The 224,157-nt window shown below is 44.6% G+C and overlaps 3 protein-coding genes, 1 long non-coding RNA gene, 1 other non-coding gene and 2 pseudogenes across 12 annotated transcripts; 4 read left to right on the top strand and 3 right to left on the bottom strand.

The window, feature by feature from the left end:
* Positions 1-29,547: 29,547 nt before the first annotated feature.
* AP3B2 (adaptor related protein complex 3 subunit beta 2) lies at positions 29,548-67,212 on the bottom strand. 4 transcript variants are annotated; one of them, XM_021098890.2, is made up of 26 exons: positions 66,874-67,212; positions 56,876-56,951; positions 56,650-56,724; positions 56,278-56,373; positions 51,272-51,432; positions 50,976-51,042; positions 50,693-50,875; positions 50,302-50,585; positions 50,024-50,078; positions 49,593-49,664; positions 47,589-47,651; positions 47,114-47,246; positions 46,729-46,838; positions 45,404-45,580; positions 38,225-38,411; positions 36,309-36,427; positions 35,747-35,855; positions 35,277-35,400; positions 34,721-34,904; positions 34,513-34,573; positions 34,118-34,224; positions 33,699-33,927; positions 33,188-33,272; positions 32,841-32,938; positions 30,116-30,254; positions 29,548-30,013 (listed from the first exon to the last, which is right to left on the bottom strand). In XM_021098890.2, the coding sequence occupies exons 1-26, from the start codon at positions 66,984-66,986 to the stop codon at positions 29,863-29,865; spliced, it is 3,258 nt and encodes a 1,085-aa protein (XP_020954549.1). In that variant the 5' UTR covers positions 66,987-67,212; the 3' UTR covers positions 29,548-29,862. The 4 variants fall into 4 exon arrangements, 1 of the variants encoding a protein (XP_020954549.1); XR_014810394.1 differs by lacking the exons at positions 29,548-30,013; positions 30,116-30,254; positions 32,841-32,938; positions 33,188-33,272; positions 33,699-33,927 and having other exon boundaries at positions 38,225-39,991; positions 44,630-45,580; XR_014810395.1 differs by lacking the exons at positions 29,548-30,013; positions 30,116-30,254; positions 32,841-32,938; ... (7 more) ...; positions 36,309-36,427; positions 38,225-38,411 and adding an exon at positions 42,023-42,170 and having other exon boundaries at positions 44,690-45,580.
* A 574-nt stretch (positions 67,213-67,786) lies between these two features.
* LOC146401610 (uncharacterized) lies at positions 67,787-121,002 on the bottom strand (annotated as a pseudogene). Its single transcript, XR_014810427.1, has 6 exons — positions 120,498-121,002; positions 120,333-120,393; positions 71,284-71,301; positions 69,432-69,629; positions 68,880-69,168; positions 67,787-67,892 (listed from the first exon to the last, which is right to left on the bottom strand). The product of XR_014810427.1 is annotated as an uncharacterized LOC146401610 (transcript).
* On the top strand, positions 102,227-107,074 carry LOC100158061 (protein NDRG3 pseudogene; annotated as a pseudogene).
* Positions 121,003-121,049: 47 nt separating the features above from the next.
* Positions 121,050-128,208, top strand: LOC102161631 (uncharacterized). Of its 2 annotated transcripts, XR_001297890.3 has the most exons (4): positions 121,050-121,186; positions 125,356-125,505; positions 127,684-127,719; positions 127,828-128,208. It is a non-coding gene; the product is annotated as an uncharacterized LOC102161631 (long non-coding RNA). The 2 variants fall into 2 exon arrangements; XR_001297889.3 differs by having other exon boundaries at positions 127,684-127,906.
* On the top strand, positions 126,846-126,925 carry MIR1839 (microRNA mir-1839). The gene has a single exon (NR_035401.1). It is a non-coding gene; the product is annotated as a microRNA mir-1839 (primary transcript).
* A 1,353-nt stretch (positions 128,209-129,561) lies between the features above and the next one.
* FSD2 (fibronectin type III and SPRY domain containing 2) lies at positions 129,562-179,194 on the bottom strand. 2 transcript variants are annotated; one of them, XM_021098895.2, is made up of 13 exons: positions 179,059-179,194; positions 157,063-157,783; positions 156,546-156,641; positions 153,859-154,089; positions 152,468-152,490; positions 150,502-150,623; positions 147,643-147,798; positions 145,111-145,245; positions 143,968-144,118; positions 140,495-140,628; positions 138,067-138,199; positions 132,856-133,032; positions 129,562-130,504 (listed from the first exon to the last, which is right to left on the bottom strand). In XM_021098895.2, exons 2-13 carry the CDS (start codon positions 157,702-157,704, stop codon positions 130,252-130,254), a joined length of 2,253 nt encoding a protein of 750 aa, XP_020954554.1. In that variant the 5' UTR covers positions 157,705-157,783; positions 179,059-179,194; the 3' UTR covers positions 129,562-130,251. The 2 variants fall into 2 exon arrangements, with proteins under 2 accessions (XP_020954554.1, XP_084824644.1); XM_084968518.1 differs by having other exon boundaries at positions 179,081-179,194.
* Positions 179,195-183,401: 4,207 nt separating this feature from the next.
* On the top strand, positions 183,402-214,832 carry WHAMM (WASP homolog associated with actin, golgi membranes and microtubules). Of its 2 annotated transcripts, none has more exons than XM_001927315.6 (10): positions 183,402-184,111; positions 185,206-185,379; positions 199,075-199,225; positions 201,342-201,511; positions 202,389-202,554; positions 206,334-206,518; positions 208,233-208,319; positions 208,523-208,618; positions 211,181-211,658; positions 214,045-214,832. In XM_001927315.6, the coding sequence occupies exons 1-10, from the start codon at positions 183,497-183,499 to the stop codon at positions 214,350-214,352; spliced, it is 2,430 nt and encodes an 809-aa protein (XP_001927350.1). In that variant the 5' UTR covers positions 183,402-183,496; the 3' UTR covers positions 214,353-214,832. The 2 variants fall into 2 exon arrangements, with proteins under 2 accessions (XP_001927350.1, XP_084824643.1); XM_084968517.1 differs by lacking the exon at positions 183,402-184,111 and adding an exon at positions 184,526-184,670.
* Positions 214,833-224,157: the final 9,325 nt, after the last annotated feature.

The following is a 224,157-nucleotide window of genomic DNA, read 5'->3' as shown; positions in this document are numbered from 1 at the left end:
TTATGACACAGCAATAAAAGTAACACTTAGATATCCCCAAAGAGCTGCTTCTGAAATGTACTTGCAATTTAGTCTTAGTTTCATATATATGTAATAATAAATGTGAACAAAGCCTCTTGGCATTCATATTCAGGATGTTGAGAATACTGTTTACTTCAATTCTGAACAGCACTTACATGAACACTTGCTTAGAAAAATGTCATCCAGACCAAAGACCAGGAAATGCTATAGGTTCCCCTGAGGAGTTGATGTTTTCCTTATATTCTTTATGGAAGGATGTAAATCTTTCGGCCAAATTCCCATGTTTGTTTTAGTCACCTGGCCATTCAAAGCCAAGTTTTTGGGTGAACTTCAATGACTCTATAGTTGTTAAGAAATGCTTCTCTAAACAAACAAACAAAACCACAAGGAGTTCCCGTCATGGCGCAGTGGTTAACAAATCCGACTAGGAACCATGAGGTTGCGGGTTCGATCCCTGGCCTTGCTCAGTGCGTTAAAGATCCAGCATTGCTGTGGCTGTGGCATCGGGTCAGCAGCTACAGCTCCGATTGGACCTCTAGCCTGGGAACCTCCATATGTCACGGGAGTGGCCCAAGAAATGGCAAAAAAAAAATTCTTCTCTATGTTTAACTGTCTCCCTGGTCCTTACTTCTCCTTTTTTTTTTTTTTTTTTTCTTTTTATGGCTGCACCTGCAACATTTGGAAGGTCCCAGGCTAGGGGTTGACTCAGAGCTGCAACTGCAGGCCTATACACTACAGCCACAGCAACACTGGATCCAAGTCACATCTGCAACCCATGCCACAGGCATTGCAGGATCCTTAACTCACTGAGCAAGTCCAGGGATTAAACCTGTGTCCTCAGAGACATCAGGTTCTTAACCCTCTAAGTCTCAACAGGAACTCACGCTTGTCCATTCTTACCAAACTTCCACCTCAAGTCTTCTGTGCAACAATATAAGAAATAAAAAGTTATTAGCCTGATCTCTATGCAATTGTCAATTATACTTACCTTTTCTGACCAAAAAAAAAAAGGCAGCCTCATATAGTTTCATTTAATATTTCATCATTACTAAAAACCTGCTAGGTCAGATGTTGAGATAAATAAAACATAATCCTTGCCCTAGGCAGAACTAAGTAAGTGGGAGAAAGAATCCAGCTAGGTAAGTGGAGATCAAGGTAAGTAAAAAAATACATAGAACAGAAGAGTATATTTGGTTTAGCAATGGTTTAACAATGACTTTCAATCTAGAAAATAATGAAAAAGCAGAATTTCAATAAGCAAGTCTGAGGAAGAACATTATAGACAGGCAGAAAACAAGCACAGAGTGGATACAGAACATAGTAAATTAAAGAAAAGGAAGTGGAGGAACAAGACTGGACAGAGGTTTACCAGGAATAAAGGAGATATGGCCGCAGGTCCTTACCCCGCAGAAAGAGAAAGCAAGTCAATCACCAGATACAAGAAGCAAGATATCACCTCCTCTTCATTCAGGATCTGACTTCCCTCTCCTTCTCCACTGGTCCCTTCCCATCAATCTGTAAGTATGCCCAAGGTTCTCATCTCAAAAACAACCACATCTTCCTTGACTTAAAACATTCTCCTTTAAGCCACTGCCTTCTTCCTTTTGCTCTACCACCAATCTTCTAGAAAATATGCTACATTTACTTCTTAACCTATTTCATCCTCTCAACCCACAATATCCTGCCAGCATGTCCCTCTCCCCCAAAAAGAAACTCTACAACTGCTCCTAAGTTAATGACTTAAGTTGCCAAACCCAACTTGTACTTCATTGGCATTTTGGGTATCTGATCTTCGACTATTCTCTACTCATTTAATTCAGGAACCACTTTTTCCAGGCTCTTTCTTTACTTTTCTGGTTATTCTTCAGTTTCTGCAGAATGTATCTAATGCCTAATATTCTTTTTGCTTTATAAACTCGGGAAGAGGAAATAGTACAATTTACAGGACAGATTTATGAGAACATTAAGGGAATATTTAATATCCAGACTGCTCAAGAATATACAGAACACACAGTCATTCTAACTGTAGCTCCGGTCACACTTAACCTATCAAACTGCTCGCTGTATGCACTGTTAGCTCTGCATCTGACAATCTGTAAGATCCCCCAAAGCCTTTATTTAAGCAGCACCCCAGCATAAATATCTGCTAAATTTGCAGGTACTCAATACAGACCCCAGAGGAAAGGCAAAGGCAGACTCATATCCTACTCCTTTCATAGGTATTTTTACCATCTCCATCACAACCTCCTCCAAATAGTAGTGACTCTTTTTTTAAAACGTTAAGGTAAGATCAAAAATCAACATTCACTCACCAATTCTATCGCTCTTCACTGTCAAAGCTCTCGGCCACTCAAAATCATTTCAGGATTTGGGATTTTAAGTTTGGAGCAGAGACAATTGCACATGAACAAAAAACAAGGAAACCATGAACAAAATGACCTGGTGCTTTGCGGACCCAAAGATTACATGTGCGGATTATATTTTCCTCATACACTAGAAGCCATTCTGGGGACAGAGGATAAATAAGACAGCCCGAGCTCCCAAGGAATTAATCTAATGGGAACACATAAACAAGTTATATGCTATAATTGTAAGCCCAATAATAAATATATACAGAAATAACAAGAGTATTAGGTAGGCAAAAAAGATCAAAAGGTTTTTGCCAAATAGGCATATTAGGGGTGGGGAAGGCATTCCAGGCAAAAAGAATAACATGTCCAAGGGCAAGAAGGTATGAAACAGAGGGATACTTTTAGAAGTACACCACTGCTAGAATTTTAAATACAAGGAATGACTTAGCAATTGCACTCATGCCCCTATATGCAAGAGAAGTGAGTACCTAAGACAACTAAAAGGCATGTACAAGAACAATCAAAACAGATTTATTCATTATACTCAAAATCCGAAAAGAAATAAAAATTAATGGCTCTTGTGTTAGTGGTCCCCAAGACCACCCCCGGCCCAGGTTCCATGATTCACTAGAACGACAGGACTCACAGGATTCAGCACATAGGTGTACTCAGCACACATGGTTACGACCGATTACAGCCAGAAAATACAGAGCAAAATCAGCAAAGGGAAAAAAAGCACAGGGGCAATGCCTGGGAGAACCAGGAGCAAGTTTCCAAGGGTCCACCCTCCCCCTCAACCCAGGGAGTCACACAGGACATGCTTGACTCCCCCAGGAACAAACTGTGACACAACACTGAAAAATGTTGCCAACAAGGGAAGCATGGGCACCCAGGGATTTTACTGAGGGCTGGTCACACAGGCAGCCTCTGTCTATAATACACCAAAATTCCAGACAACAAGAGGAAAGCAGATGTTCAGCATAAACCATATTGTTTGTGCACTTTACATATAATAATTCACCCTGACCAGTTCTGGGAATGGTAGAAACTCAAAATCCATGTTCCCAGACACCAGCCAAAGGACAGCAGTCAGGTCTACTTTATTAACTTTTTTTGCACATCGTAAGCATAAGTATGGATAAACTGTTCACCTCTGTAACATCTGTAAGACAGGTAATTATTCACATCTCTAACATGCCAAACAGCAAAACAAAAACAAAAATATCTGTACTACACTGAAACTTATAGAAATCTCAGACACTAAATTAAGGGAAAAAAGCCAAACTCAAGAGTACATGCTACATGATTTCATTTATAAGAACTTCAAAAATAGGCAAAGATGACAAGTCAGAATAGCAGTTAACTGTGTGTGTGTGTGTGGCCAGGCGGGGGTGTAAGAGTGGAAAGGGCGCAAGGGCACCTTATGGAGTGCTGGAAACGTCCTCCACCTTGATCTATGTGATATACTGAAAAAAACATACAGGAGTTCCTGCTGTGGCACAGGAGGTTAAGAATCTGACTATAGCGGCTTGGGCGGGAGGAGTGGGGTGGGGGGGTGTGCAGAGGTGTGGGTTAAATCCCCAGCCCCAGGCAGTGGGTTAAAGAATCTGTCCACTGCCACAGCTGCAGGTCGGATTCAATCCCTGGCCTTGGAAAGTCTATATGCCACGGGAATGGCCATTTAAAAAAAAAATATATGTAAAAAATGTGAATATATAAAAATTGATCAAGATATGTACTAACAACTAGCATCTATTACTGCATGTATATTATCCCTCAATTTAAAAAAAAATTCAAGGAATAAACCTTTAGGCCTCAAACTTGGCCACCACCCTGAAGTGAGACCTTGACAGGTTTTGTATGCTAACTAAGGAGCTTGATTTTACTTACTCTGTGGCAGCAGTTCTCTAAGTAAGGTCTATGGACCTACCCCTCAGAGGTCTACAAAGTCAAAAACTGTTTTCATAATTCTAAGCTATCAGTTTCTTTTTTCACTTTGTTGATATTTGCACCAATGGTATAAAGGCAATGGGAGTGGGTAACACCAGCATGTTAGCAGGAATCGAGACACTGCCAATAAACTGCAGCAGCAGTTATTGTATTCTTTGTGCTCTGAATTCCCAGAAAAAGCCAGATCTACTTATAAATGTCCTTGGGTAAGCAGTAAAATTTTCATTAAATCTCAATCCTTGAGTACATGCCTTTAATATTCTGTGAGACAAATGGATGTAAGTGTAAAGCCCATTTGCTTCATACTGAAATATAATGATGGACTCAAGAAAAAGATTTTGTGACTGAGTTCCAAGAAGAATTAGGAGTTCCCTTGTGGCTCAGCGGGTAAAGGATCCAGCACTGTTGCTGCTATAGCTTTGGTTACAACTGTGGTGTGGGTCTGATCCCTGGCCCAGGAACTTATGCATGCCACAGGTGCAACCAAAAAAATAAAAGTTTAGAAAAGTTTAAAAGAGAAGAATTAGCCTTTTGTTTTCCATGAAACATCTTTTGTACTTGAAAAAGTAACCAGCGTACTATGGTTTATCAGCTTTGGGTATCTGGCTTGAAAACAAAGTAAGCCAGTAGCTTCAAAAAAATGAATAAATCATTATCTGTCACTAATGATAAAAACTGAGCTTTGAAGAAAAAATTAGAATTCTGGAAAACCTTTATTTGCCACCACTTGAAACTGACACTTTCCTCAATACTTATAAAAGACTTTTCTGATGAGACTGGTCGTGCTACTAATCAGTGTTCAACATTTACAATACTGCATAACTCAGCGAAGCAATATTTGTCAAATGGTTAAAATACGGTATTACAAAATCAGGCATGGGTAGATGACTCATCCAAAGTACGAGACAGACCAATGCATTTTAATGTAACAGAACATGAGGAGTACAACCATATGGTTTCAGATTTCATGCTGCAACCAGAGTCAGTCCTTTGTGTCCTGGGGTTCCTCATCTGCAAACTCAACCAACCACAGAGTAGAAACATTAGCAGAAAATATTCCAGAAAGTGCCAAAAAGCAAAAGCTGATTTTGCCATGCACTAGCAACTAAATGGCATTTTCCTTGTAACTACAACTATTTACATAGTATTAAGTATTATAATCAATCTAGGGATGACTTGACATGTATGGGAGGACTGCCTAGGTTGTAAGCAAATACCACGTCATTTTATAGATGGAACTGGAGCCTCCTCAGATTTTGGTATCCATGGGGGGGGGGGGGGTCCTGGAACCAATCCTCCGTGGATACTGAGGGACAATTGCAACCTTTTACAACTCCATAGGTTTCAATTGTGGCTCAGATCTGATACCTGGCCCAGGAACCCCACAGCCTTTGAGGCGGCCAAAAAAGAAAAAAAGTTATCACTTGCTGAGTTTTGTTGAAGTATCAAAGAGGAACAGCCACAATTACTTGAAAAAGCTATTAAAACATTTCTCCTCTTCCAATTGCTTATCTGTGTAAAACCAAATTTTCTTCATATACATCAATCAAAACAACACACAGAAACAGATTAAATAAGAAGAAAACAACAAAATCGTTTTCTTCTGTTAAATCAGATACTGAAGAGTAAAAATGTAGAGGAATGCTCATTTTTATGATTCATATTTTTGTTTGTCTTAGGAAATATAAGTGCATTAACATGGAATGGATTTATTTTTTAATGACTAGTGGATAAATTTATTTTTTCCACTTCTAATTTCTAATGAGTAAATATTGATAGATATGATCCACATGTGCAAAAGCTCCTGAGATTCTCAAAATATTAAGAGTTTAAAGGTAGCCTGAGATGAAAATGTTTAAGAACCACTGCCTATAGAGTAGGTGATCAAATCTGCACTTTCCAAAGATCTTAAAAGAACAGCCAGCGGAGTTCCCTGGTAGCTCAGTGAGTTAAGGATCTAGTGTTGTCATAGCGGCAGCTTGGGTCACTGCTGTGGCACAGTTTCCATCTCTGGCCCCAGACCTCAGAACTCCCACATGCCATGGACATGAACAACCAAAAAACCCAAACACATTCAAGCAAGAATGCAAACATTTTAAAAGGCGTGAGAAACATCTCTAAGATTTGACAAGGCACAATGAACTTGGTAAAGAGTTTCAGAACAGAATGTGTGAGGGGGAAGGGGATTATATAATGTCAGATCTCAAGGAATTAAGAGATGAGTAGAGTGAAGCAGTAAAGAAAGGGCTGGGTTAGTTAACACTCTGTACAAAAGCTTGATGGGGAAACCAAGGAAAACCAGTGAGGCTGGTTGCTGGAGGGGGTTGCTGTACTAGGAAAGACCTAAGCATGGGAGAAAGGTGACCATGTTTACAGACAGAGATGAAATATGTGGCAGGGACACAAGAGGCCCTGAAAGTGTGGGAGAAGATGGGCCCCAAGACACAAAACTGCTCTCTGAACAGGGAGGAGGACACTCATTCAATAACCAGAGAAAAGGGATAGTAATGGAAGCTAAGTCCAACTGGAGAGGACAAGCATAGGACCTGTATGACCAACCATCCAGTGCCTTCAGTTTCTCTTGTTCATCACAAAAATTTCTCAGCTTGTCTGTCTCATTACAAAGAAAAAGACATGCTTATCAGCAAAACTGAAAATCTTTCTCTAAGTCAGCCAGTTTAACAGGGCACTAGTACTCAAATCAGAATCCCAGACCCTAAAACTCCTCTTCCTTCTGCATCAAGGCAGTCTGAAAAACAAGGGAGGAGGAGAGGAGATAGCAGGTCTGGAAACCACCCTGTGACAACTCTGAAGCTGTGTAGGGAGTCTTTTTCGAGGGCAGGGAAATACTGTTATCAGTGCTTCACCTGAAACATTCAGAAGCTTTAGTATTAAGAGATCCTCCCAAACACAATAATACAAAATCTATGGGATGTCACCAAAGCAGTTCTTAGAGGAAAGTTCATAGCAATATAGGCCTTCCTCAAAATAACAAGAAAAATATCAGGAGTTCCCATCGTGGCGCAGTGGTTAACGAATCCGACTAGGAACCATGAGGTTGCAGGTTCGGTCCCTGCCCTTGCTCAGTGGGTTAACGATCCGGCGGTGCCGTGAGCTGTGGTGTAGGTTGCAGACGCAGCTCGGATCCCGCGTTGCTGTGGCTCTGGCGTAGGCTGGTGGCTACAGCTCCGACTCAACCCCTAGCCTGGGAACCTCCATATGCCGCGGGAGCGGCCCAAGAAGTAGCAACAATAACAACAACAACAACAACAAAAAGACAAAAAGACAAAAAAAAAAAAAAATATCAAATCAACAACCTAACAGACAACCTAAAAGAATTAGAAAAAGAAGAACAAAACCTTAAGTCAGCACAAGGAAGGAAATCATAAGGATCAGAGAAGAAATCTATAAAATAGATTTAAAAAAACAATAGAAAAAAATCAATAAAACCAAGATCTGGTTCTTTGAAAGGGTAAACAAAACCGACGAACCTCTGGCCAGACTCATCAAGAAGAAAGAACCCAAATAAACAAAATAAGAAATGAAAAAGGAGAAATCTCAACAGAAATACAAAAACAAACAAACCCCATCTAAGAGAATACTATGAACAACTCTATGCCAACAAATTTGACAACCTAAAAGAAATGGACATTTTTCTAGAGACATACATACAGCTAAAAATGAATCAAGAAGAAACAGATCATTTGAACAGACCTATGGTAGAAATAAAATTGAGTATATAAAAAAAAAAAAAAAAAAACACTCCCTACTAACAAAAATCCAGGACCCAATGGCTTCACAGGCAAATTCTACTAAACAAAGAAGATCTTATACCCATCCTTCTTAAACTTTTCAAAAAAAAAAAAAAAAAAAGAAACACTCCCAAAGACATTCTATAAAGCCACCATCACCCTAATACCAAAACCAAATATACTAACAAAAAAGAAAATTATAGGCCAACATCAATGACAGATATAGATGCAAAAATTCTCAACAAAATTTCAGCAAATCAAATCCAACAACACATAAAAAAAATTATACACCACGACCACATGGGATTCATCCCAACTTCACAAGGATGGTTCAACATACACAAATCAATGACATATACCACATTAACAAAAGAAAAGTCAAAAACCACATGATCAATGATATAAATTGCAGAAAAAGCATTTGACAAAATCCAACGTGCATTTATGATAAAAACTCTTACCAAAGTAGGTATAGAGGGCACATACCTCAACATAATAAAAGCCATTTATAACAAACCCATAACCAATATAATACTCAACAGAGAAAAGCTGAAAGCCTTCCTGCTAAAATCTGGAATAAGACAAGGATGTTCCACTTTTATTCAATATAATATTGGAAGTTCTAGCCACAGGAATCAGACAAAAAATAAAACAAATTGGAAGAGAAAAGGCAAAATTGTCACTACATGCAGATGACATGATACGGCATATAGAAAACTCTAAGGATTCCACACAAACTACTTGAACTAATTGACAAATTCAGCAAAGTAGCAGGATACCAGATTAATATTCAGAAATTGGTTTCATTCCTGTATACTAACAATGAAATATTAAGAAAAGGAATATAAAAAAATACCTTTACAAATCACACCAAAAAATTAAACACTTAGGAATAAAGCTGAACAAGAAGGTGAAAGACTTATATGCTGAGATCTATAAAACATCAATCAAGGAAATTAAAGAGGATTCAAAGAAACAGGAAGATATTCCATGCTCCTGGATTAAAAGAAAATTATTCAAATGGCCATACTATCCACAGCAATCTAAAGATTTAATGCAATCCCTATCAAGTTACCCATAACATTTTTCACAGAACTAGAACAAACAATCCAAAAATGTATATGGAACCATTCTGTTAAGATCCAGAATTGCCAAAGCAATCCTGAGGGAAAAAAAAACAAGCATAACTCTCCCAGACTTCAGACAATATTACAAAGCTACAGTAATCAAGACAGTGTGGTACTGGTACAAAAACAGACACATGGATCAATAAAACAGAATAGAGAGTCCAGAAATAAATCCAGACACCTATGGTCAATTAATCTTCAACAAAGGAGGCAAGAATATAAAATGGAAAAAAGACAGTCTCTTGAGCAAGTGGTGCAAGGAAAACTGACAGCTGCATTGAATCAACTAGAACACACCCCCACACCACACACAAAAATGAACTCAAAATGGTTTAAAGACTTAAACATAAGACATCATACCATAAATCTCCTCAAAGAGAACATAGGCAAAACATTCTCTGATGTCAACCATACAAATGTTTTCTTAGGTCAGATTCCTAAAGCAATAAAAATAAAAACAAAAATAAAGAAATAAGACCTAATCAACCTTAGAAGTTTTTGCACAGTTAAAGAAACCATTTAAAAAAAAAAAAAAAAGACAACCTACAGAACGGGAGAAAACAATTAAGAATGATGCAACCAACAGGGCTTAATTCCCCAAATATACAAACTATTCATATAACTCAACAACAAAAAAAGCTAACGACCCAAATGAAAAATGAACAGAAGACCTAAACATACATTTCTCCAAAGAAAACATACAGATGGCCAGTAGACACATGAAAAAATGCTCAACATCACTAATTATTAGAGGAATGCAAATCAAAACTATGAGGTACCACCTCACACTAGTCAGAATGGCCATCATTAATAAGTCTACAAACAACAAATGCTGGAGAGGGTGTGGAGAAAAGGGAACCCTCCTACACTTTTGGTGGGAATGTAAGTTGCTACAACCACTGTGGAAAACAGTATAGAGGTTCCTCAGAAAACTAAATATAGAACTACCATATATGATCCAGCAATCCCACTCCTGAGCACATATCTACACAAAACTGTAATTCAAAAAGATACACGAGCCAGATGTTCATAGCAGCACTATTCACAATAGCCAAGACATAGAAACAACCTAAATGGCCACTGATGGATGAATGGATTATGAAGATGTGGTACAGGCAGTTCCTGTTGTGGCTCAGCAGTAATGAACCCAACCAGTATCCATGAGGATCCTCACTCAGTGGGTTAAGGATTTGGCATTGTTGTGAGTTGTGGTGTAGGTTGCAGACACAGCTCAGATCCTGTATTGCTGTGGTGTACCGGCTGGCAGCTGCAGCTCCAATTTGACCCCTAGCCTGGGAACTTCCATATGTTGCAGGTGCAGCCCTAAAAAGCAAAAAAAAATTAAAAATTTTAAAAAGATGTGGTACACATACACAATGGAAGACTACACAGCCATAAAAAAGAAGGAAATAATGCCACTTGCAGCAACATGGATGCGACTAAAGATCCTCATAGTAAGGGAAATAAGTCATAAAGAGAAAAAAATACCATATGATATCACTTATATGTGGAATCTAAAATATGGCACAGGAGTTCCTGTCATGGCTCAGTGGTTAACAAACCTGACTGGTATCCACGAGGACGTGGGTTCAATTCCTGGCCCCACTGAGTGGGTTAAGGATCCAGCATTGCTGTGAGCTGTGGTGTAAGTCACAGACACGGCTCGGATCCCAAGTTGCTGTGGCTGTGGTGTAGGTAGGCAGCTACAACTCTGATTCAACCCCTAGCTGGGAACCTTCATATGCTACAGGTGAGGCCCTAAAATAAACAAAAGACTAAAATAAAATAAGGCACAAATTAACCTATTTATAAAACAAAAACAGACTCACAGACATAGAGAACACATCTGTGGTTGTTAAGGGGGAGGGACAGACTGGGGGTTTGGGACTGGCATATGCACACTGAGGCATATGGAATGATTAGCCAACAGGGATCTGCTATATAGCACAGAGAACTTTACCCAATATTCTGTGATAATCTATGTGGGAAAAGAATCTGAAAGAGAATGCATGTTTGTACATGTATAACTGAATCACTTCGCTGTACAGCAGAAATTATCACAACACTATAAATCAACTATACTTCAATAAAATTTTTAAAAATTGAGAGAGAGAGAGATTGATCCTCCTAAACTCAGGCAGGGCAATATGAGCAGGAAAAGTAGCAGGATGGTGGAGCTAGGATAACCTCCTGACCAGCAGAGGCAAATTCAGCTTCTTCAAGTCCGAAAATCCAAGGCTTGTTTTTTGGTTTTTTCTTCCTTTTTAGGGTCACATCTGCGGCCTATGGAAGTTCCCAGGTTAGGGGTCAAATCAGAGCTGCAGCTGCTGGTCTACACCACAGCCACAGCCATGCCAGATCTGAGTTGCATCTGCAACCTACACCACAGGTATGGCAATGCCAGATCCTTAACCCACTGAGTAAGACCAAGGATCAAACCCACATTTTCATGGATACTAGTCGGGTTCTTAACCCACTGAGCCACAGTAGCAACTCCCTTGAGTTTCATTTTAAAACTTCTGTATTTATTAACACCTCTCTAGTTATTGCCCTGGTGCACAGCGGGTTAGAAAGGATATAGGAAAAGGCCCTCTCATTCAGAGCTCACTACTCAGATTGGGACATACAATTAAGACCGAAGGACCAAGGATCTGGGGAGCAATAAAACCATTACTATGGCAGAGCTCCACACAGAGTGGTAGGTATGAATAAGGAGGAATTACTAAGGAGGAAGGTGGAAAGATCAGATTGAAAATATTCATCCAAAGGAGAACTGGATGGTGGCGATGGGAATGGAGAAGGGATGAGAGGGGCCAAGGGAGACAAAGTGAGCACAGCAAGGCTTTACAGTTACAGAAAGTGGGAAGAGGTTTCTTAGGAAAGCTACAAGGACATGTTTACCTAGTCTCTTCCTGTACTGGGGCCTTTAGTGATGCAAAAATTAAAACAAACAAACAAAAACCACCCAAACACCATTCTTTCCCCCAAGAGGACACTAGAGTGTAGTCAGGGGGAAAAAAATAGACCAGTAATTGGGTGGAGGAGACAGAATTGGATTAGTCCCAGGAGATGAGGAAAGGGACAAAACTGGTTGTTTTGAGATCTGCTAGGCTTAATATGCCTCAGACAGAGACATTAATTCAGTAGGTTAACCAGAACTATGGGTCTTGAGAATGATCAGGGTTAAAGAGCTCAACCTAAAACTTGACCACATAGAGTGAGAACTGGTGCTACAAGAACATACGGGCTCTCTGTATAAGAAAACAAGAATGAGCCAACAGAACGAGCCACAGGGAATGTGGCATTCTGTGGGAGGAGGAGGAAGCCTGTTAAGAGGCAGGACAAGGAAAGATCTATCAGACAGAAGAAGAAAAACCAGGAACCCAAAGTTTTATGAACCAAGTGGAAATTTTAAGTAAAATAAGATAATCAGAGACCAATATAGCAAGATGCATGAATTCTAGAAATAACACTAGTCTGGAAATAAAGAAACCGGGGTTCCAAGTTTTGGCTTTATCATTCTCTCGTTGTATAAACAACCACTTTTCATTCTAAACTTAATTTTCCTTGTCTGTGAAAATAGTCAGACACTATAATACGGGCTTAGTGTCAACTCTAAGATATACCTGGAAGGCAGACAGGTCTCTAACACCTCCTGAGCTTCAAAACAATTCCAAAATTACAGCTTAAAAAAAAGTCTCAGGAGAAAGGGCAGACTCGGGAGACAGATGGTGTCAGAGCCAGAAGTACAAAGCCAGGATGCAGAGAGCACAGGTGTTAGGTAGTAAGAGATTAAGTGTTCCGTCAAAAGACACAAAAAACCCAACCTGCCCTTCGAGGTAACTGCTTTCCTTCAACAAGAGGAAAGCTACTCCCACACCTTTATCAAAGGAGACTTCGGGCCACAGTGCTAAACCTGTCAGGACAGTACATTTGGGCAAGAATAAAGAAACCAGTAACACTATTATAGTCAAGTCACTCCCAGAAACAGCAGCTACACGCAACTGTGACCCATTTTTAGCTCACAAATCAATCTTCAGATCTGCCCTCTGAGGATTCTCCAATTACCTCAAGAAAAGTCATCACAAAATGCCTTAAAAATCAAAACAGTGTTAACCCACTATAATCTAAAAAGGTGCTCTAACCATGCAGGAATACTGAAAAGTGAAAGCAGCAGAATGTTATCCAGGCCTAAATGATGTTCTGCACCTCTGAAAGCAAAGCTCAACCCCATTTAGTCTGGAATGTTTCTCCACGCCTGTTATTTAAAAACACTCACTGTTATATATTTAGAAGGTTAAATGGGAGTTCCCACTATGGCACAATGAGATTGGCAGCGTCTCTGCAGTGCGAGGACGCAGGTTCAATCCCCAGCCCGTTACAGTGGGTTAAAGGATCCAGCCTTGCCAATGCTGTAGTGTAGGTCCCAGCTACAGCTCGGATCTAATCCCTGGACCAGGAAGTCCATATGTCGTGAGGCAGCCAAAAACGATTTTAAAATTTTTTAAAAAGAGGGAATTCCCGCCATGGCTCAGTGGTTAACGAACCTGACTGGCATCCATGAGGATGCAGGTTCGATCCCTGGCCTCACTCAGTGGTTAAGGATCTGGCATTGCTGTGAACTGTGGTGTAGGTTGCAGGTGCAGCTTGGATCCTGCGTTGCTGTGGCTGTGGCACAGCTCCAATTAGACCCCTCGCCTGGGAACTTCCATATGCCATGGGTACAGCCCCAACAAGACAAAGACAAAACAAACAAAAAATTTTTTAAAAACGAAGGCAAAATAATCCCAACAGGAGTCTTTAAAACTCAATAACAAAACTCTCAAAATTATGTTTATCATGTAAATTTAACACTCAAATTTGGATACTGACTTTTTTTTTTTTTTTTTTGTCTTTTTGCCATTTCTTGGGCTGCTCCCGCGGCATATGGAAGTTCCCAGGCTAGGGGTCTAATTGGAGCTGAAGCCGCTGGCCTACACCAGGGCCACAGCAACACGGGATCAGAGCCGCGTCTGCAACCTACACCACAGCTCACGGCAACGCCGGATCATTAACCCACTGAGCAAGGGCAGGGACCGAACCCGCAACCTCATGGTTCCTAGTCGGATTCGTTAACCACTGCGCCACGACGGGAACTCCTGGATACTGACTTTTTATGGAAAGTCAGATGATTTTCCTACGGCAAAAAAATGAAATACTATACACACTATGTACCTTTTAATTCAATCTTTTCAGCCAGTTTACTGTAATTGGGAAAAGTCTTGTTTTGGAGGTCCTATCTTAAACATAAATACTTTCAGCATTTGGAATCTCTGCTTACAGAAGGTGGCATACCCTCACTCACAGGTATAACTAAAATCAGCCTGCAAGAAATGGCAGGAAAGAAAACAAAGGGTACTGGTATTACCAAAGCTACAATATGTGGGGCAAAGGAGGGGGTTAGCAGTATCCAAACACTGAATGGGTGCAATCAGTGTTTCTCAGGTTTTAATTCAACCAACAGAGAGAAGCAAAAATTCTTCATGTAACTGTCTCCACTCCAATCTCTAGTCCAACCCCCTTCCTATTCTTCTCATCCCCTACCCCCAGGCTTTCTGGCAAGTTCTCCCTGGAGTCACTACAGCTTATATACGGCCTAGGAAAATTCAGATTTGCAAAAGAGTATGGGATTAGCATAGCCCTTCCATATGAGAGAAAATAATTTGCCATTTGATCCTACAATTCTTTTACTGCCTCTACCACTAGCTACTGAAGACAAGAGCCTAACTAATATCTGGGTTTGACACACATGCCTACCCCAAACTTTAAGCCAGAAACACTACCCACTAATTCCCTTGCCCTTTAAACAAACAGATAACAATTTTAGAGGAATACTCATTTAGCTAAAAACAATGAATGAGAAACTCTGCTTAGATATTACCTATCACATAAACACTAAAATACCAGCAGAGAACTAGTTTAGTCATCTCACACCCTTCCCCTCCATCCCTAAATTCATAAACATTGAACTCATAGCAGAGTGCTTGGGCTCTAATGACACGTGGAGATAGATAACATTTTAAAGTTTCCATCTTTCCAAAAACTTCCCAAACCACAGGTAATTAAAAAAAAACAAAAAAAGGTGTCTGGTTTGTATTTGAGTCTGCATTCTCACTGAAAAATTCCTTCGGTAAAGTCTCTGAATATACTCTTCACTTCTTTATGCTTTAAATCCTTTGGGAATAAGATACAAAAACAAAGGTACATATATCCCTTCACATCTGCTAGTGTGGCTATGTACACTGCTAGGATTCTAAGTTTTGCCCGAAATGAAATCCTAGCCCCTCATTCTTGGCACAGGGCTCTTCTATGTCCTGGGAGCTTATCCCAGAAAATTTTGCCATGTCCTGCTAAAACCCTTATTAATTCTTCCTGTAAGCTTAAGAGATAGGATTATGGAAATTTTAGCGAAGAGAGAAAAAGGTGAGATTTAATAATCTTTCTACTTTTATAGGTCTTAAAACAATTACATAATTTCAAATATGCCTTGTCTCAGAATGAAAATGTTACTGAAATTTAACTGTCCTGAAAGAGGAAAGTCTTTTGTGCAGAGTTGGGAGGGTCACCCCCACAGTGGGAGGAGCCTGACTTCTTCAGACCTCTGGCTCTCTCAGGATCAGCTAACTGCTCTGACACACATCGTGGAATGATAGACACAGCACATTCCTCCCGACATCAACACTGCTGCACTAATGGTGGAAGACCCACACGGACTTCCACAGCAACCAGAGCCCCTCAAATGCCATTAAGTCTCCGTTTGACCAGCCCATAGACTACTGCACATTCCATACAACGTAGACCACTAATAACTCAACTCCCCAGACATACCAGAATACACATGATAGGCTGTGCTATGGCACCAGAAAGACCTAGACTCGCACACTGGTTCTATCACTTAATAGGCTTGTGAGTTGATTTTTAAGCCTGTTTTATCATCTGCAAAATAGGGGGTGGGGAATACAAAAGGGATATTTTAAGGAGTTTCCCTGTGGCACAGCAGGTTAATGATCTGGCACTGTCTCCGCAATGGCTCAGGTTGTTGCTGTGGCACTGGTTTGATCCCTGGAACTTCCACATGCTACAGGCGAGGGTCTCCTCCCCCCGAAAAAAAATAATGTTTTAAGACAGATATCCCAAACTAGCCCTCAAGTTGAATCCAATCTTCAGAATGGTGTTGCTTCAATCCATACAGTGTTTTCATTTTTTAATTGCTACATTTAAACAATAGAGATTATCAGCTTAACTAGTAAAGAAGTCAGAGATCCGCTAACTCTGCACCCACATTTTTGCAGCTACTAGCTCTCCTTTAGGGTAAATTCTATAGTTCAGCAGGCCCTACTCTTCTTTCTCTCCACTCACTCACGTAACCTCAAGGCCCTGTACGAATTTGGGTTTGCAACCTTTTTTAAGGATTAAAAACAATATAGATAGCTTGGTGACCCCTGAAAATACTTATAAAGTCAGCTATCATCATTAGCTTGTTATCAAGCTTGGTGTTGAGCCTGAAGTCTTACTACTTTTACCACCTTCCTCCACTTCCAGCCTCATGGACACTGGTACACTGTACCACAGTCAAAGACCAGAGCTATTCCTATATCAACTGCCTATGGCCCAATCCAAACTGCTAACGTTTCTACAATCACTCACCATATGCATCAGTTCTCTAACCTCCTGCCTGCTGTATTGGCTGACACAACTTCCCTCCCCCACATGAGATAACCTTCAGGAAGAAGAAGATACTTCTATACTACAAAGATGGACTCATATATGGTAGTCGACTTCCAAATCCTAATTCTATAAACTGAGCAGGGACTGCCAGACCACTCCTCAAGCTTAAAGTTACCTCATTGTGGCAAAAGCAAATCTCTATGACAAGGTGCTCTGGGAACAGTTTAGTCAATGCAAGCTCAACAAGGACACTCCAAGACCAGTGGTCAGTTCCAAACTCTACTCCTGAGGGGCTGCCCACAGCCCAGAGCTCCACGCAGTTTCTGAAGCAGAACTTCCCTCCACTCCTCTTCTACCTACGATAAAAACAAACCAACCAGGAAAACCACCACCAGCGCGAGGTTTCCAAGGTTTCCTTCTGCCTGTTTAGATTTATTTTTGTTTTTAACACAGCATGTGTCCCCAGGCTCCAACAGATCGTGAGCCTAAGGGTGCAAACTATCCTCAAGAGACACACACTTCTAGCTGGCACATGTCAGCCCAGTCACCTGAGGCGCAGACAAAAAGCAGGTAGCACACTTGTGGCTTCCAGAGAACCAACTCCGGCCACTCGCCCCTCGCCCAGCAAATGACGCAGACCAGCAGTTTACTCAGGTGCCAGAGAGTGAGGCGGCAGATCGGTAGCCAGGGAGACCAAAGGAGGCGGTTGCCAGCGAAATGCAGCGCTAAGCAGAGCCCAGCCTGCAGAGGGGTGCGGGTAGGGTGGGGGAGGGGACCACGGCTGACAACCCAGGGTCTGAGAGTCGTCGTGGAGTCTTCCGTGCTTCCCACTCGCCTCCCCAGTAATCCTAGCAGACGGCGCTTGCAAAGGGGCAAGGCCTGCAAGGCGCAAAGTGCCACCAAAAAAGAACCCGAGCGCATGAGCACGTGCTCCAGAACCCAGGGGTCCGCTTGGTCTTTCTCAGTCCCTTGAGCGGCGCTGAGCCACTTACGAGGAATGACGCAAGAAAGTCAGGGTCGACTTGACCATACACAACACCCACTCGAGGAAAAAGCCGGGGAAGGACGCCAAGTGGGACAGCCAAAGGTGAGTAACCTTTGCTTGGCCTGAGTTCCCCCCACAGCTCCCCCACCCCCACCCCCAGGGGCTCAGGGCAGGCATAGGCCTACCAGCAAAGCAATCCGCTTCTCCCCCACAACCACTGCTCCACCAGACTAAGGCTGAGTCTGCACCAACCCCCTACGCGAGTGTGGGCACCTGCTCCGGTCCTGACTGAGGGGAGAATGACAAAGCCAAGGCCACACTCACGCTTCTCCACCGGTCAGGGAGCCCGGGGTGGGGAAAACGAGGCAGGTGTGGCCCAGGTCGGCTCCACACTTGGGGCACCTCCGCCCACACCCCCAAGGCCCGCCTCCGGGCTTCGGGCTCCCCAGCGTGAAGCTGCGCTGCACGTGCCGACCACCCACCCGCGCTTGACCCCACCAAGCCAACTCCGCCCCCAGAACTCCGGTTCCTGCGCCAATCGAACGTGTGAAGCCACGTGACCTCCCGGGCCAGGGAAGCGCGCGCTGCCCGCACGAGGGTCCTGATCCCTCCGCCTTAAAGGAGCCGCGCCCGCTGCCGTCGTGGGGCTCTCTAGTAACTGGAGCCCCACTGCTGGGAGAGCGCGGGGGGAGGGGGGTGGGGTCTCCGCCTCCAGCAATCCCGCCCCGCCCGAGCCGCCCGCCCCCGCAGCCCACTGGGTACGAACACGACTCGCGGGTAACGCTGCGAGGTGCGTGAGGTCCCAGCGCCGGTGGCTTCGGGTCTCACGTGCGACGGCTGCGGGAGAAGGAAGTGTTCCGGGCGCGGGGGCGCCCTTCCGTCCGGCTAGCTCCCGTCTGGACATACACTCGAGGCCAACGGGAGTTTGCAGCGCAGCTCCGAGGCCCCACCGGCCGCCCCCGGAGGGCCGCGGCGCCTTTAAAGCCAAAGGCCCTGAGTCACGAGGAGGCTCCTACCCCCCCCACCCCGCCACACACCCCTCCACGAGGCCCCACGCCCGTGGGCACGTGACCCGCGCCCCGCCCGGGACTCGCGCGCACGGCGGGGGGGGGGTGGAGGGAGGAGGTTACCGCGGAGCCGGCCGAGGCTGCGCGCGGACCGTTAGCTGCCGCGGCCGGGACCGCGGCCCCGCCCAGCCCCGCCCTGGCGGGCGGCAGGCGGCGGGCAGCTCTTACCAGCGGGGACGCCATGGGGTTGGCGAGGCCCTGCGGGACGGACGGACAGGCGGGCGGGCGGCAGGCCGGCGCGGCGAGGGACGCACAGACACGTGGGCACTATTTTTGCAGCGAGCCGAGGCCGCTTATAAAGCCCCACGGAGCCGCACCACCCCCCTCCGGGCCGGATGAGAAGCACCTGTGTCGGCCCCGCCCGGGGCCCCGCCCCTTCCAGCCAGCCGGGCGGAGGGCTTGGCCGCCCACCTGGAGCCGAGCGCCCGGACGGGGGCGGGCTCTGCGGCCGCAGCCCCTGCTGGCCACAGCTACACCCTTGGGCCGCCGAGAAGCTAGGTTAAGCACGCCGCTCACCTAATGACCCTGGTCGAGTCACTTCTGAGCTTCAGTTTACCCCTTACGAAGTAGGGCGTGATTTCCAACTCCCTGCGACGGGGCGGCAATGTAGCTTCGTCAGTAAAGCTCGCTTTGCAGTGTCCACTCTTCTTTTCTTCCAAGAACTCCTCCAGGCCGGGAGCCAACCCTACACCCCCTGTCTGAGCCTTCCCTCCTGGGATCCAGCAGGCGCGCTCACTCTACACCCGCTGTTCCGAATGCTGGAAAATGGGGGGAGGGGAGGAGATGGTGCGCGGGTGTCCGGGGATTCCGGAAAGTTCCGTAGACACCAGGGGTCCCCTTCGGACCGCAGTTCCCTGGAGAGATCGCTTCCGACGCTTCTGCGGTACAGCGATGGAAAACTATTTCAGGAGTCAAGAGAGGGGGCGGGGGTCGAGGGGCGAAGAGAGACCACCATGGGTCGGGCGGTTTTCAGGAACGGCGTCCTGGGGTAGCCGGGGCGGGAGCGGACCGGAAGCCCCGGGCAAGCACAGAGGCGGAGGTGGCATTCCTGGCGGGGAGATCGGGCAAAGGCTGTGAAGGAGGGCTGAACAGAGCGGCTCAATGTGACCAGGGCGGAGGATAATGCTTGCTGATGCCGCAGGAGGGAAGCCTGAGCCCAGTTTGTGAAGGGCCTTTATTTTGCAGGCAGCGGGGAAGTATTAAGAATTGTAAACAAGAGAGTGGCAGTATTAGGTCTCTTTTAAGGAGAGAAGGGACCAGCGTTTGTTGCGCATCACTAAGTGTTTTGTGTATCTGTTACCTCATCAGCTGATGCTCTTCTATAAAGCGCTCACTGTGCTTAAGGTTCCTCGTAGCAAATGGGAAAGCGGGGCTGTTGCCGTCCTGGAAGGCTGGTGAGGCTGGCTTGGCTCTAATGGCTAAAGGGAGGGAGGTGCAGAGGCAATGGAAGGAGAGGAAGGCACGGTCTAGCTTACTGTTGTAGGAGGCTTAATGGGAGAAGGCGAGGGTAAGAACAGATGCTGGAGTAGAAGTCCACAGGAGGACTCAGTGACAGTGAGAGTTGGCCATAGAATATCCCCATGCAGGAACCTCCTTGGGTTACTGAGGTCATGACCAGAGAGGGGAATGGCTGCAGGGAGAGGCAAGAGGGGGCCCTGGCATCCCCTAGCCATAAACTGCTCCACCATCTCTTCCCCTTCAGAAGAGCTACTTGGCCATGTGCCCTCCCTCCTCAAGATGGCTCATTCCAGCTGCCCAGGGAGCCACCCCTTCTAGTTTAGCTTCCCTGAAACCCTCCTGCACCGGCCCTACTGGAGGCTCTTTCTTCCCTAGGAGCAGCCCACCCACAAGTCTCACCCTGGCCCACAAACAGCATAGGACAGCTCATCCAAGATGGTATATCTTGCTTGTCCTGGGGTGGGGAGGGTGCCACACTCAAATACATACAGCCCAAGAGCCAAATGATGGTGGATGACGGCATTAAGAAGGCCCAAGGCACATCTTAAAGGGCAATTAGTTGATAGATACCAGGTAGGAATGACATCCCTGCTCAGCTGAAATGCAGTTTTGTTTTGTTTTTTAAGGTGAAATCTTCCTACTTTTAAATTTGGTCACTAATTCAAATGTAAAGAGCCAAGCCCAGTGTGTCCAGGGGCCTCATGCAGCTCATCCTTTCCATCCCTTCTTCCCTCACCCAAAGCTGAGCAAGATAAGAATCTGAAACCTGGAATAGTGCCCAGAGGAACAGGTATCTGGGAGCTCTTTCATATTTTAACACTCCCAGGCATAAGACAATGAAGGCATATTTCAGGTGACTTGGAACAGAAATTTCTGCTGCATAAAATCCCTCTTCCTAAACTTTCTGTTGCAGGTAATAATAAATGATCTTCAGTGAGCACTTACTATGTGCTTGACACAACTCTAAGTGTTTTGCCTATGTTAAGTCATTTGTAGAAGAAGAAACTAAAGCTCAGAGAAATTAACTAGCCTAAGCACTCGCAGCTGGAAGTGGAACAATGAGAACTTAAATGCGGCAGTCATCTGGCTTCAGAGCCTGAAGCCTTAACCAGATAAGAGCAAAATGTCCAGCATCTTTATGCATTCAGTTCCTTCTGAATGACCCCAGAGCTCTCTGTAGGCAGTGAAGGAAGGGGTGACTGAGTGCACATACAATCATATATCTGATGAGTCCTTGCTCCCTGCCCTTTCTTGGCCATGCAAGTGACCCAGGAAGAATAGTACCTCTAACCATAAGCTGTCCATGATTCACAGGGGGCAGGGGGTGGAAGATGGCAGAGCTGGAGATATGAAATGACTTGGTCAAGTCCCCACAGCTGGTCACTGACAGAAGTAGTGGGAACAAACAGGCAGCATTATCCATTCTCCCAGTCAACAAACAGCCTTTGAGCAGAGCTATGCCTGGCACCATCTCTGGCAGTCATGCCCCACATTTACAATACAGGTTTTAAGTGTAACTGTAATTGGCTGGACTAAGTTTTAAATGCATGTACTACAAAGACAGGAGAGACCTTGTATTACATGCTCAGGTGCCTCCACAGCAGTCGGAGAGCTAAAAGGAGAAAGGAGACTGCAGGGAGAAAATTTCCCTGGTTGGAAAAGATCAGAAGGAGGATTCATTTAGGAACTCAAGACCACAAGGTAAAGTAAGCACATCGTGTCTACTCAAGTTTTGTCAAGCTCTCTGCAAAAGAAATCATAATTCTTTGCTTTTTTTTCATGCCCTCTAAGTGGGACCAAAGAAAGTGGACCAGCCCCAACTTTCATCATAAACTTTAAGAGGGTTAAAAATACAAATGTTTAAAGCATTACTTGGAATTTTTTTAGAAGAAAATATTAGGAGAATATTTTTATTACCTCAGAGTATGGCCAAATTTGTAAATATGGAACAAGAAGCACAGGATGTAAAGGAAAATTGATAAATCTGACCACATTGGAATTTAAACCTTTGGTTTGTCAAAAGATGCTTAAAGCTCAGGATGTAAGGGAAATTGATAAATTTGACTACCTTGGAATTTAAGCCTTTAGTTTGTAAAGAGATATTTAAAGCACAGGATACAAAGGAAAATTGATAAATTTGACTGCGTTGGAATTTAAGCCTTTGGTTTATCAAAAGATATCCAAAACTTGAAAAAACAAGTCATAGACTAGAAGAAGGTATTTGCAATCCATGATCTACAACAGACTAGATTCCAGAATATATAAGAACTTCTGCAGTGAGGCAAATAGAAAAATGGGCCAAAGATTGGAACAGGCAGTTGACAGGAGTGGAAGCCCAAATGTCTCACAAACATGCACGAGATGCCCACCCTCACCAATAAGCAGGGCAATGCAGATGAAATACAGTAGGATACCATTTCACACCTCCCAGAGAGACAAATGAAAAGTCTCACTGTCCCAAGAGCAGGCTCACGTCCAGTTAGGGTGTAAACTGGTTCAGCCACTGTGGTTGGGGCTTTTATTTTCCACATTTCTTAAAATTAAGAGGTAACCCACAGAGAGTGCACAGAGTGTACAGTCTTAGGTGTACAGGTTGATACTTTTTACCTACCTACATAGCCACCACCCCTATCAAGGCAGGAAATCCTTCCAGAACCCCATAGGTTTTCCATTGGACCTCTTTCCACTTTAACCTCCTCTCTTTGAGGTAACTAATACTCTTACAGCTCTCCTCACAGATTCATGCTGAGCATTTTAGGACTTCATAAACTTTTGGCTCTTTCATTCAACATAGCATCTGTGAGATCTATCCATATCATTGCAGGTAGCAGTAGTTAAGTCTTTTCGATTGCTAAGCAGTAGTCCATTGTATGGATATACCATAATTTATTTCTCTGTTCTCCTGTTGATTGGCAATTTGAATTGGACTCTTATGAACATTCTTGAGGGGAAGTCTGGCTACTCTGGCAACCAATTTGGCAATGTTGTTAAGTTGCAGGTGTGTATACTCTATGACCTAACAATCTCACTCCCAGGGAAACGTGTTGGAGAAACTTTCACATGTGTTAAAAAAGGCAGGATAGATATGTTATTCAAAATTGCAAAAATAGAGGTTCCTTGGTGGTGCAGTGGGTTGGAGATCCAGCATTATCACTGCTGTGGCTTTGGTTCATTCAATCCCTGGCCCAGGGAACTTCTGCATGTGGTTTGTGTGGTAAAAAAAAAAAAAAAAAAAAAAAAAAGCAAAGATAAAATAAAATACCTTAAATACCCACCAATAGGAGAGTAGATGGATAAATTGTGGTCTAGTCATACAATGGAATACTACATATACATAAGAGTAAACAAAATAAATCTAATCATATCAACATGGATGACTCAAACAACATTGAGTGAAAAAAAGCAAGATTAGGCAAATACATACTCTACAATGCCATTTCATACAAAATTTAAAACATGTAGTTCATTACCATCGTGAAGTACAATACAACATATTGTTTAGGACTTCATTTGTATGTAGTAAAAGTACAAAAAAATGCATGGCATTGATAAATAGAAAATTCAGAATACTGATTTACTTTGGGTGGGGAGGGAAGAGCTTGGCGTATAGGGTGTATCCAGTGAATTGATGAGTGCTTTAGTCCTTAAACTGGGTGATCAGTACACAAGAGGTTATTTTATTCTTTAAACTTGAAATATATCATAATTATTTAAAGAGGTAAAGGGCAATGGTGTGCTGGTAAGTGACAGTTGTCTGCAGGGAGGGGAGTGATTTATAGTATTCACTTATTTCTGTGGCATAAATACTTCTATCATGGCTGAGTTCAAACTACCAATATAAGCACTACCAGTCAGTGCTCATGAGCTAGTATGAGCCAGCTCCAGCACACCACTGACACTGAATGTGGGAGCAAACTGCTCTGAAGGACTTTTCAGATACCCTAGGAATAGGTTGGGGGGTGCATTGTTTTAATTTTATGCTGTTAAGTTATCCCAAAACTAAGCAGATTGAATCAACAAATATTTATTGTCTCACACAATTTCTGAGAGTCAGGAATCCAAGAATTACTTAGCTGGGTGGTTCTGGCTCAGTCTCTCTCCTGAGGTTGCAGTCAAGCTGGCAACCGGAACTGCAGTCATTTGAAGCTCTGCCTGGAGCTGGAGGATCTGCCTCTTAGCTCAACCTCAAACTCACTCAGTTCCTCGTCACTGAACCTCTCCAGAGGGCTGCTGGCTTTCTCTAGTGCAAATGGCCAGAGAGACAGAGAGAGACAGAGATAGAGACTGAAATGGAGGTGCAGTGACTTTCACAAGCTAACCTCACAAATGATATACTCTCGCTTCTGCAGTATCCTATTGTTTACACACATCAACCCTGATAAGCCACAGGAGAGGATGACACAAGGGTGCAAATGCCAGGAAGCAGGGATCACTGGAGGTCAGCTGTCTCACTGATCACGGGTGAAGCTGAGTGCTGGTTGTCCTGAGTGTTCATAAAGGGGTTAGAGGATGCCTCAAGTCTCAGCGCAGGGGGAGACATGGGGACCTAAGAGGCCATCCCCTTTGTTGCAGCTGAGGAAACTGAAGACTTTAGGGGTTTACTGGAGAATGTGCAGCCACTTTTGTCCGGAGCCCAGGGTCTCAGTTTTGCCTTAGTCCTAGTGAGAAGGACCACACCTCACCCTCTCCCAACCTCATCTCTCCCTGCCTTCCCTCGGCAGGTGCAGAAGGTGGAATCCGGCACATCAAGGCATAGATCAAGGTCACCAAGTCCAAGCCCTCAAGAGTTCCTTCCTTCCTATCCAGCAATCCCACTCCTGGGCATCTATACAGAGAAAACCATGACTCAAAAAGACACATGTACTCCAATGTTCATTGCAGCACTATATACAATAGCCAAGACATGGAAACAACCTAACTGTCCATCGACAGAGAAGTGCATAAAGAAGATGTGGTACATATACACAATGGAATACTACTCATCCATTAAAAGGAAAGGGATAACGGCATTTGCAGCAACATGGATGGACCCAGAAATTATCATGCTAAGTGAAGTTAGTGAGACACCAACATCATATGCTATCATTTACATTTGGAATTTAAAAAAAGGACACAATGAATGTCTTTACAGAACAGATACTGACTCACAGACTTTGAAAAACTTACGGTTTCCAAAGGAGACAGGTTGGGGTTGGGGGGATGGGCTGGGGTTTGGGATGGAAATGCTATAAAATTGGGTTATGATGATCATTGTACAACTACAAATGTAATAAACTTCAATGAGTTAAAAAAAAAAAAACCAGGGAGTTCCCATCGTGGCTCAATGGAAATGAATCTGACTAGCATCTGTGACAATGCATGTTCAATCCCTGGCCTCGCTCAGTGGGTTAAGGATCTGGTGTTGCCATGAGCTGTGGTGTAGGTTGCAGAGTCGGCTGGGATCTGAAGTTGGAAAAAAAAAAAAAAAAAACAATAAAAAAGAGTTCCTTTCTCCTTAGAGCTGTTTCTTCACAAAAAGACAACCCCCCCTGATTTCCACACACCCCGCCCCTACCAAAGGGGGTGTTGGTAAACACGTCTTGTAGCCCCAGAGAGCATTCATATGCTACCATGTTGGCATGGCCAGGCACAAGTTCGCATAGGCCTTCCTGGATCCCACCACCATTTGCAGTCTGGTATTGAACCTTTGCAAAGCTTTGCAATTGATCTCTGAGTGAAAAAAAACACAGCCCCAAACTAGAAGGAGGCACATGGGAGGGGTGCTATTGCACTTCTTGATCTGGATGCTGTTTGCATGGGTTATTCATTCAGTGAAAACCCATCAGATCGCACGCTTACAGTTTCTACAATTGTCTGTATGATTATTATACCTAAAAGGTTTTTTTTTGTTTGTTTGTTTGTTTTTTTAACAGTCTCAAAGACAGGAACACAGGTATTTGGGAAAATCCCAGGCAGAAACATTTTTCTGAGCTGTTGGCAGTCTTTGTTCCCCAGGTACCACTGGGAAGCTCCACTCTGGTAGATTCTTGGGCTAAAGTTAGAGGGTCCTTGACAGCAAGATAAGTGACTTTCAAGGTAAAAGTGACATTCAGGTAAGAAATGACCCCCAGGTTTGCTTACTCTCCTCAGCACTGTCCCAAGCCTCAGTGACCCCAAGCATTCTCAGCAGTATTGGGGTAACCAGGTTGGGGGTTCCCAACAGTCAAAATTAAACATTGTGGCCCTAAGAGGACAGGTCAGTGGGATGGGGGAGAAGATGACAGGGTCAGACCAGCACCATCAAGATCCAAGAAGGTGTGCACTTCTTTTCCTTTGGATGTACCCCACTTCATCCCCCTGTTCACCAAACCCCATCCTAGGCTTCACCCTTCCAAGAGCTGGTTCACCGTCCTTGGAGATGACACTGACTGGGCCATCATAGCAGGAAGACCCATGCACATCCTTCCTACAGCTGTTGTCCTGCCTCACCCCTGAGCTGGGGCTCTCCCAACCCAGCAGGCTCTGCAGCCAAGTGTGGGCTGGTGGAATGAAATAGGACCCAGTGGGCTGAGTAATCCCTCCTTGGTGCATGCCTCAGTCCTATAGCTTCTTTGCCACCACAGTGCCTAGCACATGTTGGCTGCTCAGTAAATGCTTAATGAGGAAGGAGGGACCGAAGGCAGGTCTTTCTCCACCCCCGCCCCCAACATACTGCATCATGTGGAGCATGGTAGAAATGTGTGTGACTAACAGGGACATGAATGTGGCTGGAGAGGCTGGGAAGAAATTGGTAGTGGCGATCCTGGCTGGCCAAGAGCCAGGCCTCTGGGTGTGTGCCGGGGGGGAGGGGGAGTCAGATGTTTGCTATTTTCCCTTATTTGCCTGCTAAGGCCAGGGACAGTCCTGTCACACTGACTTACACACCCAACGTCTGTCCCTTTGATCTGCAGGCTATGCTAGGAGGTGACCCTCAAAATGCCCTGCAGAAGGGGCAGAAGGAGCACAGGGGCTTGCCCGAGGGCTGACTGGCTGGGGGGTTCAGGCATGGGCACATCTAATGTCCCCTACTCTAGGGTCCTTGGAGTGGCTTCCTTGTGTCCCTAAATGGGTCTATTCCCCAACCATTGCAGCTAGTTAGCTACAGCAGCCTCACCAGAAACTGAAGCTATTCCTCTTACCCATTTGCCAGGGCACCACTTTGCAGCCATCTCAGACTAATCTCCCGTTCTCAGCCCCTCACTGAGTTCCTTGTCTTCTGACCTGTCAAGGACTGCGGTCAGGCTCAGACCACACTTGGACCTCACCAATGCTCCACCTGATCCTTGCTGGGGGCACTTTTGGTCTCTGTGTCAGTCCCTCTGCTTCTATCCACTTCTGGGCCCCTTCCACAACCCCTCCTGTGCACAGGCAGAGTCCTAAGAGCCCTTCCTAGTCTGCTCTGTAGTTCAGTCTGATGGTCCTTGTTCTACTTTCTTAGATAGGTGCTCCACCCTCTTCCTGCTGTGGGCACTGCTGATTCAGACAAACGCAAAAACGAGTCCACTATCCAGGTTGCCAATGATGGGTGGATCAGTCCCATTTCAGAGCCTGCAGTGACAAAAACAGCGATCCCAGGGAGATTTTGGGGCCCCAAGGCTCTCAAAGAAGCACCGGGCCCCAGCTGCTCTCTGGTGCCACAGAGCCCCATAAGTCCCTGGAGCTGGAGGCAGGGCTGTCCCCTGGCACTGTCTTTGTTCTCCTTCCCTGAGAAGAGAGCCACACCTGCTTCACCCTGTCTTTCCCTGAACAGACTTGCTTAGGGACCCTTAGGGCTGTAAAGTCAAAGAACTAGAGTCTTGGTTATGAGGATCAGGGCTGAGGCAGCACATCTCGAACCGTAACTGGAGTGTGTTTCTTTTAACACAGTCAATCAAGATATTCTGGGACAAGATATCCCTGGTGGCTCAGTGGTAACAAACCTGACTAGCATCCATGAGGATTCGGGTTTGATACCTGGTCTTGCGCGGTGGGTTAAGGATCCATCATTGCCATGAGCTGGAGTGTAGGTCACAGATGAGGCTCGGATCTAGCTTTGCTGCAGCTCTGATTTAACCCCTAGCCTGGGAACTTCCATATGCTGCAGGTGCAGCCCTAAAAAGACAAAAAACAAAAACAAAAACAAGTTCTGGGACAAATGCATCCTAAGGTCAAAACCAAGTGCGGATAACATTGTGAGGTCTAGCCCCTCTTGGAAGGGGTTGGGGGAGTGGTCACAATGGACAGGAGCATAGTAAAGGCTCTGAGAATGCCTGTGGGAAACTTACTGCATTAAATCCATGATTCCTAAACTTATTTGATTATAGACTTTTTTTTTCCCCCCAGAACCTGTTAATGGAACACCCATTACACCTTTAGGAACCAAGGTCTGCTCAGCCTCTTTCCTCACCAGGAAAGGTATCAGGGTGGGCCCTGACCCTCACTGCCACTACCCCCAGAAGGTTTGTCCCCAGTGTGAAGGCTCTACATCCTCACTACTCAAGTGTGTCCATGGAGCAACAGCATCAGTTGTTGGGATCTTGTTAGAAATGTGGAATCTCAGGCCTTACCCCATACCTACTGATCTGAATCTGCAAGTTAACAAAATCCCCTGGTGATCTAATAAAGGGCAATTTGAGAAGCACTGTTCTACATCTCCTGTTCTTCCCCCTCCAAGATGGCCAGTTGGTCATGGCCCCAGTTAGGTCAGGGCTCTAGGCCCCATGTCTAGATGCAGTTGACATATTTTGAGCCTTGCGCCTATCTTTGGGAATTCCCCACGTTATGAGTTCTCCTTCCCAAGAACCCCTGAGGGGAACCAAAAGGGACTGCCAGATGTCAAAGAGGCCTCATTTTTGCAGAGGCTCATAAAAAAGACCAGGGAGTTCTTCCGGCTTGGCCTCCCGATCCCTGATCAGATGTCTCATCCATAGAGACGCCTGGAGACCTGAAGATGGTTATCTTGGGGGTCCAACCAGAGTCACTTCTGAGAGTCAGTCACAGCCTCCCCTAGAAGGTCAGTGGCAACCACAAGGGTCAAACACAGTCACTCTTAGGAGCTTTCCCCTGCCCCCTCCCCGCCCCCATTAACCCCCTCAGGCAGAAGCCAGAAGAAAGGAAAGGGGAGCCAGCATCTAGGGAGAAAACATTTTATTGAGATTTTACTACTTAAATAGCCACAGAAATCTGGGAGGACTGAATGGCACTGTCGTCCTGTGCACAGGTCACTAAAGAACCCATGGAGAGGGGAGTTAGGAGGGAGCCTGGCAATGACCAGGGAGGGAGAGAGGACCCTCGATGCAATCTGGAATGAGGACTCTGATAGGAGAGAGAGAGAGAGAGAGAGAGAGAGAGAGAGAGAGAGAGAGAGAGAGAGAGAGAGAGAGGCTAACAGCCTAGATGTCATGAGGGAGGGAGAAGTGGGGGTCAGAGAGGTCACAGCACTCGCAATCACTGGGTCAGAGCCTGTACCACATCTTTCACCAGCATGGTACCGATCACCATCTTCTCACTGTTGACTGTTAGCTGGGCAGCTCCAGTGGGCCGAGCATCCAGGGTCAGCAGGACCAGGCTCCCACTAGTCAGTGTCCTCCCTGCAAACCTGGAGTATGGGTAGAGGAAGGGGCTCAACCCTGGGGCATGGGGCCCCTTCTTCAAACCCAGCCCAAGAGCCAATCTCTTCCCCTCTGCTGGTGGTCAATACCTGTACTCATCAGATGTCCCACAAGGGACACGACCCAGATTGGCAGTGGCTGTCACTTTCTGCACCACGATGTGGTCACTCCGACAGGTGTCGGGCAGTGTGAGCTTCTCTGTGATCTCATTCATGCCTGTCAGCTTTCCTGGGGGCAGAGGTCATGATGAGGGCGGGGGGTGGGGGGTGGGGGGTGGGGACACCTGCATCTGCCCACTGAGCATCCTCACCAGGTCCTCCTCAGGAGGGGCAGGTCTGAGTCCTCACCGCCTCTCGGACCTGGGCCTCCCTCAGGGAGGCCTGTCAGCCCCCTACCCCTCTTAGGGTTCTATCCATATTGCTGACCAAAGACTCATTTGGCATCTGGGCCACCAGCCCCTTGGGAGGAGCCAATGGACTTGGTGGCCAGTCAGTACTTAGAGGTTGCCTCCACCCGGTTCCGACATCCTTTGGTTGTTCCTGGTTGGCTCTCCAACCCAAGTTCACATGTCTCCCAGCTCCTGGAGGCTGAGTCCTTATAAAGAGATGACTAGTGGCTGCTGCTGGTCCTTACCAGATGGGCCAGAGTCCAGTCGTCACATGCAGCCCTCATAAGTGGCAAAATTTCACCTGTGGCAAGTTTTCAGACCCGGCTAGGGCTCCTGAGGCCCCTGGGCACTCACAGCACCCTCAGAAACCCTCTCTCTATAGGGCTGACCTTTCTTCTCCACTCACACTCTAGCCAGCCTGTGCGCTGCTCTGTCCCCCTCTTGCCCACCTCCTCATCAGTCTCTCTCTCCTGGCCCTGCTGCTTCCTCCATTCTTCTCCTTTTAAGAATGAACATCCCTCTTCTGTTGCTTTCATCCTCTCCCTTCTTGACTAGTTACCTTTTCTTGCCCCTATACCTTTAGTCTGTCCATGTTCAAGTCTCCCTGTTGCTAAGAAAACCTCTCCAGAAGCAAGATCCCTCATCATGCCAGCGCTATGTCTGCTTCCCCATTCACGGTCAAGGTCCTCCAAAGCGGACTCCATTTCTTCAAGCCCTGGTCTCTCTCAACCCACGACAACTGGCCTCAGTCCCCACTCTCTCTGTGTTGTCAGTAGCTTCCTATCTTCTGGATCTGAAGGTCTTTGCTTATCCTGGCCTATAGACCAACCAAGGCTATCTTCCACCGCCTTATCGCTCATGGTTCTCCTCCCACCTCTGGGTCTATTCCTTCTCTTCTCCCTCCCCCTGCCCTTTTTCTCATGAAGAATGAAGCTTTTCCTCAAAGAAGGTCTTTGGCCTTCTTATCTTTCCACCCATTTCTCTCCCAGGGTGATCTCACTCATATTCACAGCTTCAGTTACCACCTCTAGGCTCCTGACTCCAGCCTAAGAGTGTTTCCTGAGAGTTGCGTGCTAAACACCTCCTCCTGAATTTCCCAAATCTATTTCAAAAGCGGCTTACCCAAAACTAACAAAGATCTCCCCTGTACCTTACGCAACCCACTCTTCTTTCTTCCAGATCAGGGGTTTAGCAAATTTTAGCCTGAAGGCCAAGGACAACCCACTGCCTGCATGGCTCACAATGTTTTTCTAAATATTTTTTAAGTGTGGAAGTGAAAATCAAAAGATAGATATTTCATGACACATGAAAATTATACAAAATTCAATTTTACATATCTATAAATAGAATTTTAATGGGACACAGCCATACTCATTCATTTACGTATTATCTGTGGCTGTTCTTAGGTTACAGGAGCATATTGCAGCAGAGATCACACGACCCAGAAAGCCTAAAACATTCGTTTTATGACCACCCACTGCAGAAAAAGATAACCAAGCCCTGGTCCAGGTGAACGGCACTGCCATTCTCCCCACCATCCAAGCCAGACATTCTAAAGCCATGATACGTCTCCTCTTTTCTTTCATAGGGCAAATGCCCGAGGCTTCTTTCTCTTCCACCTCAGCCTTTCATTATTTTTGCTGCGGCTCTAATCCTCGTCCTCACCACCTCTCATCAGAACTATTGCAATAGCCTTATAACTGGTCACAGAATTTAGTCCAAGGTCACAAACCAAGCAAGGGGCAGGTTCAGAACTCAAAGCCAGGACCCATGAAGCCCATCTTTTCTCCCACTTCTGATGTTCTGCCTCTTTTTCCTGCTGCAGATGATCTCAGCTCCAGTCCTAGCTGTAAATGGTACCAGATCCCTCTTTCTGGAGCAGAGGTCTCACCTTGGCCCCTTCCTCACTCAAAAAACCTCAGTCATTCCTCCACAGCTACAAAAATGAAATCAACAGTCTTTCTCTCTCTAATGATGGAAATGGACCCAATAACTTCTGTGACCCCTTTCCAGCTCTGAAATTTAAGGGCTGAAATATTTTAGCCTAGCATTTAAGGCTTCCAGAAACTAGTCCAGACATATTTTCAGCTTTGTTCTCACTATTCCCCAGTGCTAAGGACTGCTCTATTCCCCAGAGCAAACTGCTCCCCTCCACTCCTCCTGTAAAATTTCACTAACACCTACTCTTAATGTTTTTTGCAGCTGGAATTCTGGCCTAGAATTTTCTGCCTAGCTGAGTCCCAATTCTCTCCAAGGCCTCACTGAAGGGTCCTGGCCTCTCTGAAGCTTTTGCTGGAGCCACAGGCTGTGAGGCCTCCCTCTGTCTGCAGGAACTGAGGCTCCCTGAGCATGACCGTATGGAGGAGCTGAATGAGCCCCAGAGGATGTCCTGAGTGCCCTCCCTGCCCACCACATGGAGCACTCACCCTGTTCCTTCTTGAACTCGTTCTCACTCATGAACACGGGGGCCATCAGCTCCCCAACAGGTGGCTGAATGGAGACATAGAACTGTCGGGTTTGGGTGCTGGGAAGGGTGGGAGGAGACAGAGAGAGAGGGAGTGAGGCCAGCTGCTCTCTCCTCACCTCCCACGTTGTCCAGAGGCAGAGCTGGGAAGCAGCAGGAGAGGCATCAGGGCATCCCTGAGGTCCTGCAATGCCTTCCCGACCCAGCAGATCATGGGGTGTCCCCATGTGCCACACCCCCAGCTCCAATTAATTTTGACCCCACCTCTCCCCAGCCATCCTCCTACTCCCCCACGAGGGGGACACATACCACAGCTGGAAGTTGGCCGCCTGGGTTGAGTCACAGAAGTTGATGCCCATGATAGCAGTGGCAGACTCTCCAGGTGCCAGGGACTCTGCAGCCACGTGAGGCAGGGCAAGGGGGATAGGGAGATGCCATCAGCTGGTAGGCCTGGAACCCAGGCCCCCTCTCCCCTCCACTGCCAGAGCTGACCACCCCACTATGGAATCCTGGTTTTCTGGGCTCCTAGAGACTGTGCCTGGATTTTTCCTGAAGCCTAAACATGCTTCCCCCATTTAGTCCCTCACCCCATTTAGTCAGTGCTGAAACAATCCAGCCTCGAGCCCCTCATGCCCTAATGTGGACTCACTCATCTCCTAGTCTATCTTGTGCACAAGGGCATGGATTGTGTTAGATGCCACCTCCATGCCTCCAGAGCCTAGACTCTGGCCTGGCAAGAGGGGGGGCTTCAGCAGCCACCAAAAGTCCAACCCCCTCCCCCGGAACCTCCTTTGCCACCATGTCCAAGTCCCTTCCGCACCAATTTCAGGAAATTCCTGGATGCTTATGCCAGCAGGCAGTTTGGGGGTGCCCACGTGCAGGCCTTTGATGGGGGTATCAGAGCTGTTGGAGAAGTGGATGTGCACTGACACCATGTGGGGGTCCCCAGAGAAAGGCTGGCGGCTGAAGGTGTAGTCCACAGCCAGCCCCTCGCCAGCCACCCGGTGCAGCAGCTCCTGCCTCCCGACACCCGACACTGGACTCAGCAGCTAGAGGGGAGGGGGTTATGGAAAGGAACAAGAAGGAGAGACCATGACCCAGCCTTGTCCCCACCTCTGGTCCCAGCAACAGGGACTCAAAGCTATCCCCTCTGCCACCCCCTTTCCACAAATCCACACCACAGGGTGCTGCACAGAGCTGTGTCCCTGCCCCAGCTCAGTCCCTCCCCATTCCACTCACAGAGGGCGCCAGGGGTGAGTCTGTGAGTGTCAGGCCCTCCAGGTCAGCGGCCAGACTGGTGGACACAACCGCAGGGGAAGACACAGGCTGGATACTGGGAGGGGTGACTGTGGGAGTGAATGAGGAAGATTGATGGGGGGGGGCAAAGTGGAATTGGAGCAGGGAGCCCAAGCTTCGGGAACAGGCAGTTCAGCACCACGGACAGCGTGGCACATGGCAGGCGGGTGCCTACCCACTCCTGATCCCAACCCCACACCTGGGGAGGGGTCCTGCTGCCTTCAGGCCCAAAGAGGTATTCCATCTGCTCCCCCACCCCGAAACCCTGAGGAACCCAATCTAGACACCCACAGACCTTCCTAAGTCATATTCCCCAGGACTTAGACCGCCCAACTCACAGTCCTCTAGATCAAGCAGGGAGATCTCCTTGGCTGCAGGTGCACTTTTGCTACTGGAAGGCTGAAATGGGAAGAGAAAAATGGGATGTGAGTGTGGAAGAGGAGTACCTGGGCTGCTCTGAGTGGTGGAGAGATGCCTGGGCCTGGCCCAGAAGTGGGGAGGGCCCTGGTCCATGAGCCCGCCCCATTCCAGCCCCAAGGCTCTCACTGTTTTTTTCCTCCAGGAGGCAGGTTCCACCTGCTCCTCCTCAGTCTCGGATGTCATCTCAGACTCCGACGAGCTGCTGCTGGAGTCGCTGCCCTCATCTGAGGACGAGCCGCCTTCTTGTCCCTCTGGCACCTTCTTCCTCTTCTTCATCTGCCTCTTCTTACCTTCCTCCTCACTCTGGTCACTGGAGGGAGGGTGCAAGCAGGGATCAGGCTCAACCTGGGAGGCCTTTCCTCACAGAAGAACAGGGAAAGCCTTGATATTGGGGGGTGCAGGTGGGGAGCCTGGGCCAGTGGGCTCCCACCTGAGCTCCTGTGCCTGGGAGCTTTAGACTGGCCTGTGTCAGCCGGGACCCTACCTCAACTCCTTCTCCATGCTGCCCCAAGAGGCAGCAGGCCTGTCGCTGAGACTCCCCGTAGCCATCAGCTGAGCCCACCGGGTGGGGGTGTCTGCAGGCCCCAGCAGCTCATGAGGAGGCTTGGGGCTCTTTGGGGACTGGCTAAGGCTGAGTGTTAGCCTTTCTTTTCCAGAAGAAGAAGCCCTGTGGTCATCTTACCTCTCACTGCTCCTCCCTTTCTCCTCATCCTCATCCTGGTCTTCATTGTCGGACTCACTGCTGGACCCCCCAGAGCCGCTCTCACTGCTGCTCTTACTGTCCGATTCACTCTCAGACTCTGGGTCTGTGGAGGCAGGGATGGTCTCAGGTTTCCCTCCCTCATGTGCAGGGCTCCTGGGTGCCCAGCTTCAGACTGCACTTTTCCCAGCCTGCTCCTCGCCCCAGAGGCCATCCCAGATGAACAGGACATGGGGGGACCTGTATGGATAGAGACCTACCCAAGCACACACACATCTGGGCTGAGCAGTTCCTTAGGTGCATAAACACACCTTCAGGTGCACACAAGCAGGTGCACAACCCCTTGGACACGTGACCCTATAAAACAGGCGGGCGCACACACTCCAGTCAGCCAGCCACCAGGCACACACACAGGCAGGAGCACAGGGCCCCAGCTCTCCCCATCGTCTTACCACTGTCTGCGGACTCGGTGGGGCCGGACTCTCCCTCGGAGTCGGAGTAGAAGGGTTTCTCCTTCTCCTTCCTTTTCTCCCTACTGGAGCACTTGGTCCATTCAGGTACCTGGAGATGGACAGGGAGGGGGAGGAAAGCACAAGGCCCTCTTATCCTTCACCCTAGCTCTTCTCGGGACCCACGCGGTTCTGTCCCCAAGAGGAAATAATGGGGGAAGGAAAGGGACGCTGTCCACGGAGGGGAGGGTATGCTGCTCACAGAGGGGCCCTGCCAACAAGGAAGACACAGCGTGTAGGGAAGGCACAGGGATGCAGCACACGAGGCAAGGGCAGGGGGCAGCACAGGCTGGGAGAGAACACTGCACACAGAGCAGAGGGCCCACAGCACACGGGGGCAGGGGGACCTCGGTGTATTCGCCCAACAGGCCCACGTGGGTCTCAATGAGGGAGAGATCTTCTTCCTGCGTGTGGGGAGGGTGTCAGGAGGGCCATGCCCACCCTGCCAGGGCCCCCTGCTGTCTGTCCTCCCGCATGCCCCACTCAGCCCTTTGCCCCTGCTGACCTCCACATTGCGCACAGATGGGTCCGGGGCTTCCTCTGGCCAGTCTGGGAGCTCCTGGTAGCCTGTGGCCTTGGCATTGAGCAGGTGGGACAGTGAGCCCAGCTGGAAGTGGTCCCGGTCTGGGGACAGGGTGAGATCAGGGTGGTAGTGGCAGTGAGGAAATGGCCCGGGCGTTATTTCCTATCAGGATGGGGCAGCGATGCTGGTGGGAATGCCCAGCCAGACAGAAGGAGGCGGTGGACCCGTCCCCTAATGGCTCTTCGGCCCTGACTCAACCTCCAGGCCCACATGCTGGAATGACGGTTGTATGGCCCAACGCCAGCCGGGGCTGAGGGGCAGGGGAAACCGGGACTGAAGTAGAGGGCAGTGGGGAGGATGCAGGGCCCAGAGCTGCTGCTGGCCTGTCCGCCCAGGTTTGCCTGCTGGGGAGGCAGAAATGTGAATGTGGCTTCCCTTCCAGTGCAGCTGGGGCTGGGCTGCTGCAGAGCTGGGCTCAGGAAGGAGGCCTGCTTGGGGCAAAGCAACTGTGAATTCGGGGCTGGCCAGGCTGGGTCAAAGGGCGGGAGCCATGTCTGCTCAGGCCCTGGACTCCATGGGGGAGGGGTGAGCATTCCAGATGCGAGTGGGAGGGAGTCACGGCCAGAGGAGGGCAACACTGAGACCTGTAGCTGGGATGGTGCTGAGGAGGACAAAAGCACCGGCCCCTTCCTCCTGGGGGTTTTCACATCCTGCTCCACCCCAGCCTAGAATCTTCCTATACCTGAGACCCACGGCAGAGAAAACGCAGAACAAAAAGACATGCAAGAGGAGTTCTTGTCATGGTTCAGTGGTTAATGAGCCTGACTAGCATCCATGAGGATGCAGGTTCCATCCCTGGCCTCACTCAGTGGGTTAAGGATCAGGCATTGCCATGAGCTGTGGTGTAGGTTGCAGACGAGGCTCAGATCCTGCATTGCTGTGGCTGTGGTGTAGGCCAGCAGCTTTAGCTCCGATTCGACCCCTAGCCTGGGAACTTCCATATGTTGTGAGTGTGGCCATTAAAGCCAAAAGAAAAAAAAAAGACACGCAAGAGGACCAAGTTTTATGAAGGAGGCTCCCCTTCTGGTTAGGTTCCTGAGTCCACGGAGCAGAGCCGGTGGGGGATGCTTCTCTCAGAACCCTTGTTAGGGGAGAACAGCCCGAGAAAAGAGGGAAGGCTAAGGGCTTGGGGTCTGGGTTGACCTCTAGGGACAGCCCACTAAGCGCAGGCAACTGCTTTCTCAGGACTCATACAAACACAGCCCTCTTGGAGTTCCCACTGTGGCGCAGCAGAAACAAATCCGACTAGGAACCATGAGGTTGCCGGTTCGATCCCTGGCCTCATTGAGTTAAGGATCTGGCATTGCTGTGAGCTGTGGTGCAGGTCACAGACGTGGCTCGGATCCCATGTTGCTGTAGCTGTGGTATAGGCCAGGGATATAGCTCCAATTAGACCTCTAGCCTGGGAACCTCCATATGCCACAGACGTGACTCTAAAAAGCAAAACAAACAAACAAACAAAAAATCCCTCTCCTTTGTGTGGTGTTTCACTTCCTGCCTACCTGAGCCCTTAGGATGGTATACAGGGCCTGCTTGGGGAGGTGGGTGCAAAGGGAGAGGAGCCAGGAGCCCATCCTGCCTGGGAAGGCAGAGACTCAGGTGAGATGATGCTAGCAGTGCTTTTAAGGAGGTCAAAGAGCAAGCCCTGGGTGCTGCAGGATGGCCAAAGGGGCAGGCCAGCCGGCAGGACTAGCATTTTTCCAGAAGTCCTGGCCACCGGAGCCTGATGCCTGGCTAAGACTGAGACCTCAAGGGGAAGGGCTGGGTCTGGGGTGCCAGCCAATTCACCGTCCCCACCCCCAACCCCCGGGAAGGTTCCCCTTGATTTCAGCTCCCACCTTTGAAGGATGACTCCAAGACTGGGGCTGGTTTGGGCGCCAGGAAAAGCTTCTTGGCATGGCGGCTGAGGGCCCCGCCCTGCTCCGAAGGGACAATGAGCTGCCGGGTGAAGCGCGCTCGGTCTCGGATGTCGTAGTTCTGATCATACTTGGCCAGACTCAGCACATACTGGGTCAGCAGCTTGGTCTGGGGGACAAGAGGTGGGTCAACAGCCATCACAGAGGGCGGGGACGCAGAAGGTCTCTGAACCAGATTCTTGGTTTTTTGTGGGGTTTTTTTTTTTGTCTTTTGTCTTTTTAGGGCAGCATATGGAGGTTCCCAGGCTAGAGGTTGAATGGGAGCTGTAGCCGCTGGCCTACACCACATCCATAGCACCTCCAGATCCAAGCCGTGTCTGCGACCTACACCACAGGTCAGAACAGTCCCAGATCCCTAACCCATTGAGCAAGGCCAGGGATCGAACCCACAATCTCATGTGAACCAGATTCTTTAAGCCAACAGCTCCAAGCAGTGCTGTCCCCACCCCTCTTTTGCTCCCACCCTGCCCCCATGCCAGACCCTGAGTTTTCCTTACCTCTTCAGCCCTGAACCCTGACCCCCACTTTGAAAACTGTCTTGGGCCAGCAAAAGACATTGCCCTTCTGCAACCCTCCCTTTTGGCCCTAGATACCATTCTTCTCAGGTTTGTGGTCCCTGCTGCCCCAGGCCCACTCCTACCCAGTCCGGTCCAGGCTGGCCCAACCTCTCTATGCTTGGGTGCCACAGAGAGGAAAGTCTGCATTATTCTGCAAGACCTCAGTTTCCAGGCTCTAGCTTCCTCTGTCTGGTTCAGGGGAAACTAGACAACAAAAAGAGAAAGTAGGAACACATAGGAATCCCCTTGGCGGGGGCTGCCCTCATACCCCACTGAGCCACATAGTAGATTCAGAGCAGCCCAGGGATCTCAGAGGCCATAATCCCCCCCTAGAAGGTTCTTTGTGTGTGTGTGTGTGTGTGTGTGTGTGTGTGTGTGTGTGTCTTTTTAGGGCTGCACCCACAGCATATGGAGGTTCCCAGGCTAGGGGTCTAATTGGAGCCACAGCTGCCGGCCTAAACCACAGCCACAGCAACACCAGATCAGAGCCGAGTCTGCAAACTACACCACAGCTCACGGCAATGCTGGATCCTTAACCCACTGAGGGAGGCCAGGGATCAGACCCGCAACCTCATGGTTCCCAATCGGATTTGTTTTCACTGCGCCATAACGGAAACTCCCCCTAGAAAGTTCTAATGAGATCAGAACAAACTGCAGCTGCCTATGGGTTTGCTAAAGTCACATGGGATTCACAGTCTGCAGTCAAGGCAGCCATATCCCAGACCCCAAATCTCAATTTCTGCCCTGATCCTGACCTAGTCTAACTTGTCTTTACAAAATGACGGTGGTAGCCATCATTTATGGAGTGCCCTCTAGTGCTAAGGACCCTGCTCCGTCCTTCACAATCTAATGCAATCTCCACAACCCTTCTAGGAGGTGGGGGCTACTGCCCCCATTTACAGAGGAGAAGCAGAGTCATGTGACTTTTCCCAGGTTAAGGTGCTAGTCAGGGCTGCACCCAGGCCGGGACCCACCAAAGCTGGCACTCTACCTGCTTTCCCCCACTGCCTACATCCGTGGCTGCCCCCATCCAGGTCTCCATCCCTTTTGACCTAGACAATCAAAAACCACAAAGTAGCATTGCTGTCTGTGGCTGTGGTGTAGGCAAGTGGCTATGACTCCAAGTCAACCCCTAGCCTGGGAACCTCCATATGCTGTGAGTGTGGCCCTAAAAAAAAAAGACAAAAACAAAAACAAACAAACAAAAAAATTCACAAAGTATATCCATCCTGTGTCACCACAGCCAGAGTACCTGGGGAAATTTTTTTCTTTTCTTCTGTCTTTTTAGGGCCGCACCCTGGCACATGGAAGTTCCCAGGCTCAGGGTCAGAGTTGTAGCTGCTGGCCTGTGCCACAGCCCCAGCAATGTGCAACCTATACCACAGCTCACGGCAACGCTGGATCCTTAACTCGCTGAGCAAGGCCAGGGATTGAACCTGCGTCCTCATGGATACTAGTCAGCTTTGTTACCACTGAGCCATGATGGGAACTCCTGGGGAGATTCTGAGGGGTTGGGACCAGCAAACTGACTCTGAGGCCTTCCTGAGGTTTCTGGTTATTTGGTGTTAGATCAAGCCTTGGACATGGCTGATCCAGGTAACCTGGCAGGGGCATCGGGAAGATGTCCATGAGGAACAGAGCCCCAAGACGTTGGCCCAGAGTCAGAGCTACTGCTGTGGCAAAACTCTTGTGAGCTACCATGACTCCACTCCTTCCTACACCATGGCCCATGCAGACTTGGGTGGCCTCACATTCAGCTCAGTCCCTTCCTCTGTTGTGGCCCCTGCAACCCTGTTTTCATCTCAGATAAGTACTCCAAACCCTATACTCCCTAGAATGCCACCATCAAAATGGACTTCATCACAGACCTGCCTCTCCTTAGCCAGACCCCATCTCACCAGCCAAGGCTGGCAGATGCCCTTAACAACATATTTCATTATCAAGAGGCTGCTGATCTCCTTCCACAGACTTCCCAGCGGGCTGATCAGATCCTCTCTCCCCTCAAGTCCTTGACTAGTTCTGGAACGAAGTGTTCAGGATTTTGATCCATCCACAGTCTTTTTTCTTTTTGTCTTTTTAGGGCTGCACCTGCAGCATATGGAGGTTCCCAGGCTTGGGGTTGAACCGGAGCTGTAGCTGCTGGCCTATGCCGCAGCCACAGCAATGTCAGATCCGAGCCACGTCTGTGACCTACACCACAGCTCATGGCAATGCCACTTCCTTAACCCACAGAGTGAGGCCAAGGATCGAACCTGCATCCTCTTGGATGCTAGTCAGATTCGTTTCCTCTGAGTCATGATGGGAACTCTTGTCCACAATCTTAACTGCATGTCGACAACCTACATGAGAAGGGACTGCTCCACCCACCTCAACACTGCAGGATTTGCCTATAACAGGCAAACATCACCCTGCATCCATTATGGCATCCAGTCTGCAGCATCAAGACCCTCAACTCACCTAGCCAGTGTGTGTACAAGAATTATAGGCTGCTCAAGAGGACTGAGAAGAGGCTTCACTGCACTAAGAACAGAATAAAGCTCCCACTGAGCAGTGGGCTCCAGGTGCCAGGGAGAATTTTAAGTGGGGAACATTCATTGATGCCTTTTTAAGAACCTATGCCAGTGTAACTGCTACCTGGCAAATGCCTGTTAAATCATGCTGGGGAAAACAGCTCTTCAAAAAAAAGAATTAAAATACATTCTCACCTCACACACTACATTAAAATAAGCTCTAGATGGAGATGTGGCAGATGGACGCCAAAGTCCTCCCCCACAATCCCTGCCTCCGGATGCTCAGGCCTTGATCTCCACCCCCTTGATTGTGGGCAAGACCTGCGATGTGCTTCTGACTGATAGAACGTGGCAAAAGTGACTGGGGGCAAGAGGCAAGCCCATAATTACATTTCATTATACAAGACTCCAGCCTTGCTGGCAGACTGGCTCTAGCGACTTGTTTCCCTTGTGGCGCTGAAGAAATAAGCAGCGATGGAGGAGCCACATGGCGGGGAGCTGAGGGTGGTCTCCAGCTGACAACCAGCAAGAAGCCAGGGCCTTGTCCTACCACCAACCCTGTGATCAGAGCCTCCAGATGAGAGCCCAGACTGGACCGGCACCTCAGCTGAAGCCTCGCATACGAACCATAGAAAAAGGAAATAAACATGTTGTTTTGAGCTATAACTTTATGGCACTTTATTACACAGCAGCAGAAAACTAATACTGTGGATTTGAAAATACGAAAATAGGAGTTCCCGTCGTGGCACAGCAGAAATGAATCTGGCTAGGAACCATGAGCTTTCGGGCTCAATCCCTGGCCTCCCTCAGTGGGTTAAGGATCCGGCGTTGCTGTGAGCTGCAGTGTAGGTCACAGATGTGGCTCAGATCTGGTGTAGGCTTGCAGCTACAGCTCCGATTAGACCCCTAGCCGGGGAAACTCCATATGCCATGGGTGCGGCCTTAAAAAGACAAAAGACGGGAAAAAAAAAATGGAAAAAAATCTGGAGGAAATTATACATGAAAAATTTAATTGATCTGTGAATGTGGAAACAATTTGATAAATATAAGGCATTGGGAGGAAACAGAAATGAAAAGATTAAGGTATTAAAAAAGACATAAATTTATCAATTCTGGATGACTATACATAGGCACCAACCTTTTTAAAAAGCTACAGAGATATAAAATTAATGGTGATCTTTTCTAAGTGGTAGACCTATGGGTAATTTAAACTTTTTTGTTTTTTGGTCATGTCCATGATATGCGGAAGTTCCTGGGCCAGGGATTGAACTCACGTCACCACCACAGCAGTGACAATGCTGTATCCTTGACCCACTGAGCCACCAAGGAGCTCCTAATTTAAACTTTTAATTAATATTTTTCTGAATTTTCCAAATGTTTTATGATGAGCATGCATTTCTTTTATGATATTTAAAAAGTTATTAACTTTTTAAAAATACTGCAGAGCCTAGCAGAATCTTCCATCCACTGTAGAGGCCAGATTCTCCCTCCCATATCTCACCATGGCTAAACAGATTCTCCCTCCATATCTCACCAGGCATACGAAAGCAAACTCACCTCCAAAAGCATTCCAGGCAGTTGCCCCAAGTGACTATAACAGCTACTGCCACTATCACTGCCACCCCAAGCCCTGTCAGTGTGTCTTCTGTTAGAGGCCTTGTGGCTTCTGACCTAGAACCTGATTATCTGTTAAACAACAGAGGAGCACAGCTCATTGGTCATCTCCTTGGCCTCAGCCTGGGCCAGAATCTGAGAGGCAATGGGGATCAGCAAGTGGGTGGGTGGGTGGGGGATGGCTGAGTTGTTGTGGCCCTGTGGCAGGTCCAGAATGTCACCCATGGTACCGGGATGGGGAAAATTTCACTGGTGTTTTACACAGAGGGCCAAGGGCACATCCAAACCAACTCCCTCCTAGTAGGTCAAGAATTCCCCTTCCTCCACCACTCCCAGAACGGGCTGGGAAGAAAGAAAGAGAAAGATGGGGAGGGTGGGAGGGAGGAGGAAAGCTCTTTATTGAGTCAAAGAACTATTCTAAGGGGCCTGTGCCTGGAAGGACTGGCCTTCAGGTGAAGGGCATCTGAAGGTCAGTGACCACTTGCCTGAACGGATGATTCTGGGTGACCTGATGGGGGCTGAGACCTTGTGTCCCCTATGAGAGGGATTGAGCCATCTATACCTACAGCTCTCTGTGCCATCCTGACCACAGCTCTCATTGCTTGGCAGTTTGTGCTGTCTCCGCTACTTGACTATGAGCGTTTGGAGGCCAGGAAACATGTTTTGCTCATTGTCATTACCTCAGGACTCAGCTCAGTGCCGGGCATAATAGGCACTCAGGAAATGGACGTTAAATAAATTAATGAATAAATGAATATGTAGCTAGCAGTGACAACTTGGGGGAATGCCATGTGGCCGCCCCCAGGCTTAGGAAAACATGCTGACATCACCATTCTGGGGCTCAGGACGCTGGCTCAGTCCTGAGCCTGTCAGACGCCCCCCCACTTGGGTGGCGACCCACTCAGGCCGCTTCAGACATTCTTCCCACTTGAATAAAGGAGGCACACAAATATTTGCTTTATGATGAAGGCTTCCCCATGATGTTCCTTCTAATAACCCCCTCTGTCTCCAATCTGCTTCCCCCACAATAAAGACACCGCCGACCCAGCCCCTCATTGCTTCCACACAACTGCCATCCCTTCCAATGCCTGATAAGAGTCCCAGCACGTGATGGCCCTGCCTCCCTAGTTTCAGTCCTCTGGGGCCCATTTAGCCACCATGGATCAAAGAAGCCGCTGAAGACGCACAAGTGCCACCATTCAAAGACTCCATGGGATGGCAAAGAGGCCACCTTCAGGCCAGCAGGGACATCACAGTCTCCAGGGGATGGCCCGGATGCTTTGCTCCAAGGGTTGGCAAACTCTTTCTATAAAGGGCCCAAGTAACTATTCTAGGCTTTGCAGGCCATGTGGACTCTGTTGCAACTACAACATCCACTGACAATAAACAAATGAATGAATGTGGCTGTGTCCCAATAAAATTTTATTTACCAAAACAGGCAGCAGGCCAGATTTGGCCCATGGCTGGCAGTTTACCAACCCCTTTCCTTCCTTCCATCCTCCCCTTTTTTCTTGCTTGCTTGCTTTTTAGGGATGCATCCATGACATATGGAGGTTCCCAGGCTAGGGGTTGAATCAAAGCTGCAGCTGCCGGCCTACATCACAGCCACAGCAATGTGGGATCCAAGCCGCCTCTGCAACCTACACCACAGCTCACAGCAATGCCAGATCCTTAACCCACTGAGCGAGGCCAGGGATTGATCCCACGTCCTCATGGATACTAGTCGGGTTTGTTGTTGCTGAGCCACAATGGGAACTCCCGACACATGGCTGGTAGTCTACCAACACTTTTCTTGCTTAACTGAATGGGGCAGTGAGTGTGGGAACTGTCATGGTGCTTAGAGTTCCCAGTACCTTTAAAGCTCTGCACATACGCTTTATTCCTTTCAGAATCTCTTGAGACCACCCCAGAGGATTCAGGACACTCAAGAGGCTTTTCATATCCTGACATTCCAGTTTGGCTGAGCCACGTCCTTGGCTACAGAGCCTCTCATAACCTTTCACCTTGGCAGTGACAATGGCTGACAATATTACCCAAGCCTCAGCAGAGATTTGCCTTCTTATCTCTGGCACAGACTGGCATCACCAACCTTTGGGAGGAAGTACAGACCACATCTCCTGGGACACATATTCTCCCATAAGTGCCTGTCACTGCTGGCCCCTCCCCTGGACTCCAGTGCTCCAAAGACAGCAGGTAGGGCAGATTAGAAGTCAGAGCCCCATAGGAGAGCTTCTTCATCAATGGCCACCATCCCTATGACAGGACCTTGAGTCTCCAGAGTAGCTGCGGACACTGGGGGAACACGGGTTACCTGCACAGACCAGCCACCTACCCTGAATTCTCTTTCAGCAAGAAGAGCTGGAGTTCGCGCCTACCTGGTGAGAGCCCACAAAGGACTGCCTGCATCTCTCAATTGGTACCTGCTTAGAGTTGGTCAGATAGAGCTTGGCTGCCAGGTTGATGACTTGCAGCTTAACAATGTCCTCCTCTGCTGTGAAGGACTTGGCCATTTTTCTCAGGACATCAGGTGCAATCCTGGGGACGTGCTCACAGTACTCGCCAATGAGCCACAGGATGCTGGCTCGGGCCATGGGTACCTGTGGGTGTGGGAGAGGGGACAGGACTGGGGTTAACTTGAGAAGCGGGGTGAGCACATGGCCTGCCAGGGAACTGGCACTCCTCCCATCTCTGCGGGCCTGATGTATCATGAGATTCTCTGGCAACGGGAGTGGGAGGTATTGGGAGAGAGATTAAAAGGTGGGCATTTCCTGAGCAGCATTTCCCCTCTTCCTTAGGATTTCATGAGCACGGGCAGGGCCATTAAGCCCCAAATTCAGTCGCAGTTTGGAATAAAAGACTGATTTTCTGGATCCATCGTACCCTCGATGCTTTACCGCCATGTTATTCTTCCTGAGTCTTCAGAAATGCCTTGTTTGAATGTTTCAACTTGGCAGCACAACACAACTTGGCAGTCCGACACAAAAACACAGGATTTGTCGATCAGCTACCTTGGGCCAGAGAAAATTTGAGTGGCGGTACAGGCTGCAGAGCTCAGCAAGGGACCCCACAGGGAAGGTGAATCAGGGTTACGTGTCTCCTCTTTTCTCCCCTTCCACCAGGAGACCTTTCAGAGCCCGTATGGAAGGTTTGGAAGTTGATTTTTATTAATGCTAGTGATTTCTTACATTTTTTTTTCATTGAAGTATAGTTGATTTACAATGTTGTGTGAATTTCTGCTGTACAGCAAAGTGACTCAGTGACACATATATTCTTTTTCATATTCTTTCCCATTATGGTTTTGTTTTGTTTTTCTTTTTGTTTTGTTTTATTCTGTTTTGTTTTTTTAGGGCCACACCCACAGCACATGGATGTTCCCAGGCTAGGGGTAGAATCGGAACTGCTGCTACTGGCCTACACCAGAGCCACAGCGACTCGGGATCTGAACCACGTCTGTGACCTACACCACAGCTCACCGCAATGCCAGATCCTTAATTCACCAAGTGAGGCCAGGGATCAGACCTTGTCTTCATCAAAACCTTGTCGGGTTTGTTACCACTGAGCCAGGATGGGAATTCCTCCATTACAGTTTATCACGGGATATTGAGTAGTTACAGTCCCCTGTGTCATACAGTGGGACCTTGTTGTTTATCCATTCTGTACATAAGGCTAGTGTTTAGTTAGAGAGTCTTAAAACCCTGGGGGGTAGCAGGGAAGACCTTGGGGTGGGGCAGGGCTACTTCCTCACCTGGATGTTGTCTGTGAGTTTTGCCAAGTGTTTGATGATCTCTCCGTGTTGTGCCGGCTGCATCTGCAGCAGCTTCTTAATGACGACCACTGACTCTGCGACCACAAGCTCTGTGGAATGGGAAAAGAGCCCAGGACGGTTAGATAATCACGGATACTGCACAGACATACCTGCAATGCCTTCAGACCCTTGGCACTCTTCCTCAAGCTCCTGTACATCTCCGGTGGCCTTCGGTAATGTAGATGCATGGGGACACTAATTGAGACAGATGAACACACATCGTGTCTGGACAGACAGGTAGATACCCACTGGCCATCAGAGTCAGACATGCAGGCGGATACCCACTAGACATCAACATTGGACATTCAAGCAGACAAACACTGACCATCACGGTTGGACAGCAGCTGCACTAGGCCGTTGAGGCAGGTGTCACGGACCCGGCCTATGTTCGTTGCACAGCGCCCAATGGCCTGGATTGTGGCCGCCACAAAGTCCTTGTCCATGCTGCGAATGTAGGTCTGTGGGACACCACAACAGAGTGAGCCCCCTGCAGGTGGTGTCCCCTCAGGCTTGACTCAGACATGACTCTGCAAACTTGAGGGTGACCTTTGGAAAGCTGTTACCCTGCATGCAAAGACTCATCATGCCAGAGATAAAACTCTGGGAAAGGGAGGGACGCCCTCACCCATCCCCAAGCCAAAGCCAGCAGAAGGCACTGGGAGGGACCCAAAATAACAGCTTCTCCACTTTGGGCTCATAAGAGAAGGTTTGACCCATCAGGACAGTTCTCACTGAGCGCAAGGAGCTATAGGGCAACTCTGGTGGGCCCCTCTGGCCATCAGCCGGCCCCTGGCCTGTACCTGGAATTCCCGTAGGACAGTGGGGATGTTGGTCTCATTGGCCAGGTTAGTCAACACTTCCAGCTGCATGGAGGCAGAAAGTGGGCAGAGTGGTCAGTGGGCTTTTTGTGCTCTCATAACCCTTCATTCCAAACACACACACACACTTCACTGACCAGAAAACAATGCTCAGATAGGACAGTCCTGCATCATCCTTAGACTGATGATGAGGGAACTGACAGATCCCAAAGCTTGTCCAAAATGCAGGAGGACCAGTTTGCTTCTTATATACATATATATTTTTTGTCTTCTGTCTTTTGTCTTTTCAGGGCTGCACCCACAGCATATGGAGGTTCCCAGGCTAGGGGTCTAATTGGAGCTATAGCTGCCAGCCTACGCCACAGCCACAGCAACACCAGATCTGAGCTGCATCTGCGACCTACACCACAGCTCACAGTGATGCCAGATTCTTAACCCACTGAGCGAGGCCAGGAATCAAACCCACAAGTCCATGGTTCCTAGTTGGATTCACTTCTACTGCACCACGACAGGAACTCCCAGTTTGCTTCTTAAATGGACCCCCTGACAGAGTATGCTTACAGTGGGAGCATGTCACCTCTCCCCTTCTAGCAAAAGTTAACATCTCCTATTGCTTCTAAAATAAAGACAAACATCCATCCCACGGTCTATAAGTTTCCAAATGGCCTCACTGCTGCCACCTCTGACCTCTCATGCTTCTCCTCCTGACCTTCTGTGCCCAGCCACACCGGCCTTTAGCCGGACTGCTCCCGCCTCATGGCCTTTGTACCTGCTGTTTCCTCTGTGTGGACACCTCTTCCTATTCTTGTCCCTGCCTTGACCTAGAGAGTTCATGTTCATTTCTCAGGCCTCAGCGCAAGCCTCGCCTCCTGTAGGAAAACTTCCCTGACTTGAGACTAGGTCAGGTCCTCCGATTTATGCTCGTACAGCTCTCTGTACTTGTCTTTCACATTCTGTTTCACAAATGGATTTTTACCTGTGCTCTGTGATCAGCCCTCACTGCCTCCTCCAAACCCCAGCTAGACTGTAAGTGCCACAAGGGCAGGGTGCCTGATTGGTTTGCAGTCCTAGATCTAGCTGGGGATATGCAGGAGATGTTCAGAAGGCTTAGGAGGATTAACTGTTGCTGAAGGAAGTCACTCAATAATGAGGCAGAGAAGGGATGGAAAATGGATACGAGCTCCTGCCACCTTGCCTGTGGATGTGTGTCTGCGCTACAGCCTGGAGGTAGGTGTGTGGGGCCATAACACTGTGGAAAGAAGACAGAGTCTGCAGCGGGGAAAGTGTGAATTTGGAGTCTACATACCTGACCGTGAGTAGTTACCTTACCTCCCTGAGTCTACATTTTTATGAAGTGGAGATAATGTACACTTCCTGAAGTGATTATGAAAATTAAATGACTTCGGAGTTCCCTTTGTGGCTCAACGGTTAACGAACCCGACTAGGATCCATGAGGATGTGGGTTTGATCCTTGGCCTCTCTTAGTGCGTTAAGGATCCAGCCTTGCTGTGAGCTGTGGTGTAGGTCACAGAAGTGGCTTGGATCCTGCATTGCTGTGGCTGTGGCATAGGCTGGTAGCTGTAGCTCCAATGTGACCCCCTAGCCTGGGAACCTCCATATGCCACAAGTGTGGCCCTAAAGAGCAAAATTTAAATTACTTTAGTCACCATGCTGTATAGTAAAAAATTGACAGAACACTGTAAACCAGCTATAATGGGAAAAAAATCATTATATAAAAATAAATAAATTACTTTGTATGTGACAAGTGGCAGGTGTCTGACAGGTTCTGGACAAAAGACAACTCCTTTCACCCTGTCCCCCCACCCCTCCCATTAGCCTGGCTTCCTGAGCAAACACTTCCGGCTGGAGCAGCAGTGAGCTCAGCCCTAGAAATAGGCGCCAAGGTGGCCACTGTGGGTATATGAGTGGGTGCTGGGGGTGAGGGTAGGGGCAGAAAGGCCACAGGCACTTCTGTCCATCACTCACCTTCAAGATCTTGATCTGGGTGGGGTCAGTGGACCTGATGTAGAAGCTCTTCAGGTACGGCTCAAACATACCCTGGCACAAGAGAGGCAGCCCCATAGAACTCCACCACAGCCTGAGACCCGCTTCTCCCTCAGGGCATCCCACCACCTCCTGACCCAGGGCTCAGTGACCTTCCCGCCCCTCGCTCTCCTCCTCTCTTCAGTTCTTCCCCCTCCCCCTCCTCACATCTGACTGCGTCTTGCTTCATCAGGTTTTCCTTCCTCCGTGGCCCTAGGGACCCAGGCTCTGCTTCTCCATCTGCATGTAGAGTCTCCCCTGCTATGCTCTGCACAGCCAAGGTTTTCCCCCCATCCTGTCCTTCCCCAGTGCCCCCCAGCCCCGCAGGGCACCCCCACCTTGACTTCCAGGACAGGCCTTGGTCACTGACTCACCCGACGCTTGATGGACATGGTCGCCACATTCTGGAGCACCACGTACTGCACTTCGCTGTGGAGAGGAAGGTCAGAGGTCCCTAGGCCCCTCGGACGGGTCAAGGGGCGGCAGGTGGGGAGAAGGGAAGGGGGCCAAATAGGAGGGAAGAGAGGACCGGCGCGGGGAGGGCACCAGCTGGAGGAGGCAAGACCAGGGTGAGTGCTGGGCGCTAGTGGACTCGAGTGGGGGCCTGTGTTGAGCTCAGGGTGGGGAAGAAGCGGGCGGGGCGGGTGCGCACCTGTGGCTGCGCAGCAGGCGCACGAGGGCCTTGGCAATGACGCCCACCTCCGCCTTGGGCGCCAGGTGGAAGTAGAGCTGCGCCACCGCCATGACCACGGCTGCGCTGCGGCTCTGCAGGAGCGGCTTCGTGTTGCGCAGCAGCAGCCGGTGGTCCGGGTCCATGACATAGGGCTTGCGGGCGGGCAGCGTCGTGGCAGCCGCCTCCTCCGACCCCGGGCCCTTAGCCTCGTCCTCCTCGGAGCCGTAGAAGGCTTTCTCAGGATTCTCCTCCAGCAGAGATTCCTGGAGGCAGGGACAGGTGGGGCAGTGGGCATCTCCTCCCGGAGACCTTCCGAACCACTCCACCTGGGTGAGGGTGTGGGTCCTGCCTGGGGGTCTGGGCCACTCACGTTCTGGGTGGGGCTCAGGAACTGCGTGCGGGCGTAGCGGGTGAGCATGCTGATGATGACCACCTGGCCCCACTCCTCCACGTCGATGAGCAGGTTACAGAGCTTCCGGTAGTTCTTGTGGATCAGATCGATGCGCTCTGGGCACACCTCCTCAAAGGCCATCACCACGCTGCCCGCCACCAGCTGGGGAAGCGACAGAGGCAAGGGCGCATGAACAGGAAGGACAGAAGGGCCTCTGCCTGACACCCTTCCACCACCCATCCCTGTGTGGCCCTATACGAACCGTAGTCTTGTCAGCCAGAAGCTTCTCAATGACTTCAATCAGCTGGTCCTTCTGGTCAGAATCCAAGCTGAGAGAGAACGTATTGAGAGGTGCCCTCATCTCCAGCTTTCCCAGTACCTGTCCTCATCCCAACCCTATTCATAAAAAGGTGGGAACCACTGCTGCCAATGTCCTCCATCTCCATCAGTTCCCCAAACTTCCTTAAACCATCTGAAGAGTTTAAGGAAAAAAAAAAAAAAAAGGCAGCCTGAAAGATTTGGGAGAGGCCAGGGGTGGGCTGGGGCCTTGGCGTATACCTGTAGAGCTTAGGGATGGCATGGGCCGCCGTTTTCCGCACATAGGGTGACATATCCGAGGCAGCTTCCTTGATGGCCAGCATCATGATGGGTACTATGATGGGCACACGGATGCTAGAGAGGACACGAAGGGCACTGGCACGGATGAGCTGGTTGGGGTCCTAAGGGCAGAGATGGAGGCAGAGCCATGAGAGGGCAGCAGGTGGCCTGATGGGAGAGGCCACACATATGGAACTCACTGTCTCTGGTTAGCACCAGCTCTGCCTTCCCTGCCTCCCATCCTGAGCCTGGATGATAGGCTACTTCTGGGCACCTGGGGGGCGCTGCCTGAAGGCTCTGGCTCTTGGCCCCAAGCAGAAATCTGACACCTGAACAGATGTGGCATTGGGCTGCTTCACTTTCAGGAAGAGTGACAAATTTTCAGAAGTTCCTGGGAACACCTCCTATTCCTTAGGGGTAGGGGGTGAAGAGGAAGGTACCTCTGTGCTGGAAGGGACTGCCAGCAAAGGCAAACTGGTCTTTTTTTCAAAGAATTTATTCTTACATTCCTCTCTTCCTACTTCTCAAAAGCTGCTTCTCTCCTCCCTCTCCACAAGAAAAGAACATTTTAAAGAGAATAGGTGTGTGGAGTTCCCATCGTGGCGCAGTGGTTAACGAATCCGACTAGGAAACATGAGGTTGCAGGTTCGATCTCTGGCTTTGCTCAGTGGGTTAAGGATCCGTTGTTGCTGTGAGCTGTGGTGTAGGTCGCAGACGCGGCTCGGATCCTGTGTTGCTGTGCCTCTGGCGTGGGCCAGCGGCCACAGCTCCAATTCAACCCCTAGCCTGGGAACCTCCGTATGCCATGGGAGCGGCCCTAGAAAAGACAAAAAAAGAAAGGAAAAAAAGACAGTAAGTATGTGAGCCCCTCCTATTTGCTCTTATTGCATCCTACAGACACCTGAGAAGAGCCTTAGACACAGGTAGTGTAATCATGGGATTACAGTAGCAGCAGCTGCAGCCATAAATGACTGTCTTGGAAAATGGTGAACAATGGGAGAGGTGCTGGAACACAAAGGGAAGATGCTACCTTGACTTTCTAAAATGGACAAAGAAGATTCATAGAATTACAGGTGAAAATGATGGTAATCCCTTTTAAAATTCCAGAATTGGCTTTTAAATAGATAGTTTTGAAGAACTTATTTAAAAAGCAGGAGTCTATATTCGAGTCAGATGATATCACATTCACTGCTAAAACCAAGTTCCTTTTTTATTTTTATTTTCTTCTGTCTTTTTAGGGCCCCACCCATGGCATATGGAGGTTCCCAGGCTAGGGGTCGAATTGGAGCTGCAGCTGCTGGTATATGCGACAGCCACAGCAACGCCAAATCCAAGCTGAGTCTGTGACCTACACCACAGCCCACTGAGTGAGGCCAGGGATCGAGCCTGCATTCTCATGGATGCTAGCCGGATTTGTTTCTGCTGAGCCACGATGGGAACTCCATAGATTGCTATTTCTGATGTAGGCTTTTGTTTCATTTAGTATGTAAGCATTTTAAGAGAATTCATGTCTATTTTTTATCTCTGATAACCATAGCCCTTTATACATAAAAGGTGTTAAATTTTTTTGCTGTTAAGATCCTTCCTAACAGTAAGAGAAAATACCAGCTGACTGCATAGTTAGGTGGACCCATAATTTGGTTAAATGTGGTGCTTGAGGAAGATTTACTAACAGATCACTGTCTGCCTGAAAATGGGACTCAAGTCCATTGCCCTGGTCTGAATAGTCTATCAACATCTTGGAGGAAGACACAAGATCAGGAGGACAAAACTGAGATTCAGAATCACCCTGGCTTGGAACCTATGCTAAACCTATATCAGCAAATATAGTAAGGGAAGTTCCTGTTGTGGCTCAGCGGTAACAAACCCAACTAGTATCTATGAAGATGCAGGTTCGATCCCTAGCCTGGCTCAGTGGGTTAAGGATCTGGTATTGCTGTGAGCTGTGGTGTAGGTCACAGATACGGCTCAGATCTCACATTGTTGTGGCTGTGGTGTAGGCCGGCAGTTGCAGCTCCAATTTGACCCCTAGCCCGGGAACCTCCATATGCCACAGGTGCAGCTCTACAAAGACAAAGAAAAAGAAAGAAAGAAAGAAAGAAAGAGAGAGAAAGAAAAAGAAAGAAAGAAAGAAAGAAAGAAAGAAAGAAAGAAAGAAAGAAAGAAAGAAAGGAAGAAAGAAAGGAAAAAAAGAAAGAAAGGAAGGAAAAAAAGAAAGAAAGGAAGGAAAGAAACATAGTAGGGATTCACAGGGGATTCAAGGGACCAATTGCATTAAGACAGGGTATGGAGAGGCCTAGATTCTGCTTGCCAACTGGAGGTTTGTCTGAATTGAGGCATCAACATCAGCAGGCTGCAGAGCAACACAGCCTCAGCCTGGGCTGACAGAAAAGGCTGGTTCAAAAAGGACATCCTCCCAAAGAATAACAATAACAAAAAGAGAATGAGTTTTAGAGGAACGCATAACACACTGTTTACAAAACAATATCATACCTTATTTAGGAAACAAATAAATAGTAAGAGAATAAATACATGCATATGAATAACAGGGGAAGATGCATGGAGGCTTTGGCTGATAAACCTTTCATTTCTCATGCTGGGTATATAGTCATTTTATTATCTTTATATCTTTTGTGAACCTGAGATAAATTTTTTAATATTATGGCAATAGAAGTTTCAATACAATATAATGTGTTTTTTTGTTAATTTTTTTTTTTTGTCTTTTTAGGGCCACATGTGAAAGTGGCATGTGAAAGTTTGTAGGCTAGGGATCAAATTGGAGCTGCAGCTGAGGCCTACGCCACAGCCACAGCCACAGCAACGCCACTGAGCCACATCTGTGACCTACACCACAGCTCGTAGCAATGCCAGATCCTTAACCCACTGAGCAAGGCCAGAAATTGAACCTGCATCCTCATGGATACTAGTTGGGTTGGTTACTACTGAGCCACAACGGGAACTCCAACACAATATAATGTTTTTTTCTAAAAAAAAGCTATAATCACTTCATACCTTTCAAAATGGCTATCATCAAAAAGGCAACAAAAGACAAATGTTGGCGAGGATGTAGCGAAAAGGGAACCCTCCTACACTGTTGGTGGGAATTTAAATCGGTATAGCCATTGTGGAAAACAGTATGGCGGTTACTCAAAAAACTAAAAACAGGAAGTTCCCTTGTGGTGCAGTGGGTTGAGGGCCCAGCATTGCTGCAGCTGTAGCACAAGAGGGTTTGATCCCTGCCCTAGGCAACTTCCATATGACGCAGGCGCAGGCCAAAAAACTCCCCAAAACAGAACGTTCGAATGATCCAGCAATTCCACTTCTGGGTATATATCCAGAAAAATGAAAATACTTATTTGAAAAGAGACATGTACCCCAATGTTCATAGCATTTTTTACAATATCCAAGATAGGGAAGCAACATAGGTGTCTAACAACAGATGAATGGATAAATAAGATGAGACATATATATAAAAGAATGAAATTCTGCTATTTGCGACAACGTGGATGAGCCTGGAAGGTATTATCCTCAGTGAAATAAGTTAGACAGAGAAAGATAAATACTGTGTGTTTTCCTTTATATGTGGAATCTAAAAAATAAAACAAATGAATGAATATAACAGATGAGAAACAGACTCAAAGATACAGAGAACAAACTAGTGGTTACCAGTAGAGAGGGGAGAGAGGAGAAGCAATATAGGACAGAGGATTAAAAGGTACAAACTACTATATATAAAATAAATAAGCTATCAGGATATATTGTACAGCACTGGGAATATAGATAATACTTTATAACTTTAAACAGGGTATAATCCATAAAAATATTAAATCAATATGTCAAACACCTGAAACTAATATGACATTGTAAATCAGCTATACTTCAATTAAAACAAAAACAAGGGGAGTTTCCATCATGGCTCAGTGGTAACAAACCTGACTAGTATCATGAGGACGCAGGTTTGATCCCTGGCCCTGCTCAGTGGGTTAAGGATCCGGCATTGCCATGAGCTATGGTGTAGGTCCCAGATGTAGCTCGGATCCCGAGTTGCTGTGGCTGTGGTGTAGGCTGGCAGCTGTAGCTCTGAATCAACCCCTAGCCTGGGAACTTCCATATGTTGTGGGTGTGACCCTAAAAAGACAAAAAAAGGGGTGGTGGTGGATGGACTGGAGTTTGAGGTTAGTATATGCAAACTATTACATGTAGAATGGATAAGCAATGAGATCTGCTGTATAGCACAGGGAACTATACCCAGTCTCCTGGGACAGACCATGATGGAAGATAATACAAGAAAAAGGAATACATATAAATATAACATATAAATGAAATATAAATATATTTATTTATGAATATATAAATAAATACATATATGAATGATGGGGTCACTTTGCTGTATAGTAGAAAATGGCAAAATACTGTAAATCAACTATAATTTTAAAAAAATAAAAAGAAAATGGAATGACCTATCCCTATGTTCTCTGTGCTGATCCTGGAATCCAATTTCCTTATCTGAGGATGCTCTCCTGCTTGTGGTTTTCTTCTTCATGGAGCTCATTTGTTGTCAATAAATGACTTTGTCCTCCTTACCAAATTTCAGATGAGGAGGTTCCAAAGTCACTGTTCTCAGATACCTAGGCCCAGTGGGCCTGCCAGTGGCAAGGCTCTGACACCCAGAGGTGAGGAATCCAGGTCAGCAGCTCCCCTCACAGAATCCTGTCTTAAGAAGACTGATGTCTGGCTGTGGGCCACAATTCCTTTACACCAGGGCAGGAAGGGTCAACTCTCAGGGGCTCAAGTGGTCCATGTTTGAGGCAGCCTTTATCAGAGGCTGCCCTCATTCTGACTCTCTCAACTTTAGGCAAGTTGGAAAGGGCCTCCAGAGCTACCCCTACCCCATTCCCACAGGCTCACTCCTCCAGTATAGTGCCAATGAGGCTCGGACCCCGGGGAGGCAGAGTGAGGCCTCTGACCTTTAGGCCACGCTGGAAGGTAGAGATAGACAGCAGGGCTAGGTCTTGCTGCTCCTCCGCGTAGCGCACCAGATACACGTAGACAAGCTTCTTCACCTGGGGAAGAGGCAGTTTCTCAGCAGGGACTGGTGCCCCCACCCAAGAGATGTCATCACCCCAGCTGAGTTCGGTCCATGTGCAAAGCATCCTCCGGGTACCCTGAGCCACATCTAGTTCGGGGACACGTAGTCAGTGTCTTTTCCTGGATTAGGGACATTTCAAAGCAGATTGGTGCCCCAGGGGCTGGATCGTTCTCTTCCTCACCCCCAACCACCTCCAGTTTATTCCTGGTGAGGTGGGCACGAAAGACCCCCCGCCCCAGGCAGTGCTCACCTCTATGTTCTTACAGGCCACGTTCTTCACCACAGCAGGAAACAGGTCGGAGGCATTCTTTCCCCGGGCAATCATCTGGGTGGTGGGTCAGGGCAAGGGGAGAAGAAGAAGGTGGGAGGCCAGCACTCAGTACAGGAAGGTCCACGAGGAGCCAAGAAGATCTGCTCTTTGATTCCCAGACCCCTCCCCCAAGGTAAGCGCCCCCCACCTCCGCTTCCCCCCTCACCGCTACAATCCTCTTCATGGCCTCTAGCTTGAGGGAATCCTTGTTGGTGTCCAGCATCTCCTTCAGGTCATCATGCCTGGTGGGAGACACAAAAGGTCAGCTGAGGACACAATGGCAGGGGCTGGGCTATCAGTCAGTAGGATCCAGGCAGGAAGAAGGGCCATGGGCAGGGAAGGCTCAGGCAGGACCCAACTACAAGAGGAGGTGGTCAAATATAGATTGGGGGACTTGGGGTCAGGAGAAACACGTGGGCCCAGCCAGATTACGATTTGAGTTGTATCCCCTTCAAAAAAGATATGTTGAAGTCCTAACCCTGAATATCTCAGAATGTGACCTTACTTGGAAATAGAATTGTTTTGTTGTGGTAAGTTAGAATGAGGTAATACTGGAGTAGAGTGGGTCCCTAATTCAATTATGTTGGGTTTTTTTTTTTTTTTTTTTCCCTTTTCTAGGGCCACTCGCATGGCATATGGAGGTTCCCAGGCTAGGGGTCTAATCGGAGCTGTAGCCGCCAGCCTACGCCACAGCCACAGCAACATGGGATCCGAGTCACGTCTTCGACCTACACCACAACTCACGGCAACGCCGGATCCCTAACCCACTGAGCAAGGCCAGGGACTGAACCTACAACCTCATGGCTCCTAGTCGGATTCGTTAACCACTGAGCCACGTCGGGAACTCCTATGTTGGGTGTTCTTAAAAGAAGACAGCCTTGTGAAGAGGCAGAGATGCAAGGAGAAAGCCTTGTGAAGACAGAGGATTGGAGTGATCCATCTATACCAAAGATTGCAGGAAACTCCTAAAGCTAGGAGGGGGCAAGGGAGGATTCCCCTACAGGTTTCAGGAGGAGTCTGGCCCTGTAGACACCTTGATTTTGGATTTCTAACTTTCAGAACTGTAAGTCAATACATTTGTTGGCTTAAGCCACCTAGCTTGTGGTTATAGAAACCCTGGGGAACTAATAGAGCCAGGAGACGAGAAGATGGATTTGGGGTGGGAAAGGTAAGCACCTGCCCAGGACATGGCCAGTTGGATAGACGAGAAGGACCTAGATCCAGGGAAAGGGAGGGGGTGTCAAAACAAGAACAGAATGCCCTGGCTTCCCCCCCTCCCAGGGTGTTCCCAGAATGATCTGATTCCAAGGACTGGCCTGGATGAGTCCCAGATGCTCCAGAGTCTGTTGAGATGGCCTTACAACAAAGGCTGGACCTATCACTCAACATTTAACTGTCATTCAAATAAGTTATAAAACCCAAATGGGAGAAAGAAATGAGGAATAAACAACCCCTGGCACATGGTGGAGGGGAATAAAGGTATTCCTTAAACCAATGTATAAATTCCATGCAATGGCTGTTGAAATTTCAATGGAGGTCTTTTGTCAAAGGTTGTTGAGACAGCTGCTATGTGGCAAAGAATTTAACTTGTATTTTAAATCGCAAAATAAATCTCACATCTGTTTTATAGTTATTTTTACATATGGAAGAAGGGTAAATTACAATTTTCAAGGCCATAAAATTAAACGGTAATATGATGGCAAGGCTTAATTATTTAAAATTTTGGTATATAAAAATAAATTTAAGGGAAAAAAATAAGGCAACTGTATTCGTTTGCTAAGTCTGCTTAACAGTACCACAGACAGAGCAGCTTAACAATCTAACCTTATTTTCTCAGATTCCGGAGGCTAGAAGTCTGAGACCAAGGTGTCAGCAGGGCTGGCGTTTTCTTAGGTCTCTCTTCTTAGCTTGTTGTTGGCTGTCTTCCTATGGCTTCACACAGACTTCCCTCTATCTGTCTTTGTGTCCAAATTTTTCTTCTTATAAGGACACCATTAAGGTGGATTAGAGCCCACCTTAATGACCTCATTTTAACTTAATTACCTTTTTATTTTATTTATTTACTTATTTTATTTATTTATTTTTTCTGCTGTACAGCATGGGGACTAAGTTACACTTACATGTATACATTTTTTTTCCTTCCTTTGTTTTAATTACCTTTTTAAAGGCCCTATCTCCAAATGCAGTCACATTATGAATTTTAGGGGGATGCATTTCAACCCGTGACAGCAACAGAAAGGAATGCATTTGAGATATGGTGCATAAAAGTTTAATATTCAAAACAGATGAAGTACTGATATAAATTTAGGGTCTATATCCAGGGTTCACTGTCAGGGCTTTTACAAGCCCATCTGCCATACATTTGCCCCTCCAGGTAGACGCAGCCCTGAGCTATTGCTCCCCATTCAGTGAAAGGAGCATGGTTTGGTGTGCCTTGGCCATGTGACCTTGTGCAGTGAACAACCAACCCAGAGGTCCAGGGGCTGGTGGTCAAAGAAATGAACAGAGAAGTGTGAATAACTTTGTGGGAAAATGTGTCTGTACACAGCTGACAGAGCTGGGGGACCATTGGTGCATTCATATCTTGCCCAGACAATTCTGAACATTCTCTAATCTCCCAGATGATACTCAGATAATCCACAGCTTTGACCCAGGCATGAGAACCTAGCCAGAACAAGTACCACCAATGGTAAGAATTAAAAAGCAGTGTGTACAAAAAATTGTCACTGAGGCAAAACATTTAGAAGTGACAGAAAATCAGAAATGGGAAGCAGTGATATTAGGAGAGGGAAGAGCATGATAACAGTCATAAAGAGGCAAGTGTGACTGGTGCTGATGCTGAGAAATGAGTAAGTGACAAATGCTAAGAGGAAGAGAAGCTGACATCACATACACCTAGTCATAGGGCTGCATTTTGCAGAAATGTGTGAATGCTTAACAGATAAAATCAGAAAGGACAGGAGGAGTGCTAAGAAATGGATGTTCCAAGGATTTAAAAAATATCTTTACTGAAAAAATTTTTGATGGAAAGCAAAGTACATAATTGATACTTTGCAGAACACAGAGGATTTGCTAGCTATCAGATGAGGGCAGACGATCCAGCCCCACCCATGTTAATCTAAAAATTCTCCATTTATGGATCCTACTCACCCATAAAAAAGAATAAAATGATGCCATGTGCAGCAGTATGGATGAACCTGGAGATTATCATACTAAGTGAAGTAAGTCAGAGGAGAAAGACAAATACCATGTGATACCACTTATATGTGCAATTTAAAATATGATACAGGAGTTCCCCTCGTGCCGCAGTGGTTAACGAATCTGACTAGGAACCATGAGGTTGCGGGTTCAGTCCCTGCCCTTGCTCAGTGGGTTAACGATCCGGCGTTGCCGTGAGCTGTGGTGTAGGTTGCAGACGCGGCTCGGATCCCGCGTTGCTGTGGCTCTGGCGTAGGCCGGTGGCTAAAGCTCCGATTCAACCCCTAGCCTGGGAACCTCCATATGCCGTGGGAGCAGCCCAAGAAATGGCAAAAAGACAAAAAAAAAATATATATATATATGATACAAAACAGAAACAGACTCACAGACACAGATAACAAACTTATGGTTACCAAAGGGGGAAAATAGTGGGAGAGGGATAAATTAGGAGTGTGGGATTAGCAGATACCAACTACTATATGTAAAATAGATAAACAACAAGGTCCTATATAACACAGGGAATTGTATTCAATATATATAGCAATGGGATCCTGCTGTGTAGCACTGGGAACTACATTGAGTCACTTACGATGGAGCATGCTAATGTGCGAAAAAAGAATGTATATACGTATGTGTGACTGGGTCACCTTGCTGTACAGTAGAAAATTGACAGAGCACTATAAACCAGGTATAATGGAAAAAAAAATCACTAAAATAAAAAAAAATTTATATATATGTATATGTATAACTGAATCACTTTGCTATAAACCAGAAACTAACACATCAGTGTAAATCAACTATACTTCAATTTAAAAAAACCAACAACACAGGAGTTCCCACTGTAGCTCAGTGGGTTAAGAACCTGACATAGTATCTGTGAAGATTCAGGTTCAATCCCTGGCCTCCCTCAGTGGGTTAAGGATCCAGGGCTGGATCCCATGTTGCTGTGGCTGGGTGTACACTGGCAGCTGCAGCTCTGAATCGACCCCTTGACCAGGAATTTCCACATGCTGTGGATGTGGCCCTTAAAAAACAAAACTAAACTAAATTAAAAAACTCCTCCATTCAGGAGGATAACCTCCCAAACTAGAGGACATCTTCTACTCCCCATGGCCAAGCCAGAAGACAACCACCTTGTCCCTCTCATAAACACAAACCTAGGCTTGTTGAGTTCAGGACACATGGCTGCTGACAGAGGTACAGACCATTCAGCTGGGCCTGGGCAGCAGAGAAGGTGTGGAAAGAATGACAGAGCTGAGTGCAGCCTTTCCCAGTATACAAATGCACACCACTGCACACCTAGGATCCTCCATACATACAACCACACAGTCAACACACCCCGACAGACACACGCACACACCAACACCCCCGCCAAACGCTGGTACTACCCATACACCCCCATATCTCTCCCACAGACATATCCATACTCCCAAAGACACACCTATATCCCCAGACACATACAATTCATACATAACTCCCCACACACACCACAAAAATCCTACAAACACCCACAATCCCCACACAATCATAGACACACATGCCACACATATAGACACTTCCCACAAAAGCAAACTCTCAACACATAAACCCACACACCTATGGACCAAACACCTCACCTACAAATCCCTGTAAACATCCACAGACACATTCCCACCGTGAACCCTGGGCTAGACATGCACATCCCACATGATGCACATACCCCACACGTGTTCCCCCACAAACACACACACTGCATACACAAACACCTCTTTTTTTTCTTTTTTGGCTGCCCGCAGCATATGGAGTTCCCAGGCCAGGGATCAGATCCAAGTCTCTTGTGACCTACACTGCAGCTGTGGCAACACCAGATCCTTAACACAACTGTGCCAGGCTGGGGATCAAACCTGCGTCCCAGTGCTCCAGAGACGCCATGGATCCCCTTGTGCTGCAGCAGGAACTCCCACAAACACTTTTTTGATGACTCTGGGTTACTTTAGTCTTGTTCACCAAAATGGCCTGTGGACCCCTATTTGAGATTCTTGATGATAAATTTAGGCTTCCAAGATCAAATATGTCCAGACTCACAGATCCTCTGACCTCCTTCTGAGGGGTCACATCCTCACTGGTCAGCCTGGGGTAACTTCCCTGGGACCTGGCCCCTTTAAATCTGGGAGCTCCCTAAAGCAGACTCCCTCACACCCGGGGTATCTGCATCAGCCCCACAGATGCCACACACCCGTGTCAAATGCGCACACCCACACTGCTGCCACTGGCCCAGCCTAGTGCATACCTTACAGGCTCCTGAGGGCTCCAGGGCCCTGTGCAAAGGGGAATAGAGGGAGAGGACAGACTGCAAGTACACAGCAGATACAGCACAGGCAGGATTGTCAGCTGCCCACCAACACAGACAAAGCTCCCTCCTGGAGTGTGACACCCCTCCCCCCCCACCGGCCCTCATCTTTGCTCCCACCAGCCTATGTTCCCAAGACGGGGAGGAAGGGAACACAGCCACACTCTCAGGCCTTGGAAGGTTCATCTCCCGCAGTCAGATCCCCTCCCATGGCTCTCACAGTGACCTGATCCCTGGCCTGGCTTGGCCAGAGGGACTCTCTGAGGGTAGCTGGAGCCAGCCAGGGGGTAGAATATGTCATCTGAGGCCAGACATACTCCCCTTGCCTGATATACAGCTTTCTCCCTCCCCTCACCACCCAAGTTTCAACCCACTGGATGGGAGAGGCCAGCTTATCCTGTGCTTGTCCTAACCTAACTCAGAACCCCCTCTAGCCAGGACCTGGGGGGAGGAAAAGGTCAAACATTTACTCTACCCTCAAATAATCTACTATCCTCCTCCCCTTGGAGCTTCCAGGGAACTAAGCTCACCTACCCTCATGCAAACTTTTGTGCCCCAACACCTACCTCCCCCTCTGGACCCTAAATTCCGGCCCAGTCCTCCCGCTGAAGAGATGGGCCTTAAAGGGGTCTGGCATGAGAATGGCAGCTTCCCACCCCTCGCCTTTCTGGCTGAGGGTCCCTGGGGCCCCTCTGTACCGTAGTGGCTGGTTCTGGCTCTGGCCTTGACCAGGCTCTGGGCAGGGTCCTTCCAGGGATGTTTCTGGGGTCGTGTCTTCCTCTGGAGCCTGGAGCCACCGAAGCTCCTCCGGCTGCAGGGCCTGGTACCAGGGTGGGGGCCCGCCTTCGGGGGCCAGTACAGGGCTGGCAGCCTCCTGATCGGCCCCACACGCCCCTCTGCCCCCTGGCCTCCCTACGGCCCCTGGGAGCTGCAGGAATCGCTGCATTGGGCACCAGGTCCTGCTCCAAAATGGGACCAAGCTGACCAGGGAGCCAGGAATGCCTGTCGCTGTCACCAGATGGCCCGCCCCGAAACTCAGAAACCAGACACTGACGGGGAGGGAGGCTCTGGTTTCCTTTTCACTGCTCAGAGACAAGGACTCTCGCGGGGGAGGAGAGCAGGGACTGGGGACAAAGCCAACCCCCAATCTCCAGGCAGGGGACCAGGGGCAGGGGAGTTGATCCAGATGTAGGTGAGGAATTCTTCACCACTTTCCTGCCACAACTGGACCTCCGCCTCCCCAGAAATGCTCTTCTTCAGAAAGCTCCCTTCTCACTCTGATCCTGACTCTTGATCCTCACCTGCTTTTCCAGGGCCAGTTCCTTTATTTTTTCCCTTCTTTTCAGGGCTCTCTTATCCCTACTTCCTCCATACCTGGTCTAAGCCCCCCAGGTCCACCCCTCCAACTGCTCCTCACTCACATCCTTGGCCCTCTTGTCCCCTGGGCCCCTACCCTGCCAGGAGTGGTTGGCTTTATTGGCTGTCTTTCAAACCCACTCGATGATCCTTAAATTCGCACACACAGCTTTGCCCTTGATGCTTCCCTACTTGCTTCTTACAGAAAAAAAAACAAACAAAAAAACAAAAAACAAAAACCCAAAACCAAAAAACCTTAGATCAAATCCCCTGCAGCTCCCAAACATCTACATCTATGCTCTCCTCCCCTGTGCCCGCCTACCCCTGGGCGGAGCTGGTCCTCCTCCGAGGCAAACCAGTCCTCCCACCTGACTCAGCAAGCCTCCCCTCCTATCACTCAGGGATCACAGCCTCCTTCAGTTCCTTTCAGCCTCTTCCACACTACTGGCTGCTCCCAACTGGCAGTTAAACCTGCTCAGGGCTCTCCCATCCTAATAGTAAACAAACAAAAACAACAACTAAAATAAAATAAAGACACCGTCTTGAACTGATGTTCTCCTCCAACAACTCTTTCCCTCGCTCCCATTTACAGTCACATTTCTTGAAAGCAAAATTCCCATCAACTGTGTTGCATTTATTCACCTCTTATTCACTTTAATATGGCTTTATTTGTTTATTTATTTATTGCCTTTTTAGGGCCACACTCGTGGCATATGGAGGTTCCCAGTCTAGGGGTCGAATAGGAGCTACAGCCGCTGGCCTACACCACAGCCACAGCAACGCAGGATCTGAGCTGCATCCACGACCTACATACACCACAGCTCACAGCAATGCCGGATCTTCAACCCACTGAGCAAGGCCAGGGATTGAAACCACAGCCTCATGGTTCCTAGTTGGATTGGCTTCCACTGTGCCACGACAGGAGCTCCTAATCTGGCTTTAGATGCTGATTAGAATTTAGGGCTGAGGGGCCATGATGTCTGTAATTCACATGGTTCAGCCAAAAATATTTGTAGACAGATGGTTAGACAAAGCAAATACGGCAAAATGTCAACAATGGTTAAATCTAGGTGGTGGGTATACATATATTCATTGTATTATTCACTCAACTTTTCAGTATATTAAAAATTGTTCATAATAGAATGTTAGGGCGAAAATGGTCTACCTTCTTCTCTTCTGATTTGGCCAGAGCTGGTCCCCTCAGGGCAGGAGATGAAGTGGAGCAGGGAGGGGTTGACTTGCTCTTTGTCAAGCCAATGGTCACCATTTATTTATCTTCTTGTTTGAGTTGACCTTATGGGGCATTGACAGTGCTGACTGTTCCCTTCTTGAAACCACATTTTGCTTTTCCTCTGGCCCTTGCCTTACTTTTTCTCAGTTACCTTTAAACACCTTCCCCCTGCTCTCTGGTCACCCTTAATTCCATGCCTTCAGGGTTCCTATCTGTGCCCTGTCTGAACTCATTTTATACATGCTTCCTAGGTTATCTTCACTTCACATGCTTTAACAAAATATATATATGCTAATAATCTCTCCTGGAATCCAAAGTCTAATATCCAGCTACCTCCTAGACTTGAATGTGCCTCTAAATTTACAATATCAGCATGTCAAAAGGCAGGATCAACACGGTTTTCCACAAATTTGTTTGTATTGTCTTTCTTTCCAATCACACCACCAAGGTGTGCATGACACCACCATCTATCCAATTACAAGAACTAGTAACCTAAAATTGTCCTTCTATTCTCCCTGCCCCTTCCCCTTTCTGTCCCCGCCAGTTAATCGTCAGGTTTGTGGCTTCTACCACCTCAATAGTCCTCAGGTCCTCTGCCTCACCCATAGTCTAGGCCACCATCGTGCTCCCCTTCTCCAAATTAAACACCCCTTTATTGTCTTCTGCTCAGTCCAGCATGCCTTGTTCTCCATAATCCAGCTTGGGATCCTTCTTTCTTTGTTTTTTTTGGCCCTGCCCACAGCATGTGGAAATTCCAGGGCCAGGGATAAACCTGAGCCACAGCGGTGATAATGCAGGATCCTTCGCCACGAGGCCCAGCAAGGAACTCCCTGCTTAGGATCCTTCTAAAATGCAAATCTGCTATTGCCTGCTTGGAACCCTTCAGATTCTGGCCATACCATATTAAGACCTATGAAACCTGTGACCTGACTTACTTTCACCTCCACACCTTGATAAAAAAAGCTCTTTCCTCTGCTTGAAACATCCCTGGCTCTCCCCTCTCCCTTCACTCCAGGCCCAGGGACCAGCTCCTCTCATCTGACAGCCCCCACTATTTGAATTGTCACTGACAGATTCTTCCCTGCACTCTCCCCTAGAGCAACTTGACAAAGACTATTTTATGTTCACAGCTGCATTCACAGTGACTAGTACAAGACTTGACAGAGTAGGCACTTAAAAAAATGCTTGTTTTCAGGAGTTCCCGTTGTGGCACAGAGGAAACGAATCTGGCCAGGAACCATGAGGTTGCAGGTTCCAACCCCGGCCTAAGGATCTGGCGTTGCCGGGAACTGTGGTGTAGGTTCCAGACACAACTCAGATCTGGCGTTGCTGTGGCTGTGGGGTAGGCCAGCAACTGTAGCTCCGATTAGACCTGGGAACCTACATATGCCCTGGGTACGGCCCTAAAAAAGACAAAAATGCCAAAAAAAAAAAAAGCTTCTTTTCAGAATTTACAAATGAACGAATGAATGAGCCAAAGGCGGAGAAGAGAGGGAAGTTAAAATAGAGTTGAACTATAGGAGCGATGTGGGGTGCAGGAGTGTGAGCGCCAGACAGAAGATAGGGATAAGAACGTGGGGACGGCCAGAATGAGGGGGGAAGGATTTTAGGAGGGGCCAGGCCTAGGAGTCTATTTCAGGACCTGCCTTGGAGGACAGGCGTCAGCGCAAGCTCGCCGGATCCCTCCCCCACATTCTTTTGAAGTCAGTTCGCCAAGCATAAAAAAAGACGGGGAACCTGTAATCCAGCCTACAAACAGGAGAAACACCTGGGGCGGGAGGCTCCGTCCTCCAGAAAAAGAGCTGGCTGGCCCATCCCCCGCCAACCTCCACCCTCCCTTCCCGGGTTCTAGGCTGGTCCCTCCCGGCAGGGTGCTGGCGTAGGGGATTGGGGTCTCTAGGGCTGGTGCCCGCGGCGGGAGGGGGCTGGGCGGGGCCTGGGCTGGGCCACGGCGGACAGGCCAGGGCGCTGTCCATGGTACCAGCGTGCGTCTGCCGAGGCCAGGCCCTGCCAGTCCCGGCCCATTCACCCTCTTGGCGAGTTCCCTCACCGCTTGTAGTCAGAGGAGAAGATGCCGCCGCTCGCTGGGTCGTGGCCGTACTCGGGCTCCCCGGGGCCAGCGGAGCCGCCCTTGTCTTCGCTGTAGGCGGGGGCAGCCGACATGGGGCAGCAGGGGAGAGGGCCTCGCTGAGGAGGACGCGGCGCCGCCGGGATACGACAAGGGCCGAGGAAGGGAACGCAGGCTGGACCGGCGAGGTTGGCGGCGCGGCCTGGGCTCTGCAGAGGCCGCAATCTGCGGTGCTGGAGGCTGCGCGCGGATTTATCAATCAGGACAGAGGGAATTGAGGTTCTTAAAGCTACCGGCGCCTGCGGGGCGGAGGGCGTGTCCGCGGAGGGAGCGGGAGGGGCGGTGCATCAAGGGCTAGCCCCGCCCCAATTCCTTGGAAATCCCCCACCCCCTTATAAGGAGGGTTCCTTCTCTTTAAAGGGACCTGATGCACCTGCCAGTCTCGGGGTGGGTGGAGGTTGCTGGACCGATAATGGGACGGCCTTCTGGGATTGCAGAACGCCTTTACTCACCCCTGACTACCGGGTCTCAGCGGAACGGCCTCTAGGGGCTCCACTCATTCCAGACACAAGCTTGGATGCTCGCATCCTTGCTGAAGAAGGAAAGGGGGTGGGGGTCTAAGAGAGGACTGTGCTACAAGGCTGAGGGTCCTAGAATGGGAAAGAGGCACCGCATTCAGAGGCTGGGTCAGAGATCAAGAATCGTCCCTGTCCTCCTTCCACCCCTCTGACCCAGAGTCCTGGTTTCTCACCGGGAAGCCAGAGGGCTTCCTGGAGGTGATAGAATTTAAAGAAAATTGGTCCAAGAGCACCAAGGAGCCTACAGAAGTCTGCTGTAGATGTAGATGCAGATGTAGAGAGATGGGGACAGAATACAGAGGTCAATGAACCTTGAATTCAGCTTTAGAAAATAGTTTAATGACCATTTCTGAAGCCCCCATGCCCACCCAGGAGTGCCTGAGGTCATAGCTGGTCCATGGTCAAGTCCACCTCCACCGACACCTAGGAAAGAAGGAAAAGGGAAAAGGTTAGATTAGGGTTGGGTTTGACTGCCAGGACTCCTGGATCTTGTGAGGTCTCCAGCTCCTCTCTCACGGCCGACAGTACCTCAAGGAAAGACAGCTTGGTTCCAGAGGGCAAGTAATGATTAGGCTGGGGGAAGGGTGGGTTCTAGCTGAGTTTGGGGCATCAAGGTGAATAGCTGGGGTCTCTTGGCTGGGCTTAGGAGAGGAGGTGAGGAGGGCTGGACTTGGAGAGTGGAAGGGTCCATAGGGCTGAGTCTTGATCTATATATAGATGGGGTACCTGTGTCTTCAGAACCAGAACTGGTGGGCTTGGGTGGAAATGGGCAGGCCCAGAAAGATGGAGCTTGATTCTAAAGGTGGGTTGGGGGTGGGGGGAATGGGAATGAGAGTGGACCAGGCCCACACCAGTGCCTGGCTGATGCAGGCTGAAGTAAATGGATGTGATAGTTACGGCGAGCTGGGATCTTCCTAGAGTGGGCCCAAAAGGGTTTCTGGGGAGTAGAAACTTGATGAGTTAGCAGGCCGAGTTTGCAGCTGGGGGCTTTGGGTCTGCCAGAGTAAAGTGGATCTGGAGTTTAAGAAACATGCCCAGGGAGTTCCCACTGTGGTGCAGTGGAAATAATCAGACTAGTATCCATGAGGATGTGGGCTGGATCCCTGGCCTTGCTCAGTGGGTTAAGGATCCAGTGTTGCTGTGAGCTGCTGTGTAGGTCGCAGAGGCGGATAGGATCTGGCGTTGCCTCTGTGGCTGTGGCGCAGGCCGGAGACTACAGCTCCAATTCAACTCCTAGCCTGGGAAATTCCATATGCTGCGGGTGTGACCCTACAAAGCAAAAAAGAAAAAAGAAACATGCCCGGGATAGGAAGGCCCTGAAATTTCCAGGAGCTTGTTCATTAGCTACTTTTGTTAACCGGCTCTGGAGGCGAGGTTAGAGTCCTGCCTGGTTAGCTGGGCCATGCTCACCGAACTAATGGGATTCCCGTCTGTTTGTCTGATATCCACGTTGGGCCTTGGACTGAGCAGTTGCATTGCAAAGTGCACACAGTTGCTGAGCGTGGGGTGATAGGGAGGGGGGTCAGCGTCCATGGCTTCACGGATGCGGCGCTCCAGCACTTCGAGGTCAACGCCGCTGCATCTACCCAGTACATACCAAAGCAAGGAGGAGTGCAGCAGCGGCCCTGCCCTTGTTTGGATACAACGCCTTTGCAGTAGCCCAGAAATGTGTGAGGCCCGCAGCGACCAGGATTCTTGCCTGCGGGACCATCGGATGAGTGCGGATCAGAGCCAGGTTAGGTCCTATATGGCTCCAACCCCAACATCCCGCACCTCCATCTCCCGGGGGTCCCGAAGCCCGAAACCCCATAACCCGGGTGCCCAAGCATCTGTCTTCAGAGACCCGCACCATCAGCTTGTGGACCTGCAGTCTTCGTCCCAGCGAGGCCCACTCACTGGTGGAGTGAGGCTTGATGGGCAGTCTCCGAAGACTGGGGCCTGTGTTTCAGCCGAGACACTCACCCTCAAAGTGGATGATCTCTCCACGGCCGCAATACACGCCCACGTGGGCCCCACACCAGTGTCCAGTAGGGGACATCAGCCTGAACAGGAAGAGTCTCCCGGCTCAGGGTCACTGCCCTCCTACTCCACAGGCTCGAAATGGTGACCCAAGGAAAGCTTCAGTGAGGAAGAAATGGTGCTGACTGCGCCGGTCAGGCCCTGGGAGGAGAAATGGACCAGATCGCTGGGCCGGGATGAAAGATAAGCCGGTTCCTTCCACTAATCATGGGTCAGATGGGCCACCCAGGGCACAGGGAGGCCTGGCTTGGGCTAGGCCCCAGGTAAATGTCTTCATTACCCCACACCTGCTTCCCTGTGCTGAGGAACTTCAGAGGCCTGGGCATCATGGATAAATTCTGCCCTGAGCCTTCCTTCGGTGTCCAGTAATTGGGACCTCCGTCTCACCCCCAGTTTTCTTATCTCAAATTCCAGTCTCTCCATTCTTCCCCCCCACCCAGCCCCTTCCCCAATCATCTCCCCTCTTGCTATTCCCTGGAGGCAATGCCAGGGGGCATGTGTACCTGAGACGAGCAAGAGTCCCAAAGAAACAAACCTGGGTGAGATCTGGCCCAAGACAGGGATCTCCTCCCAAGTCTAAGTGGAGAAAGAGTCCTCCAACAACTTCAGCCACCAACATCTGTTGAGCAGCAGCTCATTTCATGTGTAATACAATCCCACAAGATAGGTACAGTATCTGCCTTTTCACAATAAAGAACTGAGGTTCACAGAGATTACATGTTGCCAGAGGGCCCACAGCTTAATACCTCTAAGACTCTGTTTCTTGTGCCCTTTGATCTAAACATCAATCACCTCCCTTTCCTCTTTTTTTTTTTTTTCTTCTATAAGGAAGTGAGAAATACATTTCGGATTTCTCCTATCTTTACTGAGAACAGAGGGCTTTTGGAACTTGGGAGGATGGCCTGCTGGGCTACGCCTGAGCTTGGGTCTCAGAGAGAGCCTGGGAAAGGGGCTAAAAGTAGGGCTTATTGAGCACTGAACCATCCGGAGTTAGCAGAGGAGCTGGGAGAATAAAGTGGCCCACCACCCCAGGTCTCTGGGTATCTATTTTGGAAGGGAAGAGATTGACTCCTCCAGATGTGATTTGGTGGGAAGGATCCACCTAAAAATGAGGAGCCGAGCTGCCCAAGCCCACACTGCAGAGTGCCAACCACTAGGTGGCCTGCCAAGTCTCTCCTATCTCTGACCCTCCCCTTCCCTCCTGGCCCCAGTTTACAATATCCTTTATGTATTACAGGGTGAACCTCATTTTTCCAAACGGGGAGCTATGGAAGACTCAGGGGATCAACTCATCCCAGTTTGTGTGGGACTTTCTAGGTTTTAAATTTGAAAACTCGGTGGAGTTCCCTTGTGGCACAATGGGTTAAAGATCTGGCATTGTCACTGTAGCAGCTTGGGTCACTGCTGTGGGATAGGTTCGAACCCCAGCCTGGGAACTTCTACATGTGCAGGTGCGGCAATCAGTCAATCAATAGAAAACCCTGCATCCCAGGAACCCAGGAAAACTTGGACAGTTGGTTACCTTAAGCTCAGGTCTCCCCTCTCCCATCTCTCTTAACCTCAGGAGACCACAGGGAGGACCCGGTTATGTGAACAGCTCTTTGGACTTTAGTCACATGCTCCTGTAATCCACTAGCAGCATCTCTTGCTTCCCACTCCTGCCATACCCACTAGGTCAAGTAGTGGTCACAGCTGTGGAAGAGGGTGGACTGTCCTGGCCTGTGTTAGGGCAGCAGGCACCCCCACACACACTGGGGAAATGACAAGACAAGCTGAGGACTTCTGTTCCATTTACCTGGGAGGCGAAGCTCATCTAGGGGGTAAAAGACAAAACAAAACAAAAATGGCTGTCACCACCTGGCTCCTGGGGAGTGAGGGTCCAAACCACTGCCCCTCACCTCTCTCTACTCAGCAGTGCGCCCTGCATGTGCGGCTCTTTGTCTGTGTGTCAATGCATGGCTGTGGATTTGGTGTGTCCGTGAGTCTGTGTTGCAATACTGGCTACAGTCTGGGCTGGGCTGCTTCTCTATATGGGACATCAAATAAACTACTTCCTCTCTCTGGGCCTCAACTTCCTCATCTGTGAACTGGGGATAATAAACTTAGAAGGATGGGCATCACAGGACCATTGTGAGGCACTGACAGCTCTTTGTGAGCAAGACAAGGAGAGACAGGCAGGGTTTGTTTATCTTCAGTCTGCGCTTGAGCATGCAGCGTTGGACGTCAAGGGAGGAGGGGTGGGGAGAAAGTGTCTTTCTCAGCTCAGAGGAGAAAAACAATGGGCCCTCAGAGGTTGGCTGCCTCCCTGTGACCCCTGCCCCAGAGCTCTCAGGCAGTCACCCAGCTGGAAAGGCCTTGGAGAGCAGGGCCCCACCCCTGACTCTCCCTCTGAAAATTTCCCAGTGGTGATGGGGGTGATGAGGCACTTTGGCTACCATCAGCTGGGTCCCTGGACTTTGAGTCAAGGTTTGGAAAAGGAGACGCCCCCTCAGATAAACATGTAGGCTCCATCCATAATAACATTTATTGCCAGAAACTATGTTAAAGCCCCATTTAGCTCTTACAGCAGTGTCATGAAATAGATACTGTTGTTACCTTTCCAATTGAACAGATGGGGAAACTGAGGCTTGGAGAGGGTGCTGGGGTTATAAAGTAGTAAGTGGAGGAACGAGGATTCAAGCCCAGGCCGTCTGGTTCCAGTACCCATGACCTTAACCACTGTACAGTACTGTCCCCTCATGCTGCTGGCAGAAGCACCCTCTTCCCAGGAGCCCACCACCAGGAATTATTGAATCCCTGTATTCTTCCTGACCTTCCCCTCAGCTTTCTTTGAGCCTAGCCACCGTTGTCTTCATAATAAGGGAAAAGGAGCAGGGTCCTGGAGTTGTGGGTAAGAGCTCAGGGAACAGAGCATCCCACGCTCTGGGCACCTGGCTTGGCAATGTTGCCACCCCATTGGGGCTCCTCACTGGAGGCCTGAGCTCCTTTTCCTCTCACCCTGAGGCCTTCAGGGGAACAGTGGTGAGGGTGGCCCTGGAACTGGGCATGGGGATGACAAGCAGTCTCTTCGGGGCCCCAGAGGTTGGTTCCAAAGGGCCCCTGCCCTTCTCCCAGAGATCCCTGAAGCCCAGTGGGGTCCTATCACTGAGCATTAGGGCTTGTAGTGACTCTCGGTCATGGGGCTGTGGTTTGGCTTGACTTTCCATCCCCCGTTGAGTCTAACACTAGACAAAGGATTCCTTTGTGAGAGGCAAGGTTTGGCAGTCACTGCTCTTGGCTGGCCACCTCCAGCCAGAACAAAGGTTAGGGCTCCCCACTGGGGCAAAGCAGGCTGTTCCTATGAGCCCCCAGCACAGCTTAGGCTAGCCCTTCCTTCCTTTACAAAGCCTTTGGTCACCCCCTCCCTCTTGGCCCACTGTAATCCCACCTGAATGCCAGCCCCCAGCCCAAGAAGATCACCTTGCAGTAGTCCCCTCTGTACCTTGCTAGGTGCTCTCCTCTGTGGCCAGAGCTGGAACGACTAGCTGTCCACCCCTCAGGGAGACAGAGGAGCCAAGCAGGAAGCCCTGGAGCCCCGTTTTAAGCATCACCATCTGGGCCAATCTGATGGCACTACTCCCACCTCCTGGCAGCTTGAGGGGCAAGTGGCAGCCAGAGACGGCAAGGCTGGGGTCTGGAGTGGGTAACTGGTGCCCTCACCCACCTCTCTCCTCCTCCTGGTGTTCAGCCCCTACCCCATACCTGCTTGTGCTGCCACTGCCACTGGTGCCTGCTGACTGAACCCACTCTTCTCCCTTTACTGCCCCACACCTACCCTACTGTGGTCAGAGAATAAACTGCATGGTTTAATTCCTTTCGTGTTATTGAGACTTGCTTTATTGACTAACATATGGTCTATATTAGTAAACATACTGTGTGCACTTGAAAATATTTGCACATTTAGCCTGTAATGTTCTATAAATATCAATTAGGTCAGGGTGACTGATAATGTTCAGATTATCTATGTCTTTGCTGATTTTTTGTGTAGTTTTTCTATCAATTGAGGCATAGTAATTATGATTGTGAAACTGTCCTTTTTCTTTGCTTTTTAGGGCTGCACCTAGTTCCCAGGCTAGGGGTTGAATCGAAGCTGCACCTGCTGGCCATAGCCACAGCAACACGGGATCTGAGCTGTGTCTGTGACCTACACCGCAGCTCATCATAACGCTGGATCCTTAACCTACTGAGCAAGGCTGGGGATCAAACCTGCATCCTCATGGATACTATTCAGGTTTGTTACCATCAAGCCACAACAGGAACTCCCATTTCTCCTTGCAATTCTGTCAAATTTTGCCTTGCGGATTTTGAAACGCTATTATTAGCTGTGTAAACATTTTATTATTGTTATGTTTTTCTAATGAATTGACTCCTTATGGTTACAGATGTTGATCCTTATCTCTGCTAATAGTTTTTGCTTTGAAGTCTATTTTATTTAATATTATGCTCACTATTTGCTGGTATATCTTTTGCCATTCATTTACTTTTATTTTTTTGGACACACCTACTGTGGCATGTGGAAATTCCAGGGCCAGGGATCAGACCCCTGGTTGCATAGCTGCAACCAGAGCCATAGTGGTGACAATACTGGATCCCCAATACAATGAGCCACCAGAGAACTCCACCATTCATTTACTTTTTATCTGTGTCTATATTTGAGGTGTATCTCTTGCAGACAGGATATAGTTGAGTCTTGCTTTTTATTCACTTTGGTAATCTCTGCCTTTAAATTGGACTGTTTATACTATTGCCTTTGGAATGAATTAGCAATGAGATCCTGCTGTGTAGCATTGGGAACTATGTCTAGTCACTTATGATGGAGCATGATAATGTGAGAAAAAAGAATGTACACATGTATGTGTAACTGGACCACCACGCTGTACAGTAGGAAAAAAACTGTATTGGGGAAATAACAAAAATAAATAAATAAATAAAAATAAATTGGACTGTTTAGTCCATAGATATTTAATGTAATAATTGATATGGTTGGATTTTGATCTATCATTTGTTTTTATTCCCTTCTGGCTTTTGTTCCTTTGTTCTCCCTTTCCTGTCTTCTTTTGGCATAGTTATCTTTTTTAAAAAATTTCATTTCATGTATTGACAATTAGCTGTACCTCTTTATCCTATATTTTAGTAATTTCTCTAGTATTACAATGTAACTACTTTAGTTTTCATACCTACTTAGTATTGTAAGACTTCACAAAAAATGTAGAAGCCTTATAACCAAATAGGTCCATTTACTACCATCCCTGCTCCATACTTTATGCTATATCTGTTGTAGGTATCATATCTACACACATTATAAACTCCACAAGATAATGTTGTAATTTTTTTTTTTTTTTTTGGCTTTTTGCCATTTTCTTGGGCCGCTCTCGCGGTATATGGAGTTCCCAGGCTAGGGGTCCAATCGGAGCTGTAGCCACCAGCCTACGCCAGAGCCACAGCAACGCAGGATCCGAGCCGCGTCTGCAACCTACACCACAGCTCACAGCAACGCCGGATTGTTAAGCCACTGAGCAAGGCCAGGGATTGAACCTGCAATCTCATGGTTCCTAGTCGGATTCGTTAGCCACTGCGCCACGAGGGGAACTCCAATGTTATAATTTTTGCTTTAAACTGTCCTGTATCTTGACTCACAAACATGGAGAACAGACTTGTGGTTGCCAAGAGGGAGGGGGATGGAGTGGGATGGACTGGAAATTTGGGGTTAGTAAATGCAAACTATTACATTTAGAATGGATAAGCAATGAGGTCCTGCTGTATAGCACAGGGAGCTCTATCAAGTCTCTTGGGAAAGACCATGATGGAAGATAATATAAGAAAAAGAATGTATGTATACATATGATTGGGTCACTTTGCCATACAGCAGAAATTGACAAACCATTGTAAATCAACCCTACTTCAATAAAAAATTAAATAAAATACAGCACTAAGAAAAAAAAAAACTGTCCTGTATCTTAAAGAAAATAGAAAGAAAAAGTAGTCTTTCATATTTACCCAGATATTTATACCATTTTTTTTTTGTCTTTTGTCTTTTTGTTGTTGCTATTTCTTGGGCCGCTCCCGCGGCATATGGAGGTTCCCAGGCTAGGGGTTGAATCGGAGCTGTAGCCACCGGCCTACGCCAGAGCCACAGCAACACTGGATCCGAGCCACGTCTGCAACCTACACCACAGCTCATGGCAACGCCGGATCGTTAACCCACTGAGCAAGGGCAGGGACCGAACCCGCAACCTCATGGTTCCTAGTCGGGTTCGTTAACCACTAAGCCACGACGGGAACTCCTATTTATATCATTTTTGATCCTCTAATATTCATTCTTGAAAGTCTAAGATTTTGCCTGACATTTCCTTTTAGCCTGAAGAGTTTCCTTCACCATTTTGTTTGTTGCAGATCTGCTGGTGATGAATTTTCTTAGATGAATTCTTTTATTTGAAAATAACTTTATTTCATTTTCATCATCCTATTGGATGTAGAATTCTGTATTAACAATCTTTTTCTTTCAACAGTTTAAAGGTTTTCCACTGGACAGCCACATGGAAAAGAATGAAAACAGAATACTTTCTAACACCATACACAAAAACTCAAAATGGATTAAAGACCTAAATATAAGACCAGATACTATAAAACTCTTAGAGAAAAACATAGGCCAAACACTCTCTGACATAAACAAAAGCAATACCTTCCCAGATCCACCTCCTAGAGTAATGACAAAAAAAACCCAAAATAAACAAATGGGACTTAATTAAACTTAAAAGTTTCTGCACAGCAAAGGAAACCCTAAACAGAATGAAAACTCACAGAATGGAAGAAAATATTTGCAAATGAAGTGACTGATAAGGGATTAATCTCCAAAATTTATAAACACCTTCTGCAGCTCAATAACAAGAAAACAAACAACCCCATCAAAAAGTGGGCAGAAGATCTAAACAGACAGTTCTCCAGAGAAGACATACAAATGGCCAAAAACACATAAAAAGATGTTCAACAGCACTAATGATTAGAGAAATGCATATCAAAACCACTATGAGGTACTACCTTACACCGGCCAGAATGGCCATCATCAAAAAGTGTACAAACAATAAATGCTAGAGAGGGTGGAAAAAAGGGAACCTTACTACACTGTTGGTGGGAATGCAAATTGGTGCAACCACTGTGGAAAACAGTATGGAGATTCCTCAGAAAACTAAAAATAAATTACCATTTGATCCAGCAATCCCACTCTTAGGCATCTATCCAGAGAAAACCATGACTCAAAAAGATACATGTACCCCAATGTTCATTGCAGCACTATATACAATAGCCAAGACATGGGAACAACCTAAATGTCTATCGACAGAGGAGTGGATACAGAAGATGTGGTACATGTACACAATGGAAAATTACTCAGCCATTAAAAAGGAAAGACATAACGGCAGTTGCAGCAACATGGACGGACTTAGAAATTATGCTAAGAATTCAATCAGACAGTGAGACACCAACATCATATGCTACACTTACATCTGGAATCTAAAAAAAAGGACACAATGAACTTCACTGCAGAACAGATACTGATTTACAGACTTTGAAAAGCTTATGGTTTCCAAATGAGACAGGTTGAGGGGGTGATGAGCTAGGGGTTTGGGATGGAAATGCTATAAAATTGGGTTGTGATGATTGTTGTACAACTATAAATGTAATAAAATTGAGTAATTTTTTAAAAAAGTTTAAAGGATTTCCCCCACTGTTATTTGACCAGGTGAGAAATCAAAGATATCTCAAATTATTGTTCTCCAATATGTCATGTATTATTTATCTTTGCTATTCAGATTTTATATTTGTTTTTGGCGGTTTGACTATGATGTATCTAGGAGTGGTTTTCTTCATATATATCTCATTGTGGTGCCCTGAGATTTTTGAATATATAAATGTTGTGTTTACAAATTCGGGGATTTTTGTCATTTTTTCTTCACATGTTTTTCTGCCTTGTTTTCTCTCTCCTCTCCTTCTCTAACCCCAATAATACCATTACTTTAATATTGTTTGATATGTCTTTTTTTTTCAATTTTTATTCTCAGTCTTTTGACTGGAATGTCTCCCAGTATTTCATTAATTTCACTGATCTTTTCATCTGACAACTTAAACTTGCTGTTAGACTCATTCATTGAATTGCTCACTTAATTTCAGTTTTAGAATTTCTATTTTTAAATATAATTTTCTTGGAGTTCCCATTGTGGTTCAGCAGGTTAAGGACACGACATTGTCTCTGTGAGGATGTGGGTTTGATCCCTGGTGTGCTCAGAGGGTAGAGGATCCAGTGTTGCCATGGCTGTGGCATAGGCCCCAGCTGCAGCTCAGATTCAGTCCCTGGCCCAGGAACTTCCATATGCCACAGGTGTTGTCCTTAAAAAAAAAAAAAAAAAAAAAAAGAAAAAGAAAAAAAAGTAAATAGAGAGTTCGTTGCGGCACAGCAAAAAAGAATCCAGCTAGTATCCATGAGGATGAGGGTTCGATCCCTGGCCTTGCTTAGTAGGTTGGGGATCTGGTGTTGCCATGAGCTGTGGTGTAGGTCCCAGATGTGGCTTGGATCCTGCATTCCTGTGGCTGTATTGTAGGCTGGTAGCTGTAGCTCCGATGCGACTCTTAGCCTGGGAACTTCCATATGCTGCGAGTGCTGCCCTAAAAAGCCCCTCCCCCCAAAAAAAGTAAATATAATTTTCTTTTGCTGAGATTCTCCATCTATTTATTCATTGTAACTATCTTTTGCTTAAGGTCTTTTGTAGATATTTATAGTAAAATATAATAAATTTCTTCCCAATATTTGGGTGGTCTTGGTATCTACTGTTATTGTCTGACTTTTCTAATGATGTTAAGTTACATTTTCCTATTTTTTCTTTTTTTTGGCATGGCTAGGATTTAAAAAATCTGTATAATGGACATTGGGGATGATACATTGTACAGATCCTGGATTCTTTATCTTCCTCTTAACAACACCACAGAATGGAAGAAAATATTTGCAAATGAAGTGACTGATAAGGGATTAATCTCCAAAATTTATAAACACCTTCTGCAGCTCAATAACAAGAAAACAAACAACCCCATCAAAAAATGGGCAGAAGATCTAAACAGACAGTTCTCCAGAGAAGACATACAAATGGCCAAAAACACATAAAAAGATGTTCAACATCACTAATGATTAGAGAAATGCATATCAAAACCACTATGAGGTACTACCTTACACCGGCCAGAATGGCCATCATCAAAAAGTGTACAAACAATAAATGCTAGAGAGGGTGGAAAAAAGGGAACCTTACTACACTGTTGGTGGGAATGCAAATTGGTGTATTAGGAAGCAGTCAAATTAATAGCTTGAACTTGACTCAAACTTGAGGAGTTTGGTTCAATCCTTTGTTATGATGAATCTGTTTAAGTTTCACCATTATTATTAGGGTGAATTCCTTAGTCCTAGTCCATAGTCTTCTAATTCCACAGTCCCTATGGAATTTCAGTGGGCAGTCTAAAGTCATTACCAAACTTCTTTAAATCTATGGAAATCAAACTACAAATTCTGTCTCTTTTGCAGCAGCAGCAGCTGAAATACCTGCTTTTCAGCTTTTGCTTTCCACTGGGCTCTTTGGAGTCTCACCTACTTGATGTGCAGTAAGGAGCTATCCAAGGATTTGTGGGGATTTTATATCCAGATTTAGGGGATCCTTTCTCTGTAGATACCTCCTGTCTGGGATATCCCCCCCTCAATTTCCAACTTCTCCACCCTGGAATTTATCCACTGATCCTTTTGTGTGTGTGTGTGTGTGTCTTTTTAGGGTCACACTCACAGCATATGGAAGTTCCCAGGGTAGGGGTTGAATCAGAGCTGTAGTTACAGGCCTACACCACAGCCACAGCAATTCGGGATCTACACCACACCACAGTTCACGGCAACGCTGGATCCTTAACCCACTGTGGTCAGGGGTTGAATCCACGTCCTCATGGATACTAGTCAGGCTCATTACCGCTGATCCATGACAGGAACTCCTATGCACTGATATCTTAAACCAAGAAGTCTGTGGCTTTCTGCCTGAGGCCTAGCCACTCCACCCTGTACAGATAAGGGAGTGCTCTAAGGGAAAAGTTTGGAAAGAAAGATCTCATCCAATGCAGTTCTCTTCATTCAAGGGTCAAATCTCCAGGTTCTGTTTTTTTTGTTGTTGTTTTTGGGGTTTTTTTGGCCTTCCTGTGGCATATGGAGTTCCCAGGCCAGGGATCGGATCCAAGTAGCAGCTGTGACCTACGCTGAAACGGCTGCAATGTTGCATCTTTTAACCCACTGTGCTGGGCTGGTGACTGAACCTGTGTCCTGGAGCTCCAGAGATGCTGCCAATCCCATTGTTCCACAGTGGGAGCTCTGCTGTTGGCTCTTGATTGCTCCAAATAAGTTTTACTTTTATCTTTTAAATTAACATTTAGTAAAATTGGCTATTTTTGCTGTACATTTCTATGAATTTTAACACATGAATAGATTCATCATAATCAATAAAGAAAAATTACACTATCCCCCAAACTAAATAACCCTTTTTAACATCTCATATTAGTATGATCCACATGGCACAATTAATAAACCAATATTGATACATTATTATTAACTAAAATCCATCCTTTATTTAAATTTCCTGGGGAGTTCCCGTCGTGGCGCAGTGGTTAACGAATCCGACTAGGAACCATGAGGTTGCGGGTTCGGTCCCTGCCCTTGCTCGGTGGGTTAACGATCCGGCGTTGCCGTGAGCTGTGGTGTAGGTTGCAGACACGGCTCGGATCCAGTGTTGCTGTGGCTCTGGCGTAGACCGGGGGCTACAGCTCCGATTCAACCCCTAGCCTGGGAACCTCCATATGCCGCGGGAGCGGCCCAAGAAATAGCAACAACAACAACAAAAGACAAAAAGACAAAAGACAAAATAAATAAATAAATAAAATAAAATAAAATAAAATAAAATAAATTTCCTTACTCTTTTGCAAAGGTTCTTTTTTTGTTCAAGGGTTCCATGCTAGATAACATATTACATACATATATCTTAGATACCATATTGCATATTACCAATAACATATTACAATTACATGCTATCTCCTTGGGCTTCTCTGGTCACAATGGTTTTAATTTGCCTTTCTTTAATATGTTGAACATATTTTCATGTGCGTATTGTCTTCTATTATAATCTCTAGTAAAGTATTTGTTCAAGTCTTTTAGCTATTTTGTTAATTGAGATAGAATTTGCATACAATAAAATTCACCATTTTAAAGTGTGCACTTCAGTGGTTTTTAGTATGTTCAAAAGTTTGTGAAACCATCGCCACTACCTAATTCCAGAACATTTTCATCATATCCACTAAGCAGTCGTTTTTCATTATCCTCCCCACCTTCCCCCAGCTCCCAGTAACTACTAATCTTTTTCTCTCTGGATTTCTTATTCCGGACATTTCATATAAATGAAATTATATATTCTGTGGCCTCTTCTGTCTGGCTTTTCTCACTTAGCATAATGTTTTCAAGATTCACCCATAGTGTAGCATATACCAGTACTTCATGTATTTTTATGGTCACATAATATTCCACTGCATGATTATACCATGTTTTCTTTATCTATTCATCAGTTGATGGATATTTGGGTTGTTCTCACTGTTTGAATATTATGAATAAGGCTTCTATGAACATTCATGTACCAGTTTTTATTTGAACTTATGTTTTCACTACTCTCGGGTAAATACCTAATACTTGCTGGGTCATATGGTAATTCCATGTGATTGTGCCTACAGCACTCAGAAGTTCCTGGGCCAGGGATCGAATCCACACCAGTGGATCCTTAACCGCTAGGCCAGGAGGGAACTCCTCATGTTTAACTTTTTTGAAGAACCAACCAACTGCTTTCCAAAGCAAATTCATTCCTGTCAGCACTGTTCCAGTTGCTCCATATTCTTGCCAACACTTGTTGTCTATTTGATTATAGTCATCCTAGTAGGTATGAAGTGGTATCTCATTGTGTTTTTGATTTGAATTTCCCTAATGACTAATGATGTGAGCATTTTTCATGTGCTTATTGGCATTTCTATATCTTCTTCGGGCAAATGTCTTTAATACTTTTGCCCATTTTTCATTGGGTTGTGTTTGTACTATGAAATTGTAGGAGTTCTATATATATACTATGGTTACTAGACCTTTATCAAATATATGGTTTACAAATATTTTCTTCCATTCTGTGGATTGTCTTTTCACTATCTTGAGAGTATCCACTGACATGCAAAAGCTTTTCTGCTTTGATATAGTGCAGTTCATCTATTGTTTCTTGTGTTTTTGGTGTCACACCTAGAAACTATTGCCTAAGGCAAGGTCTCAAAGATTTATATTTACGTATTCTTCTAAGAGCATTCTAATTTTAGCTCTTACATTTAGGCCTCTTATCCACTTTGTGTTAATTCTTTTTTTTTTTTTTTTTTTTGTCTTTTTGCTATTTCTTTGGGCCGCTCCCGCGGCATATGGAGGTTCCCAGGCTAGGGGTCTAATCGGAGCTGTAGCCACTGGCCTACGCCAGAGCCACAGCAACGCAGTATCCGAGCCGCGTCTGCAACCTACACCACAGCTCACGGCAACGCCGGATCGTTAACCCACTGAGCAAGGGCAGGGACCGAACCCGCAACCTCATGGTTCCTAGTCGGATTCGTTAACCACTGCGCCACGACGGGAACTCCTGTGTTAATTCTTGTATATGCTTTGAGGTAGGGTTCAACTACATTCTTTTGCATGTGGATATCCAGTCATCATAGCACTATTTGTGAGAACTGTCTTTTTCCCACTGAATGATCTTAGACTCTTGTTGAAAATCAGTTGAACATAGCTATATGGATTGATTTTGGGTCTCTCAATTATACTCCATTGATCTATATGTTTGTCTTTATGCTAGTACCAAATTGTCTTAAATGTTGTAAATTTGTAGTAGCTTTGAAATTGGGAAATGTGAGTCTTGCAACTTTATTCTTCTTATATAAAGTTGTTTCAGCTATTTAGGTCACTTGGAACTCCATATGAATTTTAGGATTAGCTTGTTTGTTTCTTTTTGAAAAGGCAACTGGGATTTTGATGGCAATTGTGTTGAATTTATAGATCAATTTCAGAACTGCCATCTTAATATTAAATCTTACAATTCATGAACATTGGATGTCTTTCCATTTATTTATGTCTTAATTTTTTTCTTGCTTTAGATCTTTAATGTCTTGTGTTTTTCAGTGTACAATTCTTGCACTTCTCTGTGTAAGAGGAATTCTATGTATTATTTTTGATACTATTATAAGTGGAATTATTTCTTGAATTTCATTTTGAGATTGTCCATTGTTAATGTATAGACATACAACTGATTTTTGTGTATTGCTCTTGTATCTTGCAATGTTTCTAGAACTTGTTTATTAGCTCTAATTAGCTTTTTTGTGGATATTCTTTAGTATTTTCTAAATATAAGATCATGTCATCTTCAGAAAGCAACAGTTTTACTTTTTTCTTTCCAATCTGGATGCCTTTTATTACTTAGTTTTACTAATTTCCCTGGCCTGACTCTACAGTACAATGTTAAGTAGAGTGGTAAGAGCAGACATCCGTATCTTGTTCCTGATCTTAGAGAGCGTTTAGTCTTTCACCACTAAGTATGATGTTAGCTGTAGGTTTGGGGTTTTTGTGTGTGGTAAATTATATGTAGCAAAATTTACTTTTTTTTTTTCTTCCTGTACCTGAGGCATGTGGAGGCTCCTGTGCCACAGCAGTGACTCAGGCTGCTGCAGTGACATCGGATCCTTAACCTGCTGCACCAGAGGAGAACTCCTAAAATTTACCATTTTAACAATTTTTAAGTGTACAATTCAGTGGCATTAAGTGCATTTACATTATTGTGCAACTATTACTACCATCCATCTCTAGAACTTTATCATCCCAAAGTGAAACAACTAACAATATCTGTCACAGACCCCACATCAATTTATGAGGCTATTGAAAAAATACACAAAACAGAAAAACAACACTAAAAAAATAAATAAATAAACCCCCAAAACCTCATAAGCCAGTCTTTCCTATGAATACAAATGAGAAAACTGTGGGACTTCAAGGCCTTTTCAAGGAGATAGAACTCAAAGCCTCTGGCCAAGACAAGAATTTTAAGACCCTCCCACCAATCTCATTGTAATGCCCCTTTTCCCACCTTGAGCAATCTGTTCTACTCCTTCCTACCCCCTATAGGAAATGTATGTGGCCCACTCCTCACCCCGCCCCTATGGGGCATTGTATACCCCCAACCAACTAGCAAATGTATCATAAGACCCTTCTTTCCCCAACCAATCAGCAGGCTAGAAGGTGTATCATAAGACCCATCCTCTCTCCCTGGGCTATAAAAACAGACAGAACCATGCATGTCAGGCTCTCCCTGATTAAGAGGAAGTTGTCCCACTGTGCTAGCAGCATCTCTTATCTTTCTTTTCACCTGCTATGAATCTGGGAAATTCTTTTTCTAACCCATGCCCACAGACAATGACAAAAACTGTCTTCTAAAATATCAGCAAATTGAAATCATGATCAAGTTTAGCTTATTCTCAAAATTTCAAGAATGAGTTAACTTGAGAAAACCTATTAATATAAGTCATTATATTAATCAATTAAAGAAGAAAAGTCACATGTTAAGCTTTTTTTTTTTCTTTTTAGGGCCATACCCACCAAATAAATAGTTCTCAGGCTAGGGGTCCAATTGGAGCTACAGCTGCCAGTCATAGCCACAGCCACAGCAACGTGGGATCCAAGCTGCATCTGTGACCTACATCACAGCCCACGGCAACACCAGATCCCTGACCCACTAAGCCAGGCCAGAGATCAAACCTGAATCCTCATGGATACTGGTCAGATTCATTTCCACTGTGCCACAAGAGGAACTCCCTAAATCTTTTTTTTTTTTTTTTTTTGTCTTTTTGTCTTTTCTAGGGCTGCACCTGAGGCATATGGAGGTTCCCAGGCTAGGGGTTGAATCGGAGCTGCAGCTGCCAGCCTACACCACAGTCACAGCAATATAGGAACGAGCCATGTCTGCGACCTACACCACAGTTCACGGCAATACCGGATCCTTAACCCACTGAGTGAGGCCAGGGATTGAACCCTCAACCTCGTGGTTCCTAGTCAGATTCGTTAACCACTGAGCCACGATGGGAACTCCCCTAAATCTTTTTAACTACATAAAAACACTGAACAAAGTTTAACATCTGCTCATGATAAAAGCTTTTAGCAAACTGGGAATGAAAGACAACTTACTTAATAAAGATTATCACAGCAAACATATTTAATGGTAAAATGTTAGGGCATGGTGTCCCACCAAAATTCATATACTGAAGTCCTAATCAGTATTTCAGAATGTGACTGTATTTAAAAATAAGGTCACTGCAGGTGTAATTAAATTAATAACAGGTCATTAAGGTGAGTCCTAATCCAATATAACTGGTGTCCTTATAAAAAGGGGAAATCTAGACACATAGGCAGATAAACACACAGATAGAATGCTATGTGAACATGAAGGCAGAGATCAGGGTGATGCATCCTAGGAATGCCAAAGACTGCCAGTAAACCACCAGAAGTTAGAGAAAAAGCATGAAACAGATATTCCTACACAGTCTCAGAAGGAACCAAACCTGCTGATACCATGATTTTGGACTTTCAGCCTCCAAAACTGTGAGACAGTAAACTTCTATCAAGCCACCTAGCTTGCGGTACTTTGTTATGGTAAACTTAGAAAATTAAGGAGTTCCCATTGCCACTCAGCAGTAACAAACCCATCTAGTCTCCATGAGGATGTGGGTTTGATCCCAGCTTCACTCACTGGGTTAAGGATCTGGCATTGCTGTGAGCTGTGGTGTAGGTTGCAGACACAACTCAGCTCTGGCACTGCAGTGGCTGTGGTGCAGGCTGGCAGCTGCAACTCCAATTTGACCTCTAACCTGGGAACCTCCATATGCTGTGGGTTTGGCCCTAAAAAAGCAAAAAAAGAAAAAGAAAATTAATACATCTGCCTTTTCAAAATTAGAAAAAGACAAAGATGTCTGCTATTACTGTTTTTGTTCAACACTGTATCGAAGGTATTAACTAGTGTAGGGGAGGAAAAACGTATCTACCTTCTTAGGGTCTCTGGCTGGGCCTAAGAATTAAACTGGCTGGGCCTAAGAATTAAACTGACATAAGCCAGACTAACAGGAGAAAAGCATACAAATTCTATTAAATGTACATGTAAGAATGAAAACCCAAATAAGTGACCAGAGCAGTGAACGCTTCACAAAAGAATGAAAACCCGAAGAAGTGACCAGAGCAGGAAGCTTTTATACCTTTTAGACAAAGAAATAATGAATTGGTAAAGAACACATAAGAGAGAAGGGTTTGGGCTAAGGATAGTAAATGGTGAAGAAGTGTAGTGTAATAGAAATACAGACAGAATGATCAAGAGGAGGATTAAGACATGGAACTCACCTTCCCCCCCAAACACATCAAAAAAAAAAAAAATCTACATGTAGAACAATTTGCATAGAACATCTACTGAACGCTGGCAGAAGACCTCAAACCTCCAAAACGGGCAAGAAACCCTCCACCTAACTGGGCAGAACAAAAGGGGACAAAAGGGAGAGAGAGAAAAAGAGAAAAGGAATCAGGATGGGACGAACACTCCAGAGAGGAAGCGGTTGAAGAGGAGAGGAACCCACACCCTGGGAAGCCACCTAACGGATGGGGAGATCAGCCAAGACAGAGGGACCTCAAAGTTGTGGAGAAAAGCGCAGCAGCTGGACTGAGGAGGGCAAATTAGAGTGAGAGCCACACAGACCATCTGTGCCACTGCCCCCAGGCACCACAGCCTGAGACGCTTGGGTGGGGGCTGGGTGCTGAGACTCAGGCTCTGGATGCTAGTTCCTATGAGAAGACTAGGGTTGGCAGTGTGGAGACAGACTGAGGGGCTAGGCAGCAGTGCACCACGGGTGGGGTCGCCAAATGCCATGAGCTGGGGAGCAGAACGCCACAGCCAAGGGAACCTGGGAGGAGGTCTGGCCCACAGGAGAAATAAGGAGCCACTGTTAGGAGGGTGAGAGGAGGCGGGGTGGACCGCCATAGGATTATCTTTCCCTGAGCACCCGTGGACTCTCAGAGGGTGGGGTGCCTTTATCACAGGCTATAGGTATCGAGGTGCCACTTGCTTGGGTTAAGGAAGACTGGGCGCCTCCTGTGCAGGCTACACATGGCCAGACACTTCTTGTGTGGAGTAAGGGAAGCAGGGGAGCTAAGCACAATGTGGCACCTCTTGAATGTTCTACAGGCCATGGGGACAAACCACAGCAGTCATCTGTGTGGGGCATGGCTAGGGGTCTGTGAACAGGCACCACCTGGGCCCCAGTCACATCATTTGCCCCTAGAGGTTGGCAAAGAAGAGGGCACTGCAACCAGGAACCACCCCTTGTTGCTCTCATTACCCTGGGAACACACCGGCCCTGCTGCTGCCACTATAGGTAGGGTGCTTCCTACACATGCCTGATCACTGTCACTTCCCAGGGCCCTGCATCTGGGAGCAGTCTGTGCCACCTTCCCACAGGTCCCTGACACTGTCAAGGGCCCAGCAACCAGGCACTGGCTACTAGCCCTGCCCATTGCCTCCATCTCCCTGGAAGCACATGCAGCACCCTAAAAATAAAATGTAAGCCCTACCTAACAAAATACCCAGGGGTACTCATGCATATAAATAGTCCTCCAAGACTACAGTAATTGTTTTCCCTAAACTCACAGAGTAAGAAAAATATAAGCAAAATGAAGAAGCTGAGGAACCATTCCCAGTTAAAAGAACGGGAGAATTCACCTGAAGGAGCAAATAATGAAAGAGACCTCTGCAGGCTAACAGACATTGAGTTGAAAAAAGGAGATGGTAAAAATACTGAAGGAATTAATAGCGAATACAAAGGAATTAAGATTAGATATGAACAGTAAAGCAGATTACTTTAGAAAGGAACTAGAAAATATAAGGAGGAGCCAAGAAAAACTAGAAAATTCATTTGCAGAGACACAAGGTGAGTTAAAGGCACTGAAGAGCAAAATGAATAACACGGAGGAACAAATTAGTGACTTGGAAGATAGAAGAATGGAAACCACCCAAGCAGGACAGCAGAGAGAAAACCAGATGAAAAAAACATGGAAGCAATATAAGAGATCTATAGAATAATATAAAGTGGGCCGATCTACACATAATAGGGATTCCAGAAGGAGAAGAAAAAGAAAAAGGGAGAGAAAATGTATTTGAAGAAAACTTCAAACTGAAAACTTTCCAAATCAAAAGGAAACAGATATCAAGATACAGGAAGCACAGAGGGCCCCCAAAACACTGAACCCAAAAAGGCCCAAACCAAGACATATTATAATAAAAATGGCAAAAGTTAAAGAGAGGATTCTAAAGGCAGCAAGAGAAAAACAGAGTTAATTAGAAGGGAACCCCCATAAGGCTCTCAGCTGATTTCTCTGTGGAAACACTACAGGCCAGAAGAGAGTGGCATGATATATTCAAAGTTCTAAAAAAAAAAAAAAAAAAAAACATAAAAAAAGGACAACCTACAGAATGGGAGAAAATAGTTTCAAACAATGCAACCAACAAGGACTTAATCTCTAAAATATACAAACAACTTATACAACTCAACAACAAACAAATCAACAACCCAATTGAAAAGTGGGCAGAAGACTTGAATAGACATTTCTCCAAAGAAGATATACAGATGGCCAATAGGCACATGAAGAAATGCTTGACATCACTACTTATCAAAGAAATGCAAACCAAAAATGCTATGAGGTACCACTTCGCAGAGGTCAGAATGAACAAATAAATGCTGGAGAGGGTGTGGAGAAAAGGGAACCCTCCTTCACTGATGGTGGGAATGTAAATTGGGACAACCACCATGGAAAACAGTATGGAGGTACCTCAGAAAACTAAATATGGAACTACCATATGACCCAGCAATCCCACTCGTGGGCATATATCCAGACAAAACTTACATTCAAAAAGATACATGCATCCCTATGTTCACTGCATCACTATTCACAACAGCCAAGACATGAAAACAAAATGTCCATTGACAGATGAATGAATGAAGACGACGTGGTACATACACACAACAGAACTCTACTCAGCCATAAAAAAGAACAAGATAGTGTCAGTTGCAGCAACATGGATGGAACTAGAGAGTCTCATACTAAGTGAAGTAAGTCAGAAAGAGAAAGACAAATACCATATGATATCACTTATATCTGGAATCTAATATATGGTACAAATGAACCTTTCTACAGAAAAAAAAATCATGGACATGGAAAACAGACTTGTGGTTGACAACGGGGAGTTGGGGGGTTGGATGGAGTTTGGGCTTAATAGATGTAAACTATTGCATTTGTAATGGATAAGCAATGAGATCCTGCTGTATAGCACAGGGAACAATATCTAGTCACTTATGATGGAACATGATGGAGGATAATGTAAGAAAAAGAATGTGTGTGTGTATGTGTGTGTGTGTGTGTATGGGTCACTTTGGTGTGCAGCAGAAACTGATAGAACAATGTAAATCAACTATAATAGAAAAAATAAAAACCTAAAAAAAGAAATAACGTGTGTATGTGTGTATGTATGTATGTATATGTGTATATATATATATATATATATAATATATATATATATATAATATCTCCCTGGCAGTGTCTTTTGTTCTAATAATAACTCTAGGTGAGCTCCTGGATGAAGCTGGTCACCAGAAAGGCTAAGCCATGATTACAATCTTGCAATTTTCAGCCCCACCTCCCATTCCTCAGAGAGGAGAGAGGTGCTTGAATTGGAATTATTGATACATCATACCTACATGATGAAACCTCCCTAAAAATCCCAAAAGTATAGAGTCCAGAGAGCTTACAGGTTGGTGAACACGTGGAGGTGCTGGGAGAGTGGCATGCCCAAAGATGGCATGGAAGCTCTGTGCTCCTTCCCACACACCTTGCCATATGCATCTCTTTCATCTGGATGTTCATCTGTATCCTTTTATTTTATTATTATATTTTATTTTATTATTTTATATCATATTATTTTATATTACATTATTTTTTTTAATGGCTGCACCTGTGCCATATGGAAATTCCCTGGCCAAGGATGGAATCCAAGCCTCAGCTGTGACCTAGGCCACAGCTGCAGCAAGGCTGGATCCTTTAACCCAATACACTGGGCTGAGGATCAAACCTGAGCCTCCGTAGCAACCCAAGCTGCTGCAGTTGGATTCTTAACCTACTGTGTCACAATGGGAACTCCTATCCTATCCTTTTATAATAAACTGGTAAATGTGTAGGCCTGAAATAGGGAGACTGCCCCATATTTCTCAGGCAAAAACAGGTTTATTTGGGATCAGCAGAGAACTGTAATTCGAGGTCTATAGCTCTGGAGGAGAAACATGCATGTCCACAAAAGGCAGGAGATGGAGAACGAATTCATGGGGAAGAAAAAGAAGTTGGGAGCATTATAGCAAGCAAAGAGTCCATGGCTTTTCATTGGCTGGGTCCTTGCCAGGAAAGAAGAGGCATCTTTCTTCTTCCTCTTGGGCTCTGCTACCATTTTAGGGTGTGAGAGCTCCCCCTTCTGGTCTCCCAACTCTACTTAATTGAGGTTTCTGTCAATTTTTTAATAATACTAAGTACGTTGTTTTCCTGAGTTTTATGAGCCGTTCTAAAAAGTAACTGAATCCAAGGTGGGGATGGGGGAGGGTCACGGGAAGCTCCAATTTACAGCCAAGTCAGACAGAAGTTGTAGGTAACCTGGAGACCTACTACCTGAGATTGGCATCTGAAATGGGAGGCAGTCTTGTGGGACTAAGCCATTACCCTGTGGAATCTGATGATATCTTCCAAGTCAGATAGTGTCAGAATTGAGTTAAACTGTAGGATACCCAGTTTCACAAGCAATTCAGTTTCACAGAATTGCTTGGTGTGGGCAAAACCCCACACGCCTGTGTCAGAAGTTGTATGAACGTGTGTGAAGGTAAAGGAGAAACACACAGGAGGAGAAGTGAATTTTTTCCTACTCAAGAAGTAACTGGGAAGGTAAGGGTTAACAAGGTTTGTTTGTACAGATTTCTCAGCCCAAATGCCCCATCTCTGGTGCAAGAATGGCTCCCTTCCTCCTGGTATAGACAGGGTACTTTTCACATGGGGGTTTACCTCCTGCTTTCAGGAAGAAGAGGCAGGTCAGTGTCCTTCTTCCATCTGCCATTTCTTCTTGTCCTTAATTCAAAATAATCAATACACCAAAGTGGCATATTTTGAGGTGACAAAGTCTGGTTCCCTTCACTATACAGTGGGAGGACAAAAAGTAGAAGGAAAGACGGGTAAAAGGCATGGTCCTGCCTCTTGGAGCTTACAGCGTGGGGCTCTATCAACACTTCATGGAGAAAGGGGAAGGAAACAAAGTGAAAGATGTGTGTCTTGACTCCTGATCCTTCATCAAGACTACCTTCAAGAGAACGGTTTCTCTAGATTTATAAGAATGGCCTTTCTCTGTAGGATTTTCTTTTAGAGACTGAAACCTAAGTCTAGAGAATGAATTTAAAGGAATTTTTAGCTTATAGCTACTATTGTTGTTATTATTGTTTCACTGCATGAGATATATTGAATTCTATGTATGAGACGTTATATAAACTTAATGTTTAAAACAATCCTGAAAGGTAGATTGCAAGAAACCTTATATACCATGGAGAGAATTTGATCCATCCTGTAGTCCCTTGAGGAGCTACTGGGCCATAGGACTTTTTTAATTAGGTACGTTTTAGAGATTAACTGGTGGCCACTGTGAAAAATAATGGCAACAGGGTAAACAGGTTTTTGGGGTGACTAGGTGAGAGCACAAGAATAATTAATGAAGAGATGAATGTGAATTAAGGCCATGGCAGGCAGGGTAAAAAGATGGGAAGATGAAAGAGAGATTGAGGTAACTGATACTTGTGAATCCTTTTAATTGGGTTGTCCCCAAGCATCCTTTCAAATTTCTTTTTCTAACTGAAGTAGGTTAAGGGTTAGGGTTTCTTCTACCCCAGTTCTTCTTTTTTTGCTTTGCGCATGCATACAGAAGTTCCCAGGCCAGGGGTCGAAACCACCACAGCAGCGACAAGGCAGGATCTGTAACCTGCTGTGCCACAAGAGAACACCTACCCTACTTCTTTATTCATATTCACTTTATGCTTTCAAAATGCTATAACATGAATTTATTGATCCTCTCAAAATAAGTATAGAGAAGTTTCTCTTTTGTGTTTGTTTTTTTGGCTGCACGCGCAGCATATGGAAGTTCCTAAGCTGGGGATTGAATGAGCCGGCTGTGATCTATGCCACAGCTGTGGCAATGTTGGATCTTTAACCCACTCTGCCAGGCTGGGGATCGAACCCCAGCCCCTGTACTCAGATCCTTAACTCATAGTGCCATAGCAGGATTCCCCTGCAGATAAGAATTTTACAGAGAATGATTTTAAGGGGTCTTTTTTAGGGTTCAAAAGGCACAATCAGGACCAGATCCCTGATGTTCTGATAGTTGAACCCCATGAGTAGAAATATAGAAGAACTAAAGTTTGTTTAGCTGATAGGCTACTGAGAGAGAACACAGATTTTTATGAGGTTTCACTCCTGGTTTAAAAAAAAACCATTAAAATAAAGCTTCTTCTCTCATCTGTATTCAGAATCATCCTGAGAAATATGCATTTAAAGGCCTTCAAATCAGGAAGATCATCACCAATATCTTTCTTATCTTTCATAATCATTCCTATCTTCCCTAATGGCCAAGTGGGACATCTCAGCATATAGACAAAACTATGGTATTGGAGTTCCCTTCATGGCTCAGTGGTTAACGAACCCAACTAGGACCCATGAGGATTCGGGTTCAATCCCTGGCCTCACTCAGTGGGTTGAGGATCCAGTGTTGCTGTGAGCTGTGGGGTAGGCCGGCAGCTGTAGCTCCAATTCAACCCCTAGCCTAGGAACTTCCATATGCCGCAGGTGTGGCCCTAGGAAAAAAAAAAAAAAAACGCAAAAAACAACAACCAAAAAAAACCTGGTGTTTTACCAACTGACTCTTTCCAGAGCCTAGGAAAAGCACAGAAGACCTGTCTATCCCCTGCTCTTGATTATGTTATCCTCCCCACTCCACAGCTGGTTCCTGCTTTCTCTGGAATGCGAGGTTGGTTGGTTGCCCAACCAACAAATGCTGTAGCAAATCAGAACCACTTTTCCTCTAAAAGAGTGTTTTATCGCAGATTACTGCCATAAACTGGTCTCCTCAGAAGAGAATAAGGGTTTTTTGTTTTTGTATGTAACTATAAATGTATGTGTGTCTGAATGGATTGATCCTTCCATGTTAAACTTAAGAAAACTTTTAGGGTGCATCTTTGAAATTCCTGCATTTGCTTTTATTTGTGCTCCTGAGGTCCCAGTTTGGATAAACTGAGAACTTATCACCATCATGGATCTCATCCTCGCATAGGTATGAGAGCAACTGAACACTCATCTATGTAGGGCCCATTAACTACCACCAACCTGGTTTTACTGGCCAACCTACTGGAGAGTGAAGAAAGAGAAGGGAATGACCCACTGCAGCCTTTAGAGGACACAGTCAGCATGACTTGCTGCCATAACACTCAGACCACCTTTGCACTAGAGACAGTCTACAGAGGCAACAGCTGACCCATCTGAGCACACAGAGGTTACACTCTAGTTGATTCAAAGCCTTGGACAACTGTACCACCACCAATTATGTTCCAAAACTTGTCAGATTTTTGTGTGTGACTGATTAGAGGCAAGGTCATCACAACAATAATCAAAAGTGAAATACATCTCTCAAACATACAATGAAGAAACAACTTGGAGTTCCTGTTGTAGCACAGTGGAAATGAATCCAGCTAGTATTCATGAGGATGCAGGTTCAATCCCTGGGCTTGCTCAGTAGTTTGGGGATCCAACATTGCTGTGAGCTGTGGTGTAGGTCACAGACGAGACTCAGATCTGGTATCACTGTGGCTGTGGTGTAGGCCGGCAGCTGTACCTCTCATTCAACCCCTAGCCTGGGAACTTCCACATGCTGAGGGTAGAGCCCTAAGAAGAAAAGAAAAAAGAAAGGAAGGAAGGAAGGAACTACAACTCAATTGAAAAATGGGCAGAAGACCTAAGTAGACATTTCTCCAAAGAAGATATATGGATGGCCAACAGGCACCTGAAAAAATGCTCAATGTCACTATTAGAGAAATGCAAATCAAAACTACAATGAAGTACCACCTCACACCAGTCAGAATGGCTTAATAAGTCTACAAACAACAAATGCTGGAGAGGGTGTAGAGAAAAGGGAACTTTCCCTTACTGTTGGTGGGAATGTAAACTGGTACAACCACTATGGAAAACAGTATGGAGGTTCCTCAGAAAACTAAATACAGAACTACCATATGATCCAGCAATCCCACTCCTGGGCATGTATCTGAACAAAACTTTCATTCAAAAAGATACATGCACCCCTATGTTCACTGCAGCACAATTCACAATATCCAAGCCCTGGAGACAACCTAAATGTCCATTGATAGATAAATGGATTAAGAAAATGTAGTATGTACACATAGTGGAACACTACTTAGCTATAAAAAAGAACAAAATAATGTCATTTGCAGCAACATGAATGCAACTAGAAATTTCCATACTAAGTGAAGTAAGTCAGAAAGAGAGACATGATATCACATATACATAATCTAAAATATGGTGCAAATGAACCTGTCTACAGAAAACAAACTCATGAACGTAAAGAACAGGCTTGTGCTTGCCAAGGGGGAAGGAGGGGGATGGGCTGGGAGTCTGGGGTTAGTAGATGCAAACTATTGCATTTGCAGTGGATAAACAATGAGGTCCTGCTGTATAGCACAGAGAACTATATCTAATCACTTGTAATGGGACATGACGGAAGATAATATGAGAAAAAGAATGTATGTGTGTATATATATACACACACACACATATGTATAACTGGGTCATTTTACTGTACAGTAGAAATTGACAGAACGTTGTAAATCAACCACAATAAAAATTTTTAAAAGACACATATAGATGAGAAATAACAAAACTGAAGTTTGGAAAGTAAGTAGTAAAGCCATATTTGAGCCTAAAATGGGAACCTTGTGAAAATCTTTAAAAAAAAGATAAACCTAGGATCAATAAAGAGCTTACAGCACATGTACACAATTTGCTCCTAAGTGGTAGTTTAACCAGAAAATTTTGCTTTTAATCTGATACAATTCACAAACCACAGGGAGCTCCCGTTGTGGCTCAGTGGTTAACGAATCTGACTAGGAACCATGAAGTTGCGGGTTCAACCCCCGGCCTTGCTCAGTGGGTTAAGGATCTGGTGTTGCTGTGAGCTGTGGTGTAGGTTGCAGACGCAGCTCGGATCCTGCATTGCTGTGGCTCTGGCATAGGCCAGTGGCTACAGCTCCGATTCGACTCCTAGCCTGGGAACCTCCATATGCCGTGGGAGTGGCCCAAGAATTGGCAAAAAGACAAAACAAACAAAATTCGCAAATCACAAACTGACATTTGAAAAACTTGTAGTGAATAAATATTTTAAATGTTATATCTCAAGAGTGAAAAGAGGATTTGTTCATTTAATAATCACAGAAACAAATGAGGTGAAAAACTGAAGACAAATTAAGAAAAAAATTTGCCTCCTACCATTATGTATATGTATACTCCAGGTTAATGAAGGAATAGATATCACTAACTGTTGGTTAAAGTCACAGAAATTACTTTCCAGATGTTTCTGCTCAGTCAAGAAATGAGGCAGTGATCTGTATCCAATTCTAAGCAGAAATCGAAAAAAACAAACAAACAGTATCTTAACTCTGTTTCAATTATGTAGTGTCATAAGAACAGACTAGCTCTCTTAAGAACAGATTGTTCTGTGTGAGAAAACTTATACTCATCCATATAGTTATCACTGCTGATGTGCTTCATTTCTTTGAGTAGATCTAGGTTTCCATTTGGTGTTATTTTCCTTCTGCCTGAATGGCTTCCTCCCTTTATTTATTTATTTATTTTTTTTGTCTTTTTGTCTTTTAGGGCCACACCCACAGCATATGGAGGTTCCCAAGCTAGGGGTCAAATTGGAGCTACAGCTGCTGGCCTACACCACAGCCACAGCAACGCCAGATCCGAGCTGCATCTGAGACCTACACCACAGCTCACAGCAATGCCAGATCCTTAACCCACTGAGCGAGGCCAGGAATTGAAACTGCAACCTCATGGTTCCTAGTCGGATTCGTTTCCACTGCACCACGACAGGAACTCCCTGAATGGCTTCCTTGAATATTTTTAGGAAGGTCTGTTGCTGAATTCTTTAAGCTTTTATATTTCTGAAAAAGTTTTTCACTTTTGTTTTGAAAGAAGGAATAGAATTGGTAAAGAATTCTATCTAGCTTGACAGTTTTTTTAAGGATGCTGCTCCACTGTCTTCTCACATCCAATGTTTTCAACAAGTTATTTGCTGTCATTCTTACCTTTGTTCTTCTGCATGTAATGTCCTTTTTTTCCCTCCACTCTGATTGCTTTCAAAGTTTTTCTTTTTCACTGGTTTTGAGAAATTCGATTGTAATGTGCTTGGTACTAAAATTTGGTTATGATGTGCTTTTCTTCATGTTTCTTCTTGCTGTTCACTAAACTTTGATCTGTGGATTTGTCTATTTGGGAAAAAATCTGATCATTATTTCTTCGAATGTATTTTCTCTCCTCCCCTACCTTATCTCCTTTGGGGATTCAAATTACATATACTAGGCAACTTGAGGTTATCTCATAGTTTGTTGATATCCTGTTCATAATTTTTTCCTTTTCTGTGTTTCATGTTAATTTCTATTACTATGTTTCAAATTCACTAGTCTTCTGTAATATATAACCAGCTGTTAATTCAACCCAGTTTCTCATCCCAGACACTGCATTTTTCAGCTCAGAAAGTTCAGCCGGAATATTTAAAAAATCTTCCATGTCTACACTCCTTGTGTTCAAAAAGTTAAATGTCTTCCATTTAACTTTTGAACAAAACATTATGGACTGTAGTTGTAATTAATTTGTATGTCCTTCTCTGCTAATTCTAATGTCTTTAGTTCTAGATTGGTTTCAAATGATTTATTATTCACCTCATAATGGATTGTACTTTCCTGCCTGGATTCAGTTGATTTACTATTTACTCCACTTGGGTTGCATTCCCTTTGCATATCTGGTAATCATCAATTAGACGCTAGCTATTGTGAATTTTACATTATTCACTGCTGGATATTTTGTTTCAACAAATTTTGGGGGTTTGTTTTTGTTTTTTTGGCTGCACCTACAGCATACAAAAATTCTGGGGCCAGGGTCTGAACCCACACCACAGCAGTGATCCAAGCCACAACAGCAACAGTGTGGTGGTTACCATGAACTACCAGGAAATGCTTTCTTCTTGCCAACAAATTTTTGGTGCTTTGTTCTTTTTGTTTTGTTTTGTCTTTTTAGGGCTGTACCTAAGGCAATATGGAGGTTCCCAGGCTAGAGGCTGAATAGGAGCTGTAGCTGCTGGCCTACGCCACAGCCAGAGCAATGCCAGATTTGAGCCGTGTCTGTGACCTACACCACAGTTCACGGCAATGCCAGATCTTTAACCCATTGAGCTAAGCCAGGGATCAAACCTGTGTCCTCATGGATACTAGTCAGATCTGTTTCGACTGAGCCATGACGGGAACCCCGTGGTGCTTTGTTCCAAACTGCAGTTACGTTATTGGAAACTGATCCTTTCTGGTCTTCATTTGGAAGTTATTAGGTGGGACTAGATGTGTATTTAGGGGATAATTATTTCCCGCTAATGAAACAAGACTTTTAAAATATTCTCCCCAAAGCCCAATGAATTATGTTTTCTGTCTTGCTGGTGGGAACAGGAACCATTTTTGGCCCTCCATGAGCACTGGCATTATTCTAATTCTTTCAGGGCGTTCTTTTCCTGGCATCAGGTAGTTTCCTGATCAAACATGGGCTATCAGCACTCTACTGAATACTCAAGGCGAACTCCCTGCAGATCTCCACATTTCCCTGTGCAGCTCTTTCCTCTGTGGTATACTGTCCTGCAGACTCTACCAGTATTGTCTCCATGGATTCCCAGTTCCATCTCTTCAACTCAGTGAGTCCACTGGCTTCTGACTGGGTACTCCCTTTCTGCTGTGGATTGGAAACTTTCTCAAGGCAGTGAGCTGGGCAATTTTAGGGCTCATCTAGTATTTTCAGTCTCTCAGAAATCACTATCCTTCCCGCATCTTGAAAATTGTTGTTTCATGTATTTTGTCCATTTTATTGTCATTATTACTTAGGTGGGAGGGTAAATACATTTCTTGTTACTTCATCTTAGCTGGAAACAAAGTCCACATTTATTGCAATTCTTCACTCAGCAGTGTGTACTATGTGCCAATATTTACCATAAAGATAAAAGTAGCTAGTTTCTGTTATAGGACATGAAATAGTGAAGAAAAAAGGTTCATTAAGGCAAGTATTTCAAATTCATGCCAAATGCTAGTAGAGCCTGATATAGAAGGATTAATTTATCCTGAGTAGATATCAAAGAGGAGCTATTGAATGAGGACCAGAAGAATTAGCAAGAGTCCTTAAAGGGAGGACCATGCTTAGAACTATGGCACATGGTGGCTAGGTAGAAGTATACTTTAGCTTGATCTAAAGTGATGCAATATTGGTGAGAGTGTCAGCATCCCTAACCCTTGAGTTGCTCAAGGATCAACTGTAATATTAAATGAATAAATAAGGTACGAAACTGTTCACACATAGAATGAACAAACTGGCCTTAAAGTAGTTGGTTAATTCAATGAGCTGTGAGTAGGAAATTTTTAACTCCTTTTATAATACCCCAATACTAATTTAGTAGCAAAAGAGCATTTTTTTTACACAAAAAGTAAACTCTAGAAAACAATGGAGCATCATAGGAAGATAAGAAAAACTTGTATTATGTTGATTATAATGAAGACAAGACTTATAGAGCTTCACTAGAAAAAAATGAGTCATTTAGAACTCAACTTCTAAATAGATACAAGTTCCAACTTCCTCATCCAGCAAGTGAATTCCTACACAGTAAATACCATATAGAGAGAAAGCTGCAGAACACACAGTCTAGGTCCTGTATTTTATAGTCAAAATGACTCGAAGTCTTGTGCATAAGCTTCATTCCATAATCTTTCCACCCACATTCAGCTGGATCAAGTTTTCACTGCTTAGGAAAACAGTGACCAGTTCACTACAGCTGTTATCCAATGACAGAGAAACAGTGTAGAGGGTAAAGACAGACACAGGAGAAGTATCAACATCAGTCACTATGTATTCTTTACTTGCCTGCATTCCTAACCTATCTCTTATGGTCTATCATCATTACTTTCTCTTTTATTTCTCACGACTTTCGGGCCTCATGCTAAACGATAATAACAAAAGCGTACATCTTAATCAGCTTTGGCGGCTGTAACAAAATACCACAGACTGGGTAGGTTAAATAACCTATGTTTGTTCCTTGCAGTTAGAGGTCGGTAGTCTGAGATCAGGGTGCCAGTACGGTGGAGGCCTGCTGAGGGCTCTCTTCCTGGCTTTTACATGACTGTCTTGCTGTTTCCTAACATTAGGGGGTGGGGGGAGAATTCGCTGGTATCTCTTTTTATAAGGGCACTAATCCCATCATGACCCAGTTATATTCCAATGGTCCCACCTCCAAATAACACCACATTGGTGGTGGGAAAGGCAAAATTCAGTCTATAGCATTGTACATAGTCAGGATAATTCCTTCTTATAATAGTCACAATGACAGTAATAATAAATATAACTTAAGGGCTTGTTATATACCAGCATTGTGCCATATGCTTATATGGACAGTTTCACCTGGTCCTTATTACATAGATGAGGGAACAGAATCTAGCTCACTAACCACGGTTACAGATGGTAAGTTATTGTAGAGCTAAGATTTGAGCTCAGGCAGTCTGACTATAAGTCAACAACTCCTAATTCCCTCCCTACTCTGCCTCAACCGGAGGAAAATAATTTTGAAATCTGATGAACAGAGTTCAGGAATTTATTGTTTTAGTCCTCACATTTTTGTACACTGGTAGAGAAGGGCTTAAAATATCAAAGTGATTCTTTTGATAACTACTCATAACAAAAATAAACCAAACAAGAGTTCCTGTCATGGCTCAGTGGTTAATGAATCCAACTAGGAACCATGAGGTTGCAGGTTCAATCCCTGGCCTCATTCAGTGGGTTAAGGATCCAGCGTTGACGTGAGCTGTGGTGTAGGTAGCAGATGCAGCTCGGATCCTGAGCTGCTGTGGCTCTGGCGTAGGCTGGCGGCTACAGCTCCAATTCGACCCCTAGGTGGGAACCTCCATACGCTATGGGTGCGGCCCTAAAAAGACATAAATAAATAAATAAATAAACAAACCAACAACCAACCAGACAGGTTTTTTAAAATGATGATACTAGAAAGAGCTAAAAGCAAAGAAAAACTTTGGAGCGTGTCCAAACACCAATGTGAAAGGGGTAACTCCTTGAGTACTATTAAGATGAGGCATGCCTTGAAGAAAGAACCCGAAATGATAACCTATCAAATTGGCTAATGAGGAAAAAAAATAAGTGATGATCTATCATTCCTTGGCTTCGGTAAGGGTTGATGAAACTAGTACTGTCAAATACTGCTCGTAAATACATACCTGTATTCTTTCTGGAGAGGAAATTTTAAAATATGGATTTAAAGCTTCAGGTAATGAACAAATAATTTCAATATGGGTACTTAGCTTAAGGAAGTGAAGATGTACACATAATTCCATATACATGGATAGTCATTATTTCAAAAATAGATTTATATATATATTGGTTATTAAAAACATGCTGTTAAAAAGTTCAAAAGACACAGAGACATCTAAAGAAATGAAAACAAATAACTTTGGATATTACCTCTCAGACTTAACCCTTGTTATGACTGGGCTCCCCTCTCCCCTCAGGCATGTGTATGTATATATAATTTATATTTCTATAACTCAATGCTTTGTAACCTGCTTTTTTCCCATACTTACTATGGAGTTATTATGCCAAAAATACATAGTTACATCATTCTTAACAAATGCCAAGTACTTCTTGCATAAACAGACCACAGTTTAACTAATTAACCCTTGATGGACTTTTAGTGTTTTTAATGATGAGGATTGGAAAGATGTGATGTAGAACTGTTATTCTGGGAGACTGAAAACACTGATTTATCATCTCATTATCTTAAGACCTTGTTAAAATAATACTTAAGAAATAAAAAGAGACATAAAGATATAAACAAGAGAATTGGAAAAGAACCATCAGTGGATCAGAGATTTCAAGAAAATTCTGGAAGATGGAAATTTGATGGAGGAATGATAAATGACAAGAAAAAGTAGAAGAAACACTGGAGAATAAGAGATACAGCCAAAGAAGAAGCCAATTCACCCTACAGAACACTAGGAGGATGCTGAACCAGGAAATATCAGGGACCCTGAGTGCAGGAGAGCTAGAATCCACACATGAAATAGTTGGCTCTCCCTCCTACCAGCATTCAGCCTGCCCCATAGCCAAGTATCAACCCCCTGGGTGAGGGTGTGGTAGGAAGAATGGAGAACACCCAGAACTTCCCACATGCATATACACATAAAATACTGAAACATTATTCACTAAATAAATTTGATAGCTCCATAGAAAAGACCCTGCATTCTTCCATTAGAATAAAATGTCACCATTTCTGTCCCATCATCTTGGCCAAATGACAAGTCTCACCTTCGTACAGAGAGCTCATAGCCACCTCATTCTTAAATATGCACAGTCAAGACACCCCAGACAGTTGAAAAAGCTCCTGGTATGAAATAAAGAGACTGAAAAGAATGGACCCTGAAGGAAACAGTTAATTCAGGGCACAGAAGAGAACATGCATGCATGTGCGCATGCAGGTACATACATGGAGTGAGAAAAACGCAGCCTTAAAACAATAACAGGATGCTACTAAAGAGTAACTAACAAAGAACAAAAGCTCCAGAAAGTTAAAACTGTGCTTAAATTAAATCAACAGCATGGGAGAAGATATTTGCAATGATATATCTGACAAAGAGTTAATATCCAAAATATACAAGAACTCATACAACTCTACACCAAAAACAAAAACAAAAAAAACAAACAAACAAAAAACAGCAAACCAAGCCAATTAAAAATGGGCAGAGGACCTAAATGGACATTTTCCCAAAGAAGACATACAACTGGCCAACAGACATGAAAAGATGCTCAACAGCACTAATCATCAGGCAAATGTAAACCAAGACCACAATGAGATATCACCTCACGCCTGCTAGAATGGCTGTTATCAAAAAGACAAGGGACAAGTGTTGGCAAGGAAGTGGAGAAAAGGGAACTCTTGTGCACTGTTGGTGGCAATGTAAACTGGTGCAGCCACTGTGGAAAACAATATGGGGATTCCTAAAAAAAACAAAAACAAAAACATGTAACAACCATATGAGGTAGCAATTCCACCCCTAGGTATTGATTTGAAGAAAATGAAAACGCTAATTAGAAAAGATACATGCACCCCCATGTTCACCGCAGCCTTATTACTATCCAGGTGAGGAAAGGGCACTTGCAGAGAATTGTACATCCCTTACTCTAACATCACTGGAACACAGGACATGGCGTTTAAGTGCTTTCCAATGTACTGGCAGTACCTGCTGTCAAAGTGGGTCTCCTTTCTTTTGTCTCCCTCACACCCTTAGGTTTACACAGGTGTCTTGAATTCGTTTAAAAACCATCTCACACCCGACCAGGCTTTGCCCTTCACAGGAGAAACCTATTAGCACCTTCTCTTCCCGACCAGGTGTAGCTCTTGCGCTCAGATTCCGCTTAGCATTGAGAGAAATCAGTGTCCAAACACTGATTAAAATTGACAGATAACGAATGATGGGAGTTTCCACAAAGCTCACACAGATAAGAGATAACGCCCTGCTATTCTGTTTTGCTGTCTCTAAAGCAAGACTTTAAATCTCGATCTAAGGTTTCTTACATAACTCCAACATTCTGAGTTATAGAAGAGGAGGAAAGGAAGGTGCACCGGAGAAGCTCAAAATTTAACGCTGGATTAGAGACGGAGGCAGGGATGTGGAGAAAGAAAGCCCAGAGAGCAAGATAAGTTGCGCTGGTCCTAGAGGGATATTGGGGGAAGGCCCTAGGAGAACGCAGGCAGTCGGGCCGCGATCTGATTGGCTCTTGCGCTTCTGGCCCTGGAAATCCTGTCTTCCAATTGGCTCTCTTGGGAAGACTAACCTGAGCTAAAGTGGATGGAAACACTTAGCCTCCTATTCTCAAGCCTATACTGAGCCTACCCTCTCACTTCCTCATTTTGAGTAAAAGGAGGCATCTTTTTCCCCTCCACGGCAAGAGCCCTAACAGGGCCCCTGACCCCATCTGCTTCTGATGATTCACAACTAGAAGGGTGTGAAGAGGCAGGGGTGATCTCGGGCAGGGAATAAGGGAAAGCAAGGATAGTGGGTCTGGGCTTTTAGGAACCTACTGGCAATGAAAAAATTAATAGTCAAACCAAGGAAGAAGTGGAAATTTTTATTCCAGCCAACCTGAAGATTATAACCTGAAAGACCATCTTTCAGAAATCTCTGAGGACTGTTTCCGCTGCTAGGGGTCAAAGCACAGTTCTATAAGTCTTTGAGACAAAGGGTTATACATCAAATGGTGTATCATTTAGTTTACACAATCCAGATGTACACATACAAAGCAAGAAGTGGGTCATTGGTCATTGTGACCCCTTACAAGATTAAGAAGGAATGTTATCTCCTAAGGTGGTCTGGTTAGTATAGATGCATGATATATTCTAAAGGGAAGGGGAGGCTGCCCAAATGGACAAAAAAAATATATGTTTAAATTATTCTCATCTTGCCATAAAACAGGAATTTTTACTTCATCACTATAAAGTCTTTTCCCAGGACACCTGAAATATTTAAAGAATGAACATAATCATTACCAATGGAAAGTCAAATCCATGACTCCATGCAAATCACTTTGTGATTTCCTTAGAATCAAATTCTAGCTATATGCTAAGCTGTTTTTGCCAAAGTAAATTCTGATATAAGAAACATGATGTGAGTGGCTGGCTGTACATTTAGACCCTAGTGTTTAATTAGTAGATACAAATTTTTATTTTCATTTTTGGCCATCCCACTGGCATATGGCTCTCCCAGCGGAGCCACAGTTGCAGCCTAAGCTGCAGCTGTGGCAATGCCAAATACTTAACCCACTGTGCCTGGCCAAGTATTGAACCTGCATCCCAGTGCTCCTAAGATGCTGCCAATCCTGTTGTGCTACAGTGGGAGTGCCAGTAGATGTAATCTTAACAAAGTTATGCAGAAGAGAGATGGAGGTAGGAGACACACATCGAAGTTTAATAAACCATGAAGGATATATTTTAGAAAGAAATAGAGATGGCGTAAGTGGCAGTGGGGAGATGTACTATTAATTAAATGTCAACTATGGGACAATAAATGCAGGATAAACTCATGCAAAAATGAAATCTCCCTTTTGAAACATAATGAAATACTACATATAAAACTTTATCTTTTGGCATGTGGAGATTCCCAGGCCAGGGATGGAACCTGCGCCACATCAATGACCTGAACCACAGCAGTGACAATGCTGAATCCTTAATCTGCTGCACCACCAGGGAACTCCTAGATATCATACTTTAAAAAAACTAAACACATAGTTGAGCTTGAAATCAGGAGGCTTTAAATATATATAATACATATATTATTACATATTTATATATTAAATATAATGTATTTAACATATATTGATAATATAATTATTTTAAATAATATAGTATATATTATTAATAAAGAACTCAAATAAACAAAATAAGAAATGAAACGGAAGAGATGTAACAAATACTGCAGAAATACAAAAAACCACAAGGGAATACTATGAACAACTCTCTGCCAACAAATCTGACAACCTAGAAGAAATGGACAACTTTCTAGAAACACACAGCCCACCAAAACTCAATCAAGAAGTAATAGATCAACTGAGCAGACTGATCACTAGAAATGAAATTGAATATGTATTAAAAACATTCCCTGTGAACAAAAGTTCATGACCAGATGGCTTCATAGGCGAATTCTACCAAACATACAAAGAAGAACTTACACCCATTCTGCTTAAACTTTTCCAAAATGTTGAAGAAGGAACACTCCCAAAGACATTCTATGAAGCCACACTCACCCTAATAACAAGACAAAGATACTACCAAAAAAGAAAATTATAGGCCAATATCTTTGATGAATATAGATACAAAAATTGTCAACAAAATTTTAGCCAACTGAATGCAACATGTAAAAAAGATTATATACCATGACCAAGTGGGACTCATCCCAGGTTCACAAGGATGGTTCAACATATGCAAATCAATCAATGCCATACATCACATTAACAAAAGAAAAGTCAAAAATCACATGGTCATCCCAATAGATGCATAAAAAGCATTTGATAAAATCCATTCATGATAAAAACTCTTAGCAAAAGTGGGTATAGAGGGAACATACCTTAACATAATCAAAGCCATTTATGACAAACCCAGACCCCTTCTGCTAAAATCTGGAACAAGACAAGGATGTCCACTCTTACCAGTTTTATTCAACATAGTACTGGAAATCCTAGCTACTGCAATCAGAAAAACAAAAGAAATAAAAGGTTTCCAAATTAGAAGAGATGTCATTCTGTGAGATGATATGATACTATATATAGAAAACCCTAAGGACTCCACACAAAAACTATTCAAACTGACCAATGAATTCAGCAAAGTAGCAGGATACAAGATTAACATACAGAAATTGGTTGCATTTCTGTACACAAACAATGAAATATTAGAAAAGGAATATAAAAATATAATCCCTTTTAAAATTGCACCCAAGACAGCAGCTGCCGGAGCCTCAGAGTTCCTAATTTATCCTTGAGACTCCTCTACTCTCATCTGTCCTCATGGATGAACTCCAGGATGCTCAACTCACAGAAATCAAACCACTTCTTTTTTATTTTTTTGTCTTTTGTCTTTTTGAGGGCTGCACCCACGGTATATGGAGGTTCCCAGGCTAGGGGTCTAATCGGAGCTGTTGCTGCTGGCCTACGCCAGAGACACAGCAATGCCAGATCCAAGCCGCATCTGCAACCTATACCACAGCTCACGGCAATGCCAGATCCTTAACCCACTGAGCGAGGCCAGGGATTGAACCCATGACCTCATGGTTCCTAGTCGGATTCATTTCCACTGCGCCATGATGGGAACTCCTCAAACCACTTCTAAATGGTAAGAATGGTACACAAAACTTCCAGGACTTTGAATGTCAGGAACATGGTATAGAAACAACTCATGGTATGGTCCACATTACTATAAAAGGTCTACCAAAAGGAAACAGACCAGTTATTATGACACACCATGACAATGGCCTCAATCATAAAGCCTGTTTCAATGTGTTCTTTTAACTTTGAGGGTATGCAAGAAATCACCCAGCACTTTGCTGTCTGTCACGTCAATGCCCTATGCCAGCAGGAAGGTGTACCCTCTTTCCCAACTGGGTACCAGTACCCCACAATGGATGAACTGGCTGAAATGCTGCCTTCTGTTCTTGCCCACTCAAATCTGAAAAGCATCATTGGGGTTTAAGTTGGAAATGAAGCTTACATCCTCAGGAGATTTGCCCTCAATCATCCAGAGCTTGTGGAAAGTCTCATGCTCATTAACATTGACCCTTGTGCTAAAAGGCTGGATTAACTGCGCAGCTTCCACACTCTCAGGATTGACAAGCAATTTTGTGGACATTATTTTGGCTCATCACTTTGGGCAGGAAGAGTTGCAAGCCAACTTGGACCTGATTCAAACCTACAGACTGCATATTGCCCAAGATATCAGCCAAGAAAACCTACAGCTCTTCCTGAGTTCTTATAATGGATGCAAAGACCTGGAGATTGAAAGAGCCATCCTGGGACAAAATAACAAATCACAGGCATTAAAGTGTTCCACTTTATTGGTGGTCGGTGACAATTCACCTCAGCTGAGGCTGTGGTTAAATGTAATTCTTGCCTGAATCCTGTAAATACAACTTTGCTAAAGATGGCAGACTGTGGACTACCCCTAGTTCAGCCCAGGAAGCTCACCGAGGCCTTCAAATACTTTTTGCAGGGAATGGACTACATCCCATCTTCCAGCATGACTCGGCTCACCCGATCACGAACCCACTCAACCTCGAGCAGCATCGGCTCTGGAGAAAGTGCCTTTAGCTGATCGGTCACCAGCGATCAGTCAGATGGAACCCAAGAATCTTCTGAGTCCCCTGATGTTCTGGACAGACACAAGACCATGGCGGTGTCCTGCTAAGCAGATGCTCCTCCCTGGACCATGCAAGTCCAACCTCCTTCAAACGACCACTCCATAATATAACACTTCCTCCAGCCAACTGGCATCTATCTTTAACTCCTTCATGGCCACTGATACTCTCTCTCTCTTGTGTCCTGGATTTATCATCCTCTCTGCCTGCCCACTCCCCTTTTTGTATGTACCAAGAACCACTTCCATGCCATTACTCTAACATTCCACATCTTCCTCTGCTCAAACCTCCATATCTTCTCTTGCCAGCTTTTCCCTGTGCTTTCCCAACTACGTATCTAAGATTCTTTGATCCTGATATATGTGTGTGAGTGTGTCTGTTTGTGTATGCACAGTTCTGTGATTTTAGACATGCTTTCTTGTAGAGCTTCTGCAATAAAAAAAAGTCACACTCATTTTTTGCATTTCCAGTGACGTTTTTAGCGGAAATATGTAGATCAGATTTCTAGGTTGGGTAGGCCACTGCATTCTCTTTTCAATTCCAAATTATTCAACATGATTTGCAAAGTGACTTCAGGAGAAGGCAGCTCTGAGGGTTGTGGAAGATCGTAAGTGCTGTTTTGACTGTTGACTGATGGTGACAGACAGAAAGGAACCTGTTATATACAGAAGCAGGCTGGAGGTCCAGCCATCTTCTCCTGTCCACACAAATTCACATATGCTGTTCTACAAATAAAAGGGAGGGAGATGTTCTCCTAGAAGCCCATAAACGATGAGGTTCTGATGCACTGTGTTTTTCCCAAGGAGTGAGTGTGACTTAATTATTGGACTGTCTTAGCACAGAAATGTGGAAAAAGAAATTCCAGACCTCAGTTTTGTCAGAGCAAAATGGATGTGTCTGATACCACATACCACACGTCTGTAGGAAGCATCTCCCAGGGAAATACTCTCCAATCAATCACCCAAAAAGGGAGAGGTATGGCCTGAAAATTATGTATGATAAGAAAATGGCTAGAGGAGATGGGATTAAGATGGCAGAATAGAAGGACTGGAGCTCATCTTTTCTCATAAAAACAACAAAATTACAACCAAATGCCAAACATCCTTCAACTGAATGGACTGGAAACTTTCAAAAAGATATCCTACTCCAGAAGACAAAGAGGAGGCCACATCAAGAGGTAGGAGAGGTGATTACACAATATAAGCAACCCCATACCTCCCAGGTGGGAAGCCCACAGACTGGAAAGTTACTTTATCACAGAGACCCACCTACAAGAGTGAGAGTTCTGAGGCCCACATCAGGTCCCCAATCCTGAGGATCTGGCATTGGGAGAAAGAGCCCCCAGAGCATCTGGCATTGAAGGCCAGTGGGGCTTGTGTGCAGAAGCTCCACGGGACTGGGGGAAACTGCAACCCCATTCTTGAAAGGCACACACAGGCTGCCATGTGCACTGGGTCCCAGGGCAAAGCAGAGGCTCCATAGGAACCTGGGTCAGACCTGACTGCAGTTCTTGATGGATCTCCTCAGAAAACAGGGGGTGACTGTGGCTTGTTGTGGGGGAACGGCAAAGCTTTCGGGAATATTCATCAGCATGTGTTCCTCTAGGGGTGGCCATTTTGGGCAAATCTGGCCCCAACCCATCAGAGCTGAGAAGCCCCAGGCCAAACAATAATCCAGGTGGGATCACAGCCCCACCCATCAGTAAATAGGCTGCCTAAAGACCCCCAGAGGCACACAGCCACCTCTAATCTCACTCAGAGACAAAGCCCCACCCACCAGAGGGATAGGAATCAGCCCCACCTACCAGCGAGCAGGCACCAGTCCCTCCCATCAGGAAGCCTACAGCAAGCCCCCCTGTAGCAACTTCAGCCACAAGGGGGGCAGACATCCTAAGTAAGAGAGGCTACAACGCTATTGTCTGCAAAAAGGTCACCACATCAAAAACCTATAAGAATGAAAAGACAGAGAACTATAACTCAAATAAGGGAGCAAGAAAACACCCCAGAAAACGGCAAGTGATCTGGAGATTATCAGCCTCCAGGAAAAAGACTTTAGACTGAAGATGCTGAAGATGATGCAAGATATTAAAAATGGCTGGAGAGTGAGGAACAGACATTAACACAATATGATAGTAATAATACACTTATTATCTGCCTTGATTTCAGCAGACTTAATGGAAGATACATGAAATTCAGACATAACCCGTTTCTCAGAAAGTTAATCCTGTGAACTTCCTTTTGGAAGAGGAAAAGGGCCATCTGTAAGGGCAGCCTGTCCAGGTGAAATTGTGTTTAGTTGCTGCTATTTGAGGGGGTCACAACCACCCAGAGAGCGTCACCAGGAGGAGGGCGAAAGCAACTGCCACACAGCAAGGGCCCAGCTTTGAGGGCATCGAGATGTCAGCTCAGAGTTACACAGTCAGATCTTAAGAAGGGGCTTTTCAGACGGAGCATTCGTTTTCTGCTGAGACAGAGAATGCGTCTCTGCTGGAATATGACTTTTTACGATGACGAAATAAAGCTGTAGGGAGTTCCCACTGTGGTGCAGTGGTTAACAAATCCTACTAGGAACCATGAGGTTGCAGGTTTGATCCCTGGCCTTGCTCAGTGGGTTAAGGATCCAGCGTTGTCGTGAGCTGTGATGTAGGTCGCAGATGCAGCTCGGATCTGGCATTGCTATGGCTCTGGTGTAGGCCAGCAGCTATAGCTCCGATTAGACCTCTAGCCTGGGAACCTCCACATGCCACAGGTGCGGCCCTAGAAAAGACAAAAAGAAAAGAAGTAAAGCTGTATATGTCTCATTGTTAAAAAATAAATATTAAAAAATAATAAATAAAACATTAAAAAAAATAAAATTGCACCCCCAAAAATTAAATACCTAGAAATAATCCTGACTAAGGACATGAAAGACTTATATGCTGAGAACTATAAAACATTAATCAAAGAAATTAATGAGGATTCAAAGAAATGGAAAGATATCCCATGCGCCTGGATTGGAAGAATTAATATTGCAAAAATGGCCATGTTACCCAAAGCAATCTACAGATTCAATGTACTCACTATCAAATTACCCATGACATTTTTCACTGAATTAGAACAAACAATCCAAAAATTTATATGGAACCAATAAAGGCCCAGAACTGCCAATCCTGAGGGGGGGGGGGAAACTAAGTAGGAGGCATAACTCTCCCAGACTTCAGACAATATTACAAAGTTACAGTATGCAAGACACTGTGGTACTGGTACAAAAACAGACATACAGCCCAATGGAACAGAATAGAGAACCCAGAAATAAACCCAGACACCTATGGTCAATTAATCTTTGACCAAGGAGGCAAGAATGTAAAATGGGAAAAAGACAGTCTCTTCATCAGGTGGTGCTAGCAACACTGGACAGCTGCATGGAAATCAGTGAAACTATAACACACCCTCATACCATGCACAAAAATAAACTCAAAATGGCTTAACGACTTAAACGTATGACAAGACACCATCAAACTCCTAGAAGAGAACACAGGCAAAACATTCTCTGACATCAACCACATAAATGTTTTCTTAGGCCATTTTCTCAAGGCAACAAAAATAAAAACAAAAATAAGCCTCCTAATCAAACTGACAAGCTTTTGGACAGCAAAGGAAACCATAAAAAAAAAAAAAAGACAATATACAGAATGGGAGAAAATAGTTTCAAATGATGCAACTGACAAGGGCTTAATCTCTAAAATATATAAAAAAACTTATACAACTCAACAGCAAAAAAACCAACAACCCAATTGAAAAATGGACAGAAGACCTGAACAGCCATTTCTCCAAAGAAGATATACAGATGGCCAACAGGCACATGAAAAAATGTTTGGAGTTCCCATTGTGGCTCAGAGGAAACAAATCTGACTAGCATTCATGAGGATGCAAGTTTGATCCCTGGCCTTTCTCAGTGGGTTAAGGGTTCAGCGTTGCCAGAAGCTGTGGTGTAGGTTGCAGACTCAGCTCAGATTCTGTGTTGCTGTGGCTGTGGCGTAGGCCAATGGCTACAGCTCTAATTTGACTCCTAGCCTGGGAACTTCCATATGCCACAGGTGCAGCCCTAAAAAGCCAAAAAAAAAAAAAAAAAAGTTAAACATCAGTAATTATTACAGAAATGCAAATCAAAACTACAATGAGATACCACTTCACACCAGTCAGAATGGCCATCATTAACAAGCCAACAAATAACAAATGCTGGAAAAGGTGTGGAAAAAGGGAACCCTCCTACACTCTTGGTGGGAATGCAAATTGGTATAACTACTATGGAAAACAGTATGGAGAAACCTCAGAAAACTAAATATAGAACTATCATATGACCCAGAAATTCCACTCCTGGGCGTGTATCCAAACAAAACCTTTACTGAAAGAGATGCATTCATCCCTATGTTCATAGGAGCACTGTTCACAATAGCCAAGACCTGGAAACAACCTAAATGTCCACTGACAGATGAGTGAATTAAGAAGATGTGGTGTATATATATATATATGTACACATATATATAATATATATATTATACATAATAATATATATACATACACATACACAATGGAATATGACTCAATCATAAAAAAGAACAAAGTAATGCCATTTGCAGCAACATGGATAGAACTAGAGACTCTCGTACTAAGAGAAATAGATCACAAAGAGAAAGACAAATATCATATGATATCATTTATACCTGGAATCTAATATACAGCACAAATGCACCTATCTACAGAAAAAAAAAAAAAACAAACCCATGGACATGGAGAACAGACTTGTGGTTGCCAAGGGGGAGGAGGAGGGAGTGGTATGGACTTGGAGTTTGGTGTTAGTAGATGCAAATTACTGCATTTGGAGTGGATAAGCAATGAGATCCTATTGCACAGCACAGGGAACTATATCTAGTTACTTGTGATGGAACATGATAGAGGATAATGTGAGAAAGAATATATATATATATATATATATATATATATATAAACCTGGGTCACTTTGCTGTACAGCAGAAGTTGATAGAACATTGTAAATCAACTATAATAAAAATTTTTTAAAATATATTTATATATAAATTTTATGTATTATATATTATATATCAAATATACTTGATCCATATGATAATTATTCATATATCTATCCTTAATAAGTTATATATTAAATATAGTATATATTAAATATATTAATATAATCAATATATTATATATTAAATATATACTTATATATTATCTATATTTAATACGTATATTAAACAGGTTCTCTCCTCTCTCTCTATACACACATACACACATATGTATCTACCAATCTACATATAGAGATATTCAGATGCCCTAAACAATGAGGCAGCAACAATGAGAACTGAAGCCTTGTGATCCACAAAGTAACTGAACCAAATATGTGCCTTAGATACTGGGGTTTTTTTTTTTTTTTTTTTTTTTTGCTGGGCCGCTCCTGCGGCACATGGAGGTTCCCAGGCTAGGGGTCGAATGGGAGCCGCAGCCACTGGCCTACGCCAGAGCCACAGCAACGTGGGATCCGATCCGTGTCTGCAACCTACACCACAGCTCACGGCAACGCTGGATCGTTAACCCACTGAGCAAGGGCAGGGACCGAACCGGCAACCTCATGGTTCCTCGTCGGATTCGTTAACCACTGCGCCACGACGGGAACTCCAGATACTGGGTTTTAACACCTGAAGCACAGGCTTGTGCTAGTGGGAAAGCTGCAACTGAGGCAGGAGCCAGGAAAGGACAGCCCCTCCCATGAACTAAAACAATAAAAGCTCCAGAAAAGGACTGGCAGATTTAGCAAATAAAAATATAGGACACCTGGTTAGATTTGAATTCCAGATAAACAACAAATATTCAAGACATACATACTAAACAATTACTCCTTGTTGATGAGAAATTCAAATTTAACTGAGTATTCTGTATGATATCTGGTAAACCTACCCCAGAATGAAGTGAGAGGACAAGTCATGAATGTGTTTTAGAGGATGATGGCTCTGCGCAGGGACAGTAGCAAGTACAAAGACTGTGAGGCAGGAACACGGTTGGCATATACGAGGAATAAGAAAGCTGGAATGGCTGAAGTGGTGAGAGTAAGCAGGACAGTGGTAGCAGATGGGTTGGAGAGGCACTCTGAAGTAGAGATCTCATAGGCCTTGCAGACCATGGTAGGGATTTATGATTTTATTTTAAAGTGTGGTGAAAAGTCATTGGGCAGTTCGGCACAGGAGCATGACTGGTGATTAATAGGATTACGCTAATTGCTGTGTGATGCAGAGAGAAAAGGATAGAAGCAGAGTCCAGTTAGGACGCTCAGGCAGCAATCCAGGCAAAGATGCTGGTGGCTGGGACGAGGTTAGTAATTATATTAGGGGAAAAAAGTGGTCAGATTCAGTATATATTTTAAAAGTAGAAGTCATTTGCTGATAGAGACTGCGTTTGATATAGATTGCGTTTACAAAAGAGGCATCAAGGATGAGCCCAAGGTTTCTGATCCTAATGACTGGATGAATGCTAGTATCATAATAAGATGAGGAATACTATGGGAAGAGCAGGTTTGAGGGTGGCAGAAGTCAAAAGTTTAATTTTAGACTTGTTAAGTTTGAAATATGTATTAAACAGCAAACTAGAAATGTTAGGTTAAGGTCTGGATATATGAGTATACAGTTCAGAGGAACTGTCAAGACTAAAGAATTAATTTGAAGGAGTTCCCATTGTGGCTCGGGGGTTATGAACCTAACTAGTATCCATGAAGATGTGGGTTCAAGCCCTGGCCTTGCTCAGTGGGTTAAGGATCTGGCACTGCCATGAGCTATGGTGTAGGTAAAAAAAGAATTAATTTGAGGTGCGTCAAAATTAAGATGATTAAAGTCATTACACTGGAGGAAACCAACAATAACATCAATGTAAATAGGACTGGGGTATCTAACCTTGAGGGTTGGGAGGAAAAGGAGAAGAATTAAGCAAACAAAAAGGAGAGCTAGCAAGATAGGAGAAAAAAAGAGGAGTGTGGTATCCCTGGAACAACCAAAGAGCAGATCAAGAAGTGGAGAGCAATGAAAGCCCAGAAGTGGAGTAGTGGCTGCAGTTGTTACAAGCTATCCATAGACTAATGGGAATCATTCAGCAGAAAGGGGAAAACTGACCATTCAGAAAAGAGAGGATGAATGGCAGGATCACAGTCCTTGAGTGGTTGGGAGGAGAGGGAGTCTAGGTCACGGATGGAGGGACTGGGAGTAAATAAGAGCCTAGACTGATCTATACTAACAGGAGGGAAGATTAAATGGGACAGTCAGGAGGGTGGGTAGGTGGGGGCAAGGGGAGGACTGATGGCTTCTATTTTATCAATAAGAAATCAAGGACATAAGAGTTCTGATGAGAGAGGTGGAAAGTGTAAAATGTTCTCCTGGAAAATTAAAGAGTTAATTGACAGAAAAAAATATCATGGTATCTTTAGGAGAAATCACATATGTATAGTAGTGAATCCTCATGTTCAAGGTCTTGATGCATGTTTCCATCATTCAAGCCTTCCTTTTTGTTTTTCAGAACTTTCAACAAGTTTTCTCCATATAATTCTGTCCCTTCAAATTCAGAAACAGTATCTGGGTGATGAGCTTTTCAAAGCTAAGTGATATGAGGGTACAGAGTTTAAAAAAAAAAAAAAAGAGCCGGATTTTTGTCTTCAAGGGGTCATAGCATCTGTGTGTCTAGGTATGTCCCTTTATAGTGGGACTACAGCAGATAGTGGGAAAAGAACAGAATGCAGGGGGCTGATCAGTTTACTAGGAGAGTTCACAGCAGGCAACAGCCACTCAAGAAGAGGGGGACAAAAGATGCCCAGTAGCTTTCTCAGGAGCACCTATGCTCCTGCAGTCCTGATCATTAACCTGTCACTCAAGGACACTCATGTGCAGCTGCTGAAGTCACAGTGAAGTCCTGACTGGTTAGCAATTCTGTTTGATTTGGCTGTTCTACTTGAGACTTTTCTTGATCTCCACTTTTAGAAACGTATCTAAAAGGAGTTAGCTGTTTGTTTCTTTGTTTTTTTAATAGCGTAAAGCTACCAAATGTACTGGGATAAAGGAGAGGGGGTTGGGAGCATTGGTATACTGTTTCTAGCTAAGGAGATGACAGGCTTTTGATCCTTGGCTGATTCTATACAGCATGTAAATAATCTTAACAATAGTCCCCGTGTTTTCATTACAGAATAGCCTGAGAAATCTACTGTCAAGATTTTGACGGCTATGTTTCTAGGCTATCTTTTGTACTTAATGATTTTACAAGAGTGATACCACAAACTAAATTGTAAACTACTGTTTATTTTAACATCAGTATAATATTAAGGAGTTCCCGTCCTGGCTCAGTGGAAATGAATCTGACTAGCATTTAGGAGGATGCAGGTTTGATCCCTGGCCTTGCTCAGTGGGTTGAAGAATCCGGCATTGCTGTGAGCTGTGGTGTAGGTTGAAGAGGTGGCGCAGATCTGGTGTTGCTGTGGTTGTGGTGTAGGGCGGCAGCTATAGCTCCGACTAGACCCCTAGCCGGGGAACCTCCATATGCCATGGGTGTGGCCCCAAAAAGACAAAAGACAAAATATATATATATATATATATATATATGTATATATATTAAATTTTCTTTTGCAACATAAAAGTATCCCAGCTCTAAGCCACCATGAATCTTCAGATCTGCTCATGATGGTAGCTGGCTTCTGCACAGTAGCTAAACTCTCCAGGTGAAAAAGAAAACTCAGGCTGCTCATTTGTTATATCTATACTTTTTTTAACTAGAAATGAAACTTAAGGTAAAATGAAAGATTGAAAATAAAGACGAAAGACAAAAAAGAAAAGAAAAAAAAAGAAAGAGAAGCAGACAAACAGAGGTAAAGTGAAGAAAGGAGAAATGGTAACATTAACATCAGATAATGATATATTGGTTAGATATAAACTGAAAGCACCAGGAGTTCCTGTTGTGGCTCAGCAGGGTAAGAATCCAACTAGTATCCATGAGGATTCAAGTTCGATCCCTGGCCTTGCTCAGTGGGTAAGGATTCAGTGTTGCTGCAAGCTGCAGCATAGGTCACATATATGGCTTGGCTCCTGCGATGCTGTGGCTGTGGCTTAGGCTGGAGGCTGCAGCTTCGATTCAACCCTCTAGCCTGGGGATTTCCATATTCTACAGCTGCGGCCCCCCTCCAAAAAAAAGGAGTAGTAGTAGAAGGAGAAACTGAAAGCACTAAACAGGAAAAAAGGTAATTTATAAAATGCACAATTTACAAAAAGGAGCATGCTGTCATAGTCCTATATGAACCAAAGACACAACAACTGAATACATAAACCTACCTTTAGGAAATGCAAGAAAAACTTGTCTAAAATATATTTAAGTTGGAAATTTCAATCACACCTCCTTTAGAATTATACTGATCAAGGAAATATATCAGAGAATTGAATTCTGAAATCAATAAATTTGAATACTAAAACCAATAAACCTGTGTAATAGAAATGTATGCAATTTCAAACATAAGTAGAAAATATGCATATTTTAAATGTCCATGGAATATGTAAACATTGATTATATACTTGACAAAGAAGAAAATCTCAATTTAATAAGCACAGGATCTAATTCTTTGTACACAGAAAAAATAAAAAGCTGATCAAAAACTTAAATATTTTAAAAATGTGATACCAAGTCCTGAATAACCACTGGATAAAAGAGAAAATTACAAGTAAAATTACAACATATGTAAAGAAGAATGAAAAAAGACTTTTTCTTTTTTTTTTTGCCTTTTCTAGGGCCGCTCCCCCGGCATATGGAGGTTCCCAGGCTAGGAGTCGAATCGGAGCTGTAGCTGCTGGCTTACACCACAGCCACAGCAACGCGGGAGCTGAGCCGCATCTGCCACCTACACCACAGCTCACGGCAAGACGCCGGCTCCTTAACGCACTGAGCAAGGCCAGGGATCGAACCTGCAACCTCATGGTTCCCAGTCAGAGCAAGGCCAGGGATCGAACCTGCAACCTCATGGTTCCTAGTCAGATTCGTTAACCACTGCGCCACGACGGGAACTCCGAAAAAAGACTTTAAACTAAAAACTACAGAACAAATGCAAGCTGTACTCAGAGGCACATTTATGGCCTTAAAATATTTTCATTAAAAACAAAAGATTAAAAATGAAGGCACTTAGAAAAAACAAAGAATCTTAGATTCATATCTGGAAGTTAGAAAAGAACAACAACAACAACAAAAAAAAGAGTAGGAAGAAGAACTACCACGAAAAGTAAAATTGAAAAATAGAAGACAATAGCAGAAAAATACACTCCAAAGCTCGTTCTTTGCAGAGTTCAGCAAAATGGACAAATCCCTTGTGAGCCTGATTTAGAAAAAAAGAAAGCAAAAATATGTAAGGTTAGAAACGAGAAAGTAAACAACCACATGTGCAGAACAGATTTTTAAAATCACAAGAGAATTCTATGTCTAACACAACTAATTTGAAAAATCTTTTAGAAATGAATGGATTCCAAGCAAAGTATAAATTATAACTGATCCCAGAAAAAGTAGAAAAGATCGGCAATTCAATTACCGTAGAAGAGAGTAGCTTAAAACCCACAGATAACAATGCTTCATATAACATAATTTCACAGCTGAGCTCTCTGTTCAGCCTTAAAAAAGATAGTTCTAAAGTTACTTAAATTACTTCAGACCACAGAAAAAATGTGAAATGCTTCCTAATTTATTTTAAGGCATCTCATATAATTTTAAATCCCAACATCTGATTAATGTAGTACCAAAAAAATCCTATATACCAATCTCACTAATAAGATATATTCTATATAAAACATCAATAAATGGAACCCAGGAGTGTATCAAAAGAATAATATACTTTGGACAAAGAAAGCTCTTCGGAGTTCCTATCAGCATTTAATAGGCATTGTATCAAAACCTTTTGTCATAAACTTTTATCTTAAAATTGCTAAATTTTCCCATCCTGGAACATGAATATCTCTGTTTACTTAAGTCCTTCCTGCCTTTCAATACTTCTTATTTCTTATAAACAGTCTTGTACATCTTTTGTGCAGTGTATTCAGATTGGATTCCTTTTTAAACCCTATTTTATCACTAGCACATAAGAAAATTTTAAGTTTTTTCAGGCTGGGGTCAAATCAGAGCTGCAGCGGCACGCCTACACCACAGTCACAGGAATGCCAGATCCAAGCCACATCTGCAACCTATGCTGCCCCTTGTGACAACTCAGGATCCTTAACCCACTGATTGAGGCCAGGGATCAAACCTGCATCCATCACAGATACTAGTCGGGATCTTAACCCACTGAGCCATGACGGGAACCCCAAAAACTTTCAGTTTCTATACTGAATTCAGCCACCTTGCTGAACCATTTAGTTTGTCATTTCATTATCCTGCGTCGTCTAGAAAGAAGATCATATAATCTGAAAATAATGTTTTTACTTCTTCCTTCCCTAATTTTTTTTTCTTGTCTTTATCTTGTTTTGTTGCATTGGTTAAAAAGTCTAACACCATGCTGAACGTTAGTAGTGAAAGTGGGTATTCATTTTTTCCTGACTTTAATGAGAATGTCTCCAAGTTCCCACTATGGTGCAATGGATTAAGAATCCAACTGCAGGTCACTGTGGAGGCACAGGTTTGATCCCTGGCCCAAGAACTTCCATGTGCCAGGGGTGCAGTCATAATTTTTTTTTTAAGTGAGTAATGGGAATGTTTCTAGTGTCTTACTATGTATAATGTTTACTAGAGACTTCCGGTGCCTTTTATCAAGTTGCTATTTATCCATTCCCATTTTGCTGAAAGTGTTCTCTCCTTTTTTTTTTTTTTTTTTTTTTTTCTTTTTCAGCTGCACCCTCAGCATATGAACGTTGCCAGGCCAGGGATCAAATCCAAGCTGCAGCTGCAACTTATGCCACAGCTGCAGCAATGCTGGAGCCTTAACCCACTGCACCACAGTGGGAACTCCTGAAAGTGTTCTCTTTGAAGTCAAATTAGATATTAAATTTTTAAGACATTTTATCAGTTGAGATGATGATATAGTTTTAAACTTCTAAATTATTAACAGAATTCATAGCAACAGATTTTCTAATATTAAATTATTTCATAAATGCTTTCTTGTTTCAAATGGAGTACCCCGGTGCATTTGCTGATATTTTACTTCAGAGCTTTGTATCTATGTGAGTTTAGTCTCTAGGTTTTTTTTTTCCTTGTGCTATTTTTGTCAGGTTTTGCTATTAAGGGGGGATGTTAATAATACAAGTTGAATTACAATGAGGTATCATCTCACACTAGTCAGAATGGGCATCAACAAAAAAATCTACAAATAACAGATGCTGGAGAGGGTGTGGAGAAAAGGGAACCCTCCAACACTGTTGGTGGGAATATAAATTGGTGTAGCCACTATGGCGAACAATATGGAGGTTGCTTAAAAAACTAAAAATAGAGTTACCATATAATCCAGAGATCCCATGCTGCTACCAGCATATATCCAAAAGAGAGGAAATCTCTAGTTCAAAAAGATACATGCACCCCAAAGTTCACAGCAACACTGTTTACAATAGCTAAGACTTAGAAGCAACTAAATGTCCATCACAGGTGAATGAATAAAGATGTGGTACATATAAACAATAGAATATTCGGAGTTCCAGTCGTGGCTCAGTGGTTAACAAACCCGACTAGTATCCACAAGGACTCGGGTTTGATCCCTGGCACCACTCAGTAGGTTAAGGATCTGGCATTGCCGTGAGCTGTGGTGTAGTTCGTAGACTGGGCTCAGATCCCTTGTTGCTGTGGCTATGGTGTTGGCCAGCAGCTACAGCTCCGATTCAACCCCTCGCCTGGGAACCTCCATATGCCATGGGTGTGGCCCTAAAAAGACAAAAGACCAAATATATATATATATATATATATATATATATATATAGAGAGAGAGAGAGAGAGAGAGAGAGAGAGAGAGAGAGAGAGGGAGGGAGGGAGAATATTACTCAGACATAAAAAGAATGAAATAATTCCTTTTGCAGCAACACGGGATGGATGTAAAGATTATTATACTAAGTGAAGTCAGTCAAAGACAACTATCATATGATATCACTTATAAGCGGAATCTAAAAAACCGATACAAATGAACTTAATTATGATTAATTATGAAACAGAAATAAGACACAGATAGAACACCATTAGAGCAGAGTTAAGAGAATGGAATTAGGCAACTACAAGCCAAAGAATGCCAAAGATTGTGGGATGGACCACACCAGAAACTAGGAAAAGGTAAGGGTTTTACCTAGTCTCACAGGAAACACGATCCTGATGACCCCTTTTTTTCGGACTTCCATCTTCCAAAACTGTGAGAGAACAAATATCTGTTGTTTTAAACCATTCAATTTGTGTTACTCTGTTATGACAGCCTAGGATACTAGGACAACAGCAATTTTAATTTCTAATTTACCTTCCCGGTCCCCAAAGTGCCATAGCCACAGTCCAGTTCAGGACTACTTAGGCGCTCAATCCTGTCCTTGGTAAAGGGATGAGTAAATTTCCATCAGTCCAGTAGTCAAGAATTACCAGGTACTTATGAGCTACTGCTGTGAGATGCACAACCAATGCAGCAAATGACAGCCATTACTGCGACAAGATATGGACCCACATTGATAAACGAATGATAGTAAGGTACTAAAAACGGCACGGGGAGGTGGAGCGAAGCGAGAAACGAGGACAGCTGGGGGCAGAGGGGCTTCGATTTCCCGGAGGACACCGTTGGGAGAATATGGTTGTTTTTTGAGATGGAGTCTACAAGCTGCTCTCTCAAGCCCTGCTGAACGGGTCCCAGGCCTGTCCCCACCGCCATGGACACAGCAGCAATAACCTCCCACACTGCGTGCCTCCAGTCGACCCTACAGAGTGGTAAGCAGCCCATTGAAGTGGCGTCATCGCCTAATCCTTTACGCGCCTGCGCGGCGCCTCGACGCGACCCGCCCCCTCACGCTGTTGCGTGGGGCCGGACTTCCTCCAGCGCCCCGGAAGCCGGAACGACCTGTTTTCCGCCTGCTGAGGAAGGAATTGCCACCGAGATCGGAGACGGTAGGGGATGTTGTTTACACGGCGTAAAGTGAGGCCGAGTTCCGGCCACCCAGCGGGGTAGGTGACAGCAGCGTCCTTATAGGCAGTCAGTCTGGAGTATAGGGCTTCAGAGGATGCGGCGGGGAACCGAAGTAGAGGTGAGGGGTCGAGGTATCTGTCGCCGGGCCAGGGCCACCAGCGAGGAAGGGCTCATTCCAAACACACTGTGCTCACCTTTCTCAACTTCGTGTGAAAAACGAGCTTGGTTGCACATGGAGCTGTCGTAGGGATAAATGTGGAAGGGAGAAGTCCACACTCAAAAAGATTAAGAACAAATTTCAATAGGCGAAATTTCACATGGGAAATGCCCTTTGTTGCATGAGGTATGTAACGTGAAGTTCTGTACAAACCCAGACGTTGTAAGACGGCTTGAGGCAGCAGCTCATGTTGCATTAATTGGAAAAAGTACACCCTCAGTTAGTAATAAGTTTCCCGAATCAGCCAGCAAGTTCATTTGGTATTACGGTGGAACTGAGCTGTATAGGTCATACCCCTCCTTTCCTCTTAAGCGCAGTGTCTGAGAGGAGACAGGCTGAAAGTTAAACAGATTATTATTGACAGAAACAGGACTAGAAATGAGATTTCTTCATTTCCAACCCCAAATTCTTTCCTTCACATCGTACTGCCTTCGCTTTTTATTTTTAAAAAAATTTTATTTATTTATTTATTTTTGTCTTTTTGCCTTTTCTTGAGCTGCTCTCGCGGCATATGGAGGTTCGCAGACTGGGGGTCTAATCAGAGCTGTAGCCGCCGGCCTACGCCACAGCCACAGCAACGCCGGCTCTTTAACCCACTGAACAAGGACAGGGATCGAATCTGCAACCTCATGGTTCCTAGTCGGATTCATTAACCACTGGCCACGAGGAGAACTCCTTTGCTTTTTATTTATTTATCTTTGCCTTGTATTTATCTTTGCTATTTATTTATTTATTCTTTTTAGGGCCCCACCCTCAGCATATGGAAGTTAAGTTCCTAGGGGTGGAATGCGAGCTGTAGCTACTGGCCTGCCACAGCCAGGGCAAAATCCCTACCGCATCTGCGACCTAGTCTGCAGCTTGCTGCAAGGTTGGATCCTTAACCCCCTGATTGAGGCCAGAGATCAGACTGCATCCTCTGGAGACTATGTTGGGTCCTTAACCTGCTGAGCCACAATGGGAACTCCTCATATTGTCTCTTTGGATTACTAAACAGTTTCTCTTCAATATTGGCTTATGTTTGGGTTGTTTTCTAAACCTCTTAGGCTTGCCCACTTTCCTACAAGACTTTTCCATCTAATAGTATGAGAAAGATAATAAAGACAATGCACAAAACTTTTAAACAGCACAAGCACTAAACAAGTATTACTTAAGGAGACAGATGAAGTGTGACTGCATTGTAATCTACAGGATCTGACCTAGACTTCAGGGCTACTTATAAGTTCTTTATAGCTAGTTTCTGACTCAGACAGTGTTTTGGGTGAACATTCCCACAGAATTTTACAGAGATATTCATAATGAGAACTCATATGATAAGTAGTTGTAAGTCTTCCTTGGTGAGCATATATTTATGAATACCAGGCCTTTCTGCATAAAGGTATGTAACAGGTACTGAATATTTCATCTTCACATTTTGTTACTAGATTTACATTGCTGAAAAGGAAATGACTGAAGCAACACAAGACTCATCTCCATCTACAGAATACCTAAAAAGACACATACTGACTTTGCCCTTGATGAGTTAGTTACTGCAAAAAAAAAAAGTTCAACATCAGTAATTATTACAGAAATGCAAACAGTTAGCATCACATAGGGGAAATCTTTCTACTGAGGAACTCATTTAACCAGATGTTCATTGTGAGGGAGCCATTATTACTGTATATAAATTATTGTTAAACTTTTTGCTCTCAGAGCTCCCTTAAAAATTCTGAGGACACCAAAGAGCTCTCATTTAGGTGTGTCATACATATCACTGTTTATGGTATTAGAAATTAAAACCTATAGTGTCTTTGAACACAAGAATGTGCATGCACACACTCTGTTAGCTGTCAGAGTGAAAGGATCTCAGGGGCCCTCACAGGGACCAGACTTTAAGAATAACTGCTCCATGCAAATACTTCAAAGAAATTTTAGATAGTGTAGACAGATGATTGCTGTAGCAAGTGATTGTGACATGAGCAGAAGAGTCAACTTAAACAAGTAATAACAGGGACAGTCTTGTATTTCTTTAATGTCTGCTAGAATTATACCAAGTTCATAATCATTACATAAATAGGTAATTGGTGTTGAAAATGCCTTTTTTTATAGACATCTTTGATACTTACCTGTAGTTATTTGGGAGAAATTGCCTTGAAGTTCTTTGCAGGGCTGGAGACATAATTTTCTGGTTTATCGTAGTGAAAAGGGAAGTTTTTATTGTGGCCAGCAGTAACGAGCCTGACTAGTATCCATGAGGATGCAAGTTCAGTCCCTGGCCTTGCTCAGCGGGTTAAGGATCTGGCATTGCTGTAGCTGTGGTATAGGTTGCAGACACAGCTCTGATCCCACGTTGCTGTGGCATAGGCTGGCAGCTGCATCTCCAATTCAGTGCCTAGCCAGAGAACGTCCATATGCTGCAGGTGCGGCCCTAAAAGGCAATAAATAAATATAAGTAAAGTAGTGAAATGTAGGATCCCACTCTCTGAAATTTTTAGCCCTCCATCAACTTTTTTAGGAAAGGATGAAATTTCAGTAATGAGGGGTGCCTCTGTCTGATTTTCACCCTGTATGTAATACATAAATTTAGCCCAAGTTGTTTGGGGGAAAGGGTGGTTGTTTGGCACTGAACTACTGTATTGTTGCTTTGTATCACTTGTGAGGAAATCTTTCCCATTAAATGATTTTTTAAATACATTTGAGAAGCAGTCACCTGTGATCTTTGTAAATTCCTAAATTTTTCATTACCTTGACAGCATATAATTTCCTCCATAAAGTCTTAGATCGGAGTTCCCATTGTGGCTCAGTGGGTTAAGAGCCTGACTGGTATCCATGAGGATGTGGCCTTGCTCAGTGGCTTAAGGATCCAGTGTTGCCATGAGCTATGGGGTAGGTTGCAGACTCAGATTGGATCTAGCATTGCTATGGCTGTGGCATAGGCTGGCAGCTATAGCTCTGATTTGACCCCTAGCCTGGGAACATCCATATGCCATAGGAGTGGCCCTGAAAAGAAAAAAAAAGTCTCAGGTCCTAAGACCAGCAGATAGCCACAGAGTCATATGGTGCCATAATATCAAAACATCTATCAAGCTTAGGGCCAAGGGGGTAACTTCCACTTATCACCCTCCAGAGCATACGAACCAGAGCATTTTAAATATAAATGTTGTAGATCTTTGGGTTCTCTCAAGAGTAGTCAAAACTATGAATGTGTCAGAGGTTCTTCCCCATCCCCTAGATTCTTTTCAGCTCTCTGCTCAGATTTGAAGTCACCATGGGGCACTCTTGCTAATGTGATTATCAGATCCTTAGATGTACTGGAACAGAAGAATGGTTAAGAATCACTTGTCTGTTTTTTGTTGTTCTTTGTCTTTTTAGGCCCACACCCATGGCATATGGAGGTTCCCAGGCCAGGGGTCTTATCGGAGCTACAGCCGTCAGCCTACACCACAGCCACAGCAACATGGGATCTAAACCATGTCTGTGACTTAAACCACGGCTCACAGCAATGCCGGATCCTTAACCCACTGAGCGAGGCCAGGGATGGAACCCGCAACCTCATGGTTCCTAGTCAGATTCATTTCTGCTGCACCACAATGGGAACTCCCACTTGTCTGTTTTTAACGTCTCCCTGCTCCTGCCAATACACACAAATTTGAAAGCTACTTTCTATTTTTTTTTCTTTTTTTTGTCTTTTTGTCTTTTTGCCTTTTCTAGGGCCGCTCCCGTGGCATATGGAGGTTCCCAGGCTAGGGGTCTAATCAGAGCTGTAGCCGCTGGCCTACGCCACAGCCACAGCAATGCGGGATCCGAGCCGCATCTGCAACCTACACCACAGCTTACGGCAACGCCAGATCCTTAACCCACTGAGCAAGGCCAGGGATCGAACCCGCAACCTCATGGTTTCTAGTCGAATTCATTAACCACTGCGCCACGACAGGAACTCCGAAAGCTACTTTCTATTAAAGAAGCTTTTCTTTTAACTTGAAAGACAATTATGTGTCTCCTTTTTCTTTTCAGGTGTATGAGCTCTTTTAAAGGAGAACACTGTGGTTTTCATGTTCTGAGCATTCTGAGATTGTGAAGGCATAATTCCTTTGATTTGCTTACAGCCAAGTGGAGTTGCACAGGTCATGGTGGCAGTATAGCCACTTAAGTATTCTAAAGGAGGTGAGTGTGTGGCACTTGACCTGGGAGAGGGAAGAATTAGGCAGTGCTTCTAAGAAGTGACTTTTGAGCAATACAGGGATTACTTAGGTGGACCAGAAAGGGGAGGTCCATTCTAGGTGCCTAGGAATCTGTGGCTGGTTTATAATTTGTATAAAAGATACTGTCAAGTGTCTTTTCCAGAGCTCTCTTCTTATTTTTGGATAGTGCTTCTCTTGTTTTCCTTCTCTCTCATTGTCCCCTCCCCCTTAATGGGGTGGTATTTGGGATATGAAAGGAGGTCAGAGGGTAGAAATCCTTCTGAGTGGCAGAATGATAGGATGGCTTTACCAAGAAATAATGTATATACTCAGTGAACCCATCCCTGAAAACTAAGTTCCTGCTTTGTTTAAATGCATAACTGGGAAGCCTCAATTTTGTTGGCTGGGTGCTGACCCAGCGAGTGGATTATATTCTTGTCTCCAGTCCAGTCTGTTTGAATATGAGGACATCTCTTAAGCTGTTTTCAAGAAGGGACCCTCATTTAGGTTAAGGAATGAGCACAGGGGAGACAGCAAGATTAGAGTCCAAGTTCCTACTACAAAAACATTTTTATTGGCTATGTCTGGGTGACTGCATGTTGTTTTAATCAGCCGTAAGCTGTTTAGCTGAATTTGCATAATTCAAATAAATGATAGTTTAATTCCACCAGGATTTGAGTGAGGTGGAAATAGAGCAGAAAAACCTGATCCTGTCAAAGTTTGGGGAAATGAAGAAAAAGCAATCAGTTAGTGGGTTGGGCTTCATTTTTTTCTGGAATTGGGGAATAGCAGAAAACAAGCTGTAAAGTAGTAAGACATGAACTAGCCCCTGTTGAGTATCATTTTGGAAAAGTTTGGGGCATTTTTCTGACTTGGGACATTGTACCCAGCTCATTGTTATGCTCCTTCCAGGAGACTTCCTGACAGAAAAGATACTGACTGGGTGGGATCTTTCCATCACAAACTGTTATCTTGCATTTAGATTCATTACCCATTGGTTGCAGTGAAGCACACAAATGTAAGAGTTGAAATCTCTTAAAACTTGAAATTATAGTAGCAATGAATTACTATTCCCTTAATATCTTCACATGCTAGAGGACAGTATTTTATCTTTTTTTAAAATTTTTTGGCCACACCTGTGGCATGTGGAAATTCCCAGATCAGGGATCAGACCCGCACCACAGCATTGACAACACTGGGTCCTTCACTGCTATGCCCCCAGGAAGCTCCTAGAGGACAGTGTTTTGAACGTTGGATTGTCAGGTTCTTCTGGAGACTAAGAAAACAGAGTCCTTGAAGTCAAGCCGATTCTGCTTTTAGCCTCCTAAATGAAAAGGTAGATAGAACAGGTCTTGTTTGCAAGATGAATTCAAGACCTACTTTTCTACCAACAGCAATTACACACTTTCCATTGTCTTCTGTAGAAAGTAGCAGTAGTACATTTACAGATGAGCGAGGATGAAGAAAGACATAGTGAACTCATGAGCATCTTACTCTAATTGATGGGACCGTGACTAGAACTTGGCAGTTGATGAAAGCAGAGGAGAGGACCTTTCCTGTAGTGCAGTCTTTATAGGAAGTTTTCTGGTAGCTAAACCTCCTTAGATAGAAACCAACATGATCTCATTTACAGAATGTCACATCATGGTGAATTGTGCCAGGGGCAGCTGTCAGTGTGTGAGCCGTATAAAATTGTGATTTAACAAATTTTGGAGGACGAGAAGAGCAAATTGATGACCAAGCACATGTGATTGCATATTGTTGTTTGAACCATCAGGAAGTCAATTATTAAATATAAACTTTTCCAAATAAAAGGCAATTTCATTTTATCAGAAATAGTATCATTTTATAACTCCAGTCTCTAACCAACCTTCCAATCTCATCTAATAAGGGTGACTTAAATTCTGAGTATTCTGAATCACTAAACCTGGATTAGTTTACACTAGGATTCTTTGATTGTTTTCCATATTCTCTTTTCCCTGTAAGGGTGGGGAAGCCAAAGATTATGTTAAAAACTTGCTCAAGAGTTATAAAGTCATACAGGTAAAGCTAAGGATAGAACAGATTTTGATTTCTCTCAACTGTCCAATGTGAGGGATTGTGACTACAATTGTCTGATTTTTAAAGAAATCTTTTTTTTGTTTGTTTTGTTTTTTGACAGATTTATCAGCAGGTTGCAGGTGAACATGGCGTTGAGGTAAATCCTGCCCCTTGTGAAATTTAGTTTCAGCAGATTGTTCTTGGCATCTTAAGGAATTAGAATATTTTACAAACAATCAAAAGTTTTGTTTTGGTTCTTTTTTAGACTTGCTTTTGCTTCTTGTAGAAGATGAGAAACATGTTTAAACAAAGGTTCTTTATGCTGAATAAATAGGTTGCTTGAAGTTGGTTATCTGCCTTATTTAAATTAAGTGAATTTTGGCGTTCCCATCATGGCTCAGCAGAAACCAATCTGACTAGCATCCATGAGGATGCAGGTTCAGTCCCTGGCCTCAGTACGTTAAGGATCCGGCATTGCCATGAGCTGTGGTGTAGGTCACAGACTCAGCTCGGAATGGCGTGGCTGTGGCTGTGGCGTAGGCCAGTGGCCACAGCTCTGATTGGACCCCTAGCCTGGGAACCTCTGTATGCCGCGGGTGCGGCCCTAAAAAGACATAAATAAATAAAGTAGATTTTAAATGTCAAAGCTAATCCTAGACTGTTTTTCCTTCATCAAATAATATCTTATTAAAATCTTACAGATGCCTAGTTTTTATCCATTTTATTTATCCATGTTATATTACATGTGAAGTAAAGCCTATTAGAACCCTGAATTCATTCACCTTGCCTTGCCTTATCTGTGATGTCCTACTTCCTACTTGGTAGTTTTCTTTTTAAGTAGCTGAGAACATTTTAAAATATATACATACATATATTTTAATCGTTTGTAATTTGAACCATCTCTGTGTTACATTGGTTGTACCTTCCTTATTTCAGGGTAGTGATCCATGTTGGGAGGGCAGAGGGGTGTATGTGTGTGCAATGAGCTTCAAGACTGTCAGGTTGAGTTGTGAATTCAAGACTCTGAACTTCTGTGTATACCAGCAGGCTGTTTTGGGTAGGAGATAAGGTGTTTGTTGTGTCAGACTCGAATGTACTAGGAAACTGAAAGGTTTCGAGTGAAGTTTCTCTGATAACACAGAATCTCAAGTGATGAGATCAGGGGCACATATGTTTAGAGACACATCCGTGGGGCATGACACTAAATTATCTGAGAATTGCTTCATAATTGGAGTCACTTCCTCTGCATCTTGACCCATAAGCTTGAAAATGCTGTGTGTGCAGAACTGTAAGTGGCAACCGGAAACTTGAACCCAGTACCAGAAAGGTAGCTGTTGGGCTGGGCAGTGAGGTCACAAATTGGCACAAGAGGAGTGAGGCAGGATGCCCAAAAGCCATGGGCTGGAGACCACCTCTCCCGCCAGGACTCAGCTCTGCACTTGGTGGGCTGATGTTTTCTCTTAAAAGATTGTTATGCATTTGCTATATGTCACGCAGTCTCGTGTTTGTCATTAAATTTCCCATCCTGTTAAGACAAGTATTTTTCTATTGTTTAAAGGGAACCAGAAGCCAAGGGAGATAATGTGATTTTTCTAGGGTCATAAGGCAAAGTAGCTGCAAAGTAGCAAACTCAAGTCTTCTGATTGCAAATCTGGTTCTCTGTACATTATAAAACAGTACCTAGAATCAGTCGAAACTAATGTTTTCTATTTTTTTCCAGACCTATCCCTCCACCCCCTGCCCCAACACACACATAATGAAAGCAGCACTCATTTATTATTATTTATGTATGAGCTGCTGTGTGACACTAGGAAGCATGTAGTGCGTAGTGTTGCAGTTTTTTTCCCAATCTTGCCATCAAGCCACAGGTGCCCGTCTCTTCCTTTATACTCCCTCCTCTCCAGGTTTTTCCATCTCTTGGTGGTAAGTCTTTTGCTATAGTTTGAGTAAGCCCTGCCATTCCTCACATGGAGAGCAATGAGAGGCCGAAGAACTGTGCTTTTTGAAGAAGATGCTCTTTTATTCAACAAATATTTGGTGTGCACGTGTTAGCCATTGGTGGTTGAGTGACGAACAAGACAGACACTGTCCTGCCTTCATGGAATTAGGCATTACAAAGATCATTTCAAAATTAGAGGGGTGAGTACTATGAAGGGGAAGAACAGTTGTTAGAAAGAGTGTTCAGTGTTCAGTGGGAGAAACCTCACTGGAGTGCCACTAACACTAGCAAAACAGGAGAAGGCAAGGCCACGTGGCTTCCCTGGTTCTCTTTGTGGGTGGCCTCTTGCGGTCTCAGGTCTGTTCTTGGCTGACTAATGAAATGTCACCAGTGGACTAAAACCACTAACTCTTCCGTCTCTCTTTCCTCCTCTCCCAAGCTCCACAGGCCTTGGAGACTCAGGTACTTTGCATGTACACAAATAGACCAATACAGTTTGACCACCTGAAAGTCTGAGCCTTCATTTTACATTAGGGCCTGGAACTGACTAATCTAGCATCACACAAGTGGCAGCGCACAAGACCCAGGTCAGGTGCGGTGAATGTCAGCACACCAGTCCGCCAGATAATGACATGAGCCATAAATGATGCTAGTGCACGGGGCTTGGATGCCCAATTCAGCCAGCTGAGGCGTGAGTGGCTGGGAGAGGAGTAGGTACCGAAGAGAGGATGCTCGGCATCAGAATGTGGTCTAATAGAAAGTGACATGCTTTGGCATTGAAATGCCATTGTGTATCTTTAGACATCCAGGCTTTTCCAGAGAAAAACAGGGATGCACGAATTGGTGAAGCTGACAACTGAATGTGTACAGATGCTGAGAAAGGCCCACGTTGAAAAATGACAGTTTTGAATTTTCATAGTCTAATAGGATGCCAATCTTCTTTGGGGAAACCGTTATTCTTATGTCTGGAGTCGTCTTGTTGTGTAGAAATTCGTATTTATGCCTGAAGATTAAATGTTGATAAAGCTTCAGAAATTCTGTGAATGGGCTATTTATAGAACATTTCATTTTTCAAATATAACTATAATTTTCTTTTATTAAATGACTATCAAAGTAACAGCCCATTTCTAAAACTATGTATCTCTTTTCTAAAACATGCCCTAAGAAACTTATTTTTTAAAACTTTTTTTTTTTTTTTTGAACATGCTCGCAGCACATGGAAGGTCCTGGGCCAGGGATTGAACCCGTGTCATAGCAACAACCTGTGCCACTGCAGTGATAACACCAGATCCTTAATCCGCTGCACCACAAGCAAACTCCTTAAACCTGTTTTTGAGCAACTGCTTAACCTAAGAAACTTACATTCAATATAATAAACTCATACTGCATCCGAATCTCCATAGAAATAATACATTAAAAAATTTGAATTTCAAGGTTCAAATATGTAAATCCCTTGTAACAAAGACATGTGAAACAGAGAATCTTAGGATCTTTCGTGCACTGAGCCTGTGCACACATACTCTAAGGCATCCTTTTCTTAAAACTTTCAAACTGAACCGGGCACCTCGGGGCTCATCACCACTCCCCTCATGCTGGGGAGGTTCCCACCATGAAGGGTGGTTGCTTCTCCTGTGTGCTTTGAAAATGGCTGAAATCAAAGCCAACCGTAGGAATTTCCTAACTCTGCTACCTACAGACATTTGCAGAGCTCTGTGTGCCGGCACGCTGGTCCATGTGACTGGGATGGACACTTAGAATATGATGCAAATGTATCAGAGCCAGCCAGCCTGTTTCCATCCCATTTCACCTTATTTTTTCTTAACTGAGCAGCCACCAGAAGCTGAATGAGGAGTTCCCGTCGTGGCGCAGTGGTTAACGAATCCGACTAGGAACCATGAGGTTGTGAGTTCGGTCCCTGCCCTTGCTCAGTGGGTTAAGGATCCGGTGTTGCCGTGAGCTGTGGTGTAGGTTGCAGACGCAGCTCGGATCCCATGTTGCTGTGGTTCTGGCGTAGGCCGGAGGCTACAGTTCCGATTCGACCCCTAGCCTGGGAACCTCCATATGCCGCGGGAGCGGCCCTAGAAATGGCAAAAAGACAAAAAAAAAAAAAAAAAAGAAGCTGAATGAGTCCTTCCCTCTACTTTTCCTCCCACCAGTAGAGTCTAAGACTATGACCCCAAAATTCCTCCCTATTAAGACACGCTCATAGAGACATCTTTCCAAGGTGGGACTATTAACAGCTCTAGGGCTCAGATTTTTGCCCTTCTTTTTTCACTCTATATGTGGTGTTCCCACCCCTTTTCTGTCTTGTAACCGAGCCCTCCCACTCCACACAGACCCCTGCTCTTTCTTTTTGCTCCTCCAGATTTTGTCTGCCCCTGTTCTTAACCTTTCTAGGAGAGGAGACTTTGATTTTTAGTCTAACTTCAGGCAGAATCTCCTAAAGCGGTCTGTGGCTCAGTGTGTAGTATTTCTTGCATTCCCCAAACTGAGTCTGAGGTTTAGCAGAGTCCCTCATGGGCTGAATATCTCACAGGGAGAAAGTTGGTCTTCTCGCCTTTGCTGGGGCATGAGAACACGTAATCATGATGGAGGCTCATGGCACAGAACATTGGATGCAATATTCCTAGGGCTCAGCAGGTTGAAGGTCAGAGGCCCCATAGTACACAGGGTGCTGGGAAAGTGGTGTGGTAAAAGTTTTTGCAATTTTTGAGATGAAGGGAGGTTGGAACCCATGGCCTTTTAAGTCTGAAATGCCCTGACCTGGGCCTCAAGGGATTTTCCCTGCTTTATGGAACTGCTCCCTTAGAGGACAGTGCTTAGCAGCAGAAGCAAACCAGAATTAGCCATGACCTATAAGCCTCATCTACATCTACTAAAAAAGATGGAATTGGAGCTTCACATCATACTGTTCGTTTAGTAACACTGAAATTAGGCATAAATAAAAAAACCAATCACTTGGTGGAGAATGCTACCTTTGGAGCTAGACCGCCTGGGTTTGAATCTGAGCTCTGAATCCATGTTGCGTGGATTATGGAACTGCTGTGAGGCATAGCTTTCTTATTTTTAGAATGGGATAATAGAAGTAAATAAGATAGTTTATGTAAGAGTGTAGAACAGTGCTTAGCACACAATAAGCTCTCCATGAATTTTAGCTGTTTTATCAAAAGTATCCAGAGCTGCACTTTCTCTTTCCAGCTGGGCTTTAGGGAAAAGGGGGCTAAAAACAAGTCATGAAGTATCTTCGCATAGTTCATAAAACAGAATGTAGGCCTTAGTTAATACTAGCAAAAAGTTCTCACTCTATTCCTGCCAAAGCATGTTTTCATCGTGGGTGTCCAGATTTCACCTTACCTTGATGATGCAAACGTGTGTCTCATGCACCAGGAGAGGTGGTTTGCTCCCAGGTCCTCCTGTTTAGGGACATCTTCAAAAGCCACACCCACTGTGTAGTCCAAACACTCGTCCACCTCCACTTCCCAGTAATGGCGCCCTCGGACTGGAATTAGATTTCCCATAACAGCAACACACCTGGTTTTAGAAAGTGGAAGCAGGTGTGATTTGGGGTGAGCCAAGCCTGGCTGTGCAGGTGAGTGATGCCTATTGCTGGGGTGTGGTAGTAGGTGGTCTAGAGGTGTGGGAGCAAGTGTTTGACCACCTCACTTGCAAAGCGTCACAGCCTTAGCTCTCAAAGCTCACCTGACCAATGCTAAAGATTAGAAGGGGGTTATTACACTGCTGGTCATAGATGAGGAAGAGACAAACCATAAAAAAGGCTCTATTTGCTTTTTTTCCTTTTCTTTCTTTTTTTTTTAATGGCCACACCCATGACATATGGAAGTTCCCAGGCCAGGGACTGAACCCAAGCCACAGCTGTGACCCATGCTATAGCTGCAGAAATGCTGGATCCTTTAACCCACTGTGCCAGGCTGGGGATTGAATCTGTGCCTCAAACTGAGCCACTGCAGTTGGATTCTTAACCCACTGTGCCACAGAGGGAACTCCAATTTGTTTTTTTAGGTGACTGGGCTCTTACAGTAACAAAGAGGTTTGGTTACCTGCAATGTTGGTGGGAATGTAAGTTGGTGCAGCCATTAGGAGGAGAGTATGGAGGTCCCTCAAAAAACAAAAAAAGAGTCGCCATGCAATCCAGCAGTCCTATTCCTGGGCATATAGCCAGACAAAACTATAATTCAAAAAGTTACATGCACCCCTATGTTCATAACAGCACTAGTCACAATAGCCAAGACATGGAAATGACCTAAATATCTGGACAGATGAATAAAGAAGATATAGGGAGTTCCCGTCGTGGCGCAGTGGTTAACGAATCCGACTAGAAACCATGAGGTTGCGGGTTCGGTCCCTGCCCTTGCTCAGTGGGTTAACGATCCAGCGTTGCCGTGAGCTGTGGTGCATATGCCGTGAGCTGTGGTACATATGCTGCAGGAGCGGCCCAAGAAATAGCAAAAAGACAAAAAAAAAGGAAAAAAAAAAAAAGAAGATATAGTATATATACACAATAGAATATTACTCAGACATAAGAATGAAACAATGCCACTTGCAGCAACAGAGATGGAACTAGAGATTATCATACTAAGTGAAGTAAGTCAGAAAGAGAGACAGGAGTTCCCGTTGTGGCTCAGCGGGTTAAGAACCCAGCTAGGAGTTCCCGTCGTGGCGCAGTGGTTAACAAATCCGACTAGGACCCATGAGGTTGCGGGTTCAGTCCCTGCCCTTCCTCAGTGGGTTAACGATCCGGCGTTGCCGTGAGCTGTGGTGTAGGTTGCAGACGCGGCTCAGATCCTGCGTTGCTGTGCCTCTGGCGTAGGCCGGTGGCTACAGCTCCGATTCAACCCCTAGCCTGGGAACCTCCATATGCCGCGGGAGCGGCCCAAGAAATAGCAACAACAACAACAACAACAACAAAAGACAAAAAAAAAAAAAAAAAAAGACAAAAGACCAAAAAAAAAAAAAAAAAAAAAAAAGAACCCAGCTAGTATCCATGAGGATGGGGGTTCAGTCCCTGGCCTCGCTCAGTGGGTTGAGGATCCGGCATTGCCGCAAGTTGAGGCATAGTTTGCAGATGTGGCTTAGATCTGGTGTTGCTATGGCTATGGTGTAGGCTGGCAGCTGCAGCTCCAATTTGACCCCTAGCCTGAGAACTTACATATACTTCATGTATGGCCCTAAAAAGAAAAGAAAGACAAATACCATACGGTATCATTTCTATGTGGAATTAAAATATAAAAAACATCTACAAAACAGAAACGAACTCATGGAGTTCCCGTCATGGCTCAGTGGTTAACAAATCGGACTAGGGACCATGAGGTTGTGGATTCGATCCCTGGCCTTGCTCAGTGGGTTAAGGATCCAGCGTTGCCGTGAGCTGTGGTGTAGGTCACAGACGCGGCTCGGATCCCACATTGCTGTGGCATGGTGTAGGCTGGTGGCTACAGCTCCAATTGGACCCCTAACCTGGGAACCTCCATATGCTGTGAGCGCAGCCCTAGAATAGGCAAAAACAAACAAACAAACAAAAAAAATAACAACTTGGAAACAAACTCAGACATAGAGAACAAACTTAGGGCTGCCAAGGCAGAGATGGGGTGGAGAGAGAGGGACTGGGAAGTTCCTCATCCCTGGCTCAGGAACTTCCATATGCTGCAGGTGCAGGTGCGGCAAAAAAAAAAAAAAAAAAAGTGACTCTATTATACTTCAATTTAGAAGGGGGGGGTTGTTCACTTGTTCATTAAAAATGAAAAGGATTGAAACCCGATAGAATGCAACACAGTCAAGGGAACCACATGCTTGAGGTTCATGAACTTGCTTATGCTCCAAAATGGCATGGAGGGTCTCTGAAGTGATGCTTGTGTTAGAGATGACTGCAGGAGAAGACAAGAATTCAGATTTCAGAGGCAGACCCTCAAAAGAGCAAAACGGCAAATTCCTCACAAATTATCAAAGTCTACGTCCAAGGTTTCACTGGAAACAATTACACTGCTGAAGGTCGGAGTTATGTTTTGTTCCACCACAGTAAAGAAGTCTCTAGAGGAGGGGTTTCATCGGAAATAGATCCAATCATATCTCCAAAGTGAATGGTCTCCCTCCTGTAGGAGCCTCCTCCCTCAGCCAAGCTTTATGTGGCTCCCAAGATCCCTAGGCAGATTGTTCAGCTGTCATTAACACATAATCCTGGGTTCTGGATGCCCAAGCAAAGCTCTGGGAGAGGATATTGCACGTTAGCAACTCCTCACCTATAAAGTCAGGCCAGCTCTATTCCAAGCTCCAGATCCACCTGTGGTTTCTAATTCAGAATGTTCCAAACTAAAATGATTACATTCCCACCTGCCAAGTTTGTGCTTTGGGGGATATATTCCTCATATTTTCTGTTAATAGACTCACTGACTACCCAGTAACCCAAGGCAGAAAACTAAGACAGGAATAAAGTGGTTATAAGCTCAGCTTCCAGTTTAATTCCAGCTCCAACCCTTAACAGCAGTGTACTTTTGGGCAAATTACTTAATATCTCTGCCTCAGTTTTCCTATCTGTTATATGGGAACTCAGATATTGTGATGATTCAATGAGGGAATCCATGTAAAGCACTGGAACACACCTAGTACTCGATAAGCACGCTGTAAACATAGCAGTGCTATCATCCCTCTCCCGTTTCCCATGTAACCAGGTGGCACTAGCCTTGCTGGGTTTGTGTGCTAAGTATGGCCTAAATCCCTTGGCTCCTCTAGTCCACCTACTGCTGATTTAGTCAAGGCTCCACCCCTCCGCCCTGGTCTTGTTCTCTATCTGCCTCTCCCTGTCCTTCCCTAACTCATACTTCTTTTTGACATGTAAATCTGATCCTGTCACTCCCCACTTTAATCCTCCAGTAATTCCCTTCCCCTAAAAGGTAATATCCAAACTTCTCTTTTGTCCTGGACCGTATCCATCTTTCTTGCCTGTCCTCCCCCTCTTCCTGTTATACACCCCAGACTGCAGACACACTAAACTTCTCACAGTCCTCCAATTATCTGGCCTCCAAACATCTGATCTTTCTGGCTTGGTTGGTACATATACTAAGCACTTAACCTGTCTTGTCGTCCTGAAGAACTCCTCTTTATCCTTCAAGACCTTGTCCCTCCAGGAAGCTCTCTCGGGCCCTTGTCCAGACTTTTATCTTTTATACGTGTGCTTTTACATATGTATCTCTCCCACTTGTTTGTCAGAGTCTTAGATGGGCAGGGCCTTTGTCTTTGTCTGTTTACCCCCAGCACACAGCACAGTGTTTCACGGGGCAACAGATATACTGGTAACAGGATATTAAAATGGGACTCTAGGAGTTCCCATCGTGGCACAGTGGTTAACGAATCTGACTGGGAACCGTGAGGTTGTGGGTTTGATCCCTGGCCTTGCTCAGTGGGTTAAGGATCCGGCGTTGCTGTGAGCTGTGGTGTAGGTTGCAGACATGGCTCAGATCCCGCATTGCTGTGGCTCTGGCGTAGGCTGGCAGCTACAGCTCCGATTGGACCCCTAGCCTGGGAACTTCCATATGCTGCAGGAGCAGCCCTAGAAAAGGCAAAAAGACAAAAAAATAAATAAATAAAAACTTAAATAAAATGGGACTCTAACTCAGCTTGGATGGACCCCCCAAAATGAAGAACAGAATAATCAGTGGTAAGTACTCCCCTATTTCAGGTTGAGAGGCTGGATGACCTACACAGAACTTGCAAAATAGATGACCAAAAACTTTTCTGCGACCTTTAGTGCAACATCAAAGGGTTGGAGCAGAAGATGCTTGAGGCTGCGTCTGCCCAGAGAACTGTCTCTTAATCCTCATTGGAGCTGTCTCCAATCTTTTTATGGCCACACCTGTGGCATACAGAGGTTCCCAGGCTGGAGGTCGAATGGAGCTGCAGCTGCCGGCCTACACAACAGCCACAGCAACGCCAGATCCAAGCCTCACCTGTGATCTACATCACAGCTCACGGCAATGCCAGATCCTTAAACCACTGAGCGAGGCTCAGGATCGAACCCGAATCCTCATGGATCCTAGTCAGGTTTGTTTCCGTTGCACCACAGTGGGAACTTTATTTCCAATGTATCTGCCCCTACTTTAAATCTTCCTTAAGTATTTGGAAGTTCCCGCCTTTAATGGACACCCCTCCCTCAGGCAGTGCGCTAGGACCACCATCGTTTCCCCCACCAGCTGTGAGTGAGTTTTTCATTAGGAGTTTGGTTAGAAAGTGTCACAGTGTGGGAGCAAGTCCTGGGCTAATCCCTGGGAGACCTGGGTCCTTGCTGTTCTCCCGCTGTCCAGTGGGGTGACCCTCTTCCCACGGCTTCCTGATCTGATGCTTCCAGCTCTGGCAGCTGCGGACTCCACCTCAGAGGCCACGAGGTGTCTCTTCTGCCAGCACCAGCTGGACCCCTCTCCCCCTCTTCCCCTCACTTCTGGGAGTGAGAGCCTGAAGCCCCCCCTCAAGGCTGCATCTGTCATCATCTAATTTTACCTGAGTAACACTGGGTTGTGTTGGTTCACGCACTGTTCAAGTGAGGGGCTGATGATGTACCTGGTAAAGCGGGTGTCGCTGGAGAGCAGCTCACTGGCAGGGGCTCTCCTTTCACTTCGTACAACTGTGAGCCCATCTTCAGAAATGGTCAGCCAGGGATGGCAGGTGTGCTCATTCAGGTGAAAGTAGCTGCCTGTGCGGGGAGGAAGCACATGGAGACGACCAGGCAATCACTCCACTGCCTTCTCCACGTTGTGTTCCCCGGGGCTGGGTCTCACCACGTGTGAGCGGCTTAGCTTCCTGTACAAAACACAGACACACACAGACACACACAGACACACACACACACACACAAACACACACACACACGCCTGGACCTTGCATGGTAATGACCCTCGTGCTAGTAATGATGGCAGTTAACACATGTTGAGGGTTACTGTGCGTCTAGTACTGAGCTTGTTTTGCAAGTCTTCTTTCCTCCTTACAAGTACCCAGGTGTTAGTATTTCTGTTTAGTAGAGGAGAAAACTAAGGCACAGGGTGGTTAAGAAGTCAGCTGGCAGATCCTGGAACTCAAATTTGAATCCCCAGCCTCTCTGCTTCCAGAGGCTGCGCTCTTAACTGGGAGGCTGTAAATACCTGCACATGAATAGGAATTTCTAACCTCCTGGTTAAGGGAAATAGGAATTGAAGGAATTCTTAATGATCAATTTGACACAGGTTAAGTAAATGCAACATTCAGTTTTCGGCGGGAGGAGGGGGGAGACAAGGAAGGAAATTGTAACCATCTCCAAATCATGGTTAAAACAAAGCACATCAAAAAATGGTACAGAATAGTTTTTTGTTTGTTTGGGTTTTTTTGTTTTTTGTTTTGTTTTGTTTTTTGCTTTTTCGGGTCGTGCCTGCAGCATATGGAAGTTCCCTGGCTAGGGGTCAAATCAGAGCTGTAGTTACCAGCCTATGCCACAGCCACAGCGAGCCCATATGTGAGCCTTTGTCTGCCACCTTGAGTGAGGCCAGGGATGGAACCTCATGGATACTGATTGGGTTCATTCCTGCTGATCCACAATGGGAACTCCCCGGAATAGATTTAATAAGAAATTTGTTTTTAAAAATCCTTTGTTTAGGAACATGGTAACACCTTCTCCATTATTGTCTCTTGGCCAGTTCCTAGGTTCCCATTCTATCACTTTCATTGCTTCAGACTCCAGTTCAAGCCGCACCATCGAGCTGTTTACATTTATTTCCACAATGCGATGCTCCTGGAAATTTCATTTGCTATTTGAGCTGGCAGGCGAGGGGGAGGCAGGTTCCCACCTTGCAGCTGACAGATGTGGCCCTTGGTGCCTGGTCTCAAGTCCCAAATAAGGACTGTATTTGTATGTATACATATAATGTCTTTTGCTAATTCATGTTCAAGTCTTTTGTAAATACACACTTAACAAATTATTTGAACAAATTTCATAGATGACAATAACCAAGGTTGTTCTCTTTTATTGAAATAGCCAGAATCTGATATTTCAAAACACCAAGTCAGAACAGGAAATCAGAAATGCCAGTCAACCAAAGGAAGGTCCCAGCACAATAAAAAGGAAAAACCTGGGTCATAAACCCAGCACCAACCCCTTCCACCTTAGGCAGCCACGTAACTTATTTTTCCCCATCTGTGTGGAAGGAACGTAAGTGGGTACCAATCACATACCTCTCCTCCTGACACTGGAAATGAAGGCAGATGTCACAGCATCCCTCAGGGAAAGATCTCAGGCAAAGGAACATTGTCCCCTGAGCCCTGGGCCCAGGTTCCTTGCTTCTGCTTCTTACCTGCACGTCACCTAATCAGCTGGCCTGAGTTGGACTCACTCTGTGAGGTGTGGGAAGACCCCCCGGCTTCAGGGCACCCCAGCAAAACTCAGAACCCAGAGCCGTGGTGGTGCCAGGACAGCAGGGGATGCTGAAATGTTTCTGGAGATGTCTCTGCTAACTCAAATTTGGACATAGGATGTGACGATTCTATGACGATAGCAAGTTGGAGGAGGGGCACCCATCAGGGCAGCCAAGACTAAGTTGGGCCTATGAGTGGGGAGATGCTTAGGCTGATGGCGGGAAGATAAGCCACAGCCAAGGGGTCTTCCTGGGAATTTCATAAAGAGCCCGTCCCAGAGGTGATGCTCAGCCTATGTGAAACATGCGGTGTCTGGGCCACCCAGGTTCAGTGCGACAGGCCCTTAGCCCACCAGAAGGGTGTGGAGAGAAACCTTGACTTCTAATGCTTGTTCAGCCACCCAGCTGCTATATGACTTGGGCCTTCAATCTCCCCGCCTATAAAATGGGATCACAGGGTTTGATCACTCCTGAGCCCCTTCCCAGCCTGATTTGCTATGCATTTGTATTGATGAACATTCACTGATTTTCCACTGAAGCCATAGCAGCCCTGAATCTGCCACAAGGTGGTCACTTTGGGCCCAGAGAGTATGCGACGGGGCACAGACCTGTGGTGTGGACCGTAGCGGGCTGGCTCCTAGCACTGGGGCCCCCCACGTTGAGGGCTCGCACGTAGATGATGTAGCTCTGCCGGGGCTGCAGCTGCACCAGGCACTCGCAGGTCGGGATGCCCACAACAGACCTGGCAAGGAGGCAATCCACAGTCATCCTGGGGCTGGGGCAGCCAGGCCCAAGCATCGGCTTCCCTTTCAAAGCTGGGATTATTCTCTTTTCTTTTTTCTTTTTAGGGCTGCATCTGCAGCATATGGAAGTTCCCAGGCTAGGGGTCGAATCTAGGCTGCAGCTGCCAGCCTACGCCACAGCCATAGCAACGCCAGAACCGAGCCACGTCTATGACCTACACCGCAGCTTGCAGCAACAGCAGATCCTTAACCCACTGAGTGAGGCCAGGGATGGAACCCGCGTCCTCATGGATACCAGTCAGGTTCATGACTGCTGAGCCACGACAGGAACTCCAAAGCTGGGATTTTTAACTCCTTCTCGCATCCCTGTCTTCTGATTGCCAGCAGCACAGTAAGGAGTGTGGACCCTCTTAGGGATCCCTCTCACTCAGGCCCATTTTTCTCATTTCCTTGTATCCTTTCTGTCTGTGGCTGTCCCTCCTCCAAGATCCCCACCCTGGGTCCCAGGCACCCAGCACCATGCTTGGCCTATGCCTGATGCTGCATCAGTGGAGGGTGCATGCAATTGAATCCAGTGTGGACTGTCTGGTAGGACCATAACCTCTCTGAGGGCAGGGGCCAGGTACCACTTACCTAAGCACAGCGCTGGGCCCAGAGCAGGCTCTCAGTCCATGCTTATGAACACATGATCTGACTGTTGCTGAGAGGCCCATAGAAGCCCACTGCTGGTAGCTGCCTACTGGGAATAATCCAACTTATTTAAATCACAAGTTCATGGTTGTCACTGTCTGTACTCCTGCAGTTGCCAATCCCATTTCAGTCCAGTGGGAAAGAGAAGCCTTCAGGGTAATGTCCATTTATAGTCTCAACACCCACACCTGGCAAGGCCAGGATGTCCAGGTCACTCTGGGGCTGCAGCTCTAGCCAGAGGGGCACTTGTATATATTCATTCAATAAACATTAACAAAGCACCTTAGGTTCCAGAGACTGTATAGGGAGGCCCTGTGGGAAACTGAAGTGTAGTTCCTGCCCTCCTAGAACTTGCAGTTAGACGTGAAGAGAGGCATTTCTCAAGCTATCACTGGAAGAAATGTAACATGGCAACTATGACAAATTGACAGTGTACTATAGAAGGTACACTATGGGGAGTGGTGTAATTAAAAAAAATTATTTTACTGAAATTTACAATGTTGTGTTGGGAGGTGACTTTTGACCTGAGCTTTGAAGAATGACTAGGAGGTAATGGGATAAAAAGGGAGTAGAGGATTCTCCTACATAGAAGGAGAAGCATGTGCAAAAGCTGGAGGAACTGAAGCATAGAAAGCTGGAGGAACTGAAAAGCAGGACCCGTGTGGTTGGATTGAAAAAGGGAGGGAGAGCTGGTGCGAATGAGCTGGAGAGGCAGAGAGGGGCCAGAGCCTGTGAAGGAATTTTGCCTTTTCTTCAGAGCACTGGGACACTAGGATGAGTTTGTATTAGGAGCATAAGCCCCACCCCAGATCACCTAGGTCACAGACCAGCCTTCTGATAACCTCCATCATGGGTGGTCCCAGGCATCAGGTGCTCCTAAAGTAGCAGCACAAATTGCAAAGGAAGTCCGAGTCATTTGTGAGGCCAGACCCCTGGACTCCATGCCCTGCTCCTGAGCATCTCCAGAGGTAGATAACCAAGGTCAGCCCTGATGTGGCTGTGGACATGGGTTCTACCTGGAACAGATGGGAGTGGGGATGACCAGGTTCCAAGCCTGGCAGTTAGCACAGAAGAATCTGTCTCCCTCAAAGATGACACCAAACCCCTCCTCCTCCGTATCTCCAGAGCTGGGCAGGTACACAGCAGGACAGCCCCTGGCCTTGGTGGTTGGTACTAGCTGCCTGGTTCCCCTTCCACAAGTTTCTATACTGCCGAGTTGTAAATTTTTTTTTTTTTAGTTTTTTTTAGTTTTTTTAATTTTTAGGGCTGCACCTGCAGCATAGAGAAGTTCCCAGGCTAGAGGTCAAATCAGGGTTGCAGCTGCCAGTCTACACCACAGCCACAGCAGTGCAGGATCCGAGCCTCATCTGCAACCTATGCTGCAACTTGTAGCAACACTGGATTCTTAACCCACCGAGCGAGGCCAGGGATCGAACCTGCATCCTCATGGATACTAGTCAGGTTCTTAACCTGCTGAGCCTCAAGGGGAACTCCTGGACTGCCTGGTTGTAAACCAGAAGTACATCCGTGATTCTTCCACTGAACACGGCTGCAGACTCATAGGGTCTGCAGGCTCTTGCGGTCACTGAATCCAGCCCTCTTCTAGCTGTGAGCCCCTCTGGATCTCCACCAACCAGAGAGGAACGTGAGTCCCCAGACAGCCTTCTGCTGTGGACGTGATGTTCTTTGTACATTGAACTCTAATCCCTTTCATTTCTGTCTCCTGCAGTTCTCTTTCCCCCTCACATCTCAGCCAGGTGTGTCTTTGGTTCCTTCAGCACGTGAAGCTCACTCCTGCCCAGGGGCCAAACGTGGCCTCTGCCCGCAGCGCTCCTGCATCCAGTCATCTCAGGCCTCAGTCCTTCCCATTTGGTCAGGTCTCAGTTCAAACATCCACTCAGTCAAAATAAGCCCCATGTCCACCCCATTCCATATTTCATTATGTTTTTCACCCTTCATAATACTGGGTATTTATTTATTTATTTTTGTCTTTTTGCCTTTTCTAGGACCGTTCCCGTGGCACATAGAGGTTCCCAGGCTAGGGGTCTAATCGGAGCTGAAGCTACTGACCTGAACCACAGCCACAGCAACTTGGGATCCGAGCCATGTCTACGACCTACACCACAGTTCACCACAATGCCAGATCCTTAACCCACTGAGCAAGGCCAGGGATCGAACCTGCAACCTCATGGTTCCTAGTTGGATTCGTTAACCACTGAGCCATGATGGGAACTCCCTAATACTGGGTATTTAATGCTTTCGTTTTCTTGGTTTTTGTCTATCCCCCATCACCACTTGACTGTCAGTTCTAGGAGGGCAGGGAATTTGTCTAGTTCACCAGTGCCCAGGCACAACCTATGTGCTCAGTATTTGAATGAATGAGTGATAGTAAACTTGGGCTAAGAAAGTAAGCCTGAGGTTTACCATGTATTCACCTATCCTTGGCTCCTCCATTCACCTTTGATCCTGGCATTCCAGCTATTTCTCATGAAACCAGCTATTTCTCATGAAACCGAGCAACCTCAAAGTAAGGATGCGGGCTGTCACAAATCCTGACCTTCTCTCCAGACTCGACCCATTTCTTAGGGTGTGTCACTGTGTCAAGTGTTGAGGCCTCTCCTTCCCGGCAAGTGCCCCTTGTGACTCACTCAGTTACACCCGAGGCTCCCGGTGCTTCTGCCTGGCTCAGCTCCACTGTGTATGAGTCCACAGGATTCAGGTTCCCAGACTCCCAGCAGATCAGCGCAGCCTCTTCACAGCTCCTTATCTCTCTGCTTTTTATGGTTGGGGGAGAAGGTGCTAAATGCAGAGGAGAGGGAGAGGAGATGAATGGCTCTCCTGTCCATATCCAGTCCTGTGGTCCAGAGCACAGGCTGACATGGCAAGCTGGGAACTCTCTTCCCACAAGAGAGGCAGTGCCATAAAAAGCAAGCTGTGCTAGAGACGGAATACTTGTGTCTCTCCCAAATTCACACGTCGAAACCTATTCCCCAATGTGATCCTATTGGGAGTCCTTGGGAAGTGACTGGGTCATCAGAGTTGAAGGGTTTTTTAAAACTTATTTTTGTCTTTTTAGGGCTGCACCCACAGCATATGGAAGTTCCCAGGCTAGGGGCTAAATCGGAGCTGTAGCCACTGGCCTACACCACAGCCACAGCAATGCCAGATCCTAGCCATGTCTGCAACCTACACCAAAGCTCGCAGCAACGCCGGATCCCCAACCCATTGAGTGAAGCCAGGGATCGAACCCATGTCCTCATGGATACTAGTCAGGTTCTGAATCCACTGAGCCACAACGGGAATTCCTGAAGGGGTTTATTACACAAGAAAACCCAGTGAGCTCCATTGCCCCAGGTAAGAACACAGCAAAGAAAACTGATGACTGACACTGAATCTGCTGGCGCCTTGATCTTGGACTTCCCAGCCTCCAAAGCCATGAGGAATAAAAAAAGTTCTGTTGTTTATGAACCACCCAATCCATAGTATTCTGTTATAGCAGCCTCCACAGACCAAGACACCAGAGAATCTCTTTCAGATCTTCCTGGAGTAGAGGATGGTTGTAAGGGTCAAATGGTACTGTCTGGTGCTTTTTGATATTTTTGAGACCAAAACTATGAGAAAATCTCCCTGTCACATCAAGCATGTAGACGCGTTGTATTAAATGAAAGAAGAAATATGAAATTCTTCCTGCTCTTCCAAGTAAAATCAAGAGCCCTGCCACAGCAAGAAAGCCACAACTCCTGTGTCCCCTTTCCTGAAGGTCCTGCTACAGAAACAAGTGGCCCCATTACCTGTCATGTACACTGCACGCTCACTGGCGGGGCTGAGGCCAGCCCTGTTCCGAGCTGTGACCCAAAATTCATACTGGGTATTTGGCACAAGGTTTGTCACTGAGCAATATGTTTCTTTGATGGTCATCGTAAACTCTAGGGGAAAAAAAAGACAAGAATTCAATCCTAAAATAGGCCAACTGGCTCCAAGTTCGTTGTGGTGTAATCTCTTATCCTCTTCATCGATTGAAGACCTGGCCACAAATTCCTCCCACCCCTGCACACATGTCCCTCTGCAATGTGACTTTGCAAAGCCTTCCACTGAGAGGTTTGGTTTTTCTCACTATCCCTCGAGGCTGGGTTTAACCACCTGACTTGCTTCTGCGAGGGGACAAGAGCAAACGTGGTGCAAGCAGAGATTTGGGAAGTGCTGGTGCAAAGGGGCTTGTTCGCTTCCTGCCAGGAATGCTTCCACTTCCATGTGAACCTGCCTGAGCCAGCCTCTCGAAAGATGAGATCACAGGGACAGAGGCCCCAGCCATTGCAGCTGAGGCCCCAGGCATAAATGCAAGGCCATCCTAGCCCATCCAGCCTCACTCAAGCTGGCACAGACCAGAACTGTCCATCCAACTCAAAGAATTATAAGAAATGATTAATGTCATTTTAAAAACTGAAACATAGTAGATTTATAATATTATATTCATTTCAGATGTACAACATAGTGATTCAATATTTTTATAGATTGTACTCCACTTAAAGTTTTTGATATTGTTAAAGTTATTGCTATTGATAAAGTTAAGATATTGGCTATATTCCTTGTACTGTACAATATAGCCTTGTAGCTAATTTATTATATACCTAGTAGTTTGTACCTATTTTTGTATGTGTGTGTACTTTTTAGGGCTGCACCTGCAGCATATGGATATTCCCAGGCTAGAGGTCAAATCGGAGCTACAGCTGTGTCTGTGACCTATACCACCTCTCATGGCAACGCCAGATCCCCAATCCACCGAGTAAGGCCAGGGATCGAACCCTCATCCTCAGGAATACTAGTTGGATTCGTTACCACTGCGTCACAATGGGAACTCCAGTAGTTTGTACCTCTTAATACCCTACCTCATCTTGCCCCTCCCAAAAAATGAATGAAAGTGAGTATTTGTCAATTTTAGCTGAAATATTGTATATATGTGTGGGTTTGGGAGTGGTATTGTCACACAGCAAAAGCTAACTGATATACCTCCAAACATCCCCAGACTCTTTAGCTTAAAAAGGCAGTGACAAGTCATTAATTCACCCTCTGATATTAGTTTCTTTATAACAAAATTGGTCCATTGAAAAGATCTTTATCAATCAGCAGGACATAGCCCCAACACAGTGGCCCCTTCTGCAGAGAGTGTCAACAGGGTTGATTTATGGCAAAAACTGAGTAATCAGATCTGATTTTTTTGGTCCCCAACTCCCTTTCCAAATCTCCTCATTTTCCTCCATGCTCTCTGTAGTCCTTATTCTGACCACCCTTGCTCTTCTTCGTCCTTAAACTTACTCTTACTTTTCTCAAGGATTCCCCTTCCTTCCTAGTTCCTGGGCAAAACCATCCTCACCGTCAGTGCTCAGAACCCTTCACCTGCACGACCTGGTATAACAAGAAGAGCTCTGGGCAAGAAGCCTGCAGACCTGATTCTCATCCTGCTTCTGCCATAACTCATGGTGTCCGTACGGACAGCTCATTTTGCTCCAGGTCCCAGTTTCCTCAGCCATAAAAATGGAGATTTCAAAGTCCCCTTCTAGCAATCTCACCCTGACCCCATGAACACAGGACAGTCCTACCAGGTTGGCCCCATCCCTGACTCCTTGAGGTGCCTGGCAGGGGCTCCTCTGCCATCTGACCCTCCCTTCTCAACAGGAGACTGGCTCATCTATGATGGGGGTGGGGAGAGGCAGCCACCCCAGCTCTAACCCCATGCCCTCCAGCTCCATTGCCATGGGAAGAGGATGGGCCGAGAGCTGCCCACACTGGGGGCAGGGGGCCATTCCCAGGAGCTGGCTCCATCTGGGAATGTGGATCAGATCCATAGTAGCCCTTCCAGGCTACAGAGCCCCACCTCATCCTGCATGAGGGTCTGAAGACTAACTCTCCAGTTTCTCCCAACACAGGGTTGCTGTGAGTAGATCCAGCCTGGCCTCACACCCAGGACCAGCTATAACCCAGCCAGTCTAGCTGGGCCTCTTCAAGGATGGGGTGTCCTCACCCTTCCTGCACACGGTGTGCAGCCAGACACTCATCCCCAGGACCCCTCTGGCCGGGTGGGTGTAGACACACTCCACACATCTCAGCATGGCCTTGTGGGTGGTCCTCTCCAGTTAGGTCCCAACTTGCCTTTCTGGCCCTTGCTGCTATGCTCTGCTCCTGCATCCCATCCCTGGGTAGTTCCCAGGTTGTGACAGCTCCAAGGGGCAAGGTATACAGATCCACCTTCCCAACTACCTGGAAGGCGGGCCCCTGGCCTCTGAGGGAACACGATTCTGTTTATTCTGTTCCTGGCAGAGCCTCACCTGCTTGGTCCTTCTCAGGTGAGCTGTCCCGCACTGGCCGGTAGGACAGTTGATAGCTCTCCACGGTGTCATCGGAGTATAGGCTCCAGCACACTCGGACCGAGGAACCTGTGGCGGAGTTGGGGGCCTGTGGGTTTATCACTGGAGCAGAAGGAGCTAGACAAGGAAAAGGGAGAAGAGGAAGAACAACTGAGAACCCTTAAGTAGAGATATGGGATGGGAATGGCCCTTTTTACAGGGCAACGGATCCCTCCACAGGCTTTGGAGATGGACGAGGCAGCTCAGGGTGAAGGGATGGGACAGCCAGACCTCCCAAGCATGAGCCTCAAGCAACAACCGGTGTGTCCATTCCTGCTTTGACCAATCCACACAAGCTCGGGGAGATGGGATTGGTGACAGTGCCTCAGGCTGAGGTGTGGTTCACAAGTCCTGCCCTAGGTATGGTCCTCTGACCCTCCCACACCATCTGAAGAGGCAGGACAGCCAGGACCACAGTACTGCTGCCCAGGGCTCTGGAGTGAACAAAGGAGTGAAAGAAGCCTTCGGCAGGATGCTCCACGTCCTCTGGGGGACCCGTCCAACAACTGCCTCCTTCACTAGACAAGAATCATATCTCTCCTTGACGAGACAAGATTGAGTCTGACCAAGGTGCGCTTTTTATTATTTTTTTAGTATTGTTTTTAATTAAGTTGCGCTTTTTAGACCCAACTGCTTGAGAGTCCATCTACTGACTAAATTCTTTTCTTTTCTGTAAGTTAATACTTCTGCCTTCTCCATCTCCACACAGACTCACACACAACTGAGAAGCACTCCTTGTCTTTTCTCCATAGTTCTCCCATGGCAGCACCTCCCTCCATCCCAGGCTTTTAAGAACATCCTTAGTTTCAAATCCTGAGATTGTTCTGTCCAGGGAAGACTTAAACTTAAAGGAATGTATCAGCCTTTCCTGGCTGGTTAGGGGCTAGAAGACCTTCACATGACAAAGGTGAGAAGAAGAGAAAGAGTCTATATCCCCAAATGACAGAGTTCAGGAGGCACAGAAGAGACTCGTCCATATCCTGCAAAGAACAGCCCCACCAGAGGATGCAGAAAGAAAAGGGGTGGCTCCATATACAGGAGGGAACTGGTCTGCATGGGAGCTGGACACAGGCGGGTGAGGAAACAACTCCATGCTTCTCTGACTTGGGTGACAGTCCCTTTCTTTCCAAATGACTAGGCCTGATTATTTAGACAGCACCATTCCTAGACCATCCAAAGGACATCATCGCTCAATGAAATCTCCCCTTGACCCACTGAGTCTATGAATGTCCTCCAAGAGGAGTTCCCATTGTGGCTCAGCAGAAACGAATCTGACTAGCATCCATGAGGATGCAGGTTCGCTCCCTGGCCTCGCTCAGTGGGTTAAGGATTGGTGTTGCTGTGAGCTGTGGTGTAGGTCTCAGATACGGTTTGGATCCGGATCCTGTGTTGCTGTGGCTGTGGTGTTAAGTCAGTGGCTATAGCTCTGATGTGACCCCTAGCCTGGGAACCTCCATATGCCTCAGGTGCAGCTCTTAAAAGACACACACATACACACACATACACAAAAGAATGTCCTTCAAGATTTATGATTAAGGTATGGTACATATTGGTAAAAATCTAGAAACATCTTAGCACCTAACAGTTGAGGACGAAATAAACAGGTATGTAGCCATAAAAATGATGTTGTGGAAGAATTTGTCAGTGTGAGAAAATATTCATCACAACTATTTGCTAAAAAAAAAAGCAGATTACAAAACAAGATGATTCTGTTTTTACTTTAAAAAACATATGTGTGAAGGAAAAACCTAAAATGATATGTAAAACATTGTTCATAATGTGGCTGGGTGTTGGTGAGAAAGGGAAGATGAGCAGTCCAAAAAAAGTTGGATACTAGCAAACAAAGTTAAAATACCAAAACCAAAAAAAGTTGAATTCTAGCGTTATTCTTAGAAATAAGATTTTTACGAGCTACCTGGCACCATGTGATGTGTTGTACATCTATTACCTTATTTATTTCTCACCATGTCCCCATGAGTCATTATTATGTCCATTTTATAGACAAGGAAACCAAAGTTCAGAGAGGTTTGGTAAGTTGTCCAGAGTCACACAGCTAGGAAGTAGCAGGGTGGGGATTCTCACCAGCTCCATGAGATTCCAAAGCCCATCTCTTAACCCTATACTAAACACAGCCACCCTAGGAGGAACATAAATATAACATTCAGGGAAATAAAATTCAGGATACTTGCTTTGAGTAAACTAGGCTTCTTGGAGCCAGATGTTGGTACCCTGGAGAGGGAGGGCAGACATTTACCCCTGGAAAGGTCAGCTCTGTTCTCACCCTAACAAGCCACAAAGATGAAAATACGAAGCCCATGAAGCTGAGGGGGGAAATGCTTGTTTCTAAACCTTTATGATTTTTTTTTCTTTTCTTTCTTTTTTTTTTTTTTTTTTTTTTTTTGGCCATCAAAGTTTCTCTTTTAAAGCTCAAGGAAACCCGTGTGAAGTATGCACACTGAAAATATACACAGGTGGTGGGGAGTTCCTGTCGTGGCACAGTGGCAACGAATCCGAGTAGGAACCATGAGGTTGGGTGTTCAATCCCTGCCCTTGCTCAATGGGTTAAGAATCCGGCATTGCTGTTGCCATTGCCGTGAGCTGTGGTGTAGGTCGAAGACTCAGCTTGGATCTGGGGTTGCTGGGCCTGTGGTGTAGGCTGGCGGCTACAGCAATGATTGGACCCCTAGCCTGGCAACCTCCATATGCTGCGGGTGTGGCCCTAAAAAGCGGAAAAAAAAAAAAAAAAGATATGCAGGTGGGTATCACTGGTGAGATATGCACCTGGGATGGTGTTAAGAGAGTCCATCAGCTGCTCCACATCAGAAAAGTCCAAAGTCTGGTCGTCGAAGTCAGGCTGCGTCGAGATCTCAACATCTGTTTTTGTTTTCAGGAATTTTCCGAGTCTGTGGGTGTAAAAAGACACACTGACAAGAATGGAGGGGCACTCTCCTGAGGGGTCACTAGTGTAATGCAAAGAGGGCCTCTTGGCCGAAGTTTGATTTCCTCATTCTTTTTTTTTTTTTTTTTTTTTTTTTTTGTCTTTTTTGTGTTTTTCTTGAGCCGCTCTTGTGGCATATGGAGGTTCCCAGGCTAGGGGTGGAATCAGAGCTGTAGCAGCCGGCCTACACCACAGCCACAGCAACGCAAGATCTGAGCCGAGTCTGCAACCTACACCACAGCTCACGGCAACGCCAGATCCTTTAACCCACTGAGCAAGGGCAGGGATTGAACCCACAACCTCATGGTTCCTAGTCGGATTCGTTAACCACTGCGCCATGACGGGAACCCCCTGATTTCCTCATTCTAACATGCTGCGGGCTGCCTTCTGGCTTCGGCTTCAGTGACTGACCTACAACATCAGCATCGGGCATCGGGCAGGGTTGGTTTACGACTCTGAGGAGAGGAGGATGGTCATGTCAGAGGGTGGGGGTTGGGAGATGTGTGCCAGTGAGCCAAAAATCCATAACCCCTGGAAGATCTGCAGATGCTGACCTGGAAGCTCCGTCCCCCAACACCACCCCAGGCACCAAAGACATGCAGCCTCTCTGGGGCTCCCTCTCTGTGTGGCCAAGTGCTCAAGTTTTTTTTTTTTTTTTTTTTTTTTTTGTCTTTTTTTTTTTTTTGATATTTCTTGGGCCGCTCCCGCGGCATATGGAGGTTCCCAGGCTAGGGGTCCAATCGGAGCTGTAGCCACCGGCCTACGCCAGAGCCACAGCAACGTGGGATCCGAGCCGCGTCTGCAACCTACACCACAGCTCACGGCAACGCCGGATCGTCAACCCACTGAGCAAGGGCAGGGATCGAACCCGAAACCTCAAGGTTCTTAGTCGGATTCCTTAACCACTGCGCCACGACGGGAACTCCCAAGTGCTCAAGTTGATGACTGGGGCTCTGGGTCTTCTGCACCTGCTCCTGGCTGTCACAGGGTTTGTAAATAGCAGGAGAAGAATTTGAAACCATGTCTGTCTTGCCAAAGCCCACGCTCTCAACCCTTACATGATCAAGCTTCAGTCTTTGTGTTGCTTTAGAGACACTGTCTTATTTTATGTCCACAAAGCTATCCCTGTTTGTAGATGAGGAAGGAGAGTCCTAGACTGGTTGGACTTGCCCAAGGTCATGGGCGTAGCAGGATTTGAACTCCTCTGACTCTATAACATCTATAACATGCTTTCCATAGCACACTGTCTGGGTCCTGGCTCAGCTGGGGGACACTCTGTGGGTCTCTGTTTCTCTTGGTGAAAGGAGGGGTTCAGGAGGTCTGCCCTGGGCTTGCAGGCTGGGCCTTGCCATGCACCCCCTGCCAGCTCAGAGATTTTGAGATTTGGTACTAGAGGGTCCTTATGATCCCACAGTGTCATTCCAAAGCCAGTGCTATTTATTCCCTTTTTTTTTTTTTTTTTTTTTTTTGGCTTTTGAGGGCCAGCCCCAGGCTAGCGGTTGAATCAGAGCCACAGCTGCTGGCCTACACCGCAGCCACAGAAACACTGGATTCAAGCCGCATCTGAGACCTACACCACAGCTCACGGCAATGCCAGATCCTTAACCCACTGAGCGAGGCCAGGGATCAAACCCACATCCTCATGGATACTAGTCAGGTTCGTTACTGCTAAGCCACATCGGGAACTCCTACTCATGAGGCACAAAAGCTGAAACTGGGAACCTGTAACCAAGCAGAATTGAATCTATTTGGATATCTAGAAGTAAAAGGAGCAGAAAAAGAAAATACATGTCAGAACAAAAGTATTACCTGTCAGCCATGGCCACAGCATCCTGAAAAAACAGAAGGGACAAAATATTAAATTGACTCAGGAAATAAATTTCTCAAGCTATAGAATAAACATATTTAATGGAAATTGGGAAAAGAAAAAAGAAATCAGCCATGTCTCACCCCTAACAAAAACCACTCTTATGTCACCTGTGGGGCTGCTCCTGTGTTACTGCTTTTCCGTTACCATTAGGTAAAACTTGCCAGGTTACAAATGGTCTTTGGGTCATCAGCCTGAATCGTTCATCGAATGGGACCTCCATCATTGACTGTTGGATATTGTGGTTGTTTCTAGTTTCTCACCATCATAAATTACAGAGAAAACATCTTCACATCTGTCACCTTCTCCACAGTCTGGATGGTGTCTCTGAGCTAGAGTGATATTGTGGAACCCCTGGTTCAAAAAGTCTGAGTATGGAGGGCTTTAGCGATGTCTGCCAACCTGCAGTCCAGTTCCCAAGCATGGCAGGAAGGACGTGCTGCTGGGCTTTGAGGGACCTCTACGGGCGTGGCCCACATCAAAGCTGCATGCGGCAATTTAGGCAGCTCTGGAGGCTGAAGGCCCCTCCCTTACATCCCAGACACCACTACTGCCCCCTCATTCCTATGGGACCGTATGGAAGAAGGAGGCCCCAGCTCTCATAGAGGTTGAAATTCCCACAGTCTGGCTGCATGGGAACGTGGGGTCAAATGGAAAGTGGATTTCAAAGAAATCACGAGATGGACTTATTTTGCATGTCTGAACTTATGAAGCAAGATCTGTAACTGCTGCACTTGTAGCTGGAAAGAGGAGGTGCCTTTTTAGCCTGGACAACTTTCTCCCCAGAGCTCCGAGATGGCCAGAAAAGTCTCAGAGCACTGTGTTTGCCCTACTCCAGGATGAGGGGACAGATGCCTGGGTAACAAAGAGCTGGTGCTATCTGAGCAGTGGTGGAGGGAAGGGTCAGCTGTGCATGAGCCTGCTCGACCACTCAGGGCAAAGCTGTGCAGAGAGATGCATGTGGAATCATCGTGATACATCCAGTGGAGTCAAAGGGATGCTGATGGTAAAAGCCAATTCCAACACCTCCAGACAGAGAGGGAACAACCTAACCTACTCTGGCCACAACCATCATTTCAGTTCATTATTTCATTTCACTTTGTTACTGACCTTTTTTCTTTTTTCTTTTTTGGGGGCTTGGGAGGCTGCCCCACAGCATATGGACTTCCCAGTCGAGGGATCACATCCAAGCTGCAGCTGCGACCTATGCTGCAGCTATGGCAATGCCAGATCGTTTAACCCACTGTGCCAGGCCAGGGATCGAACCTGCGTCCTGGTGCTGCAGAGACGCTCTGATCCCTTTGTACCACAGTGGGAACTCCTTGCTACTGACCTTTATGAAATCAACCTTCTCTTCGTGACACATCTCCTCTATTGTTTCCATTAGTTCTTTGCAGGTATCAAGATTTTCTCCACAGCTGACCAGCTGTCCATACAAGGCTTCTAGCTTCTCTTTCTTTTTCTCCCCTAGAGCTTGTATTTTTTCTTCGTATTTTTGAGCAAGTGTTTCCAAGATCTCATTGTAATGTGACTCAAAGTTTTGTTCTTGTCTTCCAAAATTCTCCTGCAAGATAGTCAACCTCAGCCATCATTTCAGTGTATGAATGTTCACGACAGAGTCATTTGGGGACATGAAAATGTGCCTCTCCAGAGACGTTTTAGTCCCTCCCTGTTGTCCTATCATCTCTTTCCAGGATGCCGAGGTGGATGAAGGGGGAGCTAGGACCAGGAGTCTCCAGCTAGACCCTCAAGGATAATCTTAACAAAAAGTACTGCTTTCTCTGCTGGCAGCATTTTGCAAGCCTCTTCCTCATACCCCACCCACCTCTGTTTTAACCACCTTCCATCACCATGACAACTGCCCAGGAAGATTGTCAGTGGTGGTGAGTCAGCCTGCCAGTGGGAGCTTGGACCTTAACATGGAGAAGTTTGCCCTGGGAGATTCCCACCTATCTTTCCCTGTCAACATCTCATGACACTCACTACTTCCACTCCCTCATGCTCATATTATACAAACAATAGGATCATGCAGCTCCTTATATAAAACTAGAAAAAGATGCAGGAAGGGGAATAAACGTTGTGACCAGGTAGCACTGCCTAATAGATGAGAAAAGGCAGGAAGGCAGAGGGAGGGTTGTGACAGTACTTAATCTTGGAACGCAGTGGATGAGACACATTAATCAAAGCAGATCAACTCCTGGCTGCCCTTAATAAGATTGAAAGCCCAGGAGAGCTCTGCAGTTTCTTTCTCTGTCTCTCTCTGTCTCTCTCTCTCTACATGTATATATACACAGCCTTTTAGGGCTGCACCCATGGCATATAGAGATTCCCAGGCTAGGGGTCAAATTGGAGCTACAGCTGCTGGCCTACACCACAGCTCACAGCAATGCCAGATCCTTAACCCACTGCGTGAGGCCAGGGATTGAACCTGCAATCTCATGGTTCCTAGTCGGATTCGCTTCCGCTGCACCACAACGGGAACTCCTGAGGGTTCTGACTGATGTCACCCTTATCAGATAACAGAGACATTTCCGAAGAAGTGGTTCTTATCAATCATTCAAGAAGTATTTACTGAGCACCTACTGTGTGTATAAGACTTGCACAGAATGGTGGAAGAAAGGGAAAAGCAGCAGATGCCCCCCAGGGTAGAGTTTACGAGGAAGAGCTCAGAGTCCTCACTGAGGGTGGAGGTGCTCTGAGCTGAGAGCGAGCTGGCAGTACTGAGCAAGGGAGTTGTCTACTTACCCTTCTACCTCCATCCGCCTGTGCTTAGACATGGAAGGGTTTGACCTTCCTCTGCCTTCCATAGGGAATTAGTGCAATAGTTCTCCTCCCTTTTAAGATTGGGGGTGGGGAGTTCCCATTATGGCTCAGTGGTTAACAAACCCGAATAGTACCCATGAGGACGTGGGTTCCATCCCTGGCCTTGCTCAATGGGTTGAGGATCCAGCATTGCCATGAGGTATGGCACAGGTAACAGACACGGCTCAGATCCTGCATTGCTGTGGCTGTGGCATAGGCCAGGGGCTGTATCTCCAATTCGACCTCTAGCCTGGGAACCTCCATATGCCATGGGTGCGGCCCTAAAAAGACAAAAGACAAAAAAAAGTTAGAAGGTTGGGATGGGGAGGAAAGTCTAGCTTCAGGGGAAAGGGGCCCAGGGCTCCGTGAGGTGCTCCGGTTGATACACCCCAAGGCTGCCTTCATAGAAGTAGAGCATCCCTGTGAAGAGAGGGGACACAGGAAGTCCTATGGTCCTTAGTCCTGGTCTGTCCATCTGGATGGCTAGGTTGAGTGCTGGCAGTGCACACACAGCAGTGTATACACTTCCTGGGCACACCCAGGGAATGTGTTTGGTGCCAGCACAGAAACATTATTATTATTATTTTTTTTTTTTGTCTTTTTGCTATTTCTTGGGCCACTCCAGCGGCATATGGAAGTTCCCAGGCTAGGAGTCTAATCAGAGCTGTAGCTGCCAGCCTACGCCAGAGCCACAGCAACTCGGGACCCAAGCCGCGTCTGCAACCTACATCACAGTTTACAGCAATGCTGGATCCTTAACCCACTGAGCAAGGGCAGGGACCAAACCTGCAACCTCATGGTTCCTAGTCGGATTCGTTAACCACTGCGCCATGACGGGAACTCCACAGAAACATTATTAATCTTGGAAGAAATAGGTAAAGAAAGGAAAAGAACACTTAGTCATAACAGCCTGGGTGTCTTGCAATGCCTTAATAGGCTGGCCATGAAAGAGTCCAACCTTATAGCAGGAATGGGGATATAAAGACATCGAAGACTCAGCCTCCCCAGGAGAGCTGACAGTTCATTAGGGAATGTTGCCATAGGTATACGCCCACCATGCTACGGGAGGGCAGAAAGAAGGGTGAGGGGAGAGGGGCAGTACTGACTCGATACATTCCAAGAAAACAGATTCTCTAACTGGTGCCAGACACAGCTGCTGACCCCACCCCCGATGGAAATGACATGTGTGTCTGACAGCGTCGTCAGGTGTGCTCTTACCTCCACAGTGATGAAAACCTCCTCCAAGTGACTTGCAAAATTTTCCATCTCAATAATCTGCTTTTCCAGTTTGTACATGTTTTTGTGAATTTCGTCCTATTAAACAAAGGATCCCAAGAAGGCATTAATGCTCTGTCTTTTCTCTCTCTCTTTTGTAGAAGGCATTTTATTTTTATTTTTATTTTTTTGCTTTTTAGGGCTGCACCCACAGCATATGAGGGTTCCCAGCCTAGTGGTCGAATTGGAGCTACAGCTGCTGGCATATGCCACAGCCACAGCAACAAAGGATCTGAGCCATGTATGTGACCTACACCACAGCTCATGGCAACGCCCGATCCTTAACCCACTGAGCAAGGCCAGGGATAGAACCCGCAACCTCATGGTTTCTAGTTGGATTCGTTTCCCCTGAGCCACAATGGGAACTACAGTGGAAGGCATTTTAGATTCATATCCTCCCTACACCCTTGAGATAGAAATGCAATATCAAGAGCAAGAAGAACTAAGGAGATCTATTTACCTTGGCGCTTTCCAGTGCTTTATGGAGTGGGGTTACCTCATGTTCCTTGTGTTCATCAGAAACCTCCAAAGCTCTGACTGGTGTTTTGCAGGTGACACAGAAGACATCCGCAGCTTCATCCTCGTCTTCCTCCTCTGGGATGACGTAGCATTCATACTCCTCACTGGCACGGCCATGGGTATACCTATAGGCTTCCCGCAAGTCCTGGCACTGGTCCGCCGAGCCCCAGCCCCCCAAGCCCAGGTCCTCTGCATTAGCCTCCTCCCCGCTAAGTCTCCAGTCTCTCTGCTCCCTGGCTGCTTCTCTCCCCGTCATCCCATAAGGAGGATACTCTGAAACCTCTATTCTGGGCATGCTTTCGTCAACGAATGCATCGCCTAATTCATGATCATCTTCAAGTCCGTAAAGATGGACAAGTTCATCCACTTCTTCTTCAAGGTCTCTCGGAGCCTTCCCTTTCACGGCTGCTCTTGGTTCGTTGGTCATTTCAGCCTGGACTACCTCTCTTCGCATCCGAGCGTTTCCTTCCGGGAAGATCTGCAGTCTGTCTTCAGAGTCGTACAGATCCACGTGATAAAAGTGGAAATCCTTAGGAGCAGCGGGCCTGCCCAGCCCCGGGGCCTCACCTGCTTCCTCTTCCATCGTGGCTCTGGATGCTCGGGGCAGCCCCTCTGCACAGGAAGGTTTCTTTTTGGACAGTTATTAATAGATATCCTGGGTCCTAGAACAGAAAACCCCATTTCTGAGGTCAGTGCACTAGATGGTTATTAGATTGGGCTCAACTCATCCACAATTTTTTAGAAAAAAAAAATCATCCAAGCATCTTAGTTGTAGTTTCACTTTAAGTGATCTATAAAGAAAGATTTGTTTTTGAAGCTCCCGTTGTGGCTCAGTGGTAATGAACCTGACTAGGATCTATGAGGACGCAGGTTCAGTCCCTGGCCTTGCACAGTGGGTTATGGATCCGGCGTTGTGAGCTATAGTGTAGGTCACAGATGCAGCTTGGATTCCAAGTTGCCGTGGCTATGTTGTAGGCCAGCAGCTATAGCTCCGAAACGACCCCTAGCCTGGGAACTTCCATATGCCGAGAGTGTGGCCCTAAAAAAGACAAAAATTAAATAAATAAATAAATAAATAAAGGAGTTCCCATCGTGGCTCAGTGGTTAATGAATCCAGCTAGGAACAGTGGGGTTGTGGGTTTGATCCCTGGCCTTGCTCAGTGGGTTAAGGATCCGGCGTTGCCGTGAGCTGTGGTGTAGGTCGCAGATGTGGCTCAGATCCTGAGTTGCTGTGGCTGTGGTGGAGGCCAGTAGCTACAGCTACGATTAGACCCCTAGCCTGGGAACTTCCATATGCCAAGGGAGCAGCCCTAGAAAAGGCAAAAAGACAAATAAATAAATAAATAGGTTTTTTTTTTTATGGGTGGACAGGCTTCCTAAGCGTCAAAGAGGAGAAATTACGGAAAAAAAAAATCTGTAAATTGATTTCACTAACAAACAACTCCTATGTACTTAAAAAACCTAAAAATCTCCAAAAGCCAAATAATGGGCTTGTCTCAGGCAATTATTAATAAGCAAATTATATAAATTAATTGAAAAGAAGAAATCTCAATAGATTACTGAGCAATGACAAGTCACAAAATAATTTCTTTTGCATGTAATATTACCTGTATAAAAACATTTGGAAAATAATTCATCTTTATGAGTAAAAGATTACAAATAAGTAGATGCCATTTTGCCTCTTGATGCCCAAGGCTAGGTAAGCCTCCAGGGAAGTAAGTACTCTTAACGTGTTGTTGGTTAGAATGTACATGGCCCCACCTTTCCAGAGAGAAGATTTGGCAGTATGGATCAAAAGCCTTAAAAACATTTGCACTCTTTTTTTTTCTTTTTAAATGGCTGCACCGGTGGCATATGGAAGTTCCCAGGCCAGGGACTGAATCCAGGCTTGGGCTGCAGCTGTGACCCAAGCCACAGCTCGGCAATGCTGGATCCTTTAGCCCACTTCTCAGGGCCGGGGATCAAACCTGAACCTCTGCAGCAACCCGAATTGCTGCTCAGATTCTTTACTCACTGCACCACGGGGGGAACACCTACACTCTTTAACCTAAGAGTCCTCTTCTAGGACCCTAAGGGAAAAAAAATCTCAAATATGGTGGAAAAAGTTATTTGTATATAAAATGTCCACCACAAAATGTTTTATATTAGCCCCCCAAAATTGTAAAGCCCTGATGATTAGGAGAACGGTTAAGGAAACTGTGATATGTACACTCTATAAAATATAATGTAGCCTTTAAAATATCAGGCAGAGCCAATGATAATTTGGAAAAATTCCAATATGACATTAAGTAAAATAAACTGAATACTCATTATATATAGACTACGATGTCTACTATTTTAATGGAGACACATAAAATCTAGAAAGAAATAATAAGTATCAGTAAATACATTATTAGTATTTATACTAATATAACACTTGCCCTGTGCTTTTTCTGTGATAAGCAGTTTATATACTTTCTTCTCTGGGTAGGCGCTGCTATTATTCCCATTTTACAGATGAGGATACAGAGGCTCAGAGACAGTATCTTGTACAAGGCCATGTGGCTGGTAAGTTGTTGAACTGGGATTTGAACCTTAGTGTGTGTGGTGGCCGTGAGACTGTGCCTCGCAGATACCCAAGGAAGGGAGGCATAACTGGCCAGGGGGTTCGGCTGCACTCTGAAAGCCACTGTCAGCTTTGCCTGGAGGATGTGCTTCCCGTGGGCATTTCCCATCAACGACAAAGTGTAGCAGGGACACTAGGGCAGATTCATTTCTGACTGACACCAAACTACTCCGACGCCAGATTTTCCAAACCTTTCTTAGAATACGTGGCAGTCTAGGATGATTGCTCCAAACCTTCCTTCCTTTTCTCCTTTGCTCAGGGTCAGACTTGCATCATGGTGTGACAGCTCTCTCAGCCTTTCCCTTCTTCCTCTCCTTTTTATCTTACACAAGTGTCTCTCCTAATAAAATTACTGCATATCTAATTCCATTTGGTACCTGTTTCTTGGAGCACCTTAGCAGTCTATTGGACTACTAAATCCTGGCTTGCCTCTTGGCACAGAACTGCCATTATATTATTTTTTTGTATAATTTTACTGATGCATAAGGCATGTTACACACAATTCACTTGTTTAAAATGTATAATTCAATAGTGTTCAATATAGTTACGAAAATGAGCTGTGATCACCACAATCAATTTTAGACAGTCATTTTCATCACCTCAAAAAGAAACTCTGCATCTGTTAGCTATCACCACCCACATTCTCTCTTTTCTACAAGCTCTAAGGCACTACTAATCTATTTTCTGTCTCTACTGAGTTTCCTGTTTGGACATTTCCTATAAGGGAAATTGTATGATATGTGGTCTTTCGTGACTGGCTTTGTTCTTAGCCAGTGTTTTCAGGGTTCATACAGGTTGTAGCATATGTCAGTACTTCATTTCTTCTTAGGGCTGAATAATACTTCATTGCAGGGACAATTCATATTTTGTTTATCCATTTATCAATTGATTTGTATTGTTTTCCACTTCGTTTGGGTTGATTTCACCCTTTGGCCATTATAAATAATGTTGTTAAAATATTTGTATACATATATATTTCATCTCTCTTGGGTATATACCTAGGAGTGGGATTTCTGGGTCAAATGATAACTCTGTGGTTAACACTTGCTGGGGTATAACTTTCTGAGGAATTGCCAAATTGTTTCCCAAAGTGGCTGTACCATTTAATATTCCTACCAGCATTGTATAAAGGCTCTGATTTCTCCACATCCCTGTCAATACTTGTTATCATATGATTTTAAAATTATAGGCATACTAGTAGATATGAAATGGTATCTGTCTCATTGTTTTTGTTTTTGTTTTTGTTTTGTTTTTAGGGATGCACCCATGGTATATGGATGTTCTTAGGCTAGGGGCTGAATGGGCGCTGCAGCTGCCAGCCTTGCCACAGCCACAGCAATGCCAGATATGAGCCACGTCTGCAACCGGCACCACAGCTCACGGCAACACCAGATCCTTAACCCACTGAGTGGAGCCAGGGATCAAACCTGTATCCTCATGGATCCTAGTTGGGTTTGTTACTGCTAAGCCACAATGGGAACTCCTCATTGTAGTTTCAATTTGCGTTTCCCTGATGAACAATTATGTCAGGTACTTTTTTCATGTATTTATTGGCCATTTAAATATCTTCTTTTGAAAAATGTCTGTTCACATACTTTCAGTTGGGTTATTTGTAAGATTTCTTTATGCATTATAATGGAGACTAGTCCATTATCAAATAAATGATTTGCAAATATTTTTCCCATACTATAGGTTGTCTTTTCACTTTCTTTTTCTCTCTTTATGGCTGCACCTACTGCATATGGAAGTTCCCAGGCTAAGGGTCAAAATGGAGCTGCAGCTGCAGGCCTGCACCACAGCCACAGCAACACCACAGGTTGCAGCAATACCAGATCCTTAACCCACTGAACAAGGCCAGGGATTGAACCCGAATCCTCATGGAGACTATGTCAGGGTCTTAACCTGCTGAGCCACAATGGGAACTCCTGTCTTTTCACTTTAATGATGATGTCCCATGAAGCACATTTTTAATTTTGATAAAATATGATTTACCTATGTTTTCTTTTATTGCTTATACTTTTGGTGTCATATTTAAGAATCCATTGCCAACACTAAGTTTAAACCATCCTTGCATTCCTGGGATAAAGCCCACTTTGTCATGATGTAAAATTTTTTTATATGCTACTGGATTCAGTAACATACAGTGTCAGTAGACAACAAATACATTGTCTCAGCCTAAAAACTACTTTTTCCCCTTTTGCTATCATTCTCTCCTTCCTTTTTCTTCACATTTGGGCTTCTCCAAAGGGTAGCAGTTAAACTACTGATGTTCAGACGGCATATGTACACAAAGACTTTGGAAGGGATACATGGCCATGAACAATTTTAAGAGTATCAGTTTCCAGGAGTTCCCGTTGTTGTTCAGTGGAAATGAAACTGACTAGTATCCATGAGAATATGAGTTCAATCCCTGGCCTCTCTCAGAGGGTTAAGGATCTGGCATCAGTCTAAGCTAAGGTGTAGGTGGCAGATGTGGCTCGGATCTGGTGTTGCTATGGTTGTGGTGTTGGCTGGTGTCTGTGGTTCAAATTCAACCCCTAACCTGGGAATCTCCATATGCTGCAGGTGTGGCCCTTAAAAAAAAAGAGAGAGAGAGAGAAAGAGAAACAAGAAATATAGTAGGGATTCCTAGGGGATTCAAGGGACCAATTGCATTAAGACAGGGTATGGAGAGGCCTAGATTCTGCTTGCCAACTGGAGGTTTGTCTGAATTGAGGCATCAACATCAGCAGGCTGCAAAGCTACACAGCCTCAGCCTGGGCGGACAGAAAAGGCTGGTTCAAAAAGAACATCCTTCCAAAGAGTAACAGTAACAAAAAGAGAATGAGTTTTAGAGGAACACAAAGCAGACACTGTTTACAAAACAACATCATACACCATTTAGGAAACATAAATAAGTAGTAAAAGAATAAATACGTCATAAAAAAAAGAGTATCAGGGAGTTCTGCGCAGCAGAAACGAATCCGACTAGGAACCATTAGGTTGTAGGTTCGATCCCTGGCCTTGCTCAGTGGGTTAAGGATCTGGCGTTGCTGTGAGCTGTGGTGTAGGTTGCAGGTGTGGCTCAGATCTGGTGTTGCTGTGGCTCTGGCGTAAGACGGCGGCAACAGCTCCAACTAGACCCCTAGCCTGGGAACCTCCATATGCAACGAGTGCAGCCCTAAAAAGACAAAAAGACAAAAAAAAAAAAAAAAAGAGAATATCAGTTCCCAAATGCCCAGATGCCCAACATAATATTTAATCTTTCTCAGAGCTTCCATACCTGGAAATAAGCCAGCAGTTGAAGGTTTCTGCGTGTTATCTTTTCACAATAGCCCTTTTTTTTCTTTATTGAAAAAGTAAAACTATACCTCTCACTCATCCTGAATATTCCATTGCACTGTAAGATTTCATTGCTTTGGAATTATAAAACCTCCAGTGGGCTAAATGAAAGGACAATCTGAAGTACTGGTATCAATGTTGAGAGAGCGAATGACATTAATGAATAGGTAAGAAAATTTATTGTAAGCTGAGTGGTTTCCAATTCTTTGCTTTCAACAAAAATTGAAGGAAAATTTAATCAAGCATTAGCTGACACATGATAAAAATGATTTTTCATGGTATGTTACTATGTAATTTTTATATACATTTCGGAAAGAGTTTAAAGAATTGAGTGACACTGCTATAACAAAGCAGCCTCCATTTCCATCTACTTAAGTAAGTAAACAATATTGCAAAGTGCTTACATTTACGAAATGAAAAGCAGAAAGACAATTGACACTAATTCCTATTGCACTTGAGAATATGTCATTTTCATCCATGGATGCATGAATTAACTTCTTAAAAAGGAAAAGGAAAAGCCCCAACCACCTTATCAAGAAATGTACTTCCATTTTACTTTTTTTTAAAAGAACTATTTAATCAAAATTTGCAGTATATTATATCATTCTGCTTACAGGTGACTAAAAACTGTATTGATAAATTAATGGAGAAGAAAAAAAGAGGTTATTGAAAAAGTAAAACTATACCTCTCACTCATCCTGAATATTCCATTGCACTGTAAGATTTCATTGTTTTGGAATTATAGAACCTCCAGTGGGCTAAATGAAAGGACTACTATATGACCCAGGCAAGAATGTACAATGGTAAAAAGACAGTCTCTTCAATAAGTGGTGCTGGGAAAACTGGTCAGCTACATGTAAAAGAGGGAAATTAGAACATTTTCTAACACCATACACAAAAATTAACTCAAAAGGGATTAAAGACTTAAATGTACAGCAAGATACTGTGAAACTCCTAGAGGTAAACATAGGCAGAACACTCAGCAATAAACTGCAGCAATATCTGTTTTGATCTGCCTCCTAGAGTAACAAAAATAAATAAAAGGGATCTAATTAAACAAGAGAAGCAGCAAAGGAACCCATTAAAAAACTGAAAATACAACCCATAGAATGGGAAAAAATCTTTGCAAACAAAGCAACTGACAAGGGATTAATCTCCAAAATATACAAACCTCTCATGCAGCTTTTTATCAAAAAACAAACAATACGATCACAACATAGTCAGAAGATCCAAACAGACATTTCTTCAGAGACAGACATTTGGCCAAAAAGCACATAAAAAGTTGCCCAACATCGCTAATTATTAGATAAAAGCAAATCAAAACTACAATGAAGTATCACCTCACTCAAGTCAGAATGGCCATCATCAAAAAGTCTACAATTAATAAACACTGGAGAGGGTGTGGAGAAAAGAGAACCCTTCAACACTGTTGGTGAGAATGTAAATTGATGCAACCACTATGGAAAACAATATGGAGTCTTCTCAAAAAATTAAATATAGGACTACTATAAGACCCAGCAATCCCACTCCTGGCAGACATGTGGAGAAAACCATAATTTGAAAAGGTACAAGCACCCCAATGTTCATAGCAGCGCTATTCACTGTTTTTTTGGTTTTTTTTTGTCTTTTTAGGGCCGCACCCATGGCATATGGAGGTTTCCAGGCTAGAGGTCGAATCAGAGCTGTAGCTGCTGGCCTACACCAGAACCACAGCAACACAGGATCCGAGTCTCACCTGTGACCTACAACACAGCTCACAGATCCTTAACTCACTGAGTGAGGTCAGGGATCGTACCCATGTCATCATGGATGCTAGTTGGGTTTGTTAACCACTGAGCCAAGATGGGAACTCCCATAGCAGTGCTATTTATAATAGCCATGACATGGAAGCAACCTAACAGAGGAATGAATAAAGAAGGTGTGGTACATATACACAATGGAATATTACTTAGCCATAAAAAAGCACAAAATAATTCCATTTGCAGCAACATGGAGGGATCTAGAGATTATCATACTAAGTGAAGTCAGACAGAGGAAGACAAATATCACTGATGTCACTTATATGGAGAATCTAATAAAAATGATACAAAAGAATATATATATATATATATACACACACATACACACACACACACACGTGTGTGTGTATATATATATTTGCTTTTTAGGGCTGCACCTGCAGCACATGGGAGTCCCTAGGCTAGGGGTCAAATCAGAGCTGCAGCTGCCGGCCTACACCACAGCCACAGCAACTCTGGATCCGAGTTGCGTCTGCTACCTACACCACACCTCATGGCAATGCTGGATCCTCAACCCACTGAACGAGGCCAGGGAGTGAACCTGCATCCTCATGGATACTGGTCAGGTTCATTACCTGTGAGCCACGATGGGAACTCCCTATTTATAAAACAGAAACAAACACAGATTTCAAAATCAAACTCATGGTTACCAAAGGGGAAACTGTGAGGCAGGAGGAATAAATTGGGAGGATAGCATTAGCACATACACACTACTAAATATAAAATAGATAACAAGGAACTACTGTATAGCACAGGCGGTCAACTTCTGTAATAACCTACATGGGAATAAAGAATGGATATGTGTGTATGTATAATGCATTCATTTTGCTGTACACATGAAACTAACACAACATTGTAAATAAACTACACTCCAATAAAATTTAAAAAGAGGTTATTATTTTGAAATTTCCAATTGTAAGAAAATAAGAAAGCATTTAAATCTCAGGTCATAGATGTGCATTTTTTGTAGAGAAACAGAGATGATCAATAAAAGACTTTCCAAGCATAGAGAAATAATACATTAGGAAAAAATTCCTCTGAAAAGTGAAATGGAAATACAAGCTCAAGAGGAAAAAGAACAGTGTAAAATTTCTGATGTTTTAGAAGAGTTCTTGCATTTTTAAAGATAGCTGAGGAAGGATAACAAATTGCCAGAGTATTTAAGACTCCACTGAATATATTTAAAAAGGGCTATAAAATAGTTTTATTTGAGTGGGAAATATTTATAATAGGCCACAAAGGATATCTTTTGCAACCATTTACACTTTAAAAAGAATAGCTTTATTAAGATAGTTAACATACTATAGGGTTTACCCTTTTAAAGTCTACAGTTTAGTAGTTCCCATCATGGCTCAGTGGTTGACGAATCCGACTAGGAACCATGAGGTTGCAGGTTCAATCCCTGGCCTTGCTCAGCGGGTTAAGGATCCGGTGTTGCCATGAGCTGTGGTGTAGGTTGCAGATGTGGCTCGGATCTGACGTTGCTGTGGCTGTGGTGTAGGCCAGCGGCTACAGCTCTGATTCGACCCCTAGCATGGGAACCTCCATATGCCGCGGGAGCGGCCCAAGAAATGGCAAAAAGATAAAAAAAAAACAAATAAAGTTTACAATTTAGTATTTTTAGTATATTTAAGAATTGTCCATCCAGCACCACTAATTCCAGAACACTTTCATCACCCAGTCCTTCAGTGCCCAATAACCACTAATCTACTTTTTGTCTCCATGCATTTGCCTATTCTGGATATTTCACGTAAATGGAATCCTATAATACATGACCTTTGGTGTTCGGATCTTTTCATTGAACATAATGTTTTCAGGGTTCATCCACATTGTACAGTGTATTCTTTTAATACCTGAATAGTATTCCAATATAGGAATATACCATATTTTGTTTATCCATTCATCAATTGATAGATACCTGTGTTGTTTCCACTTTTTGGCTACAATGAATAATGTTGCTATTAATAGTCATGTACAGGGTTTTGTATGGACATAACATTTTCATTTCTCTTGGGCATATTTGGCGGATTGAAATTGCTGGGTAATATGGAAATTCTATGATTAACCTTTTGAGAAACTGCCAAACTCCTCCAAAGTGGCTGTACCATTTTTGCCTTCTTATCATCAGTGTATGTGGGTTCCAGTTTCTCCATGTCCTCATCAGCACTTGTTTAATCTATCTTTTGGAGTGCAGCCATCCTAGAGAACATAAAGTGGTATCTCAACGTGGCTTTGATTGGCATTTCCCAGGCGGCTCATCATTGGCACACACTGGCATTTGTATATCTTCTTTGGAGAAATGGCTATTCCAATCCACTGTCCACTGTGATGGTTAATTTTATGTGTTAACTTGGCTGGGCCACCATGTCCAGACATTTGGTCAAACATTATACTGAATGTTTCTGGGAGGGTGTGTTTTGGATGAGGTTGATATTTATATTGGTGGACTTTGAGTAAATCAGATTGCTCTCTAAAATGTGATGGACTTCTAATCCATCAAAGGCTGACCGCCCCCCCCCACCCCCAATCAAGAGGGAATTCCTTCAGCAGACAAGCTTGACTTAAACTGCAACTTTGGCTCTTCCCTGGGCTCCAGCCTTCTAGACCCCCCTGAGACTCCATATTTGCCAGGTTCAGTTTCTCTGAGGAAGCATGACTAATACACCTATTTTAAACATTTTGTTTTAAATGGCTGTCCTGTAGCATATGGAAGTTCCTGGGCCAGGGATTGAATCTGAGCCACAGTTGTGACTACAGCTATAGCAATGCCAGATCCTTTAACCCACTGCGCAGAGCCAGGGATCGAAACCACCCCTCTGCGATGACCCACTGCAGTCTGGTTCTTAATACACTGTGCCACAGCAGTAACTCCCATCTATTTTATAAATTAGGTTATTTGTCTATTTTGGAGGGATTCCAGATAATTTTTATTTTTTCTTATTTGTATTTTCTAAAGTTTCTCCATAAACATATATGTGTGTGTGTTTATACACACACACACATACGTACTTTTAAAAAATTATTGAAATATAGTTGACAAACAATATTATATGTTTCAGGGGTACTACATAGTGATTCGACATTTGAATACACTACGCTGTGATCACCACTATAAGTCAGTCTAGTAACCATCTGTCCCCATACAAAGTTATTACAATATGACTGACCATATTCCTTATGCTGTATATTAAATCCTTGTGTCTTATTTATGTTAGAACTGGAGGTTTGTATCTCTTAACCCACTTCAGCTATTTCACCCACACCACCCCTGCCCTTCTGCAACTACCTGTTTGTCTTCTTTATCTATGAATCTGTTTTCATTTTGTTTCGTCTTCTTGTTTTAGACTCCATATAAAAGTAAGATCATAGGATGTTTGTCTTTCTGTCTGACTTATTTCACTTAGCATAATACCCCTAGAGCCATCCATGTTGTCATAAATGGCAAGATTTCAAATTTTTATGGCTGAGTAAATACTTCATTCTATATATAAACCTTCCAATCCATGAGCACAGTACATCTCCCATCTGTTTGTATCATCTTCAATTTATTTATTGTTAGTTATTAAGAGTTCTTTGTAAATTCTGGATACAAATTCTTTATTAGCACTTGTATGGGGTTGCATATGGAGTTCCTGGGCCAGGAATCAGATCCGTGCTACAGTTGCAACCTATACCACAGCTGAAGTGATACGGGATTCTTAACCCACTGGGCTGGGCCAGGGATTGAACCTGAGTCCCAGGGCTCCAGAAATGCCACCAATCCTGTTGTGCTACAACAGGAACTCCATCTTGACGGTGTCCTTTGAAACATTAAAGTTTTTAATTTAGATGCAGCCAATTTATTAATTTTTTCTTCTTAGCTCTTGTTTCTGGTATCATATCTGAGAAACCAGTGCCTAATCCAAGGTTATCTAAACTCTTTTTTGCTTTTTTTAATGCCACACCTGCGGCATATGGAAATTCCCAGGCTAGGGGTCGAATTGGAGCTGCAGATGCCAGCCTACGCTCTCTATAGCAACACCAGATCCCAGCCGCATCTGCGACCTGCACCAACAGCTCATGGCAATGCCAGATCCTTAACCCACTGAGCGAGGTCAGGGATCGAAACCGCATCCTTACGTATACTAGTTGGATTCATTTCTGCTACATCTCAACAGGAAATCCCAGTCATTTAAACTTTTGATAAAAAAATTGTTTAGATAACAGAAATATTACAAGGGAGTTTACAAGCAAAAAGCTTTGTTTATGGACCTCTGATTTATAAACAAGAAGATGACTATTTTTCCTTAAAGAAGCAGGTTTTCTTTTTTTTTTTTCATTTAACTGTACAAATCACAAACAGGTACGGTTGATGTCCAAATATTGACCTAAATTTCCATATACCAGAATTGTTGTACCACAATAACAACATATTCCTACATAAAACCAGGAATTGTGTGAGCTGCTTATCTTGTTCCCTAATATCATTTAAAAATAACTTCACTGAATTATAATTATACACTATAAAAATTCACTTGTTTTAAGTGCACAATTCAGTGACTTTTAGTGAATTCCTCTAATTGTGCAACAATCACTACAATCCAGTTCCTAATGCCACCCTGAAAAAAAAACTATAGTAGGAGTTCCTGCTGTGGTACAGTGGGTTAAGGATCTGGCATTGCTCTAGCTGTGGTGTAGGTCTCAGCTGTGGTCCTGGCCTGGGAACGTCCATATGCCACAGATGTGGCCAAAACAGAAAAAAAAATTGTAGTAAACCTAATGCCTTTTTTTAAAAAAGTAATATTGCTAAAATCTTTCAACATAGCACATATGCAATAAGGCCTTGAGGAAAAGAACAAAAGCAAAAACATTTTTAAAGATACAGTTTCGCATTCTCCCCCCTCCAGCCATAACTTTTATGATCCATACAGCTTCCCTTAATTTCCAATTATGGGGTGAAAGCCAGCAGCCAGCCATTTGTCTAAGCACTTGTTGAGCAGTCAGTTTCAGGGAGTGGTTGCCCCTGTGGACTTTGCTCGTCTTTCTGCAAGGAGGGACTTTGTGACCTTCGTTGACAGTCTATCCTTTCAATACCTTCAAGCTTCAAAAGCTAAAGCTATATTTTTTAAAAAGTGCCAATTCATTTTTCTTTCCACTATTACCACTTTTCATTGCCTTTTATTATTTATTTATTTATTTATTTTATTTTCCCACTGTACAGCAAGGGGGTCAGGTTATCCTTACATGTATACATTACAATTACATTTTTTCCCCCACCCTTTGTTCTGTTGCAACATGAGTATCTAGACATAGTTCTCAATGCTATTCAGCAGGATCTCCTTGTAAATCTATTCTAAGTTGTGTCTGATTTAATGAATAATTTTTTACTTTTATTTATTTATTTATGTTTTGCTTTTTAGGACTGCACCTACAGCACATGGAGGTTCCTAGGCTAGGGGTCGAATCAGAGCTATAGCTGCCAGCCTATGCCACAGTCACAGCAACACAGGATATGAGCTGCATCTGTAACCTACAACATGGCTCACAGCCACGCCGGATCCTTAACCCACTAAGCGAGGCCAGGGATCGAACCTGAGTCCTCCTGGATACTAGTCAAATTCTTAACCCGCTTAGCCACAACAGGAACTCTTCATCGCCTTTAAATATATTTTTTTCTGATGGCCTAATTGTGAAAGCCATGGACACTGCCCCGTGCTCTTTTGACTGCTCTGTGTCATCGGATCCTATTCACCCTCCCTTCTCCCTTGGCTCAGCTGTGATCTCCTCCCAGGCCACTGCCTGCTGGAATCTGTGCTGAGTCCCTCTGCTCAGCTGCTCCTCACCCATTGGCCCTCCCCAAGCCTCCATCTCATTCCTCCTCTCACTCTCCACCTGCTCCAAGTGATCTCGGCGCCTCTGTGACAGCTTTCACACCATCCCTGCCCTGAAAATGGCTCCAAACCCTTGTCTCTGGCCCTAACTGCTCCCCAAGCAGGGGCAGAGCTCACGAGCAGCAACTTCTTTCCTGAACACCCCCAGTCACCTCAAACTCAACACCTCCAGATGTTGTTGCCTCTTCTTTCTACTCTAATGCGTGGTGTGACATCCACTCTGCCTCCCAAGCCACGAACCTGTAGTCTACACTAGAAGATGCCTGGAGATCCAGCTGGCTTGGCAGAGGTGTTGAGAACCCACTTTCTTCAGCCTCCCTGCACTTTAGTGCCCAAGTTCATGGGGTCCTGACCTGATGATCTGGGTCCCAGTCCCCTTCCTGGACATTCCTACTATAGGCCTTCAGTTTCATCCTTGTTTCTCTGCCTCTGTCTGTAGAGATCAAGGATCACTCAACTTTTCTTCCCATGCCCTTAGGGAAAAGAACTCGGCCATGCATCCAAGGCTGGTCAGAGAAGACTCTTTGCCCTGTTGGCTCAGACCTCCCTCCTTACTCCAGAGACCGCCAGCCAGGCTCCTCTAGCTGCCTGCCCCCATGCACTCTGAGTTCTGTCCTGTGAGCCACAAGGAAAGGCTAAGGGTGATGATGAGCAGAGAAGAGAATGGAATAGTCCCCAGGAGGCCCCATTTTAGGAAGATTTAACCCAAGAACAGGAGGTTCTGCATCCCAGTAGATCTCGTACAGTCCTTACCTTGGAGGGTTCCCCAGCTACATCCCTTCTTCTGGGGCTCTGCACCAAAGATCACTCCCACAGTTTAATGATGGCCATGACCCTCCTTGGAAGTCCCTCAAACATCCCTCAGTGGCTCTTGCTGATGGCAACACAAAAGCAAAAGAACTGAATAGCCTCTGGCCATGGTGGGGACAACGAGGATGTGGCCACAGAGACTTGCCTGCTGAGCCCCTGGGCATCTTCTCTCTTCTTTCTCTCTCACTCTGCAGTTCCCAGGGTCTGCTGTTTTTCCATTTCCTCTGTGAGCACCACACAGAGAGGCAGACTTCCAACAGGAATTAGGGGACAAAGATGCTGCTATCCTAACCCCATACCACACGTGCAACTGGCTTACGCGGTTTGGATCCCCATGAGGAAATCTGACTCCTGAGACTCCAAGATTGGGGGGAAAATCATGCTTGGGATTCATAAAAGCTTCAGTCTCATTCCCTAGTGCTCTAAAACTCTTCATATGGAAGAGCATGGTAAACGTCACTTCTGTCATGTCTCCTGAGGTTAAGTACGATGACTGCTCAGGACTGATGCACAAAATACTAGCTCCACTGTGTCCTGGACCACCATGGGGTCCATGGACACCTGGGCCACGTCCCAGAGGAGGGAGGGATGAAGGAAGATCACTCCCAGAGGCAGCATCACAAAAAGGCAAAGCTCTGGTGCTTTGCCTCCCCAGTATCCAGGACTTATGAAGATCCTAGAGCCTGGATGTTCTTTGGGGTTACTACCAAGAACACTGCCCACCATTAGACCCTGGCTTGGTGGTCCTGGAATGTCCTCATCGATATAGCCTGTTTTAGGGATGCTTCAAGTGATGTAGGACATATCTCTTCACAATGGGTATGTATCCCAACAAAACGAGGACTGAACTGGACCAAGAAACACCTCTGAGCATGTGTGCAAACACACGCGCGCACACACACACACACACACACAGGATTCCTAAATCTTTCTGGATAGCATGGACATCACCCCTACCTTAGGCCAGATCTCCCCTAAATTGTTGGTCCCCAAGACCAAAGGGGCCATACAACTATAGAAGCACCATGTTGCCTTCTCCCCAATATGGATCCATCCTAGGTTCCCACATCCTTTACTGGTCAACAGAGCAACCAGAACCTACTATCCTAAGCCTACATCTTCTGCTCTCCTGGGTGTCTGATTGTGTAACTAGTCAGAACCACTCTCTTGTAGGAAAGAATGTCTTTTCAATAGATAGTGCTGGGAAAACTGGATAATCATATGCAAAAGAATGAAATCGGACACTTATCTTACACCACTCATCAAAATTAGCTCAAAATGGATTAAAGACTTGAGTGAAAGAACAGAAACCATGAAAGCTCTAGAAGAAAACACAGAAAAAAAGCTCCATATAACACCAAAAGCTTAAGCAACAAAAGCAAAACAAGTGGGACTACAGCAAACTAAAAAGCTTTTGCATGGCAAAAGAAACATTGACTAGAAGGAAAAGGCAACCTATTGAATGGGAGAAAGTATTTGCACACCATCTATATGATAAGGGGTTAATATTCAAAATGTATAAGGAACTCATGCAACCCAATAGCAAAAAAATCTGATTTAAAAGTGGGCACGCAAAGCAATCCTGAGAAACAAAAACCAAGCAGGAGGCATAACTCTCCCAGACTTCAAGAAATACTACAAAGCCACAGTCATCAAAACAGTGTGGTACTGGTATCAAAACAGACAGACAGACCAATGGAACAGAACAGAGAATCTGGAAATAAACCCTGACACCTATGGTCAATTAATCTTTGACAAGGGAGGCAAGAACATAAAATGGGAAAAGGAAAGTCTATTCAGCAAGCATTGCTGGGAAACCTGGACAGCTGCATGCAAAGCAATGAAACTAGAACACACCCTCACACCATGCACAAAAATAAACTCCAAATGGCTGAAAGACTTAAATATACGACAGGACACCATCAAACTCCTAGAAGAAAACATAGGCAAAACACTCTCGGACATCAACATCATGAATATTTTCTCAGGTCAGTCTCCCAAAGCAATAGAAATTAGAGCAAAAATAAACCCGTGGGATCTCATCAAACTGAAAAGCTTTTGCACAGCAAAGGAAACCAAAAAGAAAACAAAAAGACAACTTACAGAATGGGAGAAAATAGTTTCAAATGATGCAACAGACAAGGGCTTAATCTCTAGAATATATAAGCAACTTATACAACTCAACAGCAAAAAAACCAATCAATCAATGGGAAAATGGGCAAAAGACCTGAATAGACATTTCTCCAAAGAAGATATACAGATGGCCAACAAACACATGAAAAAATGCTCAACATCGCTGATTATAAGAGAAATGCAAATCAAAACTACCATGAGATACCACCTCACACCAGTCAGAATGGCCATCATTAATAAATCCACAAATAACAAGTGCTGGAGGGGCTGTGGAGAAAAGGGAACCCTCCTGCACTGCTGGTGGGAATGTAAACTGGTACAGCCACTATGGAGAACAGTTTGCAGATACCTTAGAAATCTATAGAACTTCCATATGACCCTGCAATCCCACTCTTGGGCATCTATCCGGACAAAGCTCTACTTAAAAGAGACACATGCACCCGCATGTTCATTGCAGCCCTATTCACAATAGCCAGGACATGGAAACAAGCCAAATGTCCATCGACAGATGATTGGATTCGGAAGATTTGGTATATATACACAATGGAATACTACTCAGCCATAAAAAAGGATGACATAATGCCATTTGCAGCAACATGGATGGAACTAGAGAATCTCATACTGAGTGAAATGAGCCAGAAAGACAAAGACAAATACCATATGATATCACTTATAACTGGAATCTAATATCCAGCACAAATGAACATCTCCTCAGAAAAGAAAATCATGGACTTGGAGAAGAGACTTGTGGTTGCCTGATGGGAGGGGGAGGGAGTGGGAGGGATCGGGAGCTTGGGCTTATCAGACACAACCTAGAATAGATTTACAAGGAGATCCTGCTGAATAGCATTGAGAACTATGTCTAGATACTCATGTTGCAACAGAAGAAAGGGTGGGGGAAAAAACTGTAACTGCAATGTATACATGTAAGGATAACCTGACCCCCTTGCTGTACAGAGGGAAAATAAAAAAAAAAAATGGTTAAAAGTGGGCACGAGTTCCCATCATGGCTCAGCAGTTAATGAATCTGACTAGCATCCATGAGGACACAGGTTCAATCCCTAGCCTTGCTCAGTGGGTTAAGGATCTGCCATTGCTGTGAACTGTGCTGTAGGTTGCAGACACAGCTCGGATCTGGTGTTGCTGTGGCTATGGCATAGGCCAGAGGCTACAGCTCTGATTTAACCCCTAGCCTGGGCATCTCCATATGCCACAAGTTTGGCCCTAAAAAGCAGAAAAAAAAAAAAAGACAGACCTGAATAGACACTTTTTTTTTCTAAATAAGACATGCAGATGGCCAATTAGTGTATGAAAAGATGCTCAACATCACTAACTTGGGAAATGCAAATCAAATGCACAATGAACTATCATCTCACACCTTTAGCATGGCTATTATAAAAAAGATAAGCGATAACAAACGTTGACAGGGATGTGGGAAAAGGGGAACTCTTGTTCACTGCTGCTAGGAATGTACACTCATGTAGCCACTACAGAAAACATTATGGCGATTCCTCAAAAAATCATAAATAGGAAGTTCCTGATGTGGCTTAGTGGCAACAAGCCTGACTGTTATCCATGAGGATGCGGGGTTGATCCCTGGCCTCATCCATTGGGTTAAAAGATCTGGCATTGGAGAACAGACTTATGGTTGCCAAGGGGGAAAGGGAGGAGGAAGGAATGTGATAGACTGGGAATCTGGGGTTAATAGATGCCAACTATAGCCTTTGGAATTATAAGCACTGAGATCCTGCTGTACAGCACTGGGAACTATATCTAGTCACTTTATGATGGAGCATGATGGAGGATAATGTGAGAAAAAGAATGTATATATGTATGTGTGACTGGGTCATTTTGCTGTACAGTAGAAAACTGAGAGAACACTGTAAACCAGCTATAATGGAAAAAATAAAAATCATAAAAAAAAAAAGATCTGGCACTGCCATGAGCTGTGGTGTAGGTCGCAGATACGGCTTGGATCTGGCGTTGTTGTGGCTATGGTTGTGGTATAGGCCAGAAGCTTTGACTCCCATCTACCCCTAGCCTGGAAACTTCCATATACTGTAGGTGCAGCCCTAAAAAGAAAAAAAAAATTATAAACAGAATTGTCAGATGATCCAACAATCCCACTTCTGGGGTATATACCTAAAGGAAATGAAATCATTATCTTGAAGAGATACGTGCATTCCTATGTTCATTGCAGCATTATTCACAACAGCCAAGACATGTCTCTCAATGGATGGAACAGATAAGGAAACACAGACATAATGGAATACCATTTGGTCATAAAAGAAATAAATCCTGCCATTTCCAACAACATAGATGGACTTTGAGAGCATCATGCTAGGTGAGATGAGTCAGAGAAAGGCAAACGCTGTGTGATCTCCCTTAGGTGTGGAATCTGAAAAAGCTGAACTCATAGAAACAGAGAATAAATTGGTAGTTTCCAGGGACCGGGGATTGAGGGAAATGGGGAGATGATGGCCAAAGGATAACGACTTCTAGTTATGTGATGAGTAAGTTCTGGGGATCTATACATACAGCATGATGATGATAGTTAAGAACCCTATATTATGCCCTTGAGAGTAGCTAAGAGAGTAGCTCTTAAATGTTCTCACTATACGCATAACCCAAAGGTCATTCATTGTGTGAGGTGATGGGGCTGTAAGTAACTTTATTGTGGTAATCATTGCACAATACATATGTGCATCTCATCATCGCATTGTGCACCCTAATCTTACAGGTTTTTTTTTTTTTTCTCTTTTGGTCAATTACATCTCAAGAAAGCTGGTGGGAAAAGAATAACTCCATTGCATAGAAACAATGACTTACACTAACATGTGCTTTGGCGTGGCATCACGGAGGTGGGGGAGGGGTATGGGGTGGAAGGCAATTAGATCTGGAAAAAAAGACGGTCATGATTCCAGGGGCCTCTCTCAGGCCAGCAGCAGCAGCAGCAGCAGCAGCAGGTCTCCTGAGCTTCGGAGTAATTCCCATCTTCACTCCTGGCTGCTGGCTACTGTCTCTGCTCCAGGAGTGTTACAGGCCCCACCTGGTCAGGCCAGAGACTCAGAAGTCCTGATCCAGCTCAGTGTCAGGCAACACGAGTGACCTGGGAAGTCTGCATCTGCACAGAGATCACCTGGGGAAGCCTGAGGTCTTTCTGTGACTCCAGGTGACCCCACCACGTGCCAGGGCTGTGGTGCTGGGCATTGTTCATTGCATTGGCACCGGCTGTTCATGGGCCTGGAGAGGTGGGGGTTCAGGTGGATTCAAGAGAACAGGACTGCCCTGGGTGCCAGAGGCACAATGGACAAGACATGACTTCTGGTGAAGAGGAGACCCCAGGCAAATGAGTTATTGTTATTATTATTATTATTATTATTATTATTACCAGGACCTCAGTTTCTCCCACCTGGACCATGCTAGAAGTCTCCCTCCGGTCACTCATGGAGTGGGAGGGCCAGGGTCAGAAAGTGAAAATTCAAAATGACCACAGCAGTGTGGAAACTCCCATGGCCACTGTGGGATCATTTTGTCCCTTGAAAACAGCTGAAAAGGGCAGAAGGCAGCAGAGCACAGGCCCTGGCTATGAGGTCACCCCACCTAACAGCCAAAGCTCAAGGGGCCTAGGCAGAGATGTGCAATTCTAAGAATGGAGGGCCCCTTGGAAAGCATCTAATTCAGTTTCCTGACTCTAGGATGGCGAAACTGAGTTCTTGTGAAGATAAAGGGGTTATTATGGCCGATATGATTTAACACGGATTGATCCGGGGCTACTCTGTATCCAGCCCTGTGCTGAATGCTGGACAAACCCAGGCAGGTAAAGAGCTGGATCTGGACCCATTTTTCCATGAAGCCACACCAGACCAAGGAGCAGCCCAGCTAAAAAGAAATAACACATTTCCACGTGCTACCAAAAGGGAGAACCCCAGAATTCTGTATTACCAATAAATCATCCTGATAAATTCTTTCAACCAATGGCCGGAATGTGAAACACTAAATTGAACTGTTGAACAAGCAAGAAGACTGGAAAACACGGAGCACAGATAATGATAAGAACAAGTTCTTCCATGCTGGCATCTGCCCTGTGAATACACTGACACAAATCAGTCTGGGAGCTTGGCAGCAAAGGAGGACTTAGCAACACACCGCAGAGGTGACACTCACTTTCCCCCTCAACATCCAAACCCTTAACAAAATATTCAGAATTGGGGGAGAAAGGAACATTAACAGTAAATTGTCATTTTATAAATGATAAAACTGAGGCTTAGAGAAATATAGTAATAAATCATAGTAAAGAATATAAAGATATATAAAGAATATGATGGATAGCTTCTACTCTATGCCATTGATCTGCAGTTAAAAAAATAAAGACTTCTGCTCAAGTCTTATATGGGAAGTATGCTTTAATTAGAAAAGTCTCTGGAGGTTCCCATTGTGGCTCAGCAGTAACAAACCCAACTAGTATCCATGAGGACTCAGGGTCAATCCCTGGCCTTGCTCAGTGGGTCGAGGGTCCGGCGTTGCCGTGAGCTGCTGTGTAGGTCATAGACATGGCTCAGATCCTGCGTGTCTGTGGCTGTGGTGTAGGCCGGCAGCTGCAGCTCTGATTCTACCCCTAGCCTGGGAACTTTCACATGCAGCAGGTGTGACCCTAAAAAGCAAAAAATAAAAAAATAAAAAATACATTTTTTAACTTTTAATGGGTCGTGGGTACCTCTGAGAATCTACTGAAAGCTGTGAATTCTCTTTCCAAAAGTGAGCCCAGAAAGGCACAAACATAATTTTGTACATAATTTTAGGAGCTCACCCATGTAGCCCCTGGCAATTTTGGAGCCAGAGCTAGAAACTTGCTTTAAACTGTTAGCTGTATGGTTTTACAAAATGGTTCAAATCAGCACAGTTCACACCTAAAAACTTTCTATGGGAGGACAGGGTGTGCATAACAAGTGAAAAATGATGTTGATGCTGTTTTTCAGTATTTGAATCAAAGCATAAAATTATGATTTGTCAGCACGCACATGCAGATTGAAATAAAAGGTATTTATCAACCGAATACCATAGTCAAATGACATCAACATTTAGAGTTTCAAACCATTCTAACAAATGGGAACCCGCACCAAAAATACCCTAAAGACGCATTCTACTGGTTGCAAAAATCGCCAGCCTTTCTGTCTGCATCTGAGGCTTTCATACCCTGTACCAACCCCACATTCAGTAAAGCTGAACCCTGGCTGCAAGAAGGCACAGGAAATAGTCACACTGTTTATTGCAATGTACACCTGCAATTTCAGATGATCTCTCTTCCCATCTAAAGGAAAGGCATTGTAGCACTCCATTACTGAGTTTCTAATAGTATTAATTTGCATTAGAAAAATAACAACTCTTCAAAAACTTGCCTGCTAATTTAAGGATCCATACATTTTTCTTTTAACTCGGAGGCTCCGGGTAACTACTAGAAAACTGCATCCACGGTCAGCAGGCTTTCCCTCTGGGTGACCTCTGTACGCCCGGCAGGCTGCCCCTGCCTGTTCTACCCCAGAGTCCTACAAGTGGGGCAGCAAAGGCAGGGGTAACACGAGCTGGCTCTGGCTGCAAATAGCAACAGGCCTGCCTGAGTGGAAGCCCAAATATAGACCTGCCACTGCTTACTGCTCAAGTGTCACCAGGGTAGGTCACATGTAATAAATGTTACTTCATTTACTGTGGGGATTTGAGTGCTGTGGCTCTACCCAGGGACTCAGGTGGCTGGGCATGTGTAGAGGGCAGGGGGCTGTCACTGTGAGGTTGGGAGGGCAGCTGCAGGCCACACAAGAGAATGGACTCTGAGAGGCCAAATGCTGTGCACCTTCCACCTGGCCTGAGGGGCAGGAATTACTCCCCTCTCTGGAGAAAAATCCAGCAGACTGGAGTTCCCCTTGTGGCTCAGCAGAAACTGGTATCCATGGGGACACCGGTTCAATCCCTGACCTCACTCAGTGAGTGGGGGATCCAACCTTGCCATGGGATGTGGTGTGGGTTGCAGATTCAGCTCAGATCTGGCGTTGCTGTGGCTGTGGTGTGGACCGGCGGCTGCAGCTCCACTTCAATCCCTAGCCTGGGAACCTCCATATGCCATGGGTGGGCCCTCAAAAGATTAAAAAAAAAAAAAATTCAGCAGACCCATGACCTTCTGCTCCCTCTTAGGTAACACACTTGAAGGCATAGTCTCCATTTGGTAATACAGTCCAGTCCAGTACATTCACTAAAAAGTCAAATTTAGCTTAGCCAGCATTGAAACCTTCTCCCCTTCCCAGCTTAGGCCTCTGGAGCTGGAAGTCTGCCCTGAAAAACGAGGGATGAGGTGGCGCTCTTCTTCCCACACTTTCTCCCTGAGCTCTGGCTTGTCTGCCACAGGCAGGAGGCGTTAAGGTGATAAGACAACTCCTATGTGTGCTGGTGCCACAGACGATGCTAGCTTCTAGCCCTTTGTGGCAGGCAGATGCTTAGAGCTTTGTTTATCCCTCTAAGCTTGTATACACCTCTGGGGTTTCCCATTATGGAGCCCTTTCCCATGGAGTTTCCACGTCCCTCTATTCTAGGCGGTTCCCTGCACTCCTCCTCCAGGCCCTGGTGAGCCACCTCCAAGATTTCTCAAATGAAGTCTCCTCACCCATGCAGCTCATTCTCTTAGGCTGAATCTAGGTGGCTCCTTGCTGGCTCTGTCTTCCTGCTGGCCCACATCTCGAGCTTGGGAAGCAGACGGCATCCTAGGTCCTAGTAAACTCTGGGATGCAGGTGATGCCAATGCAGCCACTTCCCTTGGCTCTGCCACTGAAGCAGCCAATCCTCTCCTCTCAGGCCACCATGCGCCCACCTGCAGGAAATAGAGCAAGCTCCCTGAAGTGTCCCTTTGAAGATGGCTCCACTGGGCTCACAGATCGGGGATGGGGTTCCAACCCTCCCCACAGTGCAACAACAGATCTCTCCAGAAAAATCACTCCAAAATGAAAGCAAAGTTTATCTCTTACGAGTTATTTTACTTTTCATAACTCCCAAACATCCTCTTTTCTTCACTCTGATCCCTTTTCATTTTCTCCCATTGGCAGAAAACATAAAGTGGGTTCTGGACCATCTCCTAAAAATCTGTATGTGGTGATCTGATCTCAGATTTTTACCTCTACTGCTTTTTGTGTGTGTGTGTGTGGGGGGGGCTCTCCTGTGGCATATGGGAGTTCCCAGGCTAGGGGGTCTAATCAGAGCTGCAGCTGCTGGCCTACACCAAAGCGACAGCAACACCTCATCTGTGACTTTATACCACAGCTCAGAGCAAAGCTGGATCCTTAACCCACTGAGCGAGGCCAGGGATCAAACGTGCATCCTCGTGGATATTAGTTGGGTTTGTTTCTGCTGAGCCACAGCAAGAACTCCTCATCTACTACTTTTTGAAGTTTTAATCAAAATTGCATTTTTAAAATACTTTTACTGCCAGGTAGCTATACAATAAAAATATTGGAAGCAAAATAAAATATTAAAAGCAAAAAATTTGAAAGAAAAAATTATGCAAAGATGTGTGTACAGGAATGTTCGCCAGGGTATTACCTATACTGGCAGAAAACTGAACTTAATCTATTTCTACCAATATAGAATTCATTAAGCAAATCACAATACTGTCAACTTGATATTGACAAATATTAAAAATAATGTAGATGCCTATTATTTTAATGTAGATGATGCCTACAATATATTTGTAAGTAGAAAGAGTATGCAAAACATCATTACAGTATAATCATATATATATTCACAAATGTATACATACACACACAAAATGAAAGCAAGGTTTATCTCTTATGAGTTATTTTCCTTTCATAACTTTTCTATGTCTAGTTTTATAATATTATTCATACCTTTTATTATTTTTAAAAACTCTTTAGTTTTTATTGTAAAATAATATATAGTATTTGGCTTAGAAAAGAGCAAATACTACAAAAGAATCATAAAGGAAATGTAAGCCAGTCAGGCACCCCGGTAAAAATGATTAGGTTTGGTGTGTACTTTTCTGTTTTTTTTTTTTTTTTCCTAAGAATGTATACATTTATGCCCCTCTCACACAAAACAGAAATTACCTTTATAATTAGAAAGTCTGCTAATTTCATTTTGAAAAAGCAAATAATTTAGAACTACTAGAAAGGATTAAACAATATAACACAAATACGGTAAAAAGATATACTGTAAAGAATATACAAAACATATTAAAACAGGCTATTAAAGAATAAGTAAATCATTTTTAGCTAAAACGATAATGTTAAAAAATAGTTTGAGGGAGTTCTGGCCGAGGCACAGTGGGTTAAGAATCCGAGTGTAGCGGCTTGGGTCGCTGTAGAGGCGGGTGATTGGATCCCCAGCCAGGTGCAACAAGTTAAAGGATCCTGAGCAGCTGCCCAGCCCTGGAAACTTCCATATGCCCCGGGTGCAGCCTTTAAAAAAAAAAAAAAAAAAAAAAGTTTGAGGAAAAATAAATCTCTTTACCTAAAAGGTTATCTGTTCAAGAGGACTGAATAATAGCCAGAGCCGCTGTCTGGTATCCAGGACCCCACAATCCCCCTTCTCCCGGACAGATACAGGCAACGTTAGACTTTCCAGCTACATTCCACAGAGGTTCCTAGATGCCCTGGGATTATCTTCAGCGGGAGAGATGCCTAACGGTAGCTTTCACCTAGCTCTGTTTTTTATTTTTGTTGTTGTTGTTTGTCTGGGGATAATAACCAGTGCAAATCTGATTGCAGGCTTTCCCAGCCCCCAAACCTTCAAAAAGTCTTTCATTGGTTCCCGAATCAAACCCTCACAAACCTTGTGATGAAGGGTTCCTTCTCAGCTCCTTGTGCACCCCCTCCCTCCCCTCCGCCCTCTACCCCCACTAGCCTCTCAGTGCACTGGCAGGATGGGAGCGGACCTGTGTTGTATTTCTCAGTACACAGTGGGTAGAGACCAAGGCTGTCTTATTCCCTGTTGTATGAACAGCTCGAGCTCCAAGTCACACTCCCTCCCCACTGCAAATTACATCTCCGGATCTCCTTAAACAGGTCTTCAGCAACCAGGTGGTCTGAAGGGTGTGAAGTGCCTGATTGCCTGTGTAGCTTAAGAAAAATTTCTTTTCTGAGCCTGTTTCCTTATCTCTCAAATGAAGGGTTTTAACATAGATTGTATTTAAACATGCTGCTTGAAAGCTGGGGTGCCTTGAAGAAGAGGTATCTTTTTGTATGCTCCCTCTGTGCCCAACCTCCCAAAACACGCACACAGCATACATTACGTAAAAGTTTGTTGAATTGATACCAGTGTTTGTGGCTTCTACCTAGTGCTTGGTGCTTAAAGACCTCCATTAAATAACTATTGCTTAAATGTTTGATCTCACCACTCTTGAAAGCAGGAATCATGTATTCACTAGGGTCCTGATAACAGAAGACAGAATCTCCATTTTCAAGAGGTTCACAGATTAGTGTAGGACTCTTCATTTAACAATTTTTCAACGTCAATATGTATACAGGTGGAAAAGGGGAGGCAAGAGTGGTAATTTCGGGCTCTCGACTAGGTTGCTACCTTGATTGCCTGGGGTGGGAGGACGATCTTTTGACCTTTTCATTGGTTGTCGAGAGCCCTCCCTTCTATTACCCAACCAATCCCGGAAGCGCGCTGGAAACCATAGCTAGCCAATCAAAAGTGCCGATGGTGGCGCTAGTCTGGGCGCTGACCCCGATTCTAGTTCAGCGAAAAATGACGCTGTTCGGACCTTCCAGTGAGTGGGAGTGCCAGGCCAGGCCCCGGCGAGCCAAGCCCTACGGGTGCTGACCGTCGGCGGCCATGGAGGACGAGCAGCCCGATAGCTTGGAGGGCTGGGTGCCGGTCCGCGAGGACCTCTTCGCCGAGCCAGAGCGGCATCAGCTGCGCTTCCTCGTGGCCTGGAACGACGCGGAAGGCAAGTTCGCTGTGACTTGTCACGACCGCACGGCGCAGCGGCAGCGGCGGCGCGAGGGGGACCGGACGGGGCCCGAGCGCGAGCCCAAGCCCGTGCTCGAGGCCGCCGCCCCCCCGCCCAGCTGGGCGGGCCTGCTCTCGGCCTCCGGGCTCCGCGGCGCGCACCGGCAGCTGGCGGCGCTATGGCCGCCGCTGGAGCCCTGCTTCCCGCAGCTGCCGCCAGAGCTGGACGCGGGCGGCGGCGGGGCCTGGGGCCTGGGGCGCGGGCTGTGGACGCTGGTGTGGCCGGCACGCGCGGGCCCGGGCGAGGCGGCGCTGCAGGAACTGTGCGGGCAGCTGGAGCGCTACCTGGGCCAGGCGGCCGACGGCTGTGGCGGCTCCGCGGTGCGCGACGCGCTCTTCCCGGCGGATGGCTGCGCGGCGGACTGCGAGAGCCTACGCGAATTTCGGGAGCGGGCCCTGCGCGCGCGGCGGGACGAGGCGGGCTCACGGCTGCGCCAGGTATGCACCCACCGGGCGGACACCCGGTCCTCTCCCGCTCGGTTCAGCCTTGGGGCCTTTCCGAGGGTGGGGGTCCTTCCGTAGACCCTCGCGGGGAGGGGGCCAGTTTTTAGTGTGATGCACAGGAGAGCACAGTCCCATAGGTGCCCTTCACCTGTTGGGGAGCAGCTTGGGGAATTCTGAGGAATCCACATGGGGTCTAGTAAGAGGACTAAGTTACGGCAACAACATCAACAACCTTTATTCGCTGTGAGAAGCTGGGTAGGCCCTTAAACCATTCCGCTGAAGCTATTGGCGGAGCAGGCTGCTGTGATGCAAATACTAGAGGATACTGAAAGCAAAACTAGAGCTACCCTCTCCGTGTAGGAAATGACAACACGGACTAAATGTAAACAAAGCCAGGTTCTGTGCGTGAGCGGAGATCAGTAGTGGGGACAAAATGTTCTAGAGGATGAAGCGGCTTCTAGGAGACGGTTACATGGAATAGCCGATGGGACGTGAGCTGTATTCATCGGTCTTTAAGAGCAGCAACAGGAGTGCAATTTTAAGCTTGAAAGAGGTAATTAGAGAGATCAGACAATTTATTTTTTGAGTGGTAAGCTACAGAACTGAAGGGGATTCACAAATTCACAAAAGAGTTTAAGAGGAACTATGGCTCATATATCCACAGCTATCCCACACCCTGACTTGCCTCTATTTTGCCGGTTTCTCCCTAGGAGCCATTCTTTTTTGTTTGTTTTGTTTTTTGCTTTTTAGGGCCGCACCCGTGGCTTATGGAGGGTCCCAGGATAGGGGTCGAATTGGAGCTGTAGCTGTCGGCCTACACCACAGCCACAGCAACGCCAGATCCCAGCCGCGTTTGCGACCTGTACCACAGCTCAGGCAACGCCGTCGGATCTTGGACCCACTGAGCAAGGCCAGGGATCGAACCCTACCCCTCACAGAGACTACACTGGGTCCTTAACCCACTGAGGAAACTCCCTTAATCGGTATTTGACATTGATGCATTAAAGTTTAGAACATTCAGGTATCTTCAGCTTTGGTATGCTCTTATACTGTCTGTACTGGAGCTTTGTTTACATTTTGCCTTCTAGCTGCTTCGAGGTCACAAAAAAGCCAACACCATGGTGGCATTAATGGAAGTTTATCAAGAGGAAGATGAAGCATACCAGGAATTAGTTACTGTGGCAACCATGTTCTTCCAGTATTTACTGCAGCCATTCAGGGATATGCGAGAACTTGCGACTTCATGTAAGCTTGCTATTTTGGTACGTTTTCTTTATATTTTTATTTTATCAGATTTACTATTTATCATATACTCTTTCCTTAGTCACATTTAAGATTCAGTCTATGTTAGCACTTTGAGTTCACCATTATGTTTAGATAACCTTAAAGATATATCAAATTCGTTTTATTTTTTAAAATTAAAAAAAAATAAATTATTTACAGTGTGCCAATTTCTGCTGTACAGCAAAGTAACTCAGTTATACATATATATACATTCTTTTTTATATTCTTTTCCCTTATGGTCTATCCCAGGAGATTGGATATAGTTCCCTGTGTGGTACAGCAGACTTCATTGCTTATCCATCCTAAATGTAATAGTTTGCATCTACTAACCCCAAAGTCCCAGTCCATTTTTCTCCCTCCCCCTTTCCCCTTGGTAACCACAAGTCTGTTCTCTATGTCTATAGGTCTGTTTCTCTTTTGTAGATAGGTTCATTTGTGCCATGTTTTAAATTCCACATATAAGTGATATCATACGGTATTTGTCTTTCTTTACATAGTATGGGAATCTCTAGTTGCATCCATGTGGCTGCAAATGTTCTTTTTATGTTTTATGTTTGTTCTTTTTATGGCTGAGTAGTATTACATTGTGTATATGTGTATGTGTATATGCTCCACATCTTAATCCATTCATATGTTGGAGACATTTAGGTTGCTTCCATGTCTTGGTTATTATGAATAGTACTGCTATGAAAATGGGGGTGCATGTATCTTTTTGAATTACAGTTTTGTCCAGATATGGGATGGGAGTGGGATTGTTAGATCATATTTAGTTTTCTGAAGAACCTCCATACTCTTTTCCATAGTGATTGCACCAATTTATACTCCCACCAAGAGTATAGGAGGGTTCCCTTTTCTCCACACCCTTTCTAGCATTTATTTGTAGGCGTTTGTTTGTTTGTTTGTTGTCTTTTTGGGGCTGCACGCGAGACATATGGAGGTTCCCAGGCGAGGGGTCAAATCAGAGCTATAGCCACCAGCCTACACCACAGCCTACACCAGCAACGCTGGATCCTTAACCCACTGAGCAAGGCCAGGGATTGAACCCACATCCTTATGGATGCTAGTCGGGTTCATTAATTGCTGAGCCATGATGGGAACTCCTCTATTTGTAGACTTTTTAATGTGGCCACTCTGACTGGTATGAAGTGGTTCCTCGTAGTTTTGATTTGCATTTATCTAATAATTAGTGATGTTGAACATTTTTTCATGTGCCTGTTGGCCATCTGGATGTCTTCTTTGGAGAAATGTCTACTTAGGTCTTCTGCCTATTTTTCGATTGGGTTGTTTGGGATTTTTTGTTGTTGTTGAGTTGTATCTGTTGTTTGTATATTTTGGAGATTAAGCACTTGTCAGTTGCATCATTTGCAAATATTTTCTCCCATTTTGTAGACTCTTTTCATCTTGTTTATGGTTTCCTTTGCTGTGCAAAAGCTTGTAAGTGTGATTAGGACCTATTTGTTTATTTTTGTTTTTATTTTTCTTGCCTTAGGAGACTGACCTAAGGAAACATTTGTATGATTTATGTTAGAGAATGTTTTGCCTATGTTCTTATCTAGGAGTTTTATGATGTCAAGTCTTATGTTTAAGTCTTTAAGCCATTTTGAGATTATTTTTGTGCATGGTGTGAGGGTGTGTTCTAATTTCATTGATTTTCTTGTGGCTGTCCAATTTTCCCAGCACCATTTACTGTCTTTCCCATGTTATATTCTTGTCTTATTTGTCAAAGATTAATTGACTGTAAGTGTCTGGGTTTATTTCTGTGTTTGCTATTCTATTCCATTGGGCTGTGTGTCTGTTTTTGTACCAGTACCACACTGTCTTGATTACTGTAGCTTTAGAATAGCATCTGAAGTCTGGGAGAGTTATGCCTCCTGCCTTGTTTTTTTGTTTGTTTGTTTTTCCCCTCAGGATTGCTTTGGCCATTCTGGGTCTTTTATGGTTTCATATAAATTTTTAGATTTTTCATTCTAGTTCTGTGAAAAACATCATGGTAATTTGACAGGAATTGCATTAAATCTGTAGAATCCTCTGGGTAGTATGGCCATCTTAACAATATTAATTCTTCCAGTCCAAGAGCTTGGAATATCTTTCCATGTCTTTGAATCCTCTTTAATGTCCTTGATTAATGTTTTGTAGTTTTCAGCTGATATGTCTTACATCCTTGGTCAGGTTTATTCCTAGGTATTTTATATCCTTTGGTGAGATTTTAAAAGGTTTGTTTGTTTGGCCATGCCTGTGGCATGTGGAAGTTCCTGGACCAGGGATTGAATCCAAACTGCAGTTTCTGCCTGTGCCAGGTATGTGGCAGTGCCAGATCCTTAACCCATTGTGCTGGGCTGGGGGTCGAACCAAACCCACAACACCACAGAGACAACTGGATCTTTCACCCACTGTGAAATAGCGAGAACTATCCCGTTTCTGAATGTTAATCTTGTGTTTTGCTGCTTTGCTGAAGTCATTTATCAGATAAAGTAGTTTTGTGTTGAGTCCTTAGGGTTTGCTATATGTAGTATTATGTTATTTGCATATAGTGGCAATTTTACCTCGTCCCTTCCAATTTGGATACCCTTCCTTCCTTTTTTTTTTGTCTTTTTTTAGGGCCACACTGGAGACATGTGGAAGTTCCCAGGCTAGGGGTCGAATCAGAGCTGCAGCTGCTGACCTACACCACAGTCACAGCAATGCCAGATCCAAGCCACATCTGCAACCTACACCACAGCTCATGGCAATGCCAGATCCATAACCCACTGAATGAGGCCAGGGATCAAACCTGCATCCTCATGGATACTAGTTGGGTTTGTTACCACTGCACTCTGGGAACTCCCAACTTTTTACTACTTTTTCTTGTCTGATTGCTGTGGCCAGGACCTCCAATACTGCATTGAATAAAAGTGGTGAGAGTGGGCATCCTTGTCTTGTTCCAGATTTTAGCAGGAAGGCTTTCAGCTTTTCTTCTTTGATTGTAATATTGGCTGTGGGCTTGTCATAAATTGCTTTTATTATGTTGAGATATGTTCCCTTTATACCCATTTTGGTAAGAGTTTTTTTTTTTTTTATCATGAATGGATGTCAAATTTTTTCAAATGCTCTTGCATCTATTGAGATGATCATATGGTTTTTGACTTTTCTTTTGGTAATGTGATCTATTACATTTACTGATTTACATATGTTGAACCATCCTTGTGAATTTGGGATGAATCCCACTTGGTTGTGGCATATGATTTTTTTTAATGTGTTACTGAATTTGGTTTGCTGAAATTTTGTTGAGAATTTTTGCATCTATATTCATCAAAGATATTGGCCTACAATTTTCTTTTTTGGTGTTATCTTTGTCTGGTTTTAGTATTAGGATGATGGTGCTTTCATTGAATGTCTTTGGGAGTGTTCCCTCCTCTTCAGTCTTTTGGAGGAGTTTGAGAAGGATCAGTATAATTTCTTCTTTGTATGTTTGGTAGAATTCACCTTTGAAGCCATGTGGTCCTGGACTTTTGTTTGTAGTGAGTTTTTTGTTTGTTTATAGATTTTATTTCACTTCTAGTGAACGACCTCTTCAAATTATCTATTTCTTCCTGATTCAGTTTTGGTGGGCTGTATGTTTCTAGAAAGTTGTTCATGTCTTCAAGGTTGTCAAATTTGTTGGCATATAATTATTCATAGTATTACGATTTTTTTGTATTTCTGTGGTATCAGTTGAGATTTCTCACTTTTCATTTCTTTTGTTTATTTTGGTTCTCTCTTTTCTTCTTGGTGAGCCTGACCAGAGATTTCTGCTGCGTCCTGTGCTTCAGGCAACAGGAGGTTCTGAAAGAGGGATGGTGCGGTATACAAAACACACAAGACTCTTTTACATTTTATTTATTTTATGTATTTTGTTTGTTTTTTCCCCACATTATCATTCCATCTTTATTTTTATATTTTTAATTTTTTTATTGTTATTTCCCCCAACACACTTTTTTCCCCCACTGTACAGCATGGGGACCCAGTTACACATAGGTGTATACACAGTTTTTTCTCCCACTGTCTTGCTCCATTATAAGTATCTAGACATAGTTATCAGTGCTACACGGCAGGATCTCATTGTTAATCCATTCCAAAAGCAATGGTTTGCATCTATTAACCCCAAGCTCCCCAACCACCCCACTCCCTCCCCCTCCTCCTGGGCAACCACAAGTCTATTCTCCAAGTCCATGATTTTCTTTTCTGTGGAAAGGTTCATTTGTGCTGTATATTAGATACCAGATATAAGTGATATCATATGGCATTTGTCTTTCTCTTTCTGACTTACTTCACTCAGGATGAGAGTCTCTAATTCCATCCATGTTGCTGCAAATGGCATTATTTCATTCTTTTTTATGGCTGAGTAGCATTCCATTGTGTATATATACCACATCTTCCTAATCCAATCATCTGTCGATGGACATTTGGGTTGTTTCCATGTCTTGGCTATTGTGAATAGAGCTGCAATGAACATGCAGGTGCATTTGTCTTTTTTTAGGAAAGCTTTGTCCAGATACATGCTCAAGAGTGGTATTGGAGTTCCCGTCATGGCGCAGTGGTTAACGAATCCGACTAGGAACCATGAGGTTGCGGGTTCGATCCCTGCCCTTGCTCGGTGGGTTAACGATCCGGCGTTGCCGTGAGCTGTGGTGTAGGTCGCAGACGTGGCTCGGATCCTGTGTTGCTGTGTCTCTGGCGTAGGCTGGCAGCTACAGCTCCGATTTGACCCCTAGCCTGGGAACCTCCATATGCTGCGGGAGCGGCCCAAGAAATGGCAAAAAGACAAAAAAAAAAAAAAAAAAGAGTGGTATTGCTGGATCATATGGTGGTTCTATGTATAGATTTCTAAGGTATCTCCAAACTGTTCTCCATAGTGGCTGTACCAGTTTACATTCCCACCAACAGTGCAGGAGAGTTCCCTTTTCTCCACAGCCCCTCCAGCACTTGTTATTTGTGGATTTATTAATGATGGCCATTCTGACTGGTGTGAGGTGGTATCTCGTGGTAGCTTTGATTTGCATTTCTCTAATAATCAAGATGTTGAGCATTTTTTCATGTGCTTATTGGCCATCTGTACATCCTCCTTGGAGAAATGTCTGTTCAGGTCTTTTGCCCATTTTTCAATTGGGTTGTTGGCTTTTTTGCTGTTGAGTTGTATAAGTTGCTTATATATTCTAGAGATTAAGCCCTTGTCTGTTGCATCATTTGAAACTATTTTCTCCCATTCTGTAAGTTGTCTTTTTGTTTTCTTTTTGGTTTCCTTTGCAGTGCAAAAGCTTGTCAGTTTGATGAGATCCCACTGGTTTATTTTTGCTTTTATTTCGGTTGCATTGAGAGACTGACCTGAGAAAATATTCATAAGGTTGACGTCAGAGAATGTTTTGCCTGTGTTCTCTTCTAGGAGTTTGATGGTGTCTTGTCTTGTATTTAAGTCTTTAAGCCATTTTGAGTTTATTTTCGTGCATGGTGTGAGGGTGTGTTCTAGTTTCATTGCTTTGCATGCAGCTGTCCAGGTTTCCCAGCAATGCTTGCTGAATAGACTGTCTTTTTCCCATTTTATGTTCTTGCCTCCTTTGTCAAAGATTAATCGACCATAGGTGTCAGGACTCTTTTACATTTGAAAAGTGAGGGACCAGGAGGCACTCAGTTCTGAGGAATAAAGGGCCCTCGGCTTTAGCCCACAAGACTTTTTTTAGGGAAAGTGACGTGTTTGGATTAGTGAGCAAGAGCAGACATAGGGAGTGGTGAAGCTGTCTCTTAGTGAGATTTAGGGAGACTACCAGCAATAAAAGTCACAGGTGTATACATCTAGGATATAGTGCAGCTGCCTAAAGAACAACATAGTTAATGTATAAACCCCTTATTTTATTTTGACAGGAGACCCTGCACTTTAGAACTCTGTGTCAGCAGACATGCTTATATGGCTTTTGCCATCACAAGCATTTCTTGGCTTATCGTGCACATACCAAGTTTGCTTTCTGCAGAGTTCTACTTCCTTTAGACTGATAGTCTTATAGCCTCAAACACATTCTTAAAAAAAAAAGTCTATATTTTCTTACTCTCTTTCCCCACATTTTATGATTTTTATGATCTTTTCTATGTCTTCATGTTTACCCTTTTGCTCTTGTGTTCATCATCACTTTCACAAATAGGGTCTCAATTTTTTTTTTTCTTTTTGATCTTCATACTGGCTTACTTAAATCATTACTTTCCAATCATGAATTCCTCCTTTTGGTATCTTCTTGCTGCTTTTCTCTTTAGAGGAGATCTTCCAACACTTCTTTTAGGATAGGTTTAGTATTGCTGTATTTATTTATTTGTTTATTTATTTATTTTATTGCTTTTTTTAGGGCTGAACCCATGGCATATGGAAGTTCCCAGCCTAGGGGTTGAGTTGGAGTTGCAGCTGCCGGCCTACACCACAGCCACAGCAATATGGGATTTGTGTCTGCAACCTAGACCACAGCTCAAGGCAACACTGCATCCTTAACCCACCGAGTGAGGCCAGGGATCAAACCTACATCCTCATGGATACTAGACAGGTTTGTTACCGCTGAGCCACAATGGGAACTCCTTGCTCTATTCTTTTAATTTTTGCCTGTTTGAGAAATTCTTTATTTCTCCTCCTATACTAAATAATCTGGGTAGTGCTCTAGATTGTAAAATTTTCCCTTTCAGAACTTTGACTATATCTTGCCATTCTCTCCTGTCCTGTAGCATTTCAGTAGAGAAATCAGCTGATAGACTTATGGGGGTTCCCTTGTAATTAACTGTTTTTCTCTTGCTGCCTCTAAAATCATCTCTTTAACTTTTGCCGTTTTTATTATAATACGTCTTGGTGTAGGTCTGTTTGGGTTCATCTTATTGAGGACCCTCTGTGCTTCCTGTATCTTGACATCTCTTTCCTTCTTTAGATGTGGGAAATTTTGAGCCATGATTTCTTCAAATATACTTTCAATCCCCTTTTTGCTTTCTCCATCTGAAATCCCTATTATGCGTATATTAGCATGCTTTATATTATCTCATAAATCTCTTATATTGCTTTCATTTAGCTTTCTGTCTGCTGTCCTGATTGGATGATTTCCATTATTCTAACTTTCAAGTCATGTATTCTTTCCTCTGCATTATTCATTCTGCTGTTGGTTGCCTTAAGCTCAACTTTTATCTCAGCAAATGAATTTTCTAATTTTTCTTCACTCCTCCTTATAGTTGCTAGTTCCTTTTTACAGTAATCTACATTCCTGTTGCCAGCCTTTCTTAATTCCTTCAGTATTTCCATCACTTCCTTTTCTTTTTGAACTTGGTGTCTATTAGATCAAAGGTGTCCATTTCATTGTTTGCTCCTTCAGGGGATTTTCCTATTCTTTTTACTAAATGGTTCCTCTGCTTCTTTATTTTGCTTATACTTCTCTTATTCTGTGAATTTAGGGAAAATGCTTATCTACTGTAGTCTTAGAGGGCTATTTATTTATTTATTTTTGCTTTTTAGAGCTGCACCACAGCATATGGAAGTTCCCAGGCTAGGGGTCGAATTGGAGCAGTAGCTGCCAGCCTACACCACAGCCACAGCAACGTGGGATCCAAGCAGCATGTGGTACCTACACCACAGCTGATGGCAATGCTGGATCCTTAACCCACTGAACGAGGCCAGGGATCAAAGCCACATCCTTGGGAATCCTTGTTGGGTTCATTAACCACTGAGCCACAAAGGGAATTCCCAGGAAGGCTATTTATATGCTGGAGCATCCCTGGGTAGCCTGTGTGGGTTCGTGATTGTTTTTGGTGTGAGGACTTCTTTTGGTTTGGATTCTTGCTGTCTCTTTCCTCCGAGGCTTTTTTCCTCTTGATGGGGTGCATATGGTCAGCCTGTGCACACTCCCAGGGAGGTGGTGGCAATGGGTGGTGCCAGGTAGCTGGACCCTAGGCAGCTGTGGGCCACACCCACCTCTGGAGTCCAAGATGGCAGTGGTGGTTTGTGTCCACCCCCTTCGCTCATATGAGAGCTGCCCTGCTGTATGAGAGCCTGCCTGCGGAGAAGGAAGTTCCTATGGCAGTCCTGCCCCCTCTTCTCCCACTCCCCATCAGTGGCACCTTGCTTCTCTGGTGGACCCAGGCCGCCTCCTACACTCCCTCAGCTGTGGCGCACCACTCCCCAGCCCCCTCAGGCATTTCCACACAGCCAGCTCCAGCCCTCTCCCCAGGCCTGACCTCTGAAACCCGAGCCTTAGCACTAAGGCCCCACCTGCCCCAGCAGACTGATGTCTCAGGTGGGGGTGCCCTGAGCCATGGCATGACCATCTGTGGGGCTCTTTCTCAATTTTGCTCTCCTCAGACTGGGTGCTGTGCTTTTCTCCGAAGCTTTGAAGTTCCCCTTCTGCCCTGGCTGAGCTCCCTGCCCATCAGGGGGCCTCCCAGTGTGCAGACGCCTTTCTTCTTCCACAACTTCCCAGGAGTGCTGGTCCTGTCCTGACTCCTTTTTCTCTTTTTTTTTTTTTTTTTTCTTTTATCATACCCCGTTATGTGGAGATTTTCTTGCCCTTTTGGAAGCCTGAGGTCTTCTGCCAGCGTTCAGTAGATGTTCTGTGAGAATCATTTTACATGTAGATGTTCTTTTTTGGTGTATTTGTTGGAGCAGGTGAGCTCCACATCCTGCTCCTCTGCCATCTTGATCTGATCCTCTGATTTATTTATTTATTTATTTTCTTTTGTCCTTTTAGGGCTGCACCCACAGCATATCGAGGTTCCCAGGCTAGGGGTCCAATCGGAGCTACAGCTGCTGACCTACACCACAGCCACAGCAATGCAGGATCCAAGCCGCGTCTGTGACCTACACCACACCTCATGGCAACGCCGGATCCTTAACCTACTGAGCGAGGCCAGGGATCGAACCTACAACCTCATGGTTCCTAGTTGGATTCATTTCCACAGCCCCATGACAGGAACTCCTTTTTATTTATTTATTTATTTTTTTGTTGATTTTTTAAAAAAATATTTTATTACTCAAATGAATTTATCACATCTGAGGTTGTATAATGATCATAACAATCTGATTTCACAGGATTTCCATCCCACATCCCAGGCACATCCCCCCACCCCCCAAACAGTCTCCTCCGGAGACCATAAGTTTTTCAATGTCTGTGAGTCAGCATCTGTTCTGCAAAGAAGTTCATTCTGTCCTTTTTTCAGATTCCACATGTCAGTGAAAGCATTTGATGTTGGTGTCTCATTGTATGGCTGACTTCACTTAGCATGATAGTTTCTATTGCAAAAAATGCTGGTATTTCATTCTTTTTAATGGCTGAGTAATATTCTATTGTGTGTATGTACCACATCTTCTTGATCCACTCCTCTGTCGATGGACATTTAGGTTGTTTCCATGTCTTGGCTATTGTAAATAGTGCTGCAATGAACATTGGAGTACATGTGTCTTTGTGAGTCGTGGTTTTCTCTGGGTAGATGCCCAGGAGTGGGATTGCTGGATCAAATGGTAGTTCTATGTTTAGTTTTCTGAGGCATCTCCATACTGCTTTCCACAGGGGTTGCACCAATTGACGATCCCACCAACAGTGTACTAGGGTTCCTTTTTCTCCACACCCTCTCTAGCACTTATTATTTGTAGACTTTTGGATGATGGCCATTCTGGCTGGTGTAAGGTGGTACCTCAGAGTGGTTTTGATTTGCATCTCTCTAATAATGAGTGATGTTGAACATCTTTTCATGCGTTTTTTGGCCATCTGTATGTCTTCTTTGGAAAACTGTCTGTTTAGATCTTCCGCCCATTTTTTGATGGGGTTGTTTTTTTTTTTTTTTTTTTTTGGTATGGAGCTGCAGAAGTTGTTTATAAATTTTGGAGATTAATCCCTTGTCAGTCGATTCATTTGTGAAGATTTTCTCCCATTCTGTGGGTTGTCTTTTTGTGTTGTTTAGGGTTTCCTTTGCTGTGCAGAAACTTTTAAGTTTGATTAGGTCTCATTTGTTTTATTTTTGTTTTTGTTGTCAATACTCTGATAGGTGGATCTGATAAGATGTTGCTGTTGTTTATGTCAGAGAGTGTTTGGCCTATGTTTTCCTCTAGAAGTTTGATAGTGTCTGGTCTTATATCTAGGTCTTTAGTCCATTTTGAGTTTGTTTTTGTGTATGGTGTTAGAAAGTGTTCTAATTTCATTCTTTTCCATGTGGCTGTCCAGTTTTCCCAGCACCACTTATTGAACAAGCTGTCCTTTCTCCATTGTATATTCTTGCCTCCTTTGTCATAGATTAGTTGGCTGTAGGTGCGTGGGTTTAATTCTGGGCTTTCTATCCTGTTCCACTGATCTATATTTCTATCTTTGTGCCAGTACCATGCGGTTTTGATGACTGTTGCTTTGTAGTATAGTCTGAAGTCCGGGAGCCTGATTCCTCCAGCTCTATTTTTCTTTTTCAGGATGTCTTTGGCTATTCTGAGTCTTTTGTGCTTCCACACAAACTTTAAAATATTTTGTTCCAGTTCTGTGAAAAATGTCCTTGGTAGTTTGATAGGGATTGCATTGAATCTGTAGATTGCCTTAGGTAGTATAGTCATTTTGATAATATTAACTCTTCCAATCCACGAGCATGGTATATCTTTCCACCTATTTGTGTCATCTTTGATTTCTTTCATCAGTGGCTTATAGTTTTCAGAGTATAGGTCTTTTGTCTCTTTAGGTAGGGTTACTCCTAGGTATTTTATTCTTTTGGATGCGATGGTAAATGGGATTGCTTCCCTAATTTCCTTTTCTGCTCTTTCATTGTTAGTATATAGAAATGCCATCAATTTCTGTGTATTGATTTTGTATCCTGCGACTTTGCCAAAGTCGTGGATGAGCTTTAACAGTTTTCTGGTAGAGTCTTTAGGATTCTCTAGGTATAGTATCATGTCATCTGCAGATAGCGATAGTTTTACTTCTTCCTTTCCAATTTGGATTCCTTTTATCTCTTTTACTTCTCTGATTGCTGTGGCTAGGACTTCCAGAACTATGTTGAAGAGTAGTGGCGAGAGCGGACATCCTTGTCTTGTTCCTGATCTCAGCGGGAATTCTTTCAGCTTTTCACCATTGAGAATGACGTTCGCTGTGGGTTTGTCATATATGGCCTTTATCATGTTGAGGTAGTTTCCCGTTATGCCCACTTTCTGAAGGGTTTTTATCAGAAATGGGTGTTGGATTTTGTCAAAGGCGTTTTCCACGTCTATTGAGAGGATCATATGGTTTTTATTCTTCAGTTTGTTAATGTGGTGTATCACACTGATGGATTTGTGGATATTGAAGAACCCTTGCATCCCTGGGATAAATCCCACTTGATCATGATGTACAATCCTTCTAATGTATTGTTGGATGCGGTTTGCTAGTATTTTGTTGAGGATTTTTGCATTGATGTTCATCAGTGAAATTGGCCTGTAGTTTTTTTTGTGGAGTCTTTGTCTGGTTTTGGTACCAGGGTGATGGTGGCCTCATAGAATGAGTTTGGGAGTATCCCTTCTTCTGCAATTTTTTGAAATAGTTTCAGAAGGAGAGGTGTTAGCTCTTCTCTAAATGTTTGATAGAATTCACCTGTGAATTTGTTGATTTATTTTTTAAAGTTCATTTAAAAGGAGGACATTTTACCATCGTCATCTTCTTAAGATTTCCATGGATTTTCGAGGATCAAACACTTTCTTGGCTGATGACTTGTTTTTGATAGGATGTTTTTTACTTTAGCTTATTTTCAGCTTCTAAGGACACATGGGAATTTCTGAGAAATAGGATGAAAATTTAAATAGCAAGGCCCTGGATTGTAATTCACTACATTAAACTTCAGTAAATTTTGTCACCACTCTTATTCCATCCTTGCACATATGCACTCACAACCCCTGCCAGGCTACTGTACTGTAAAAACGGTACCACGTTTAGATGAAATGCATGCCAGCTTAACTTGTGGAAACAGTTCTGTTATTATTTTGAAAGCCTGTTATTTGGATTATCTTTACTTCCTGTATATATTTCTTCCTTTCTTTGGCTGCACCTGTGGCATATGGAAGTTCCTGGGCGAGGGGTCGAATCAAAGGTGCAGCTGCCGGCCTTCATCACAGCCACAGCAGTGCAGGATCCGAGCCACATCTGTGACCTACACCTCAGCTTGCAGCAATGCCGGATCCTTAACCCATTTAGCGAGGCCAAGGATCAAACCCACATCCTCATGGAGATTCCTAAGCCAGGTTCTTCATCCGCTGAGCCACAACAGGAACTCCTATTTTTTTCTTTCTTTAATTAACAGCTTTATTGAGATAGAATTCACAGATCGTACAGTTCACCTATGTAAAGTGTACAGCTCGCTGGTTTTTAGTATATTCAGTGCTGTGCAGCCACCACTAAGTCCTGAACACTTTCATCTCCCTGAAAACAATCCCATACCCATAAACACTCCCTCCCCATTCCATGCTCCCCCATCCCCAGGCATCTACTCAATCTGCTTTCTGCCTCTACATCTCCCTACTCTGGACTTTTCATACTGTCTGGACTCATTTGTGTATGGCTTCTTTTGTGTAGCATCATGTTTTCAAGTCACAGCCATGTCACTGTATATTAGAACTTCATTTTTTTTTCATTGCCTGCTAATATTCATTATATGGATATAGCACATTTTACACATCCATTTAACAGTTGATGGACATGTGGATTTTTCCACTTTTTGGCTATTATCAATGTTGCTATGAACATTTGTGTATGTGGACATATGTATTTCATTTCTCTTGGTTGTATACCTTGGTGTGGAATTGCTGGACCCTGTAGTAACTCTATTTATCCTTTTGAAGAACGGCCAGACTGTTTTCCATAAATGCACCATTTCACATTCCTACCAGCAATAAACAAGGGTTCTGGCTGGTCCACATCATTGTCAACACTTGTTGGCTGTATTTTTACTGTAGTCATCCCAGTGCATGTGAAGTGGTATAACACTGATACACATTTCCCTGATGGCGAGCTTGTGTACATTTCTTATATCACGAAATCATGCTTGGTAGAAGAAGAACTGGATACTAGATGACTATGTGTTAGGTTGTTGTATTACTTATGTCCTTCGGAAGAGAATCATGGTATTGAAAGGCTTCCTGACATGTCCCTAAAATGAGCCACAGCAAGAGCTAACACTTGAGTGCCAAGTACCAGGCTCTAGGCTGAGGGCTTAACAACATAGCTCTCATTCAGTTACTTATTATTATTATTATTATTATTGGCTACACCCTCAGCATACGGAAGTTTCTGGGTCAGGGATGGAATCCAAGCTGCAGCTGCGACCTACACCACAGCTGTGGTGATACCAGATCCTTAAGCCACTGCACCAGGCTTGGGATCAAACCTATGCCGCGACAAGGCCAGATCCTTAACCTGCTGTGCCACAGCAGGAAGTCCTCATGTTTTATTATTAATAGAGAAACATAACTTTCTAGAAAAAGTTATTCAAATAATGCACAGTAAGGTTTTTCTTCTTTGTTTTCCAGAGGATGCCCCCTTTAGAGTCTTGTTCATATTCAGTAGGGACTTAATGAATGAATAAAATTTGGCAAAGTATTAGTGATAAAAGTAGTTGAAATAACCCATGTGACCAGTTTCCTTTCAATTTCTTAGTGGGTCTACATTACTACTCTCTCTAACTAAAACAATCTTTCCTTCTTTCTATAGAAGTCCTTGGATGAGGATGATCTGGGTCCTAAAAGGATCGCTGCCCTGCAGAAGGAAGCCCAAGAATGGACCAGACGTGCTGAAGAAGCTGTAGTGTCTATTCAGGATATTACAGTGAACTATTTTGAAGAAACAGTAGAAGCATTAGCAGGTAATAATTTAAAACGCTGTACTAAAATACATGGAATTTTCATTTTTTTCAAAAAACTTTGAAGGAGTTCCCATTGTGACTCAGCAGTAGCAAAACTGACTAGTATCCACGAGGACACCGGTTCGATCCCTGGCCTTGCTCAGTGGGTTGTTGCTATGAGCTGTGGTGTAGGTCAACAGATGAGGTTTGAATATGGCATTGCTGTGGCCATGGCATAGGCTGGCAGCTGCAGCTCCAATTCAGCCCTTAGCCTGGGAACTTCCATATGCCACAGGTATGGCCGTAAAAAGCAAAAAAAAAAAAAAAAAACCCAAAACGCAAAAACTGAGTGCTTCTTAAGTACCAGATACTCTATTTTCTAGGTATTGGGGATTCAATAGAAGGATAAGCATGAACAGACACTGTACAGCCAAGTGAGATTATATATAATCTTAATTACTATTGTAATAATATATTTTATAATTATAAATATTTAATTATATAAGTATTATATAATTATATAATCTTAATGATATGTTCATTCACTCACATGGAAATTGGCAGTGGCAACAAGTCACAAAGAAGAGCAGCAGGGCTCTGAGAGCCAACGAGAGAGAAATGAGGCTCCAGCAGGGTGTCAGGGAAGTCCTCTGAGACTCGGCCCTTGCCCTGGCATCTGAAGAGTAAATGGAAGCCGAGAGAGCAAAAGAGTGAAGGAGTGTTCCAGGCAGGAGAGGAGCCTTTCCGAGGCCCTCTGGTTTGAGCAGCTTACGGAAAGCCCACGGGCTGGCACATGGTACAGGCATGCCCCATTTGGCTGCACTGCATTATTGCACTTCGCAGGCATTATGTTTTTCACAAATTGAAGGTCTGTGACTATCCTACATTGAGCAAGTCTATTACAAAGTAGCAAGTGCAGTTTTTCCAGCAGCACTGGCTCGCTTCATGTCTTTGTCATGATTTGGTAATTCTCATATTTCATACTTTCCCATTATTACTATATTTTTATGGCAAGCTGCGATTAGTGATCTTTTGTTATTCAAAATGATATGTTATTCCAAAAATGCTGTTTAGACATAGTGCTATTGCACACTTACTAGACCGCAGTATAGTGTAAACATCATTTTTATATGCAACAGGGAACCAAAAAATTCACATGACCCGCTTTATTATAATGCTTGCTTTATTGTGGTGGTCTGGAACTCAACCTGCATGCTCTCCCTTGTGCGTCCGTATGGATAATGCAGTGTGGGACAGGCTGGTGAGATGGGCAGGGATGGGACCATGGGGTCCTGGGCGCTGGGGTGAGGGACTTGTGTGTTATCCAAAATCATTGCTGATAGCAGCCTCAAGTAGAAATAACTTATTGTCAAATTATAGCAATTCACAAAATGGAATACCATTTAGCTATTTAGCATGATTCTCTGTATCTGTCTTTATGAATGGCAAGAGTTCCATGATATATTCAATGAAATAAAAACAAGACATAAAGCAGAATGATGACCTGGTGGGGTTTGGGGTTTCTGGTTTTTTTTGTCGCAGTGGCGGGAGTCAGCCAAACTCTCTATATCACCCAGTCTGTCTAGTAGAGACAGAAACAGTCTAGAAGCATATGCACCAAAATGTACAAAGCAATTGCTTTAAGTGAGATTCCTGGTTTATTGTTTTCTTATTTTTAAAATGAAGTATCTAGGGGTTCCTGATGTGCTGCGGTGGAAACGAATCTGACTAGTATCCATGAGGATGCAGGTTCAATCCCTGGCCTCGCTCAGTGGGTCAGGGATCTGGAGTTGCCATGAGCTGTGTTGTAGGTCACAGACACAACTTGAATCTGGCGTTGCTGTGGCTGTGGTGTAGGCCAGCAGCTGTGGCTTCAATTCAGCCCCTAGCCTGGGAACTTCCATATGCCATGGTGTGGCCCTAAAAGCAAAAAAAAAAAAAAAAAATGTATCTAAAATTTTATACCAGTGGTCATGTATTATTTTTGTGACAGTAAAAAGCCACTAAAATACAACCATTTTTCTTTTTAAAAAGATGTTTTACAGGTAATATGGGAGGCAATAAAGAATTAGTCCAGGATATATTTTTCTCTTTAATGAGTTGTAATTGTTTTATTTTATTAATTACAATCCAACAGGAATGCAGAAACAAATGGCACAAGATGAGAAGAGATTTGGCCAGGCTGCTTGGGCCACAGCCACTCCCAGGTTAGAAAAACTCAAGCTGATGTTGGCTCGGGAGACACTGCAGCTCATGAGAGCTAAAGAGTTGTGTTTAAATCACAGAAGAGCTGAAATTCAGGGAAAGGTGAGGCAAAGATAAATGAAACTTTGTTTTAAAAATACTTGTATTTATTTTTAATTTTTTTTTTTTGTCTTTTTTTTTTTTTTTGTCTTTTGTCTTTTTAGGGCCGCACCCACGGCATATGGAGGTTCCCAGCCTAGGGGTCGAATCAGAGCTACAGCTGCCAGCCACAGCCACAGCCACAGCCACGCAGGATCTGAGCCACGTCTGCAACCTACACCACAGCTCATGGCAACACCGGATCCTTAACCCACTGAGCAAGGCCAGGGATTAAACCTGAGTCCTCATGGATCCTAGTCAGATTCGTTTCCGCTGAGCCACGACGGGAACTCCATAAAAAATACACTTTTATTTTAGGTAGCACCTTTCTTTCTAGGCACAGCAGTAGATGAGAATTTAGAGATTGTGGAAGGTTGGCCATGAAGTTTCCTTTTGGTCAAAATGTCTGAAATATTGTAGGATTCATTTGATGGTAACATTGAGCTCAGTCCTGAAGCAGGTAATGTATTTTAAAATCAGTCAAGCCATGTTTTCAGCACAGCTTTAGAATGATCAATGAGACGCTTCATCCTAGGATCTGCACTTAATTTTTTTTCCTATAACATTATGACTTTAAAACAGAAAACATAAGTACAGTGAGTGCCATTTATTTTTCTCAAAACCTAAGTCTTGTCATGTTTCAAGGATGAGATAAAATATTTGTGACAAATGTTGAAGGCATTTTTATTCCATTAACGTGAAATGGAAAAGTGTTTCTTTTCTATTTGCTTTTGTAATATTTGATACTACGTGAGGAATAGAAAATAATTTGAATGCTCATAAAGTTTGCCTTGAATGTACTAATTATTTTAACTTGCTCTTATTTTTTCCTGAAAACAAGATGGAAGATCTTCCAGAACAAGAAAGAAAAAAAAATGTGGTAGATGCATTAGAAATACAGTATTATGAAGTTCAATTAGAACTCTATGAGGTTAAATTTGAGATATTAAAATATGAAGAAATACTGCTTGTTACCCAGTTGGACTCTACTAAAAGACTCATAAAAGGTAAACTTTTTATTTATTTATTTATTTATTGGCCAAACCCAGAGTATGTGGAAGTTCCCAGGCCAGGGGTCCAACCCACACCACAGCAGTGACAATGCCAGATACCTAACAATGAGACCATCAGGAAACTCCAAAATTTATATTTAAGTGTATATATTAATATGTTTACACATTCAAGGACCTACAGACCACATTATCAGTTATCTTGTATATGGTCTAAAACATCTATTGAAATTTTCTAAACAAAGTTTCCCTTCCATATTTTTATTATTCAAATAATATATTCATTGGTAAACACACAGCAAAGCAGAGGAAAACTCGTATTACCCCAGTTCTGTTATCTAGAGATATTTAAGCTCTATAGCTTTGTAGCCTTTTTTTGGTATGCTGATGTTTATAAATAAATATCTATTGATTTTTTTTAAATCCCAAACTGTATATCCTGTACAGTAACCTCTTTTTTATTTAATACGTAATAATCATCTTTTCATTTCAGTGAGTAATAAAAACCACAGACATTTTAATGGCTGCATAGTATTCCATTATATGGATAGCCTGGGATTTCTAGTTTTTCACTGTTGTGAATAGCAGTATAGTCAAGAACCTTCCTTTACACATGTCTTTGGGTACAGGATAGATTATTTCTTTGGAATAAATTTCTAAAGATGGAATCAGGTCAAGGACATGATTTTACGTTTTGACACATACCTGTTGACACTACAGCCATAATGTGATAGACATTTCTGAACTTTTTTTTTTTTTTTTTTGTCTTTTTGCCATTTCTTGGGCCGCTCCCGCGGCATATGGAGGTTCCCAGGCTAGGAGTCTAATCAGAGCTGTAGCCGCCAGCCTGCACCAGAGCTACAGCAATGCGGGATCCGAGCCACGTCTGCGACCTACACCACAGCTCATGGCAACGCCAGATCGTTAACCCACTGAGCGAGGCCAGGGATGGAACCTGAAACCTCATGGTTCCTAGTCAGATTCATCAACCACTGCGCCACTACAGGAACTCCGATATTTCTCAACTCTTAATATCTTCTGATTTCTAAAGTTCATACTACATGTCTCTCTAGATAGGTTGTATAAAATGACACTCCCATCAGCAGATTATGAAAATATGTTTCCCTGTACTTATTCATTTAAATTCTTGACTATTTGATAGGGGGGGAAAATGGCATCTTCTAATTTTCATTTATTTGATTACAAGTGATGTTGAAGCAGTTTTGTGTGTTTACGGGCCATTGCACTTCTTTTATTCACTGCCTGCTCATGGTCTTTGCCCATTTTTCATTGGAACATTCCCTTTCTATATTAGAGATATTATTGTTATCTGTCATGAGCTGCAAATAATTTCTCTTGTTGTTTGCTTTTTCTTGTCTTGTAGAATTTTTTTTTTTTTTTTTTTTTTTTTTTGTCTTTTTGCGATTTCTTGGCCGCTCCCACGGCATATGGAAGTTCCCAGGCTAGGGGTCCAATGGGAGCTGTAGCTGCTGCCTACACCACAGCCATAGCAATGCAGGATCTGAGCCAAGTCTGCAACCTACACCACAGTCCATGGCAATGCCAGATCCTTAACCCACTGAGCAAGGGCAGGGATCGAACCCGCAACCTCATGGTTCCTAGTCAGATTTGATAACCACTGAGCCTCGACGGGAACTCCAGAAATATTTAATTTTTATGACATCACTTCTATCAGTCTTTGTGCTTTGGTGTTACACTTCCTTATCCCACGATTGTAACAGTATTGTGTTTTGTTTTAGTATTTTTTTTATGATTTTGATCTTAAAAACATTTAGTTCTTTCATACAGGTGAAATTTATTTTCATGTGGGTAGGAATCTTTTCCCCCCAAATTGTTAGCAGTCCCAATCCACTGATTTTAAAAATATTTCCCCCATTGCTTTGATTTGTTACCTGTCTCATACCCAGAATTATCATATTTATTTTGATCTATTTATGAACTGTTATTTTCATTGATTTGTGAGTGGCTTCTGGTGCAGGTATCATGCCATTCCTATCACTGTACCTTAAAGGTACTTTTTTTTTTTTTTTTTGCTTTTTAGGGCCGCACCTGCAGCATGTGGAGGTTCCCAGGCTAAGGGTCAAATCTGAGGTACATTTTAATATCTGATGAAGCAAGTATTTCCTTCATTATTCTACTTTGCCATAAGTTTTCTGACCTTTCTCACTCCTTTATTCTTCCAGATGAACTCTAGAATCATTTTGACAAGTTCAGTACAAAAAACCAGAAACTCGAAATTTTTATTGGAATTGTGCTTAAAGTTAGTGGTTAATTTGGGGAGAATTGCCATCCAAGAACATGGTATGTCTCTCCATTCACTTAAGTGGTTTTTTTTCCCCCCTAAGTTTCCTCCAAGTTTAAAACTTTTCTTCATGTAGATCCTGAACATTTAATTTAGTCCTAGGTATTCAAAAAAAATTTTTTTAAGTAGTTTCAGGTTATAAGCCTTTTGCATATTTAGGGAAAAAAATGTATTAGAAAAAAGTTAATCTCGAAGGATGCATGCCACAACTGTTCATGTTTTTCCTCTGGGAATAAGACTCCAAAGAACTGGTGAGAGAGGAAGAAAATTTCACTTTTTATTTTGTGTACTGCTTGAATTGTTAGGGCTCGAGGTGTTACAATTAGCATGTTGTTTTAAAAAAAAGTCCATATGTAATCAGGATTAAATATTGCTGAGGCACCTTAATGATACATTGCTGATAGAAGGGAAGCTGACTTTCTGGAGGAGGGTGATTTGATAGTCCTCGAGAGCCTTAAATATTCATCTGGTAAGGAAGTAGTAAAGAATGAACACAAAGGTTTATATTCAGAGATGTTCATCACAGTGAAATCAGTAATAATGGAACACTGGAACGTACTAACAGAGGGCACGTAAATTCAACAATACTGTGTTGCCATTAAAATTCCATTACATGGAAGATTTTTTCTGAGAACTCTGTTGACATGAGTAGCTATAAAGGTGTGTGTGTGTCTGTGTACATATACATACATACATACAGACGTTAGTCACAGTTCTCTCTGGGTAATGGGAATATAAGGATCTTTAATTTTCCTTACATTAAAAAAATTATGCATTACTTTTGAACACACCATTTTTTAAAAAATCATTGTTTCTAGCAGAAAGGCAGATATCATATGATATCACTTGTATGTGAAATCTAAAATATGACACAAATGAATACATCTACAAAAAGAAACAGACTCAACAGATGTAGAGGACAGACTTGTTGCCAAGGGGGAGGAGGTGGGGCGGGGGGGCGGGGAGAATTGGGAGTTTGGGATTAGCAGGTGCAAACTATATGATGGATAAACAACAAGGTCCTGCTGTATAGCACAGGGAACTATAGTCCATATCCTGTGGCAAATTATAATGGAAAAGAATGTGAAAGAGAATATACATACATACATACATATATATATATATATAACTGAATCACTTTGCTGGACAGCAGAAATTAACACAACATGGTGAATCAACTCTACTTCAGTAAACATTTTAAAAATCATTGTTCCTAGGGAGTATCCATTGTGGTGCAGTGGAAACAAACCTGACTAGCTAGTATCCATGAGGACATGGGTTCGATCCCCGGCCTCGCTCAGTGGGTCGAGAATCTGGTGCATGGCTGTGGCTGTGGCTGTGGTGAAGATCGGCAGCTGTAGCTCTGATCAGACCCCCCAGCCTGGGAACTTCCATATGCTGCAGGTGTGGCCCTAAAAAGAGAAAAAGGAAAAATAAAAATCACTGTTTCTAGATAAACAGGATGAAGTTGTCTACTATGATTCGTGTGAAAGTCCGGAGGAACTTAAAGTCATTGATCACGTCCTGGGACTGCGGGAGGAGAACTTGGAGGTGAAGGAACTCCGCCGGCAGTGCCAGCAGCTGGAATCTAAACGGGGCAGGATCTGTGCCAGAAGAGCCTGTCTCAGGAGCAGAAGGGTAGGAGCCCAGGGCAGCCCTCCTTGCTTACCCCTCTGGGCTTTTCTTTGATGAAAGATAGAGGTCTTGAAAAGAAGTCATTAATTGTGTGTGTGTTTCTGTAGATACCAGGGGCTACGATGGAAGTGTATTTATTTATTTATTTATTTATTTATTTTGTCTTTTGTCTCTTTTTGTTGTTGTTGTTGTTGTTGTTGTTGTTGTTGCTGCTATTTCTTGGGCCGCTCCGGCGGCATATGGAGGTTCCCAGGCTAGGGGTCCAATCAGAGCTGTAGCCACCGGCCTACGCCAGAGCCACAGCAACGCGGGATCCGAGCCGTGTCTGCGACCTACACCGCAGCTCACGGCAACGCCGGATCCTTAACCCATTGAGCAAGGGCAGGGACCGAACCCGCAACCTCATGGTTCCTAGTCGGATTCGTTAACCACTGCGCCACGACGGGAACTCCGGAAGTGTATTTAAATTGTTCTTCTTCAGAAGATTCTTTTTCCTTCTGAGTTTAAGCATTTACCATAATCTTTAGATTTTCATTAATTCTTTCAACAACTGTTTACTGAATGCCTGTTACATAGGTATTTTCAAAACCACAATAGGTAGAAACTTCTAATCTGAATACATGCTAAAATTGTATTGTAAATTGTCGATTATAAAATGTTAGAGATAATACTCAGCTTATCTCAATCCTTGTATTTGGTGAGTGGTTTTTCTCCTTAATTTTTGGAAACTCCATGATTACATAAGAAGGTAACATACTAAAATGGGTAAGCATAACTGTGATAGAGTTTTTAACATAATTTTTCAGGTATTGTATGTCGATTTGTTTATGGTAATATTTAGAACATGGGAAATGTGTTTAACACAACTGCTTTGAGAAGTTCCCCTTCTGGTACAGTGAAAAAGAATCCGATTAGTATCCATAAGGACGTGGGTTCGATCCCTGGCCTTGCTCAGTGGGTTAAGAATCCAATGTTGCCGTGAGCTGTGGTATAGGTCACAGATGAGGCTAAGGATCCTGCGTTGCTGTGGCTGTGGTGTAGGCTGGCAGCTGTAGCTCTGATTCACCCCTAGGCTGGGAGCCTCCATATGCCATGGGTGCGGCCCTAAAAAGCAATAAAAATAAAAATGAAACAACTGTACTGAGGAACTCCTGCTGTGGCACAGCTGGTTAGAGATCCTGCAAGGTCTCTGGAGTGGCTAGAGTTGCTACTGAGGCACAGGTTCAATCCCCGGCCAGGCGCAATGGGTTAAAAGGATTTGGTGTTGCTGTAGCTGTGGCATAGGTCACTGGCCTGGGAACTTTCAGTGCCACCAGTGTGGCCATATAAACAAACAAGGAAACTGCATTGAAACATATTCTTAGGCTACATCCCACTTAAGAATGTGGAGCTGCCTGTGTATCGTCTCATTTCCACTTAGTTGGAGGGTTTGCGTTTTCACCTCTCTGCAAGCACTACATGCCAGCTGCAGCTCTCCTGACTGGGGACAGGGGACCCTTGTAAGCACCCCATCAGCCCATATAACATGACAGAGGAGGTGGACCCACTGAGCCACACTAATGCCTATTAATAAATGCCTTATACTAGAGCCCAGGTGCAGTGCTTTTTGTTCTTTTAACCTTTTATGCTGTAGCCCATGCTAACATTAAAAACCTTTGTAGTGTTCAGTTTATAACCATGTAAAAATCAGATCTATGAAACTGTATTATTCCACCAGGATCAATGCAAAGAAAATCATCGACTGAGACTGCAACAGGCTGAAGAAAGTATAAAATATTTTCATCAGCATCACAGTGTCCAGAGGGTGAGTGGTTGAAGAAAAATGTTTTCTATTTGCAGAACGTGACCCACTGGCTTAAGTTTGTGCTCCCCTGGCCCGTCAGCCTCCGTCCCGGGGGGAATGCTAGAGTCCAGCCCTGCAGACCGGTGGGGAGCAGGTCAGGTTATGGTCCCTCTCTTTCTCAAGACGCTTGAGAAATTTACAAGTGTATCTTTGCTTAAACATAGAAAAGAGACAACAAAAAAGAAGAGGAGCAAAAGAAAAAAGAGTGGATAAATCAAGAACGCCAGAAGACACTCCAACGATTGAGAGCCTTTAAGGAGGTGAGTTCCAGAGGTAATCACTTCACCTCCATTTTCTGGAGAAATAAATGAAGATCACCCATGCCAAGAGAAATGTATAAAGGATTAGGAACAGATAATTTGGAACATAAAATGTTCCCCAAATGCCATTATTTGTAAGTAAAAAACAAAAATTACAGAATTCCCGATGTGGCTCAGTGGTAATGAACCCGACTAGTATGCATGAGGACATGGGTTTGATTCCTGGCCTTGCTCAGTGAGTTAAGGATCTGGTGTTGCCATGAGCTGTGGTGTAGGCTGTTGGCTACAGCTCCGATTCAACCTCCAGTCCTGGAACCTCCATATGCCGTGCGTGTGGCCTTAAAAAGCAAAAAAAAAAAAAAAAAAAAGTAACATTAAACTTGTTGAATATGAAACATAGAGCTGTTCTCTTCACACACCCTCAACACACACCTTCACACTGACTCAACCGCACCCGCCCAGAGATAATTCTGGGATGAGGCATTGGAGGTGTGCTGTGCGATTCCAGCAAGCAAAATCAGGGCCGCTGGAGTGAATACATCATGACCTGTCGAGTCATCTTGTCTTCTGATAGGCTTTCTACTCTGACCACTGCTGTACACTGGGCACTGGGCTAGACACTTACATTCATTCTCACTTGATTTTTTTTTTTTTTTTTTTTTTTGCCTTTTAATGGTCCCACTCACAGCATATGGAGGTTCCCAGGCTAGGGGTCTCATCGGAACTACAGCTGCCGGCCTGCGCCAGAGCCACAGCAACCCAGGATCTGAGCCATGTCTGAGACCTACACCCCAGCTCACGGCAACACTGGATCCTTAACTCACTAAGCGAGGCCAGGGATGGAACCCGAAACCTCACGGTTCCTAGTTGGATTCATTTCCACTGTGCCATGATGGGAACTCTGGTTCTCACTTAATTCTTAAGCAACCTTGTGAGATGTCATCACCACTACTTGAAAGATGAGTAACCAACTCTCAGAGGGCTGCACAGCTCAGCTGGGGATATACAGAGCCTGGTCTAATGTCAGAGCCAGAGCAGAGATGCTCCAACCCGGGCAGTCCAGCAGAAGTCCCGCTGGAGCATCTAAAAAATACTCATGCCCCACCTCTGAGATTCTAGTTGTCCCAGGTGTTGGCCACGGGTGTGATGGAAGTGGGAAGAGTGAACTGAAGGGGAGCTGCATGGACACCAGAGGGGGGAAGTAGATGGTGACGTGCTGGTCAACTGTCACCAGGTTAATTAGTGCAGTGGAGTCAGTGTTGGGGGGAAGGGATTCAGGGGATGCAAGACCGGCTCCAGAGCACTGAGCTGCTCAGAGCAGTGAGGGACCTTCAAACAGAGACAGTGTGTAGATGACAGACTCGGCTGCCTCAGTGCTCAACAGACAGGAGCAAGTTGACCTCAAATTGGTTTAAGTTTGCAGTTTTTTTGGTCCATGGAGGTATGGAGATTAGATCTTTGTAAGTTAGGTTTTTCTTTAGCAGATAATACCTGAGAGAGCAGAACTTTTGCAACTCACATGTTGTCTTTTTTTTTTTTTTTTTTTTTAGGGCCACACCTGCAGCATATGGAGGCTCCTAGGCTAGGGGTCCATTCGGAGCTGTAGCCGCCGGCCTACACCACAGCCACAGCAATGTGGGATCCGAGCTGCATCTTCGACCTACACCACAGCTCACAGCAACGCTGGATCCTTAACCCACTGAGAGAGGCCAGGGATGGAACCCTCATGCTCCAGGATACTAGTCGGGTTCGTTAACCACTGAGCCATTACTCTAAACCTAAAAATTAGAGAAACACCCATAATTCTGGTTTTAACTGTCACTTTGAAATCCACACTGCTGGCATCTTTCACAGATCTGAATACATGGTTTTACATTTGACACTAGGTCATCTGAATATTTTAAGGATGTTTCATAGATATTTTGTATATATAATGATTGTGATGACTGCGTAATAACTTTAAGTAAATGCACTATAATCTTTTTTTTTTTTAACTAACTTCCTATCATCTAACTTTGGTTTGATTTTTTCATACTAAAAATATGAATGTTTTCAAAATTCCCGTTATGGCTCAGCGGCTAACGAACCCGACTCGCATCCATGAGGACTCGAGCTCGACCCCTGGCCTCGCTCTGTGGGTTAAGGATCCAGCATTGCCATGAGTTGTGGTGTAGGTCACAGAGGCGGCTTGGATCCCACATTGCTGTGGCTGTGGTGTAGGCCAGCGTCTACAACTCCAGTCGGATCCCTAGCCTGGGAACCTCCACATGCCGCAGGTGCAGCCCTAAAAAGACAGAAAGATAAAAAATGAATATTTTCATCTGTATGTATCCTTTCATATATTTACTTTATTACAGAGAAAATGTTACCTGAAGGGATATGAATGCTTATTCCTTTATATACAGATTTAGGAGCAAGGGTGGTTGTGAAAAGTGAGAAGGGGCCACTTTGTGAATTAGAGCCACCCATTCACAGAAACTGCACTGTGAGTTTATAGAAGGCGTCACCGTTTCGATGGTTTGCATTGGTGGCAAGCTTCTCACGACAGTTTCTCATTTTCAGAGATGTCCGGGTCGGACTGCAGTCAAGGCCTCTCGCTCACAACCTGTGGCTCCACACCTGGCAGGTGGACTTCCCCAGCAGGTGTCCCCACCGCCTTCTCAGATGGCGGCAGTAATCCATCCGTCCTCTAGGAAAAGCACACGGGCTCCCTCGCCCCCAGTTAGTAACGTAACCCCAGAGGGTCAAGACTGTGCTGGAAACATCCCTGTCCAGATTTTTGTCCCAGTTGGTGACCAGACACACTTCAAACCCAGTGAGGAGCTGTCACTGCCTCCATCGCCTCTGCCTCCGCCACCGCCGCCACCACCACCACCACCACCGCCTCCACCCCTCCCTGCTCGGCCCTTTTCTTCTCAACCTGCAAATCATCGGGATTTCCACTTCAGGACTTCAGTGAGTGATGAGCAGCCACTTCCTCTTGTGTGTGAATCGCCCACTCAGAGCCTGCCTGGTTCCTCAGACAGTTTGAACTGCCCAGGTAATCCACGGGACTGTTGCTGCTCACCACGGGTGGTTGAGCGGTTCAGGCATTCTAGCTTCAGAAGCCGTCTTCAAATCAAAATCTCCAGAATTCTCCACAATCTTAAAATGTTCCAGTATTTGTTCCCTTAAGTATTGCTCTTTAGTTGTAGCAACTAAATCTGACTTTGATAAATGCTAATGCATCTTGAAGAAACATCTCTATACATTGAAAGGTTCCATGACTTGGGATCTCTGAGGCAGTTAAAGAATGGACCTAGTTCAGGTTCTTAAGACTCTTTGATTTCTGCCATTGGAACATGTTTCAGTGTTGCTTTGAAGTAAGCTTACTGTTGCATCTTTGAGTCCTTTACACAATGAAACTTTTGCTCTTTCCCCCCCCCCCTTTATGGCTGCACCTGCAGCATATGGAAGCTCCCAGGCTTAGGGGTAAAATCAGAGCTGTAGCTGCTGGTCTACCGTACACCCACAGCAACGTGGGATCCTTAACCCACTGATCAAGACCAGGGATGGAACCCATGTCCTCATGGATACTAGTCAGGTTTGTTAACCACTGAGCCACGGCGGGAATTCCTACACTTATTCTAAAGACTAGGCCTGAGTAACTCCACCTGGAACACGCAAGGAGACTGTGCTAGGTGATGTGACTTATGTAACGGTTCCAAACTGTGGTTCTGTTTAATGCATATTCTGGTTATTCTGAGTTCAAGGTTTCACTGTACCTAGAACAAATGAAAATGTCCACACTATTAGGTGGGGACCACAGGGTTTATAGCAAAACATCGTGTAAATGATAAAGTGAGGGCTCACGGGCCTGGGCCTAGCTGAGAGATGGGGTGTGGCAGGTCTCTGTGGGGCACCTGGTCAGCTCACACACACACTGCCTCACTTCACTGGAAAGAGGAAGACAGTGTGAATTGTGAATTAGCACCACAACATGCCCCTGACGGTGAAACTTGGTATCGTAAACACAGGTTACAGCCTAACATCCAAAGTGTTTTGTGGCGTTCCCGTCGTGACTCAGTGGAAACGAATGCAACTAGGAACCATGAGGTTGCCGGGTTTGATCCCCGGCCTCGCTCAGTGGGTTAAGGATCCGGTGTTGCCGTGAGCTGTGGTGTAGGTTGTAGACGTGGCTCGGGGCTGTGGCGTATGGGCGGCTGTAGCTCCCATTCGACCCCTAGCGCGGGAACCTCCATGTGCTCTGGGAGCAGCCCCTGAAAAGCCAAAAAAAAAAAAGCCTTTCAGTCCAACTCAGAAATGACTATTCACCTTGAAGCCTCACCCGGGAGTTCTCTCGGTTAGTGGCCAGTCACCCCTGTCTCCAGCAGGTGGTCATGGATTCTACCCGTTCACGGGTACGTGCCAAAGTGAAAAATAGCTTCTCCCCACCAAGCCTTAAAACTCTGATCTCCTTTGTGTTTTGGCAGCATTTCACACCCTCAAAAATAGAACACGTAAGTTACCTCAGGGTAATGTAGGTGGAATTAAACACACTGTATATGAAAGACGTGCAGACCCCCCCCCAATCAGGCTCACTGAGCTGCTGATTAAAGTTTGACTTTAAGCCTTTTCATGTGTGGAAACCTGCTCCCTTGGCTGTCACAGAACGAGTTAGCACTGATTAATCATCCAAGACTGGAGTTAGAGAAATACAGTGGGTACATTAAAACAGAAACTTTAAGTGGGAAGAGAAATGGAGGATGACAGTTTCAGACGTGTCAGGGCACCATGGCTTGGATCACTAACACCCAGGTATTGAGAACTATCTTCAAGGTCACACGAAAAGATGCCAACACCTGTATCTTGAAAAACAGCCATGCCAACAGAAAGCGTACTGGCCTATTTGTCTTTTAGGGCCGCACCTGAGGCTTATAGAGGTTCCCAGGCTAGGGGTCGAATCAGAGCTACAGCTGCCAACCTACACCACAGCCACAGTAACACGAGATCTGAGCCACATCTGCAACCTACACTACAGCTCACAGCAATGCCAGATCCTTAACCCACTGAGTGAGGCCAGGGATCGAACCCTCATCCTCATGGATCCTACTTGGGTTCATTACCGCTGAGCCACGACAGGAACTCCAAGGTGTACTGACTTTTGAGTGTGCCTGTGAGTTGCCATGGATTTGAGGAAACAAAAAGGAAATTAAGTGGTGGAGGTAAACTATAGGCGATTAAACGACCCTGGATTCAAACAGGGAGCTGCGGGCCCACCTTTCCAGCTGGTAATCACGGCACCTGTTCAGTGGAATGAGGATGATATGTTTAAATCAGGGCGTTACCCGACGGGTGACCTCACACCTTTGGGGGATGCAAAAATGTCTCGACATCCCCGGGAGAGAGAATGATCTTGACTCCTTGCTCTGTTGGCTCCTTTTCAGGCTCGATGGACCAAGTGCTGGCCTCCTTACGGCACGGCAGAGCCCCCCTCCGGAAGGTGCAGGCGCCCACTCTGCCCCCTCCCCACACCTCAGTCAATGAGCACATTCTGGCCGCCATAAGGCAGGGGGTCAAGCTGAAGAAGGTTCACCATGACCTTGGCCTGAGCCCCAGCAGGAAACCCACCAGCGACCTGGAGAGGAGCATCAAGGCGGCGCTCCAGAGAATCAAGCGCGTGTCCGCCGACTCGGAGGAGGAGGAGGACGAGGAGGAGGAGGATGAGCAGGGCCCCGGCGACTGGGACCATTAGCCCTCCTCCTCCTCCGGGGCCCCAGGCCTGTTCCAGAAAAGTGTGCCAACGGAATGCTGGCAGACTGGCCACACGGCACCCCGAAAGTGTGGCAGGGCTCAGTGTGAGACGCTGCAGCTTTATTTAGCGCTGTGGCTCTTAGCGTCAGGGATGGAGGGAGAGAGGCTGTGCCTTCACACAGCTGAGGACCCTTAGCGGGCACGGCTGGCCTGAGAAAATGGTAGTCACTGCTCACCATGGATAATCGAGACTCATTCCCTTATTCTGAAAAACGTTTACACTGCTGCGGAAAACAGCACTACTGACCGTGCCTCCCGAGCGTGTGCAGTGGTGTCCTCAGATTTAAAGGTTTAAATGTGAATGTTATTTTAATAATAGAATAAACTGCTTATAAGCAGGCCTTTAAATATTTTAAATGAAAATGTATTTTATGTATCAAGCACTATACAAACTCATAATAAAGAACTCTTTCTAATGTCACTCATGTGGAAATGAAACCTATGGCAACACAGCTGTCCCTGCCTTGGGACAGTTTTTGAAGTTTTCAGCTCCACGTTCATTTAAGCAAATACTCAGGGTAGAGGAATAGCAACTGAAGTCTCAGGCTGGAAATTGGTTCTCCTCCTTGCTTTGTGTTAAAAGTAGGAAAGGAGACGAGACCAATCCAAGGCAGGCTACCCGTTCCTCAAACTGTCCAAAGCAGCCCCACTGGCCAGATCATCCTCAGTCTTGCCTCGCCAGTCCTAGGTTTCCCCAGAACAGGATGAATCCATCCTCCTATGTTTCCAAAGAGAAGTTGTCATAGACCAAACCCTTCCTACTTCCTCTTCCCTCTTCTTCGCTGACTCTGAGGGGCCTCAGCGGGTGTAGCTGGGAGGGGTCTGGGTGCTTCTTCGGCAGCTGCAGCCTGGCCCTCCACGCGTGGCTGGAAAACCTTCAGCGTGGCCACTGCCAGGCGGTCCTGCCTTCCCTGACCTCCAGTGATGCTGACCCGATCCAGCTCCCCTGCACGAAGGTCCTCACTCTGCCCCTGGGCCCAGGGACTGGCTTCTGTCCCCAGAGACTGGTTTCTGTCCCCACTGCTCCCTTTCCTCTCTGCAGGTTCCCAGGGGTGCTGCACAGGGGGACGTTCCCTGCATGGTCGCACATCCCAAAGGCAGGTCAAGCAGCTGAGCCCCCAGGCTGCCACCTCCACCAACAGACAGGCCAAGCTCAGCACTACAATTTTCTCTAGAAAGAACTCTGTATTTTTGAAAATGGCAAAATCAGAGCTTTGTTGGACTTTCTTACGCTTATTTTGCGATTTGGTATATTTATTTTAATTATTGTGATGTTAGCATTTTGAGACACCAGTCAGCTTATTTAGGCTTGGATGAGTCTCAGAATTTGCTTCTAAGGGCTGCCAAAGATGCGAAGCCTTCCAAAAAAGATCCTTTTTTCAGGACAAGTTCTCCCAATTAAAACTCCTCCCCCAACTATCCTCAGTGCATTGAAGCTTCTCCTTCTCTGGAAACTTCTCTCCTTCATTTCCCCCTTTTCCCCTTCTTCCAGCCAAGCCTTGAATTAAGCCTCTGGCCACAGGGAGTCCAGGGCCAAGGGGAGGAACAAGTATTGTCAACTCTTGTGAAGCTTCAAACTCTCCACCATCCCCTGTGATGCTCTCCCCTGTGATGCTCTCTGGCCCCCACAGGGAAAGGCCTGCCCCTCAGCACAGTGTACCAACCCTCAGAGACCTGGTTGCTGTACCCACACCCCCCCCACCCACTGCCTCTTCCCCCAAAGGGTCATTCTCTTAAGCCTAAGTGCCTGGGATGTCCCAGTCCTTGGCCACCCTGTCCCAGCAAATCCACAGCCACCTTCAGTCTCAACCCCACAGCATCCAGCTTTCTGCCTTCCACGGTCCCCGATTCTCCTACAGGCCCACTGCTCCTTGTCTCGGACGTCAATCGTGCTCCCTCCCCAGTCCCCAGCCCTGGCCATAAGGGCAGTGCGCTGCAAACATGTTTTAAAACCCTGAGATGGCCCTCTGCCCAACGCTGATTCTTGGAGAGCCAATCTGTAATGTAACTGGAAGCATCCTATGGATTGTTTTGGAATGAAAAACCATGAGCTGGGCCAAACTTCCTTCTTCATTTGTTCCCTTGTCTAGTATTAGAATTGGGGAATCAAGCAGGGAGCAGCAGGGACCAGAATCAAGAGGTTTTTGATTAATGACCATCCACCAGGTTAAACCATGTAGTTGACTGAATTTACATGGCAGAGCTTCTTAATTCCTAGATGCATAAACTCACATGAGAAATGTATTGGTTTTCTGTTGCTGCCATAACTATCTACCACAAAGGCAGGGGCGTAATAACTCAAATGTATTATCTTACCGTGTCATGGGTCCGCAGTCCGACTTGGGGCTCAATGGCCTGACATCATGGTGTTGGCAAGGATGCATTCCTTTCTGATGGCTCTGGGGGGGAAGCTGTTTCCTTGCCTTTTCCAATTTGTAGAAGCTGCCTTCCTTGCCTTGTGGCCCCTTCATGTCTCTTCAAAGCCAGCACGCTGCATCTCTCTGACTCTCCTTCTGTCATCATCTCTCTCTGACCCCAGCCTGGAAAGATCCTCTGCTTTTAAGAACTCATGTGATGGAGTTCATGCTGCGGCATCTTGAGCGCATGGGATGTAGGTTCGATCCCCAGCCTGGCACAGTGGGTTAAGGATCTGACATTACCACAGCTGCAACTTAGGTGACTATGGAGGCTCAGATCTGATCCCTGGCCTGGGAACTCCATATGATGTGGGGTGACAAAAAAAAAAAAAAAATACAAAATACAAAAAAGAACTCATTTGGAGTGCCAATCACGTCTCAGCGGTAACAAACCCAACTGGCAGCCATGAGAATACAGGTTCGATCCCGGACCTTGCTCAGTGGTTTAAGGATCCGGTGTTGCCATGAGCTGTGGTGTAGATTGCAGACTCAGCTTGGATCCTGCGTTTCTGTGGTTGTGGTGTAGGCCAGCAGCTACAGCTCCAATTTTACCCTTAGCCTGGAAACCTCCATATGCCGTGGGTGCAGCCCTAAAAAAAAATCATATGATTATGGCGTTCCCATGTGGCTCAGTGGATTAAGAACCTGATGCAGTGTGAGGATGCAGGTTCCACCCTGGTCTTGCTCAGTGGGTTAAGGATTCGCTGTAGTTCGCAGATGCAGCTCAGATCCAGTGTGGCTGTGGCTGGGGTCTGCAGATGCCGCTCCAATTTGACCCCTAGCCCGGGAACTTCCATATGCCATAGATGCAGCCATAAAAAGAGAACAATAAAAATTTTTTAAAAAAGAACTCTTGTGGGAGTTCCCGTGGTGACTCAGTGGTTAACGAATCTGACTAGGAACCATGAGGTTGCGAGTTCAATCCCTGGCCTCGCTCAGTGGGTTAAGGATCTGGCGTTGCCGTGAGCTGTGGTGCAGGTCGCAGATGTGGCTCGGATCCCGCATCGCTGTGGCTGTGGCATATGCCAGCAGCTGCAGCTCCAACTGGACCCCTAGCCTGGGAATGTCCATATGCCGTGGGTGTGGCCCTAAAAAGACAGAAAGCCAAAAACAAAAACCAAAAGGTCCAGGTCAAATGCCCTGGAAGTGAAACATGGGAACTGACTGGTATAAGGAGGCCCCTCTGGGCAATGGTCTGAGCAGTGCTCGGGGTCAGAGACCCCCCCAACAAGCAAACGGCAAGGGCCTGCAAAGCCAGTGGGGATGGGTGGCTCAGAATCAACTCCACTTGGAGTGTGTGCTCATGCACACATGCACCAGCTTATCTAGCAGGGCCTTCACATGAGGTCACCCTCCACCCCAAACTTTTGTGGCCAACAGGGTGTCAGGACCTAGGACAGCCTCATGGAGGTTTCTGCAGCATGGGAACACCTGAGGAATGCTGGTATCCCAAGGGTGCAAGTGTGAAACAGAGGCAGAGGTGTGAGAGGGCAGGGGCAGGAACAGGGGACACCTCCCAAGAGATTCCCCCCCCCCCCAGACCCCATACCTGGAGAAAAGAGGGGCCCAAGATTGCCTGAGATCAAATTCTATGAGCCTGGCAGAGCAAGGGCTCCAGATAGAAATCTACAGGAGCGAAAGGAAAACTGAGAAGATGTGGGCTGAGAGTCACACCTCCCCCACATATTCGGGAAAAGCTGGTTCTCTGCCTGGCACAGATTTTGCCAGGCGAATAACCTGCAAGAACAGCTCTGGAAAAATCTTTTCTGGGAGAATGAGTCTCTGAGATGAGCTTTTCTTCCAAAAGCCAGGAACACAAACATACATTCTCTGCTGCCTTCTGCTCAGAAGGCCAGGCTTGCAGAAGAAAAGTGCCTCCTGGGTTAAGAAAAGCTTCAGGAGCTCCCGTCATGGCTCAGGGGTTAATGAACCCGACTCGTGTCCATGAGGACTCGGGTTTGATCCCTGGCCTCTCTCAGTGGGTTAAGGATCCAGTGAGGCCATGAGCTGTGGTGTAAGGTTGCAGATGCAGCTCGGATCTGGTGTTGCTGTGGCCGTCGTGTAGGCTGGCGGCTACAGCTCTGACTCAGCCCCTAGTCTGGGAACCTCCATGTGCCACAGTGCAGCCCTAAAAAGACAAAAGACCGGAAAAAAAAAAAAGAAAAAGAAAAAAGAAAAGCTTTGCAATCAGCCCCATTGAGGCAGAACGTGACCAGCTGGAGGGCAGGTGTCCCCAAAGCATACCAGGCATGACGCTGCCCCCAGGCAGAAGCTGGAAATGACATACCCCCAAACCCTCATTCTGTTCCAAAGGCTTATGTGCCTCAACCCACACTGCCATCCTTGCTTTGGCTCAGGGAGTTACCCCAGAGAAAAGTCAACCTACCCTTAGGGAGATCCTGAGTTTCCAAAGTATCTTAAGACACAAAGAAAACTTTCATTGACTTAAAAACAGACACAAACTTTTACTGAACTATGTATTTCTACATAAACAACTCTGTTACAACAAACTCAGGTAAAATCCACAAAGGTATACACGTCTTTAAAGGAAAATCGTTTTCTCTTAAGTATAAAAAGATATTTTGCCAAATAACACCATACTGAAATACATAAAGCAAAAACTGTTAGAAACAAGAGAGACAGAGATACAATGGGAATGGGAGACTAACATATTTTCCTTAGTCTTTAGTGAATCAAGGAAGCAAAAATTAAAGGTCCATGATTTTGCAACTAATAAGGTCAAATTAATACATACAGATTGAATTCTGTTCCCTTCTGAGAATATACCTTCTTTTCCAGTTTTCTGGGAATATTGATTAAAATTAAGAATTTATTAGGTCCCAAGAAAACATCAGTAAACTCCAAAATGCAGAAATTGTACAGGCCATACCCTCTTTGACGGCAAGACAGTAAAAGTAGAAATTTATAACAAGTGTTAAAAACAACAACAACAAAAAGTATCGAACTATCTAGAAATTTAAAAGTATAATTTCAAATAACTCTTCAGTAAAAAATAAAGTCCAATCTGAAATTACAAATTATTTAAGGGATATGGATAAAGACCTATTCAGAAGAAAAGCCATATATATATAGCCTGGTGATTGCTAATAACTCTATCTACTATCAAACATGTTAAAATGGCATTCAACTTGAGAGAGTGAAAAAATAATAAAGGGAGAAATAAGAACAAAAGCAAACCAAAAAACTCCTAAAATGGTAAAACGGTACCTTAAGATATCAGTCCCAGAGTTGGTTCTTTGAAAAGATCAATGAAATAGACTAATTCTGAAAAACCGATCAGAATAAAAAGGGAAAGCAAAGACACAACTTTATGAATAACAAAAGAGAATACAGCCCCATGCCAGCAAATCTGAAAATCTTAACAGAATCATTATTGATGAAATTTAAACTGCCAAAAACTTAGAGACCAGGAAGAAAGTTTAAAGAGACTCATGAGCAAGGATTAACACTGAAAAAACTGCCAAAGAATTATTTCCTAAAAAGGCACTAGACTCAGACAGACTTATACATGTTATAAAAACTTCAAAGAGCAAAAAATTCTAAATATTAAACTGTTCCAGGGCATAAAAAAGAGAGAGCTTCCCAAGTTTTTTTTTTTTTTTAAGAAGTTAACGCAAACCCAACACCAATACCTGACAAAGAGAGCAGAAAAAACAACAACAATCCACCTTAACATATGAAAAATCCCAAAATGATGAGCAAATCAAATCCAGAATATTTTTCTTATTTTAAACATTTTATTTTAAAGCTCTTATTTTATTTCCATAGAAAAACCAGAAAATAGAGATGAGAATGAAAAATAAAAATCTACCAGAAACCAACCCATCATAAATAACCACTGTTAACATTGAATGAAGATGTACAGTGAAAGAATAATACACTGTGACAAAAACCAGATTTTCCTAAAAATGTAGAGATGGTTTAATACCAGCAAACCTATTAAAATGGTTATGTGAAGTCACGATAAAGAAAACTCATTCAATCATCTTGACAGATGTGGGGAAAAAAAGCCATTTAAGAAAATTCCAACATCTATTACTGATAAAACTTTCGGCAAACTAGAAAGAGAAGGGTGTAACCTTAATATACAAATTCAAATATTAAGAATATTTTATATGAAGAGTCAAATTTGTACTTTTGGAGAAACACTAGAGATTTTCTCGCCAGGTAAAAAATACATATATATAAAGAAGAATGGACCATACCGGTACCATTTATGTACGTGTTATTTAACATTTTTCTAAAAGTGCTGGTCCGGGTGATAAGGAAGTGAAATCAGATTATTAAAAATATGGAGGTAAAGTTGTCATCACTGCTCAGAACTACTGTCCACCTGAAAAAGGCAGAAGAATTAACAATAACAACAAAACTATTAAAATGAAAGGAAATTCAGTAACTGGCTAGTTACAAAATAAACAAAGGACCAACTGCCAAGTTAAACGCACTTACTAACCACCACACAGCTCTCTATGCAGAGTTAAGGAGAGTGAGGTAGATTTCTATGTGCCAACAGGAAGATGGCCAGATCTATCGCCAGTAAAGAATGTGAGTAGCGGAAGGGTGGTACCATTTGGTCCAAATGAAAAAAATGTATTTTAGGGAAAAAAATTTCTTTTGAGGACTATGCATCAACTGTTGACCATGTGGTCAAAATGAAAAAAAAAAAAAAAGTTAGGAAAAAAAAATTTGAGGACTATACATCAACTGTTGACTATCTCGGGGCAAGAGGGATGGATTTTAATTCAGGGAACTTTCAGTTTCTTCACTGTGTTTTTTCATTATGTGTACAATTATGTATTTCGTTAATATTTTAAATCAGAAAAAAACCAATGGATTTAATTTCCATTAAAAAAAAAAAAAAAAAAGGAGTGCCGTACTTTTTTTTTTCTGTATTTTGTCTCTTTAGAGCCACAGCCACAGCATATTGGAGGTCCCCAGGCTAGGGGTCCAATCGGAGCTGAAGCTGCTGGCCTACACCACAGCCACAGCAATGCCAGATCTGAGCCATGTCTGTGACCTACACCACAGCTCACGGCAACAACAGATCCTTAACCCACTGAACGACCCAGGGATCGAACCCCCGTCCTCATGGATGCTAGTCTGGTTGGCTAATGGCTGAGCCACAATGGGAACTCAAGGAGTGCTGTACTTTCATACTACCAGTAAGCACATAGAAAACGTAACGGACAAAAGAGCTCATTTACCACAGTAACCAGAACTACCAAAAATTATCTAAACTAGAAAAAATATACTGAGGAACATAATACTTTATAAATTTACTAAAATGGAAGGTTAAATATTACAAAGTAACATCAATTCTCTCTATGGTAACCTATAAATTTTACACAACCTTATTTCCAATTCTTCTAAACGTTACAAAATGATCCTGAATGACTTTTGGAAATATTAGCATCCGGAAAGGACTAGGCCTTCTTTTTTTTTTTTTTTTGGTTTTTTAGGGCCGCATGCATGGCATATGGAAGTTCCCAGGCTAGGGGTCCAATGGGAGCTGTAGCTGCTGGCCTATGCCACAGCCACAGGTGTAGCTGGCATCTAAGCTGCAACTTCAACCTACACCACAGCTCGAGGCAATGCCAGATCCTTAACCCCTTAATTGAATGAGGCCAGGGATCAAACCTGCATCCTCATGGGTACTAGTTGGGTTTGCAATTGCTGAGCCACAATGGGAACTTCTAGGACTTTTTTATTTTTTTGGTCTTTTTGCCTTTTCTAGGACTGTACCCATGGCATATGGAGGTTCCCAGGCTAGAAGTCTAATCAGAGCGGTAGCCGCCAGCCTGCGCCAGAGCCACAGCAGTGTGGGATCCGAGCCGCGTCTGCGACTTCCACCACAGCTCACGGCAGCGCCGGATCTTTAACCCACTGAGCGAGGCCAAGGATCGAACCCTCAACCTCATGGTTCCTAGTCGGATTCGTTAACCACTGAGCCACGACGGGAACTCCACATTTTTGAAGATGTTTAGTTAATGGGAATATTTAGTCTAAATCTGAGATGCTCAAACAATGTGGTACCAGTGCCAGAATGTACACAAAAGACCACAATGCAAAGTTCAGAAATACGCTTAGCGGTGTGTAACGGCTGGATACACAGTGAATGGGATTTCCTCCTAGCAGGGAAAGGATAGATGTTCCAATAAATGAGGTTGGGGTGATTTAGAAAATAAATTCCACATGGATCATATATTTAATCATAAATACTGATGAAAATTCATATGACCTTGGAATCAGAATTGCAAAGATCTGCATAAGCATGAGAGCAAAGGTTGCAATCATAAAGGAAAAGATAGATTTGACTAAAAATTTGTTAAATGAACTTTTAAAAAAATCATACGTGCAACTTAAAAAAAAATACATTTATGGGAGAAAAAAACTTAGAAATCAGTGAGACAGCTAAACGCTTTCTGAGGAAACTGGCCAGAGAAGATGAATAGGTAAACGACAAAAGGACATAGTCTAATAAATATTTTGGCTAGCGAGGGTCACACTTGAATCAAAAAATGCTTATCGAAATTAGCCTCCAGTCCCCATGGTAACACCAGCGTGAGAGAGGGAGTCGAACATTCTCACACGTTGCTAGTGGGACTATAATTTGGTATCGTCTTTCTGGAAGGCAATTCGAGGCAAGGGATGTTAAAAGTCCCCAAAACAGGCGTACTTTCTTACGGTCACACCGCAGGACCAAATTAACCCTGACATCCCAGTGCTGTAACACGTACCGCTGAGCCTTTCTTCACGCTACACGTCCGTGCAGGTGGGTGTCATGATGGGAGACGGGACACTCCACAGTTGCTCAGGGATGCGAGGGGCCAGCAGCTCCCGCCCTGGGACGTCACCATCTGTGGGGCAAGGTGACAGGGAGACGGGAGACCTGCACAGAGGCATATCCCAGTCTCGGCCTGGACGTTTCTCATGTCACTTTTGCTTATAGCTCCTTGGCCAGGATTAGTACCAGGGCCCCAAGTGACTTTAAAGGGCTGCAAAGGGGCATCTCCTGCATGTCCAGGAGGGAGAGGAGGGGATGGAGCTTGTATTGTCCATCACACTTTTGAGCCAGCAGGTCTAATTTTAGAAAATTATCCTCATGTTCTGAAAAATTCATCATCTCATTGAGTATGGCAGTAAAAAAAAACTGGAAACAACTTAAGTATCCAAGGTGCTACCTACATACATGTTAAAAATGAAGCAGTTACATACTTACTGGCATAGAAATATATTCACAATATAGCGTCAAAAGGGAAAAAAGCAAGTTATAAAACAGTACGTATAATATGATTGGATTTCATGGAT

The sequence above is a fragment of the Sus scrofa genome, chromosome 7, assembly GCF_054392235.1.
Source record: "Sus scrofa isolate SSC_HxYL_T2T_F1_AM1 chromosome 7, Sscrofa_HxYL_maternal_Yorkshire_Landrace_v2.0, whole genome shotgun sequence".
Lineage (NCBI taxonomy): Eukaryota > Metazoa > Chordata > Mammalia > Artiodactyla > Suidae > Sus > Sus scrofa.
This window is presented reverse-complemented; position numbering and strand designations above follow the sequence as displayed.

Coding starts and splice junctions, on each gene's coding strand:
- WHAMM (XM_001927315.6), top strand. CDS start 183,497: ATGGAGGACGAGCAGCCCGATAGCTTGGAGGGCTGGGTGCCGGTCCGC. Junction 199,226..201,341: donor AACAGTAGAAGCATTAGCAG/GTAATAATTTAA, acceptor ACAATCCAACAG/GAATGCAGAAACAAATGGCA. Junction 202,555..206,333: donor TACTAAAAGACTCATAAAAG/GTAAACTTTTTA, acceptor CACTGTTTCTAG/ATAAACAGGATGAAGTTGTC.
- AP3B2 (XM_021098890.2), bottom strand. CDS start 66,986: ATGTCGGCTGCCCCCGCCTACAGCGAAGACAAGGGCGGCTCCGCTGGC. Junction 49,665..50,023: donor CCATGTCCATCAAGCGTCGG/GTGAGTCAGTGA, acceptor CTCTTGTGCCAG/GGTATGTTTGAGCCGTACCT. Junction 47,247..47,588: donor CTGTCCTACGGGAATTCCAG/GTACAGGCCAGG, acceptor GGTGTCCCACAG/ACCTACATTCGCAGCATGGA.
- FSD2 (XM_021098895.2), bottom strand. CDS start 157,704: ATGGAAGAGGAAGCAGGTGAGGCCCCGGGGCTGGGCAGGCCCGCTGCT. Junction 145,246..147,642: donor ACCTGAGAAGGACCAAGCAG/GTGAGGCTCTGC, acceptor TTTTTCCCCTAG/AGTTTACGATGACCATCAAA. Junction 138,200..140,494: donor CGCTACGGTCCACACCACAG/GTCTGTGCCCCG, acceptor CTCCCCGCACAG/GCAGCTACTTTCACCTGAAT.